Here is a 288,358-nt window from a genome sequence, read left to right on the forward strand (position 1 = left end):
TATTGGTATCATTGTTATCTGGACCAAGCAGTCTTTCTAATAAAACTCAACTTGTATTTTGTCTTCATGGCTCCTTTAACGGTCGGTCGTCGATTGTGGCCTAGGGTGCATGGCCGGCAAGGTGGTGCTGTGGGTCTGGTGCCTTCGTTTTTTTTTTTTGTCGAATGGTCGCATTCATTCCTACCTCTCACTTATGTCTGGCGAGAGGTTGTAGCCAGTCCGTGCTTTGCAGTGTGGGACTTGTCGCAACCGCGTAATGCTCAAAGGAATGGGTTGGTGTGGTCGTGAGGCGCTTTAGCGTTCTTGGCCTAATTTTATTGTGAATAAAAACACGTACTTTTTACGAAAACACGAAAAAATACAAATTTTCATAGATTTCGGAGAGGAATTAAAACAACTACCAGCGCCAGAGAGGGGAAAGCGATGATAACAAACCAAGGAACCATAAAAACTGGTATGTCGACAGACTTTAGTAATTAACTTTAAAGAACAGAAATACGGGCACATCGAACTGCACTGAGAGTCAATTTTCACGATGCCGGGAAATCTGCGCCACATATAGCGTCCTGGCTTATACACTGCTGCGCGCCGCTTGGCCAGAACAGCATAAGCGGCCACGCCTGCAATAGCAGTCCCCATCTAGTTTCATCGATGGACTACGCATTTCCTGGCGTTGCTTAACAGCGTGGATCACGTTTCTATGTGGTGTATTGGTTCAGGTAAAGCTTATAGTTTTTCGAACAAAGATATGGCATGGCTCTTTGCACGGGACGGACCATTTTTGCCCATTATTTCTCTTTCCTGCGTAGCCACCGGAAGCAATCGGTCGGCTAACATTCCCGACACTGTTAAACGCAATCTCTCCGCTATGACGGTATCTTTCCAGAGGCCTCAGGTATACCTTTTTCCATCCCACATGACCCATGCCTTGACAAGTTCTCAAGGCAAAACTGCTCCCATAAACCGTCCCCTTTTTATCTGAGCACTGTCACCCGGGACTTTCACGGGGCATTGTCCAGCTTGTTAGTCATGCCTTTACGAGTTCTGAAGGCAAAACTGCTTGCATAAGCCGACCCCTTTTCATCTTAGCACTCTCACTAGGGACTTTCACAGGGGCATTATCCTGCTTGTTTGTTGGCTGGTTGCGTAAATGACCACCACCATTTAAACTCTAATCTTGGAAAAAAAACATGGATACCGGTGTCATACCGAAATGATCCCAAAGTGCAAGGGGGGTTGTGTGTTTCCTCACCACCTCCCAGAACGGCGATCCCTGCGGCCATTGACGGGGCCATTTGATATATTTCATACTTAGCCCTCGAACCTGCACCTCAACAACTCGTTTGTATTTGTTGTCTCCGCAATCATATTTGCTCGGAGTTCACGGCGGCTCTCCACCTCTTCACGACGACCTTGGCTTTCCAACCATCTTCATTATGTAGTGAATTTTGACCACCGAAAAGGACGCAGGAGAAGAAGGGAAGGCACACAGGAAACTTTGTTGTTTCAGGCTACTTAGACGCAGAGTATTATGCGACTAATCCCTGAAGTGCTTGTGTTCTTTCGACGTTGGGTGGTTCCAGTTTGAGTACACCATGAGCCAACTACACCAGTGACTTACTTCATAGATTCGGATAACCTCTTCAATCTCCTTAGCTAAATCATTACTGTTGTGCGGCGGATCCCCCAGGGGTCACTAGCGCCTATTTCGTTCATTAGGTAGCCTGCGATACTTCTGGTCCAGCGCTGCTGATACCCTGGATTTCGCCACCCATGGCTTATGGAACACATTTTACAAATATTACATATCTACATATTTTACTTTCTATCAACTTCTCCGAAACCTGTAACAGGTGCTCCAGCCTCCCCACGACTATATCCGCTTCTCTGGTGCACATTTTAAGAGCTGTCCAGCTGAACGCCATCATGACCACAGCACGCCTCTACACCTTCTGTCACCAATCGAATCTATATTGTACCAACTGTCCCTCTTTATATGTAATTGTAGAACAGCTCATTTTGTCTGGTGCCACCACCCATCAGCCCCCTTATTACACTAAGCTCTCAACCCCAAACTGGCGATTTTCGATAGCGTAGGAAGTCCTTGCCGACATTTTGGCCCGGGTTCTTTTGTGCGGAAGGATGTCAACGGATTTTCACCTGACCGCAAAATTAAAAAACCATTCTCGCTCTGTTATAGTACACGGGTGCTCAAGCGTCGGTTTGGCATCTTTCGTTGTTGAAAGAAGCACTTCAACAGTGTTGTTCAGAAAGCCGTGAAAGCGGCAATCTCACGAACACCTCTGGTTTAGTTGGGTTTGAAAGATAAAACAATGGCCTCGGGAGGCCTCCGTCATACAATTTCAAGCTCCAGATTGAATATAGCATTCCAAACTTGGACAGGTGTTTAGGAAAGTGGGGTTCCAAGTGAATAATGTGCGATGCAGTACCCAGCCGCATGCTTATACTCGCATTAGTTCGATGACCTTCCTACATACATAGTTGATATGTAGATCACTCGGGACGTTCGTGTTCTAGTAACAAGATATTTTTTTATTTATTTATTTGTAATACCTCAAGGGCCACAGTCAAGGGGGTTACATGAGGGGTTAGACAGTTCACTAAGAGATGATATGTTCGATGACTTCTTTGAAATGGGTGATGCAGCAGGAGTGGTGCACGATGTCAGCAGGAAGATCGTTCCATTCTGTTGATGCTTGCACAAAAAACAAAGAGTGATGGGCAGTGGTATGCGCACGGGGCGGATAAACAGCTTTCGAGTGGCTGATACGGCATGAAAGACGATGGGCTGGAACGATAACATGGTTTAGGTGCAATGCATGATAAAATTTATGAAACAAATGGTCTTAAAATTTTTCGGCGTGATACTAAGTTAACCATGTTAGCTTGAGATTTTAGTTCGGTGACGCTGCTATGATAGGAGTAGTCTTAATAAATAAATCTGGCTGCACGATTTCGGATGGATTCAGGTGTTTTAATAAGTCTGATCTGATGGGGATCCGAGATGGCGCATGCATATTCTTGCTTCGGGAGAACTAGTGTTAGATAGGTTACAAGTTTAACAGCAGTGGGGCTAGACGTAAGTTTCTTCAGAGATAGCCAAGAACGCGGTTGGCGTCATTACTGATGTTCATTATGTGGGATGACCAGGTCAGATCTGAAATTAGAGTGATACCGAGGTATTTACAGGAATTAGCTGCTGTAATTTCAGAATTAAACAGGAAGTATTTAGTGGATGAATAAGATTGTCGGCGTTGGAAAGAAATGACACAAGTTTTCTTCGTGTTAAGAGACATTACCCATTTTTCGCACCAAGATTGAATCAAAGAAAGATCAGACAGTAACAACAAAAGATAACCAAAGAAATCCTAAAACGTACTTACGGTTACAACGTACCTACGGTTACAGCCGCGACGAGAACTTCCTTGGGGAGATCGGAAAACCTTACCAGAAAATTGGCGGGCCCATTCTTGCCTCTGACATTGGAACCTGTCACTGGGTGCCTGTCTCAATTAACTCAGACAGCGCGAACACCGGTGTTCAGTTTGTAGGTCGCCAAATACATGAGGCTGTTTTAGAGAAAGCAAGGAAAAAAGTTGCCGCCACCACGCCCTGCGAAAGCTGTTATAAATCCCTACACATGGTGATGGGGAGGGTACCAAATGTTCCTCGTCGTTTCTGTGGGCTTGTCGTTTGCGCTCGGGTTCTCTGGCGACAAATGATCGCTAAAAAGTACGTGTTTTTATTCGCCATAAAATTAGGCAACCAACGCTAAAGCGCGTTACGACCACACCAACCCGTACATTTGAGCATTCCGCGCTTGCGACAAGTCCCACTCTGAGAAGCGCGGACTGGCTGCAGCCTCTCCCCAGACATAAGTGAGAGGTAGGAATGAATGCGACCATTCGGCAAAAAAACGAAGACACCAGCGCCACACCACCACCTTGCCGGCCATGCACCCTAGGCCACAATCAAAGACCCACAGTTAAGCACCTGATATGGGAAGGAGACAATATGGAGAAAGAACGGAATAGACAAAAACTACATTGTGTTCGAAACTACAATAAAAAGTAAACTACATGAACCTATCGTCTTTCGCGAATGATATACAACTTCACTTCACCTGGGATCGCCCATGTGCGGGGCGGACTTACACACCTCCAAGACACCTCTGCATCCTTTTGGAAAGTTGCTTTCCCCCAAATAACCTTCAAACTGCGATCGGAGTTCGGAACGCACACAAAGACGCCCCCTAGAGACCTGCCAATACTATTGGAAAGATAGTTTCCCAAAGAACTAGCACTAAGCGGTCCGAGCGCGGGGTGGATATGTGAAACGGTCTCGTGCTACTTGAAACTTTTTTTCTCTTTCTATGTCCTTCTCTTCCTCTTCCCCAACACGACATGTTGAACCTATCCTATATGAGTAAATTAATCCATCACCATCATCCTTGCCAGCACATTTCATCCAACAGTACCAGCACTAAAATATCTGACCCTTCGGTGTGGGGCTTAGTATTCTGAAGAATTTCCCTCCAATATAAAGAGTCACTGCTCACAAATTTTTGTCGAATTTGATTATAGATACACTTTCGTATGTCTTAACTTTGGCTTCGTACTTGATGTGCTGCTAACCATGAGAGATTAAAGCTTTGTCTGCCAGAGATCCACGAGGAAGGAGAATTCGGCACTTTCTTTATTAAGCCTCAGTTGCACAGGTCAGACTGTGAAATTGCGCTGCTTAGCGTAAAAAGAGTATCATAACAAAAATTGGTACCATTATGCCTCCCTCCGCTTCATCGAACCAATGGAGTTGGGGTGATAGTTCTGACGGATTGCCGTATCACTTCTAGTTATATTTACGCAGATGTTATAAACACTAAGCTGTGCAACACAGCGTTGGCAACGTGAGTGATGTGCTTTACAACATTGAAAACTTGTTCGAGCTGTTAAAGGATTCGTATAATAAACCAAAGCTGTTATTACAATAGTAGTGTTGCTTGTTAGATATAATTTTGAGCTACTTGCTTTGCTTTAACAGCAAAAATATTAGGAGCGGTTTAAGTGCCTATGGTCGTGTTGAAGCGCCATTTGCGGGTTCCACCTCAGCTGCGGGAGGTAGGCTGCCTCGGCTACGGGAGGTGGCTGGTTCGAACTCCACCACCAGACACCCACCGCTGAAACAGAGTGAAGGCGTTCCCCCGGCCCCCTGGTGCCCGGGCTTGCTTTGGGGTGCTATGCCTGGGAGATAGGCGCTACAGTGTGGTCGCCCCCCCCCCCACCCCCACCAAACTTAAGATCTGTTTGGCCATAAGCTCTTCTTCGATTGGTTTGCGTCCAATTACGACGGCGTCTGCGCGCTCGAGACGGCGCGAGTAGACCAAGTGCAAGTCTATGAAAAACGTCGTTGAAAAAAGTAGATGTATTTCAAGTTAGAAATAACCCAACACCAAAAAAACTGCCTCACGACTGCTGTGATACGAGTTCCCCTGGAAGCTAATGTTTTCGGAATAGCTAAAATCCTTTCATCCAGAATGGAAATGAAGTTTCAGTCAAAACAATTTAGTTTAGCAGCCCTGGCCCGTTCTCCGTGTGCTCAAACGTAGTATCCTCTACACAGAGAGATATAATGACCCGAGATGGCACGACCCACTGTCAGGTGTGCGGTGCCTATACGTTAAACACACCTACTCGACTTGTCCTCGCGCCAGGCGATCACCTCACTTTCTTCATCCACACCTTTTACCATCCCACATTCCATACTCATGGGAAAGCTGGGCCGCTCCTCCGCCTGATCTTCGCCCCATCCTTTGGCCTCGGCTAGCCCAGCACATGGTCCATGTGCGGGGCCGTGACACCTGCGGAATTCCTGTCTGAACGTATTCCAGGCCCACCAGAACCCCATTTTCGGCAGCCCGGACATGGGCCGCTTTGAATAAAGTTTGATCTCTATCTCTCTCTACAGAGAGAGATTTACCATAGGCGCAAGATTGATAGTACCTTCTTCGCTTTACGCCACTATTTTTATGCCCTCACTATATCAAATGTTCTGGATACTGTGCAAGTTTGCATCGGCCTATCTGTTTGTGAAGACAAGGTAATAATAAATGTTGACCTTCATAAGGGGAGAGTGTATCAACAGGGTGGTGGGGAACCATGATTTATCAAAAAACTCCAAGTAAAGCAAATCCAAAGTACCGAACTACGACAAACTTGTCGTTGTTTCGATTTTGCATACGGCTTTCCGAGTGTTGAAAAAATGATGCTACCTTATGTGGATAAAGTCGGTGTCGGGCCTCGTGGAATAATTTTCCCGTAGTGTAATGTACATATTAGGGTTTGAAGACCGAACATCAGAATGGTCGCGGCATGAAGCACACGTCACAGTTCAGACAATTAATAAAGAAGTGGTTAGAATCTGCCTCTGTTCTGTCGTAAAGTGCATGTAGGCAAACGTAGAATTGAGCGAACGGTAGGCAACGGAACATGAGCGGTTTATGGAATACGACCTCTTTGGGCACATGGATGGGCCAACGGAATGTGTGATTACAATTCTTGTTTTAGTGGAAGCACCACTTCTTGCAAGCGCCATTGCACTTACACGCGATATCATGAAACGAAAAAACAGCAGCTTCCATTTATCGCTGTCTCCGAAAGATACAGCGTATGGCAATCGATGTCAGAGTCCTCTTTCATTTGTCAGGCAGTATTCTGCTTTATCTGCGTTATCGTTCTGCGCTTCATGCTTGGTTTGTCTGCACATACACTTGTGAGTCAGCGCTGTATCTGATGCCCCTCCGTTGTACTTTGTCCCTCTTCTGTGGATGTGTAGAGAATATGAATGCTAAACAATTGGCCGAGATTTTCGCATTCATGAACCTGGGGATAACCACCGCAGTCGCAAAGGGAATTTCTTTACCCGTATTTATTTATATGAACAATAAAGACTCCAAATTTTTAAGAACGACTAAATTCAGAGAATCCCAGCAATCTAAGAATGCGGGGGAGTCGGATTAAATTTTGCTTCAAATTTCAAAATTCCTCCATCTTACAGTGCCTTTCGCAGTATTTATCTGCACGGACGATTCAGCCGATGTTATCTCTCAAAGACGAGACACCTTTTATAATCGCGCGTCCTTCGTCGCAGCGAATGAGTTGTGTCGGCCACCTATGCGTTCTGCCGGCGAATGAGTTCTGCAGGCGACCTTCTTTTTTGGGTCTATGGCGCTTCCGTAGTAGGCGCGACCACACAGTGCGCTTGCCTGACCTTGACTGAACGTGAGGTCACAAGGATGCTTAGAGAATGCTCGTGGGTTTCTACCTCGACCAATATGCTTAAAATAAAATTGAAAACTTTGCTTCATGTTGTCGTGCATGCTTGCAGACAACATTATGCATCCACTGAGATCCGCATACAGGTGTTCTCAACTTTGTAGAAATACATTGTGTTTATTGCTGCCGAAATTTCCTGAATAAAAATATTTCATTACATGTATCAAGGTAATGTACTTCTGTTGCAAGTGCATGTACGTGTCGCTTTATTAGTTCAGGGAATGTATTTTAAGAAGGGTTGAGTAGGTTTACGTGAGTTTTCAGTTGATGACAATCAAGTGGGCCGCTATTGCAGTCATATATATTTAGTGAAGTCGTGTACAGTGAGGGATTACGTGGTACGAGCACGCCGCCGGTTCTACTACCACCAACTATAGTCTACGGTGTTCTTGCATCCCAAAAAATATCACTCACTCACAATCTCACTCACTCACCTACAGCGCTTCTTATTCCAGTTATGTCATTTCATTTACGTTCGTTTTGTTGAAAATATACTGTTTCCTCCTGTAATTTCTATGCTTTATTAAAGCCCCTCCTTAGAGAAATACTTGATATACCCATTTTAGTACACTTTGCGGCGACAGGTCGAGTTATAAATTTCAGTTTTTGGTTCACCGCATGTCAGTCTTATATAACGTTCCTTCGTAATTGATACTGGAACTGACCTTGTAGCTCACAACGAGCCTTCTGTGAAGACAGCTGTCTTGAAGAAGCACTGCATGGAAGTATGGCGCTTGACGAGAAAGTGCTGCATACAGCTTTGCGCTGTTGAAAATCTGTTGTGGCTCCAGTTGCAGACGCCAATATCAATCGACGCAGCGACATGCGAGCATTCATTGCCCGCCTGTTGAAAAATTGCGGCCGCGGCTCGAACAGCAGGCGAACACTTTCGGTTGCACGAGGATATTACACGTGGCTCGTAGAGATAAAGCTGGATATATGGAGCACAATTCGTCGGCAAAAGTTGCAGATGGTACTTGCAGCGCCGATAACAAAAATAAAGTAGCAGGACAATATACCACTGGAAGAGGTACAGGCGCCGACAGAAGCAATTTGAACTACCACAATGTCCGCGAACCGTATCGGTGCGCCGAGACGCTGCAACGATGGTAGCCGAAAAGAACAGAACACGCATCAGCGCGTTCCATTGGCGATAGCTAATTAATACTTCACAACCAGCTTCTCTAATCAGGGTACGAGCATTGCTCACACCATACTGGTTGAGCGCAAGAGCTGGTATCTAAAACATGTAGCAACGTCTCCTGCACGTACTCAGCGCACGAAAGCTGGGTTTTCTGTGTTTTTTGTATAATTTGTATGTTTTGTAGACATTGTTAAGTTCAGGCGCCTCACTTAATAAATAAAACTGCCCGGCAACTAGATATCTTTCACTGGGGTTAGCTTGTTTACCTGTATTGTGCTTGCTTCCCTGCCGGCCGAGCTGAATTGGGGGCGAGGGGTGTAACAAGCAACCGCGGAGGCTTCTTTGTTGTTCGCAGCGCTTTTGTGTCCACCCTACGAGCGGGCCCGGAGACGACGCGTACAAACGCGTCGGTCACTCCATAATAGCCGAAAAGGATGTAAGCTTTCGAAGGGGAATTTTGTTGTGTCCGTTTGAGAAGCCGGAGGAGGGGGACCATTGACATTCTAGCGACCCGATTACCGCCACGAGAATCCCCGAAGCAGGCGGGAGCTGAAGGTAGGTCAAGGGGTCAAACCTTGGGTTAAAAATATGATGAGGTCACCAGACGCTGTCTGCGACAGTTGCACTGCTCAAAGTTACTGGGCGAAGTTTCAGTTCGCCACACGTCTGAACCTGGTGACTTGGCGGCGGGGGTGCGTCGTTAGGTAGGCGACCAGGCTTTGTTAGGCGCTCCGCGTGTCCACAAAGGAAAGGAATTCTGGCAGCGGAGAGCACAAACATAAGCGTGCACGGTATTACAATACTTTAAGACGTGCCGCCTGAGAGTCGGTTCCCGGAGTTGAGTCTGCTTTTAGTTTGCTGGTTTTCATTTGTGTTATATTTGTGTTTTGTGGAATACCTTTGGGTTTCTGTATGAGTGGAGGTGGGTCACGTGACTATTTTGAACCCAGCTAGCTTTGTTTGTCACGGTGACCAATCAGCCGCCTAGCGTGGTTTAATGAATAGGCCATCCCCACTCTCAACTTGCGACGTCCCTTTTGTGGGCGGTATTTTGTTGGTAAAACCGAGGAGCTTTATGTTTTGGGGGAACAGCGAGGAGACACAAAGGAGAGGTGGAGAGAAGCGAGCTGCCGCTCGGCGCGGGCCTTGCCCGACCTCTTGTTTGCGATTACGAGCCAGGAGTTGTAAATACGTAGTGTAACTGAAGTTTACATATTGTACATTCTGAGTTTACTTGGAGTAGACCATCATCGGCTTGTGCCGTCGGCAAACGAGCGAGCGCGTCGTCGTCTCATCGGATCATCTGTCATCAGTATCGGCGGCCGACCCACACCTTCGGGAAGTTTAACTGACATGATCAGACTAGACGCCGTTCGCCCTCGACTTCGCGCCGTTTTGTGGTGTCTCTCCGCCCAATTGGACGCGACCCAAACAGCCACTCTGAAAACTAGAACCTGCAGTTTGTGCCGAGGAAATTGCATTGATCGAACTAATCACAACTCCGCCTTAGCGCCCATGAAAAAAGCACTATAACGGAACAAGAATGTCTGGCTGTTGTCTGGTCTATTCAGAAGTTCCACCCAAACCCGTACGGCCGACATTTCACTATTGTCACCGATCATTACGCCCTCTGCTGGCTAGCAACGCTAAAAAATCTTTCTCGGCGCTTTAGCCGTTCGGTCCTGCGTTTGCATCAGTATGATTCTACGGTTACATACAGGTTCGGTAGAAAGCATTTGGATGCTGACGCCCTTTCGCGTTGTCTCTTGGCTTCATCAATTTGGCTACCTCCTCAGAGTCCCGGCAGACAAGTTTGCCATTAGCACCTTGCAACTATGCTTCAGTGCTCCAATCAATCGAACTGCCAGAGTTGCAGCGGGAAGATACCTACTGCCGGACTTTGATTGACCGACTCAATGAACCTGCTTAGCCGCCCAACAGGAGGTTGCGACAGTAACTTCACCTCCGTAAACTTAATGACGGCGTGCTATACCGCGAAAATCACCATCTTGCTGTTTATACCCGGATACCTATCGTCCCCGTCGACTACCTCTTTAGATATCTAAAGCACTTTATGATGACGCCACCAATGGCCATCTTGGCATTCAATAAACTTGCGATTGTGTTCACAGTGGCATTTTCTGGCCAGGGCGCCTGCCCAATAGCGTCTCTAAGTACGTGGCGCCCTGCCCCTCTTGTCATCACGTAATGTGGTCTACGTCCCCCTGGCCTGTATGTTTCAACCACCTTGGTGTCCTTCTGCTCCATTAGAAGCAGTCGTGATTGATTTGTACCGACCGTTACCGTCAAAATAGGATGGATAAAGTTGGATTACAACCACTGTAGGCCATTTGACAAGATATGCGAGACCGCTGCGCGCCGGTCTGGTTACGCTGAAGAAGTTGCTTGCTTTGTGTTGCGCAACATCATCCTGCGATGTGGAGCGCCTCAGCGCAACATACGCGTATTCTGGAGGTCGTGGGTTCGGCTCCCACCCCGTGGGCATGTATTTTCTCCAATTTCTTTCTAAAATGTGTGTGTTTAGAACAGGCTTAGAACAGGAAGAAGGGGGACATGGCGTCGTAAGAATCTGTGGCATTTTTTTTTACAAGTGGCGCCGTCGACAAGCCTCCTCAGGCCACCGAGGCCAGAGTCCCGACCTGCTCTTCCTTGCGGCGGTCCATCAAAGGCCTGGGTAGCCTCCAGAGGAGCTTCCCAAGTCTATCGGTGGGAGCCTCGATGTCGGGACGCGCGCCGAAAGCAAGTAACGGCCACACATCAAGGTGATCCAGCCTTGGCGTTGGTTTTCTCCAGAGTTCGATGTCTTCTCGACCCGCCTCTGCTTTCGCCCTTGTCCCCGTGATGGCTTTGCCCGGTACTTTGACCAAGCTCTTCCAGTGGCAACCAGTGCTACGATTACCGGTCAACCTCATTGGGGTCTCCAGGTCCTCACAGAAGTGTATCAGCGGGTCCACGATGTCAATCCTAGCACGGAATGCGCTGCTTATTGTAGCGCATAGTCATTTCCAACAGGCAGACACGTTTAGGTACACAGCTGTATTCAAGATGACGCTGTTGAATGAGTACAGTTAGTTGCCGCCCTGGCTTGCCGCCGTGGATAGCCCGAGAAAGGAATGTGGCCGTTTGCAGTAGAACGCCTGCGAAATGGTTCTCGGGCATGGCAAATGTACGAAGAACACACGCATTGGTCTTGGGAAAGCTGCGGGCGAGCGGTTGTCGCGGCGTCCGGGAACTGTACTGTTAGCTGTCATGCTTGCTTTAGAAATTGCGTGCCAGTGACCAAGTACCCAGCGAGAACGCCAGGACCTATATCTATGACAAACTACGCCTGTTCGACGAATGTAACCACTACTGCGTGTCTCCTCTTGTGAGGCAGTATGTCATGTGTTTCCTGGACGCCATGATCTTGCCATACCAAAAAGCAAATCATTCATGCTGCAGTCTTGAGCCTGCAGCCGCCGGAAGAGATACCTCAAATGTTCGTCCACCTTGCTTCAGAATTGCAGCAGAGTGCCACACGGACAGCACATGAACCTCCCAAGCAAGCCTGGGAGCCAGTGGTGCGGAATGGGCGGCCCCATTCCATTCTCATTCCACTGCGGGAAATAGAACATGCCACAATCTAATACCTTTCGATGCCTCAAAATGCGAAAACTTAGCTTCTCCCTCTCCTGGAAGGCACGGGCAGCGCAAGTCGATCCCTAGAATTCGTCAACATAAAACTACATCGATGATGCAACGAGTTACCGAGGAACGACACATGAGGCTCGTGTAACCATACTTGTTGACAAATGCAACCATAGGCCAAAGATGTTTCCTGTTGTCGAGATTGAAAATGGTAGCAGCTTGGTGATATATCTTGTGCAGGCTGCCGCTTTATGTTTAAATAGCTTGCTGTTGCGCGCCACCAAAGGAAAAAAAACTTTTAGGATGTTGGCCGCTTTGCTGTTTTGTGCCACGTTCTGTCGCACACCATTTTGTTGTCTTCTTCGCGTACCATCATAACAGTGCCTTCTGTGGGCATATAGCTAACTCACGGAAAAGTCGTGCTCACATTGCTTACATGCACATGCACTCTGTCCTTATTTGAATGACTCCGAGTGAATTTAGAGCACTGAGGTGTAGCGCTAGCGTACCACCGCGAGAGAAGTTAGGGCAATGCCACGAAACCCTTTTACCACTTCTCATTCACCGTACAACAGTCGCCATGGCTTCCACAGTCACCTGCAATTCATTTATCGATTGTCCTGGCAATGCCTAACACTACCATTTGAGTACAGGAATTAGTGACAGCTCTCATTTTTTAAGATATGCCTGGAGCCCTTTGATGATGTTTTCGGACCAGACTGCAGCACTCGGTTTTTCCGCACTCACTGGAACAAATCGAAGAACGTGCATACTCAGACTTCCTGAGACTAAGGGCAGGGCTGCCATTTCGTTAGGCCCTGGTACAGATGGGACACGTGCTCTAACGATCAGCTATGCGTCATAACAGCGATATTGTGAGGACCACATTGTGACGTAAGCTCTGACAAAACAAGGAACCATGGTTTGGAAGTTACTGATCGACGAGTGAGCACCCTGCGCACCAGGATATCATCAGTTTTGAAATGACGTCTTCCTACATGTATAATGGCGATTACCCAAATTTAAAACTGCCTTCTTGGGGCTCTAGTAATGAGACACATCTATTCCCAGCCGTAAAGTTGAAACACAGAAACACACCAGCAAAACCGCACACAAAAGTGGCACAATTTAAGGAGAGAGCTGCGCACTCAGTTCGAAGCAAAGCACGGCGCCGCGCTGTTCAGAGTGCAAGCCTTTTCACTGGGGTACTTGCAACCAAGAGCGCTGGTAGTACCATAAAGGGTAAAAATAAACGCCATTTCAGGAATGTCTCTTCTGCAATGTCGTGTTTATTATCTAATGTACTCGTATACCCTAGTTGCCCTTAGAGTAGCATAGCATAGATCTGGAAATGGGAGTAATACATGCCCTGATAATCGCTTCTTACGTTTTTGGCGGGTGCCGTGCACGCAAGGTTTTTACTCGCAATTTTTGTGCTCGAATCGTTTAGATTATTCTCTCTCTTGAGGTCTATAGGAAAGAGGAGCGTTGAGCATCGCCGTTGCTAAGATTACAACTTTGATTGACATTGCTGGAGCTCTGTGGTCTCGTTGCAATTAACAGATGGTCGAAGGGTTGGTGCCTTATACCCAGAGAAGCTTGCCAGATGGCCTTGCAAGTTAGAAGGCTGTTGATTGCTCCCCGTGTATGGAGGGTGTGACGAGAACGTTAAAGTGACGTGTTCATTCACGCGCGCACGCTTTGGATTGTTAGCTGTCAGCTTTTGCAATATCAACTTGTCTGCTCCTGCTGCACCCCTTTCGCTTCATAACAAAGCAGAAACTGGCCACCCGTTGGCATCACCAGCCAGTCGTGAAGAATCACGTCCGAAGGAAACAAAATGCGTATTTATTTTTTCGAGGCATTCGGGCACGGGTGGACTTAGAACAGCGAGAAATAAGAGCTCCGCAGAAACGCCCGTGTGTACGAGATTTCGGAGCACGTTAAAGATCCGCAGGTGGTCAAAATTAATCCGGAGCCCTCCTCTACGGCGCGCCTCATCGCCTGAGTTGCGTCGGCGCGTTAAACCCTGCAATCAATCAATCAATGAATCAACGACAAAGAAGCTCCGCGTTAAATCACCAGTAGAGTGTGCCAACTGCAAAGCTACAGTAACTCGTTATATATCCCCCACCACCACGACCACCAGCATCGTCATCAGCCTATCTCCGCCCACTATAGGGCAAAGGCCTCTCCCATAGATCTCGAATTATCCCGGTCCCGGCCAATTTATCCCGCAAACTTCTTTATCTCATCTGCCCATCTAACTTTCTGCCGGCACCTGCTTCGCTTGCCTTCTCTAGGGATGCAGTCCATTACTGAACAACAGAGAACAACGCACGAATGGAATCGACTTCCATCCAATGTAATGGATTTCAGTACAATAAATTCTTTTACCAAAGCATTGTCAGATTATGTGTAATTTTTTTTGTATCTTCATCGTCACTCCGCTTTCCTAATGTCGCGACATCTGCAACTGACATGTGATTGTGAAACAATAATGTCGCTCTGATGTGTTTTTTTTCTGTTTTATGTGTCACATTGTAGATCTCCTTCGTTTTAGCGGTGCACCTCGGTGGTGTTACTATTTACTGTGTCCTCATTGTACAATTCGGATTATTCCTGCTCTTTCCAGTAATGTCTTGTATATTATTAATTGTTCTATAAGTATAGGTCTGAGCACGAGGTCGCGGGTTCGATTCCCGGCCGCGGCGGTCGCTTTTCTGATGGAGGCGAAAAGCAAAAATGCCCGTGTGTACGAGATTTCGGCGCACGTTAAAGATCCCCAGGTGGTCAAAATTAATCCGGAGCCCTCCACTACGGCGCGCCTCATCGCCTGTGTTGCGTCGGCGCGTTAAACCCTACAATCAATCAATCTATAAGTATAGGTCTGGCTTGGTATCACATGGGTTGCGTTTTTTCGTTGTTGTCGAACTGCCGACTGTTTTAGTTTGCAGATACTGATAGTACCTGCTGTTCACTTTGCTGATTGCACAATGCCATATTTTTATTTTGTTCTCGCTCGTTGTTGCGGTTGCTTTGTGGATGTAGATCCTATCTGTGCATGTATCATGCGTATTTTCTCGCATTCTTTTATTTGTTCTGCCCGCTCCTGCCAAAGGCCTTTTTTCAAAGGCTGGCAGTAAATCTGAAAATAAATAAATGAATTACCGTTAACGAGCAACATACCCTGCCCAGACACATTTCTTCCTAATTTCTGCTAATATGACCTTAACAAGCGTTTGTTCGCTGCCCCACTCCACTCTCTTGTCCCTTAATGTTACGCCTATCATCTTTCGTTCCTCTGCTGGCTGAGTCCTCCTCACTTTAAGTTGCACCCTTCTAGTGAACCTCCGATTGGTTTCTACTCCATGGGTGAGTAACGGTTATACGATGCAGCTGTTAAAAGTCTGTTCTTCAGGGACTAAGGTGGTATTCATTATCACAGAACGCCTGCCGAATGCACTCTACCCCATTCTTATCCTTCTAATCATCTCCGCCTCATGTTTTCGATCCGGCGTCTGCACTTTGCATCAGTAGGCATATCCGCTTACCACTTCCGCTGCTTCGCCCCCTATCTCAAACCGCTCAGCTCCCACGAGGTTTTTGAGCATTACTTTAGTTTTCCGCATACAAATTTTCAGGCCGACGTTTCTACTCTGCTTGTCCAGTGCGGTTAACCGCTGTTAACTTAAACCCCCGCTCTTGGATTAGGAGTACCCACAGAGGATAATTCACAGCACGATTACGCGAACAAAACTATTTTACAGCCCCGAAATTCTCCGTAGAATATCTGAAAGCCTAATCCGCAAACAAACCTTGTTTCCACACATTCGGCCTCCGCTCCGAAAGTTGCATCCTTTCTCAGAAAGCATCACAATATCTTTGTTCAAACTGAAGCCTAAAAAGAATAGTTCCTCAGCCATCATGCGCTATTTACCGACGGCGCAAGAATCTGGACGACTCTCACCAAATCCAGCATCACCAGACCGCAAATGCTAGTTGCATGCCCAGTAATAAACCGCGGTGTGGGTATGCCCGCAAATGACCCCCACACAGCGCGCCGCCAGCACGGCTTAGAACTATTATGTTAATGAAAAAGGTAACTTTACAGTGACTCCACCTACGTTGTATAGCTGCTGAAATTCGCCCTCCGCGAAAAACAATACATCGGAGAGACGGAAACCAACTTCCGTTTCAGGTTTAATAATCTGGGTCTCCGCTCTCATGCAAAAACCTTTCCTCTTTGCCGCTATCAAGGCGTGTGAACACTCCTGGTCATTCTATTCAACAGCTGAAGGACACAATTCCTCGATATAGTTCATCTCCTCAATTCCTCAATCAAATTCTTCATCTCTTTCTATGACCCACCACAACCTCCTCTTTGCTTTCCGAGGTTTTCTGCCAACCCATATTTTCTGTCTTATTTTACGGAGCCCCTCATGTCCCATTTTCTGATTCGCTACATGCCTAGCGAGGGCCTCTGCTCTGGCAGTCTTGGTGCCAAAGGGAGCTTAGGAGGGTTCAACGCTGGTCGACCACTCTCGACATGTCGTAGACACTCGAGTCACGGCCCGGGGGTTCAAAAGAAGGTCCCCTTCACCCCGAGTAGTCCGAGTGGCGCTGGCTACCACCCCGAAGTGCAGGAAACCAAAATACCTTAACATAAATACCCGAGAAAGTGCTGGGGAAACAGCCCCACCGGTAGCATAGTGGTTATCGCACCAAACCGGTATTCTGAAGGTCGTGGGTTCGGATCCCACCCGGCGGGCGTTTTTTCACCGCTTTCTTTTCGACTCAAAACATTCTTCATCTCTTTCTATGACCCACCACAACCTCCTCTTTGCTTTCCGAGCTTTTCTTGACTGCCAACCCTTATTTTCTGTCTTATTTCACGGAGCCCTTCAAGGAATGTTGCCGCGGGTGACACATGCCATTTCAGTTGCCGGGTCATTGCTTTTAAATGCAGAGCATTTCAGTAACTCACGATGTCACCCGCGTTGGCGTCCGTAGTCTGCGTCCGCATCGCTCCCCCTACACTATATAAATACTTGCCGGCACCAGGTTTCGATCCTCCGACTCTGCGGGCGGAACGCAAGGTGCACGGTGCTCTACCAACTGAGCCACAAAGCCGACACAGAACAGAAGGTTACGAACGTGCCTTATATCCTTGACTCATTCAACCGTCGGCCAGAGGTGCGCCCTCTCCCCCGCGTCCTCCTCGCCTTCTCTCCGCTCGCAACGCCCTCTCTCGCCGCGTTCGGTTCGGGCGCACAACAGGTGGGGACGTGCGCAACACCCTCTCTCGCCGCGTTAGGTTCGCGCGCAAGAACAGGTGGGGCGCTCGCATCGCGCTCTCTCGCCGCGGTCGGTTCGCGCTTAAACCACATATGTCGTTCGCGCGCGCTGCGGTCGCTAACATCTGTGGCGTGATCGTGACGTCAGCATCACGCGTTCGCGTGGTGGCGATTTCGGCGCTATAACACTCTCTCGCGAGGGGCATTGGATTGGATTCGATTGGATTGGCTTGGATTGGCTTGGATTTGGATTGGATTGGATTAAAGTGGATTGTGTTGGATTGTGTTGCGTCATAGCCGCGCCACGTTGCGTCATAGCCGCTCCACGTTGCGTCATAGCCGCGGCAGGGGGTTCACGGCACGTTTCACCATCGACTTCATCGACAATGTCTACGCTGAAAGACAACAATTACAACAACAACAACCAATACGTAATCCATACGACTTGCAGGCGCGCCCCCCCCCGCAGAAATGCTCTGCATTTGATCGTGCCCCTCGCGAGGGGGATGTTTTTCTTGGGCGTTTGCTTTGCGTCATCAAAATAGCGTGTTTTTTTTTCAGGAAGGAGCACAAGTGGTCGTTCACAAATATGGCACCTTCATTCGAGATTCTCACATTGCTGTTTTTGATGCGGTCTTTCCGCGCCTTCTCGAGGACGACATCCCGTTTCGACCTGCTCTTAAGCTGCACAGCAACGTTTGACTTGCCCTCCTCCCGAGTCGGCACTCGGTGGCACACTTCAATGTCGTCAGCACAAATAGGCTCGCCAATCGCCGCGCCCAGTTTACTCACTAGATCAGTGACATCCTCATTTTCCACCTCCACAAGACCTTTTATCTCTAAGTTCGATTGGCGCGAGTACTGTTAACACTGAAAGGAGCCTCCTGTGAAGCTCTTCGATTTCGGATTCATTTTCCTTGCACTTTGGCCTCAGCTTTCGTTTTCCTGTTTTAAGCGTAGCCGTTCGTTTCGTTCTTCCGCTAGTTGCTTCTTCATGGTTTAGAACTCTTTTTCCATGAACTCTACTCCTTTCATCATTTCCTTGATCTCAGCTCGTAGATTTCGAAGTTCACTACGGCTTTCCCTATCGCTTTCAGACTTGTTTTTTGACATGTTCACGTATACAACAATGCAAGGCAAGAGAAACGCAGCAAAAACTCTGAACTCGGTAGCAGTGACAGCTATACAATGAAAAGGGGTTTTCGCAACAAAAATGGCGAGAGAAACCTGCGGCGAGATTTCGAAGAAAATTGGGCGATCTGTCGACCAGCCGTCGCCACTGCCGAGTATCCGGTTCACGGGTTGATGCTACTTTTTCTTTTGTGTGTGGGTTTGTGTGGTTTCCCTCTCTGTTTTTTTTATCCTTGACCTGTTATTTTCCCCCTTCTCTACCTTTTCTTTTCACCTGAGGCTTGCAGATTGTTTCGGATAAGGACCCCACTCTCACCACCTGGTCTGCTTCCGGTGGTTCTGATAACCTTTCCGTATGCCCCGCGGCGGGTCAACAAACACCCTCTCATCCTTCCTCTCCAAAAATTCCTAGAATATCAACCCCCGGCTGACTTCCTGTGACCTACTTCGCGGCTGAAACTACACATTCTTCTTTGCCCCTCAATATCTCCTGCGACATACTCCCAAACCAATCCGCTTTCTCAATTTCACTTCCTTCTTTTCTTCTCCCCTCTCACCTGGGGACCTACCCTTATATAAAGCGTGCCAGTCAGGCGAGAGATTGCCCTGACGAAAGCAAGTCTCTTTGCTGGAACGTTGGCAACAATCGTGCTTTTACCTTATTCAAAGTTTTCTTTTCTTGTGTTCTCTACCATCTTCAAACGTTCAACTGCTGCCTGGATTATATCTATATCTATACATATATATGTATATATATATATATATATATATATATATATATATATATATATATATATATATATATATATATATATATATATATATATACACAATATAAACAAGGCGGCACTTTCCAACACTGTAGTAAAACACAGGAGAAGTGGAGTGGCTCTTAATATTGTACGTACTAAATTCATTTTCCTTATACGTCTTCCTGGGCAATTTCCAGGGTAGGCTCTTGTGCCGCTGCTGAGCCGTGTTGTCACACATCAAGAAGGATGTGCGGTAGATCTGTATTTCACTACGGGTTCTCGTCATTTTGACTCACCCATTGCAAGCCTATATTCCGGCTTGTTTGGGAGCAATCCGCCCTTGCATGCAATTACTGCAGGATGACGCAATATCTTTCTTCCAGGGAAAGAGACAAGCTTCACAGGAGAGGAATGCGGTAAGCGCCCTGCGCAGAAGCGGGAGGTAGGCTCGGTTGGGCGTGTGATTTCATTGGGAGGTCCCAAGGTTTTTCCTTCAAGAACCAGCCCGACCAAAATTCGTGTGCGTTGTGAGGATTGAAAGGGAAAAGGGGGTGTATTGGTGTATGAACTTCCAGGCATGAAAGCGGGAGCAACCAGCTATTTCTCGTATTGTTACGGTTTATTTATGCAATGCCAACGCCGCCTGTATTAACATTGCCTGACGCGTCGCGCGCTTTTCAATGGGAAGGGTTGGGACGCTTAGTTCAGACACTGATCCGCTATGTGGCGCGTGCCGGCGGACATCTCGCCTTACGTCACTGCTCGCGAGTCGCGAACGCTGCACCCACTTCTACGACGTGTGTCTGTCAGCTTGCCTGTTGGGCTTCAAGGGCCGTTTCACTTACATCTTAGCCGCGACGGGGCGCTAGTTCTGTGGCGCACTGGGGATCTCGTTCAACGTGTCGCTCGCTTCATACTTGCTGCATTTTGCCAAAGATAAAGACGGAGGCGGACTGAAATAGTGTAAGAACATACTGATTGTCGGGTAGAAATATGGCTAACAGAAAAACGATATTCTCTGCTGGGCCAACCATAATTTTACTGATATTTTTCTTTCTGGAATATTTAGAGAAGAAAAACTTGCGTGCACGTTTTTTGTTCAGGCGCTCAATTCTACGATTACTTTCCAATAATATCACGTGCTTGTAAACTTCAGAAAATTATAGGAAACAAAAGGATAAGCAGCTGGGATCCCGCCCCGCTGTCCGGGCTCTTCTACAGTACAGTCCTCAATTTTAGAAGTGCGCACCGATGCGGAGTGCAAACAGCGGGGTCAAAACAGTACCTAAATGCGGAGGGGATAGAGGTGGGATGCTCCACTCAGAATATTTCAGGGCCTGTGATCCGAGTAGATAAGCGCGCAAAGCCGGCATCAGCCTGCGGCAGCGCAAGGGATTTTGCTTCGTGACAAAGGAAGTTTTATCAGTGACAGACCAAGACAGACAGGCATGGTGAAAAACAAGAAGGCGTAGGAGCACCGCCTCGGGAACGCTAAACAAACTTTCCACTGTTTTGCATAGTTTCCGAGAAGCGGCGCTGGCTGGCGGACACGAAAGCACACTGGAATGCTACGGAGCGGAGAAGGGTAGGAGAGAGCAACCGGAGAGTGGCTTTTTGACCATTTTTCGCTCACGCGTTAGGCAATGTTGATACAGGCGGCGTTGGCAGTGCGGTGGGGCACAGAATCGACCACAAGCTCATTACTGTGCTTTGTACATACTTGCAAATTATCGTACAAATTTAAATGACTCCATGTTTTATATTAAATAAAAAGCTCCAACAAAACACGGCTCAGGGTGAGCACTCACACGCAACAATATCCCTTTATCAACAATCAAGAGCTCCTCAAAATCACTTGCTCGGCCCATATCCCTCGTCGGCACGCCATGTACACTAGTTCCCGAGGCGACCGCCAAAGGCGCAACTGTAGATAGTTCATAGGTCGCCCGCTAGATTCCGTCGCGACATCGCCGGGTCCCATGCCGTGTCCTCTAGTTAAAGTGCTTTTGGCGCGGCGGCACCCAGTTTCGATCCCACGACTGCCTGGCCGCAACAGGAGGTACGTGGCGCACTTTCCACTGCGCTACAAACCGAGACGAGAGCATGTGCTACGAACGCGCCTTATGTCCTTCACTCATTCAGATGGTGCGCGTCGTCAAGAAGAGGCGGCAAAGAGAAGTAGCGCATCATGACGATAATGAGCGCCGACAGTTGGCGCCTTGATGCCCGCGCCTTCGTGTACGGGGGACGCGCGTGAATTGAGGCACCCTCCAAATCGGAGCGGGTGCGGGACAATTGCATCGATATGTGAATAGTAAACATCGTGTATATAAGTATAACCCCTATAACAACGTGTCGAGTCTTTATATGATGTGTGGGCGAATGTTTCACAGTTTTACCGATAAGCATTTTAGCTCGCCCCTCTCAGCATCATTCACTTCGTGGAGATGGCTGGATTTTTTTTAATTGTGTGCAAGAGCTTCCCAAGGTATTGAATTGGCTTTATGTCGCAAATTGAGCCTGTTTCTTGTAAAGCAAAATATTTTCGTTAATGAATTTCATAAATTGCGTTTGCGTTGAATTGAATTTTATTTAGAAATCAGGAACATGGGACATGAATGAGTACAAAAACACTCCGATGTCCCAAGGTAAAAAGCGCAGGCGAGATCTCCCGTGATGACAGTGAAAAAATGCGAAAATAGCATGCATCACTAGAACACAAATGTTAAAAACTGTAAATAAACACTCCACAAAAAAAGAAGGAACTAGATAAAACAAACCCTTAAGACACGGTATGACACTAATAAGCCCATACACTAAAAAAGGAAAATGATACAATGGCAATCCATAATGCCATATTCACAAAACGAACACGTAATACTGCATTTACAGTTCAATCAAACGTGAAGTGTTTCCAAAGAAACTGTTTAGTTTTTACGTAGCCCGTTCATTCACAAATTATTATATTTACTGCAGAAAAATTCCATACTTGGAGGTTTAGCAGTGTCAAGTGTCTAGAGGTTAAGAAAAAAAGTTCAGTCTCTCTAGAGTAGTTATTACGCAAATGGCGTTGCGTCCTCATACGGAGACACCATTACTCAATCCTGATTTTCTTTATAAAAAATAATAAATATCCTGAGGCAGTTTACAAATAAGGAGGTGAAATAATAATTTCTGCACATGAAAGAGGTGCTACAGCCTTCATAAATGATTTACACCGCAGTAAAAGAGAACTAAACATGGCAACACACCGGAGCTCCCACAAAACTTTGTGGCGTTCGTTTTGAAACGATGTTTATGGCTGCGGTTCCGCCATTCCACATCACATGGTGCTACCTTTCACTTCCGTAGGTTTCGAACATCAGCCGCCCTGCTCTGCAGCATGAACTCTTTTTGTCTTCATGAGGAAAACGACGACGAAAGTCACGTCTCCATATGGAGACACGGTGACTGAAGGGGTTAAAAACTCAAGTGAATTGGAAGTCTAATTCAAAATTGGAATGGCGAGGAATATAATCACATGTTTGCCGAAGTAATTGTGTATACATAAAAGTAGCAAATTACGGCGCGTTGAATTCCGATACCGATGATGTAGCCATAACGTTGATGTAGAGGTAAAACACGAAGCTTATAAAACAATGGGGGAGATTATGCTTGCAGGTGGGAGAATGTAATAATGCGTAGCACTTCTTTCTGTAGTGTTCCTAACTGCGCGATGTGAGTATCATACGCCCCGGAAGAAATGCAGTAATTTACGTGATTGTGGACAAAAACCTAATATAGGGTTACGAGTGTTTGCGAGTTGAAGTACGGATAACTCCAAGTAAAGTCTGATGTCAAATAAAACTTCCTTTGATATGGAAAGTCCGTGCTCATAAAATTTAAGGGGACAATCGACCATCACGCCCTCCCAATTTACCACCCCCAAAAAATTACTGCGGCGAAGTTCTGCCTTGTCACCTGCAAACTAAAGGGAGTGGATAGCTAAAATTATTTTTGAGGGAACTGAAAAGCAAAACAAATTTCATCATGTTTCTATGGGGGAACCCTGAGTAGTATGCGAAGCACCCAGGGGGTCGACTCAAGTTCCCATTAGTTTTAAGTTCGATCGCGGCGTTGCGGGCGGAGAATGAGGGTAGCCGCGCGTGCGCGCACGTCATTTATACCGCGGAGCTACAGTGGCGCCACCAGCGGAGTATGCAGCGGCTACCGTCGGGTCTATAACCCCAAGCTGCATCGCATTATCGCGCGCGGAGCCGCAGGTGTTGCCATTCGTTGCGCAATCCCGGAGAGGAGAGGAGCTTCGGAGAGGAGAGGAGGAATGCCGGAGAGGAGAGGAGCGTCGGAGAGGAGAGGGGGAATGCCTCGCATACTACTCAGGGTTCCCCTACGGGAAGATGACGACGGTGGTTGAACGCGAAGCTATGTCGTGATGAATTATTTGGTTGGCCAATCCCTAGGGGCATTCTGCCACAATCATCATCCGCGGTGTCTGGCCAGGCATGCGCAGTGAGGGTGGGGTGCTCATGGTTCCCCTACGGAAAGATAACGACGGTGGTTGAACGTGAAGCTATCTCGTGGTGGATACTTTGGTTCGCCAATCCCTAGGGGTATCCTGCCACAATCATCATCAGTGGTTCCTGTACAGGCATGCACAGTGGGGGTGTGGACGCCGCGCGATGGCGCCCACACAACGGCGGAGGAAACAAGCTCGACCATAAACTGTTTCGCATCTAAAAGCAAGTTTTAGGTACGTTAAGACAATTTCTTAAGGGGACACATCATTCGAAGGAAAACAGGTCAGCCTAGAGCATTTCGATCAAGGCACAGCTATTTTGATGGCAGTAAAGACGGTGCTGCCATCTATATGCAGTATGCATTGAGGAATTAAAACAGAGAAGAAGATCATTTGTCAAATTAAAAGGAGCAATGGGCCCAAGATCGAGCCTTGTGCAACTCCTCTATTTTCTGTGACAGGGTATGATGTCGCTGTAGAAATTAAAACGGTCTGTTGCATTATTAGTAGACGGCTTCGTATCGAAGTTATGGCAGGATCTGTTGTCCCATCACGCTCACGCAAAATGAAAAAAACGTTATGGTCCCTGGTGTCGAATGCTGCCGAAAACTTTAAGAAAACCCCAGCACCAGCGTCACAGCGGTCAATGAATGATTTATTTTGTCTGCTAGGCACACAGTCATAATCTTAGTAGACAGGACAGCACGAAAACCAAACTGAGAAAGGGGGAGCAAGCGGATGATTTTAAGATGGCGAAAAAGACTGGTCTCAACGAGTTTTTTTTTAACCTTATCCGAGAAGAAAAGCCGACGCGTGTACCCACTGCTACACCCAATGTTAAAATCATCATAGTAGTATGCGCAAGTGAAGGACCTTCATACTGGCGGCGAAGGAACGAACGTGCCTTTCTAGTAGCATTTTCGTTTCCCTCTTTCTGACCTTTTGTTGAAGTTTTCTGGGCTCGAGAGTATAGTTCTTTTAATGCTCAATCGATTTGTCATGATGAACGAATGTCGCAATTTTAAAAAAAACAGGCTACAGACTACAGGCCCTCTCAAGACCACCAGCATAGTTCCGAGCTTCCCCCACCCGCCTTCACATACGGGTGTGCGCTGATGTGATTCCTCCTGCATCCGCTACTGTTATACATCCTCAAATGTCGCATGAAGGAAATTTTGGAGCAACAGTCAGCAATACGTAAGTAACCAAGGTGACCGAGGAATTATCACTGTAAACAACTTTGCAATTTTTGTCAATCTATTATGTCGCAGCCTGAAGCCATGCTTCAGTTTGAACATCACGGTCGCTGTCAACCAAGGGACACTTTACCATTACTGCCCATTTTATGCTGCAACACGATAGTCTGTAGCATTTCTGGACGCGGGGCCATGCCATTACGCGTGTTTTCCTGGTTCACTGCGGGCAACAAAATGCTCTCTCGTTTCGAGCATTGACCCAAGCGTGAAGGTCATGTGCAAATTCCCTGTACAACTTCCCAGTGCTCCCTGTTTTCTGGTGGATCAAGAAGCTTCCCAACATAATTACCATGTATCAAACATGTATCAAACAATGCTAACCGCTTATTAGGGTACTTGAAGCGCAACTTTTCGTCAAATTCTTCTAGCCTCAAGCTACAACTCTATAAAACACTTATTCGCCCAAAGCTAGAGTATGCGGCCTCAATATGGGACCCAGCCCACGAATTTCTAGTTACCAGGGCAGAAGCAATCCAGAACCGCTCGGCTCGTTTCATACTGTCGAACTATCATCGCACTGCTAGTGTGTCTTCTATGAAATCAATATTGTTTCTGCCTACTGTCGTTGCGCCGCAAGATGCTTCGATTATCTTTGTTTCACAAAATTTATTTCCACGCGCATCTTCGCGATTTTCTTTTATCTGCCCCGTCTTACATATCACGCCGCGTCGATCATCGCTACAAAGTTGCGCCGTTCTACTGCAAAACAAACGCATTTTATCATTAATTTTTACCCCGCACGGTGAGTGAATGGAATCGCCTTCCTGAACCGCTAGTGTCAATACATGATAACAAGCTACTCAAAGCTGCCCTTCTTCCGCATTTTTCTGATGTTTCATAGGTCTGATTTTCATGTTTAAAACGGTAATATTTTCTTGATTGTTTTGGACATGGTCTTATGTCCGCATCATATGCTGTGCTACTTGTTTATTGTACAATTTTCCCCACTCCCCTCTGTAATGTCCCCAGTGACCTTGAGGGTATTTGAAAATAAATAAATAAAATAAATAAATAAATGTCACACAGTAGCCAACGAAAACTACAAAATTCGTATGAGTCCTACACATTTCCGCCCATGCAGTTTTATAGTTTAGTTTAAAAACCGGCAGTGTGTACTCGGCTAAATAATAGCAGCGTATGCGTCCGCTAAAGAGTATGTCCTTGAATTATTGTTTGAAACCAGAATGGGAGGAGCGCATTATAATTATTTCCTTAGATCTCACGACAGAATTCCAAACGCAGCCAGATTTTTCTCAACTTGCACAGAACAAGCCTAACCGCAAAGGTATGGCCAGACAACTCCGTGTTTACGTTATTATTTGTTGCTAAATTTAGAGTGCTATATAGCATTGAATAGTGAACTTTGCAGTGACCTTTACATTATCCAGGAGGGGTACCTACACCAACTGGGGATGGACGCCCCAGAAAAGTTACTAGGTAGTACACGCCTCCAGGCAGACTATAGGGCATTTATGCACGGAGCATTGAAAACTTGACAGAGAATAATGCAACTACTGCAGAACACCAAGGGGCAGCTCATTACAGCAGAGTCGCTATTTGGGCTTTACCGAAATGTTAACCACACTGACGTTGTTACAAACCACCAGCTTCTCATGTCCGTCCAGAGACCTGATAGAAGCTACAAGATAGACTGCGTCAGAGACTCAAAACAGAAGCGGAAATTTTTACTGCATGACTTGACAAATACAGATGGCTGGATTATTCCGCTTTGCGTGAGGGCCTATCCTGCCATGTTCGTGTAAGTTTCGCCTTTAACAGCACAGTTCTTGAGCGTGATGACAGTATGCAGTATGGCAGTATGCAGTATGCAGTATGCGCAGTATGCAGTATGGCAGTATGCGGTATGTTAGCAGTATGCGCAAGTGAAGGACCTTCGTTCTGGTGGCGAAGGAATGAACGTGCCTTTGTAGTCGCATTTTCGTACACCTCTTTCTGACCTTTTTTTGAAGTTTTGTGGGCTCGAGAGTATAGTTCTTTTACTGCTCAATCGATTTGGCATGACGAAGGATTGTAGCAATTTTAAAAAAACAGGCTACAGACTACAGGCCCTCTCAAGACCGCCAGCACAGTTCCGAGCGCTCCCACCGGCCTTCACATACGGGTGTGCGACTCGACAGTGGCGACGGCTGGTCGACAGATCGCCTACTCTTCTTCGAAATCTCTCCGCAGGAATTTCGACAAGCTCGTCACCGGTCACGGTAGCGCTCAGCTGGAACCACTCGGCGTGAATACCCTCACCAGATTGAACGTGACGTGGAAGCTTGGGCTGGAGGCTGCTCGGGGGCGTTTTAACACGTCTACAAAAAGTAGCATCAACCCGTGAACCGGATACTCGGCAGTGGCGACGGCTGGTCGACAGATCGCCCAATTTTCTTCGAAATCTCGCCGCAGGTTTCTCTCGCCATTTTTGTTGCGAAAACCCCTTTTCATTGTATAGCTGTCACTGCTACCGAGTTCAGAGTTTTTGCTGCGTTTCTCTTGCCTTGCATTGTTGTATACGTGAACTTGTCAAAAAACAAGTCTGAAAGCGATAGGGAAAGCCGTAGTGAACTTCGAAATCTACGAGCTGAGATCAAGGAAATGATGAAAGGAGTAGAGTTCATGGAAAAAGAGTTGTAAACCATGAATAAGCAACTAGCGGAAGAACGAAACGAACAGCTACGCTTAAAACAGGAAAACGAAATCTGAGGGCAAAGTGCAAGGAAAATGAATCCGAAATCGAAGAGCTTCACAGGAGGCTCCTTCAGTGTGAATAGTACTCGCGCCAATCGAACTTAGAGATAAAAGGTCTTGTGGAGGTGGAAAATGAGGATGTCACTGATCTAGTGAGTAAACTGGGCGCGGCGATTGGCGAGCCTATTTGTGCTGACGACATCGAAGTGTGCCACCGAGTGCCGACTCGGGAGGAGGGCAAGTCAAACGTTGTTGTGCAGCTTAAGAGCAGGTCTAAACGGGATGTCGTCCTCGAGAAGGCGCGGAAAGACCGCATCAAAAACAGCAATGTGGGAATCTCGAATGAAGGTGCCATATTTGTGAACGACCACCTGTGCTCCTTCCTGAAAAAAAACACGCTATTTTGATGACGCAAAGCAAACGCCCGAGAAAAACATCCCCCTCGCCAGGGGCACGATCAAATGCAGAGCATTTCTGCGGGGGGGGGCGCGCCTGCAAATCGTATGGATTACGTATTGGTTGTTGTTGTAATTGTTGTCTTCCAGCGTAGACATTGTCGATGAAGTCGATGGTGAAACGTGCCGTGAACCCCCTGCCGCGGCTATGACGCAACGTGGAGTGGCTATGACACAACGTGGCGCGGCTATGACGCAACACAATCCAACACAATCCACTTTAATCCAATCCAATCCAAATCCAAGCCAATCCAAGCCAATCCAATCGAATCCAATCCAATGTCCCTCGCGAGAGAGTGTTATAGCGCCGAAATCGCCACCACGCGAACACGTGATGCTGACGTCAGGATCACGCCACAGATGTTAGCGACCGCAGCGCGCGCGAACCGCATATGTGGTTTAAGCGCGAACCGACCGCGGCGAGAGAGCGCGATGCGAGCGCCCCACCTGTTCTTGCGCGCGAACCTAACGCGGCGAGAGAGGGTGTTGCGCACGTCCCCACCTGTTGTGCTACCGAACCGAACGCGGCGAGAGAGGGCGTTGCGAGCGGAGAGAAGGCGAGGAGGACGCGGGGGAGAGGGCGCACCTCTGCCCGACGGTTAAATGAGTCAAGGATATAAGGCACGTTCGTAACCTTCCGTTCTGTGTCGGCTTTGTGGCTCAGTTGGTAGAGCACCGTGCACCTTGCGTTCCGTCCGCAGAGTCGTAGGATCGAAACCTGGCGCAAGCAAGTATTTATATAGTGTAGGGGGAGCGATGCGGACGCGGACTACGGACGCCAACGCGGGTGACATCGTGACTTACTGAAATGCTCTTTTGCAGGCGATCGCGGGCTCTACGAAGACGCAGCTGCTTTTTAAGTGACCTAAACGTATTCTTTGCTTATAGACGTCACCATAACAAGGTTGTTTTAGGGCGCGGAAAGGCGGAAAGAAGCGAAACAGTGCCCAAACACTGCACGAGCCCCTATCAGCCACGCAGCGCAAATCCCGTCAAGGCCGCGGAGAAGCGGCGGCAGGTGGCGCAGCGATCGGGAAGCTCGAGGCGTATACTCAGCGTGTTTTTCTCGGAATTACTTTCTGTTTGATGTAATTATGTTTTCCGAAACATGGTATCATGCGGACAGTTCTGTGTTCGTTATGGAAGGATACAGTCACTATTTTGTCAGTCGAAGTGGGAAACGTGGCGGGGGAGTCTCAATGCATGTAAAACAAAATAGGTCTTGCGAATTGGTGCAGAAATAAACGCATATAACTGCAGGTTATAAAATTCTGTTCGTCAAAATTGAAAACAACTTGTACGCTGTGCTTTACCGCCCACCTTCTAGCAATTTCACGGCTTTTTCCTAATTCTTGGACCACCTTTTTGACAATTCTTCAATTCAGGGTTATATTATGTTACTTGGTGGTGACTTTAATGTGAACATGCTGGATGACAATATTCATTCTAGGGAGCTGAGTTCCAAAATAGCTGATTCTGGTTTTAAGAATATAATTACAACACCCACGCGTGTGACACCGACTGCCCAAACCACTCTTGATCTCTTCATAATTAATCAAGGCGTTGAAATACAAGCCGCCGGCACAATAAGTTATGATATAAGTGACCATTGCCCTATTTATATCGCGCACATAAATGTCATTACACGCAACGATTGTACAAAGTACAGACTGCTTTTGAGAGCAAATGTGGACTCCTTCCGAGGGCGTATACTGAACCAAGACTGGTCGGCAGTTTACGCTAACAATGACGTTAATGAGAGCTATTCACAATTTCTATCAACTTTTTTCCGTCATTATGACAACTGCTTTTCATATGTCCTCGCGAAAGAAAAAAAGAAAATACGGAAGCCCTGGATTGGCCCTGAGCAGTAAAAATGATTAACAAGCAAAATCAGCTATTACAAAAATTTATCGGGATCCTTGCAAGTTAGCGGAATTTAAGAAGTACAGAAATAAGCTAAATGATGAATTAAAAAAAGCAAAGTCATCCTACTTTGATTACCGTCTCTCAGATGCCTCCAGACAGAATCCTCATCAGGTATGGAACATAATAAATGATACGTTAAACCGCAATTGTGCGAAACCTACAGTATCTGAGATAACTGTGCAAAATCGGAAAATTTCAGGGGTAGCTCTAGCAGACCATTTTAATTATCATTTCATTAATATTGTGCAGCCAACGGAACACCAGGCAGGGGCCACAATAGGCTATCAAAACTGGATACTATATTTCTGGCACCAACACATGAAAGCGAAATATGTCGAACGTTTATTATTTTAAGAAACAGCAAACAAAAGATATTCAGGGCATTCGACTTCAACCAATGAAGTACGTGATAGACATCATAGCACCGTGTCTAGCATACTGATATATTCTTGTTCTAGAATCTGGTCCGTTTCCGCATTCTATGAAGATAGTCAGAGTGTCTGTTATATTCAAGAACGGTGATAAGGATGACGCAAACAACTACAGGCCCATATCCATACTCGCAATATTCTCTAAAGGACTGGAAAAAGTTATATTTTCCCGCATTACCACTTTTTTCTTGAAGCACGATATAATTACAAACTGCCAGCATTGTTTTCAACGAGGCAAATCAACAGAAACGGCACTACTGGCACAAAAAGAACTTATAATTAAAAATATTGAGGATAGGAAGCTTACACTCGGTATATACATAGACTATAGCAAAGCTTTCGACTACCTGAACCATGGTATTGTGCTGAAAAAGTTACAACGCTATGGCGTCTGCGGTATAGCGCATTCACTTTTTCATTCATATCTTTTAGAACGGAAACAGTGGTTTGAAGCGGGAGGCTTTATTTCTTTCCATAAAACTACACATCATGGAGGAACTCAAGCCAGCGTATTAGGGCCGCTGTTGTTTATTATCTTCAATGATAATGTTAAAACCAAAAACGACGTCACGTTCTTTCTCTATGCAGACGACACCAGTTTGGTTATTTCAGGCCAAAACACAAACGAAATTGCGGAAAAGGCTCAGTAGGCCCTGTCGATCATTTACCACTGGTCGCATTACAACAGCTTAAAAATTAACGCCAGCAATACTAAAGTCATCTTATTTGGAGCTAAAAACAAGGACACAACGATGCATCGGATGATAGCTTTAGGCAGCGTATCTATAGAGGTAGTGAATACGCACAAAATCCTGGGAGCAACATTTTCCTCTGATTTGACATTTACTGGTCACAGAAAAGCCGGAACTAGATCACTGTGGTCAGCGGCTGGTGCACTAGCGCGATGTAGACATTATTTTCCGGTGACAGCTAAAATTCAGATTTACCATGTCCTGTTCGCTGCACACTTACATTGTTGTACTCTCATATGGGGCACCACTTCCATTGGAAATATTGAAAGAGTCTTTATTTTACAAAAAAGGGCCCTGCGCTACATCGCCAATGTACCCTACTCGCACTCAACTCAGTCCTTCTTCTGTCATTATAAAATGATGTCTGTCCAGAACATATATGAATTTTGTTTACTGTATTCGTTTTTCTTTTCAAATGTAAGGTACCGAGCTTTTTTGGAACGCATGGGCGATTTAAAAATGCAACAGAGTGATTCGCGCACTCGAGGTTGTGACAGGTGGCTAGTTCCGCTTCGACGAACTGCCTATCTTCTGCAGTCTTTAAGATGTACTGTCCCTTCCCTGCTAAACAAATGGGATATTGTAAACACAAATTTAAGTGGCTACACCCGAAAAGAAATTAGGGAATTGTATTTAGAAAGTTGTTAACACACACCATTCTGTTTCATATATGTTGATCAAAAATATCGTTTGTTTTCTCTATTGCTTTTCCTTCTCTTTTGCTTTTTGCCTTTTCCCGTCTATGGAGTCTTTGTATAGAAATATTTCGATTTTTACGACTGTTTTTCTTTTTTTTTTTTGCTCCTGTGTCACTGCAATCGCTCTGCTTTATTGTTCATCTGCGCATGACAGTGTATATTGTTCCTAGCCTACTCTTGAAGTCGAACAACTCTGTGTAATGGAGACAAAAAGGGAAACAGAACACTGCAACTGTCTACGTTGCGAGTTCGGGACCTCAGGCACCTTTCAAGAGCTCTTTACGGCCACTTCTCGCCTGGGGGACCCCCAACTTCTTGTTGGAAATAAAGGTTGAATTGGTATTTTCTGAAATTATTGCTAGTTAGATAACGCTTCTTGTAATAGTTAATAGCCTATCGTTTTTTAAAGATAAGACCTGGGATCAGGGGCGGATCCAGAGAGGCTTCCAAGGGGGGGCTCCCACAGTATAAAAGAATATGTATGTGTGCGCATGCATGTGTTTGCGTGCGTATATGTGCGTGGGGCCGCTGGGGGGGGGGGGGGGGGGGGGGCTGGTTGTAACCTCAATGTTTTGGAGTGGTCTCAGTAGAGTGACCTCAGAGAACGAAAATACACGGGTCAAACAATACACAAAAGCGGCGTAATGTCACTAAAATTTTCAGAAGAAATAGCTTTATGCGGTCAGCTCAGTGTGTCTAAAAAAGTGTCAATAAATTCAATAAAATTGTGGGAGCAAACTAAACGCAGTGGGGGTATGCCATAGCGGAGAACCGAGAATTAATTTAAACAACCTTCAACATACAACTTTAAACCCCCTTCAACATACAACTAAAATATCAGTTGCCTAGTACTTATCACGGCTGCGGATATTGGTCACTGCGTAGGTAATGAGAATTGACAGTACTTTTTCGTGAAAGAAGTTTGAAACATGGGGGAAACATCTCGCAGAGCTACATCAAACAAGAAAGCAGTCGTTTTTTATGCTTCTTTATTTATTTTGCATCATAACATAAAAACTCGTGTCGGTCCGTACACTCCCAACAAGAACCACGGAGGGCTATCATAATTGTTATAGCGGCATAACACTGTTACTTTAAGGATGTCATACAATTCACTCAAATGAAGAAAAAACATATATGATGTACTCGTGAACTTCAAATGAGAGACATTATTTACACAAGTGGAGTTCTGCGCATATTTATAAGAGAGAGGTACGAAAAGACAAGTGCTGACACCATACATCAACATATTTGAAAATAAAGGCATGTTTATAACCGGACACCTTTCACTTAACATCAAAAAAAAATCTAACTGGAGAGGTTTCATTCAACTTTTAGAAGTCACTGTCAGACTCACATAGAAAATAGCAGCCTGCGCTTCCCACCATGGGCAAAACGTTCGATGACTCGGCTAACGTCAAGAGAAATGTCCCGATGAGTCGCCAGCAAAGCGAGACCTAGCAGCCGCTCTTCGCCCATGGTCGATCGGATCCAAGCCTACGTAGCGTAGAGCAGCTTTTTCGGCTGTCGCCACGCTGATTGGCAGCGTCGCGAGCACTTGCAGAAGAACGTGAAGTGTCGGAAACATATCCTTGTCGCAAGAGTTGAAGGCTTCGAGAGCCGGCGACGGAATACGCGTCCCACTTTTTTCCTCTCGGATCCATTTTGCAGCCCAGACCTGATATTCAGCTCCAAGCGCCTTTTCTGCACTAGTTGCTTCCGCACCGATGACTGAGCTGTACTTGTTCGCAAGGCTGCTATAAACTAAGCGATCCAGTGCGGTGTTGGTGGCATTTACCGAAGCAGGCAGCAAAACAAACAGTTGAAATATATCCAGCGTCGCAGATGGAAATCTTTCAACGATGTCGGAAAGGACGTTATCCAAGAGGGGTACGCAGACAGTTTGTCTGAAGTAGGCTTCAATATCGCTTGCGGGCAGGCTTTGGCAGGGGGCTTGTCTTTTTGGCACACGTTGCAAGCAAAATTTGGTTCCGAACTCTTCGGCAAGAGTTGTGGCCTCGAGGAAAAGGTCACCAAATCCGCTTTGGCTAGTCCTGCGCTTCTCGCTCAGCACAGATAGAGGTCTCGCACGGCGCCCTGGGCCGTCTGAAGATCTATTTAAGTCTTCTGAAATGCTTTGCTTAGTGGATAGGTGTGTGCCAATAAATTAGCTAACACCACCAGAGCTACTATGAAGTGACTGTCCGAAATCGCAGTTAGGAGTGTCATAGCCTTAGATGCGATTTGCCGCTCCCTCCAGTGGCTGATCTTTTCCAGTGCTTCGGCAATCTTTGGGAGAGCTGCGTGGAACTCCTGAACACTTTGATGACGCTCGACCCATCGGGTTTCACAGAGGCCTGGGAGCTGCTTACCCAGTGTTTGCTTGAGAACTAGATTTCTTTTGGAGGACGCCGTGAAGAAAGCAGTGACTTCCTTGATTACACCGACAGCATTCCTTACGGCTTGTACTTCGTTCGACTTAGCAATCGGTAAGTTCAGCGCGTGGTTGTAACAGGGGCATCTTACAGCATTCGTCGCTTCTTTCTGAACCTCCGTCACTGCTCCCTTTGCTTCAGACACCATTGTACTGCAGCCATCGGTACCGATTCCGACGCAATTTTTCGGATTCAAACCGTGACATCTGAGGATGGCTAGAACGGTGCGCCCTACATCTTGACCTGTGACGGTAGGCTCGCTCACCGTTTCTTGATCACTTTCTTCGGGGCGTTTGTTGGTTGCTTGTCGCAGAGATACGAACTGGAGGAAGTCCTCGTGAAGCATGTCATCATGCACACAGCGCAGTACGAGTGCCAGTTGGGACTCGTGGGCCACGTCTGTAGTTTCATCAAACATAATGCTGTACAGGATCGAGTCTTTCACCCTTTTAATAATGATAGCGCTTATTTCCGCTCCGCAGCAGGATATCAGCTCATTTTGAGTTGTCTTACTAACGTACGTTTCGTGGGAAGAGGAACCAGAGAGGTGTTCTTCGAGCTCCTTGTCTTCGCTCTCCATCCGGAAACGCAAGAGGTCTCTGAAATTGCCTTCGTTCACGACGGTGGAGGAGGTACGAATCTCGGTGTCGTGCATCAACGTGCCGTCATTTCTGTGACCGCGCAGGGGGATGTTTTGTCGCCCCAAGAAAATGATCGACTTGATGATTGGCTCCAGTTTTTTCCTATTTGCATTCACTAATGCCAAGCGATGGGCATTAGTGAATGCAATTAGAGTGAATGGGCATTTGAGAATGCACCTGATTCTCAACACTCTTTTCTGGGGTGGTGATACGCTGCAAAAACTCCTTCCCAGAGCTCATAGCAGCTACGTGATAGCCTTTTTCAGCGTGCGCTGTCAGACTACCATCTTTTCCAAGGAGATTCTTGAACTGTGTTACTGTGTTAAAGGCGTTGACACAAGCTGCTGAAGTGATACCGTCTTGTGTTTACCTCCTACGTGTCCTGGGACAAAGAGAGAACAATACTTGCTGTAAATTCCCCTGTCGACGTCTGAAAGGACAAGCCATTCGAACTTCTCCAAGTGATCGTGTGTAGGATGACGGCGGAGGTCTTTCCCATTCTTTTTGTGAAGCGAAAAAGGAAATGCATAGTCTTTTGGGGGCTTCCAGTGATTCTGCAGCAACAACTTCCTTGTATAGTCATCAATGGGCTTGCCAATATGGCTGCCGAGATCGTTAAGCGCCCCTTGGTTTATCGCCGCCATCTGAGCGACAGGAGATGTTGCAGCCAGTTCGGCAATATCATTGTCGCAAGCAGCCGGACAACAGGGGCACCGCAATCTAGAGTCATTATCAAAGTCTATATGTGTAACTGAGGAAACAACACAGCATGGCGCAGAAACAATGGGCTGTGAACTTATCCCGCTAGGTTCATGCACATTTTGCATAGGCTTCACATGCTGTGATGCGCAATCCACGGTGTCGGAAGCACCAATGCGATGACTTGGTGTCACCGGTAGAGAAGGTTGGCCCGCAACTTCATCAGATGTTTTAGCCATCCGCTTAAAAAAGTTGTCGATCGTTTTCGGCGCTGCTCTTTTTTCCCTTGAGGAGGAGTACCATCTGCCTGTTGAGAAAGCACGAGCACATTTTAAAAATACGGATTGTAGGATTGCTCGTATTATTTCACCTATCAGAAATATTGGGCAGCTGGTAAATGTAGCATGCATTCACTAAGAAACATATTCGGGTAGTGTTTATAAAGTGTGACGACTAGTATTGCAAGTTGTCATATGTAAGGTAAGATGAGCGTGTCCGACGAACAAGCTTGTTCACAATTTTCTACGTTAATGTCGTTTTTGAGTGGGAGGGATTCACTGTCAGTGCGGTTCGTTGGAACTGGAATTCGTGCTGTATACATTTCACCTTGGTACAAGCAAGAATAAGGGCATATACCGCTAACCAACTAGATTCTTTCTAAAAAAAGAAAAACAACAGACGCACAGATACGTATGACAGTATTACAAATAGGGTTATGTGTGTTCTAAAAAATATATAAACATCAAAATCGTTCCGCTCTCTAGCAACATTTCTCTCAATTTGGATTTATACCATGAACTCCGATTTTCATTTCACCAAGAAAAAAAAACGCAATGCATATTTTACATTAGTCTACATTCCGTTTCCTCCTAAGCTGAGACTACAGTGGGAGATTGCGTGCCCGCCGGACCAGTCAGCCGCCTCCCTCTCATCACCTGACCTGTGAACAAAGTGAAGAAAAATCCATAAAGGCTTTGCTTAGTTTGCAAGGTACACGGCAAAAGGCCCGAAAGCCGATGGGAATGCGGAAAGTGCGAAGTTGCGCTTCACATGCCTGTGTGTTTCAAGGCTTTTCACACACGCAAATCCTACCGCTCTCCGCTGTAGTTTCCATAGTGCACGCACACAGACGCATACTCGCGACCGTTGTAACTTCCCCCACGTTGAACAGACACAAACACTCACTCTCCAGGCGGCCGAGCAGTGGGCACGCTGAGTGGGAGAGAGGGAGGGAGGAGCTCGGCGGTGGGCCAATCCGGTTCGCTGTGCCCGCTGGAATAGCTCAATCGTCTCACATTTCAAAAGGGTGGCCGCTTGAAAACTCGATCGCGATTAACTTCAATCCGGATTGAAAGTGCCCGTGTGACAGGGGTATAACGGAGCTTGGCCGCGGCCGGCAGGCAACGGTCAGGAACATACAGCAACTACGAAACCCGGTAATCACGTCCAGACTGATCTTTGCAGTGGTTGGTATGGTATCCATCCAGTGTCTGGAGAATGAACAAAGATACGCGGTTTTTCGCAAGGCCACCTCGGGAGCGGAAAAGTGAAAGCGGTAAGGGGGGGGGCGGGGGGCGAGCCGCTAGGCCCCCTCCCCCCCTGGATCCGCCAGTGCCTGGGCTACACATAACGTAAGTGCATACATTCGATGTACACCCGCCCAATTTTTTACCAATATCATGGGAGCGTCGACCGTTCGTTCGATCAGCGCCGCGTCATGGAGTGATGCGGCAAACTCGGCGAGAATGGCCGCATGCGCGCTAAGCAAAGGCCGCTGCTCCCATCGGCTGCTAGGCTGTTCCAAGAGCAGACGGCCGCCCCCGATATAAGTTACTTGCTTATCACACTGCCTGCCATACTCTAAATCTTTATTTAAGACCAGGTACGTAGCGAAACTGAAAACAGAGTAATCAGCGTTGCCGAACGCAAAGTTCGTTCAGCGCAAGGTTCGTTCGGCAATGCTGATTACTCAGTTTTCAGTTGGCGCCACATGCCTGGTCTTGAAAAAAAATTTCGAGCGCGGCAGGCAGTGTGATATGCAAATACCAAAAATGCCCTCAGGCTGCTCATGGAACAGCCTAGCAGCCGATGGCAGCAGCGGCCTTTGCGCATGCAGCTACTCTCGCCGAGTTAGCCGCATCACTCCATCACGCGGCGCTGATCGACCGAACGGTTGACGCTCCCGTGATATTGGTAAAAAATTGGGCGGGTGTACACTGTACAAAGTGAGCTCCAGTGGCCTTACACTGGATGCTGCTGTTCGAGTGTAGAATGCTTATCAGCAAAAATATTTTCTTCTGCATTTTGAACAACAGCAACTAGATAAAAATTCTCATTCTTACGGCCTACGCCATTTTATTGTGCATGTCACGCTCATCATAACACAGACGTTGAAATAAAGCAAGTAATCACATGAAACTATGCCCATTTAATGCGATGCCTGCACAAGGTGCCTGTGCGTGAAGTATACGTAGTGTAACACGGGCACAGATTTGCACCACGCGATCTGCGGATTTTTTCCCAGCTTACAACTTCATCTGGCGCTAAATAGCATCATAATCAACACCAATATCATGAGAGACCTTAAAGGAGCCATGAAGACCAAACACAATTTTGGTTCGTTCGAAAGACGGCCTCGTTAAAATCATACTAACACCAGTTTTAACGTAAACTTTGCTCAACTAAGCTGCATCATTACGAAAAAAGAGAATGTCCACGCGACCCACTCGCTCATTTCCTGCAACTGAACCTATGATGTAATACCAGCATGCTCTGCGATAGGCGGAGGCCGGCAAAAGCAAACGCAACTTAAGCTAAACTTATAAGCTTCCAGAACGAGCTATTTGCGCCTAAATTTAGGGCACATTCATTTTAAAGCAATAAGAATGGCGGGACAAACAGTGGAAGTTACGAAAGCACTTGTAAACATAGAAGTACCGATGCGTACTGCTGTTGCTACTGCGTGCCCTATGCTTGGTTTAGCTGCACAGCACTGCGTAGCTTTGGGGTTGTCTCAGACGACACTGACCGATTGACGGAAACAACGGTGTCTTACGTGACCATATTTGTCGAGCGAGCACTGTTTCACGAAACGATTATTTTCTCACAGAACAAAAACAAGCCAGGTTTGAATACGGTCAAAAACAAACCACAGGCAGAAAACGGCTTGCCACGGTATGGTGGCGCCATCTAGGTTGCAGTAGAGTACCTCGACACCAGTGCCGCCGTACAGGTAGAGTCAACTAGAATGGGGGAGTGGCCCTAGCGGGCGGACACGGCGTCGCTTTCGGCGAAGCCGCGCGCCGTCAACCACCGCTAGGGTGCCTAGGGGCGCTGGTGCACGACCTCGCAGAATGGATGATCGGAGATGGGCGGCGAAAGTGCTACGGTATCCTTACATGAAAAGCGTGGACACACAATGGAGGAAAAGAACCAGAAGGCTCACGACAAAGTATGTGAAACCTGGAAGTGCAGGGGAAACGACCAAGGCAATAAAAATGAAGTGAAAGAAACAGAGACAATGACCTGGAAAAAGAGGATGGATGCGAAGACGTCTTTAGATATCTACAGGATTGGGAAACAGGGGATCACAAGGGAAAAATTATTCAATAACACCAAAGGGAGTGCATTGCTTTTTGAAGCCCCAGCGGGCTGCTTGCGGTCAAAAACGCTTATCCGTGAGCCGGTACACGAAGAGCTATGCGCAGGATGCGGAAATGAGCCAGAAACCATGCGACATATCGTAACGGAGTGCAAAAGTATCCCGTCTAGTCCACGTCAGTGATGGAGCCATACAGCTTCCGGAAGCCCTTGGCTTTAAGGTTAGCGGAAAAGTGAACTGGACAGCAGTAGAGGCTAGTAAAAGAAGGTTGGAATGTTGGTGGGAAAAGAGTAGATAGCAATCTGGGAAGACATGCTAACAAAGAAGTCAGACTAGCACAAAAATTTCGTAAAAGTACTTTCGTTTTATTTTGACATTATCTTTTATTTATTTTGTTTTGTTTTTTTTTTTGACGAGGTGATTGTACAGTGGCGTTGCGACTAATTAAGGCCGCTGTGCTACGCCACCCCGTTACAAAGGGGAAGCCACTAAGCATCATCATCATCATCATCATCATCGCAGCCGGTCAGCCGCGCCCGCGCTGTCGCCGCAGCCTTCAGACCTGCCGAAACCTAGAACTTGGAAGGCGGTGGGTGCACGTGCGTTCGGTGGAATCGGTGCGGAGGTTCTGGCGTGTTTTTCAGTGAGAAGGAGCATTTTGAAAAGGGCCTGCATGTGAGGAAGACGGCGAAAAGAAGGACTGATGCGCGCTGTTTTGCCCAGGCTGTCACACCGGCTATCAGGGCGCTCCAAAGGCATCTTTGTTCGCCGCCCCAAGAGACGAAGAGGTTCGAAAAAAGTGGAAGCGCAATTTGCGCCGGCAGGAGTGAGAGAGAGACAAAACTTTTTTATCGAGCTTTTAGGTGGGGTGGTTCCTCATTTCAGGTAACCATGTGCTGTCCCGGCTTGACTGGCCCTCTCGACCATATATATGTGTGTTATTGAGTGCCTGGCTGAGTACAGAATTTACATTGTGCGTCGAATTGTGTGGGAAATAACAGATGCGTCTGGACTGGATGGGGAAACGTATTTGTCACTATTAGGACAAGCCCTTCACAGAATTGTCGGCTGCAGTGTGCGAGCTCCGCTTTGTGTACAGGCCGTTCTGCACAGGTTTGTGCTAAACATGGAGAACGCGTTCACTTAATGCTTGAGTCTTCTTGAGCTTCATTTTGATCGCATCCTTGACATTTTGAGTGTGGTGGAAGCTAAGCAGCAGTGTGAACTTGGGTGCAGTGATCATTGTAAGGCTGTTGCGGCAGAGGTGCGTTTTACCTCATGACCCGAATTCACTTCTACATCAAAAGCATCAACAGAAGCAATGCAAAAAGACGGCAATCTGCAAAGTATGCTAAACTAGGTGAATGCCCCTAGTACTAGACCAAGTTGCCAAATAAACTGTGACAGCACACTGAAAGGTAATCTGTTCTATCTCGTATCACTGTATGTATATTATAAAAATTGCAATCGGGTCTGAAAAAGGTGAAGCTGGGCCATTAGCTGTACACAACTTTGCTTAACATGTAGCATTGCATGTAAGTGTTAACATTAGTTACTGATCTTTTTAATAGTAATTATAACGAGAAATAACTACAAAATAATTTGCCTTTCGCCATGATAGCACCTCTGATCTCTGAAAAATAGTAAAGACTCCATACCATTTTGGCAAGCAAGCAGCAGTTAGTTTCGTTTTTGTGCTATGCGGCGAGTCTAAACTTCCGTTTAGGAGATTGGGGGTGAGGGGGGTCAACGTTCTTATTTGCGCACATGCGCCGAATAATACATCAGAGTTGACTGCAACTCCTCGGCTAAAAAATTTGTCGCTCTTAAATGCTGCTATACGAGCAATGACATACGTGTTTTTAGAACCGCGATGCTCTGCCCTGTGCAGGGAATAACAGTCCATGTTGAACACGTTACAGTTCGCGAAAAGTAAGTAATTATCGTTCGTAAGGCAGTATTCGGCGTGTTGCGGAGAACACAGGTGACAGTTCATTGATATTCAGAAGCGCCTGCGCCAGATATAGAGTTCCAGGTGAATCAAAATCGCGGATAGCGGAACTAAGGTGCCGGCAACCAGAACGGCTCACCACATCAAGGCCACAGCTCTTGTGCTTGACCTGTAGCAGCAGTAAGTAAAGAAAAATCACGTTTGGCCTTTTTGAATCTTGCTTACCTTCTGAATGCCTTTGAAAGCCGAAAGAGAACGCGAGAACATGACAATGCAAGGCCAGACGCGTAGTCTCACTGCGCCAGACCAGCTGCGAAAGAGCGCAGTCGCGCCACCTCGCGGTGTCGACGCCAACCGGAGTGGCTTGGCGCCGCCGCTCGGGACACTCCCTTATTCTAGTTCACTCTAGTACAGGGTAGAGAGTTGAGACACCCTTTGAACAGTCCCATGCCACTGCAATTGGGTCAACTCGCTCAACGCGTTCTTCTTTTCGTTTACCACGAGACCCAGCAGCGCGAAACAGATACGATGATTCAAATTTCGCCAGTAAACCACGTAGAAGCGGTAATATTAGCGCGGTTTTGGTTTTGATACAATGACTTGCTTCGGTGGCGAGCGACCGACCCAAAATGGCGGCACCAGCGTGTACGTGTCTTCATCCTGTACGGCGGACTCGCGAATCAAGGTACCCTAGGCTGCAGAGCGGTCGGTTCCTCTGATGTCATTGCAGACCACGAAAACACACGATTTAGCGGGAAAATCAAAATTTTAAATTAAATTGATTAATTTCCCAGTGAATAAAGCATCGCTTGCTTCCGTGCAAGCGCTTGGGGCACTATAAAACACAAAATCTTTCGAATAAAACAAACTTGTATTTTGTCTTCATGGCTCCTTTAAGCCCATTTCAAGACAAAATACAACCTCTATGAATTTGAAAGAACTAGCCTTTGGTAACTCGCTCAGCTACATCCCAACCACAGAAGACGTTTTCAACCGGAGAAATGCAACAAATATCCAAGATTATCAAATTTCGCACTGCAGTGACGTAATATGGGCAGGAGTGATTTAGTACAGGCCAGTACTATAACGTAGTTATGAAGGTGTTAACTGCACGTAATAATTGAAATGATAGCATCAATGGAAGTAGATGCGCTCTACAATCGCGCAGCCATGTTTGTTGGCTGCGTCTGAGGTCGTTTGACGGTGATCGTGAAAAGATCTTGTGATGTCATAGAGAAATCGCCAGAAAGTGGGTGGGCAGTCGGCGCTGCTTCATATGTTTTATTTCATATCTGAAATATTCTTCTGAGGTTTGCGATAAGATTGGTATCATTGTTATGGGGACAATGCAGTCTTTTTAATGAACCAAACATGTATTTTATCTTCACAGCCTTCAAGGGCGCCTGCAAATTACCTCGCTTTTTCTCTGTCGGGGGGGGGGGGGGAGGGGAGGGGCTTGAAAACAACTTTAGCCCCCCGAAAAAAATCCGGGCTACGCGCCTGCAAGCACGCGTCTCTCATATTGCCATCTCCCACCGCCGGCATGGGCAAAGGCGTCGGCAGCCCTGCACGCCTCTCCCGAAGACCATAACTCGGGAAGAAACGCCTCCGGTTATGCGAAGAAGAATACATATGGACGCCTGGCGTAAACTATACCCAAGCCGCCGTTCCTCAATCACTTAGTCATGACTACCGCCAAGGCGAGAGCGGAAACTCGAGTAAAAAAACGCAGGTGATGCACAAAATATCACCCCACGGAACACGTCGCAAGAACCACTTTCGTGCTTAGAACACCGGTAAAAATGTAACTACTAGGACGGATGACAACACCCGACAGACACATAATAACAGCATGTTCCAGCATGACAGCAACTTGCAAAGTAACACTTTCGCGGAACGTACACAAAAAACTCACGTGTCTACCCGCAAAACAAACACCAACAATTTCGACCTGCCACATTACATACGCAGACGAGCAAATCACGGCAGGAAAAGTAGACATGCAAGAACTAACAAACGAAAATATACGTTGCCCGGTCAGTGATATCAAAGGTCCAGAAAAGAAACACAAGGGAACACATCTAAGTTTCACGGCTACACTGACCGAACAAAGTAAAAGTAGCGTGAACCGCAATGCTACCATTAGTAGTGCACGGTGGGAATGAACAACGAAACTTGCTACATGAATGAGTGATCGAAACTGTGCAGGTGGACCCATGCACGCATGCATGAACTAGGGCAACCCAATATAGTAGGTCCAAATTACATGTTGGTTCCACTTTCAGTTCATACGCGGCTCTGGAAAGTTCGGGAACTGCACATAACTGCCGGGTGAGCGGGAACGTTCGTGTTCGCACGCGACGGCATTGCTCACTGGCTACTGCACCGTCGAATAAACGGAAAAGACACCAAGTGAACGCTTTCTCTGTCGCCAGTATTGTAGGACAAAACCCTTCATCGTTACATTTGCCCTTCTACAATTAGACCAATCGCTCCTGTAGTGCCGGGGGAGGAGGGTTGCGCAAGGAGCCATAGCCCAAAGTGACCAATAAGGTTATTACATGGAGCACATCTTCCGCTTTTTCCGAGCGGACAAAAACCCGCTGCTACTCCAGCATTCATCGCTGGCGGGTGACCCGTGTTTACAGTTCTGAGTTGCTAGAAAGACACCGAATGTTGCATGCCCCACTGTCCTCGAGCTCAGTCCGTTGGCGATTGGCACAGCCAACTGGGCGAGCGTGCCAATAGCCCCGTTTACATTTCATCGACGGGGCGGGTTCAGTTTAGAGACGGGTTCAGCTTACCTCCATCCGTCCGCGTTTATATGGACTCCTACGCACGAGTTGAAGTGAGCGGTAATCGCAGCGATACTTTGCGTCGAGGCGAGTTGAGAGCGCATCTTACGCTACCGGTTTCCGCGCCTCCAAGCCTGCCGTGTCGCAGCTGTGGTTGTTTCCACGGTTGTCGCTCGGCCACCACAATGAATATCGCAGTTCTCGTCATGATATTTTCCCTCAGTTGCTCTCATATTATTTTCCCGCACATACCCTCCACAATATAAACAAGCTATGCAGCTGCCTAGTCTCAAAAAGGAGTAAGAGCTCTAAAAATGAATAAATATGGCCCAAGAACGCCGCGTATTGCTGCCCCGCAAAGCACTCCTTGAGACACACTAGCATCTCTTAAAGCGTTTTATCAAGTAATCGCGCTCCTTTTTCCAGCATTTCGATTTCTTTCACCGCGCTCGGTGTAGTAGTATAAACGTTTATTGACCACAAATAGGTAAGTGACGGGGGGTCTTGCTATTGAAGTGATCATCTTGTGTAGAAGTAGTGTAGTTAAGAGATCTCCCATGATTTTTTACAATGTAGTCGGAGATGGTCAAGCGTACTGTCTAGGATGTTCAGCGTGAAATGACCCACATCACGTTCAAAATCGGAACAGTGAAGAAAAAAGGCCTGCAAGCCCCAAGAAAAAAACAGCAAAACCAATCCTAGACTATGCCTTGCATCTTGCAAAATTACATAATTGGCCTAAGTAAAGGCATGTAACCGCTATAATGGTATATATTTACACCATTGGCGAGAAGAACTAAATTAAAACATAACAGCACAAAAGTAAGCTAACGTACTTCACTATTGATAGTCAAATCTGGCTGTACGGATCCAGAAATATATACAATGGGCGTTAGAATGGTACGAATTAGTAGACAATTCTCTCAATTTCTGCACTTTTTTAAATGCAGAGCATTTCAGTAACTCACGATGTCACCCGCGTTGGCGTCCGTAGTCCGCATCCCGCAGTCCGCATCGCTCCCCCTACACTATATAAAAAAATAATGCCTTCCGGCGCCAGGTTTCGATCCCACGACTCTGCGGGCGGAACGCAAGGTACACGGCGCTCTACCGACTGCTCCACAATGCCGACACAGAATGGTAGGTTACGCAACCGTCGGCCACAGGTGCGCCCTCTCCCCCGCGTCCTCCTCGCCTTCTCTCCGCTCGCAACACCCTCTCTCGCCGCGTTCGGTTCGGGCGCACAACAAGTGGGGACGTGCGCAACACCCTCTCGCCGCGTTGGATTCCTGCGGAAATGCTCTACATTTGATCGTGCCCCTCGCGAGGGGGATGTTTTTAACACATCTTGGTATTGTAATGGGTTCACTGGCGCCATTTCTTTTTCGTTTAACGCCGTAAAGCGGCGACTGGTTAGCTGGTTTTTATTTCTAACGACGAGGTGACAGACAATTCTTTCAAACCGTTTGTGTACAAGTATATGCATTTTTTGGCGCACAAGCGGATTTCCTGCTAAGAGCAGAAAAAAAGATAGCCGCCCGTAACAATGATCGACGCCCATCAAGCTGTCATAACGACGCGCAAAGCGAGATTTCTAACATGTCCTGATTTGCTCCCCTGTCTACTGCAGGCTTAATGTTTTTCGTAGATCCCGGCGAGTTCATTAATATATTCTTTTTTTTCTGCCGTTAGCTGTCGAATATACTACTCGTTTTTTCCGTTGACTAACGCTAGCAATGTAAGGACTTCTTCATATGTCCGCAGGGTACGTGGAACCCGCGTCTATGTCATCTTGGCTTCCGCGCATACTGTCCGGTAGAGCAACGCCAGCGCGATGGGGGCAGCGACAGGCGGGAGAGGTCACAGGCGCGGAAGGCCCGTCCCAGGGCGAATTCAGTCAACCCAGGCGGGTAAAGCTGGCCCTCAAAAGTGTCTAAACACGAATGCCACCATGATGCCCAGCAGTTGTTGCCAGATCAGTAGTTGAAGATACCGTTAACAATTTTTCGCAGATCAGGTATAAACTTATGGCCCTAAACTAAACGGACGAGTACATTTACTACGTATTGTATGATCTTAAAAGTTTTTTCAACGCATTCATATTTGATGAAAAAAATTAAATATTAAGCAAAAACAATGGGGCTGATGCAAGAAGCTCAATTCCGGCATTTTCTGAGGAGCGTCAGACGTATAGAAGTAATCTATAAAGCTTCACACTAGCACACCATGTTGTCGTCTTCTGTATCACTTCTAGGCTTGTGGAAACTATCTTATCAACCCCCGTGCGCCCGTGCTGCAACCCGCACACTGCCGACGATAAGAATAAAGCCGCCGCCGCCTATCTTCAAAGATACTATTCCCTACGTGTCTGGGAGTGGCTGCTGACGATTTGAACTCGCCGTCAGCCGGTCATGTAATGTTACGTAAGCCATTCCTGGACAGATCGGCTCCCTTTGATAGTACATGATTCGTAAATTAAAAACAAACAAGTGTCCTTAAGATTTCACGATGTACACCGTAAAACTAGGTCCTTGTTTACGTGTGCTGTTATACTCTCACTAAACGCCGTTTTGTTTGATTGAGAATTGAAAAAAGCGCCAAATAATATTAATAATAGTAATAATTTTATTTGCCCAGTGAGATGGTTTTTTAGAGGAAGACAAGCCGAAGCATAAAGCTACAAGTTTTCGATTGACACAGGCTCCTTCAATCACCTAAACATGCAATCCACAATTTTTGAAGATAAGATATGGTGCACCCGTATGCACCCCTAATAAGGATTTTCATGACACATTACCGATGCTCAATAAATCACAGAAGTTACATTTTTTACGTCTACTTGTACTTCAACTCCTATATGGCCCACGTATACACCTGCACAGTGTAAGAGGCGCAGGAGTAAAATTCATTGATGCCAGCCTTAGGTGTCATGGCCCCAGCCTCGTTGGGGGTTAAAGAAATTTTCTGTCCCTCCGTGTGCGCCTTCGATAATGAAGGGAAATGACCCCTTCCGTTCGCGCCCGATTTTGCCTGATATTATAAACACTTGCACTACTCTCTTTGTGTTTGTAGGTACTCAAAGCTATAGATTCCCCTAACCCAGAATTGTCCTGCATGTTTTACATGATACCCTTTTAGTCTCTGGTTTGCTTTTGTTGATTTTGTTGAGGCTGCTATTGAATACATTAATTGCGACCTAATGCAACCTGGCAACATTACTAATATATCTTGTGAGACGTCCCCAATAATACAACCAATGCCCAATCTTCTATACTAACCTAGAAAAAGGAAAAAAATGTCTTGATTTAGTTTCTTGATGCATATAAGATACTAATGTTGGCTTGGGTATTTCGCGGTTATTGAATCTAAGCTAATACAAAGGCCACTACATAAAAGCATTTAATTTGGAGGTAAATGTTGACACACGTGCTGCAGGGGCCTCGTAGACGGGCACTTACACTCTCTCAGAATGCGTGTTTGTTCAGAATAAAGGGCAGTAACAAATACGATTTCCATTTGCACGCATTTCTTGGTAGCATTGCCCAGTTCCAAATTCCATTCGCTAGAAAAGCAAGCAGTTGTAAAGAGCACCTTAACAGACCGCGTAGACAATCAGCTGATGCATCCAGGGAAAGGGGGGGGGGTGTGGAACAGGGTGTTGAACCGGAATATTTTCGGGTTCGGTTCGGGTTCGGGTTCAAGCCTTTCGGGTTCGGTTCGGGTTCGGTTCCAGAGCACCATTCTGTTCCGGTTCGAACCGGTTCAAAGGGGTTCAAACGGGTTCGAAGAAAAAAAAGCACGCGTGTTTTTTTTTTTTTTGTTAAATTTTTTGTGCTCGTTTTTTGTTTCCTTATTTAGTTGGCATAAACAAAGTCATAATGAAAGTTTCTTTGTGCAAATAGTTTGTCTTGGCCAAACTAAAGCGACCTTGCAACACTTTTTCAACTTTTTTCTAAATCTTGAGTGCTTGCGGAAAGTAGTCAACCAACAGATCCTGTACTTAGATTAGGGTGTCGCAAAGTGCCTCAGCGAAAAATTACTGCTCTGGCCTCGTCAGATAACGTAGAAACTTGCTTAAAATATTTTTCTCTTCTTCCCAGTTTCGGCGTTCTTCGACCGCTGAATGATGTCATTACAGCGGCGTAGCGGCTATTTGCCGGCTTTTCTTAAAGGGAAAGTGAAGCGGTTTTAGAATTAAAAGAAAAGTTGACTAGCAGCAAGTACACATTGAATAGTTCCCGTGTACGAAATATTTTCGCAATACATGCAATAGAAGCGGCGCAGTGCGCAAACAAAAGTGGCCCAATGCCCCGCCCCCATCTCACCGCGCGATGCTGGAAGACCAAAGAGCGCGGGCGAAAACCATCTGAAAAACGTCATACCTGGACTGCCGGCCGGATCGGCCGCCTCTGCCGTGCTCCTTTCGCCATGTTTCCTTGTGAATGATACTTGTTGTTGTGGTTGATAGCACTTATTTGTCCAATTTTCGTGTTCAAAAAGTATGCACGAACGCCAAACGAGGCATGCGTTACCATGCCGTATTCCTAAGCCGGATAATGCCACGCAGGGATGTTTGATAACATACGGAAACTGTGATGGCTGTGCTTGATGACAGAGAATATACTACACTACGTTAGATACTTTTTAAAACGCTCAAATGCGTTTTTCTTATTTTTTCTTTCTTTCTTTTTGTTTTTGATGCGACGGACGTGAATGTTCACATTAGATTCCTGATTTATAAAGGATGGGGAATACTGCTGTACTTTGGACGGGGATGTTTCGTTCCGTTCCAGAAACAAAGTCACATTTCTTCAGGAAATACCTGTTTCGTTATTAAACGCATCGGTTTTCTTTCCTTGTGGGCTTAGAACAGTATTCAAAAACCCAATTTTTGGCGAAACTAAAACATCGGGCCAATTCTCATAGAAGTTCTCTCCCGGCTAAGAGGTAAAATGTATTCCTACAAAGTAACAGAACCAAGACCACCACATTACTTATTTTGCAAGTATACATGCCACGATAAGGTAATATTTGACTGGAATGAAAAAAACACCGCTCCGAACCACCGCCCTGCCATAATTTGTGTTGCCTGCGGTGCCTAATTCTTTTCCCAAGATTCCGTGTGCCTGCATATTATATCCTGGCAAGCACTTCTTGCCGATGAACCTCAACTGTGCTCCAATGATAGTCGTTGATATATATAACGATGATACTAAAAAAAGTAGGAGCGAAGAGTAAACATACGGCCCTTGTCCGACTAGCGCGCTAAATGCTAAAACAGGCCAATGATGTATTATCACAAACTTTTGGTAATTGTTACCTAAAGTAACGCAACTACAACGTAACTGCCTGGTCCGACTGGTCTGTTAATTATAACGAGGTGGCCGTAATATTGCAGCATAATGCGCAACGCACACGCGAAAATCAAGCCCTACTAGAGCCGATAATGCTGCGGAGGCCCCAGTATGCTACAGTGTTTTCAGAATAAATGCATGTCAAGAAGTAAGATGCGATTCATCGAAGTGCGGCTAGCTATCGCGGAGGCGCCTTAGTGCCGTTGCCCGAATGGCGAGCGCGCGTGCGCTCATGTGGGTCTGTGTATGGGGATGATTAACAGGACTGGGGTGGGCGACAACGAACAAAGGAATATCGGAAGCAGAGTCCGCTTGTTGGTTTATGGGTGTACCGGCAACATATGTCTCGCATATACGTTTACAGCGCATTTTTTTTTTTTAATTACGAGTGTTTGCCGCGCGGCATATGGAAGGCGTTTTAAAGATAGAGGTAGAGAAGAAAGTAGGAAGGAAAGAGAAAGAGAGGCGTTTTAAAAATAGGAGTAGAGCAAAAAGTAGGAAGGAAAGAGAAAGAGAAGAAAATAGGGAGAGGGGGGCTGCCAAGAGCACAGAATGTCACGAAACCGACAGGTGTTCAAATCTACACGTATGCATGCAGTCCAGTGGCGTGCAGAAAGTCCATCAGCGACCTGCAGTATTTATCGTCCTGCACCCAGCGGTTGTAGTCATCCGGTTTATCCCACCGGAAACCAACCTTTCTGAGCGCATGGTCTCGAGCTGTCCTCGTTCCCGCGCACGTCCACAAAAGATGCTTGGCGTCAGCTTCAACCGCCGGAGACGGACACTTGGGACACGTTCCTGGGACGTCTTGTGAGTGCCCCCAAGTCCAAGTGACTGAAGGTATGAGGGACACCCCAGCCCGAAGCCTCCTGAGAGAAACTTCCTCCACCCGGGAAAGATTAGGGGGCAGGGAGCAGACACACGGGGGAATTAGGGCACGTGTGTCCCTTCTCAGGAGAGATTTCCGGGCTAAAAGACGGGAGCGCGGATCACAAGGAAGGGGGCTAGGGGAGAATTCAGGGGGGGAAGACGAGTGGGAAATATGGTCCGCTAATTGATTCAGTATACTCTGACCGTGCCCCTGTACCCAATGTACACGGATCGTTAGCTCTGATGTTCTGTGGAGGCTGTGAATCTGCTGGCAGATCAGAGGTGTCTTCTTTACTTGCTTCAGATGCTTCACAGCACTGAGCGAGTCTGTATATATATGCACCTCCGTGATGTTATGGAGTGCACTTGCAGCATTGACTGCGTCATGAACAGCCTGGAGCTCCAGTAGCAGCGGGTCCGGAGTGTCGGTAGCGTAACAGCGCGAGCCTTTGATTTCCGGGTGCGTGGCACTGACGAAAGCAGTCCGTCCTCCGTCCGGCAGAAGAGCTGCGTCTGTGTACACTACGCAGTGGCCTTCGGGGACTGTGGTATCGGAGGTTGGCGCTGGCTGGTCACGGCGACGAAGCTTCGTCGTCTTATTCGTTGCCATTGTCGTGTACCGCCATGGTGGAAGATCGTCTGAGGTTGAAGTGACGGGGGACGCATGACAAAAATGTGAATGAAGCGCTGCGGCCACTGGAATATACAAACGCATGAACGCTATTTTTTCGAGCAGTGCACGCACGTGCTTTTCGCTGGTAGATTGTTTATAAAACGCCGCTTAATCTTCGGCATAAATGGTTTCGTATATAGTAACAAACAGTTCAGGCAGTACCTATTACTAACATAAGCAATAGAAACCACCTATGCTGGTTTCCTAATTCAGAAATATTTTTACGGAACCCTCTAGCCGACGCCACAGTCACTGCTTTGGGGTTCTCTGTCGTGTAAAGCAAATTTAAGCTGCAAGATAATTGAACCAACAGCGCGGGAAGTTGAGAAATAAACTTGCCGTCTTGTGCTAACACTAAACTGCAAGTTAAATTGCAGAAAAGGCAAGCGCCGATGCCGTGCGATCGTTCCCAATGCTTCCGACAACCCGCGCGGCCGAAGGTGTCCTCTTTTGACGTTATGACGGGCGCAACCAGTCAGGGGCGTCAAAAGACGAAAAGCGCGCGTCTTTCAAACGGGACCCCGCGTTTTGCTAGATAAATGCCGGTTGGCCTCATGTACGATAAATTTCAATGTGATATTCGGAGCCAGCGCGCAAGAAACTATATAAACGTGCCTTTAAATAATTTTTTTTTTGGAAAGCGCTTGAGCTTTCCTTTAAATTGCAGAATAGAACGCAATTGATGGCCACTGTAAAAAGAAAGCCACAAATGCGAAGCAGAAACGGAAGGTGTATCCGCAGCGACGAGCAAATCACGCACTGTTCCTCTGTGCTGGCAATAGCTATAGTTTTTGCAGTGCTTCCAGATGCGCAGAAGAGTGAAAACGTTTATCGAAAGTATTTATTTATTTATTTATGACTGACACCACCCTCCCCACCCGCCCCCACATAGGCCGAGTCGCCATCCTTGTGCCAATAAAGTTTCATTCATTCATTCATTCATTCATTTATATATTTATTTATTTATTTATTTATTTATTTATTGTTGGGTTTAACGCGCCGACGCAACGCAGGTGATGAGGCGCGCCGTAGTGGAGGGCTCCAAATTAATTTTGACCACCTGAGGACCTTAAAGGTGCGCCGAAATCTCGTACACACGGACGTTTTCGCTTTTCGCTTCCATTAGAAAACCTGCCCCGGGGCCATTAATCTAACCCGCGTCTGTGTGATCAGTAGCGCACTGCCATATCCACTGAGCCGCCGCGTCGAGTTTGTCTAAAGTGCTCAAGAGCTCATTTAACTGCGCAAGCTACTGCGAAATGTTTTCTATGGTAGTGTCACGAGTATGTGGCGCCCCTCGTCCTCCTCCCCAATCTTCGGTGGTCGCTAAGTTCGGTGGCCCTGCCAGGCTCGTCGGGAAACGTTGTGCACGGCTGGCAAATAAACACCGGCGAGCACAGCCGCTCGCGGTCAGTCACCGTCACCACCATCACGCTCCGGGTCTTCACTCGAGTGGAGGGTACTACGACCCTCCCACGTTCACGAATGCGGGCCCAATCATTACAGGTAGGTCAGTGATTACAACAATAACTGAAGTAAAATAAAAGGTTCATTGGGACACTTAAGGCTGCCTATTTATATGAATGTGAAAGCATTACTCTTTATGTCTGCAAGTTTACCTTTATTAATGTAAGTTCGTTCATTTTTATGATTTATTTTATTTTATTCTTGGCTCATACCACTTCAGTTTTATACACCACAGTTGTTTTCTTGAGGAACCAAAAAATATGGGAGACGATTACGGTAGTCGCTAATGCGAAATTTGAGTGCGGCGCGAATTGTAGTCTTCTCGGCTACTGCGCATAGCTACTGTGTCTTAGGAAGTGATCGCGTCCTCAGCAAATGTACGACGGCATGCGGTAACTCTGTCGTTAACTCGTAAGGCGTTGCTGCCGTGGAGCATGTCTCGTGCAGTCTGGAAATTTCGCCCTCCCCTCCCACTTTCGCCATACTTTTGTCCTCCGCTTTCCTGCTCGCTCTGTCTTCGGTGACGTCTTCGTTTTCTCGGTTACAACGAGGCCGACGCTGAGAAACTACGCGAAACTACAAGAGCGGGCGCTTAAGGGTTGCGCTCTAACGCATGGCTGTTCATAGCCACCGCTGTGCCTCCCTGTGATCTACTCCCTTCGCCGACCAGTGACATCGTCTCCAAATAATGCCTCCTTGCCACAGTCTTCTGGAAAGCAAACATGTACCCTCCTGGCCAGCGGGCAGCACCCCGGTGCCTCAGGCGCCTCCCGCATCGGTGCATCCTCACGAGAATCTTCTAACAATGGCCAGCCTCCCTGGAGGCTGCCTTTTGCCTCGTCCTACTAAGCAGAAGACCTGTCCATCCACAATCATTTTTGGTGCCCTTGAGGGTCGCCGTGGTGGGGCATTTTGCGTCTCCCCTTCCCCAGGGCGGCTCGTGACGGGCTGCCCCTCATCCCCAAATCATGCATCCTCACTAGAATGTTCTGCCTGGCAGGAAGGCAGGCAGGCAGGCAGGCAGGCGGACACGTAGTTTACTGGCAAGCGGGCCGTCTCTTTGGCGGGCAGGAGAGCCTATGCGCCCGTCATCTTTTTTTGGACCCATCAAATGTTACGCACGCACGCACACGTATTTTCGCACAATGAGGCAAAAAATTTGCCTTGTAAATAAATCGGTTGGTCTGTTACGCTTTTCATCAACCTCAAGTTTCAACGCCGCTTTAGTTTCAACGCAAAATCATTAGCAGTGCTAGAAGTAGAAAACAGTCCGGTGTCAGAGTCAATTTCCGACTGCCAAGCGTGGCAGGTGGCATTTAGAGCAATTTCCTTCTGCTCATCTTGTGTCTGCTAACAGAGCTGTTAAAACGAAAGAACGGCTATAAAGGTTCAGTGGACGGCGTGTATAGGACGGCATTGGATAGGGAACAACCGGAGATAGGAACTTGCTAATGGCCCTTCAGCGACCGGTGACAGCGATTGGGCTCTAGGAAGGATGATAGCCAAGTGAAGTCACAAGCAGCAGTAATGATCGCTTGTAGAGAGAGAGAGAGAGAAAATTAAGTTTAAATAAATCGAGGCAAAGTTTCAGGGAGGCGTCCTCATTCGAGGGGGCCGAATCGACAGCTGTTTCCATCAAGAGCAATTGGTCTTCCAGGCCGAAGCTGGACATGGCTGTCTCCCAATTCTCTATGGAAATGTGGAGGTTAAATGGATCTACGGCACACTTGTTGCAGCCGCCTACTATGTGTATGAGTTTCTCAGGTTCTCCACAGAAGCAACGAAATGGAGAGAATTGTGTTTCGTCAAAGAGGTGGAGTCTGGTGGTGTGTGGGAAGGTGTATGCCCGCAGGGCGCGGAGTAATATTTTCTGGTTAATCGGTAGCGATTTGGGCTGGGAGGAATACGTTCTACGGAAGAGGCCATATAGCTGAGTAACTTCCTGGTCTGTGACTGCAGGATGCATGCACTCGGGCCCGGCGTCATCAGCGCTGGCTAAGCCGGTCAAATCTGAGGTTGGTGATCTTGTTTGCCGGGGATGCCAGTATGGGCTGGTACCCACACAATCGTGACTGGTCTCGTTGGTGGTCTCTGATTGATCATTTGAAGTGTTGTAAGATGCAATCGACCGTTGGCGAAGTTGGGCCACGCTGCTAAGAGTCTGTTATGAGAGTTGTGGCGATGCTTTGGCAAATCGAACGGTTATCGCCGCTTCCTCAGCTTGGAGGGGGCTGTGTTCGGCGGTTGAGATGCTACACCTGTGGGAGGCTGCAGAACAGTAGCACAAGGAAAGAGAAGGTATTGAAGAATGCTATCGAGAGTCTCGTGCATCAAACCAGTTGGTCGTTCCTCCCTTTTTTTCTGTCAGCTTAGTTTCTTTCCAACTGTCTCCCCTCATAGATATACACGTTTTGAAAACCCTTTGATGAATTTAAAACATGCATTAGGCAATTAGTTATTGACTTTGTGCGAGATGTCAATTTTAATATAGAAACAACATAACAGAGCAATACGAGCATAAAGATAGACCTTTTATAGCCTTTACGTGTTCATCACATAACTTTGCGGCTACTTTGTGCGTGACAAAATTTCCTAATTGGTCGAAAAGAAGAACGCTGCAAAATTTCCAAATGCCAACGACCCCAAAGATATCATTTTTGGTAAGACCATAATCCGCCTTGACCGACCGGCTAATTCCTGTAATCGAAATTAATCTACACACCCGTCCCACTAATTCACATTGGCTCATTCAGTCACCTAACTAGTCCACCCCAGTCTACCAGATAACCTGCATTAATCGACTTCATTCCATTCGCCTCTTAAGTTTAAGGGTGAGCAGATTCAAGATAACATGAAAATTCTATCAAATATACTTTAAAAGTGATAATTACGATCCCCCATTTTTTATATCTCATGCTCTCTTAGAGCAGTAACCAAAGTACACAACGGCACTGCATACAAGCAGAAGTTAGGAAACTTTACACGATTTTAAACACCATGCAGATAGAAACCATGAAGAATATTCCATGATATGTTCTTCGGAATATGCGTTCTAACTTAAGTTATGATAAATGTAAAAGATAATTGGGAGAGATGGGCAGTACCTGACGCAAACTGATAGCATATACGAACAACTTTACAATTAATAGAGGGCAATAATTAGAAGAGAACATGATGGGCCTTGGAAACTGCAGACTATGCAAAATATTTCATGGTGCTGTCTGGCGAGTGGCAAAATGTCTTCAGACGCAAGGTAGGGTACCGAAATGGAAAACTACAAATCACATTTTTCAGGCCCCGGAACCGGTTCGGTGCGGTTCCTTCGATTCGTTCCGGTTCGGGTTCAGTTCCAAAATGGCGGAAAGAATACGGTTCCGGTTCAGTTCCGGTTCCGGGCAGAAATTCGGGTTCGGTTCCGGTTCCGGTTCGACACCCTGGTGTGAAACATGTAAAATAGCTCTGTAGAGACGGGACAACCAAGAAAAGACTACACAGTACTAGCGCTGGATATCAACTGAGTTCTTTTACCACACACACAAGAATATATACAGAACCTGTGAACGCGGAACAGGGGGAAGCAAACAGGAAAAAAATCAGGTGAAAAAGCAATCATGGGGAAGTGATTTGTTTTTAAAGAAGGAAAAGAAGTGGACTGGGGATATTATTGAGCTCTCATGGGACCTCAATTGCATTTAGTAACACAGTCTGGAAGCGGGAATAGTAGGGGAATAAGGATAGAAGAGAGAAAAGTAAAGATTCGAAAGGTGACGAAAGATTATAGAGGAGAGCAGTTCCAGTGTGGTCGATTCCGTCGCACACAACACACTACTAACACCGTTGGCTCGCGTAATGCTGCGTCCGGGAGACGAGAAGCCTCGACGGGAACGGTGAAGCGCGAAGGCGAGCTTGGTGCGACGAGGAGCAAAGTCTGCGGCGGTCCCGACCGCTTCGGAGTTCGGTGGATTGAAGTGCGGCCGACAGACGAGTACGGGGCGGCGGAGCTGGCACTCGAACGCCCACACCCGCAGAGTGAAAGCCGGGTGACATCCAAATCCAGGACGACGGCCCGCGCGTACAAGGGGCCTCCGAAATGAATTCTATCCAAAGCAGAAGAGCGCGAAAAAACACATCCGCTGAACTCCGAAGCGACGATTGAACTTCCGTGACGCATCCGCAAAAGCTACCTCTCCGAGCGTACGAAGTACCCGCTAATGTACGTCCTACCCGTCTAAGTTGCGCAGACTTCTGCACTGCATCTAACGTGTTAGCATAGCCCCAAAAGTTTGCTATCTACCACAGGAAAAAACCTCCCACAAGTTTTTACACACCAAACTTGTCCCGGTGAATTCACTGCAACGGAGGCTGCCACAATGAAATTCGTTGGTTGCTAGCCTGGGTGAATACCCACTACTGCCGTTAACTCTAGTGGGCAAAAAGAGAGCGTGGAACGCTGCCAGGGTGGCATCATGGCTGCGCTTGGGTTCAGCACGATTTCAATACACTGGCTGACCGCACAGCTTTTTTTCTAGAGTGAGTAGTATTAAATTTATAAGTCAACCAACCCCGGGCCTTTGGTCGACTGGTATCGCCACTACCACTCTCGGATCCAACCCGTCCGCTTATAAATGAGATGGTTGAGCAAACGAAACAACTTCCCCTCCTCGGGTCAGTGTAAAGGGGTTAATGTATGGCTGCCGATGCCTTTGTTCATGCCGGTGGAGGGCAGATGGAAAGGAAATAGATGCGCGCTTAGAGGCTGCGCATAATGGTCAGACATTGACACCCCCGTTTGTGCTTGGGGCCGCCGCATCCCGTTCAAGACACTTCTACAGGACGCACCCAGCAGTGGCAACAAAGCGCCGTTGTTGAGGAGGGGGGGGCCTTGGGGCCAGCAAGTTGATGATGATGATTGTCTTTTTATGGCGCAAGGCCGACGAGGGCAAAGAGCGCCAGAAACAATTGTGATTTAATAAAAGCGATGAGAATTAAAATTACAATTGTAAACTAAAGTGAAGCAGAAGCTGTTTAAAAACAAATGAGATGGCTGGTGTAGAGGGCCAGGTTGTAATTACGCGCAGTATGAAATGAGCTGTAAAAAATTAATCTCTTTTAAAAATTTCGAAACATACTTAAAAGGAATTGTAGCGTTGTCGGCTAAAAAATGTGAGGGGTGGAGTGGGATGTGTTGTCTGTATAGTTGTGGAAAGTGTTTGCGTCGAGTTGTGGTGAGTGCGTTACATTGAATTAGGATGTGGATTACGGATAGGTGTTCTCCACACCAGCTACACAGAGGTCTTGGGGATCCAGTGAGCAGGTGGGAGTGTGTAGCATGTGTGTGGCCTATCCGTAACCTGGCTAGTGTAGCTTCATTGAATCTGTTGTGTGTGTCTGTTGTGTATCGTCCCAAGTGTGGTTTTATTACGTGTAGTTTGTTGTCTGTCAGTTCGCTCCACTGTGTTTGCCATGTTTTACGAAGTTGTTCTCTGATGTGTGGCTTGAGGTCTGAGTAAGGTAGTGTTGTTATGTCCACTGTGGTCGTCAGTGCAGCAGCGGCGGCACGTTCATCCGCCAGCTCATTTCCGCGTATCCCACAGTGGCCCGGAACCCAGCACACAATCACTTCGAGATTTGAGGCGTACGCGGACATAATGGTCTTAAAAAGAAGATTGATCACATAATTTTTAGACGACTTTCCAGATGATAGCGCGCGCACAACACTCAAAGAATCTGTGTAAACGATGGATTTGGGTATTTTATGTTGAAGGATGTGATTCAGAATGAGGAGCACGCCATACGCCTCTGCCGTGAAGATACTACTAAGTAAATTCATAGTCTTAGAGATGCTTAAGTTTGGTCCGTGTGCCGCAGAGGACACAGCGGAAGCAGTCTTTGAGGCATCGCTATAAAATTCTAAACACTGATACTTTTGCTGTAGGGACAAAAAGTGCTGCAGAATCGCACTTTGTGGAACCCGGTTCTTCTGGATTTGTGTAAAAGATGTATCACAAGAAACTGGGCGGAGATGCCACGGTGGTAAAAGGTCCGTAAACGAATTGTATAAGTCTAAAAACGAGAAGTCAAAGTCAGAAGCTTCCTTCCTCGCTCTAAGGGAGAAAGGTACAGAAACAGATGGACGATTTAAAAACAGTTGCATTGAGGAAGTATCGTTAAATACTGGTTTAAAAGGAGGGTTACTTATTGATGAAATTTTAAAAGCATATAATAGGTCTATGTAGATTCGCTGATGTTCTAGGCACCATTTATCACACTCAGCGTACAGGCTCTGGACCGGGCTAGTGCGAAACGCACCTGACGCGAGCCGAAGCCCCAAGTGCAGCAATGGGTCCAGCATTTTCAATGTGGTTTTTGTTGCTGACCCATACACCACACTCCCGTAGTCCAATCTTGAACCTATTAAGCTGGCCAGCAAGTTACATTTTCAGTGTGCAAGCCCGGGCGGCGACTTTTGTTGGCTATGCGCCGCCTAATAATGGCCGTTTTTACCGTATGAAACTTGCCTATTCGCCTGCGTGCACGCGTCCTCACTACGTTTGGGAGCGCAGAGGAACGCCTGGTGTGCGGTGGGACGGTGGGCCTCCTCGATTATCAGTCCCGGACCGTCCGCTGACTGCCCAGGACGCGATCCGGTGCTCGATTTTTCTATGTATTCCTACGAGACCTCAGTCCGAAGGCAGTCCTCGGACTGCCCGCGGGCCGTCCAGGACTGGTAAATCGAGGAGGCCCAATGTTTCGCTCCACCATTGAGTGATTCGAGAGGTCCGGCAGACCAATCGAATTTGCTGCGTGGCATACAGTGAGGATAGTCAGCTGCCGACTTAGCTGTAGCTTCAAACCAGCAAGCTTCCGCGCTTAGTGCACGTAGAACTTTGCCGCCTAGCGTAAAAATGGAAAAAAAATTAATGTTCCCTACAAAAATGAAAGCAACCTAAATAAAAACGGGAACAACCCTGCACCACCTGTGCAGGTTAATGCCGATCAGAAAAATAAAAGAACGGGAAGCCGAAGCTCCAAAACCTTTTGGGAAAAAAAGCCAATGGGTTACCAAAAGAAAGAAAGAAGAATAGTTAGGCTTTTGCTTTGCTCGGCTGGAAAACAACGCAACAGAGCACCCGTATGGAGTTGAGTCATGAACGGAAGGCGAGAAAGTGCCTCAGATAACACACTCCGAACCCAACCCTCCCACGCCCCAGTGTTCTATCATACCGGCCAAGCCCTCCATACATCAACGAAAAGAAAGACGTGCCGCGCACAGTCCTCCCCCCTCTCCCCAAAATATAAAGCACAATAATAACTGCAAAGTCCCGAAAAAGTCCCTAAAAAGTCCCAATAGACCCCCGCCAACCACCCCAAAACATCACAGTCTGCTGACCACAATGTCCTGCACCAGGAACCGAACACCGTCCGCCAAGTCGCCCACAAGCGCGCCCCACAACACGGTCCCCACTGCCAACACGAAGCACAAGTCTGTTCCCACACTCCACAGAGTTCAGAGTGTGCAGTTGAACTCAAGTCCATGCGCAAGTCCAATCAGCTTAGAGTCCATATATAGAGCCGCAACGGTCCCACATGCGGCCGCTTCCGGGACCAGCCACAACGAAGCGGTGTCCCCAGGGCGCCACTGAGCACCGCCGAGATAAGCCCCGGCAACACCGCTGGAGCTGTACCATAGGAGTGGCGCGGAAAGAGCGTCACTCCCCACGACGCAGTTCACCGTCCCGGGATCTCCACCTCCAAGGATGTCAGCAAATGTAAGCAAGGGTCGATCGCTAATGTTGGACACCTAGGGTGTTACCCAGATAACCCATCGGCAAGGCAGCAAGGGTCACGCACACCGCCAGGTATTGCGCCCCGCGAAATGCAGCAGTCCTTTGCTGGTAGTTTACTACGATTAACAGCTGTCCTACAAAAAATTGGAGATATCCACAGTGAGGTGGGATAAGCTGGAAAGGCGTCTCTGATGGAGCGACACAGCAAGGCTTTGAACTGATGTACGACGGCAGAAACAAACATTCTCGTCAAGGCTTAGGTCTTGTAGGTATGCCCAAGATCTTGCGTGCTCTGTGAAGAAAATGGTGGTCTGTTGATGGATGTGCTTTTGCGACCAAAGGAATTGCACTTTGAAGTTTAAATTAAACGTGTAATTGCGGCTGTACCTTTTAAGGTATTTCTTCAATTCCCTACGTAATCTGTAACGTAATAAAGCGCTATAAAGTATTCACTTTTTTTAGCATAATAGCGATATTTCGATGTAATGTATTTGTTCTCATCCCTAAGACCGCCACGATCACTACGTTTAGCTGTCATCCAAGTTAACGACATCACCGACAAAGCAGTTTTCTGATTCACAGGACGGTCGCAGAATAACCCACCGTCGAATAAATAACTTCAAGGTTTTCCTTACCATTCTCAAAAACCTGTGTCACTCTTTTATATTATGTTTACACACGAAAAATACCTCTTATTGTTGCGCACAGCTTCGGAAGCAGGTTTCGTATATTTTAATACACTTCTTTCGTATCTGTCGTTCAAGCCTCACTCTCCATGAGGCAGTCTGGTGTAATTATGATAATATGCATTAAAAGCAATATACGCGTTGCCACCGCATATCCGTTGTTGTAATTGCTATACAAGTCAGCGTCTGAACCTTTCTAACTCCTCTGTTGGTTCAACGTTTTTCAATTTCTGCACGGCCAGGAGGGAAACAGGTCACATAGTAGGCAACTGGGCATGACTTAAGCCATATAGAGGTAGCAATTGTACATGATCAAGGAGGGCAGAATCACTGTGGTGTTTAGCAACGGCGCTTCGGCCGCCAGTCTAGTAAACTGCTTGTCAGTAATAACGTGAAACAATTTTTGCTTTAACTTTGTGTTTTAAGGCCTAGGTAACTAGCCGAGTGTATAACATATCAACAAAGGGGCGATTACATGCGCCACAAAAAGGGCTGTTTTCTAATTAAGCACTACGCAGACGCACATTCGCGCAACCGCATTTTTAGTCCAAGTACTCACCCTCACACTTATTTTCACACAATTATGTAGCTACCTTTTAAGTATGTGCATGTTACTTAATAGCTAAACGTTAAACCAAGTCAACAATACTTAAAAAACAATGGTCAGAGATGAATTCTCTAGGTATTCTTAAAAGAATGATTCTACTTAGAAGCACCTGCAATGTTGTTAGGCTTTTTGCTGCATATCATAGGGATGCTAGAGTGCACACTTACATCTGCCGTTTGTGTAGCAGGCAAGCGTTGCACGGACGAAATGGGTTACCGTGACTGGATCTCTCTAAAAAGTACACTGAATTAAGTTGTAAACATTGTTCGACTACTCACATTGTAGTCTGCAATCACTAGGCCAGGCTTCGACCACTCTCGTTGCGTTTACGCGTATTTATTTAGTATAAAAATAAATTCGAAACGGCCGTCCTCATCTCAGAATCTTTCTTGCTGATTTTCCATAACATTTACTATGAGGGGTACTCGAGCAGGTTAGGCTTGACTGCGCAAGTCCGCGGCTCGCGAACCCGGCGACAGAGTCAGTCACCCGGCCGTAGGTGGGGCATCAGCATTCGTTCGCTCATGCAAAATTCAGCGACGACATGATTTGTGCCCTCAGGAATGTGCCTTTTAGTCGCTATTTTGTAGAATTTATGAAGCTTAGTAAAGCATGTGAAGTCAAACAATCTTAGCACAAGCGCAGATGCAACGCTTCGGTGAACGGTACGCTAGCGCTAGTAAAACATGTAGGGCCAACTAAAGGCGGGAAAAGAATGAGAGAAGTTAATATGACGAGCAAGTAATTAAATCAACCGAAGCAACGAAAGTACGGGAAGAACATAGTGGTCTGGGAAAACTAGCCCAGCGGTCAGCACCATTTCCACGCATTTTCGGTCGGTTTTATATAAGACATTCCTAGGAATTTGAAAGACGCCTGCTGCACAACCGTAATTCAATAGTCATCTAAGCTGCTGGGAATGCTAAAACTAATCAAACTAAATAGGCAATTGTACGTAATTTATAAGTTCCTCCCAGAGAGCTTTAAGTTAAAGGCTGAGTTGTATGAAGTACTCTGTGAAGCGGTTCGCAAGTAGAGGGCTCGAATAACCGATAGGATTTCTTGTTTCAGTTTTTTGTACTCAGGTATTGCTACCACCTCTTCAAGGCGATACGTAAAACGGCGTGCCCCAGTGGCGCACCTATGGCGCGGGGGGGGGGGGGGGGGGTGAAACCCCCCCAGAGGTCCGTCGACCCAACCCCCTTCTCCCTCTTCCACCAAACCGAAGTTGACCCAGTGAAGTTAATGCAGTCTCGAAACCTTCAGTTGGACATTTCTAGTTTAATCTCGAAACGGAATATTGTTTCACTGGCATTAGAAAACAAAAGAAGAAAACAGGAGCACGAGCTTCAGTTTGGTGGCATGTTTGACCTCAAGTTATATGAATCGGGAAAAGCGAAAAACATTTCCGCTTCCGCGGCATAATGCAGTCTCGTGAGAACCTCCCTTCATTTCAAACCATCCCGGGATATACTGATTAAGGTCATTTAAAAGCATCACTGATATACATGTAGAGAATAACTAAACCATTGGGTTTTCGTGCTCTTAAGGCTATGTGCGTACCAACTTGGGCATCGCTTGAGGTAGTTTAAGAAAGAGAACGAGAACATTTGGTGACGGAGAAAGTGTCCGTGGGTAGGAAATTTCTGCACGCGTAAGAATCCCCGGGGGGTCTAAATCAACTAAATATGATGCCGGCCCTCCACTACGGCGCAACCTCATAGCCTACATTAAACCGCAGTTACAATTTTTCTAGGGCCACATTATACCACTTTCTGAACTTTTTGTGCGCAACTGCCGTCACGAGACTTGAATAATTCGTCGACTTGTAAAAAAGGAAGCTGAAATTTCCCACAGGTTAGGAATGAGTATTGTTCCGCTTGCCTTCTGACCTCAAACCAAATCTAATATGATCGGATCGAGTTTATTTTATTTTATTTAAACGCTAAAAAACTTTTTTAATACGAACCACTGCATGTGCTGATATAACCCTCCACCTCCCTTTAAAACAAAGGTTCGGTTTTGTTCCACGTATATCGCGCTGGGTTTATGACATCCTAGCGAGGAACGCGGCAACTTTTCATGAACGCGCCGTAAAACCAGTGAACTCGGATAACATTGAAGTCGTGGTATTATAGCGAATTTGCTTCCAGAAATATGAGTTAATTGGTCTACTCTGCTCAAATTCCGCCAACGTACATTAGCAGATTTCTTGCACTTGCAGGTAGATCGAACTTAGATCGAACTTGAGTAAACTTTCGCATTCAGACGTATCTCAAATATCGGCTCTATGTCTCTTCCTCCGAAGGTGGCTTGCGAGCACCGTCTGCGCCTCCGCCATGCTCAGGGAGTTCCTCTGCGAGGCCATAGAGATGGCGGGAAAATGGATTTACGCACTGCGCCCGGCGAAAATGAAGGGAATTTTAAAGCGCTCTTAAGATTACGTTCATGCAGCGGCAATGAGTTGCTGAAGAAACACCTAGAAGAATGCAGTGCTAACGCAACATACATGAGCTGGAAGACACAAAATGAAATAATATCCGCGTACAGCACCATTACCTTGCGAAAGCTTGTTGCTAAAGTCAACGCTGCGAAGTGCTTTGCTGTAATGGCGGATGAGACGAAAGGTATCGGCGGTGTTGAGCAGCTGTCATTGTGTGCTCGATATGTAGATTGAGAGCAAGCTGTGGTAAGAGAGGAGTTTCTCCAATTTATTCCGGTGGCTGACATGACAGGTAGAGGCCTGGCCAATACCATTTTAAGCGGCCTGAGTGACATAGGTGCCGCTACGGAGTACCTCAGAGCTCAGGCTTATGACGGGGCTGCTTCAATGAGTGGGAATTATAACGGTGTTCAAGCGCACATACAGCAACATTTCCCCAATGCCATGTATGTTCACTGCGGGTCGCACAGCCTGAATTTAAGCCTGTCTAGTGCATGCTTCGTACCCCAGATCAGAAACTGCATGGGAACAGTTTCCAAGGTATGCGAGTTTTTTCCCACTCCAAAACGTCAAGCTGCTCTCACTGCTCAGATAGAAAAGCTCGTCCCGATAACCCGTGTGACGCGCCTAAAATCGCTTTGCCCTACCCGGTGGGTTCGGAGGCATGACGCTCTCCTTGTGTTTGTTGAACTTCTCAAACCTGTTCTGGTGACTCTCCAGGACATTGCCGTTAACTGTAATGACCGGGAATCTTCCTCGAATGTTGAACTCCTACTCAGTGCACCGCAGAGAAGCGAATTTCTTGTATCTCTTTTTGTGGCGGAGCAGGTCTTTAGCTTGAGCTTGCCATTAAGTAAGTACTTGAAAACTATAAACATCGATCTTTCGTCCGCTGTCCAGTTGGCTGAGGATGTTTTAGGACTGGTGAGACGTCTACTATCCGGAGCTGACGAAGCATTTCGTAAGCTCTTTGAACAAATCATGACAACAAGTGATGATCTTGGATTAGATATTCAAGTACCAAGGATTGTGGCTAGGCAAACAATGCGCTCTAATGCGGAGTTCGGAAATACAGAAGACTACTTCCATCGTTGTATTTTTATTCCATTTCTCGAAGGTTTCGCAGAACAAATAAATGAACGATTTGTGAAGCACAAGAACATTCTTGCTCAATTTGAGCAAGACTGCTATTCACGGTTCAAATCCAATTTCGCTCGATTTTCGCTTGATGGTGGTGTGCGCACGGATGGACGCGCACGGACATTGGGAGGTCCTAAGGTACTCCGCACCGTTGCAGGAGAGAGAGTAAGCCGTTTGACTCTTGGGTACTAACTCCCGGTCGTAGCCCAATGGGTAAGACGACTGACACTAACTCTGTCTGGTCTACCAGACACAAGCTCGGATCCTGCCGGTGCCTGTATGATTTTTTGCGTTTGTAAATGCTGTGCGTTCCTAAGGTACTCCGCCCCTAATAATAATAGACTAAAGCTTACCGTTTTGCTTTGTAATCGGCTCGGCTTGTGGCGTATCAGCGAATGTAAAAATACGCATTGTGCAGTAAAACTCACGGCAAAATTGCTTATATACATAGGAAAGTCATAGGTGGTGTTGGCCAACTACTACACAAGGTTGGCCAGGTATTTTGCTGGTGACGGAGTGCTGTTCGTGTACCAAAGAGCCTTCCCAGCATGGTTCAACCTTGTAGTTACCCTCTCAGGTACCCGGTATGATTTTTACTTCCTGGTCAGGCCGAAATTCATACCTCCACCTTCGTTGGTTGGGCTTAGAGAGCCAGACGAAGCGGGAAGAAAAGATAGAGAGAGAGGGAGAGCGAGATAGAGATAGAGTGAGTAGCATCGCGCGTGCTCCGCTCGCCGCTGGCTGGCTGGACCTTCACAAAGCGAGCGGCAAAAGCGAACAATAGGTTAAGTTTATATTAAACAGCAGTTTCGCGCATTAAAATAAGACACTGAAGTGTTGGGTGGCGTGAGCTCACCTCTTCAACAACGTCCCATGCATGGCGACGAACTGCGCTGCGCGGCTATGTCGTGAACCCGTCAGTCGTAACATGAACAGACCTGAAATATATTTAGACAGACAAATTCATTCTTAATAATACAGCTCACCCTACCAGGAGTGAAAATGGGAAGGACAAATGAACCAGTTAGGTTACTCACATAAACAGGGACTCTCTTCCTTCGGTGCGAGGCTTAGTGGCGTTCAGTGTAAAGGTGCATCTTGAAACGCACTGCTCTGGGTGTACGACATCGTCGCCACTTCTCATGCTCTTGCAGGCCACCTAACATTTACAATGCAATGTACAGTCACAGACGTCTGCGTGTGTAATCGACCAACACGCCTACACCGCCAACACCACATTGAGTACTACTTAACCACTGTACCTCTATGGATTGGATTCAATTGTATTGGATAGGGGTTGCATTTCGAAACAATTTGCTACTCGTGTCAGAAAGTTTTTTCTTTAGTGTTTGCTTGCTATCATGTTTTTTGAAAACTTTATTTTGAATTTCTGATTGTAATATTCAAAATAATAGCTTCATAAATAAAAATAGTAAAGGTTGAGGTTTCGAACATTTCTGATCATTTCAAATCAAGGTTGAAAGAGAGAATTAACTTTTAGCAAATGGTTTGTCGTAATTGAATACTATCCAAATACCATCCAAAATGACTCCCCAATTTGGTCATCATGTTGCAGCCAATGGGGCCCATTGGGCCAACTGGCCATTCTATAAGAGCCAATGGTCCCAATTCAAATCGCTCCAATAGGTCCAATTTGACCCATTGCGCTTCCAATTTGGCCCATTGAGTTTCCATTTGGACCCATTGGGATTCCATTTGGACCCATTTGGTTGCAAATTGGCACATCCGCCTTTTTCAAGACGCCACTGCGCATGCGCGAAGCCCTAGCTGTGAGCGCGAGAAACTGTTTGGAGGGCCATTGCACAAGCGCCTACCGATACTCGTCTGAGGCCCAAGCATCGTCGGCAGCGTGAACTGCCAATATCTAGCCACTTTTGTGTCATTTGAATGCAATGCCGCTTTCATGCGCTGCGTACAAGTGCACCTCTCGGGCCAAGGGTGACAATAAAGAGCGTCTTTTTTCGCTTCCCATCAGCTACGCGCGACAGGCAACGCCGAGAAGCCTGGATTAGGGCTGTGAGACGCCAGTCTGAAAATGGGAAGCCATGGGAGCCTTCTGCCTACTCCAGGCTTTGTGGAAATCACTTCGCTACAGGTATGTGCGTTCATACCCTGTGCAACAACGTGAAAAAACAGCGTGTGTACAGCTTTTATTGTGGCCACTGCAAGCATATAGCTAGCGACGGGTTACCCAACAAAAAGCGAGAGCTGTTGCATGCGTTGAAAGAAGAAGTATCTTGCCGCAGTGTATTAGTATTTTACAAGGGTGACTCTTTACATATGCGCACTGTGATGAGGTAGTCCCTTACCAGCTCAGCTTCGTCTAAGTCCGCGGCTCTGTGGCGCGGTCTCCAGTAAAATGTACTTACACGTGTGTCGTGTTTTTTGCGTGCGCTTCCTGAGCCTCGATTTTATTGCGCTCACCGTGGTTGTGCTTTACAAGAGCGCCTTCGTAATGGCGAAATCACCCGGATTTTTTACCCTCAATCTCCGTCTATACGGGCGAGTTTGAAAAACAGGAAAGCGCTAAAGCGCTAAAGCGCTATCGCCGCTCTGCAGGGTGCTCGAGAAAGAAAACTACGCCGCAGCCAGGTACAACTGATTGCTTACATTTTCGTTAGAAATGTAAGTAATCTGTTACGACAATGAACTGCAAGGATAGCGGAACAGTGTCCTTTGCACTAGCCAGCAATGGAAATTTGCGCAGTTTTTTTGTGTGCCGTGGTTACGGTTTATGACCAAAATAAGTTGTGGTTTGCTGCCCGTTTTTTGTGCAGATTGCTACGTTTCGTTTTAATAGATTAAGGCTGCAATAAAAATACCAGTTTGTGCTTTACCCTTTAACATCAGCAGCGTTCCTAGCAGAAAACAAAATACCGGCATATTCAAAACTTAATGTGTTTTGTGTGAAATGGCTCATACCACAGTAATTTAATCCAGCTGTGTGGGCCTGCCTGAATAACTTCATGGTTTTTTAGGTCAAGACATTACACGAAAGGGAGATAAGATACAAGACGCCACTTCTCCAAAAGGTGAATACACCACGTTTATTGTTTTACAAAACGGTATGTTTATTCAGGGACTTGAGTGCTATGTAACATCCGTATCCTTATACAGAAGGCCAAAGCATTTCCAGACACTGGGCGTACCTTCTCAACAGATATTAGTATTTTGCAGTGATGCTGCTCTCACCACCAGAAATTAGAGCGAATATGTAAGGCCTCCATCGTAACAAGCCATGCGTGGTGCAGTTTATTTAGTGACTTGTCTGCCATGTGGCATTTTTTTTTCTTCCGTACAGCTGACCTAGGTGTAGACGGCACGGAGTCTCAAGAAACAAACCTTCCGAACACCGGTTGGAATTTTTGCACTGCTGCTGAAATGCAAACCACGAAAGTAGTGCACATAGTTCTGAGCTATTTCGTTACAATGTGCAGGTGCTACCACGAGAGACGACCTTGAGGCTGCTGCTTCCCTGCTACTTCTCCGAGCTGGTGCTGCAGCAACTACTTGCCAGTCAGTCAGCCAAGAAACCTGCACATGAGGTGTGCAACTCCAACCTTGCAGAGAAAAACATGGCTCGCAGGAAGAGGGTGGAGGAACTGGATGCCAAGTGCAAACGACTGAAGTCCATCCAAAAGCATTTAAGTTTTACACCGGCCTGCAGAGCAGGGAGCAATTCGATGTCCTTTATGAACACCTCAAAACAAATGTGGAAATGTTTTACGGGGAGGGGAGCATGGGGTAGTCGACAAAAGACTTCTTTCGAAAAGAGAAGAGCTTTTCATGGTGCTGCACCGCCTCTGAACGGGTGTGTGCGCGAAAGAAATCGCCCGAATGTTTGGAATTTCGGAAGCCACTCTGAGACGTGTTCTTTGCAGCTGGGTCAACTTCTTGGACAAAGCGTTAGTGGCTCTGACGAAGCTTCCAACCCTAAAAGAAGTACAAAAGCACATGCCGAAGTCCTTTAAGGACTTCTCAAACACTAGAGTAGTGCTGGACAGCACGGAAGTTAGGATACAGAAATCCTCTCGTCTCAAAGCTCAGAAACAAACATTTTCCCCCTACAAGCACTATAAACCTTGCAAAGCAATTGTAGGGGTGACGCCAGATGGATATATACCTTTTGTGCCAAATTTGTTGGGCGGCCATGTCAGCGACAGTGAGCTAGTAGAAAAAAGTGGCCTCGTCGACCTCCTTCAACCAGGGGATGCCGTGGGGATTGACAAGGGGTTTCGGTTGGATGCCGTCTTGCCTCCAACCGTAACTGTCCGTATGTCACTTTTCAGAAAGGTAGCACAGCTTTCTTGTGCACAAGTAATGAAAACAAAAATGATTGCCAGTGCACGCATTCACGTGCGGAGTGTGACCAGGAGAATAAAAAAATTTCACTTTCTGGACAGGCCCATCCCTATAAATATGATAGACATCACAGACGGAATCTTTCAGTCATGTGACCTCTCTGCAATTTTCCGCATCCCATTATTGGAAGCTCCCACTAAATCTGGTAAAGCTGTGTGAGCTCTGAAGCGCAATGTTTTTATGGGGGTTTAATGCGCCGAAGCCTCACCTGGAATATGAGGCGTGCTTTAAAGCAGCGCTCGGGATTGATTTTAACCACATGGGGATTCTTAACGTGTGCCGAAATATCGACACACAGGCAGTTTTGCTTTTCCCCTCCATCTCAAAAGGTGTGTTCTTCTGCAACACCGCGAGTGATATCACTGAACAAAAATAGTGGAGAGAAAGGTTGTGGAGATTGCCGTGACATAGCGGCGTGTCTGGTGCCGCTTGCCACACAGCAGCTTAGCGGCCAAACTAGGCGTTCCTACTGTTCGCACCGGAAAGCGTGACACCGCATAGTGTTGTAGTGTGAACAGCTTATATTTCCTGAGCAACAGATGGGGCATGTCGTTAAAACGTCTGCGTCTGTGTATAACAGTGAGCACTAGCACAGAACGAGAAGAATGGAGAGAGATTGTGAATATTGCACAGTGACTGCTGTGCAGCAGACACAGGGTGTGTCTGCTGGTATTCGCCATATTGCACTTTAACGGCCAAACTAGATGTCCGGGCTTTTCCCATTGGAAAGTGTGACATGGCAGGCAATGCCATACAGGCAATGCTGCTTTGAGTATTCTGCACTCCCGTTGCCATTTGTCGGTGTAGGGACGAAATTCTTGCTTATTCTGAATTAAAGAGCCATCAAAAGATCTTCATTTGATTTTATTCGATCTCTTTGTGTACATATATTAGTGCTGTAAAATTCCTAATGAAAGCTGTTATGTATTTTGTCTTTTCTATACATTTCACTGAAATGTTAACAGTCAGTGTAAAATGTTACATATTATTTGTCTTTTCTGTGTTATGTTTCAAATTGTGGAATGATAGAGCAGAAAGCTGTTGTACATATTGTTTGCAGCTTTTCTATCTGCTTCTTGTTGCAAATAAATTGCTGTTCCACTTGAACCTAGTTTATGCTGCTGAAATGTGCTTGTACGTCTTTTATGCATGCAATCAGCGCAGGCATGTTTAGGTTGACTGAATTCCACCAGACTGCATTCTACAACAAGCGTTTCTAAGCTAATCACAATGTCACGTTTATTTCTTATCGACAACAAACTGCGCAATGTGATTGTATACAGCTCTGCTATAACAATGACAATGATTTCCTAAAGAGCGAGAATGCATGTTTACAAAGAAAATGCTGACCAAGTGGAAACATTTTGGCACATCAGCCGGTTCAGACATCCTACCTCCCAGGCAATGAGTTATTGCTGCACTCGTAATGGGTGAGTGGTGCAGACAAGCCAGCGACAACTATATTGTGGTTCCTCTGCAAGCACTAAAATTTAGCTGTAGCTAGCATTTCCTGGAGTAGGTGCATGCCGATTGTGAAATAGTAATCGTTTCCAACTAGGGATGTGGGTCGATTAAAACGGTATAGCCAATAATAAAAGACCTTAAACTATAATTGATTGGTTGGTGCAATTTATAGAGAGAAAAAAAAGAGTGAAACCAAACTTCGAATTTGACGTCTTTTCTGTTCCTATATTAGGTCATCAACTTAATGAAATCGAAATTCTATACATTCTCCCGCTATCACCATTTTTAACTTCCAGTAATCCTTTGAGGAGCCTTTGTTGTCACTCTAAGCTTTCTGTAATTATTGCCGGTCCGATTGCAATGCAATGCAGATCGGTTGAGCACCATCAGAGAAACTCACGATGCCTATTTGGAGACCTGATATTTGGTTTACTGGGCTCGAGTAAAAATTTGAGCAAATTAACTGAATAAAAATTTATTCACTAACACTGCAATAATCAATTACTTGGGGGGTTAATTCTGAAGATTCTGACAGGAAGGCTTGAGCAGAGCTAGCCTAATTGAAAAACGCTTGGCTTGTGACAGGAGACTGCCACAAGCTAAGTAAGACAGCGGTTTCACAGCGAAGTGGTATGCAGATACCTCTTATCATTTGTGTCATGCGTTCTCAAACAAAACTTACTTATCGCACAAGCTCGAACAGGAGAAAAACCGCTAGTACAACACGTTACACCTGCGCAATGCTGTCTGCTCAGCGAGCCGCCATAGCCCGGCTTCTACAGCAGAGCTTTGCACTTGCGCTGCTGCCGTACCCAGAGGCGAGCAATTGCCAGCAAGCCGGGGCACTATGGAATACACGAAATCAAAGCAAAAAGTACACCTTCCTAATACAGCTTATACCGTGTTCATTTCAATAATTATGCACAAAACTCGTGTCACACTTACATGATGGATGATAAGGCACTCATTAACAATGGGAAGTCTGTAGCACTTGCCAAAATCACTGTGACAACGGCAACATCTGCTTGGCGACACTGAAGCAACACTCAATACCTGTACATAAATAGCATATGAAATACGTATCAAACCAACTTACAATCTGTTATACAACACCGTACATGACATTAGTAGTCTTTTATATGCAAGAGCACTGAACTAGTCGCGTGTTTCCTACCTCCCACCCTGTGAATTTCAAAATTCATAAAATTTCCATGGCCAAGTGAACCGGAGAGGAGTGGCTAGCCTATGTTTCCTTTCTACACTTCAGTTAATGATCTCCTGTTACGCTTTGGGGGAAACGTTTGACTTCAGTAACGTTCTACTGTTACACGCTCTAGATAACAAAAAAGGTTGGCGACAGTTGCAGGGCGTCGCCATGACATCGCTCATGTGAAATGCCTAAAACTTTACATCAACCCTGTCGCGTCATCGCCGACCTTTGCCAGGATGGCCCCTCTTTCCCGCGATATACAGTTGTAGTGAATACTGTAGCCAGCAACAACTATATTGCGTTGGCTCTGGAGGGATTAAAACAGTTACCACAAGGTAATCCTCACTGTGGGTATCCCCACCTGAATATCATACCCTGAAAATTGTGCAATAAATGGACGCATGTACAGTCGGTCACATTGTAGATGATAGGCTTGTGATGGAAGAGTGCTAGCTGTTTTGCTTATTCTAAAAGCACGAATTTCAGTTTTTAAATGTGGGAGTTCTAGGCTCCAAAGCTACACCTCGGTTATGAAACGTGCAGTAGTGGAGGCCTATCGATTAAAGGGACACTAAAGGCCAAAAGCAAAAGCATCTTGATGGTGCAAGAAATAATTGTCTGTGCACCTGCCTTGGCCTTCCTGGGGCTCTTCCTGCACTGGTACCGTTGTGGAGGCTGGCTGCTTGCCCTTAGATGTTGTTCGGCAACAGGAGACATTCCGAATATACCTGCGGTATCGATTGCACACAACAACCAATCTTTTGACCCATTTTGTACAGCGCAACGAAAGCTCGAGCTTTGCATAGATGATAAACTCTATTAACATATCTGTACCATCCCAAGCACGACCAATCATGCCGTCTGATTTCCCCCCTTGGACTCTCTCACCCGTGTGCATAAAACTCAACATACCTGGTGTCACCTCAAAGCAAACACTCCCTCAATCCTGCCTCCTTCAACTCGTGCTTGCCCACATCAGTGGCCGTTATTCACACATGGCCCACATTTTTGCTGAAGGTTCATCTACACCTCAAAGTACTGCATCGGCCGTCTACGTTTTGTGAACCGGCCAAGCGCTGTCCTACCACCTTGAGCGTGCAACGTCATCCACGTCGGCCGAGCTCCATGCAATTAAGCAAGCCCTGCGCTACATTCTTTGCCAGCCATCAGCAGAATGGGCTATATTCACGGATTCAAAGACAGCGCTGCAAACCCTACGGCACACCAATTGCTTCCGCCTTTACCCCAAGTATCCCGCGACGTCACCTACCTGCACCATCTAGCCTACGTCGCTGGGCATCGTGTGACCTTACAATGAATGCCCGCACATTGTTGCATTCTCGGCAACGAGAGAGCAGATGAGGCGGCTCGCTGAGGGCTGCAACTGCACAATGTGAAGAAAATTTTCTTTACAAAGCACTAGGCTGCAGCGCTAGCTAAGCATCATGCCTTAGAGGAGCGAAACCGCCTCTGGTCCTTTCCCGAAGCTCACCACCCTTTTCTGTAACATATAGACTCTGACCTGAGAATGAGGCTCCCAGAGCGAATCCCACGTCGACTTCAGATGCTCTACCATCGGCTGCGCCTAAACACAGCACTTACAAACTTCTACAGACATCGCCTCGGTCAAACCACAAACCCTTATTGTGGTAAGTGTGGTTGGCCAGAAACTGTTGAAAACATTTTATTAGAGTGTGCGGCGTACAACCAGGAAAGGAGCCACGTCGCCAAGAAGATCGAGTGCCTCAACAACGGACTTTTATTTGAAACCTCTTCTTGGACCACGGTCATCTCCATCATCCCAGCGAAAAGTGTTAAATGCACTGCTTGACTATTGACACGACAGCGGCGTCGCAGAAACAATGTAGAATCGTCATCCTGTGAGGCCACCTGGACTTTTACGTTACCCACAGGACACTCCATGTTGCCTTCTTTTTACCTCTTGTTTTTTCCCTCCCCTTCGCCCTGCTTTTTTTAGGGCCTTTACTCCATTCACCCCATCCCCACAGAGTAGCATGTAGGCGAATACATGCCTGCAGACCTCTCTGCTTTTTTCTAATAAAAAGCTCTCTCTCTAAATGGTGGAAACAGGTTGGCTAGTATCGAAAACTTTAACAAATGGCGGGAACAGGTTGGACTGTATCGATGGATTACGGTGCCGAACATCTAAATACCCTATTCTCGCAACTAGCACTTACTTAATACGGCAGAAAATGCGAGAAAGCTGAAAACAGTGGACTACGCCTCGTACATTTTTGGGTACTACGGTTTTTGATGTTACAAAAGTGGCGTATGGCGATAACTTATTGGGGAAGCATGTACTCCTGAAATAATCAGTTCATGTGTGGTTGAACACGTGAAATGAACGTAAATCAAAGCTTTCCGTGCGCTCATCGTATCTAAAAAACACAACCTGAAGCTTTTATACATTGCGAGGCAGGCTGCTTCTCTCACTATTCCGTCACCCATCATGCTTTTAGTTTCCTCCGCATGCGGAGGAGTAGGAGTAACACTTTGTTTTAAATGTTGCTTTACGCGCCCCGTTTGAACATATTCACCGCTGAAATAAACTTACCGCGAGTAGTTAGCTAGACGATCTGCCCGTTCGCTTCAAGAAGCCGTTAATCCGTAAAGCATGCGTTACTTTGCCCGACTCGACTACTCTACACGACTGGTAATAAAAGCCCGAAGAGTGTTTATTTCATGCTAGGTTCGCACCGCGCGAGAGAAGATAATATGAGATGGCTCTGAAAGCCTGTGATCGCCAGACGCGGTGAAGATAAAACATCCTCCTGAAAGGTGCCGCCCGGGCACCCGGGACGCCTCGTTTGATATTCGAAAAACGCTTGTTGCTTCAAACGAGCCTTTGCTCGCAGCGGGCTGGATGAGGCCTGAGAAGCCAGAGTAGGCAGGAAAATCAGCTTGCTCGAGCATCTAAAAGCGTTTCTCATTCTGTCGGTGAAAAATCATAACCGCCCAAGCCGGGCTCCTGGGCTAGAGAAATGTCGCAGTAGTTGGCCATGGCCTGGTGCTTCGCTCCTATTTTGTGACTCAAAGGCCACGCTACGAAAAAATGAAAGGGAAGCAGGTGACAGAAATGCAGGCTTTGTTTGCTTATTCCTCTTCAAATATTGTATCATTGCTCGCCGAGCAAAAGGCCAGAGAGCTACGAAACGTATGATCTTTCAGTAGAACAAAATATCATTCAAGCTTTAGTGTCCCTTTAATTTCGACTACCTGGTGATCTTTAACGTACACTGAGATATCCACATATGGGGACCTCTTTGTTTTCACCTCCATCGGACAAGCAGCCGCCATGGCCAGGATTGAACCAGCGACAAAGCTCACGGAGGCGTCCTTACAGTGTCATTACAGGGCTTTGCTGGCCAGCAGAGGCACTCACTGAGCAAGCCGTATGACCCAATTTAGCGGGAACGTACTTGTGTTCCCCATACAGGGGGACCTGCCCTTTTGTCCTGACGGTAAGCTTCTCAGCAATCACTGCTTTTTTTAGAAAAATGCAGGAGACGTGGTAGGATCTCCGCTTTCCACATAGCCTTGTCAAAAACTGTTTTCCAAATGGGTGGATGCTGCCACACATTTGGCATTTGTCCAAACCACAAAGCGCACCAAGGGAGACCTGTTACACCCATTAGTCCCTGCACCTGGTAGTAGTACTCGCGGTTTTTTTATAGCTCCACAGCCTCGTCAACAACCCTACAGAAAAACTTCGGTGCTGCTCATACTTCCTGAACAGTCTTTCCCTTGAAGGCATTTGAGCACTTAACCTCAAGTAGGCCAATGTCACTGCTTTCAAAGACAAGTCTGTCAGGTGAAGCCGCAATTAAGGGGTGATCACGATTGATGTAGAGGCCCGTGTGGCCAAGTGAAATCTCGTCATCTCTGCTGGCCATCACAACGCTGTAAGCCTTGACAGCATCATTTTCGTAATACCTGCCGTACCACGTAGGTTCCATAGAAACCTGTTGCGGTTACATTATCTCCCGCACAATGCTGTGAGGCTTGCGGCAACGTACATTTCTTTTAAACTTCGATGCGGTCAGCCTCCCAGTGCGTTCTCTGTGCCACTGGATGTTGTCAGCCTGGCCCATCGTCGCTTCATGTAGTGCAGCCCTCTCCGCGGCTGTCATCGGCTGGATAGCTGCAAAAATCATACCACCCTGCCATTACTCATAACAATGGTGCTATGCATGGAAAGAGGGAAATCTATGACATGTACCTATTTGGGGGCAAAGTAGGGGAGAACATTTTAACATTAGGTTAACAAAAGTCACTAACCCGGGACTAGATTATGGACATACCTATGGTGCACAATGAGAGGACCAGTAGGCATGACTGTAAGCTCCTGATCTAGAACTGCCAAGTTCAGAGTGATTATATGAGTATACACCCTCATCCATTTATACTATCCATAGTCTGTCCAAACCTGATGTTTCTTTATTTAAAGTTTCAAAAAAGAAAAACTGCCATAGTTTTGAGGCAAACCATGGACAGTTTCCCACAAAACAATTAAAGCTGTAATGAAAACAATAAAAGCTGAAAACTCTACACAAAGAAAAACTGCCATAGTTTTGAGGTAAACCGTGGACGGCTTTCTCCCAAAACAATCAAAGCTGAAAGCTGTAGACAATGGAAGCTGTAGTAGTTGCCTGACTAGGCCTGTAGCACCGAACAGTATTTACCCCCCTATTCACAAAGCTGACGTAAGTACAACTTTTGCCTTCACCGCTTTTTGGTGCCTTAACGTGTTTAAAAAACCAAACTTGTATTGAAAGGAGGCCTGTTTATGACCTTATCGGCCCGAAAAGCAAGCTCTATTTAAGGTAGCTTCCGGCCCACCATATATGTGCCGTTTCCCTACCAACACTGCTGACAACATCGATAGCTTAACTGGGCTTGCAAATTTCGCGTGCCGTGCACGGGGCATTGATAAATCTAAAAAATGGAGCGTTTTCTGCATGCAAAACACCGACCTCTTTGGTGCAGTCTAAACAAGTTATACATTGAAGAAATGGGACGATGTCATTTAGGGTTGCCACCTTTCCCAGAAAATAAACTGGCCCTTCGGCAAGGCAGGGGGGCATGGTTTATAGAATTTTTAATTTCTGTTGAAAAAAAGATGCCATATTCTTTGACATGCAGTGCCATTTATTGTGACATATTCCTAGGGACATTTTGGTTGTTGCTCTAGATCTGCTTCACTAAAAAGTAACCGCACTTGCTGACCGTGGCGGCTCATTTCGTTTTTTGTTCCTCCCTTAGGTCCCCCTTCATCGCAGCCAGCGTGCTCGCCCTCGTAATTTCTGTGCTAGTGTGCCTTCGTTCAACTTGTCGGCATATATTTATCTGCTCGGTTGTTGAATCAATGCTTTTAAAATGCCAAAAAAGCAACAATCACGGCACGAGGACCAAATAATCAGCTGATGACGGCTGGTTTTAAGTATAGACCGGCAACCACAACTGTTTAAAAAAACCGATCAGGCCGGTCCAAAACCAGGAAGGTAGCACCCCTAACGTCCGTGTGGGGAAACGTTGCGCAACAGATCACCATTTGTGTTACTGTTGCAAGCAGCGATCAAATATTTCCTGCAATGTTAAGCTTAAAGTGTTTTAATGGGTACTGGACACAAACGGAGCTGGCTGATCTAACCGCTTCTAAATAGCCGCCGCTAGGGCATTCTTCCTTATTCGTGCAAAAGTAAAGTCCCGCCCACACGCTGTATGCACATTGGCACGTCCCGTGCTAGCTAGCCTCGTTTGCAGGGGCGTAACTTGCTTTGGAAAGGGTGCCTTTCATAAGGGTGCATTAAGGAAGGTTTCTGAAACTTGTGGTGGCGTTTTCTTATTCCGGTCATTTTCCGATAATTATGAAAGGTGGCGTTATGGCGCAGGTTCACTTTGCTTTCTGATTATGGAGGCTAGACACTCAAAGCTTCAAGTTCAAAGCGTCTTAGCTCACCATCATACTCCTTTTGAAGGAGGTCCTGGATGCTCGGGCTTCGCAGGTCCTCCGAGTCTCCGATGGCCCGATGTTGAAGTGCCCCCTCAGGTGGTAGCAGTGCGGCTGAAGTTTCTTGTGAAAGACCTACAAATGCTGCCAAGCTAGGAAGTACACCTATAAGGCCAAAACACACAAAAACTTATACGAAATCAAAATTTCTGTTCTATATTTATTTATTTACTGTACCCTCTGGGCCAGAGGCATTGGAGTGGGTTTTAGAAACAAGGATTGAAAAAATGAATAAAGGGGAGTACAGGGCTCAATGTTTTTTGAATAAGCAGATTTAGCTGATTACAAAAAAGCACGATAAAAGGGCTACAGTGTACATATGAGAAATAATCGTAACATGCAATGCTAGCTGGCAAAACACACATTAGAGCACACAAGAACAGGCAAAAAACCGAAAAGGGGCACACGTCATAAGAAATATCTGTGTACAATGTTCACCAGTGCAGCGCGAAAAAGCTGATTATTGGTAATAGTATCAGTCGCACAAAGAAGCTGGTTCCATTCTTTGCTGGTGCGAGGGACAAAAGACTCTGAACACGTATGAGTTTGGCATGCTGGTATTCCAACTTTGTGCACATGATCGATACGACTTGCTAATACTGCAGGGCTCTGCATGGTGGCTTTCCAATCAAGCGTTTACGAACTGCTTGCAGCCTGGAAGGACATTTTGGATCAGCCACACAGCCGTTAAGGCCCAACCACATGCAGCGTATTTTCGGCGTCGCGCGAGCGTCAGCGTCGTTCGGCGTCAACGCCCGGGCCCGCAGGAGAGGGCGAGTAACCGCATGGGACCGGCGAAATCACGCGCCGGCGTGCGCGCTCGACGCTTCTTTCGGCGTCCATAGAGCCACTAAATAAGCTACGCTTAAGAGTAACGCCACTTCGGCGGCGCGGTCGCCATCTTGGTTCCTACCCAGTTCCGCCGGGGTCGTTGACCAGCCGAAGTTTCGGTTTCGCGGCGGCGGCAAAAGAACTTGACCGCCACCACCACAACCTCGTTTCAAAACAGTGGACTTGGTTGGGCCCGCTTTTCAAAGCTTTCATTGCTTAACGGTGCCACTTAAATTTACCACCCCACGACATGCATGCTTGTTAGCATAAATTTGAGCTTTTAAAACGAGGGTGAAGCCTTTGTTTAATTAGCGCAACAGGGCTGAGACATATGGTTCGTCGTAATTAACGATTAACCGTTAAAGAAACCACTTGCGAGTACTTTAGTATTAACATTGGCCGTCGCATTTCTTTTACACATGATGAATGTTTTTAACATGGCCTGGTGGCATTGCAATAATACGCTGTTTTGCGTTTTCTAATTGCATTGAAAGCAAACTTTTGCTCAAACGGCGCAACTATAGAACCATTACACGAGCCCTACTGCAGCAAAAACTTGCTCCTTGATCATTTGCGCCATTCGCAGTATACGAAAGAAACCACATCACTGTGCATATGGCCATGATTAGAGTCAAAACAAACAAATGCTTCTAAGCGTGGCTTTAGTGGCTCTGGATGCGATGGTTACACTTAAAGCCATTAAATAAAACGTGTTCTGTGGCTCTAGCTAAATTTCCTTCAAAGCTATGCCTCATTACCTCCAACAAATTTGTTTTTCATAAAAATCTCCACAAGTCCACTTCTGTAAGAATCAACTGGGGAATCCAAGTAGACATCACTAATATTAACAGGCACTGAATACTGCAATGCAAGTAGAAACACAGGAATAAAGGATTACTCAGAGTAATAATAAACATTTTATTAGTCAACAACAATGCATTTCATTTTTGTGGCAGACAGATAACAGATGGCTGATTACAGCAGGTTTCCTTGTGAAGTAGCTGGAGAACTGCACTTGGTGTCGGGCTAGGTCGGCATATGACATATGCTTTTAGGTTAGTAACACATCACTGTCTGACACTGAGTGCAGTTCTCCTGTTACTGCATAAGGAAACCTGTGGACATTCAGTGAACATGATGGCATAGCAAAAGTTCTTTGGCACGACACACACAATGAAATGTTAAAACAGTTGTTTTGAATTGAGTTGGCTGCCATTTCAGAGAGATTACATTGCGAAAATTGGAGCATACAACCTGAAAGCACTGGCATGCACAAAAAGATACAGCATCTAAAACCAAGTCTACTGATTGTAATGGTTTCTGAAACTGATGCAAACACACAGGGTTTTCAAATCTATATACACAGAGATAAATGTGCACTATCAGTAAGTGTAAAGGTGCACAATACATTGGACAGGTTGGCTCAAACAGGCTTTAATTGTACTGTAATTGTGGGGGACACTACAAGTAAAAGAGTTCCGACACGCAGGAGTGAACATTTCGTACAGCAAGGCCGGCAATACCTGTCCTTTAATAGTGCTCTGTGGCTACTAAGCGACTTATACTAATCATTATGCAGCCGAGCGGTAGGTATCCTAAAGATTCAATTTCCAAATTCAGTAGACATAAAAGGCACCAGATAGCTTTAAAAATTAAAATTCTAAAAAAATGTATACACTTGTGTCGTATCTTACCAGATAAGTTCGGTATAGTATTCTTTTGATTTTTATTATTTACATAATACTATTGGCCGCCCTAGCAGGAGGGGGGCGTTACAATAAGTAAGCCCAATTACACACAATAAAATAAGGCAATAAAAAATCCTTTTGAAACACAGTATAGGAAAAAACACCAGTCAAAACATTTGATCAATAAATTCTATTGTCATATGTCATCAGATGTTGTATTAATTACTTTTTAGCAACTGCAACTCTCAAACATTTCATCCTCTTAATTTAAATGAGTAGAACAATGAGTAGAAAGAAAAGTTCCATCACTGGTGGTAGCAAAATGAGGGTAAGTTCATGTTGAAAAAAATAAAATGCAATGGCATAATGGTGGACTCCACCTCACTCTACTGATAATCACCGCTTACTTTTCCACATATCCAGCAGTCCTTTTTCTTCCTTCACATCTACACGGCCTTAAAATATGCCATTCCAGACTCTTTTTTGTTATGTTTTGCCTGTTCGGACTGCCTCAATTGCCAACTAATATTGCAAGGTGTTTGTCGAAACCCCGGGTGAATACACTACCACCACTGAGGTAGATGAGACAGGTGTGCCACTTTAACTCGTAGAAATGCACAAGCACAACAAGTGGGTGCCGAGGCGATTTTGCAGCTCGCAGCAAGCATTCCGCAGCACTTCCTCCCTTCACACTCGTGTGAAAACACACGTTGGAACGATGGCGGTGTAGGCTGGGTTCCATTGTTGGTGGCCATTCGGAGCTTCACCAGGGGTGTCTAGCGTAAAGTTAGTCCACAAAAAACAGTCACTGCAGCAGGGCCACAGAGCTGTTAACTCTTTCGGTTTTTCTTGAAGTAGCACCAACTTCATGTTAAAAAAAAGGCAGGATTGGAGATGTTGTCAAATTCAAACTGAGAGTTGGCGAGAGTGATCACATAACATGCTTCGTAAATTTCTTCAGGCAACACTATGGATGCACACTTGTTTGAGTGCGATACCCTTTGGTGAAATTCATGACCAAAACTTGATATTTTCTTGCTTTAACAGCACAAGCCTCTTGCGATGGAGGCCCTGTGGTCAAAAAGCAAGCACTGGTCCGTCACCACGACAGCATCAGTATCAGGAACAGCATGCAGACTGTAGACAGCAATCACCAGGCTCGCTTGTTGAGGCAGCATGACACAATCGTCAGCGATGAGAGCAGTACGTTGTTTAAGGCTTTTAAGAAACCTGCTGACTTGGCCAGCCGATGAAATAATACACTGTTGTTCATCAAGCCATCAATGGATAGCTAGTTTGGTGTGTCGGTGCTTAGTATCACGACTCATTTGTGTTGACGAGTGGTTACTGTGTGTTACCGCCTAGTTCATGGCTGTCGGTCGATTCAGATGTGCGGGGCAGCCTGTGGTCATCCTCGTGTTAGGGCGTCACATCAGGGCTACACTGGGGTTGCAGGTTTATTAGCGGGCTTCACGTGTTTTGCGTTGCTGAATTGTTCGACACTTTGCGTTATTTTGACTTGAACAAACTTCACTTGCAGAAGGTGGTGCTTTTAGTTTGCCTTGCATGGCCTGGGAGACCTTCCATTCACGAAGTCAGTGGCACGGCGGCGGCTTAGCGATCCACACGAATTAGGCTACAGAGAACGATTGAAGCGTACTAGGCCTTGGCTGGTCTTAGAGAGGTACTTGTCACGTTTAGTCAGGCACTGGCTGGGCAAGAGGTGGATCCACCAAATGAGAAACCTCGAAAACCAAGTCGCTTGTAGTGGCAGTGATGGTGGGTGTGGCCGACTTCTTTGTGAGTAGTGCACAAGGATCATGGGTTCAACACATATCCGTCTATGTGCAGGTGGAGCGTTGCACTGCGGGTGGTCCAACAGGTGACAACAGACGGTGGCTAAAACCTCATGGTGATGGCAGCAGACTAAACAACGAATGGCAATGAATCCTATGGGTTAGAGAAGCAACTTGGGGTCGTGGCAACATCAGGAAAAGTTCCCTTAATTCTTCACAAACAGCACAGATGGTTTCACATAGGCTGTCTGATAATGTTCTATGTTGGCTTGATTCGTCATGAATGTGGGGCGGTCCTGCCATCAACAAATTTGAAGGGTCTTCATCGCAACTGCCTCTCGGAGGTTTCTCTGGAAGCCATCTTCAGGGAGTTACTGACAAGACCAGCAAAGGGTTCTTGCTTCTTCGCTTCAGAGATTTCTGGATCAGTACAGTGAAACGGTTTCATCTCCTTAATCCTTAAAGCACACAGTGATCCCTTCATTATGGTGCTGCTTGCAAGACTGCAGCAAGCTCTTAGTACGTTCTTTTCACCCAAGCATAGTGAATGTCTTCAGAAATTTGGCTTTGAACTTCTCACGGTTCTCCAATCAAAAGCACGTCGAGTACTCTAGGCAGAAAAACATTGGCCTAAGTGGTTTGTTGTTGTCCTAGCCGGTAAACAACCAGGCCTCAAGGATGCGGGTTCGATTCCAAGCCATGGCGGCATCTTTTCTGATGGAGATGAAAAGTGAAAACACCCATGTGTCGAGGTTGCAGTGCACGCAGTGCACGTTAAAGGTCCCCAGGTGATCAATATTATCCTGGAGCCCTCCGCTACGGTGCGCCTCAAAGCCCAGGTGTAGCTTCACTGCGTTAATGTCCACACTCAATCAGTGAAACATCTTGGCCGGTTGGAGTTGCTCCAACCATTCTTCAGGATCTTGTTGGCAACACGGTGGCAGAACATGCTGTCACAGTCACAAAGACTAAGTCACGCAGACTGTTTGGCTGCCAGGAAGTCAGCGGATCTGCGACAATGCGGCTCGCATGCCAACGCTTTTTGAACCGCATTTAGCTTTTGCGGCTTTTATATGCAGACGATGCAGATATGCAGATCGTCTGCATCGTCTGCATATATGCGGCTTTTATATGCAGATCGTCTATTATATGCAGACGATACCACTCTCTACAACTATGACAGTACTGTTTTGTCACTAACGTCTAAACTAAATGTAGATCTTCGTAGCGTGTTACAGTGGTGTAATCTTAATAAGTTAAAAATTAATGCTTCTAAAACAAAGTTCGTTGTCTTCCATTCCCATCAAAGGGCCATAGCATCCGCACCATCTGTTACCATTGACAATCAGCTAATTTTTGCCAGTGATTACTCCTCATTTTTAGGCGTCCTACTTGACTCCAACTTGAAGTATCATCATCATCTTGCTAATGTAACGAGAAAAATGGCTTACGGCATGCGCATCCTCATTAAAGCAAGATCTTTCTTCAGTCATTCAACGCTAATATCACTTTACTATTCATTTATTCATCCACATATTACATACTGCATCTCATGCTGGGGCAATACATACGACACTCACCTTAACCCATTACAAATAATACAAAATCAAGCTATTCGAATTATCTCATCAAGAACGTATGGCGCAAATGCTCATTCATTGCTTTGTTCAAATAATATTTTGTCTGTTTCCAAACTGGTGAGTTATAACCTAGGTATTTTCTTGTTTAAGGTGCTTCGCAATGAGTTTCCGTGTTTCTCTTGTTTGGCCGCTAGTCTTGTTAATACTAACACCACTAGGTTTGCTTTTAAGCACAATTTCATTTTACCGAAAGTAAAAACTAACTACGGCAAACAGACAGTGCACTTCTCGGCTATATGTCTATGGAATTCTATGCCACCCGCCATTAAGTCTTCTAACACATTGCACAAATTCAAAAAAGATTTAAAGTGCTACCTGATGTCCCTGCCCCAGACTTAACCAAGATTGTTCCTGATGCTTTGTTTTTCAGTGTTTTTCTTTTCTAAATTGATTGTGTATAGTTATTGCTACCATGTAATTTACTTATTGACTCTGCTTTACATCATTCTTGTACACATCCCTCTTTTCATTTGCTGCTATTATACAGTGTATTTTAAGTGATTCTTGGCAGGAGGTCCCGCTACAGTCTTTGACTTTGGGACCTCCTTCTGTATATAACCCCCATGTATCATTTGGAGATATTAATAAATTGATTGATTGATTGATTGATTGCTTTGCTGCTAAGCTTTCGGAGGGCAATACGCAGTCGCAGCATGAGGAAGGCAGAAGTCAAACGCTTGTCCAGATCGTTGCACTGGGGAAAGTTTCCTGGCAGTGTGTGGGACTGCAGGGAAGTGTTGACCAATGCAGAGAGGGGGGTGGTCAAGATCTGACTCTCATACGTGCAGAAGACGTTGTCTGCGTGTTGCAGTAGCTTCACTACATGACGCGATGGGCGAACCAAAGGGCTTGGGTCTCCTTGTGCCCGGTACGACTTCAAGGCCAACAGGTGGTCGTTCTCGTCTACCTTGTCAGCCTGCAAGTACTCCTTGCACGTGTTGCACAGCGTGAACTTTTTGGTGACGCTGTGAGTGATGTATCCAGCCAGGTAAACGAGCGACTGCATCTTCACATCATCAAGCGCCGTGGTTTCATCCTCCAAAAGGCACCCGTCAAGAAGGTTTGACGCCTCAGCATCCTCCTCACAGGCAGCCTTCTTCAGCTCCACAAACTCGAGCAACTGCGTCCGTTCGTCCACAGCATAGCTTCCCTTCTTGCTTGGCCTCAAGAACTGGCTCACCATGATCAGGCGCAGGGTGAGCGTCAACTCCAAGGCCCTTGGCACCGGATTCTTGGAACGCACGCACGAAAAAAGGTTTTCTAGTGCGTCTTGGGTAAGGCGGCACAGCAGTACGAACAGAAAGTTGTACTTGTTCAGAAGCTCGTGCTGGATCCGGAGGGCACTTGTTGAGATTAGTACCCCAGTCTGGACAGGCTTGAAGAAGTCCCGGTCAGTGGAAGTGGCCTTGATGGAGAGGCTCGAAAACATCACCATGAATTCTTCCAGGAAGGCCACGGCTTCATCATGGCGGCTCTCCTTGAAATTGCTCATGGCGGTTCCAATGTACCGAGATGTCATCAGTGTAAACCACTTAAAAACTTGCTCCACAAACCACGCTGTGGTTATGGCTTCTTCAAGAAGCAGGCCTAAGTGTACTAACACGCGCAATGCGGCACCCACACTGTGGTTCAGCACTGCTACCGCTGAAGACACATTCATCTTGTCGAAGTGGTTGTCTTCCAGGTGGCTCGGTTTGAGATGTGGTGCCAACTTAAGATCTCGTTCGGCATTCTCCTTGACCAGCGCCTTGATGTGGTGCACTGAAACCTAGCATGTGGAAAGAAAAAATAGTTGAGCACAATTAGCAAAGTATTCCTGGTGTATTGGATGCCGCAACTAGCTGAGCTCAATGTACGCATGGATTCAAACCATAGCTCATATGTGAGGTAAGAACTACGGTAATTAAGCTTCCATCCCATTTCGTTAGTTGAATCAGGTACCCCACAAGTACATGTCTACAGTTGCAGGGGTAATCTAGGTTCAGACTTCAGGCTATTTTACTAAATACCATCTATCCCATCAGCACGACACATAAATGACATTATAAATTTTGTCACTGCAAATTTTGTCCCTCCCACACATAAAAGCTAATTAAGAATGCTACTATTCATCCCGCCTTTTTTATTCTTTCTCCCATTATGATCCTCTACTGGGCATAAATTATAAACCACAAGTGGAAACACGCCAGTGAGCTCAGAATTCAAATCGTATGTGTTAAGTGCTCACGCTGTGCCTGATCTGTGAGCTCACCATAGTGAAGGGCAACAACAAACAGTTTTCAGCCATGTGAGATTCGTAGCTTGTGCTGAAAGCTAGTTTTAATCAGAGCGTTTTTTTCCCCCACTAGGAAAAAAGAAAAAGCATGTGTTTTCTTGCCTCCACTAGTGAACAAAAGATGTTGTGCGGTCAAGAATCAGAACTGAGACATCGTGCTGAGAAATGCAACAACAGGTGCCAAGTTGCCCGTCACGAATTAGCTATTCTCACTTGTTTCTGTTTTGGTAGCCGGAAGAACATCAGCGGGCACAAGATAACTGCAGAATCTGTCATGTGACCTATTGTTTTTACCTCAGCATAATATAGCAACCCGGCCATTCTTTGGCAATCTTCACAGCTTTATAACAGGACTTCTTGCCCGGCAAAGCCTATGACCATAATCTTTTGAAAATTACTTTGTGAGACCACCTGGTGCAAAATACAGTTAGCTTTGACTCACCTGATTGCTTGGGAGATGGTACTTGGCAACAGTGTCAGATGACAGGAAGAATGACTGGCCGCGCACCAAGTGACCCCTGATGTTTTTTAGCACATGGGATGCATCCGCCAGAAAGTGCAGCTGCCTGTCAGTGCCAGCTGCACAGGGGTGGCGACATGAGACAGAAGGTCTGGAGTACCGGCCTGCAGAAATGCCAAGGATCTTCCAGAGAGCCTTGTTGCAGGACCCCATGTCCGAGATGACTGCATCGATGTGGCAGCCCGCACCCTCGCACTTCTCGATCACCGAGAAGATGAACTCCTTCAGGAAGGCTCCATCGGTGGAATCACCTGACGCGCAAAGGCATTAAGCAAATAGTTTGAACAAACTTTGTACGGTACTTTAGGTAGTGTAAGCAGATCTCTTACTTGTTTCAAGAAAGCATCGACTTACTTGTTCCAAGAAAGCATCGAACACAAATTTAGTTCATTTGAAAGATGGCCTGGTTAGAATCATACCGACTCCACTTTTAACGCACACTTCGCTCAAATAAGCTACATAATTGGGAAAAAAGGAACGGCCATTCGACCCGCTAGCTCATTTCCCGTAGCAGAACCTACGATCCCAGCTGTGCGATTGGCTGAGGCCGGCCGTGTACGCAGTGGAACTTCGTTTGAATAGGCGCACTTATGAGTCCACTGTTGACGTCGTCTTGAAGGCAGAGGCGACCTTTACGAGGCATGCCATGTGTCTGATTTACGCCCATACTTAATAATTACAAATAGCAGACGACGTTCAATGCGCCAAGCTGGAAGTCAAGCTAGAGATGCAAGTCCGTTACTTTGTGTAAATGTTTCGTCCCTTAGATTTGATGACGAAACGGCGTCGTGCACGAGCGAAAGAGAAATTTCAGGTGTACCTTCTAAGATTTATCTCAAAACGAAAATTCTGATGGACGACGCTAAGTAACTTCATTAACTACGGTAAGAGTGTGTTTAACATCACAGAAATGCATTTACTACAGCCATTGGAAATCGTTTACAGAATAAATACCGCATAGCAGCAGAACGTTAGTGCTTGTCGTGGAAAAGCATTGCTTTATGCCTGTAATAAGACTTGGTTGCTGGCTAATTGGTTAATAATTTTTCAAAAAATAATTACTGCGTGTGACGAGATGCAAAAAACCTCCCATCAGTTTCACAAGCGAATGCTACGGTCACGTTTTACCACAAGCACCCGTGCACTCCTCCGTATAACGACGATGGTGGTTTATCGCAAAGGTTTCTCGTGAGGGAATCCTTGCTGGCCTTCTGGATTTAAACTTGACTACGTGAGCTTTGAGTTTGACCAGCACGCAGTCTGGTCTTTTGGTCGCAACGGCTTTGACCATTTCCCATTTTATTTCGTCCGAATAAAGCTTCGCGTTCCACCATCACTATCGTTAGACGGTGGGCTGGATTATTTTTTCGTTTATTCTGCTCGTCCATGAACCCCCATCCAAATCCTATTAACGGCTTCCAGCGTGTCGGAAATGCGTCTGAGCCAGAGGACTCGGGCGGATGCACGCCTATTTAAGGCAACTAGTCGTGCATTTCTGGTTTCTTCACAAGGCATTACACGATTTTTAGGTGCTCGGCAAAGAATGCTTAACCAATAAAAAAGACGGGCTGAAGTTAACAGTGCCACATTTTTTAACTATCGTGCCAGCCTTTATTCCACGCAGGCGGTAAGATGGGGAGGGGAGGGAGAAGATTTTTAGCTTGGGCTGTGGTTGAATAACTTTGCCTCTTGATAATATCACTACTACAAACGCGGGAGTTCCGCTTCGGCTCTTAGGCTCCCGTGCGGTCATTCACGACAACCGCAGGATCAAAGCTCACAGTTAGAGAAAGTTGAAACCGCCGCGACGTTTCAACAGAAACATGGTAATCGAACTCGTACGTAGGTACCTTTCTCTTCAAAGCACACGTATCGAGGTATCCCACCATTAAGGCTGGTGTGGAAACCGTAGTCATTGAAACCAGTGAAGATAATTTAAAGTGGCAGAAATGAATACTAATCCCAATAGTATTATTCCTAGTCAAATCGGGCGGAGAGCGCTGAAAAAAGCGCTCATGCCACTGCAGCCCCTATACCCAACCTTTAAAGCGTCAAATAAGTTTACGTAGCCGTTAGTGCATTTAAGAAGAAATGAATACTAATAACAGTAGTTTTATTCGTGCTCATGTCAGGTGGATCCAAGCGTAGATCGCGGCAAAAAGGGCTTGTCACTGTAGCCCATACCCAACTTTAGAAGCGTCCGACAAGTTTATGTAGCCATCAGTGCATCTAAGAATTTAACACAGCTGTCTAGACTTCGTTTCGCCACACAAATACGCTCACAACACCCCCTAAACATTCAAAGAAACGAAGCAAACACGGCCAAAACAACGGAAGGCTGTGTAGTCCAATGCACCGGCTCATTCCACTGACGAGGGGAGCGCCGAGTGGTGGCGCCACCCGTTCAGCCGCCCGGTCCCTATATTGCTAGTGGATGCTACTCAAGTGACACAAAACTACTCACTGTGTGCATAGCTTTACCAGTATTTCTCTACAAGGCAATGGTGGGTCTTGTGTGTTTCCTGGTGCTGCTGCTGCGAAGCCCACTATATTGTTTGCGAACGCTACTCCAGAATGTTAAATGGTCTGCCATGCTTTTTCCGAGACACGGCCCCCTATCCCCTTGCCAATGAGTTTTACCTTTTCCGGTACGCGCTCCGATTTTCTGTTGCATTTTGTGTTCCCTACGACTTTCTCCACCTTGTGCATTCCATGCAACATAAAGATCTAGGGCTTTCACCTCAAAATATTTTGTGTGTGGGAACTATTTGAAGGTCGTTCACTAACAGGAACATTCCATTTGTATGTATTAATTCGCCGGCTTTTCTTTACTGCTAGATACATTTTTAAGCCTAACAAAAAATTCCCACAACTAGTTTACTGTAAGTTTTTGTGAGCATATTAAACAAGCTCAGACATACCTGTGAAGTGGTAAGCTACAACTTGCTTCCACCGAGAAGACAGCCCTGTCAGCATCACCACCAGGCCATGCGTGGCATAAGTGAACTTCTTGTCAGGGTCAGGATTAACAAGTGGGGCTGTTGCAAGGCCAATTGGCTTTTTTACGGTGGGATCAAAGTCCAAGCCTGCAGTTAGCTGCATCTCGTCGAGTAACAGGGCACAGTGCTTCTCTTCAGGTCGCATGGTGTCAAGCTTGGCCTTTAAGGCTGGAAGAAGTTCTTCCAGGATGCCTTTAAAGAGGAGTAAGAGTGAGAAAAATCTGCCCTCTTTACACTCAAGCTTTGAATGATGACATTTTCACAGAAAAAATTGTATAAATACCTGGCTCAAACCTGATATCCTCGATGCGTCGTTGCAGCGTACGCTCAGACGGCAACGGTAGGGCTTCTTCCCTCAAAAAGTCGTAGCCCCTGCTGCCACAGGCTAGCCGCATTTGGAGAGCCTTTTGCACCGTTGCATCACTCCAACGGTTGCCACGTGCGTCTTTCTTCTTTGCAGAGACAGCTTGATCAGGAGCTAGATGCCACAGTTTGTTGCCTGGAACATGAGAGAATATACAAAATGAGACTGATGCTTTGGCTTAGAAACATCAAGCCATAAACACCCTGCATGGTTCATCTGCCCTTGAGTGGAAACAATATCACACCGAAACCATGCAGGTAGCAAATAAAGAATGTGGGATAGACAAACTTCTAAGTGAAGTGAACAAGTGTCTCCTTCTTCGATCAAAATCTATCACCGGTAGTGTTTGTGTACAGATCAGCAAAGGTTTTTCGGAAGGGAAATAAGGCCTTTCCACAGAAAGAGCTCCCTGGCTTTTGAAGGCATCAAAAGTAATGTAATGTTTATTGATGGGTGATGTTTCAGGCTTTAATAAAATAAATATTTCATCACAAAAGGTGGATGGGATTTATTATAAGCAGGCATCTGTAGAAGATTCCTGCTGCTAGCCATTGCACACTTACTCAGGACAGTTTCCAGCTGCTTTTCAAGCTTCGTGATCTTTTTCTGCTGCAGATCAAGCTTGCGCCTCAGTTCTGCGATGGTAGCCTGGTGTACACACTGGCTTCCACTGCACGCCTCCCCCTGAAAGGACTACATTTCACATGAACACTGGAGTTAGACATATATTACTGACTCCAAATAAATGTGCACTTTGCTTGGAGTTATCGCTTCTTATTTACACATGGCCAGGTTTATGTCGGCGAAAGTCCTTGTGTAGTACGGCCAATCAGGCATGCTACAATGGAGGCTTATACACTTATTTTTAGGAGAGCCGTGGCTCTTCAGCATATGCTAAACTTTTTTGCAAAAGAGTAGCTTGAATTTTCACACTTTTCAGAAAAAGAGCTGCCCCACAATGCCACCAAAGCTTACAAATTAGGTAAAAACGTAAGAGTTTGTTCGTACCTTTTCCAGAGGTACTGTTGTGTTCAGGATGTCCCGCAAAACTTGGCGTGGCGTTGAGTCCCCCGTACTGGCTGAAATATATTTGGCACACATCAGCACCACGGCTCATGCTTTCAGTGGCAACGAGGGGCATTCGGCAAACCGCACTCTTCTGTATTGGCAACCTGACTTAGTATGTGGGCCGCTATTCCTACAGCCAAAGATGTAGCTCCTTCTGCAGCAAAACTCCCACACTGCTTCAAGCACTGCGTGCCTTGTTTACAATGGATGCGAAGGGGTGAAAAACATTCTTCGGTGGTTATGGCTGGTTTTGAAGTCACCGATATTCAGGGTACGAACAAAACAGTTTAAAAAGAACAAAATGTACACACTTTAACAGTAACTTGTCATTGAGGCCTTAGCTAACAAATCTGCTCCGCATTCAAGGACTGCAACGCTGCAATTAAGTTTATTTGCATTATTGCAGATAAATAGATTTCACAAAGCTTCAATAAAACTTACCAGTGTCATCATGCATGCCAGAGGAGGTGTTCCCTTGAACATCTGGCTCATGAGCAAATGCACCTGTGTAAAAAAAAACTTTTATAGAGAGTTCTCAATCACAACAGTTCCTTGGCCTTTATAACCTAATCAACACTCACTTGTGTCCGCATCTGTGATGGGCAGAGTAAGGACTTGCCCTTCTGGCATGGCCTCCAGGAAATCCACCTCTTGCTCGTACAGAAGGCCTGTTGTCTCCACAACGAGCTCAGCGGGCATCAGTTGGGGGCAGTAGTCTGTCTGCGTGTCTGCAGGGCACACAGGAGCTACAAATGAGAGGAAAGCATACTTTCTCTAATTTCCTACTATACAAGCAACGCTAGGCCAGTGGGGCCGTTTATTTGGAGCACAAAAACACACTGAACACTTAGGCATGCTCTCTGCAGCCAGCCTTTAAAAGAGCCGACTGGCTTTCACAACAGACGAACGGCCTGAATTACGCGAAGGTGAGCGTGGATCTTACCAGGTTCATCGGGCAGAAATTCAATGTCACATGATGAGCCCTGAACTGGAACACCCTCTTCACACCTCCGGGAAGGGCCAGCCACTGCCGAGTCAGTGTCTGCAACGGCTGGAAATATAAACATCAATGTATCATGTGTGCTTGTAGCCTATGCCTAGTTCTAGCTGCCTCCTCGCGCTGTTATCATTTTTGTGATTAAAAGTAACAGATGTCGTGGTGGCTCTTAAGATTTGTTTGGTCCAGTTATGGTCTGCTGATGCCCCTAGGATCTCCAAAAAGATTGTGCTCATTAGAAATTGGTTTTCCCTTAACTACGGCTGCACGTAGGCTAGGTACGAGATGTTTGCTGCTAGGTGTGCATGAAATGATGTGGTACGAGGCAGGCTGAACTGAGCTTGAAGCGAATAGCTGCTCAGTCATGTCGTGAAGTAAAAAGATGGCTAGTGACATGAACATCTATCATGATAATTTTGCTACAGCCAGACTTGTTCTTTCCAAAATCAGCTGTTTTACATTTTTCAACGCTTCACTTTAGATTTATGAAGTTGTTTACGAATGTAAGAAGTATGTTTGTGGGCATGTTCAAGCAAACTGCTCAGCTCAACCAAATTTCACTGCAGTTCACAGTGCAACTTCATTAATTTGCTCGTTGTGCTCAATTTGGGCACGTCTCTCTTTGCACCTGCAACGAAGTTTTATGGAGCCATTCATGTCAAGTTTGGACAACACAACAGATGGAAAGCTAGCCAACTACGATAACTTTTATGCTGCGTTCAACACAAAAATAAGCACAGCAGAGCTGAAACAACGCCGCCATATGGAAAGTGCCGCATCTCAATGTCTAGGAACTCGGCAAATGAAGCACGTACAGTGATGGCCAGTTTCTTGACTTCTCCGGATTTTCCTCCGCGCCTTCTTGTGCATGTTCCCCTGAGCCGGAATTGTGGGCACGGCATTCCACTTTAGAAGGCGTCGCCCATCTGCCCTACCAATCTCAAACTGGCTGTCATCAAAGTGGTCCTGTTGAGAATGTACAAACAACAATTTAAGATAGCATCAATAAATTTTTTCGAGTTACTTTCTGCGATACTTTCGGAGTTTTTAGGCTCCTGACAGATATCATTTTGTCAACTGTAAGTCCTACACACTATGCAGAATCAAAATTAAAGCTGCGTTTTTTAATATGCACCTAATTTCACTTCACTCAGTCATAACATAACGTCAAGGTTTAAACATGTCTTTACTAACAATTTTAGATGAAGCTGGACTGCGTCGTTAATAAATGACAAGAACATGCTCTCGCGCAGTTTTGTCTGCTAGCAGTTTGGGAGTAACTTCTACAAGTTAGAAAACAAGAACAAGGGTAGACACACTGAGCACCCAAAGTATTGACATACAACTGCTACTTCAATAACACAGAAGGGTATAAAATGTGCGAAATGAAATTAGGCGCTGCCAACGTGAATTTATTGCACGCCTGGCAAGGGCTGCAGCCGTTACATAGAACATATTCGGCAGCTGTAGTGTTGCCACGGTGACGCTATTGCCACGGCGTCGCATTACGACGCGCATACGGCGATCGAAGTTCTGCGCGCACGAAGCAGCCAAGCTTGCCCAAACACAAAAGCGAACACTACACACGAGGAAAGTGCACCGAAGTGCTTGAAAATGTTAATTCTCGCAGAAAAAAAGTTCACGCACAATATTTGGCGGAAGCACGGTAGTTGCGAGGCGCACTTCAGGGAATTACGGTGTTTCGGATTGGGGGAAGATTTTACGACGCCTGCGAGAGGCCAGCGAGAGCGGTGTGAGAACTCAAACCATTCCACGAAGTATGAAGTTCACGAAATGAATGTTTACGGACTCACCTCGCAGATTTTCGAGCTCGCGGTCGGCTGAAAATCCTGGCGATCGACGATTTCCAGCCACGCGCGCAGGCGGTCACCGTCGGATTTTCCCAGCGGGAAGCGAAGCATGCGCTTGCCGTCTTTATGGCGGTTAAAGCAGCGCAAGACGACACACAAAGGCATTTTGTGCCTTGTGGTGCATCCTTAGCGGCAATAACTCACGTTTGCAGGAAAAAGTAGGCTTCACAGCAACACTCGAAGTTCGGCTGAGAGGCTGCGAACCAAAATGGCAGCGACCAGGAGCCTGCCACCGGCGGCGTGATGGTCACGTGATGCAAATGCGCCAATGACCGCCGCGGCGGCAAAAAACAATGACAGAAAAGAGTGCCGATACTCTAAAACGGTTATTTAGTGACGCTAGGCGTCCAGCACGAGATTGAACAGTCGCCGGTATTTGTCGCGCAGGGACTTCCATTTTTCCTGCACGGTTTCTGCGGCACAAACACACGGAAACAATGACGACGTGTTACAATAACTATGCGCACAGGCTGCAGCACAGATGACAAGTGCCTTACCTCCGTCCGCAACACCAGGCGCCACGGCTGCTGCCACTTCATCCCACAACGTCTGTTTGCGGGGTTTGTTCTTGTTATCTTTGTGTTCAGCCTGCCATAGAGCGGGGTGGGCTGCGACTGCCGTTATTAATGCCTCAGCGTCGATGTTCGGCATGCCGGCCACCATTAAAACAGCGAGACGGACTGGCAAAACCGGAAACTGGCACCAGCGCCGCTTCCGCCGCTTGCGCCGATGTCTGGCGAGCGTAGATATCGGCGTCACCCGAGCGTCAGCCCGCGTCGCCATGCATTTTGGCGCACGCGCTGACGCTCGTCGACGCCGAACGACGCTGACGCTCGCGCGACGCCGAAAATACGCTACATGTGGTTGGGCCTTAATTTATTAAAAATTATCTCCTTCCTGTTACTAATTTTCATGCTTTTTTGACAAGCGGCATATTGTGAAAGGACAGGAAAAGTTAAGCTATCCATTTTGCCGTTGCATGCTTCCATCGGCAAGTAATACTCCTCCTTTTCCCAGTTGGCTTGAGTTGCGTGATGGGAGCCAACTACAGCATGACCACATCTTTATTAAACTCAGATGCAAGTTAAAAACGGCAATAGCTCATGTAGCGTATCACTGCGCCGAAGCGACAGACCCGGATGTCAACAGGCGCGCGCGTTTTGAAACAAGATTACACCTAATGCGTAACATCGTCTATTTTTTCCCACCTAGTTGTTTCTCGTCGATGAAGGAATTTATGAACAGATAAAGTGCGACGATTCACGGAAACGACTCACGTCACGTTCGAAACACTCGAAGTAAGGCACTTTTTGCGCCGCGCGGAGTAACTGCCAGCTGCGGTGATGAGGCCAGAAGCCACTCCTGGAAATACGGAAAGAACAGTGGCGAATCCAAAACAGCCAAGGTAACCAAAAAAGAGGCAAGGCAGATTGAAACGAATAAATGGAGGGAAAAAATGGAAGCTAAAACGTTGATTGATTGATTGTATGGTTTAACGCGCCGACGCAACGCAGGCGATGAGGCGCGCCGTAGCGGAGGGCTCCGGATTAATTTTGACCAACTGGGGATCTTTAACGTGCGCCGAAATCTCGTACCCACGGGCATTTTTGCTTTTCGCCTCCATCAGAAAAGCAGCCGCCGCGGCCGGGAATCGAACCCGCGACCGCTAAAACGTCGTTAGAGATGTACAGGGCAGAGAAAATGAACATCAGAAAGGAAAATTTCCACGATAATTCCCAGGGCAGTGCTTTGCTTTTTGAGGCTAGAGCAGGTTGCCGGCGAACTAAGAGTTTTGTGGGGAAGTATTCACAAAATGATGGGGTATGTGTGGTCTGCGGTAAAGAAACAGAAACTATGCGGCACATAGTGTTAGAATGTGAGGGTATCCATCCAAATCTACATGAAGGGAATATTGGGCTTCCACAAGCCCTAGGATTTAAGGGTATCAGAGAGGAAGTTAACTTCAAGGCTGTCGAGGGGACGAAAATAAGATTAGAATGCTGGTTGACGAAAAGCAGAGAGGGGAATATTGCCTAGGACAGTTACCAGCTGTAAAAGGGAAAAGAAAGTATTTCGGGCCTAACAAGCTTTAGTGCCTGCCCTAAGCAGCGCTAGTATTAAACAAAGAGTGTAAAACATGGTTATATTAGTCCTTTTTGGTAAGATGACATGTCATCACCCCGCTTCAAAGGGGAAACCAATAGCAATCATCATCATCGTCGTTGCCCTTCTTATGTTGTCCCCGAGTATAGTGAAAATATTTGCCGAAAGTTGCTTTTGTGTACATAGTATGCACTGGGCGCCAATTGTATAGTTGCATTACACCACTCCAGTGACAGCCGTACATGTTTGTGGCGTTCACACCATCTGATATGGTGCTGTGCTTCAGTCGGCATGTTCTTGCAAAGCACTTTTCGTGTACCTAAATAGGACATTAAGGAGCTCCTTACGTTTTGCATAGTTACAAATTTATATACATGGGTTTGCTTGTAGCTGAAAAGTGAGTGAGGTTAGGATGCAGGTCATTGCAGTCCCGCATAGCTGCTGTGTGTGTATGAGAAGATTGCTGTCATCCGGGCAGCAGCCTGAATTTTTTACACTTACGTTTTGTATGAAGGGTCTGGCTCTGTTGTCGACAATGCGCAAGTCCATTAGCACCCCTAAAACGATGATAAGTTACATAAATAAGTTTTAGCGCAACGAAAGACACGGATGGCGAAAAGGACGGGAACGTCCTTTTTTATGCCGCCCGTCCCGTCCTTTTCACCGTCCGTGCCTTTCGCTGCGCAAAAACTTATTTATGTAACATGAACCAACTCGCCCAGCAAAACGTTTTACTAAAAAACCATGATAAGGTTTGTTGCTTCAAAAACTTTTTAAGTAATTCCACTATATTGCGATTGCAGTATCTGCTATATTACTGCAGCAAGTGATACTTTATTCATCCATGGAATAGGTCTACAAAGTGGCCCCATGACGGAAATAGCTTACTAGCGTATACGGAAAAACGCATGTTGGCCTTTGGTAGAAAAAAGTGCGCGGTGGGTTGTACACCCTTGCTCTCTCAGGGCTTGTCAAAACCAGTACCGAACATAAAGGATGTGCTTGGGGGAAACAGCAAAAACAGGTGCCAGGCTTAAAGGGGCCCCAAAGGGTGGAACCCAGCTGGCCTGCATCAATGGATTACGGTGCCGATAATGTAAATACACCATTCTCGCAACTGGCAGTTCTTTAATAAGGCAGGAAGCGCCAGAAACGTGAAAACGGAACAAAACCCCCTACGCTTTTGGGTACTACAGTTTGTGACGTCGCAAAAGTTGCGTACGGCGAGAGCTCATTCTAGAAGCATCTACCGATGTTTTCCTGGAATAAACAGTTCCGCAGTGGTTGAGCACGCGAAATAAACGTAAATCAAAGCATTCCCTGAGGTCATCGTAGCTAAAACACGCAGAATACAGTTTTTACAACTGCGAAGCAAGCTGCTTTCCTCACTATTCCGTCAGCCATTGTGCTTTCGGTTTAGTTTTGGAAGAGCATTCGTGCGCAAGTAGCGAGACAACCTACACGACGGTGAGCGCCTGAGCATCTGCAAGCAATGTACCCAGCAGGAAGCAGCTGAAGGGCTAAAGCCCCTTCACCGAACTGCCAAAAGGAACAAAATAATATGAGATAATATGAAATGGCTCTGAAGATGGAAGATAATATCAGATGGCTCTGAAAGCCTGTGATCGCCAGAAGAGGTGAAGAGAAAACATCCTCCTGAAAGGTGCAAGCCGGGCACCCGGGACGCCTCGTTTGATATTCGAAAAACGCTTGTTGCTTCAAATGAGCCTTTCCTCGCTGCGGGCTGGATGAGGCCTGGGAATGCAGAGTAGGCGGCAACTCCGGCCGCTCAAGCATCTAAAAGCGTTTCTCATTCCGTCAGTGAAAAATTATAACCGCCCAAGCCGGCCTGCTCGGCCAGATGAACGTCGACGTAGTTGGCCATGGCCTGGCGCTTCGCTCTATATTTTGTGACGCAAAGGCTGTCACGGAAAAACGAAACGGAAGCGGGTGAGAGAAACGCAAGCAATGCTTCCTCGTTTCTCGGCAAATAACGTATCTTTGCGCGTCGAACACAAGCCAAGAGAGCTACGAAACGTATCATCGCTTACTTCAAACAAAATTTCATTCAGCCTGTAGTGTCCCTTTAAATCGAGTAAGTGCCGCGTCGAGCTGTGAGCACTCGCCTTCGAATTGTCTGCTTCCCTCAACCAACTCAGGGTGAGCCGGCGCGCTGAGCCCTCGCCGGCGAAACGGCGACAAGATGACACCGATCCGAAGTTTGTTACCACTAGTTCTGCGTTCCCTATCCTACAAGCATGGTACAAGCCATGTTGCCATCAGCAACAACGTGCATCAACGCGCCGCAGAGTTCACCACACGAAGATCTGCTGTGTTGTGATGTATCGAATTCAGGGATGTGGGAATGATTGTGTGCATCGTGGCGTCAGGCTGGGATTACCACATTCGGATTGTGATAGTTGTGAAATGCGGTGATGCGGTAGAGTTTAAATGCGGAAATGTGATGTGGTCGAGTTCACTGTGTCTGCCGAGTGTACTCTGATATCGCCCTTCATGTCAGCTCGCTCGGCGGCTGAGTGTGATGCTCGCACGGGCAGAGATTGTTGCAGGCTGCCGTTGTAGGCAACAGGCTTTGCTGCAATGCACTTGTGATGTGCGTGTAAAAGACAGGATGAAAGTGCGGAAAAGCAATGAGCGCTACAAAAACAACGGACGCGAAAAACGAATGAAACAGGCGTACTTCTCGTACTTTGTTTATGCAGCGATCTTTTTTATTTATATTTTGTCAATATCATAAGCCAACGCTACCAAGGGCATGTTTTGAATAGAGATCTGTTTTGGGGGAGCGCTTCATTTTGGGAATATTTGTTCCCATTAGGAACTTTTCAAACGAAACAGCTTCAAAAGCAGAATTGTTCGCGCTCCCTTTTTTAGTACAAACACTCCTAAATTTTACAATTGAGAAAGTTGCGGGCTTTTAGTTGAAACATTTTGTTATTAGTTAAAACCGTTCCTGTTTAGTGGTTGTATATAAGACTTCTATAGCATGGCTGACATTACAAAAGAAAAAAAACAAGTAGCAGAAAAAATAAAAAAGGAGTAGCAGCAACATTGACAACCTGATTTGATGCTGCAGTTAAAGTTGGGTCAAGTTGCTTGGTTGTGGTGAAGTCTATTAGCTAACGCTTCATCGTTTTGCAAAAAATGGAACCGATAGCTAAGTGGATGCCCTCCCCTAGTGTACAACGCCTACTTTGCATTCTGGCTGCCTGTTTGTGAAATTTACCCTTGCATACAAATTCTAATTCATGAGTGGTGGTAGTAGTGTTGTAGTAGTGTTGATAGGAAATCGGACGCAGTCTTTGGCTTAAGAGACAAGCCTAGCAGTGACACACCAGGTGGCTCGACGGAAACCCTCGCAAACAGGGCCCTGTGCTTCGTGCTGCAGGGAATCGCACCTGTTTGCATGGAAAAGGAAGTGATCAGAGCTGTTGAGTTGTGCGGATTTTTTATTGTGTGCGTTGTGCCAGACAATTATTCCGCCAATACTACAATTTTCAAGCTGATATGAAGTGGCGGCCTATCGACTGTAGTTGAGCATCGACACGATTCCAGTCGGGTGATCTTCCCAATCTTCGACCCATGCCACGTACTAAAAAACATCCGGAACCGTTATCTTGAACGAGAGCTGACAGACGGCGTAGGGGACATCTCTGGCATATTTGTCCAGAAGCTTTGCGAGCACCAGCAGGACATGACAGCAAAATTGGCTCGAAACTTAACCAAGAAGCATGTCTACCCTACGAACTTGGAGAAGATGAATGTCTTTCGGGCAGTGCAGATATTCTCTCCTCAAGTGATTGCAGGTATTTAGCACCTGAGAGAAAACAGAGGCGGTGAGTCTACCCTCCACGTGTTCAGCAAAGCAGATTCTACCATTCCCTTCATGAAGACAATCAAACGATGTTTTGAGATCCATGACACAACGTATGCGGGAAGCGGCCAGAAGAGACCGATATCGAAGACAGATGACCCTCGGTTGTTGTGGCTGAACGTGAGTTCACCGCTTACATAAAGTTCGAAAGCAAGAGGAAAGAATGGTTTCACTTCTGAGACATTCAAAGCCTTGAACTTTTCGATCAAGTCTACAGTCGAAACTGCACGTTTTCTTCTGCGAAATGGTGTCCACTCCGTCCTTACGAGGAAACGGAACAGTGATCCTATTGATGTCATCTTTGGGAGAAAAAGGTTCATGTGCGGGCGCAATGACGTGTTAGACGCAAGGGCAGTAACGACTGCCCTTGATCACATCATCAAATCTGAGGTCTCAATTGGCAAGATCACAATACCTTGTGTTGATGCCGAAGAGCTGGCTGCAGCTCTACCACAATCTCTGGTTGAGGAGCTGAATCATCTTGCGGGATATCCAGTCAACCCATCACCCTCTGTCAGGTACTCTGGTTTGCCTTATGTCGATGGATACATCGTCAAGCTAATAAGTGACTTTGGGTGTGACGCTTGTTTCATTCTCCCAGAAACGCATGAGAGAAGTAATCCTCTGTACACACTTCTACAGAGCCAAGATTCCAGCGGGCTGCACTATTCAAAAGAAGATTTTGTGGTACTGCTGGACAAAGTTGCGTGCTTCTTTGAGAAAGTTGTCGTGCACCTTCTACGCACAAATGTACTGGAAGAACAAGAATCCTCATTAAGCTAACTCTTGAAACCTCGCCGCTGCTATGTTGTCCGGAAGGCGTCGACAACAGCCACACGATAAGGTCTGCTGGCTTGATTTCTGAGAAATTTGTCTGAATACATCTGATCAACTACACCCAGAAGGTAACCGACAAGAACGAGCGGCTAAAAAGTTATGTGCATGAGCCATCCAGGAAGCACTTTAGGCTTTGAATTTGGGTCCCAGGTGGTAGTGATTTCAGCAAAAAAGGATGCAATCGACATTACAGTTCTTAATTAATGGAATATTATTGAAAGAAGTGCTGAGTTTGTATTTGTATTCAAGTGTAGGGGTATTGGAGTTATAGTATTCAGTCACGTTGTACATATTTGGGTGGGCGCAGCCTAAATGCACGTCATGCAGTTTGTATTTTCGTTGTGAATAAAACTTTTCCCCAAATGTGCAGCACCATCTCTTAATTGTTTGTAATGCCACTGTTGCGTATACAAAAATGCGGGAACGCCGTATGTTCCGCGTTTTCCACTTTTTGCCCTTATTTCTATTCAACCACTGCACAGTCATCGTTTTGCCTGCGAAAACGATGACTGTGCAGTGGCTGAATAGAAATAAGGGCAAAAAGTGTTATTTTCACTACATGACAGTTAAAAATAGTGCGAGCATGCACCGCCGAAGGGGGACCGAGAGTGCGCTCGCATTCGGTTCCCGCAAAAGGCAGCGGCGAACGCGGCAGGTAGCAGCAGAGCGGCTAGAGGGAGTACAGTGAAATCTCGATATAACGAACTTCAGGGGACCGTGGAAAATTGCTCGTTATTCTGAAAGGTCGTTATAGTGAAAATCGCAAAATTTAAGAAAACAAATAGTATTTCAATGCCTAAAACGACCTACGTGTACAGCAGTGCATCCTTGGAGTCATTTTTCACAAAAAAATGCACTAGTGATCATGAAACAATGCACGTTCATTTAAAGTGGTTGGCGATTTTCATCTAGCGCGAGTAGCCCAAGCTTCCTAGCACGAAGGACTCAAACTCTTACACATTCCTGCGGAGTGAATCAGTGGCCGTGCGGTTTTTCCCCGGACATGTGCGGAGTTTTTGTATGCTGTCCACCACATCCAAAGTCGTCGCGTGCTCGTCGTAGTCTTCGAGTGCTGCTGCGGCACCCTCAGAGACATCGTTGTTCATGCCATCCTCACTGTCATCTTCACTTCTTCATCCTGATCGCTCACGGTCTGGGCAATGTCCTCTGTTGTCAGCTCCGCTGATGTCCGTGAAGATCCAGCACGCCACGTGAGCAGCGGCGGAACGTAGAAAAAGTTGGGGTGAGCGCGAATAGCGCGGCCGCGGCTTTCGGGACGGAGAAGGCTACCCATGCTTCATTTTTTCTCTTCTCCTCACCTTTTTTCTCCCTCTTGCATCGGCTGCCGCATTCCGCGGAACAGGTTGCAAGACGTCCTCTTCTTCGCTGCGCTTTGCCGTGTCGTCTACTAGCACACTGCCCCGGTTGCCGCGATTGTTTAACGGACTTCTAAGAGTCTCCGGCCTTGAAAATATGAGTTCGTAGTACTGAGGTGTTGTTAACATGCCACGGAACTAAATAAAACGATCGTTATTTTGAAACGTTCGCTATTCTGAAGTACGTTGTAGTGAAATAATTTTACATTAAAACTATAAGCAGTCGGCGTGGGATTTCTTAAACGCTCGTTAATCTTAAAAGTTCGTTAATGTGGTGTTCGTTGTACCGAGGTTTGACTGTAGTAGGGTCCCAGCGACACCACAGGGGTGTGGCGGAAGGCGGAAACAGCCGCATTGCGAAGGCCGTAAGGGAGCACGCGCGTTTCTCCAGTCCGGCCGTGTCTCTACTCGGTGTCCGTTTGGAAGCGATCGATGCAGCAAAAAAAAATTACGCCCACCTCCCCTCCTGGGAACCCTGGTGTGATGCGACACTGAGGGGGGTTCAAGCGCAAGCGAAGAGCAACCGTCGACCGCAAGGCCGCCGGAGAGCGGCACACCGGTTATACGCCTCGAGCGCGGCCTGTAGGGGCGCCACTGAAATCCCCCTAGCGGCCCATTTCGAAAGCAGGCGCGGGAGTCCCCGGCCCGCTCCCCCCTGTCGCCGTTGCTTTTGGGGCTCGTTCAAGACAGCGATTTACCGTTTGTCCACTTTCGAAATACCGATTAACGTGGAGCAGGCACTCTATTTGCAAGCGTGGTGTGTTCACGAGAGAATAAACGTTTACGACGCGCTCTTAGTGATATCTATACGAGCGCCAGGCGTGTGTCACAGGCCTGCGTCCCGAAGCCAGCATTCGCATGCAGCTGATTGCAATTCCGCTGCCCTGAAATTTAGTGGCAGTGTCTCCGTAAGCAGTGTTTCCTCCAATGGTCATGTTGCGGCCATACACACTATGATGTAAATCGACTTTGTGCACTTACAAAATCCAGCGGAGCACTCATACCTGACAGCACGCAAGTTACTCCTGCCAATATCACATATCAGATATTGATCAGTACCATGAACACGCCAATGCGGCATAAATTTCACAAAGATTGTACCAAAGAAGTACGATAGATAATGCAAAATTACACTCCGGAGTCAGCACACGACGACAAATTTAATGCTGGGTCGTCTTGTCCCGAGGTGAGCGCTCGCAAAGATTCATCTGTTACATTTATCCTCCACGAGAAGCCCGAAGATGGGCTTATAGAGTAATCCGCGTCCGCGACCAAACTCTTCTTCGAAACATCGTCATATGACACAGGGAGACTGCAGGATCTAGCATAAACCGAAATCAGAGACCCTTATCAGATACGACACTCTTCCAACAAGCCCGTGTGTACAAGATTTCGGCGCACGTTAAGGATCTCCAGGTGGTCAAAATTAATCCGGAGCCCTCCACTACGGCGTGCCTCATCGTTTCCGTTGCGTCGACGCGTGTCCTGCAATCAATCAATCAACTCTTCCAACGACACCTTGTATCGCTTGTGAACTGCCTACCCTGTATTCTTCAAAAAATGCGTCCGCCGAGTGATCAGCCGTTCGTTGAAGGCGAAAAACAAACGAAAAGTGAACACGCAGCTTTTGTGTGTGATTACTAAAACGTTCATTCGTTGATTTCGCTCCGCATTTGTAAACAACGATAGTTGAGCGTCCTCACCCCCCCCCCCATGTCTAGCGAAATATCGGTGCATTTCTCATCTAGTTGGTCTGGTGAATACTACCTTGCTCGAACAAACGTTTTTAGCATTTCAGAAGCTGCACTCGGTTTTTTTTTCTTTTTCATTCCTGTACGACTTTTCTATTTATTCCCGACTTGCAGACCTTTCATTTTCCCGTGGTTTCATTAACATATACCTTGGTTCTTACTATAAGCACTAAAAGGCATGAGTGGGCACATATATGACAATGCACAGCCCTTGAGCGTACTTAACATTTTCGCGTGGCTTATATTCCCATAAAATGCACAAGTTTTTGTCAGCTAGGTTATCACATCCCCGAAACATATTTTTCTACGACGTACATATTCGAAGCAAAGCCGCATTTGTTGTCTGTGCTGCAAAACGAACCAACCTCTTACAGTGCCAATATCAGGTCTAAACGAGGCGACAATAAATAGAATTCACTTGTGCTGACGTGTTTGAAGGTGACAGCGGTGATATGCTGCTGCCGTCGCCGACGACCGCAAGAGCGGCCAAGAAGCGCGCAGAACCGCCTCCCCGGGTAGCTCTTGTTGGCATTAGAGCGCTCTACCAAGACGCAGCTGTTTTTTTTAAGTGCCCTAAACGTGCAGTTAGCTTACAGACGTCACCATAACAAGTTGTTTAGTGCGCGGAAAGGCAAAGGGAAGCGAAAGAGAACCAAAACACTGCATGACCACCCATCAGCCACGCAGCGCTAATCCCACAAACGCCGCGGAGAAGCGGCGGCAGGCGGCGCAGCGATCGCGAATCTCGAGGCGTATATGCGAAGCGCGCCCGAAGGAGAGGAAACCGCGGAGAGAGAGTGTACTGCACATGCGCAGCACCGCGCGCAGCGCCGCCCACCGGCGGAGTGAGAGCGCGCTGGGCCGCACCGTGGCCTCCGCGATTTGCTGCCGGCGGCGCGCCGTTGCTCCGGCCGTCCCATTCGGCGCACGAGAGCTTCGCCGCAGCGACATTCCACAATAAAACACAATAAAAACAACGTAGTCTACTCTCGCTACCAGACCACTGCTCGGTCGTGATCTCTGCGCCCTCAAGCGACGATAGCTTCGCCGCTGCGACATTCCACAATAAAACACAGCCGCTGCTGAAAAACGACGACCGCACATACGCTACAACAAAACCGCCATCACGGGAGAGACAAAAAAAGAAAGAAAAAAAGTACGCTTGAGGGCGCAGAGATCACCACCGAGCAGTGGTCTGGTAGCGAGAGTAGAGTACGTTGTTTTTATTGTGTTTTATTCGGCGCGGAAGCAAGGGGGCATCCGACTAAAACCTGACCACAACCGCCGCCAAATCGGCCTAAACGCACCCAACTATGCTGGCAACGCTGTCTTTTTGGCCTCAAAATCTCTCCAACCTTGGTGTGAAAAATCGCATGCTGCTAAAAGGAGGAAATTATTCCACGTTTTGATTGGCTCCTGAAACCACTGTCAGTTGGGGACAAAAGTTAGGGACATTTAGGGAATTTGTTGTTGCAGCGAGCAGGCTTATTGGTCCCGCGCGTCGCCTCCTAGGGAATTCCCTGTAAGAAGCCGAGTGCCGCCGTCAAGCAGCAGACGATGCAAGAAACGGCTGGAACTGACGCTTCCTTTCAGTTTTGACGGGTGTCTTGCTTGAAGATATTATTTTTATGAATGCGGAGCGTGCCTTCCTGACCGTGTCCATGGTATCGCGCCGAATTTGTCCTGCGCTGGTTCCTTTATTCTTAAAGACTTAAACATTTTTCTCCTCTGTGTGGCCCTAATATTACTGCTGCGCCGCACCAACCAATCATGACTTGTAGGACGTCTTCTTTATTATTTTTCCGACAGTGAATTACCTCTGCGTTTAAGTGTCTTGCTTCTGTCAAGAACGATGAGAAAATCAAATAAATTCCGTGCCGAGCTGTGAGATTTTCTAGAAGCGCGCGCGTGTACCGGGGAGAACAGTAATAGCAATAGCAGCTTTACTTGTGCAGGGTGTAACTTTTAAACTTAAAAAAAAATGTAGGACGAGTTATTTCCTTTTTAAGACAGTGTTCAGATCTGGTAATTCCAAAATGCACGTTTATTGGCACTTTGCGTAGCTTATTTATCATGGTAGCGTAGCTTATTTTGTGGCTCTCAGTCTAAACAAATTTGTTTTATTGCAAGATGCTCGATTGCTATGACACTAGCCCTTTGTAGTAACTGATATAGAGCAAGCATTAGATTGCTTCCAACTTACAGGCTTCAAGAGCAGATGTGAAGGCCAGTATCAAAATATGCGAAATTTTTAGAACGTGCTGTTGTAAGTGAAGCGCGGACAAATGAATTATAACTTTTCAGCTTGAGAGGTACAACTTTACATGGTTGTGAATGTTGGCTACCTGGTACTTCGTTGTTTAAACTGTAGCATAAATACCAGATAAGAGACCAGGGGACGATGAAGTGCAAGTGCTCGTGTATTGTTCTCCACATTATTTCCATGTTCCCGCACTATGTAAAAGGCATATACGAAATGACGGAGGCAGTTTTCAGTTTTATTTATTCCCAGCTCCACAGCCATTGAAGATGACAAACGTTGTAGGTGCGTCCAGATGCTTGTTGAGACCTCTGTCACTGGAAAGACAAAAAGAAATACCATTTTGAAAACTGGTCAAGCACTACATATATTTCCTTAGGAGCCTCCCATTCAAAATTCAAATGACCAAGTAGCTTAAACACAGCATACTAGGGTCATTCAGATAAGATCGAACAAAGCATGGCTGGACGACCTCATCAATTTGCTTGAAATTTTTTTACCTCATTCCCGCATGTATGTAATGTGCGGATTCACAAATATTTTCGGCAGAAAAAATTTTGGCCGGCTGCAAAAAAATTTGGAACCCACCTGCGGGGACCCCGGCCGCTACCTGCCCATGCGCCGCGGCCAAATTTAGCGGCGTCTACCAAGAAATATACTGATCAGGTGAGAATGGTAATTTTTATGCTTAATCTACGCCTGATGTACATTGCGTGCCCGAAATATCGTCGGCTAGAAAAACATATATTTTTTAAAATAAATTTCCAAATCTTGCTCAGAGCGCATTTTGTTGTGTACTTTGCGGGCCAGTATTATCGTAAGTAATGGAACTACAGCGTTGAAATTTGAGTGAGGGCTGCTCCTGGCAAGCACAAATGATGGCCGTAAATATCGTGTCTGTGCACACTACGGTTAAAAAGTAAATGGCGCACAAGTGTGACAAAAAAACTAAAACACTCCGAGTTCAGAGGCTTATTAAAAAAAAAACACTTCTTCGATTTCGCTGAAATTCTCCCCAGATGTTCACCTGTGCATGTACTTCAATGATCATTAAAAACATGTTGCATCATTTTGTTCCTGACGCGCCTACAGCGCGAGAAAAAAGCCTGGTTGGCCAGGTCTTCACAAGATACTGAGACGTGAAACAGGGAGCAACTTCCAGTGAATGTGCAGACATTTGATAATTGTTTTTGTACCAAAGACAAACTATTACTTATATATAGCATTACAGAGAATTCAGAAGTGAAACTGAAATTTTTATGTGAATTTTGGAAAGAAAATAAACAATCTGCGCACCGCTAAACGTGTTATCTTCGAAGAAAAAACGGAGGAACTCCAGATTCACGCGCATTTAAAAAAAAACGCTTCTTAGAGTTTTATGAAGCTTTCCACGGATATTTTCCTCTAAACGCACTTGTGTGAGCCATAGAAATATCGTGCGTCATTCTAAGCACAGCGCGGATACAGTCATGCGGTGGCAAAACCGCTGCAATGTATGGTGGTAAAATTCGCAATTTCAAGGTCTTCGGGTCTATTTTTATAGCTTCCTCTAGATTTCCCCAACCGCGGTCACTCTTTGTCTTACATTATCAACGCTCTTTTTTTGTGCGCACTGCTGCCGTGATGCGGTATATTTGGTTCATAAGATCAGCTATTTGACAAGGTGCACGCAGTCTTGTTTTTTAACTCGCCCGGACGTAACTTTCGTTCGCCTGAAATCAAAGGTTCAACGGAAGCCCGTCCGGTCGGCAGCACACATGGCAAGTATTAAAAACGGACATCGGCCACACACGACCCTGGCGCGGGTAACGTCTCCAGGTAGCGCGCCCCTCTTCGGTCCTTCTCCGGACACACTGGTTCAGTTACCGAATTAGCGACCAAACAGGAAGGCAAACGCCCTTGAGCCCGGTGGGGTCCGGGACGACACATGTGGGATCTTCATTTTTATGTTTGAGTCAAGTATTTTTGGGGCTTTTTCAACCGTATGCGGCGGCGGGGACTTGGCTGACAGAAAGAGCGAAAGAGGGTACTGGAAGAAAAGGTGCTGCATGCGTTCGAGCGGTTACAAGTTTTCAGTTCTGTCATGGGAGAGTGCCTTGCGCTGCCTCCCCGCTATTTGACTACGGTCGTATCTTAATCTTCATTTCATCACTTTTTATTATTCCTTTTAAGTATTCTGATTTTATTATTCTTTTTGTATATATTTAGCTTGTTACTCAGTCTCTTTTGTCATAGTTTTGTGGTTGCAAGCGATGACGTCTGCCATGACTCTGCGCATGCCTGCTTGGCTTTAGCAAAAATCAGGCTGTGGGTCGACGACAATCTGTCACTGTACTTCAAGGTGACTTATGTGAGTGACGGATCTGCCAGTCACTTTAAAAACAGGTACCCGCTTCATGAGTTGCGAAAGAGCGATGTGCCTGAAACGCAATGAATATTCTCCGCAACAGGGCACGGAAAGAATGCCTGCGACGGAGTTTGGGGAATCGTCCAACACCAGGCGACACTTTACAACCTAAGAGAACCACTAAGAAATGCGATTCAGACGGCAAAAGACATGGTAACTGTGTTGTCTGAGAAGATCAAGGGCGTTCACTTCATATACCTCAAGGGGAACGAAGTTTCCAGCTATCGCGAAACAAAAAAGGAAGAATGGCGAACAGTGCGTGCCTTTCCCGGCATACAGTCCTGGCACGTGTGGCGTTTAAGGAAGTCATCAGAAGCAGATTTATGCGAACTAAAAGAAGCGAGGACTGTTTGTGCCCCTTTGAGGAAACTGTGAACATTGATGCAGCAAGCAATGTGTAAATAAACAGCTAGTAGCTGCATGCACGGTATTAATGGGGTGCCGATGGAACTCTGTCATGTCAAACGTTGACTTCGTTAGTGTCACTTGGCTATTCTATTCTCCTTAACTCAGAAGATATTCTGCCCTTTCTACAAAATAAATTAGGGAAATCTGCAGAAAGTCACAATCGTCGTTTTATGTCTCAGCTCCTTGTCACGAGCATGCTTGACAAGGCTCTTTTGCTTTTCAGTGATCAAAATGATGCGATTTTTTTTAATGGCTCACGCAATTAAATTAGGAGGTAAATATCCGTGGAAAGCTTCATAAAACTCGAAGAAGCGTTTTTTTTTAATCCGCGTGAATCTGGAGTTCCTCCGTTTTTTCTTCGAAGAGTACACGTTTAGCGGTGCGCAGATTGTTTATTTTCTTTCCAAAACTCACATAAAAATTTCAGTTTCACTGCTGAATTCTCTGTAATGCTATATATAAGTAATATATTTGCCTTTGGTACAAAAACAATTATCAAATGTCTGCACATTCACTGGAAGTTGCTCACTGTTTCATGTCTCAGGATCTTGTGAAGACCTGGCCAACCAGGCTTTTTTCTAGCGCTGTAGGCGCGTCAGGAACAAAATGATGCAACATGTTTTTAATGATCATTGAAGTACATGCACAGGTGAACATCTGGGGAGAATTTCAGCAAAATCGAAGCAGTGTTTTTTTTTTCTTTAATAAGCCTCAGAACTCGGAGTGTTTTATAGTTCATCTCACAAGCTACATGCAGCACTGTGGAGGCTACATTGTTGTCCCCCTCAGGCCGCCTAACTCACCGCGAAGGAAGCGACAAAAGGCGCGGGGCCGTGCGGTGCCACTTGCCGAGAGGGGAGAAGGGAGTGTCCTTTCAGGACCCCCTTCACGGCGGATTAGGCGCCCTCAGTGGGCGCACTATTGATAACAATGTAGCCTCCACAGTGCTGCATGTAGCTTATGAGATGAACTATAGTTTTTTCGTCACACTTGTGCGCCATTTACTTATTAACCGTAGTGTGCACAGACACGATATTTACGGCCCTTATTTGTGCTTGCCAAGAGCAGCCCTCACTCAAATTTGAACGCTGTAGCTCCATCACTTACGTTAATACTGGCCCGCAAAGTACACAACAAAATGCGCTCTGAGCAAGATTTGGAAATTTATTTTAAAAAATATATGTTTTTCTAGCCGACGATATTTCGGGCACGCAATGTACACCAGGCGTAGATTAAGCATAAAAATTACCATTCTCGCCTGATCAGTATATTTCTTGGTAGACGCCGCTAAATTTGGCCGCGGCACATGGGCAGGTAGCGGCCGGGGTCCCCGCGGGTGGGTTCCAAATTTTTTTTCAGCCGGGCAGACTTTTTTCTGCCGAAAATATTTGTGAATCCGCACATTACATACATGCGGCAATGAGGTAAAAAAATTTCAAGCAAATTGAAGAGGTCGACCAGCCATGCTTTGTTCGATCTTATCTGAAATGACCCACTTAATATTGTGTTTCTTGCGTGTACGTTTTTTAGTATGCGTATGGACACTGACGTTTCTGCTGTATTTTTCTTCATTTTTTTTTTCTTGTACACACTTGGCAGAATTCCGATATTATTATTCGTTCAACCTGCTCAGGTACCACACCCCTCATTAATGCCCATGCGGCCATAAGGGTATCTTGAATAAATAAACATAGAACACCAAATACATGGAACTACTTCTACAAATTAACGTTCCTGGAGCAGTTAAAAAATTTATAAAATAAAAAATAAAATAGCACATTTCCCCAAAACCCCTAATACAAATAAAAACACGGCCAACTCCAGCTTTCCTCAAAATTTTGTATACCAGTGTCTTTGAATCAGGCAATTAAACTGTAAACATCTCGCATACAATTTTGTTTGCACGTAAATTGCAGGCAGTATGGTCCCAGAGATTGGTTTTGGAGGGGGCGAACTTTTTTTCTTTTTTTTTTTTGGGGGGGGGGGGGTATTCGAGGTGGGGGGCCGAATGAAGAACCGCTCCTTGCACCAGTTTTTAGGAGGAGGTAGTGATAACCATGCTGGCGTGCGCGCGTATGCGGCCACGCCGCCAGGTACAACATATTTTAAATCTTTGCATGCTAATGATTAGAACGCTGAGAATAAATACCCTTTTGACACTGGCATAAGCAAGACGCGTGGGCTGACTCGCCATGCAGTTCACCCCAAACTGCCGACATCAGGGCTCCAGTGAATTAACCTGCTGATGGCGCACGCTTAACTGCCTTGTATGTGAACATCTTCGACAGAACTCTGTCTGGTTGGGTTAAACTTAAGAGGCAAATACACCAACCAAGGGCGTTTATTCAAAGCGGTCCCAACGTTTCGGAGCCAACTCGGCTCCTTCATCAGGGGTGACTATGTACGACAAGAAGCAGCGGTTATATAGGTGTCTTCTTCTTTTTCTTTTTTCTTACTGGATTCTTGCCCTTGCGCGTCGGAGGCCGTGGGCGTAGATGGTGGGAAGGGCTCCGAGGGATCTGTTCAGGCCTTGCCGGTTCTTCGTGAGTAATCTTCGTGAGTAATTCGTTTCGGTGCCAATCACTGCGGTGCCAATCAGTGCCAAGCGACCCTAAGGAGAAAGGAATTGGACCTTTTCTTCCTCCGCTGGCAACTGGAGCATCGCATACCAGGCAAGTTTGATTCACTGGATTCTTTGCAAAAAGTATCGCTTCGTCTGCATAAGAAAAACATCAGGCATCCCAAGAAATCAAGCTTTCAGCACTGAAGAAAAAAGAGGCCACACCCGCTGACCGTGCCAGCTTTGTTGTTAATTTGTCATCCAGATAACTCTCCCCTTCCGAGACGGAAGTTTTGGCCAAAGGTCATAGCTTTAACGTTACGACTACCCGGCCCCCTCTGGAAAAAATGGTGACTGCCATCGAAAGTGGGATTATGCGTCTTGAGTCCGAGAGGAAGTCAGACTGAAGGTGATTGGCGTTCTCGGGAGCATTCCCCGACAGCACCAACATAACTTAAACGCAGATGAAGCCGCAGCCATCCGTAGCCTACGAGATGATGATAACGTAGTCGTCCTCCCTGCCTACAAGGAAAATTGTACCGTCGTGCTTGACCGCCAAGCCTACGCAAGCAAAGTTCAAGACCTCTTCGATTGCTCAACGTACGAAGAACTGAAAAAGGACCCAACCCCCCAAGTTCAAAGGGAGCTTAACAAACTCCTGGCCAACATTTTCAAGAAGTACCCCGATTTCCGAAGCCTATATCTGCTACTGATCTGCCGGAATGGCTCAGCGCCTGGTTTTTTACCAAAAATTCATAAACCCGATATGCCCCTCCGGCCTATTGCGGACTTCACAACATCACCACTTCGAGCCCTGTCCAACTTCCTTCATCAGGTTCTCTCCCCTCTCGTCGGAAAAACTTCCACCCACGTCAAGAACGCCAGCCACATCGTCGAACTTGTCTCCGAAGTGCCGATCGACCCTGGGGATAGGCTCGTCTCTTTTGACGTCGTGTCGCTTTTCACCACCGTCCCTGTTTCCCTGGCCGTCGCAACCGCCACAAGTGCCCTCGAGAACAACGACAGCCTGAGCTCCAGGACCTGCTTCAGCGTCGGCGAGATAACGCAACTTCTGCAGTTCTGCCTGCAAAGCACATATTTCTGCTACAAGCAGGAATATTTCAGGCAAGTAAGTGGAACTGCAATGAGGGCAGCTATTTCCATGACCACAGCCAACCTTGTAATGGAAAAAATTGAAAGGACCGCTCTGGAAAATTTCCCTAAAAGCCCAAGGTGTTTCTCCGGTACATGGACGACTGCTTTTGTGTCATCAAAGAAACAACAGCAGACAACTTCCTGTCGCAGCTAAATTCGATTGAACCAGCCATACAATTCACCATGAAAAAAGAAACGAACAGCACCTTACCATTCCTCGAAGTTTTGATAAAAAGACAGCCAGACGGACTAAATTTCACAGTATACAGGAAACCCACCCACACCGGCCGCTACCTGCAATTCGATTCCTTCCACCCGAATTCCCACAAATCATCTGTGGTCTCAGCTCTCTTACTTAGAGCCAGAACTATATGCTCAACAGAAGAGGACCGGAAGAAAGAAGAAAAAGCCGTAATCGCTGACCTGAAGAAAAATAGATACACGAGCAACTTCATACGACGCGTCAAACGCCGTCACCCCCAGCCGGGCTGCAACCAAGGAAATTCCTCTGCACTGATGCCGCCGGTCAACAACCCCTCTCCTGTCTCCCCCGTCTGCCCCCCCACCCCCTCCGCATGCCGACCCACCAGTATTTCCGTCCCCTATGTTAAAGGAACGAGTGAAACATTATCCCGCATTCTTCGCAAGGAAGGCATTGTCATCTCCCACAAGCCAATGTCAACTCTTGGACGGCTCATACCTCGACCTAAAGAGCGGCCGCCAAAAAAAAAATCCCAAGGGGTCGTCTACAAAATTGCTTGCGCACAATGCCCCGCTAGTTATGTTAGGGAGACCACGAACTTCCCGGAACGCCTCCGCCAACACAAAAACGATGTTCGCAAGTCCGACACTCAGCGCAGTGCATTGGCAGAGCACTGCGAAAAAGCTGACCACCGGATTAGCTTTGACGACGCGCAGGTGATTGGCACCGAAACGAATTACTCACGAAGATTACTGCTTGAGTCCTGGCACATACAAGAGAACCGGCAAGGCCTGAACAGATCCCTCGGAGCCCTTCCCACCATCTACGCCCACGGCCTCCGACGCGCAAGGGCAAGAATCCAGTAAGAAAAAAGAAAAAGAAGAAGACACCTATATAACCGCTGCTTCTTGTCGTACATAGTCACCCCTGATGAAGGATCCGAGTTGACTCCGAAACGTTGGGGCCGCTTTGAATAAACGCCCTTGCCTCTTAACTGCCTTGTGTATCATGTCACAGTTTAGGTACTGATATCGTGTGTCCCAGGTGCGTGCAACCACGGCCAGCCTGGCTGTGTCCGCTCACTCTAGCGCACGCGTCCAGTTTGACCATGATGCAACAAAAAGAGTGACATCAACAGCGCCATTCTCTCATGGCGGCCGCCTTGGTGTTGAAGCCGAAACTGACATGAATAAATAAGGCTCAAAATAATTATTTATTTACCTTGCAGTCGACCATCTAATGTTCCATTCTATGATTCCTGGGCTGGTAGGCAGCCATAGCAATGGGAAAAATGTAACATGAAAATTTCGTACCAGTACATTTTAAAATATTTACATAGACACATGAACTGCATGCTAATGGCCCTTTCTGTGTACCATTCCTCAGCTGAGCATGAAAGACTGGTACAATAAAAGTGTCACGTTTAGATTTAACAAGTTTGCAAACTTAGTGATTCACATTGAACTTTTTGTGATCTTTCTTGACAAGGATTTAACCTATAGGTTCCGCTCCGCACTGGCTTGGCTCATGTACAGTGCTTAAGCTTCATGCACATACTGTACTTGGCACAGTTTCATTTACTAAAGTGAAGCTTCCAGCCTCTCCCTGATGTATCTGTAATCCACCCAAAATGCACTGCAGGAAAGCCAACTTTTCCTGATGATGACGATCATTGGTGAAGTGAAAAAAGGTTAAAACACTTCCCATGATCTGAACTGACCCTGGGTCCTTCAAGTTATGAAGCTGACGTCTATCCCATTGCGCCATTCCAGCACAGTCGAAGCAATTTGGCGTTGCATGGACAAGGAAAATTACACAGAAAATGCACACCTCCACCTAACGACAATGGTTGTCCACAACAGAAGGTCATGGATTGCCTGCATCAGTAAAGCTCTAGAGAGCACAACTGCAGTGCAGCAGACAGTACCAATAAGAAACAGGTACTCAGTACTGGGCTGGTTAATTTGGTGTTGGACTTGGTGTTGGAAAGCGTCACATCCCCCGTTTTTGTCGTATCAACAGATTGGCAGTTGATTTTTTATTAAGTCTTCCCGTCAGTAACTAGATCACAGATACATATTTGGTTGTCATACTACCAGGGTGGTCTGCGTGCAGACGCGGTCTGTCCGCTGCTAATTTAGAGTTTACCACAAAACGACCCACTTCTGGAGGCATTCACCTACTTTCCATGGGTACCCAGAAAGGATGTAGACCAAGGCTTGCCCTCCAGGCCCTGCACCAACATCGTAGGGGCCAGGTCCAAGCACTTCTTTTTTTTCCACTGGAAGCCCTCTTATGCCGATGCTGCAGGAACAGGATTAAATGCTGTGTCAGCACAACTGAAAGTTGGGTAGGCTAATAATACATCTTTGAAAACAAAATGCGTAAAAGATGGCGACGTGGAATAAGATCACACAGGACAACCCACTACAAGAAAAAGAACACACAGCGCATCGTCCTGTGTGTTGTTTTCTGCAAAAGCAAAAGTGGGCAATCTCTGCCGCATTGTTAGTAACAAGGATCATCCAAGGAAAGGGAGGAACCAGTGCAGTGTTAACCATGCGCAGCCTTTATTTTGTTGTACGAATGGCATGGTTTACAAAATTCCGTTGTCATGTAAGTCCGTGTATGTGGGCCAGACAGGACGTTGTCTAAGCGTCCATCTCGGAGAGCATTTGTTTACGATAACGAATTCAACGGGAGCAAATCTTCCTGCGCATTATAAAAAAATTCCCCCGCATTTCCCCGAGGGGGAGAATGTGAAAGTGCGAATGCACGGTTGTCGGCCCGCTTGCGGCGCTTGCGCTCGGCCCCCGCAGCCCACCGCCTCGCCGCCTTCTCTTCCATCTCTTCCATCGGGTTTGTAGTATCACGTGTACACCACGCAGTTATCAAGCCGCTATAACGCCGCTGAGTCGCCAACGCACGCCGCTGACGACGTAGTTTGAATGCGTTAAAGATATAAGGCGCGTCACTAACACTGATATCAGCGTCGCGTCCGTGGCTTGATCGGTAGAGCGTCGCGCTGCGGCCGCAAAGTCCGCGGATCGAAACCTGGCGCCGGATGCTGTTTCTTTATAGAGGAGCACTGCGGACGCCGACGCCGCCGCCGGCGGTGGATGGTTTGGGGTCGCTTATAAAGTGTCACACTTAAAAGTGTTGGTGTCAACCTTTCTTTGACGAGACTGTGGTGTGTCCCTCCGGGTGGGCCACGAAACAACCCGAACGCGTTTTGCCTGTCGCAAAATCCCACTCTCAAAATAAACTGGCTATTTCCCCTCGTGTTCGAAACCCCTCCTCTCATGTGCACATGTTAGCAATTTCCCCCTCTCGTGTCCCCTTGACTTCCTCCCTCTCCTCAGCGAAAGCGAAGTTTGGGTCGGCTTTTGTTGCCGCCAAGACGAACAAAGGGGCAGGGGCTGCCGTGGGGCGCAGAGCCTACAATGCGTGCGCGGGGATGTACAATGATTGCGCCCCTGCTGTTTTGGTAGAGGAGATCGCTTTCACTGATAAGGCGTCCCTGCCTTTCCCTCCATCTTAAGCCGCAGAAACACGGGAAACACAGGCGTCAAAGAGTACCGTGCAGATAAACAGCAGAAGGGCCGAAATAATTACCAGCAATAGTGTCAAAAGAAAGGCGGAGTAATAGCAAATAGGGTGCCTCGATGCGCGCCCGCTCCGCTGAGGGTGGCGCCACTCTTTGAAGGGGTCGGCGCCGCCAAGACCGGTTCTCGGGAGGCGCCGCCGCCATTTTCTTGCATCGCGCCGCCGCCGACTCCCGCGCTAGGCGCGCGAAAAGCGGCGCTCTTCACAAAGTTTTCTGCAGAATGCCTGAGTGCTGCGTTCCCCAGTGTTCTAACAGCGCTAAAAATGTCTGGAGGGTGTTTTCGTTTGCTATAGGCACCCTGCAATGCAGTTTGAGGAGCAGGTGGCGCCTTCTGGCGGCTGAATTTATAAGCTTGAAGGCGCTCGCTCGCGCATGCCCGCGTTCGCTGCTGCTGCGTGAGCGTGGACTATTTGGGAATTTGATCAGGGTTTTTTTTTATTTCGCGGTGATGTTTCTGCAGCTGGGTGTTTGATGGCGTCATCGAAATCATGCGGTGACCCCAAAGTCGCAAATTAAAAAAAATGTGGGCACAGGTATTGTGGCCTCAAATGCCCCAGTCGGGTGGGCACGCCAGGCCCGTATCTTTTTACAGCTTCCCGTCGCAGCCGTGGGATAAAACGTGAAGACAGAAGTGGATTGTCGCCGTGTGGCGAGTAAAGTAAGTGAACTCTGTTAGTTCGGGAAATCACGGCATGTTACGAAAGCCATTAATTAGCGTCAGTCTGCATTTGGTACAATGCGGTCGCCTCGACGTCGTAGCTTACCGTTTGTGTAACGTCTGGTGGTTTGTAGTTCAATACCTTCTAATTTAATTGACAAATATCATACTTTGCCCTACTTTTCGACTCCGTGTGCTCATTCTTGTGGCTTGTATATGTATTCCAAAGTAATGACCCAACCACTCGTCGTGACGTGCTTAGCAAATGTGCGTGTTCGTCGGAAGCCATCCTCTCTTTTTCATTGTGCAGGTTTGGCGTCTGCAGTCGAGATGTGAACACGGTCCGGCACTGTCGCTCGCGTTTCTTATTCGTGGACCACTCGCTGTTCATTCATGCAGATTGAAAAGAACTGCAATATTAGTGAATAACGCGTGGTACATTATTAAAAATGAAAACATAAGCAACGTTCAAGCAAGGGAGAAAAAATGTATATGCGCAGTGTATTTTGTTTTTAGTCACGTTTGTTGTATGACACAGCTTGGTATTACTGCACTTTGACATCATTCCTCATTCTTTAACTGTTTCAGTTCAAAGGATTCTTCAACCTGGCAGCCCAGTCGGGGATAAAGTGGGTACTCCAGTCATCTTGTAAATGTCATTCAAATAAAACGCAACTGCGGCAACGTGCTTGCTGTGCTGCATCGAGTCACGCTGCCGCATCACCAAGTGCACTTGCAGGAAGTTTAATTTTTCGGGGCCTCACCGTCAGCTGCGAAGTATAAGCTGACGCACACGGAGAAACGAAATAAAAGCGCGTGGAGTACTAACAAACGTTTAACGCCAGCAATATCCGACTAATGTTTTTAACTGAAAGATGGGAACTCACGAGCTAAAGGCCCGTTCCCACTGCGACGAAAGCGACCAGAATTATGTCGCTTTGTCGCGCGACGACAAAAATTGGTCCCGACCATTCGCCAAAAACGGTCGTCGCGCGACAAAGCGACGGAATTCCGTCGCTTTCGCTCGCTTTCGTCGCAAGTGTGAACGCGCCTTAACAGCTGCTAGGCCACGTTGTTTTGGTTACTTATTTTCAGACCAATGTAGTACACGCGTCATGCTCTGCTGTTAAAGACGTGTTTCGGTGACTTCAGATTCGTACACTTCCCGTAAAAATGCTTGCTTTCGAACAAGCGGCCTTCTTACATGTATTTATGGCTTATTTGAACGCGTAATGCAAGCCTCGCGACACGGCGGCTCGCAGTTTTTCACCGTGTGCTGCTGGGCTATAATGGCAAATCTAAGTGTAACGTTTGCTGCAAACGTAGCAGAAAGATGTCCTCGGCAAAATCTAGCGACGCGCGCCGTTAAAACGCTCAAATCACGGATTCCCCCATCACGGAAAGCAACGCTAACACGGCCGCAGCCCCGCGCGGAGCGCCTGCGTGTTTGGCGCCGCCGCCGTTGGCGGCGCGCATGTCAGCTCGACGGAGGCGCCGCCCGACGATTGCAGGGTGCCTATAGACCAAAAAAAGCGGCTTCTGTGGCCGGTGAAGATCAAGCGGGACAAGTGGCAGCCGACGAACCACTCCTGCATATGCAGATTAAGTACCTGGCTTCTCAGCAGTGCCAAATCCATTTGGGGCTATTGTCAGCTTGTCTGTGTTGCTGTTTCTAGATAGCAGACGTACGGTTTTATATGTTTATGTTCGAGGTTTCATCACGCTTTTACGGCCTTTTAAATGCAGAGCATTTCAGTAACTCACGATGTCACCCGCGTTGGCGTCCGTAGTCCGCGTCGGCATCGCTCCCCCTACACTATATAAAAAAATAATACTTGCCGGCGCCAGGTTTCGATCCTACGACTCTGCGGGCGGAACGCAAGGTGCACGGTACTCTACCAACTGAGCCACAAAGCCGACACAGAACGGAAGGTTACGAACGTGCCTTATATCCTTGACTCATTCAAACTACGTCAAGAAGCTGCTGATACAACGCATTCACTACCACCAACTCCCCAAACACTAAATTTACGATAGTAAACTCGAAATGTGGCCGTGCAACGCCGGCACGTGCGGGCAGAAAAGCACAAAGAGAACTGAACTCCCGCTGGTGCAGTTTCAGGCAGGGGGCGCGCGAGCACTGCGCAGGCGGGAAATTTGAATCGCATGGGGTGGTAGCAGTAAGCCGATAACGGCGCTACAGCCCATGATGGCGAACCACTGCTCTGCACTTCCGACAGCTTTCACATTGAGTGGAACGGCTTTAATTTTTATATTTGATTGATGCAAACGGACGTGGCCTCTTAAAGCGGGGGTCCGAATAAAACGTGTGGCGCTTTGCACCTTCAGTCATTTCACTTTGTATCACGAAATAAGGCGCTCGTTGTAAGAAGGTGTGCGACCTTTCTCAGTCCCGAAGTGTCATCCCAGCGCACCATTCTTACTTTACCAAAAGCGCATTTTTGGCAGTCGGAATGATATATCCCGAAGCGTAAAACTGCATCCGACGCGTTATGCTCGTGTTTCTCCGCGTTGTCTCAACTTAGGGTCTGTTATAAGTCTGGTTGTGCGCAAAAAGTATGAGATTTAAGACATTTATTCTCGCTTATCATGCCATAAAATTAGCGCATGAACGTGAAAAGAAATGTGTCAGTTACACCTCTATTTTGTGAATCATGTGCGGATGTGAGCCGATATGCGTGGATGCCAGTTTGTTCGATTTGCTTGATTTCACGTCATTTATTCTTATTTCTCGGGAGAAAGGCACCTATATTGACAATTTATCGTGCAGGCTCACTTGAAAGGATCCTGTTTTGAACAAAACCGATCAGAAGGATGGAAGAAGCTGAAGCCAAATGCTGTGCCGACGCCTTTCCCAATCAGTGGTAGGCATTTACCATTTGATTCACTGCGTGTTTTCGTATAAGAAAGTACATTACTAAAGAAATCAGTGGTGGCCGCTGGGAAACGTTCCATGGCATCTGAGCCGTCGGTCTGGCATGCTTCACTTATTTTGACTTTAACACGTTACGCATGCATGCAAGTATGTATATGTATCGATGCTGCTTCTCCTGCTCTTATCGGGAGTCACTTCCACCTATTCAACTGTAATGCCGATCAGCCCACGCAACAACCTTAACCTCACGCATCCACTTAATCCATTTCCACCGGAAAAGGCACAATCGCTCGCCCTGGTTAATTATGACAAGTGTAAATGCTGAGATGCCTGTCATGCAGTGTTCCCGCTTTGTTCTTTGTCTTGATTTCCCGTTCCCCTGATAACCACGCTTTCCCTGAACTTACTGCTTAATTTGATGATTGGTTTGCATATCGTTCTGCTTCCAGTTGCTCCAAAGCAGCGAAAGCCACCCAGAGACAGAACGCAGCCTGAGCCCACATCCAACAATGAAGAGGTGGACAACCCCGCTGAAGAACCTCACGCATAATCAGAGACAGTGGAAATGCTCCCCAAGTCAACTCAAACGGTATGACAAGAGACGTCATCGGAAAACCTCCAATTCAACAGCCCAGGGGTTGAAGCTTTGAATGTCGGAATGCCAAACTCGGCAAATAAAACTCTCACAGCTACTGAGACACACATGGATTGTGCTGAGTTGAAAAAGCAGTTGGCAGACCTGGAAAAAAGATATACCGTACTTCAAGAACATCACACACATGCTAAGAACGCAATTCAAAACCTCAAAAAGCAAGTTCGAAAGCATTCTAGCGTAATCATCATTACCTGTATTATAACTGCAGTGAAGTGTGTTTGTATCATTTTGCACATAATGCATTAGGTAACAGCAATGGAGTATGTTGCTCATCATTTTGTACAAAGTGTATTTTTGCTTCAAGGTATTAAATGACTATTCCTACTTCCGTGTAAGCCTTTATGTTTAGATTTCAGACCAAGGACCCTAGTAAGATTCTCGCCGCGGCGGCCGCTTTTCTGATGGAGACAATACAAAACGCCCGTGTGTTCGAGATTTCGGCGCATGTTAAAGACCTCTAGGTGGTCAAAATTAATCCGGAGCCCTCGACAACCGCGCCTCCTCATCGCCTATTTAGCGAAGCCGCGTTAAACCTCATCAATCAATCAATCAATCAATCAATCAATCAACCAATCAATCAATCAATAATTTTTCGATTGCACAGTGCATGCATGAAACAGTTTGCCGCCAGGCAATCCTATATATCTAACTACCGCATAATAGTGTTAATGGCCATTAGCGTGCCGGACATTCGTACTTGAATATCTAGCAGTTCCCTTCCTTCGTGTACTTCGCCTACTTTCTGCTATGTTTATATGTAAACGAACGACGGCAAGTTCACGGCGCCGGTATTACAACGACGGCGAGAAGTTGCCCGCCGTGTCAACTATCGTAAAAATAAGACGGGCTTTCACCATACCTTCGCTAATCATCTCAAAATAGCGAATCCTCCACCAAAACCTTACTCTTCTGTTCATGTACCATAAATAGGAATGTATATCAAAAGTAAAGCCAAATCAAGCCCCCACTGCTAGCGAGACCAGCACTATCAAGGCGCGTCGCGCAGAAACGCGCGCCGCGCGTCCAACGGATGCAAGAAAATGGCGGTCGCGCTAGCAGACGACGCGGTTGTCCTCACCCTCAGCGGAGCGGGCGCGCATCGAGGCACCCTAATAGCAAACATATCATACCATGCCATTGCAACATTAAGGATGAAATGCCGTAATAATTATTTATTTATTTATTTATTTATTTATTTATTTATTTATTTATTTATTTATTTATTTACCTCCCCTCCCCACACGCCCCACAAAGGCCGAGTCGCCATCCTTACGTTATTAGTTTCATTTATTTATTTATTTATATAAAGTTCTCGACAACAGCGCAAGGGTCTTCTCGAGTGATGCACTGTGTACATGAATATAAGGCATACAAAAGACAACATAAGGAAGGGAAATAGCAATTAAAAAAAGGGTAAAAACAAACGTGTAGATATCAGTGTGTCGAACCGAAAAAAATACTGGTTCGGTTACGGTTCTGGTTCAGACGAAATCATTTTGTTCCGGTTCAGTTCCGGCTTGACAAAATCACGTACCGAACCTTTTCGCGAACCAGTTCGATAAGTCGAATTATCGCTGAAATTAAAAAAAAACATTTTGTAGTTTAAAACGACAGTCAAATCAAATTACAAACAAAAATTCAAAATGCCACTATTCCCTAAGGGCAGTGCGAATTTGAAAGGAAACTTTAAGCAATTACGAAATATTAGAAAAACAGATGAAGTGGCGACGATGTACCACCTACTTTCTCGCCCAGACTTTATGTTGTCCTAGCGACTATTCCCTCATAAAGCTACCGCCAAGAGATATGCCGGTGGGATATATTTTCTGCCCTTTCCTTTTTTGTTGAAATCGCAATCGTCGCTATGGAATCGCCCATCACGCTAACCTTGAAGCCTTAAATTTAGGCCTGCGTACTGGCGCGTTTAAATACCAGCGCTTAATAACAACGGCGCACATTTTTTTATATTTAAACAAAACAGAAAAATCTTACAACAGGCACATAAATACTACCAATGGATTAGATTATTTGGTCACCCTGAATAATTTGTGAGCTGTCACCTTATTGAATGTGTTAGCCACACTTTTGTTAACGCTCAGTCACTGCGTTATTGCTCTAACCACTGCAATTTCTTTTGCGATAGCTATGCCGGATGTGTGCATTACAATCAGTATGTCATCGTACCGCCTGACCCCCGGCCATCGTTCCGTGTGCTACATTGCGGAATCTTACAACGGATTATGCTGTTGCAAAATGAAAGTTAAATTTGACGCGCGGAGCTTGAGATGGTACTTTTTTGGTTTTACGCTCTTTAATTCGTCCACAGCAGTACTTCCCTCCGGAACGAGTAGCAGTAGAAGTAATGTAGCAAGTTGGGCAGTCAGTAAAAGTGCACCTTCGAAAAAAAGCACACCTAAAAGACAGAAAACTGCAGAACAAGCAGAAAAGATGATCGCTGGGCGAATGGGACAGTTTGGGGTACCGGCCTGCCTTTCTGCACGTCTCATCTGCTTTATTACTGTTTCTGCTTCCAAGACAAGGTTGAGGGCGGCAGTTTCTTGCCAATGGATTAAGTGCGCACCTGTACAGGTGTCCCTGACATATCTCTTGTTATTTGTATCTGTAAAAAAACGAAACTTGTCCACTCTACACTCAAAAACTGTCCACTCAAAAACTGACCGCGGAATTCACTTCCATCGTATTGATGGCGTATTTAGTTGTGAAACGCAGGGAAAAGAAAAGTATCCACGTTTTGGTGCTTTTTTACTTGTTCGGTTTTACTTACTTTTTGCTTAATATTTTAAAAGAACGTGATTCGCCTTTTCTTTTTTGTTGTTTTTTGTGCAAACACGTTTGAAAAAAAAAGTGCCGCATTTGATGCCCCGTGCTATATCTCTGCTCCGAGGCGCACCTTATGTTGAAGGCCGACAGACCTATTTTAACCAGCTGGTGATATTAAACGTGGATCAAAATCTCGATACACGGACGTTCTCGATTTCCATCAACTTCAGAAAAACGGTCGTGGGGAAGGGCGATGGAGGCCACTTGTGATCACCAGCAAACGGCTTAGAAACCCTGAGCAGCTCCTGCGGTCACACTTGTCAAGTATTATAAATTTGCAGGTGTCGGACCTTTTAAACGAATTATTAAATGCAAAACGTTTGCACACATCGGGTGTGAGCTTTCGCTGTTGCGCAGTGGAGCACTCCTGCAGCCTGATTGCTCCACTAAAGTCGCAGCTAGGGAAGGGCAAAGTCCTTTTACATTCCCGGCAAGCTGCCGAGAATTACATTTCGTTTGGTCAGCTTGCACTACGCTCGCGCTTCCAGCAGCAACACACCATTGCTACACTGGAGCTCATTCATTTCACCTGTTGTTACGTAGAGTGTGATAGTGTTCAATTGTCTGGAGGGGAAAGTGCGCGAGCGGGTACGAAGTTGATGGTACGTGAAAAGAAAAAAAAAAGGCGTGAATTGCATTGACTGTGAAATATCAACAACGGAGGGTCGAACCGTTCCGGCATGAACCGGTAACCGTTATTTCTTTTTCCGGTTCAGTTCTGGTTCGGGTGCAGCGTGCACAAAAAATAACGGTTCGGGTTCGGGTTCAGTTCCGGCAAAAATACCGGTTAAGGTCCGGTTTTCGATTCGGTTCGGTTCCGGTTCAACACCGTGATAGACGTATAGAAAACAGGCGAATGATCAAAGAAGGCAAAACATTTTCTGAACAACAAGAGCTCGGAGGTCGTGCGTAGAGTATGTAGTAATGAACACAAACAAGCATAAGAAAGGCGGGGCTGTTGGCGCAGAAACAAAAGAACAGAGGGAGAAGTACAACATGTGCATTCAAAAAGTCAAGTTTTTCAAGGAGCGTTTAAAAAAAACCATGTCGTTGCAAAAAAAAATTTGATAGAAAATAAAAGCAGTCTGTTATAGGCATGTTGGCATCGGTTAGCTGGCGCCAGGCGCACACTGCCGGCACCCCATTGTACACTTACACGGAGAGAACAGACAATATTAAGAAGAATTCAGGCGGAGTCGCTGGCCCACCCAAAATTACTACACACCATGTTCCCACAACAATATGAAGACACATGCCCCTTCTGTCGCCAAGAAAAAGGCACCTTGCGACACGTCATCGCAGAGTGTACGTCACTCAAAGCCCCCATCCCACAAATCCCATCCCCAACCACCACCCCTCTACCCCCTTCCCCCAAAGAGCAATGGGAGATCCTACGGTCCAGCCCCACCGTAACGACTTACGCGGCCCTAGTGGCCCAGGGCCTGGAGGTGCTGGCCGTTTATGGGCCCTGTGAATAAGGGACCACCCCGTCGGAGGCCGCCTCAACGGTGACCTAAAGGGCTCAAATAAAGTTCTATCTATCTATCTAGCTCTCTGTCAACATGAAAGCAGCCGTGTGGCCGCAGTGGTCTGCTTGGCACTCGTAGCTGAACAGAGCTTACAAGGCAAGGGCAGTCAAACTTTGAATGAATGCAGTTTAAGAAAAAACAGGTCACGCCTGGAACGCCTATTACATAGCTCATCAAGATTCAGGAGCTTGAGAAGCCCCCCGCGCAGACAATAACTCACTGGTGAGCAACGGTAAAATACGGTTCTAGTGAAGCGCTTCTGAATCCTTTCTACCCGAAGAGACGACGATGGACTTTCCAAATAGCACTGGCAAAGTCGAGCTTCGGTAAAATTAGGGTGCGGTAGAGGGGTACGAAGCATGATCGGTCTGTTAATTCACTGGTGGCCCGGGAAATTGCGCCTAGCGTTCAGACACAGGAGTTCGTCAGGTGGTTCACGTGTGAGTTGAAAAGTAGTTTTGCATCCATCATTACACCTAAATCACGCAGTACAGGAGCGCGTTTTACGGGTACACCAAGCAGAGGGTATGGGAAAATGAGCGGGCAGTCTTGCGAGTATATGTTATCACAATAGTTTTGTAGAGATTGAGCTACAAATAGTTGCTGTCGCACCATGCCGAAACTGCGTTGATGCCATTTTGCAGCAGGACGCGATCATCCGGTGAAGAAACCCTGCGATAGAGCTTCATATTAACGGCATACTGAGAGAGCCTACAGTGGCTAATAAAAGGGTGGATGTCATTATTAACAAAAATGTCAACGAGAAGAGGGCCCAGTGCCGAACCTTGAGGTACCCCTTATATCATCGCCAAAGGCGGGGAATTGACACCTTCATAACATTCAATATTGGACCTGCCTTTTAAATAACCGCCGAACCAATGACAGAACTCACTTGATAGACCGTCTGCGGTCAATTTGCGAAGGAGTAATATGGGGCAGTCACAGCAATGACTTGAACGGAAACGGACTCGCTCTAAAAGTGTCACCTGCGCCATAAGCATTATTGACTGATTGAATTTTTTATTGGATCAAGGAGGGCGTGTACCGTATGGTGGGGAGAGGGGATGCAAGCAAGGGTATTGAAGAATATTAAAAAAAGTTGTTAAACAAGCTTTGCAACCTTGAGCAGTGGGAGAGCTTGCTGCACAGTGGCCAGCTCGTGGTCAGGAGTTTCTTGTGACGCGTGCCCGGGCCGCCGCAGCACAGCGTGGACTACCGGTAGGATGTCCACCCACCGCCTATGGTAGTACTCAATGCGATAATAAAACGTTTTCCACTCCACTGCACACAAGCTTTGCTCATCAGAGAAACACAAAACGCGAGGAGGAAAAAATGTCCGCCGAATAAACAGACTCGCTGTGCAGACAAACTTTCCTCATTACAGAAACATGATAAATCAGGGTGAAAAAAAGAAGCATTACTGCAAATTTTATTAACATAAAAGGATGGGAGAAGCTTTTTAGATAAAACGGCGTTCGATGAACTGCCCGGACACCTAGGGGTTTTAAGTTAATCCGTACCTCGACCAGGAACAGTTTCCGAGCGTAACGTCCTTACATTTTAAAATAAATCGTGGACATATTCAACAAAGACCGAAGTTATTTAATACTGCGAAGAGAGTAAAGGTATTTAAGCTGGAATAACCTGACTTTTTCAGGTGACTTCAAATGGCAGTTCTCGTTAAACAGCCTTAAATCATTATAGGAAGGCTGACGAAGAGGGGTCTAGGACATTTCGGTGCAGGACATTTCGGTAAAGGACGTTTCGGTGCACGGACAGTTCGGTGTACGGAAATTTCGGTGCGCAAACTTCTAGGCGACCGATATATCCGGGGCTTCCCTGTTTGAGACAGCCGTTATATTTTTATTTCCGCATAACGTGGGTGTGGACAACAATCTGGAGCAGTACTTTTATTTTTTGAGTGATGCCATGTTTGATCGTTGCCAGGTATTTTTAAAAATTCAATATTTATATATTTTTGTTTAATATCTCGTCCTGGGGACACCTGTTATGCAGCCAACTGATTGAATTCTTTAGCACACGTTTTTTGTTTTCATTTACGGCAGGTTGTTAATTTATATTCGCCCTTTTTTGTGGCATGCAAATCAGATAAGACAATTGACTGGTGTTTACGATGGTCTAACGCCTTCTTTATGTATTTTTTTAAAATTACATACAATAAAAATTACATAAATTACATGCACACTCTCAATATCCAAAACATAACAAGCATAAGGTAGCCCCCCAAAATGCAGCAAATCTGATGAAGAGTATTACGGGGACTCTGGTATTACGTAGGCTGGGCTGTCATGTTAAAAAAAATTAGCGAACACTGTTCCCTCCAGCATTTTTTTTATGGACACGTCTAGGATATTGTCGTGGAGGAAGAACGGGCCTTTCTGAAAACATATTTGGAAACATATTTGCAAGTTAACGGGGGAAAGAACAGGGTAAAAATTAATGAAGGACACAATAAGCATTTCGAATTTTTTTACTGAAGAGAGCACGCAGACGGGCTGCCGTACTTACCCGATTCTAACGCGCACCTTTTTTCCTAAAAAATAGGCCGAAATATCGCATGCGCGTTAGAATCGGATACGAAACCAATACTGCCGGAACAGCTGAAATTTCATTCCACCCATCGCCATCTCAAGATGGCGCCAAAGCTTTTAGAAACAATTTTTCGGATCTGGGCGCCTAGGCTTTTCTTTCGGCGTTCACACAAATCGTCAAATTATTCCACTTGCGTGGTTGATAACAGCAATGGCAGCAACAGCAACGAAGGAGCGCCGCTTCCGCGGCTTACGAGCGGCTCTCACGCGTTCACAACGAGCGGTTGGCTGAAGCGTATGCCTCTGGAGAAGCTCGCGGGATGGGCATTTGAGGCGTGGGCCACGATCCCATGGAACATGGTTGAACGTTCGTTCAGAAGTGTGGCATCGCGAATGCGTTTGAAGGCACCAATGACGAGATGTTGCGGTCAGCGGAAGGCGACAAGGAGCTCTCGGAGAGGGACGAGGAGTGAGATGAGTGAGATTACTTCGGGGAATAAATCGCCCGTTTCTCTCGCATTCGTTTTTCTTGCTCACAAAGTTGCGTGCGCGTTACAAACGAAGGTGCAAGTTTTTTCGCTTTTTTGCCTGGAAAATCGGGTGCGCGTTAGAATCGGGGGCGCGTTAGAATCGGGTAATTGCGGTACATACAGAAAGGGTTTATAAATTGTTGCAAATGAGATTTTGCACAACTTCTGGCATGCGCGTCTTGGTAAAATTTTTGCCACGATGGGTGGGCGTTCGTTCAACTTCCGGAACTGCTGTGTTGCTTGCTTCTGTGTTCTCCTTAGTTAATTCATAGAAATGCAGTTGCTTATGACTCTCGAGATAGTTTATTTCTAGGCATGTTGGAAAGTAACTGGCCTGCCATGCGGCCACATGTGCCTCAAGGCCTAGCAATGAGCCCGAATTTAGTACGGGTCATCAACGTGTAGGTTCCATGCTCGACTGTAGTGTTTAACGCGCCGACGCAACGCATATGCTGAGGCGCGCCGTAGTGGAGGGCTCCGGATTCATTTTCACCACCTGGGGACCTTTAACGCGCGCCGAAATCTCGTACACACGGGCGATTCTGCTTTTCGCCTCCATGCTGTTATAGAAAACCTAACTCACTAGACCCTAGCCACGTTAACTTTTCTGCCTTCCTTCTACATCCTTCTTTACTTCCTTCCTAAGTATCCCTTCTCTTTACCGGGCCGACCCGGCCGGACTGAAGCATTTAAATTTCGCCACGAAGGACAGACACTTCATTCTTCTGCTGCAGTTCTTTTTTTCTTTACTTGCAGGCAGGGAGGCACGACCGTCTTTGCCCCCCAGGCGGACCGAGCTCGCACAATGCCAGGCGGGGCTCCCCTGCTCGCTCCCCTCTCCAGCTCAGGGAGAGGGCTTTCGCGGCCGGGGGAGGCGCAACACGGGGGAAGAAAGACAGGGATTATGGACAGTGGGATTTTGAGACACGGGGGGAGCGGGGCGGGAAAACTGCGACGGGGGAAATGCGACATGGGGAAACGTGCTACACCCGTTAGGGACTGCCTGTGTGCATTATTTGTGCGCTTTCAAATTTTCAGTGGCTTTATGCCCTGCCACATACTATTTGTCCCATATGCAGCTTCATCCATTCACCTTCAATGTACACTTTATTGACAGTTTCTCCTGGTGCAAAGGGCCCAAAATGCCACGTAACCTTCCAACCCCTTGGACGATTTGAATCTGCCGCCGTCATTTGATCTATCCGTTCTTTCTCCCTCTTCCGTCTTTTTTGGCTCACGGTCTCACGCTTTTTTTTTCTTTTGAACGCGATATCCTTACGCTCTCTTTACAGAAGCGACGTTTCCCATTCACCTCCCGCAACGCAACTTAACTGCCCGAAGAGCTAAGAACTCTGATGCGTGCACACGACATACTCGCGAGATTAACGCTATCAAACACACGCATACTTACGATCGAGGCACTGCACCTCCACACAACCAGGACTGCGCTTCTGGGAGTACCCCTCACTGGTTAAATCAAACTTGAGCAATGTTATGGGCGCCTACACAAAAGGAACAACAACGAAACGCTTGAAACTGCGGCCGGAGTGTTTGGGGACATAGTATCGTAATTTGAATTTAGCGTTTGCTGCATACTTGGACGAGAAACAGGGACTGGGAAAATACAAACCACACGAAGCAGGTGTTGGTTTGTGCGCCAACGTCTGGTTTTTTTTTCACTGTCTCTGTTCCTCGTTCAAGTATGCAGCGCACGCTAAATTTGAATTCAAGAGTATACATAAATTGTTAACGTCACAATACTATCGGGAACGAGAACGACAGCTAGGAGAACGAGGCGGCCACGCAAACAAGAATTCACGCAGCTTTAGGTACACAGCACAGTGGTGTAAACACAAAAACTACAACAAACATAAACTAACGACGTTACTGACCTTGATGGGAAAATGAGCGCAGAGATGCTCTCTTTTCCGCTCTTCCGTGTCTGTGCAAACGCCGGAGAGCGGCATGGATGATCCGGCTGATCTACGCTGAGCTCAGGCTGCAAGTCTCTCTTCAAATGTCGCAGTAGGTATGTAATACCCCTGACACACGGGCACCTAATTAGACACCTAATAGGATAGGGAGATCGCACCAATACTAGCATCACGGTATAATCACGCATCTGCAACTTCGTTTAGCTAATAGCAATCAACACCACGCTGGTTCTGACAGCGCAAATAGTTCACTCATTGGACACAGGGAAATGCTGCGCTTACTTCGGCGTTGTCCCTAGGCGATCAAAAACAAGCCAAGTGACGTCACGTTTTGGTCACGTGACCCAAGGATTTCTTTCCTCCTTTTAGCCGTTCCGTGAAAAATCGAGGGGCTTTGGCCATGCTGACGGCGCTGACGACGTTGTTTTGTGCATTTCTTGTTTCTTGTTCGTCTGTCCGTGCTTTTGCGGCACCGTTTCAACAGAACGGACGGACGGCTTGTACGCTGTTGTGGTTTGAAATGTCAGCTGTTATTCCAGCTGACGTATCTAGGGTGCTACCGAGCCTCACGTCAATGTGCATAGGTACATTGCATTGACTGTGCCTTGATTACCTCGCATGCGTGGTCCTTCACAAAATTCCTAATAAGTGCTGTGAAAATAAACATTTTTTACTGGCTGAAATACCTAGAGATGCTTCCAATTATTTCTTGAGTGTGTAAGCAATTCTTCACAAGCTTGTTCCGCGCAAACAGTAAAATGGTCTGTCAACAATGAGCAAAAGGCCCGTACGTTTTTTATTAATTTTTTTACAGATATCTGCCCTCTTTTGGTAATGCCTGCGTTTCGCGCGTCCACACAAAACTGGTAACCGCAGGTAAGGAAATTCCTTTCTGCACACTGTCTGCATGTCACAGCCACGCTGGTGGGTTAAAGTACTCTATGACACCGAGAAAATGCCGGGCGGGGGCAAATTAAGCCGGCGACGCTTACACCAAATAAGCCAATTGTGAAAGCTGTACCCGAATTTCTCCTTGCGCTCGCATTCCGTATGCAGAGCCCGTGGTGCGTTGATACCGAGTCGAGCTTTTTGCGCGCATTTTTATTTGTGTCGCACGCATCCGCAAAGCGCAGAGCACTTCCTTTTGCGTTTTTTTCGCTTTTCGGCCAGTTGACGTGTCTCCTGCGAGCTAGAACAGTCTTCACAGCTGTCGAAACCTCGCATTATCGCCCCACAGCTGATTTGGAAATTTTACTAGAAATAGCTACGAGATTACTTTTTTTTTGGTACAGGTATATTCTCTACCTATTGGTGCAGAGGAGAGTCATTTAAAGGGCTAACCGCATGCGCCGATTTTTTCAAATAGAGCGCAAAGCGCGCATCTCAATGTGGAGTAGTAAACAGCGACAAGCGAGAAAGATTATAACACTACAGCGGGGCCCTGTGACGCTGTCTCCGGCGGTCACCAGAATCGCTGCGTGTTGCTTTGTTGCGGAGCCTCATTTCGCGTCCGCTGTCATGTGCAGGTGTCAACAAGATGTCAACTGTCAAGAGCACCAAATGTGTGCGCAAGCTCGAACGACCGCGACCCCTCCGGCTCAACTCCGACTCGGACGGGGCTTCTACAGCGTCGACAATCGGCCCAGATAACGGAGTGCTCACCGATTCACCTGGTGAGAAGCATAGGGGCTTTTCCCCGCAGCCTGGCTTTGCGAGAAAAGCTCCTGGAGACATTGGCGCCTTTCTATCTCTGTTGTCGTTCACTGGCCAGGCTTGCAGTTCAAAACAGGGACTTTAAATAACGTGTCTAAAAACTAGCGCCGTCATCAGCGCAAATGTGGGTACGGTCGTTCTCGAATATCTTGCTCATTGCTAAACTTGATAACAGACTTGGGAAACTGGCTACCGGTACTTTTTTTTCTGGAAATTGTTTTGGAACACAGCATTAGCTGCAAAGACAGGTATAAAGATTAACCGTGGAAACAAGCCATTAGACGCTCCCTGGGAAAAGCATTGCCGGATGAAACTGTGGTTGCTGTCCAAGCTGTCATTCACACAGCCGTTTTTCACCCCGTCACGTCACCGTCTTCCGTTGTGGGCGATGGTGTTTTTCTCGCCGAAACCGGTGCGACAGTGACGGGAAGCTGTGCTCTACGTTTTCTTTGCGTCAACGCGACGGAACCACGCCGTGGTAAATTAGCTAATCGCAAAAGAAACTTTTACGGCTAAATTAAGTGAAAAGTGAGCACACGTAAAAATCTAAGCCATTTTCTTTACTTTTCAGACTAAGCACGCTTAATTCTAGGCTAAACTGATTACTAGGCAGATGACCCTGTACTCTGACGGAGCGCTCCAGTACGAACGCTACTCCGTTTACGTTGCCTTCGCTGTTTTTTTTACGGAGATGGTGACGGCTGTGTGAACGAGGGCTAACACCCGTGCTACAGGAGCATTTTGAAGGCATTTGACTCGTATCTCATTTCACACACACGACACCTGTGAGCTGTTAAACGACGTTTTTCAAAGGCTTTGGTTGAAATTCCATTTGAGTGAAAGGACCACCACCAATGACTTTTGAGGTGCTTAAAGGCGTTTGAAAGGTGGATGGTCATAGTCTGTGGCACAGTTTCTGCATGCCATAAATACAAGAGCAATTATTTACGAGCAAAATGCAGTGTTTAAAGTGCACGGCACTTGTTTTTGTTTTGTATCACTTGCTGTACGATTACATGGGAACTTGGCACTCCCAACACTGACGGTGTGAAAAAAGAAACAAGAAACTTTGGCTGTTTTGTGCATGTTTTGTGTGGTGCGCTTGTAGATCGTTATCAAATTCATTGCTAATAATTGTTTTCTTGCCAATTTCAACTCCAATATTAATTTTTTGTCAAGAACGAAACGGCGGCAGTGGCAAAACCAAAACATGTCGGGTGAGTGCAGAAACTTTCAACTGCCTTTGAGAATGGTCGTGTAGATCGGCGGAACACTTTCCATATCATGTGGCATTTGAAATTTTGAAGGCCATTCGATTGCAGTGTCCCGTCAAACGGTTGTGCAGCACAGATATATGGCAACAGCGATAACTTTTATCATGTCTGTAGTCAGCTGTTTGTACATTTTCTTTTCTCTTGTGCCGCTCAGCATCATAGAACAAGTTACGGACCAACTCTCCTCCTCTGTTCATAAGATTGGCTTCAACGGTCAGTTTTTTTTGTGTTCAGAACCCTGTGGACAGCAAAAGTGTGATAAGCCCCGTGGACTTATCGGTACGAGGATGGACTGAGGCGCACCCGCCACGGTGGCTCAGTGGCTAAGGCGTTGCGCTGCTGAGCACGAGGTCGCGGGTTCGATTACCGGCCGCGACAGCCACTTTTCTGATGGAGGCGAAAAGTAAAAACGCCCGTGTGTGCGAGATTTCGCCGCATGTTAAAGATCCCCAGGTGGTCAAAAATTAATCTGGAGCCCTCCCCTACGGTGCGCCTCATCGCCTGCGTTGCTCGGCACGTTAAACACCATAATCAAATCAATCAATGAACTGAGGTGCATTGGGGGCATACACTGCTGTAGTCTGTGCTGTGGCTTATAGCCACTGCCGTAAGGGGTGCCCGAATGCTCATACAGTTACATGCACTGGTATTGTGAAGGCAGAGCCGCAAGCCGGGATAGCCATCACATCGTTGCAGTGACTTACCACGCTTTATTTCATCCGTAACTCAGCAGAGACAGTTTAGCTCATATTTTTGCCGTCTTGCGCCGCACTTAAGGGAGCACACTGGTCTTAAAGGAACTTCTTTTAATTTTCAAGCAAACTCTGTAAAACTTGCCAGTCTTGCTGCTTTTCCCCCACTGATTTCGAATATGCCACTATCTCTTTGAGTCAGTCAATTAGTTCTCAAGATTAGTGGAGATAATTAGCCATTTTTGGAGGAACGATAGGGAAAACAGTGTTGCTCGTAAAACTGTAATCTTTATATTTTCCAATATTATGAACAATGGTGAATGCAAAAAGATAAGTGGGTTTTTGATGCATCGCTTGGAACTAATGTTACGGCTCATTAAACCTCGGTGACACCAGGGGCAGAAAAGCATTTTGAGTGCCTATTTCAAGCACTGGAGTTTAACGAGCTGTAAAATTCGTTCCAAGCAATGCATCTAAATATTGCTTCTCTTTTTGTGTTCACCATTGTTCATAGTATTGGAAAATATAAAGATTACAGTTTTATTAGCAACACTGTTTTGCCTATTGTTCCTCCAAAACTGGCTTATTATCTTTATCTTGGGAACTGATTGACTGACTTATGACATAAAAAGATATTGACATATTCAAAATCAGTGGGGGAATAGCAGCAGGAATGACGCGTTTCACAGAGTTTCCTTGAAAATCAAAAAAGTTGTTTTAAGACCATTGTCCCCCCTCTAAAGGGACCCTGCGGAACTTCCCATAGAGGCTTTCACCTCCATGCCTGGAAGCGCTGCGAAAGCTGCAGCTATCCTCAGCACGGAGCGGCACTGCGGGATTTGCTCTTTGGTGCAGATACGCCTGCCAGTTTCTGCCTTGCTTTTGTCACGTTTTTGTTTGAGAGTGATTTTCAAATGCGCTAGGGCAACTGAAAGGAAGCTGGCCAATAGTTGCGACACTGCTTGAATGACGTCATTTGAGCACGCAAACAACGCGAAGACCGGGGAAGGGAGAAGAATACTTTGATTGATTGATTGATTGATTGATTGATTGATTGATTGATTGATTGATTGATTGATTGATTGATTGATTGATTGATTGATTGATTGATTGATTGATTGATTGATTGTAGGGTTTAACGCACCAATGCAACGCAGGCGATGAGGAGCGCCGCAGTGGAGGGCTCGGGATAAATTTTGAACACCTGCAGGGGATCTTTAACGTGCGCCGAAATCTCGTACACACGGGCGTTTTTGCTTTTCACCTCCATCAAAAAAGCGGCCACCGCAGCCGGGAATCGAACCCGCGACCTCGTGCTCAGCAGCGCAACGCCTTAGTTACTGAGCCACTGTGCCGGGTAGAAGAATATTTCGAGCAAGTGTATCAGTAATCTGCCGGGCTCAGAGCAACAATTTTGGGCTGAGGTACCTTGTCGGCTTGTATTCAAAATTCTACGATATTTGCATGATTCTAATGCGCCGCCCCCCAACTGTAATGCGCACGTGACTTCACGAGGGAAACTTTGATGAAAATGCTTCCACTTGTTTCTGCCCTGCGGATTAAAAATTGGGCTTTGGTAGGAGTTTCTGTCCGTGTTGCTCGCCACTTTGAAGCCGATTTTGGCTTTGAGCCCGATTGTAATGCGCACACAAACCTGAAGGCTGGTTTTGGCAAAAAGGGCCGTGCCTTAGAATTGTGCAATTACGGCAAAGTTGTGCTTGTTGGCTACAATCTGAAAGCATTGCAGATTTTTAAAATGTTGGAAAAAGTGTTGCGGGGCCCTTTAAGTAGGAGTTGATGGAGGGAGGGCCTAATATGACCACATGGAGCTGCTCCTTGCTCACGGAGCAAGAATATGCATGTATAGGAGGGGAAACTGCCCTTGTGGTGGAAGTGCAAGCTTGCGACCGCGTAATATCACATGGTACTCACCTACGGGGCAGAAACTTGGAGGCTCACCGAGAGGGTTCAACCTTAATTGAGGACGACTCAGTGAGCAATGGAGTGGAACATGATAGGTGTAACATTAAGGGACAGGAAGAGAGCGGAGTGGGTCAGGGAACAAACGCAACCATGAGGCAGAGATAATTAGAAGGATAAGAATGGGGTGGAGTGCGTACGGCAGACATTCTCAGATAATGAATGGCAGCCTACCAGTGTCCCTGAAGAAGAAAGTGTATGACAGCTGCATCTTACCGGTACTCACGTACGGGGCGGAAACTTGGGGGCTCACTAAGAGGGTTCAACCTTAGTTGAGGATGACTCAGCAAGCAATGGAACGGGAAATGATGGGTGTAGCATTAAGGGACAAGAAGAGAGCGGAACATATTAGTAGAAATTAAGAAGAAGAAATGGACGTGGGCAGGGCATGTAATGCGAAGGCAAGATAACCGTTGGTCATTAAGGGTAACAGAGTGGATCTCTAGAGAAGGCAAGCGTTGCAGGGGGCGGCAGGAAGTAAGATGGGCAGATGAGATCAAGAAGTTTGCGGGGATAAATTGGTCGCAGTTAGCACAGGACCAGGATTATTGGAGATTAATGGGAGAGGCCTTTGCCTCGCAGTGGGTGTAGATAGGATGGTGATGAATATCACAAGGAAAACCAAGACGGACTGCAAAGCTTCGTAGCTGTGACAGCGAAGACGAGGGTAGTGGTGTCTGATGAACGGAATAATAGTACCCGCAATTAATCTGCTCAGTAAAATGCCGATTGCAGCGGCCATGCAGTTCTCCCACAACAGGTGCTGCTAATTTAGTCCATGCCAAGCGCTTGTGTCATTATCCAGCTGCCCTAGGAAGTGCCATTTACCGATATGTCTTGTGCTTCCTCCGTGACCTTGTGGCTTTGAGCAGTACAGCCAATCATAACCTCCTGCCAGAACAGCAGCTGATGAGTGAATGGACGTGCCACGTGAGAGTGTTCAGATGAAATAAGGAGGCTGGCATTAGAATGAGTACTCTGTGCAAACTATGGAACGGGGTGTAAAGGAAACAGGTGCGCACGGTGACTGTCTGCGCAAACTACACTGCGTGGTGTGAAGGAAACAGGTGCAAATGGTGAATGTAGTTCTTTTTCTTGCTACTAATACGACACAATACTGTGCAAGTTTTGTGATACGAGCCTTCAGGCTGTCCGTTGGGAAGTGTGATGAAATGGGGTGCTTGCACGTCAAGTTGAAGTTTTGCCCTTCCCTGTAGATCCTTGCATTGCGTCTCAAAAGAGTATTTCTTGCTGCTTCCGCCGTTTCCCGCATTCGTGGATGTGCTCCTGAGGTGAGCGCTCTGTTTCCAGAGACGCCTGCCTTCCCAGAAGAGGAGGTGGTCAGGGAACTGGAGAGGCTGCACACCTCTGTCAACAACGGGAACTTCGATGCCACCCTGTCTACCCAGATTCGGTCTCTCTGCGCCATGCTCACGGCGAAAGGGGCCTCCATGGACAGCGCCAACCGAAGTGCGCTTGTTTTTCTCTTGGGCCAGTACTACGTTGAGGCTTTTGTTAGCAGTCAGCTACAGGGCATTGGTCGTGGTTGTCAATGAGTTGTGGAATATTTCACACAAAAATTCCATCAGTCTAATGGTCTACAGGAACCCATAATTTCCGACCTTGCCACTCTGATGGCCTGCCGGTCTGATGGCCTGCTGGTCGGTTGGCCTGCTGGTCTGTTGGCCTGCTGGGCTGCAGGCTTGCAGGCTACAAGCTTGGCGGGCTACAAGCCTGCTGGGCCCATAGCCCAGCAGGTTCCCGTAGCCCTGTGGGCAGGTTCCTGTAGACCAGCGGGCTCCTGCTGGCCTTCCACGAAATTATTGGGTTGATATGCTCTCCGAATACCTCAATCACAGCAATGAAAACAAGTTTTGAGCAACGAATTCTCTTTATTTCCCAACAGCATCATTTCCACTGCATGTCGGATCCAATATATATTGGATCCACTATATATTGGCTCCTTTTTAACAATAAAGCTGTTAAGGTGAGAGCCGAAAACAGGTTTAGAATAGAACAGCTTCTGGTCTTTGCAGTGGAGGTTCCTTTTGCATGTGTGTGCATTGAGGGTTGGCACAAAGACAAAGGCTGTACTGGTCCCTATCTTGTCCCATGCTTTCGAGGCAGTTGCGTTTTGTCGTCACAAAGACGTACCACTGGGTTCTACAGCTGGTAGCTTACAATATGCACCAATTTACCAGCGAAGCTGTTTAGCAAGTTGTAACCTTTCGTGTGTGCAGTTAAAAATACCAAGAAATTGCCGAGCGCGCACACCTGAGTGCAGGCCTTGCGGCGACTGCTGGGCAGTTCGTTAAACCAAGTAAATGCCTTGCGCTTGTGTGTGTGTGTGCCCGTGAAGACCGCCCAGCGTCCAAACTCCAGCGTTCGCTGTAATCGTGGCAGCAGCTGCTCGAAACAAGAAAGACACGTGATAGCGTACACCCCTCCAAAGTGGTGGAGAATGATTATCACTTCTAAAAAAAATGAAGGAAGCTCACACTTATAGCAACAGTGATGAAGTAGAGGTCGTTGTGGCAGCGAAGAAGAAGCAAATCGGCTGCAATTTGTGGGCTAACGTACGGGATAGCAGAGGACCCCGGCTAGCTTTGCTAGAGAACACTACGCGCCGTACACTAGCCCTGCGGAAACCGAAGACTCACGCCGAGTTCGGGTACTCACATGTGGTAGACAGGCTCCGGCAATCCAAAGTGAGGCTTTATTGCCTGGCAGATACAAGGCATATACCAGACAACACGACTATTGCTCGCTGGGAGACAGTGGCTCCTGTCACTCGCTCAAGCCGCGGGATTCAGACCTCGATATCCGTCATCACGACCGCGGGAGCAGGAGAGGCATCCCGTGGCGACCGATCAGGGCAGAATCTCTCAGCAGAGTTTGTGGAGCCAACTGGGTTCACCGTCATCGGGGCATTCGGAGTAGGCACTGCCGAGCCAACTGATTCCGACCAAATCACCCAGTCGACTCCCGGCGGAGCGCTCATTCGTCCCGCAGGTCAGCTCGTAGAGGAGAGGAGGTCTTCCCCTGGTTGGGGAGAGGGTGGCGCAAAGGAAGGTGACAAACTGGTCCTCCTTCCCTCGCGTGCTCACGCACACGTTCGCGGTGAGCCGGTCTGGCGCGTCGCGCGGGGTCATGAAGTGGACACGACCTATGTGACGCGCCGGCTATCCAAAATGGCGGCTACCAGCTCGCGAAAACATGTGCATGCAAGGGGTAGGGAAACATGGTCCCCACAAATTGTGGACTTAAAATCATCCTGAAGGTTGCCTGCAGCGTCGCTACCTTAAAGTCTTACGTGTTAGTGTGAGCTTCCGTCATTTTTTGTATAGCCCTTGGGCATCTTGGGACCTTCGCTGGTTACCATTATGGGCAACCCTCCCATGCCTCCCTGTTTCTGCAGAGGTGCTGGACCGCTACTTTGTGACGCTGAGGAACGCCGCCCGTGACGAGAGGCTCGACGCGTGCAGCCGGCTGAGGCTTCTGCAGATGATTGAACTGCGAGGCATGGGCTGGCAGGGCAACAGAAACGTCCAGGACTTCTACCAGAGGATGATCCAGCAGTTGGAGGAGGAGGTGGGTGGCTTTTGTGATGTCCCACAACGGTGGGAAGGATCCTGGGTGGGTGTTTGTCACGACAACCCACCCAGCAGACGGGAGACACAGGAAACATTTAATTAACACTGGCGATATTTTACATAACAAGACGAGGCAAATCACGGTATGTTATGCTAACGGGTCCTTGTCGTTGCAGTTCACGGAATAGGTGTCTTGTAGATGGTTAAATCGCAAGTCAGATGTTGCCGCTGAATTCGTGGTTGTCTCAGAAGGTATGCAGACATGAAGCAGGTCGTGTAGATCTCCGCTATAGCGAGTCCAACTGAAGTCGCTTCGAGGTCAGTGGTTGTGGCCCTGTGTGTTGTCAGGAAGTGCTGCGGGTGCGAGGCACGACCGTTCGAGCCTGGATGGATCATGTCTGAAACCGTTGCTGGCGCGTTGTCTCCCTCCAGGATCGTCGCCTGGAACTCGAATCTTGAGGCTGGAGGTGTCGTCTGACTCTCCCCTTGCTCCAATGGCGTGAGAGCCTAGAGCTCGTTCCCATGCATCGCCATGACTCGCCCTCCTCATCCTCCCTCTTCTTCTCGTCTCCATTTTCATCTTAACGTTGGCACACTCCGTACCTCGTGATTTGGCACGTGCTCCTTCGGAGGGCTGCCCGTGACAGGTCTCCGTCTATTGAGGCTGTACTCACGCCTCGGGTGGGAGTCCATGCTTGCCTGTGAGCCTGCTGAATCGCTTGCACAGTGCTGCCCATGTACTTGTCCTCTAAGAGCTCGCTAGTTGGTTCGCCTGTGATGGCTTTCTCAGGAAAAGAAGCTCACTCAGCTCTGTTTGTGTGCACCTTATTAAGGGTGGTGGTAGCCCGGAAAGACATAGCCAGGGATGAGGAGAGCACTGGCACGGCCGCTTGATGAAAAGTACGTCCGGCCGGCCGAATGCGGCTCTCCGCCAGTGACGGTGTTAGTTTCCTTTTCCGCCACAGCGTCAGCCCTGGCGCTGATCATCGGTGAAAGAACCGCGGCGGCAGAAGCCGCTTCGATGTGCTCTGAGGTACCCGTGTAGACAAACAACCATGGTTGATCACATCATAATTTTTTGGCATTTCCGAAGTAGACACGGGGTCAGGTATTGTTGTTGTTGGACAGACCGTGGCATTTCCTTTCCTCTTAGCGAGGCTTGGCAGCATGCGGCGTGTTAGAAATGTCCTTTACGGGGCTGTTTATTTTGTCAACATCTTTCTGACTAGTATGCATATAATGTTAGGTGCGTCATGGTGCTATTTTCATATGAACTGTGTTGAACCGTTCTTTTGTTGACCACCGAAAAACAAACAGGAAGGACCGAAGCCTCTTTGTTATTTGTGGGACGCAAAAATCACCCAATTGTAAGACGCTGTGGTGTATCATCGTGCAATAGTGACTGGACTCCCCCCTCCCCCCTCTCCTTTTATCGCGTCCTTCAAAGTTACGGTAATGGCGCCTACGATTCTTTCTTTGCAATATCTCTGGCCGACCACCCGAAATTTTGACACAGGAAATTTTATTCCCGTTAAATTTCTGCAAAATATTAAAAGGTACAAATCAAGCCACATAAAACATTTTTTACAGTATTGTCTCTTCAAAGGCCTTCTGGAGGCCTTCAAACGGTTTGGTTATCCTGTGGTTTATTGTTTTTATACCGAGTGCACTTGTGAGTAAGTAGTCAACTGTCAAATGGAAGTTTACGGGTGGCACAGGTGTGAATCTCTCCCCCAGACGGTTCACCACTTGGGTCTTAAACGAGAAAGCTGTGTGAGAGAGAGTGGAGGGGGGAGGAGCGGGAGGAAATACTGTATTCTGCATAAGACCTGATTTGAAAGATGCTTTTGTGACACCACCAATCCAGCAAGCAGTGACCTCTGCAGTTTTTTTTTTTTTTCATACGAATATTTGACACATTTTGTGGCTGGGGTGTGGGTTCTTGCTGCTGGTTACACCACATAAGCTGGGAGGCTGCGAGGCGCGGAAACACGGCATCACAAAAAAGCCTGCAAATTTTCTCTCAGTGCTGTAGATGCTGGGATTTTAGAGGTTCCTTACAAATGCGCGTATTAGCTTGCACAGCCGGACCTTTAGCGCACGTGGCTAATTAAGCCTGCCTTTGCGGAGGACACAGAAACTGACACTCTCTGCTTGTGTATGTTAGCTTTCAACCGTACTGCCGACACCTACAGTTTTTAACAGAAAAGTATGTCTCTCAACCTAAACTGGTCAAGCACACCACCAGCTTTGCCGAAGGTACTGCACACGTACCTTGAATTCAGTGTTTTTACGAACATGGAGCAACTTCGCTCCTTTGAAGGCTGTTGCTTTGGGGTGAACATGCTCGTTTGTGCCGTCAAATACCGAAAGCAGCTGAAGGCTAACTCCGCGGGATCCCGTTTGAAAGTCTTGTTAATATCAAAATTGATAAGTCGATGTTTTTGCATAACAAGTACTGTGATATTTAATTTGTGGGGGTGCGTAACTGTGTATGCGAGCAACTGAAATATGTGGAAATTTTATACTCGACCAGCTCTACTGAGAAACTGCTGAGCATGAGGTCGCGGGTTCGATTCCGGGCCGTGGCGACCGGTTTTCTGATGGAGGCGAAAAGCAAAAACGCCCACGTGTAAGAGATTTTGGCGTACGTTAAAGGTCCCCAGGGGGTCATAATCCAGAGCTCTCCATTACAGCGTGCCTCATCGCCTGCGTTGCGTCGGCGCGTTAAGCCTCCACAATTAATCAATCAAATCTACTGAGAAACTACGTGTACTACAGCGACCGTCGTCTTTATTGTCATGACGGTTGTTTCGTGGATCTCTTCAGTGGGAGACTCCGTCCAAGCCCTGATTTTTGCGTTACGTGTCTTCAATTTAAGTGAAGCAGTCAACCTCGAACCACACAAGCCTCGCGTCGTCACCTGAAACAAAACAGTGTCTCGTTTCGCCCGTTACTATGTCGTGAAGGACGAGTCGTATAGCAACATTTTTTTTGTAATTACAAATGGTGAGACATAATTTTTGAATTTTCGAGCCCTATTAGCTCTCACAGCGAGACAGCTTGAGCCTCTAGGCAGCTGAATCTACGTTTGTCAAGTTTAAAATATGCAGTTCTTATTAAGTTGCGCTCAGGATAGTTTCGAATAATTTAGCGTAATAATTGCTGGCAATCGAACAGTTTCATTTTAGAGAATAGAGCCAACGGAATTTCAAAACCAAATTCACATTGCAACAGCCTGTGTAGCAGTTTTCCCAAATACCGGGGGGCCGTTGATCAGCTGTTGAAACGGCGGGGTCATCGCAGCCGTCTCAAACCACGATTACTGATTCCTGACTGCATTCTATGAGATTAAATTTTTAGGGATCGCAAAGTCATCTTTCCGGTCACTGGTACTACTAGTAGTTTCTGTATACGTGAAATGGGGCGTTGGTTAAAGCCGCTTTTATGCGGGATGGTCCCCGCAACTACGAACATGCTCCGAAGTGGGACCTGGGGGAGCTGATAATTATGACGATGTTGATTGATAGTGGCATCCCCTTTGTGACGGGGTAGTGACGTGTCATCTTACCAAAAAAAATAACACAACTAATACACCTATGTTTGATACTCTTAGTTGAATACTATTTGTGCTCTTAGAGCAGGCACAAAACACTTTTTTATGATACAGGTGGTAGCTTCCCTAGGCCAAATTCCCCTCTCTGCTTTTCGTCCACTAGCATTCTAATCTTCTTTTCGTCGCTTCGGCAGCCCTGAAGTTAACACCCTCTGTGCTACCCTCAAATCCTAGGGCTTCTGGAAGCCCAACATATCCCTCTTGTAGATTTGGATGGATACCCTCGCATTCTAATACTGTGTGCCGCATAGTTTCTGTTTCTTCTCTGCAGATCACGCATACCCTGTCACTTTGTGTATACTTGTCCACGAAGCTCTTAGTTTGCAAGCAACCTATCTCTAGCCTCAAAAGGCAAAGCACTGCCCTGGGCATTATCGTAGAAATTTTCCTTTCTGATGCCCAATTTCGCAGCCCTCTACATCTCTAACAACGTTCTAGCTTCCATTTTTTCTCACCATTTATTCGTTTCTGACAGCCTTGCCTCTTTTTTGGTTACCTTGGCTGTCTTGGCTTCTCCACTGTTCTTTCTGTATATCGTCGTTAGCCTTATAGTATTCTAGTTCTCCTTAGCCACTCTGTGCCACGCTTTTCATGTGTACGTGCCTAAAAACCTTAGCTGTCCACCTACGTTGATCTATCGCTGATGTGTGGTGCCACCAGTGAAAGTAGCGGCCACGAGTGGATACTCCGCTGCCACGCACTCCCACATTGCCGCCGCACGACTCGTCAGGCTGGACCTGCTTTCCATCGAGCGGCCATGGCACTGGCAACTGACCATGTAGTACTGTGTTTATTGGAATATAAGGCAAGGTTTTTTTTTTAATCCATAGTCTCAAAGTCATAGCCCGCCTTATATTCGAAGCTTGGAAATAGTATTTTTTTAAATGCAGAGCATTTCTTTAACTCACCATGTCACCCGGCGTTGTCGGCGTTGGCATGCCTCGGCGTCCGCAACAGCCGTTCCAGGTGCGCCCTCTCCCCCACTCCTCCTCGCCTGCTCTCCGCTGCTCCTCGCGTGTTCTCTTGCGTTCGTCGGCGGTCGCAGTTGATAAGCGATGGAAGCAAGACCTTCAACTAGTACCTCGATGCAATCCAACATCAGCGCCGAAGCACTAGTTCAAGACGTCGTACCATCGTCATCGTCGACGGCGGCAGAAGACAAGGCGGCGAGGCGGCGGGCTGCCGACGCCGAGAGCAAACGTCGTAAGCGCGCTGCCGACGCCGAACTTCGTGCACGCGAAACCGCGGCCAGGCGTCAACGTCGACAACCGGATCCCGAGCAGCGTGCACGAGAAGCAGCGGCCCGGCATCAGCGTCGAGAAGCGGACCCTTCGAGTCGAGAGCAAGACACAGCTTCGAAACGTCAGCGTCGGGCCGCGGACCCGGCCGTACGGCAACGAGAGGCGGCGGCGAGCAAGCGTCGTCGTCTGGAGGCCGCCGCCGTCGCGGAAGCCGTCGGGCAACGTCAACGGGACTTTGGGGTGCCGACGCGCGCTTCAACCCCACTATGCTCTGCATTTACACGTGTCCCTCGCGCGGGGGCATGCGACGGAGGATTTTTTCTTTTTTGACTCTCCAAACTGCACCCTCGCCTTATAATTCAGTAAATACGGTAACTACTACACGTGTGCTTTGCAGATGTGGTCGGAGCTAGCCAATGCCCATTCGCATTTTGTCTTGGTCTGCAAAGAACTGCTCGCGCGCCTTGTGTGTGTTTGCGTGACATGCAGGGCCTGTCCTGTCATGCTGTTCGCATTTTGCTAGCACTACCGGCAGAGGTGCCACTGGCAAATCTACTAGCTCAGTTGTCAGTCTTTGGGAGCTGAATTCATCTCTGTCTCTTCTCTTCACGGTCCTTTGTTGGACCAGGAGTCGGAGCACAGGACAACAGACAGCAGCACGTCCCCTTCTGGCGCCTCATTCCTCAACTCCTCCTGGACTCCCCTTGGAAAGGCTTCGACCCGGAAGCAGTTGGCCGTGCAGTCGCTGTCGACCGTGGTGCAAGCAAAGTCCCCACCCCAACCCACGGACATGGCCAAAAGTCTGGGAGTGTCTGGCCAGCTGGCGGGGTGAGTGGCTGTAATTATTGGCACTTGTGTTCTGGGATGGCCGTAGCAGCAGCAGGTGCCGTGCCGACGTCACAGCTTCATTGGACGAGTCTTTTTCATTCTTTGCACACAGGATACCAGGCCGGAATGTTCTGAGAGATGGAGCAGCCATGCAGGGCTTGGACTATGGAAGGGGTACGTATATGGACGGCTGCTCCTCACCTTGATTCGCACGCTTCTTTTGCGGTGGGGAACTTTTACTGTGTGGTGAATAAGAGATGGGGGATTTCGGCGAGGTTTTCGTGACAATCTGTGTTACTATTGTCTACAAAGCAGCTGACAGGAGAATGAAGAAGTGAAGAGTGCACATAGAGAGAGGTTCCTTCGCAGTGCTTGCTAAATGCCAGAGTTATTTCGAGTCAAAGAAGTAGGTATAAAAAATTGCGTAACGGAAAGCATACCTTACGTCGAAACGTGCATTTCTTCAGCTGAACACAGTACAGGAAGAAATCGGTGTGCATTTGCTATGCCTTTCACCGATCTCGAGATCAGGATAGAAACGCAGAACATGTAACAGACTTCAGGCGCAGGTAGGGGAAACAGGTGCGTGTTCTATTGTTTGGGTATTTTGGACTTTTTCAGTTTGTTTTTAAAGGCAGAGATTTCAAGCGATGCTTGTACTTTTCTCTGCAATGATGGATTCGGCTCACGGTCCTGCTATTTTGTTCAGCACTGAGACCAGTGTCGATGCACGGTCTTCTAGAATCGAAATGAAAATGTGGCCGCCATTGTGGAAAGATAGCTGCCATGAAGTCTCTTTCCTCCCAGTCTTCTTCGAAACAAATTTTTTTATTTCCTGCAAACTGTTTTGTTTTCACCAAGACAGAGGGCAGGGTAGTGGCAATTGCAATTAGAGTAGGTGTAAACGGGTCTTCTTCAGTTTCGAGGAAAGTGAACAAGTGGTGTCACCGGACCGGTGTTAATGTGAAACAAAGTAGGGTGTAGCACGAAGTTGTAAGAGATTGTGAATACAAAGTGAAGGTTTGGTTCATTGAAAAAGCTGCCTGGGTGGAATAACACCGACACCTCTCCTAACGCACAAATGAGCGACTTAATGAAGGAAAATGGAGAATGGACATCCCACACTCTAGCTACTTTTCTGCACTCAACTCATGGCACAGTGCGGGAAGGTTGTTGGGGTTCGCTCAGGCTGGCAGAGAAAACAGAAAAATATAAGTTATATTGTGTGCCTGCTATCCCAAGTGTAACTTCGACACGTAAATTCCCAAAATCAATACTACACAAGTGCAGAGGATACTACGAAACAGCACGTCTTTGGACTAGAAAACCTTGCATTTTGTCTTAACGGCCCCTTGAATGCGAACCGACGAGCGGTTTGTTTACAAACGCACTTTCAAAGGTGCTCGCTAATCGGGGCAGCACCTGGTTGTGACTTGTACCACCGTTGTCTGCGGAATGCTTTCCCATTGAGCAGCTGTTGCTGGTGTCTATTCCGAAGACGCCAGCAAGAAGTTCTGGCAGGAAACCTCGTTTATAGAAGTGTTCTAGCAACAGCTGATGGTCAAAGCTGTTCACTCGCTCGAGTTGGCAGGAGGGGCAAGGACTCTCAAGGTCCTTGTGTCATTTTGGCCCGAACGTAGCTCAGAGCTTTGGCCTCTTCTATTTGCCTGCCCAGGGTAGGTTCGAGCAGTTCCGGGGCAGCCCAGGGCTGCTCCTGCCACAGAGTTCCTATGGGCAAATGCGATTCAGAGCTCCTTGGAGCTGCTTAGAGCTGCTCTGAGCGGGCAAATAGAAGAGACCGCCTAGGCTCTTCTTTTTCAGTGGCTGTGCTATTCAACCCTGCGTCGTCTACGATAGAAATTCTGTTCATGTTTGGATGGTTGTTCAACGAGTTCGGTGCCGTAAGTTGGCTTGTTGGGACAGACTGTCTGTTGACCACCTGCATTGACGTAGGCTGTCCTCTTGTGTCCTTTGGCCTCCAACATGATGCTGCCTGTTCTCAGTGGAGAAGTCAAAAGTGGTGGGCATCATGTGACCTGTCCGCACGATTCAAGACATGCAAGTGGTCTTCTCCTCCCACTGTGGCATCCTGTGCCTGGCATCTTGACGTGCTTTGACAGGGCAGCCTCCCCGAGCATGTGCTACGCTGCTTCTGATGGTCCGCCCTTGCTGCACTGCTTTGGCCAATCCCCCTCAGTTACGGGAACAACGAAACGTTTGGCGAAAACGGGATGTGGCTAGGTACCCGAACTGGTACCTGCTATAACACAGGAACCGATGGCCCTCCTTTCGGGAAACTCAAGTTTGGTTGTGCGTGTTCTTGAGCCTATTTGTTTTGTTGTGCCCTTGGGGGGGACGTTAGAGATCCCCAGGCTGTCAAAATTAATCTCAAGCCCTTCACTACAGTGTCGGTGTGTTAAAGCTCATTATCAATCAATCAATCCCTTAGGTGGGAGTTTTCTAGTTTGCTTTCAAACCCGTTTTATGTGTGGAGGAAGCGCAGGGCAGCGGTGTAGTGGGGTGTATGGCCGTACCCTGTTTCGTCAACCATGTGCAGCACTGTGCAAATGCTAGCGAAGGATTCCCACAGTCTGAGGATTCTCTACATCATGGGAATAGTATGTGTGGGTCCGACCAAGGCTGCACGATCGTCAGAGAGGAAGTGGTCCTCGAGTGGGTATTTCCCTTCCCACCGTGACAAGGGCAGAGGTGTGTGTACTGTCACAATTCCACTCTTGTTCTGATTGGCCGAAACAGGTGCATCCGCTCCTCTCATTGGCCGATGGTCCGCATCATCCTTGCCTCTGGTACGCATGGTCTCTGTTATGCGGCATGCCCGAGGCATGCTGCTCGGCTGCTCGGGAATTTTCGTGCCCTGATTGGAAACTGATTCAGCTAGTCCCTGCTCTCCATAATGCGTCCTCGAAGGCATCGTGTTGCTGCAGTTGAGACTGAAGCGACTCTCGTCTTTTTTTTTGTTTCTTACTGTTTTTAACAGCGTAATCTATTGAAAAAATTTTGTCCACCCCACTTTTGCCTCGTGATGCACCTACTGCTGTGTTGCTTTGAGTTTTGCGTCGGTGTGTTTACGACTTCGCTTTTGCTGCAAGTGTCTTGTTTAGTTTTTTGGTTGTCGCTGTTGCTGAGCCTTGGAAACAGCCCTTCTTCCGCATGCCTACAGGAGCAGCTTCCTGTCTTATCGAGTGTTGCCTGCATTGCATGCCCATTGCAGCCCCCAAGCAGCGTGCTTGAACTTTGGCATGTCCGGGAGTGGTGTTGGATGTTATCTCCCAGTGCAGTGCTTCTTTGTTGTGTGCCAACCGCTTCTGTTGCAGTTCCAGTGGTGCCCGGAGCGCATGAGCACCGGCCAGTGCAGACCAGGGGCGCCCCAGTGGTGGAGAGGGAGCACTGTGAGTGTACCCTCGCCCATGCTTGCTTTGCGACTCTCTTTGAAGAGCACGGAAGTCACAGTCACAGTTATCCCACTTTGCGTGCCTGGGTGCATTGGGTTGCCTTGTGAGCAAGGCCAGCCTACTGAATTGGGCAGGATGGATTGGAGCACCTTAGCATGGGCTGAGAAATGTATTCATGGAAAGGTACACAGTGGAAATATCGAGCGCATCATTAATTTGTGGCTTGGACCGAAACGGGAGTTGTAGGCGACTCGACGGAATTTCGCTGCGATTAGGCAGTGAGAAAAACAAGGCATGAGAACACTGAGTCCTACCAGAGCCCCTAATCGTGTCCTGCGCTCCGTTACTTCAAAGCAGTTTGTGCAAGAAGGGAGAGGCATGTCCAGGGGGACTCTGAGGCCAGTGGGGCCAGCTGGGAAGCCGAATGTGCAGACCTTGACCTTGACTTGCAGAGCGGAAGAACAGTGTTGCCGGATCTAGCGAGCGTGCTGGTTGTGGTGCCATCCAGGTTTCTGCGTTCATATCCACACGCAGTGTGGAGTCGCCACTGTTCAGCACTGTCAATTGTTTCGCCCCTCTGCAGTTTGAGGGGGGACAGTACTCTCAAGACAGGTCCTTTTCATTTTTAATAAGTAAACTCTGTGAAACTTGCCAGTCTTAATGCTTTTTTTCCACCGATTTCAATAATGGCATTATTTTTTGAGTAAGTCAAGTAGTTACCGAGATTATTAGCGATAACTAGCCATTCCTGGACAAAGAATAGACAAAACAGTGTTAGCCATAAAACTCCAATCTTTATATTTTCCAATACTATGAACCCTGGTGATGAGTGCAGTAAGAGAATCGGTTTTTTGGTGCACCGCTTGGAACTAATTTTTCAGCTCACTAAATTTTGGTGGCACCACTGGCAAGAAACCATGTCGAGTGCCCATTTCAAACACGAAGGTTTAATGGGCTGAAAAATTAGTTACAAGCGGTGCACCGAAAAACGAATTCTCTTACTGCACTCACCGGGGTTCATAGTATTCAAAAATATAAACATTGGAGTTTTATGAGCGACACTTTTTTGTCTGTCGTTCCTCCAAAAATGGCTAGCTATCGCTAATAACCTCGGTAACTACTTGACTTACTCAAAAATTAATGCCATTATTGAAATCGGTGAAAAAAAAAGCAGCAAGCTGTTTTAAAGGAGCCATGAAGGGAAAATACGACTTCGTTTAATTTGAAAGAACTAGGATTCAGCATCTCACTCCGTTCCATTACAGCCACAAAAGATGTTTTTTTTTACGAAAAAAAAGCAACAATTATTTAAAAACTTCCAAATTTTGCGCCACAGTGACGTGTTATGAGCAAGAATGACGTCATACGGGCCAACAATAAAACACAATTTTCCGTGCGTTAACTGCACGTTAGCATTCAAGTGATGCGGTCAAATGAAGCTAGAGGCCCCATTACAGACGTCCAGTCATGTGTCGTCGCGACAGGTCAGTTAGGTGGCCTGCCCGCAGGGGCGCCTTGCGTTTCAAGGTGACGGTAGTGGCGACAACGCGGACCCCGAGCCCATGTGGGTTGGACCCACCCACGTCCTCTGCTGTGCGTGGCTTTGCCGTGTCCGGGGAAAAGGGCATCCTGGGGGCTGAGCCAAAGCCAGGGTAGTGTTGGACCTTTATGGCCCCCTGGCAGAGGCAACACACCACTTCGGCCCCGCTTCCCGTAGACGGTGCCCCCAGTCTGACCCGACCTGGGGGGAATCAGCCAGTCGCCTTTTCCTGTCCTCTTCTTCATTCTTTTGCTTTCCTATCGTCTTTCCCAACCCTGTCCTGTCATCTCTTTCCTTCTTTGCTTACATGCTTCTCCAGGCGGCGAGGGTTAACCCTGTGCAAAGACATCACTCTTGATTTCAAGCATAGGGTTATAGTGGCAATGTACGGTTAGCGTGTGCTGAAAAAGCCACGTTCCCTTGTTGGGCTCGGTGGTGGGCGACCTGCCTTGCCACCGAACACATACTTGTTGTATGGCATCTACAAATCCCTTTTCCATGAATCGCTCTCTTAAAAGGGGGCGCACCGAGGCAACCACCTTTGAATTTTTTCTTTCAAAGAGGCAAGAGTGTTTTCCACGCTTTTACGTGATGCACTCGGAAAATGAGAACACAACAATGAGAAAGATGTCACCATTTCTTGTGTCCAAATGTCTGTCGAACCTCATTGGGGCGGGCTACGAGGCACAAAAAATGTCCAATGGCGACCTACTGATTGAAGTTAAAGATAAGACTCAATGTGACAAGCTCCTCAAAGTTGACAAAATTGGTGACACTGCTGTTACTGTTAGTCCTCACCGCTCCATGAACACCGTGCGAGGTGTTATAAGTGAAGCAGACCTCCTAGACCTTACTGAAAATGAACTCCTTGAAGGCTTCCTTGAGCAAAATGTCATCAAAGTCCAGCGGATAGTCATCCGCCGCGAAAACAAAGAAATCCCCACCAAGCACATTGTTCTCACCTTTGGCACAACGGTTCTCCCAAAGACCGTAGAAGCTGGCTACGCGAAAATCCGAGTCAGACCTTACATCCCCAACCCGCGCCGGTGCTATACTTGTCAGAAATTTGGCCATGGATCACAGAGTTGCAGGGGTAAGCAGACATGTGCAAAATGCAGCAAAACCAACCATGTGTCAGAAAGCTGCACTGCCCCACCACACTGTGTCAACTGCAGCGGTGACCATGCTGCATACTCACGCTCAGGCCAGCAATGAAAATAAGAAAAAGAAATCATTGCGTTGAAAGTAAAAGAAAACATCTCTTACCCCGAAGCACGCAGGCGTCTTGCTATCACGCATAAGATAGCACACGCCGACGTGGCGCGTCAGCGGGCGGCGCCACGTGCGGCAACTGTCCAATCAGGGACCTCATTGGGAGGGCCTGAGGAGACATCTTCAGCCCCCCAGGTGCAAACAGCAACACCTGCTGCACCTCAAGGAAATGGTGGCCCGAAAACGGCCAATGTGTCAGCTGCAGCCTCACGGTCTGCACAGCTGACTAACACCACTGAGACGGTTGTAACCTCACAGGAGAACCGGAGGCCAGCCAAGGCCCCAGGTCTCAAACCGTCAACAAAGAAGCCTTCTTTTGAGGCTATGGACACAAGTGAGGCATCCTCTACGTCAATCACGCCGAAGGATCGCCACAAACCGCTGGAGCGTACGAACTCCCAGGAAGTGATCAAAAAAGCAGAGCTCCCTAAGGTGTCTCCTACTGGAAAAGGCTCTGGCAGCTAACAAGCTGAGACTGTCTTTAGTAACAAACGTCACAATACTAGCAATGGCTTTTTGTAGTGTACTGCAGTGGAACTGCAGTGGGCTTCTGAAAAACTTGGATGATGTTAAAGAGCTGCTCTGGGAGCATGCACCTCTGCCAGTGTGTCTCATAGAAACCCACTTAAGCAGCAAACACACAGACTTTTTGCCCCAGTACATCACATACAGAAAGGACAGGCAAAACACCAACCAACCATCAGGTGGTGTGGCTCTTATCCTTCAAAGCTCAACCACAGCTAAGGAAGTTAAACTCAGGACTGAACTAGAGGCTGTAGCTGTGAGAGTTATATGGTTGCAGCGACTAATAACAATTTGCTTTATTTACATTCCCCCAGACAAGCGACTACAGAAATCTGAATTTGAAAATCTAATGGACCAGCTTCCAGAGCCGTACATAATAGCAGGAGACTGCAATGCCCATCATCCTCTCTGGGGCTGTGAAAACTACGATTCAAGAGGGCGAATGATAGAAAAATTACTAGTCTCCACTGGAGCTTGCAAACTGAACAAAAAGAAGCCCACATACTTTAGTCCCACGCACAAAACATCCTCATCAGTTGACTTAGCTCTCTGCACTGCTACTCTCTTCCCACTACTGGACTGGCACGTCCTGGATGACCCTTATGGAAGCGACCACTTTCCAATCGTGCTGAAAGAAAAGGTAGTGTCGACACATGGGCAGAACAGTGTACCACGATGGAGGATGGGGTCTGCTGACTGGAAAAAGTTTCGACAGCTCACCTGTCTTCCACGTGACTATCTAGATTCACTGGACACTGACAGCGCACTTTCCTTTATCGAAAAGCACATAATTGAAGCTGCTAGTGAATGTATCCCACAAAGTTCTGGTAACCTAAAAAGAAAGCCGATTCCTTGGTGGAATGAGGACTGCCAAAGTGCTAGGAAAAAACAAAATGCAGCATGGCGCCTCTTCCGTAACTCTCCCACGACTGAAAACTACATAAACTTCAAACGCATCAAATCCCAATCGAGAAGAGTGAGACGGATAGCAAAAAGTGAGAGTTGGGAGAAGTACATAGAGGGCATTAACTCTTACACCGACCAAAATAAAGTATGGAATAGGATACGCAAGTTGCAAGGGCAGCAGACTTGCCCCCGCCCTCTAGTTGATAATGCTGGTGGCACTCTGGAAGATCAGGCGGATGCACTGGGAGCATACTTTGAGTCGGTTTCAAGTGCAGCGCACTACTCAGCCAAGTTTCTTAAATTGAAACGTAGGGAAGAAAAACTGCAACTTCATCGTAGATCACCTCCAAGTGAGGCATATAATGCTGAGTTCTCTATTGCTGAGTTCGAAGCTTGCCTAAACACACTTGGTAAAGCAGCACCTGGACCTGACAATATTCACTATGAAATGATCAAGAACTTGCACCCAGAAACTCAACTTGCATTGCTGTCACTTTTTAATAGGATCTGGAACAATGGATATATCCCTCCAAGACTGAAAGAGGCCATTGTTGCTCCAGTATTGAAGGAAGGGAAGAACCCAGCAGTTGCATCTAGCTACAGATCTATAGCTCTGACTAGCTGTTTGTGCAAAGTATTTGAAAAAATGGTCAACCGAATATTAATGCATTTTCTAGAAGCAAACAGGCTCCTGGATCCATTCCAGCGTGGCTTTCGAGAACAAAAATCCACGCTTGACCAACTTGTGTGCTTGGAGTCCCAAATAAGATATGCGTTCGCGCATAAACAGTACTTTCTGTCTGTATTCTTTGACCTTGAAAAGGCCTATGATACTACTTGGCGGTTTGGTATATTGAGAGATCTTTGTGCCCTTGGGATACAAGGAAATATGCTAAAAACAATTGAAAGCTACCTCTCTGATAGGACATTTCGTGTAAGGATAGGCAGTACTCTGTCTAAACCATTCACACAAGAGACAGGGGTGCCGCATGGAGGTGTGCTGAGCTGCACACTTTTCATTGTAAAAATGAATTCCCTACGTACTGTACTTCCGCCAACCGTGTTTTACTCAGTGTATATTGACGATGTGCAGATCGGCTACAAGTCCTGCAATCTCTCCTTTTGTGAACGCCAAATTCAGCTGTCAGTGAATAAGCTCTCGAAATGGGCAGATGAGAATGGCTTCAAGTTTAACCCCTCAAAAAGTGCCTGTCTACTGTTCTCGAAAAAAAGGGGCATTGCCCCTGCACCAGAAATCTACTTAAATGGACAACTGCTTCCTGTTAAAACAGGACGTAAGTTTCTCGGATTGATCTTTGACTCGAAACTCTCTTTCACTCCCCACCTGAAGCACCTGAAACTGAAGTGTTTGAAGTCAATGAATGTGCTTAAGATACTAGCACACATGAAATGGGGCACTGACAAGAAGTGTTTACTACACCTGTACAAAAGTCTTGTTTTGTCCCGCCTAGATTATGGATGTGTAGTTTACGGGTCAGCCTCTAACACTGCGCTGAAACTGCTTGATCCTATCCACAATCTGGGCATCAGGTTGGCCACAGGGGCCTTCCACACTAGTCCAGTACTGAGCCTCTATGCTGAATCAGACTGTTGGTCTTAGGAGTACCAGCGAACTTTTATTGGTATTACCTATGCCCTGAAGGTTACGTCACAGCCTCAGCACCCGTATGACTCGCTGATAAGAGATAACTCAAGAATGCTGCTCTTTTCAAATCGACCTTCCTTAGCTCAACCATTTCCACTGGTGATTAACTCCATCTCTACAAACCTATCCATCTCGTTTGATGACACCCTCAAGATGACCCCAAATGAACGCGTGGCACCCTGTGATATGAGCATAATATCATGCGACACCTCATTTAGACAAGTAGACAGGAAAGGCTCACTATTGGAAGTCAAACAGCACTTTGCATACCTCCATGACAAGTACAAGGCTGCTCAGTTTTTCACTGATGCATCGAAGACCAAATCGGCTGTGGCCTGTGCAGCTGTTGGACAGCAGCTTTCAATAGCAAAAACAATGCATACAAACACAACCATATTTACAGCAGAAGCATACGGAGTATATCTGGCTGTGGACCACATTATCACAAGCAAAATACATAAGTCTGTTAGCTTCACAGACTCACTCAGCGTTGTCACGGCTCTGTCCACTGGAAAAAGCACCAAGAATCCCACATTTACTGCCCTTCTTAAAGCTCTGTACAAAGCACACCAGCTAAATTTAGAAATTATAGTGTGTTGGGTTCCTGGCCATGGTGGCATAGCTGGCAACGAGGAAGCCGACCAGGCTGCTGCCAGAGCAGCTGAAATAACCAGTATTGACATCACGCAAGCTCGTTACATGGATTGAAACCAGCAGTAAAACACATTCTCCTTCAGCTCTGGCAGAAAGAATGGGACGGAGAAGTAAACAACAAGCTTCACTTGGTACAACCTATAATTGGCCGATCAGCTACCAGCAGGGGTGAGACAGCTGAATCAGATTTGGGAGCAGTTTTTGGAGCAGCGAAATCTAGATTTTGGAGCAGAAGAACCTTGATTTGGAGCAGAAGAGCGACATTTATTATGTCACCTTAGGAGGCGAAAAAATTACATTTTTGGCAACTCACAGAGGAAAAGTGTACTTTTTAATTGGTTTTGAACGTACATAACAGTGAAACAGCCTTTCAATAAAGTCTTCTTCCAGAGTATCACAACTTCACTACCTTTTTACAATCCATTTTTAAATTCTCAGGTGCTATGCATAGACAGCGTGGGGTGCCATTGAAAATATCGAATTGAAAAACTAAGCAATTTTAAGGCATTTTTATTATCCTGTGAATGCCGAAATTGTTATTTTTGTAATCCCACACTTGTCTTTACGCACAAGCGTAGATCCACGGCAAAAGTTGCGCAAAGCGCGGTGACAGTAGTCGTCGCACCCCACCAGCCCTCCATTCAATCCCCAAGGTGCACGTTCACTAACATTGTAATCTGAGTACCGTTGGTATGTATAGCCACCTCCCTCTTGGCATTAAATTTCACTTCAGATAAATGAAACATTATTGCTAGTGTGCAATAATAGCCTGTCCTGCTATCGGACACTGCTTGAACATTTTGCGGCGATGTAGCCTGCGCCGCCACACCGAAGTGTCGATCGTCCCATTCCCGCCGGCCGCAAGCTTGCTGTGAAAGGTAGCAATAACTCAGCGTTTTATAACCCCGCAATGAGTCCGAAATTTCCCTTCAAGCATGCGCCGGACTCACACTCAAGGCTGAAACACAGCGAATTCGCGGGCGCCATGTTGTTTTTGATTAACTCCCGTCTTTCGAGTCGCGGAACTTCCCGCAACAGATCAAACTACAGAATGTAAACCCAGCCACCCCCATACATAAAACCAAGGTGGAATCGGCGAAAAGCGCTCTGCCTAAACCACAAGCAACTGCTTTGCCCGGCGACCATGTTTTCACATCTTTACCCAACCATGATTTCACATCTTTACCATACCAAGATGGCGGCGCCCAGTAATGTCGTTCCGGAGATACGGCGCTCCAAAAATTGCCGTTTTTTAATCAACTTGCACAAGTAGTTTGACGCCTCAGTACACATATTTTTTCTACACGACTTTGCAATGGTTTTCGATGGGATAATTTAAAACGCACAGAATATAGCATGTGCAACCCACACTGACTTTCGAAAAAACTATAACGGGGACAATTTTATGCAGGTTTTTATTGAATGATCAATCAATTAAACCTTTATAAACAGCATAACCTTGGGGGTGCTGGAAAATTATGCCATCAGTAAGCCTTTTTCCCCACTGAAACCGACGGGAGCAGCGTTTTTGGAGCAGTTTGGCGCAATTTTTGCAATTTTCAAGCTTTTGGAGCAGCCTGGCGCAGGAAAACAAATTTGTATCAAATCTGCGCAATATGCGCAGCTGTCTCACCACTGTACCAGGGAAAAAAGCAGGGCCTTTGAGGTCTGGCGATGCAGACTACGAATAGGACACACACATGGCACGCATTCCTACCTCCTGACTGGTGACCAGCCGCCGAACTGCACCAGATGTGGTGAGGGTCTTTCAGTCTTCCATGTTTTGGTTGAATGCTCGGCCATGGAACCGGAAACGTTGGAGCCCACCATGGAACCCACGTCTAGAGCGTACCTGTTCCTCCCGTTCCCCTTCCACCCCCTTCCCACAACTGCCAAAGTGTGAAAACAGTGCTAAACTACTGAAAACTATCGTATTTTTGCGCGTAAACCACCCCCCAAAAATGCGAAAATTTCAGTGGCAAAGTAGGGGGGCGGATAATACGCGAGGTTTTTCCTTCAGTGCAGCTTCACGGCAATGCGCGTTGTACCGTGAAGCTCCTACGTAGTAACACTGACTAAGCCAACAGGACGCGTACAAAGGCCTGATATTGCACTATTCTGCCAGTGGATTGCCAAGGCATGAGGGGCAATTCCAGGTGAGACGGAGCAAAAAAGCTTAAAAAATGCTGCATCACAAACAACATGGATGGAACCAAAGATGACCTTGTGTACAACAGTGAGGACTGCGGCTCAAGTGGCAGCTCCAGCGAGAGCAGTGACACTGAGTGAATTGCGACTTTCGCCTTGCAGTCAGTGTACCTTGCTAAATATACGCTTGTTTAGCCTACATAGTATGTCATGTCTTGCTTGAGCAGTACGTTTGGTGCAGCATTTCCTGTATCAAATGTGCGGGCAATACGAGACAATTTTTTTTTCTTTTCCAGCGGACTGAAAGACGGGGTGCGGATAGGGTTCCTTTATATAACTCTGGGTGCGGATTATATGCAGGGGCGGGTTATGCGCACGAAAATACGGCACTCCGCACAGTCAAAGTGAAGCATAAAAAAAAATTGGTCGCGTATCTGCTCTTTCCGTTGCAAATGTCAAAAGGCGATAGTCTTTGTTGACATTTGCCAAGTAAATGCCCCCCTTTGCTTCCCCGCTAACCTCTCATGCTGTTCCTCTTCCGTCACGCTCCTCCCAAAGTAAACAAACTAAAGGTTTGCTTAAGTCAATTTAAATTTACCGCGTTCCACTGCTCCAGGCAGGGTGCCTCGATGCCAGCGCTGCCGTACGGCGGAGATGTGCGTTACTCGAGGCGCCCTACTTCAACGTTTATAGAACCACGTTTGCCTACTCTACATGGATTCCAAGCACAACGTGGAACCTATCTAGTGGAACCTTTCGTAACTCCTGTCGCTTGATTTCTTAAATTGCCGCCAGAAGCTATAGTGGCACCGGCGACAGCAGGTGACGGAAGAAATTTTTTTCCTGCAGTGGATGTAGGATTTCATTTCGCAAAAATCAAGCCTCAATGAATTTTTTTTATAAAGGGATTCTGTAAATATCGCTTATGTATTAATTTTCTGTCTTACATTTGCGTAATGTCTTGTTCAATAATGTTAACAAGTATGAACATTACACGATACTTGGACGTTTAGATTTAACTGTGATTTTGTTTTACTTTGGCCGGGTGGCTGAACCGAGTCACAGGCAAACAATTCAGCGCTATTGTGTTGTCAGAAAATTTTTTCAGATACAAGCCTCATATTGTGACCAACCAAGTTTAATCGCAAGTTCAGCAATGTCCTTTAATGGGACATACCAGTCGCTATTACTCAAAAGCGACGAATCCTATACGGTTGCCTGTGATGATGCCCTCCTTCAATAACCATAATGCCAATCACCACGCCATGCCTGTTGGGTCTGTTTTAGATTTCCTCAACGACATATGACAACAGCACGATTTAGAGTGGAACACACAATTTGCCCCACCTTCACGTTCTTCTGTATGCGCAGCCACTATTTTTGTTATTACGAACTGAAAAAAAACATCACACACATCTCTAACCATTGGCATCATACACCCCTACCCTGGCGCATTACAGTACACTACAACATGACAACATACAATGCTAAGATGTAAGCACAATGATGCATACTATCAGTAAAAGTGACGCCAAGGCGGAACCAGTTTTTCTTTATTTGTAAACGATAACAACCATAAAACACGTAATGGTGTTAGAAGACAACATTTGTGATGGTGGGCATTCGGAACTTGTGGTACCTTTATCTGAGCAAAATAATTGCACTAAAGTGATGTCGAGCAGCGTCCCACAATCTTCGAAAAATTGGGTCATCTCCAGTAATGTGAAACCTGGGGTAGTACGAAGCATGCAGTGTCTTAATTGGTACCTTGGCGTTTTTGCACACAGAGATGAAACCATTCGGGGGTAGAGGTACACAGCTTTGCTATAAAGGTCTTGTGTCTTTGAAGCAGGAAGCGTTGAAGCACGAAGCGTTCTAGCATGAGGCGTTGGAAAACGAGTGTATCGGTGTGTTCTTTGAATGGGCATTTTTTTTCAACGAAGATGAAACGTTCTAGCGCGCGGCATTGGAAAACAGGTGTAACGGTGTTTTAGTACTGCGACTACATGAAACAACGACAGGAGACGCCAACAGTCCTAGCCCCTGAGGGGTTTTGCTCCTAAAATAAAAAAGCTGCAAAACGATCTCATAAACTAAAGCACACGCCATGTCAGTATACATAAATGACTATAAAATTAAGGAATGCACTCTTTCCACGTCACTGCGCAATGTCTCCCTGTTCTTCCCAGTACGCTTTTCCAGAACCTCAAGAAGACCCACGCTGGAGAACACCTTCTTGAGGGACTCTGCGCCCTCACGGTACCCGTCCTTGTCATCGTCCGAGTACTGACCGTCACGTACCACAAATTCGGCCGCCTTCTCCAAGACCCGAGTGTTTCTCTTAAGAAGCTCTTCCATTTCAGACACACCTTCGACGACGTCACTAGGATCCGAAGACACCATGAGCCCTGTCAGGGTGAAGTTTTCCCTGAGGCCTTGCAAGATAACACCGAGAACATCACTTGTGATCTCGCAGTACTCGCACACAGCCACGTCCACCAGGGTGTTGTTGACAAGCAAGAGTTCGGACAAAGCCTGCGCAATATTGGGTGTTAAGAGCTCCGCATACATTGAAAAAGTTGTGATCGAGCGGTTAGACTTGAGGGCGTTAAGGACTTTAACGAGTGACTCGCTACGATCTGACTCCATGAGGTTTTGTACGTTGGCCAGCGTCTTTGTCTCTTTCACGACGTGCACGAGGCCGTCGATGAGGGCGTCGAATGTGTTGCCGCTTGGATAGAAGAACAGGTCCCTCACGGTCTTGTTTCGCGCCACGGCATTGAAAAATTCGCACAAGACGTCTTTGGGTACTGAGCTTGTGATGTCTACGGACACGTCGGAGCAGTGCCTGTCCTCAAGAAGCATTTTTGTGAGGTGTGGGAGGAAGTCCTGCTTCCACAGGATGTAGATCCTCTCGAAGACGTGAGCGTAGCGGTCCTGCTCAAACAGTGCACGGATCTCTTCCAGTTCAAGGTCCACTTCGAAGAGCTCCACGAGCTTTAGCGTGGTGTTGACAGTCATTGCGTCTGCAAATGCTACCACCGTCTTCGATGTGAGGTTGTTCTGCGTTAGGTTTAGCGTCTTGAGTGTACTGTTTGCAGTGAGCGCTTCGGCGATCACCATGGCGCCCTCGTCGCCTATGTCGCTGCACCACAGGCTCAGCTCTTGCAGAGAGTCATTTCCGCGTAAGAAGTCTGCGACTTCTTTGGCAAATGAGTCTTCAATGTCGGCGCCATTGAGACGCAGGGCTCGCAGCTTTTTGAAAATTCCTGAAAGGTTTAGACTGAAACCTTGGCCTTCAGTGTCAACACAGAAAAACTCCAGTTCCTCCAGTGATGTGTCTTCTTCCAGGTTTTCGACGACGACCTTAATTATGCTCACTCGAGTTCCCCAGAACTTCAACTTCTTGAGAGACCGGTTTTCTGTCAACCTTCGGCGAAGAACATGAGCTTGGTCGACTGAGAAATCGTCCTTGTATTCAACTTCAGTTGCTTGTGTTGCACCGCCTTTCACTTCCACACCATCAGCTATCTTGGATTCACCATCCTTAGTACTCACCTTGTCTTTGAGGACGTTGCTCAGGTCGCTGTCTTGACTAGTAGCCGGTGCATCACTGTCGGCCATCTTCAATTCAAATATCGCAACCGCCACTTTTTGTTAAGGTGTCGCTCTGTTCTCGTTTGGTAGCCCTGAAGGAAGTTGGGCTGGAACTTGAAGCCAACTGCAAGAGTAATACATATGTATATAACATAAAAACATGCATGCACACGGCGAGACTCAAGTAGTATGCAAATACTACGGCTCTAGCGAACTAGAAGCATATGAGTAACAATTTCAATATTGTGCAAGAGAAATTGTAAGAATGCGTGACGAAAACTTCAGATGGATTTCTCCGAAAGCTATTTCACCTGAACTGTAATCAAAGTATGTGAAAAAATGCGGTGACATGGACCACCACTACTGGGATGGTTATTGACTGCTTAGTTGCCAATGCAACGTTTGTTGTTTTAACATATGGTCCAACTGCTGTCACTGTCGCTCGCTTGTGGGTGGCCTCTGGCTGGCCAAATGTGGGAGACAACGAAAGCTCGTCACCGTTGTGCTGAAGTCGGCCCCGGCAGCCTGTGTATAACTTTTTCGCTTGTCGCTCTCGCCCACGCTACCTGTTATACTATAGTTTTACCCATTGAGATAAATTAATCGCGTCACTGACACTGCATGTGGTTACCCCTTTAAACACGCTTGAAAAACTTTTGGAAGCAGCATGTAACCTTAAAGGAGTAGTGACACGAAATTTCGAAGCTGAGATAACTATGTAAAATGCTTCTTTTTTATCAGGAGATATCTGCCAGCAAGTTTCAACGGTAGCCGTTCAGTGTAACATATTTTAAATCCATTTTAATCTCTGCACGCACGAGAAAGCCCAGAGCGGGCAAGCATGACATCATCTGCCACTTGCCCCAAACTGCCGACATCGGGGCTGCCGTGATGTAGCCGACGTGCTGGCTGCGGTTGGCGCGCGCTGTACACGTCATGGTTTTTGGACTGACGTCTTGCTGCCCGGGCGCGCGGGGATGGTGAAGACCTCAGCTGGTCTGGGCGAGCACGTGGGCTCGCTCGCTCGCGCGTGCGTCCAGACCGGGAGCGGTGCGACAAGAGTGGTGACGTCAGGTGCTGCCTCCTCTCATGGCGGCCGCTGGGCGCTCGTTTTGTCGAAACCGAAACTGACACGAATAAACGACGCCGTAAATGATTGTTTTCGTTGTTTACGCTGCGATCAACCGTCTAATGTGCCATTCTATGATTAGTGAGCTAATAGGCACCCATAGCAGCGAAAAAAACGTAACACGAAAATTTCGTGTCAGTACTCCTTTAAAGGGGTCCTGAAATACCTTCCGTCGATGCATGGATGTACATGTAACCAATAAAGCAATGCATTAGCAATCTCCTCCTGCAAAAATGTTGTTAAAGGGACACTGAAGTGAATTCGTCAAGCTCCCGTTTTTGCTTGCACTGTGTAGACTGGCTTAAATTAGCACACTTTTCATCGTTTATCCGGTTGACAAATCGGCAATTATTTTACAAATCGCGAAAGAAGAAAAACTACCATGCGCGGTTTGCGGCGGCCGCACAAACTAAGCTGTGACGTTGGGAGGAGGGGGCGCCGTGATTGGACGATGCCCAAGGTTAGCAATCAAACAAGTTTCGGTTTCGGTCTGTAAAACAACATGTTTAACATTCGATGGCGTCGTTGGATGGGATGACCGGCGTAGCTTTGTTTTTTGCAGTGTCAATCTTGGCGTGGTGGTTGATTCTTAGTAAATATGACAATAATTATTTACATCGCATTCTCAATATCCCAGTTATCGTAGTACCGCGCTTCTGCCATGTTGTCGGCTGTAAAATGCATAAGATAAGCCTCCCAGGACGGCTTGGAATCGTAGCATTCACTATCCGAGGCCTACGCAGTGCATGAACGCCCTCCGCGTCCCCGCAGACGCTCAAATGCATGCGCTTTTCCCCCATATTTGGAGCTTGTCTCGCTCATGCGTGTATCGTAAAAAGCGTGTTCGCACCAGGCCAAGGGTCTGTTGATTCTGGCCTGTGCCCACTGCCAGCAAGCAGTCGGTGCTTATGGCAACAGCACGCCAACGAGAACTCGCTAGCGCGGCAGTGCCAGCCTGCGCGAGTTCTGTGGACTAGTTCGTGGAGCAATGAACGTTGCGGCCCAAAAAAAGGTGAACTCAGTATAGAAAACATCGGCGAAAAACAAAAAAGTTAACTCATAAAAAAAAAAGCATGTACCCGCGGCGATTCGAACTTGTGACTGGCAAAACACTTGCGATGAATACCTAGCACCCCAGACGACTAGGCCAGAGGCGGCCGCTGGCGGTGATCGGAAAGATAAGGTATATAATGTATAACCAGTTTACACTTTTATTTAGTTTTAGTATTTCAAGCAGCTTAGGTGACTATTTGTTGTATTCGCCCCGAGCGCGAACACAGTCGGCCCCTGGCGGCGGCGGGACGAACCGCTCCTAGTGTGGATGGCGCTCTCGCGTCGTCTGCTTTTTTACGTTGCGTGAGGCGCAAGACGCGTGCTGCACACGACAAAACAACCAATATGTGTGCTCGTTTGGCAGTAAACAATGACATAGTTACCTCTGCTTGCGCATTTCCTCTAGAAATGCAATAATCAGCGGCCGTTGCGGGTTAATGCGCTGGTTTAATTACACGAAACATCTTCGCCCTGCTCACCGCTTGAGTGTGAAACGTGTTATAAACATTGCTTCCAGACATTGCACTTTTCGTATTGTTGAGTGCAGTCGTCGGCCGTTTCGGGAACGTCGAAGGGTGCTTTTTGAAGGTGGCGTGGTGAGTATTTAAAGGATAAAAGTTTAGTACGCGAAACGGGTAAGAAGCGACAAGACCTGTGCATACGCGTGAAAATTCCACACCCTTGTAAAATTGCGCTGTCTTTATAGAAAGAAGAAACAAACAAAAACCTTTACACTGCACACGACCCGTGCGCTATCGCCCATACATTACCGGACACGTATTTTACACCCGCAAGCGCCTGTGTTTAAAGTTTAAAGAAAGACGAGAAAACACGTAATATAATGCACGTTATTGCCCACATGTGTGAGGGGTGTGTGCCATGACTCGCTGTTTTTTTTTTTAATTTTTTCCCACAATGCTTGCTTTCAATACAATTTTGAAAAAGGCGAGCCACAATTCCTGAACAATCCCGGACCAAAGGGGGGTTAATCAGTTTTGAAAATACGTACTGCTTTTTCACCGCTACAGAACACGACGCCTAGTGTAGTTTCGATTGTAAGTAATACTGATAACCATAGTTTGGCTTTTCGCTTTACATGCGTTCTCTTCTCGCTGTTCTTGCAACGTTGGCAGGACCCTCCCCCCCTCCCCTTCCCGAAAAAAAAAACTAAATGCACAGAATTTTATTGTTTAACCAATCCTCAAGAATTAAATGCCAAGACAAAGACGATGTTCAGTTTACAAAACAAACTAGTTACCGGGAAGCCGTTGCGCTGATTCGCAACGAGAAATAAAAAGGAAATGTTTTACTACATCTGCAACAGCGCAACTTCATTTATTGCCATCTTTAGGGTTCGTAAGCGACCTTATACGCAAGAATGCAAACACATCTCGCTGTTGCAGGCACCTGTTAGATTTTAAAAGGAACACAAATGGTCAACAGAGCAGCCGTAACAAAAAATTTGTGCTCACTGTGAGGTCCCAGAAGCTTAGTTTGCACACCGTAAACCTGCTTGTCACTTTACGAAAACCTAGCTAAACATGAGATGTTGATTGTAGTGCGTGCGTTGACAATTCAATTCGCACGTTCACTTGCGACGAAAGCCGTAAATAAGTGATCCGAAACCGTTATTCATCAAACCTTCCTTCAGAGTCGCTAAAATTTCATTTAAAAGACCAGTTAGAGTGGTTACATTTATATCTCTGCGCTGATCGAAATTCAGTAATTATGTGTTGCCTTTTGAACATACAAAAAATATCGTAAGCCCTTAGAAAGAATTTCGGGGCAGTTAAGTAGTGTCACCATTTCAGGGAATCCCACAAATGCAAGAATGCGTCATGCTACCAGTGAAAGCGACTGAGATTGCCGTTGTAAACTGAATTTCAGAGATTGAGGCTTCCCGATTTGTTTCTATTTATGCTTTTATTGAAGGCTCAAAGCCATAGTCTGGAAAGATCGAGCTTGCTACGAGCTACAGCGTACAAGTTCATTGTCACAACTACGGCCATTCTGAGATTCCCGATGAGTCGTCGCGTTTTTTGGCGTAATAATGAAAACTGACTGCCGCTTCCATGCTATACATTGAACGTTGAGTAACCGAACTACAGCATACCACTCTTGTTTGCACCTGTCGTGCGCACATACGGCGACAAAAAGGCACGAAGCGCGCCCACAGTGTGCATTCTTACGGGCCGCTCAGCGGAGCATCCACACTAGCAGCGCGACGCTGTCGCCACCTACATGTCGAGCTCGCGGCGAATTGCGCTCGTGCAGTAAGCGTCCCCCGAGTTTCCACAATAGCTCACGTCTAGCAATTGCATTTCGTAGACGGGAAAGCGTTCGCAGATGCGTAGTCGTGCTGCTGACCGCTCTGCTTGTTCGCCCAGCGCAAAAAAGTGCTTCCCGCGCCCTAGTTTTACGCTGTACGGTGAAAATCTCAGTCGATTTTATTTCCTTAGTACCTATATTGACTTCGCTCACTCTTCTCCCGCCTTCAAGAGGCCTTATATTTTCCTACTGGCGTACCAGTCAGCGAAGCGTCGCATGTGCGCTTGTGCAGCGCTTGTGTGAAGCGACCTTGACTTGGAGCTAGATACAGTATACAAACTAACGAAGTAAATAAAGGCGCATTCTTCCATTCCCAAACGTGTTGTGGCTTAGTTTCAACTGATCGAGCGAATTGCGACGACCCGTTGGCGGCCGGCGTACTAAACGGTGGGCCGACTGACTCGGTCGCGGAAGGTCGGCGAGCCGTGCAGTAGCGCAGCCAATTGTCAGCTCCTCTCCTGCTGACGTCACACGAAAACGCCACAGAAAATGGGCGAGCGTAAAGAGAGGAGGACAGCATTTTCGAATTGATTTTTCTACTAAATAAATTCGCGTAAACGCGCACAGAGTGGTCGAAACAGGGCCCAGGGACTCCGGACTACAGTTTGCGCTCGTAATCCCGCATTGTTTACAAATCACTTCAGTGTCCCTTTAAAGCGATCAGTATTAAAGAAATCATAAATAAAAAACCGCGCACTATCGTCGCGCCGCATTTCCTCCTCGCTGTTGACGGCGCGTGAGCGTTCCCTCCCATGATGCTGCGCTCCTAAGAGGTGACGTACTTCCGCTTTTGCGCTCCTGAGACTGCCGTCTGCTACCGTCCCGCATGTGTGCGGCCTGGCCTTGCCCTTTCGCGGTGTCCGGCGGCACGTGACTTTGTATCGCTGGCGAACTCGCAGCCGCACGGGGAGGATCGTGCGCTCGTTCCCTTTGATGCACCACGCACTGTTTATCCAAGCCGTCTCAGAAGTGGCCCCGCTGGTGCCGGGTCTTATTTTGCGGCGGTGGTAATTCCTACAGGCGGCATGTGAAAAAGACATTTTAAACCAATACAGAACCCGTGCACAAAACGCGCCGGATCGGATCGCTATGAACGGGAAGGCGCAGAGCAAACCAGCGCCGCACTCGAGAGGCGTGCACCCGTGTTCTGACAAGCTGCACCCATGTGTTGCATTCAACACTGACGGGAAAGCGTTTTTTTGCACTTATTTGGATAGTCGTAAAATGTCCAAGCACTCCGGCACTCCGCTAGCAGTTCAGCCGGCGAGTCATTTCGGAAAACATTTGACAGATGGCGCGGTATGCATTAGCGTGTCGCTACGCAAAACTGATGAGACGCTCTACTAAAACTCCCCTCGCGGTGTTTACGTAGCGGGACGCAAAAATTTAGCGTTTAGCGTATGCAAAGGCAACAAACGCTGTACTAAAACTTTCTATTAGCAGAGTTTTAGCATAGCGTGCTCCGTCCGCTAACGCTACGGCGGCGGGTAGCGGGGCGCGAATGGGGAGAGCAAATTCGTCACGGTAGGGTGGATTAGTTCCGCGCGGCCTGCCTTCGCCATGCCCGCTCTTTCCCTCCGCTGAGGGGCAACCTCCTCGCACTCCCCGCGCGCGCATGCGCTATGCTAAAACTCTCTAGCAGCAAAATAGCGTGCGTACGTGAGGCCGCTTGCGTTTCCAACACGGCGGCAAGTAGCGCGAGATGGAGGTATAGTGCCTAGCGTAATGTTTACAAAGCTGCACGCCGAGCGCTTACGTTTCAACCCTAGTGACATCGTTTAAATACACTCGCAAATACACTCGCAAGCACAGTGTAATGTAGTCAGATATCAACCGTATGCTCAGGCGACAAGCAAGAGGTTATTTTATGTGGGACGGAGATTGCGCATAAAGGCCCGTTCGCACTTGCGACTGCGACAAAAGCGACGGGAGTTCCGTCGCTTTGTCGCGCGACGATCGTTTTTGTCGAATGGTCGGGACAAATTTTCGTCGCGCGACAGAATTGCCGTCACTTTCGCTCGCTTTCGTCGCAAGCGGGAATGAAAAGTTCTGCAGCTGCCGTCTGCTACGCAGCGCGGAGGTAACCCGATCTGCTCGGGCCGGATGAACGCGCACACTCCCACACGGCAGCGCACCAAGCGGCAGACGGCCGTGTACATCGTTCCCGACGCCCGCCTGGAGCCCGCCCTCGGCACACTGGCCAGTATATTGGAGGAAAGATTTTTTTGCTTCCGATGAACCAAGTTCTTTGCCCCTGTGTTTTTAAATACGTGAAGTGGTTAGCACTTCGCCCTCACGCAGCTCTGTATCGTCGTAACATCGCTGACTGTCCGAACGAAGCTTGCAGCTAAGCCAATGCAGCTACCGAAGCTGTGTGTGTTCATCGCCTCCTGTGTGTTGTGGATGCGTTGGTTTCTCGATGAAATGCGACGTTGTACTTCTGCGGGTGGATAGTGCTTCCCATGGTCTGGATTATCCTTCTCGAGCGCCGTACGACTCAACCTCGCAGTACGTATGTGCAGTACGTATGTACTGCACATACGTACAGTACATACGTATGTACAGGCACACGTATGTGCAGTACGTGTGCCTGGCTAAAAGCCTTCTCGGCTTGCGCGCCAGAGTTAAGTGACCTGTTCGTCCCCGCAAACCGGGCGCGAGGTGAGTGCCGAATTTACGACGGGCAGGAGGACGCAACCGATCGTCGGTCAATCGCGGTTCAGACTTGCAACGCGTGTTGTGACGCTGTGTTCGTTCGAAGCGCATGTCTGGGTTATTTTGAAGTTGAATAAAACGTATGCGTCAAACCCGGGCATTCGGCTCAGGGCGTTCTCTGCGATTGCGCGAAAGAAATGCCACGGGGCTTCAACGCTTTCTTTACGGAGCGTAGTCAGGTAAAAAAATATCCATGTCGTGTTATGGCCGTGTTGCATTGAATAAATTGGTTAAGCGTTTGTTTACACTTGTTTGGATAGTCGTAAAATGTCCAAGCACTCCGGCACTCCGCCGGCAGATCAGCCGGCGAGTCGACGCTAAGCAGACGACACATCTCTTTGCCGGAAGTGCGTGAAAAATCCACCCAATAGCAAGATGTCTACCTCATGGCGAACATCTGGGAATTGGTGACGTAGACATGTGAAGATGGCGGCGTCCAAAAACACGCAGGGAAGGGTGTGCAAATAGCGACGAACTTTGCAACAAAAGTGTGAGCTTTCCGCTGCACGTACAAGAGTAATACTTCGCACAGCTGACGTTGGCGACCCATTCTTACGATTGCGCTAGTTCATTTAGTGTGCTCAAAACGCCTTTCAGAGCCCCTTTAAGAGAAAGAGAGAGATACAGAGTGAAACAAGGCTGGAGGAAAAGGATGGCAAGGGCAGATTTAGGGCAAGGTGGAAGACCCCGGGAAAGATAATTTGGTTATAAGCGACACATATCATTGGAACAGGAGGTAGGATGTTCTCAATGCACCGCGGTGGGAGCAATGAAACAAAGGCGACAAAAGGCACCCAGTGGCGGTCAATGCCGGCTTCCAGGGCGTGAACTACGCATACAAGGTCATGCGCGCTTGCACTTTGAACTGCCTGCGTCTAGCGGTACCTGTTCCGCCTCTTCCCACAACTGCCAGTGTGGAAACGGCCCCCAACTACTGGAAACTAACCGTATTTTCGCGCGTACAACCCGCACCAAAAATGCGAAAATTTCAGTGGCAAAGAAGGGGTGCGGATAATAAGCGGGGTTTTTCCTTCAGTGCAGCTTCACGGCAATGCGCGTTGTGCCGTGAAGCTCCTACGCAGTAGCACTGACCATCGCCTCCTGCATGTAAAATACAGGATGCGATGCACTGAGTAAGCCGACAGGACGCATACGAAGGCCTGACATTGCCCTATTCTGCAAGTGTATTGCCGAGGCTTGGGGGGCGACTCCAGGTGAAATGGTGCAGAAAAGCTTCAAAAATACTGCATCACAAACAACATGGATGGAACCGGAGTTGACCACGTGTACAACGGTGAGGACTGCGGCTCAAGTGATAGCTCTAGCGAGAGCAGTGACACCGAGCGAATTGTGACTTTCGCCTTGCAGTCAGTGTATTTTACTTGCTAAATACACGCTTTTTCTGTCTACACAGTATGTGACCTCTTGCTTGAGCAGTAGCTTTGGTGCAGACTTTCCTGTCATCTGCGGGCAATACGCGAGGATTTTTTTTTCCGGCGGGCTGAAAGTGTAGGTGCGGATTATATGCAGGGGCGGGTTATACGCGCGAAAATACGGCACTCCGTACAGTCCAATCGAAGCGTCCAAAAATAAACTCTGCGAAGCACAGCGCCCTCTCGCAGTGGTAGAAGCCGTCTCTCCAAAACGAGCGAGCGGCGTGGCTGACCAACACCACCTAGACTTTCAAGGCCTGCGGAGTGCCACCGTGACGTCACAGGGCAGGGGCGGCCGCGCGCCACCCGCAGAGCACGGAAGCGGAGGCAATGAACAGGTTTAGTGCCGTGTCACTGCAAAAATTGTGGGATCGTAGTATTCTGTTTCTGTTCCCGTGCTTGTACATGACCCCATAGTTTGCCGACCATGTAACGCCAAGCTGTGTTGTTTGAGTAAACATATCGGTGCCCACAAAAATCGTTTGCACTGTTGCTCGCGAATACTTTTTTGTATAACCATTAGCCGCACTAACTATATATCTATAAGACAATAGTAGACTCCTCATTGATTACATTGTGGTGTATACAAGGGATTTAAATGTGCTGCACATGCAACTAACTCTAACGTTTTTCAGCTACAAGCGCAAACGAGGAGAAGTTGGACAGTTTAGAAGTGAAGTTATAAGCACAAAACATTAACACACGAAGAACACGAGCTCGTTTTGGATATTTTTTGGGCAGTAGAATGCAATACATGCTAAAAGACTCAACGTAAAGCTAAATGTGAATTTTATCTGTTCTTATTTTAAATATGTTCTTTTTGTCACGTACCAACAGCATCATTACGAATATTTTGTTGTAACATGCACACCATATTCAACTTCACTGCCATGGGCCAAAAAGCGCTGTGAGAGCGTAATGCAAAGCATGACCGACAAATAGGATTATTATACGACTAACTGGCTGATCATTCGTGGACGCCATTATAATACCCCTGCCATGTTCTATTGTGCACGGAGGTGTCTGCAGCCGATGCCTGTAAAAAGAGTGAGTTGGTAAGAAAACGTTTCTCCTCAATAACGACTTTTAATTTTTTTTTTTTTGAAATCCATTAGAAGCAGTCCTTCACACACTACGCTGAAACTCGAAGGGGTCAGGACTATTTACCGTATTTCACAGGAAACGATGCGACCATTCGAACTATTGCGCTTATCCTAAATTTGAGGGCATGTTGCTCCACATTCAGATAAAAGTATCAACACAAAATTACTCGAATTTTTTTATGGACCAGTTCACGTCAATCCTGAGCCATTTACTTTTTGATACCGCGCGTAAAGTATTTATTGGGGAATTAATACGTCTAGATTAGTGAAACATGTGTTATTAGGACTGTCTTTGTGACTTCTCGGCAAGAAACCATTTTTTTTTTTTGCAGCGAAACATCCTAATGATACCAGCTATCTTTTAAAAGCATGCAGATCGAACACTACAAATGCATTTATGATGACTTTAAACGGATTTATTGCACTAAAAGAACACCAGTGCTGCTGTGAACACAGTGACTCACTTACTCAGCGTTCTTGTCATTCAGTCGGCAACAAAAGTTCTTAAGCAGAATGTTTGTACTGCACCACAGCACATGCTTCAGCAGGAGCTCACCCTGGAGTTCAGTGTAGGTGGAAAGTCTTCTCGGCGTATTGCACGTATCCATTTTCGTCGCTACTCGTCCTCTTGAGGAAACCGAAACACCAGCACTTTACACTCTGGTGTGTAATTTCCGCGACACCACGGAACTGATCACTTGCTCGGCATCACAAATATAGTGCGCACCACCCCGGCAGAATGACAAATGACAGACACGAAAAGAAGCGTGGTCAGGATCATGCGCGCAGTACCATGCACGTGGGTGCAGTGAGAAAAAAAAAGCTGACTGAGAACACAGCAGTTTCAGTTTACATGCGCTGTCGAAAATAGTGCGGGGTAGGTATCATTCAACCTCCGTCGAACTTGCTTGCAAATAAAGGTTGTAACTTATAAACTTTTACGTTATTTTTGTCCACAATTTACCAAACAATCTGTTCTCATTCTACCGCAAAATATACATCGATATTTGTTGTCACTGTGCGAACTGACACAAACACGGGCATGCTGTGTGGCACTACTTGAACCTCTTTGCCCTGAAGGAAACTTGTTGTGAGGGGTGGCTAAGAAAATTCTGGTAAGCTGTGGTTAGTGAACTCTGCCGCCCAGCCACTACAAAGGATAAGCAGGGAAGTTATGCTGAGTGGGCGCGCCTTTTCTTTTCGTCCCCTTCTCGTTGGGCTTTTGTGGGCCTCGCGACAATGGGCGTCTTTCTGCTCCTGCACGTACCTACCTGCGCCGGGACCGCTTATGGTCACTAGATCCAACAGGTCATTAGATCCAACGAGTCAGGAGATCCACTAGGTCACGTGATGCCCGAGTCAGAAGATCCAACGAGTCAAGAGATCCAACCGTGTCACTAGATCCAACGCGTCAATAGATCCAACGCGTCACTAGATCCAACCGAGTCACTAGATCCAACGCGTCAATAGATCCAAAGCGTCACTAGATCCAACCGAGTCACTAGATCCAACGAGACTTTACATCCAACGAGAAAACCTGCACTGCCCGTCTTTCTTGGGGTTCAATTCAATACAACATGATAGCGGAGCCATCTTTAATACACAATTACTGTATAAATCGTTTCGAAGAAATTGAGTGCCCTTATAATTATTAAAAATGAACATGAAAAAATCTAATTCATTGCAACTCCACTATGTAGCCGTGCGGTACCTAACTGTGCGTGTAATGGTATGTTGATGCACCGAAAAGGCCTTCTAAAAATGCCGCCAAAACAAGGGTGTTATTCTATTTTCTTTTTTTGTTGTTGTTGTTGTTGTTGTTGTATAGCAAATTTTGGATTCTGGATCCCGATGGGCGTTCTCCCCAAGGGTCAGCGACTTGTCCCTCCCCGAATTTCTCTCGGCAAGTGAGGCACAGGTTTTCTTTTTTCTCTCTCTTTGCGGCCCGTACCCTCTGGGAAAGTTCAGCAAAGAATGCAACCCAGAGTGGGCATGTAGGGTGGCGTGTGTTGATAACTTCCCACTTCACCGCCTCAATAAAATGTTTTTACTCACTTACACTTAAACTATCCACAGGAGTTCACAACCCTAGACAGAAAAGTGAGGCGGGGACGTAGCGTAATAAAGTTCTTGGAAGACGGGCTACAACGAAGAATGCGGGCCCCCCAGTGTGTTTTCGGCCGGCTGCTTAGGGAGCGGCTATAATCTGCACGTTTTCTTTTTTTTTTCTCTTTGTACTCCTCGTGGTGGGTTCGTAGGGGCATACACAAATGGCTTTATAAGAAAAGGGGCGAAGACGCTTGAGCTTGAGACTGACCATGCTGCCAGCACATGGCTGTCAGTGAGGGGGTTACGAAAATGAAAAAAAAAAGGGGGGGGGCGCTTCGAACACGCAAGATTAGTCACGAGAACGTTCGCCTGCTACCGTGACATTCATGTGAAAGGTGCGGGTGACGGGTCAGTGCGGGAGGGGCAGCAGGACCAGGATATTTTGTGCACGAGTTCTCTGAAAGCCAAAATTTCTTGGGGGTGTGCCTTACTGCCATTTTTAGTTCGCCGTGGCGGCCGCTAAAGGGACCGGTACTGGAAAAAGGTCCATTGCGGGAATCACGTAATTTGTGAGAACAACACGTACAAATTAGTTACAATTACACTTTCTCAACCAGCAACCATTATGCAAGATGTACGAAAGATAATGAGTGATGCCTTATCACCACTTACGTCTAAAAACACACCGCAAATTTTGTTTTACCGTTCCTGTGACGAACTTCCCTAAGTGACAAAATGTCCTATGACGAATGATCATATGCGACCAAACGGCGTATTACGAACCGGCCTATGACGAAACGCCATGTGACGAACGGGCCTACACCCGGAGGGATGGGAGACGCGAGGGTGTAGGTGAAAATTGTTCCCCGAGAGTGGACGAATATTTCAGTATTTTTGTGTAGGGTGGGCAGCCCAATCTACTTCGCCGAACGGGTTTGTTCCCATGTCGTCAGTCCGGATGATTTCCCCTCTTTTACCATCTTTCACAAATGTAAATAAGCATACGTAAATCTCGTTATTCTACTTCAAACTTCGTCTTCCTGGCCCTCATTTACTTTGGCAACGAGTTTGGCGCGCAAAGTCACCCCAACCTCCAGTTGGCGTGTAAGACGGAAGATCAACGAACAATCACTCATTTATAATTGATTCACCCCCAGCTTTCCTGCTCAAAAATATAACTGGGCAGGAGCTTAGTTAATCCGCAAGAGAAAAGTGATATTTCGCACTGAACAAGAAGTGGGCTGGGATATGAAACTCCGAATAGTTTGCGTGCCATTAAATATCAAAAATTACTCTTCAGACACCTATAAGGGATATTTTAATGGCCATAAAACCTGGTAGAACAAAGTTATAAACTTGAAACTGCGCAAAAAGCAAGCTTTTGTCCCCAATATAGGCTGCGCAAAAATTCATTGCACTGCGCTCAATAACTTCATAGTAATCACATCTAGAACTGCGGTAAGCCGGAAAGCGTCACCTGGTCTTGCTTTATTCAACCATTTGTTATACCCAATTTTTTTCCCGAGTAGGTGGCAATAAAGTTATTTATTTTACAGCGCAGCTCGAAGTCGCTCGCTCGTGTGCATTTCTACTTTACCGTGCTATGTCAGCAGGATCGTTCAGCAGAATACGCTTTGCGACAAAGCCCCAACTTTTCAGGAAGCTGCTGTAGCGTAGACATCCCGGGAAAAACTATAGTGCGGCTTGACAGGTATTTTATTACTGATTCATTTACTTGTCGTAATTAGGTGATCCACATTGAAATGGTTTAAGTCGAGGAATTGTCATTTGTTGTAAACATTTGGACATGTACGGGCTAAAATGGCTGCAGAAAATGGCTGTAACTCTTGTTTTGCTGAAGAGACCCCGAAACGGGATCCGGATAGTTTATCGAACGCTGTTTTATCGAGCGCCATTTTATCGAACCCAGAAACATATAAACTAACTCTGACTACTCGCGGGGAGTTTTATAGACTATATCACGGGTAATTACCAGGCGCAGTTTTAATACAAAGAACATGAAGCAGCTGCTCCTAGGACATTCCATTAGCGTCTCGAAAACAACGTAAAACAGGCAGCTTCATGTTCACCTGTTTGAATAAAACTGCTGCAGTTTCAAATTTGATTACTACATTGAACTGAAAAATAGCTTAAGTCGAAAATAACAATAGTGTCGTGTTCCTTGCGCTCGTTCGGACTACGTCCGGTCCATACGCTCGCAAACAAGATTGAACCGACTCTCGATAATTAAAAGTGGCTTAATTAGAATTTTCGGTTAACTTGAAGTGATGTTCTGGTCCCGGCAAATATACGTGCAATTAGATTAAAAAATTACCCGATAATTTGAAGCCAAAACCAAGCAAGTCGGTTAATTGGGAGACATTTTGAGTAAAAAACATACAGGGGGCCGTCATTTCTCGATGAAATTCGATTTTTTTCGGCGCTAAAACAACACCGTGAACTGTGTTATGTCGGCGCCATCGCAACTGAGGCCACGCGCAGCCATTTCAGTTGAAACTCGAGCCAGCGAACGCATCCCTACGTACTTTCCACGTTTTTTGTTGCACACAACTCCATGTAAGCAGTTTACGTGCTTGGACGCTTCAGGCTTCAAATTTAACGATGAGTCTTGACACTCAGTACAAACCATGTCGTGCGCTTGAATTGGCGAGGAAAGACAAGGCTGTGACCAACATCAAAAATAAATAAGTTTAGCGTAGCTATGGCAATGCCGTCTTTGTGCTATGTTTAATTGATTGATTGATTATGAGGTTTAACGCGCCGAAGCTACACCGGCGACGCGGCACGCTGCAGTGGAGGGCTTCGGATTAAGATGAACCACCTGGAAATTTTTAATGTGCGCCGAAATCTCGAGCACACGGGTGTTTTCGCTTTACGCCTCCATCTGAAAAGCGGCCGTCGCGGCCGAGAATCGAACCCTCGTCCTTGGACAACAGCACAACGCCTTAACCACAGAGCTACCACAGCGGTATTCAGTTTATTTCAAAGTTGTGTTGGTTCCAAGCTTTTTACGGTCCCCATGGAGTTCGTATCAATAGGAGTCAACTATATTGTTAAATTGCAATTCAAAGCGCTTTTGTAATTCATTTCGTAACATCATTTTCATTGGTGTCTAACAGCTCCACTGTCAAATCAGCTGAGCAGGACTGATGCTCAGTTTTTATGCGAAGCTTCCGTATTTTGGTACAAACTGTGCGCATCGCTACTGAAGTAGTTTGTTTTGGCTTTCCGCGTTTTTAAAGCGAAGCTTCCGGAAGGTTCAAATATTCCAGAAAAGATTCAACGAATAAACATATGTTTTTGCCGATGCCGCATAACCATCCGCTGGGCAAAAAATAACGCATAATTGCGAACAAGGACATCTGTAATGAATAGGTTTTGATTAAATAGGTTCGAATCAAAACGTCCGCGCACCGCGTGTTTGGGACCCCCGCTTCAGAGGAATCGATCAGGAGCCCGGCGGGCCGGGAACGGCTAGCGGGGCTTCAGCCGCGGTTGGGGTCAAGAAGACGACGTAGGCCACGTCTGAAGCCTGAATGCAGACTTTATTGTGGCACCAATAAATGTTTTTTTTACAAACCAATCGGAGATATTAAAAAAACGTAAAGAGAATAAAACGTGATCGAGGAACTATTCTCAATTAATAATTACACGAGAAATCGTTTCAAGGAAGTCGAGTGCGTTTATATTAGGCTGTGGCTATATGCCGCCCGGCGGTATTATAAGCCCTTCACTAAAGCGACGCCCACCAGCTGTATTTTGATGAAAAATGGTCCGTCTGGCTGTAGTGCCTAGAACATACTAGGCACTGTAGTCTGGCACTACTTCGCCTTCCATTATGGTAACGTAAGGTTAACGAATCGAACACAACCTAACTACGAGAAAAAAAAAGAACAGCGAAAACTAACCTAAGCTGTGTATGAAAACGCAAAAGAAAAATAAAGGATGGCAACGAGCCGCACTCGACCCACTGCTTTCTGTAGCAAAAAGCTAACATGTAACCGCTAAACCACAACGGCAGATGTTCTGGCCTTTTTTAGGTGCGATTGTGCAAGCTCGAGCCAATACGGTATGGTTGAGGTAAATGCCAACAAAGCGTGTAGTAGAGGGCGAAAAAAATATATGCCCAGAGAAATGAAACTAAAGAAATCGAGGCTCGCCCCTCGTGCAGCCAAACATCGAACGCCTGCCGTGGGTGCCGCGCAAATAAATTCGCTTCCTACCTTGTTCCATTCCCGCCACGCCTTGGCTCAACACAGCATTAATAAAGCACATGGCGTTAAATACGATTTGGGGCGGCACACTCAGATTGAGGATGCGGTGGAGGCGGAGGCCTATTAAAAGCTGTTCTACTTTCCCAAAAAAAACGACAACATGCCCGAAAATATTAAATTACTTGCATGCGAGAAACTTGTATGCCCTATTTTAAAGTATGCGATGGGTACAATGGGTACAAGTTTATCTTATGAATAGAAAACAGTACGTTGATGTTAGTAATCGTATTTCAAATGTATGTGGTGTTTCTTCTGGAGTTCCGCAAGGAAGCGTACTCAGACCGCTGTTATTTTTAATTTACGTGAATTCTGGTATTCCGGCTGACGTTTCATTGCGGTTGTTCGTGGATGATTGTGTTGTTTTTAAACAGGTTTTATCTCCAGATGATCATAGTTCACTACAAGGTGCTGTTTCTGCTATTGACAGGTGGTGTGAGAAATGGGGCATGGAACTGAACAGGGGAAAAACTGTACTGATGCGCATAACCAGGAAAAAGTTACCGAGCTCATATTTTTATAAAATTCAAGATTGTATTATTTCTGAGGTCAAAGAACACAAATACTTTGGCGTCACCTTCACAAGCGATTTAAAATGGTCAGCCCATATCTCGAAAACCTGTGCGTCCGCAATGCGTAAGCTTTATTTTCTCAGAAGAAAACTCAGAAGCGCCCCGGACAGTTAAGATTTTAGCTTATAACACTTTTTTAAGAAGTAAATTAAAATATGCAGCGGTAATACGGGACCCACATACGAAAAGAGATAAGATTCAACTAGAAAGAGTCAACCGCAAGGCCGTGCGATTTATATTTGGGAAGTACAAAAGGGAGGACTCTCCTACCCAGTTAATGCATGATAATCAATTTCAGATCTTGGAAACTCGCCGAAAGATTAGTCGCATTGCATTCTTACACAACTGTTTCTCAGGAAAAATTAAACTAAACCTACCCGATTATGTAGAACCTCTAAAAACAAGGAGGACTCGTCACAATCACCAACATTCATTCGCTCCCATCTTCGCAAAAATTAATAGCTACAAGTACAATTTCTTCCCTCAAACATTTGAAGATTGGAATTCATTCCCTGCACAATTATTTCTTTTTTCTAATTTCATCACCGAGGTAGAAAAACATTTCCCTTTTTAAATTTGCGGGATAAACATTTATTCATTCTGGTCAATGTGCAACCTTCATGTGAATAGTGTCGTGCATTTAGCGTTGTACCTTCTCCTGGTGGGGCCAAATTTATGGCCTGCAGTATTGTCAAATAATATATGCCTCTTCCATGCGGAGTCCTCATCAGCATTGACTGAGCAAAAGATTAGTAAAAAAAAATAAACAATACCAGCGCGACTATACGTCGGGATAGTATCTGTCAAAAATATCTTAAAATCATATGATTTGGAACTGCTGCAAGTCAACTGACACAAGAAGAGACTGAAAAAAAGTTTGAAATTATATATTAGGGGATAAACTAAAATAAACGAAGACGCGTATGAACAACCGGCCACCAAACGAGGTGCTCCGTTAAGTTATAACGAACCGATAAGACCTTATCTGGCTCGTCTAGACGGGTTTAAAGATCTTTTTTTCTTTTGAGTGCGGAATAGGCTATCGGAGGTATACGGTGTTGCTAGTTTGATTGTTAGAGTTTGAGCATTCGCTAGGATTGTATTACCGGCAGCACGAATCCTAATGTTCTTCGTCTTATAGTATATTGGTTTCTCGTTTTATACTCCTACCTGTATACCCTGAAGTGAGGTTTGCAGTATAAAATAAGTAAATAAATAATTTAGCAAAGAATTGGACACGTTCGATCCCCGACTGCAGCGGCCGGTTTTCTGATGGAGGCGGAAAGCGAAAACGCACTTATGTTCGAGATTTCGGCGCACGCTAAAGATCCCTAGGTGGTCAAAACTAATCCAGAGCCCTCCACTACGGCGCGCCTCATCACCTGTGTGGCGACGGCGTGTTAAACATCATAATAAAAGCAATGATGCAATAAAAAAGCAACCCGAGAAAAAGACCAGGCACAGCTCCGGGTCCGTGTTTCCTTCCTTGCGTTGCTTTTTTACGATGTTTCATTTACTTCTGTTGGGCACACAACCGACAAAAAAAAAATAAACCTTTTTCCTGTACCGGTCTTCCTAGCAACCGCCACGGCGAACTAAAATTAGCAGTAAGGCACCACCCCCCCCTCACTCCCCATCTCCAAAGTAAGGTTTTTGGAGAACCTGTGCACATAATATCATCGTGGTCAATCTCAAACGTCTTTGCCCCTTTCCTTTGAAAGCCTTATTTGTGTGCAGCACGAACTCACCACGAGCTTTCGACAAAGCGGATATAAAGGTGTGCAGCGCTAGAAAGCATAGCCGCGCCCCAAAGCAGTAAGCAGAGGGGCGCCCTTTTGTTCATTTTGTAAAGCCGGAATGGTAGGCGGCGGGGGAAGGTTTCTCCCCTAACTACCCTCCTCTCCCTCCCACCCCACCGAGTCACTAGATCCAACGAGTCGTAAGATCCAAAGGGTCGGTACATCCATCCGAGTCATTAGATCCAACGCGTCATTAGATCCAACGGGTCCGTAGATCCAACCGAGTCACTAGATCCAACGCGTCAATAGATCCACCGAGTCAGTAGATCCACGAATGGATGTAATGACTCGTTGGATCTACTGACGCGTTGGATCTGGTGACTCGGAATCCGCCGGGACGGGGGACAGAGGAAGGGGTGGAAGGGCCCACGGAAAAGCTAGCAGGCGACGCCAGCAGAAAAGTATTTGGGCTTTGCAGGGAAGACGACCATGTGCTTTGCCCAGAAGCCGACTTTTTCAATCAGCCACCACCCGCCCCAGCCCGATGACGTAGGCCGCGTCGCGCAAAAGAGAATTTCGGCTTTATAGTCTAGGTGGTGTTGGGCTGACCATCGCTGACCCAGTGCGCGAAATCAACGGCATACAGTGGGCGGTGCCGTCGAGGGCGGAGCCAGCGGTCTTGGTTCATTCAGCCGTAACTCAATCAAGCGCGGCCACTAGCAACACCAACAAAGCGAATGTGAAACTTTCCTGAGGCCAACGCCACTCACATAAACAAAATATATTTATCTAGCTGAGGGGGCAATACCAAATCACGAACACGTACCACGCACAAGCGCGCGACACAGTTGACATTAATGCACACGTGCACACCGCAGAAAATTCCGATAGTGGTCACAACTGTCGTACGAACACAGCAACAAAGGCAGCAAACATGGAGCTTATAATAGCGAGCAGCAAAGTCCGGCAGACGTGACACATTCCTATTATGTTGCTCACCTCTAACTTCAAAAGAAGCACGTGATGCCGCAGCGGAGTTCAAATGCTGTTGCCTCTCTCGAACGCATTGCGATTGATGTGATACAAAACAAGTTACGACAACCGACTTGACACCTTTGCGCTGTCTGTCATCAGATCTTTAGAGCTGAAAAGCTCTGCAATACAGTACCACGGCCGCTGGATGAGAGCGCACGCAAGGTGGGGCCTGCCACGTAGCTCGGATTTCAACGGGCGAGGGCGTGATTGGTGGTGTTTACGTTTGCCGCCGCTTGACTCCCTCGCGGCGCTAGCGTCCGGGGACTGGTTTCGGGACCGAGCGGGAGGGTCCCCGTAGGCGAGCGCTTGCGCCGACTGAGAGAAACAGCCAGCGCACGGATTTCAAAGATGTTGTTGTCCTTCCTGGGCTATATTCAACTGCGAAAACTGTCTGTTCGCATGAATGTATGTATGTCTGCCAGTTTGTCGCTCGATCCAGCCGCCCGGCCGTGACTGAAGCAGCCAGAAGTTAAAGGGACACTGAAGTGAAATTGTCAAGCTCCCGTTTTTGCTTGCACTGCGTAGACTGGCTCAAATTAGCACACTTTTCATCGTTTATCCGGTTGACAAACCGGTAATTATTTTACAAAGCGCGAAATAAGAAAAACTACCATGCGCGGTTTGCGGTGGCCGCACCAACTAAGACTGTGACGTTGGGAGGAGGACGCACCGTGATTGGACGATGCCCAAGCAACAAGTTTCGGTTTCGGTTCTGTAAAACACAATCAATGGCGTTGTTGGATGGGCATTCTCAATATCTCAGTAATCATCGTACCGCGCTTCTGCATGTTGTCGGCTGTAAAATGCATAAGCCTCCCAGGACGGCTTGGAATCGTAGCATTCACTAGCCGAGGCCTACGCAGTGCATGAACGCCCTCCGCGTCCCCGCAGACGCTCAAATGCCATGCGCTTTTCCCCTATATTTGGAGCTTGCCTCACTCATGCCTGTATCGTAAAAAGCGTGTTCACACCAAGCCAAGGGTCTGTTGATTCTGGCCTGTGCCCACTGCCCGCAAGCAGTCGGTGCTTATGGCAACAGCACGCCAACGAGAACTCGCTAGCGCGCCAGTGCCAGCCTGCGCGCGTTCTGAGAACTAGTTCGTGGAGCAATGAACGTTGCGGCCCAAAAAAAGGTGAACTCAGTATAGAAAACATCGGCGGAAAACGAAAAAGTGAACTTATGAAAAAAAAAAAAAAAGCACGTACCCGTGGGGATTTTAACTTGTGACTTGCAAAACACTTGCGCTGACGTACCTAGTGCTCCAAACCACTCAACCACAGGCTTTTTTTTTCTTTATTACATGGGAAAATACGCTCAGACGTTGCAGTACGACGAATACAAGCAAACAAAAGAATACCCTGAAGTTATGAGAAGCAAATATACATCAAAATTCAGGCAAACACACACAAGCGTTCAAAAGAGGGAACCAGTCAGGTGGTTGGTCAAGCGAACTATACACACTATGTACAAATGCCACAGTTTCTCGGAAATAAGACTTAGTTGATCTTGGTGGCTCAGCATGCCTATCACATAAGCGGCATCGCCACAGACTGTACAAACCAATCAACACGAACATGTCATAAGGTGGCTCACCAGGATAGTCGAATGGCAAAAATCGGATAGAGAAAGGCGTAATATCCATGTCTTTTTTGAGCGTTCGCTGTAGAATGTCCCAGAAAAAGACAGCATCTCTGCAGTCTACAAAGCAGTGATCAATTCTCTCTGGTCGAGTACAGAGCCGACAGTCTGTCGACCAAGCTATAAACAGACCCCGATCTTTCATCCAAGTTTTAACAGGGAGCGTGCCAGTGTGTAATTTAAAGAAAAATGTTTTAACACCTGAAATAAAATCAACTGATATTTTTACCGTACAGCGTAAAACTAGGGTGCGGGAAGCACTTCTTTGCGCTGGGCGAACAAGCACAGCGGCCAGCAGCAGGACTACGCATCAGCGAACGCTTTTCGGTCTAAGAAATGCAACTGCTAGACGTGAGGTATTGTGGAAACTTGGGGGATGCTTACTGCACGAGCGCAAAACAACAAATAGTCACCTAAGCTGCTTGGAAGGCTAAAACTAAATAAAAGTGCAAACTGGTTATACATTATATACCTTATATTTTCTAGGGCGGCCGCGCTCGCCTGTGGTTGAGTGATCAACTCAACTCAATCACTCACTCAACCACAGGCGAGCGCGGCCGCCCTTGAAAATATAAGGTATATAATGTATACCCAGTTTGCACTTTTATTTAGTTTTAGCCTTCCAAGCAGCTTAGGTGACTATTTGTTGTTTTGCGCTCGTGCAGTAAGCATCCCCCAAGTTTCCACAATACCTCACGTCTAGCAGTTGCATTTCTTAGACCGAAGCGTTCGCTGATGCGTAGTCCTGCTGATGGCCGCCGTGCTTGTTCGCCCAGCGCAAAGAAGTGCTTCCCGCACCCTAGTTTTACGCTGTACGGTAAAAATATCAGTTGATTTTATTTGCTTAGTACCTATATTGACTTCGCTGACTCTTCTCCCGCCTTCAAGAGGCCTTATATTTTCCTACTGGCGTACGTGCCAGTCAGCGAAGCGTCTCATGTGCGCTTGTGCAGCGCTTGTGTGAAGCGACCTTGACTTGGAGCTAGATACAGTGTACAAACTAACCAAGTAAAGAAAGGCACATTCTTCCATTCACAAACGTGTCCTCTTCGTTTCAACTGAGCGAACGAACTGCGACGACCCGTCGGCGGCCGGCGGACGAAACGCTGGGCCGACTGACTCTGTCTGAAGGCCGGGGAGCCGTGCAGAAGCGCAGCCAATTGCAAGCTCGGCTCCTCCCGACGTCACACGAAAACGCCACAGAAAATGGGCGAGCGTAAAGAGAGGAGGACAGAATTTTCGAATTAATTTTTCTACTAAATAAAATCGCGTAAACGCGCCCAGAGTGGTCGAAACATGGCCTGGGGACTCCGGACTACAATTTGCGCTAGTAATCCCGCAATGTTTACATTTCACTTCAGTGTCCCTTTAAAATAATTCTTGAATCAAATTTAGGCAATACATTTTCGATCTAACAAATCTAAAAAGATGCTCTATATTTGGCAACATTGTTAAAAGAAGATAATATTAAACAAGATAATAACCACCGGTTAGCTTTGTCTGCAAACGTCTCACACACAGCACGTAAACCGCGTTGCACAGTTTAAAGCCGCCAATTGATTATTTACAGTTCAAGCGGCAGGTATTTGGTGGGACTTTATTCGTCAGAAATTTCAAAAATGTCACCTTTTCTCGGGGAACGCCGTGTCGACACAAGGGAGAGCGATGAATATTTGCCAGCGACGGATTAAAGCTTGCCTTAAAGACACTTCTTTGCAAAAACATGTTGGCCGGGCGGAATGCGCATCTCATAAAATGAGGACACGCGATAGGATGGTTGAAAAAGGATTTGAAAAGACTAGACATTTTGCTAAGCGTGTCTTCTAGCTGATACTCTCATACTGGCTCGATCATGTCTTGCCGCGCATAGTTGGGTTGTTTCATTTTCTCGGGCGCACTACAATGCCTTTAAACGCGCTACTGAAAACTTGATTACAGAGGTTGTATAGAAAGAAAAATACACGCACCGTAACGCGCAAAGCGACAAGGACTGTCCGTGCTTGTCGCTTGCGCCTCTTGCCACTGTGCTTTCCTTGGCTGATCTGGTGCCTCATCTGCACTCAAAGCGACGGCCCCAACCATTTGCATGGCGCTACCGCGTCGTTTCAAAGCGACGCCCCGTCGTTTTAGAGAATTCAGCAACTTGTCATAGTTTTTCTGGGGGAAGAATAATAGATCTTAGTTTGGCCGCATATAAAGTCGGTGTATTTCACGCCTAATTATGTGCCCATCCCCCGTTGCAGGTTTAGGAGTGCACGTTGGGGTGGAGGCAGGGGGCACGCAGGCACAGGGTTTAATGCCGCTGCCGTTGGCATACCCGTTGTGGTGGGGGGAGATTTAAACGCGGGAGTCATGGCTCTGCGCCCTGTCAACTGTCCTGTGCAATCGAGTGGTTTGGGTCTGTGTAGGTGTGGTGCACAGACAATGAGGTGCCTACGACTGGTCAACGAAAGGAACACCCACGTGTGTGTCTGCTGGAATAAAAGTCGAGGCCTTCGATGTGTCAGTTCTCTGTGGGTCGGACGCATGTAGTTCGCTTGGAGGAAGAAGAGCGGAAACAGAAGCGTGAATGGGCGCCGCCGCCGTTCAAGTTCCAGTTGGTCGAGTAGCTGCGAGTCCCTCCCGGATGAACAGCACCTGGCCCGCATGGAACGCCGACGTGGGCCAATATCACTTGCTCAGCTTAAAGGAATTTCAGAGCGACATGGTCGACAGTGCCTTTTACTTCTAAGCACCTGCTCATGACCGGTTGCCGGTTTATGGGGGCACGGGTTGGAAATGGAGGGAGGGGGTGGTGGTGCCGCGCAGCTATAGGTTTCATACGGACCCCTAATTGGTGACATGTCCATTGTGTTGGCGTGAGGTTTAAACGTGGCCGTCAAACAGCCCAATGCGACCGGTCCGGTGTACTCAGTGGTAGAGTAGTTTGGGTTGGTTTGGTTACACAAACAAGATGCCTACAACGCGGTAGAGAAAAAGCTCCACATTTGTCCGCTCGGATAAAGCTCGGGTCTTTCCAACTTTCATTGAGGTAAATGGCTAGGAAGTATGCTCAGTCGTAAATTACAAACAAACGTTTTGTTTCGTGCACTCCGTGGAGGGCCTGCAGCTTCGCCGGACATCCTTCTTCACAGGGTGGAAGGGCACTAATTTTTTATTTTCTGAGTAATGCCAATCTTTTAAAAAAGATATTCGCGGGAGGGGGAAAATTAAGTAACAAGCCCCAAGGTTGGATTGGGGCAGAGTTACTGGGATTGGGGCGTCAGCTTGGTAAACTACGCACGACTATGCGGCATTAAGAACGAGCAATGTATTTTTAATTTTGTTGTATGTAGGTTTTCATTTAAAAAAATACTGCTGAATTACTGCCACAAGGTATGTTCGCGGCCGGCCACTTCTGTCCCCCCCTCCTGAGCTAGGTGTTTCATTGATAGCATTGGCGACGTTAGATCTAGGTTCAACCCATGATAGGTTAATTGCGCCAAATGTAAACGTACGCAACAATTCAATGCACGGCTACGCATGCCCTGCTGGTTTGGCTCAAAGTATTGTGCGAGAAAGCGAAACGCATTTAAATGCGATTGGCACCACGGTTACGCTAGTTTATTCTAGTAACGTTGGTCACGCTCACGGCGTTTGCTCCGGCCGCAGCAGACGACGCACGGAGCGTGGAGCAACGCCTGATGACAGCGCCCCTGGCGCCCGCGACATGCTGGCGGTGGTGGCGGCGGCGCACAAACTACATTGCAACTTTCCTCCATGCTACATTGACTGTGCCATGATTACCTCGCGTGCATGATGCTTTACGAAATCCCTAATGAGTGCTGTGACAATAAATATTTTTTATTGGCTGAAAAACCAAGAGACGCTTCTAAATATTTCTTTAGTGTGTAAAAAGCAATTATTCACAAGCTTATTCCGCGCAAACAGTAAAATGGTCTGTCAACAATGAGCAAAAAGACCGTTTATTTTTTATTTATTTTTTTACAAATATCTGCCTCCCTGTTCTGTGTTTTGGCAATGCCTGTGTTTCGCGCGTCCACACGAAACTTGTAACCGCAGGTGAGGAAATTCCTTTCTGCACACTGTCTGCACGTCACAGCCGCGCTGATGGATTAAAGTGCTCTATGACACCGAGGAAATTCCCGGGCGGGGGCAAATTAAGCCGGCGACGCTTACACCAAATAAGCCGCTTGTGAAGCTGTACCCGAATTTCTCCTTGCGCTCGCTAAGTATGCAGAGCCCGTGGTGCGTTGATACCGAGTCGAGCTTTTTGCGCGCATTTTTATTTGTGTCGCACGCTTCGGCAGAGCGTAGTGCGACCCTTTTGCGTTTTTTTTCGCTTTTCGGTTGGTTGACGTGTCACCTGCGAGCTAGAACAGTCTTCACAGCTGTCGAAACCTTGCATTTTCGCCCCTACAGCTGATCGAGAAATTTTACGAGAAATAGCTGCGAGATTACTTTTTTTTTTCTACAGGTATATTCTCTACCTATTGGTGCAGAGGAGAGGCATTTAAAGGGCTAACCACATGCGCCGTTTTTTGCAAATTGAGCGCAAAGCGCGCATCTCAATGGGGAGTAGTAAACAGCGACAAGCGAGAAAGATTGTCCCAGTCCCAATGGACGAATACCGCGGGGCCCTGTGACGCTGTCTCCGGCGGTCACCAGAATCGCTGCGTGTTGCTTTGTTGCGGAGCCTCATTTCGCGTCCGCTGTCATCTGCAGGTGTCAACAAGATGTCAGCTGCGAAGAGCACCAAATGTGTGCGCAAGCTCGAACGACCGCGACCCCTCCGGCTCAACTCCGACTCGGACGGGGCTTCTACAGCGTCGACAAACGGCCCAGCTAACGGAGTGCTCACCGATTCACCTGGTGAGAAGCATAGGGGCTTTTCCCCGCAGCCTGGCTTTGCGAGAAAAGCTCCTCGAGACATTGGCGCCTTTCTTTCTCTGTTGTCGTTCACTGGCCAGGCTTGTAGTTCAAAACAGGGGCGTTAAATAGCGGGTCTAAAACGGGCGCCGTCATCAGCGCAAATGTGGGTGCGGTCGTTCTCGAATATCTTGTTCATTGCTAAACTTGATAACAGAGACTTGGGAAACTGACTACCGGTACTTTTTTTCTGGAAATTGTTTTGGAACACAGCATTAGCTGCAAAGACAGGTATAAAGATTAACCGTGGAAACAAGCCATTAGACGCTCCCTGGGAAAAGCATTGCTGGATGAAACTGTGCTTGCTGTCTAAGCCCTCATTCACACAGCCGTTTTTCACCCCGTCACGTCACCGTCTTCCGTCGTGGGCGACGGTTTATTTCTCGCCGAAACCGGTGCGGCAGTGACGGGAAACTGAGCTCTACGTTTCCGTCCCGTCAACGCAACGGGACCACGCCGTGGTGAACCAGCCAATCACAAAAGAAGCTTTTACGGCTAAATTAAGCGAAAAGTGAGGACACGTAAAAATCTAAGCCATTTTCTTTACTTTTCAGACTAAGCGCGCTCAATTCTAGGCTAAACTGATCACTAGGCAGATGACCCTGTACTCTGACCGAGAGCTCCAGTACGAACGCTTTTTTTGACGTGACGGTGCCGTGACGGAGAAGGTGACGGCTGTGTGAATGAGGGCTAACACTAGGGTTGCCACCTTCCCCCGAAAAAAAAACCGAACCTTCGGGAAGGGGGGGGGAGGGGGGGGGGGGGGCGTTGTATATAGAATGTTTAATTTGTGTTGAAAAATGACGCCATGTTTTTGACATGCAGTGCCATTTATTGTAGTGTTTTCTTAGAGAGAAACCAACGTAACGTTTGTACTGAAAGTGATTGAGAGCTTGGTTATTGCTCTGTATGTGCTTCACTGAAAAGTAACCGCAATTGCTGACTGCGGCAGCCGCATTTCGTTGTTTTGTTCCTCCCTTAGGCCCCCTCCATCTCAGGCAGCGCGCTCTCCCACATACTTTCTCGGCTCGTGTGTCTTTGCGCAGCTTGTCGAAACATATTTATCGTCTTAGTGGTTCAATTGATGCTTATGAAATGCCAAAACGGACAAATCACGGCACGAGGGCCAAAAAACCGGCCAATGACGGCCGGTTTTAAGTGTGGACCGGCAACCGGCCCGCTGTTTAAAAAACCGGTCGGGCCAGTCCAAAACCGGGCAGGTGGCAACCCTAGCTAACACCCGTGCTACAGGAGCATTTTGAAGGCATTTAACTCAAATGTCATTTCACACAAACGACACCTCTGAGCTGTTAAACAACGTTTTTCAAAGGCCTTTGGTTGAAATGCCATTTGAGTGAAAGGAGCACCAACAATGACTTTTGAGGTGCTTAAAGGCCTTTGAAAGGTGGATGGTCATAGTCTGTGGCGCAGTTTCTGCATGCTGTAATTGCAAGAACAATTATTTATGAGTAAAATGCAGTGTTCAAAGTGCACGCTCTTCATAACTTTTCACTTGTTTTTGTTCTGTATCACTTGCTCTACGATTACAAGGTAACTTGGCACTCCCAACACTGGCTGTGTGGAAAAAGAAACAAGAAACTGGCTGTTTTTTGCATTTTTTGTGTGGTCGTTATCAAATTAATCGCTAATAATTGTTTTTCTGCCCATTTCAACTCCAAAATTTAATTTTTGTCAAGAACGAGACGGCAGTAGCGGTGACACCAAAACGTGGTCGGCGAACACGGAAACTTTCAACTGCCTTTGAGAATTGTCGTGTAGATCGGCGGAACACCATATCATGTGGCATTTGAAATTTCGAAGGCCATTCGACTGAAATGTCCTTTCAAACTTTCGTGTAGCACAGGTATACGGCTGCAACGATACCTTTTATCATTTCTGTAGTCAGCTGTTTGCACATTTTCTTTTTTCTTGTGTGTGCTGCTCAGCATCATAGAACGAGTTGCGTGCTAACTGTCCTCCTATGTTCATAAGATTGGCGGCTTCAACGTTCAATTTTGTTCGTGCTCAGGACCCTGTGGACAGATAACAAAGGTGTGATAAGCCCCGTGGACTTATCAGTACGAGGATGAACTGAGGTGCACCCGCCGCGGTGGCTCAGTGGCTAAGGCGTTGCGCTGCTGAGCACGAGGTCGCGGGTTCGATTCCCAGCCGGGGCGGCCGCTTTTCTGATGGAGGTGAAAAGCAAAAACGCCCGTGTGTGCGAGATTTCGGCGCATGTTAAAGATCCCCAGGTGGTCAAAAATTAATCTGGAGCCCTCCCCTACGGCGCGCCTCATCGCCTGCGTTGCTCGGCACGTTAAACGCCACAATCAAATCAATCAATGAACTGAGGTGCATTAAGGGCATACACTGCTATAGTCTGTGCTGTGGCTTATAGCCATTGCCGCAAGGTGTGCCTGAATGCTCATACAGTTACATGCACTGGTATTGTAAAGGCAGAGCCGCAAGCCGGGATAGCCATCACATCGTTGCAGTGACTTACCACGCTTTATTTCACCCATAACTCAGGAGAGACAGTTTAGCTCATATTTTTGCCGTCTTGCGCCGCACTTAAGGGAGCACACTGGTCTTAAAGGAACTTCTTTTAATTTTCAAGCAAACTCTGTGAAACTTGCCAGTCTTGCCGCTTTTCCCCCACTGATTTCGAATATGCCACTATCTCTTTGAGTCAGTCAGTTAGTTCCCAAGATTAGTGGAGATAATGAGCTGTTTTTGGAGGAACAATAGGCAAAACAGTGTTGCTCGTAAAACTGTAATCTTTATGTATTTTCTAATAATATGAACCCTGGTGAATGCAGAAAGAGAAGTTGTTTTTTGATGCATCGTTTGGAACTAATGTTACTGCTCATTAAACCTTGGTGGCACCAGGGACAGAAAAGCATTTTGAATGCCCATTTTCAACACTGAAGTTTGGGGGGGAGTTTGTGTCCATGTTGCTGGTCGCTCTGAAGCCGATTTCGGCTTTGAGCCCGATGGTAACGCGCACACTAACCTGAAGGCTAATTTTGGCAAAAGAGGGTGCGTGTTAGAATCGAGCAAATACGGTAGTTGTGCTTGTTGGCTACATTCTGAAAGCATTGCACATTTTTAAAAAGTTGAAAAAAGTGTTGCGGGGCGCTTTAAGGGGGGACACTGCTCTTAAAAAAAACTTCCTTAATTTTCAAGTACACTCTGGGAAGCTTGTCAGCGTTGCTGCTTTTCCCCCACCGATTTCAAACATAGCATATTTTTTCAGTGGGTCAATTAGTTGCAGAGATAATTAGTCATTTTTGGGGAAACAATAGACAAAACAGTGTTAGTCATAGAACTGTAAACTTTACATTTTCGAACACTACGAACACTGGTGAGTGCAATAAGAGAATCGGTTTTTTTGATGCACTGCTTGGAACTAATTTTACAGCTAATTACACTTCAGTGGCACCAGTGGCAAGGAACCATTCTGAGTGCCCAGTTCAAACACCAAATTTTTTTTTAGCTGTAAAATTAGTCCCAAGCGGTGCGTCAAAAAAACCGATTCTCTTATTGCACTCACCAGTGTTCATAGTGTTAGAAAATGTAAAGATTACAGTGCTATGACTAACACTGTTTTGTCTATTGTTCCCCCAAAAATGACTAATTATCTCTGCAACTAATTGACCAACTGAATAAATACGCTATGTTTGAAATCAGTGGGGAAAAAGCAGCAACACTGACAAGTTTCCCAGAGTGTACTTGAAAATTAACAGAAATAGTTTTAAGAGCCATGTCTCCCCTTAAGCACCTGTTGATGGAGGGCCTAACATGATCACACGGAGCTGCTCCTTGCTCGCGGCGGAGGAAGATTCCCTTGTGGTGGAAGCGCAGGCTGGTGACCCGTAATGTCACAAGAGAAACCAGCGGGCACTACTAATTTTCGTAGCTGTGACTGCGAAGATTAGGGTGGTGGTGTCTGATGGACGGAATAATAGTAGCCGCAATTAATTCCAAGGCTGCACAGTGAAATGCCGATTGCAGCAGCCTTGCAGTTTCTTCTCCCTCAACTGGTGCTGCTAATACTCTTGTCGCACAGCAAATCTAATGTCATTCAAAGTGAATGACATTAGCTGTTAATGACATTTGGTTCGGCCGTGCGGGTCTACACGGCGAAGCAAGTGTCATTTGAGTGTAATGGCTGTGACGATTAGCGAGCTCACAAAACCGCAGAATTATATTTTTGAAGCGCATCTAGGATGTTTTCACACATATTTTTTTAAAAACATAACAAAGGAATATTTTTTTAAAATAGAAATAAGAAAATCACTGGTTTAGGTGACATCAGTAGACATCACAAGACATCACAAGACATCACATTTGCTCGAAACGTCATTAGATCTGCCATGTGACAGGGGTATGTAACTTAATCGAGGCCAAGCACTTGTGACGTCGTCCAGCTGCCCTCAGAAGTGCTGTTTCCCATTGTGTGTTGTCTGTGCTTTGCGACCTTGTTGCTCTGAGCAGTATAGGTAATCATAACCTCCTGCCAGAACAGCAGCTGATGATTGAATGGATGCGCTACGGGAGAGTGTTCAGCTGAAATAAGGAGGCTGACACTAGAATGAGTACTCTGTGCAAACTAAGCAACAGGGTGTGAAGGAAACAGGTGCGCACGGTGACTGTAGTTCTATTGCTTTCCACTGAATCGACACAGTACTGTGCCAGTTTTGTGATACGAGCCTTCAGGCTGTCCGATGGGAAGTGTGATGAAATGGGGCGCTTGCACGTCAAGTTGAAGCTTTGCCGTTCCCTGTAGATCCTTGCTTTGCCTCTCAAAAGAGTATTTGTTGCTGCTTCCGCCGTTTCCCGTATTCGTGGATGTGCTCCTCAGGTGTGGGCTCTGTTTCCAGAGCCGTCTGCCTTCCCAGAAGAGGAGGTGGTCAGGGAACTGGAGAGGTTGCACACCTCTGTTAACAACGGGAACTTCGATGCCACCCTGTCTGCCCAGATTGGGTCTCTCTGCGCCATGCTCGCGGCGAAAGGGGCCTCCATGGACAGCTCCAACCGAGGTGCGCTTGTTTTTCTCTTGGGCCAGTACTACGTTGAGGCTCTTGTCAGCAGTCAGCTACAGGGCATTGGGCCTCTTGCGTCGTGGCTGTCAATGAGTGGGGGAACGGCTCCTTTTTAACAGTAAACCTGTCAAGACGACAGCTGCAAACAGGTTTAGAACAGCTCCTGGTCTTTGCCTGGAGGTTCCCGTTGCACGTGCGTGCATTGAGGGTTGACGCAAAGACAAAGGCTGTACTGGTCTCTGTGTTGTCCCACGCTTTCGAGGCAGTTGCATTTTGTCGTCACACAAACGGTTCTACAGGTGGTAGCTTACAATATGCATTGATTCACCAGCGAAGCTGCTTTAGCAAGTTTTAATCTTTCGTGTCTGCAGTTAAAAATGCCAAGAAATTTCCGAGCGCGCAAACGTGAGCTGCGGCCTCGTGGCGACTGCCCGGCAGTTCATAAAACCAAGTAAATGCCTAGTGCTCGTGTGTGGGTGCCCCGCAAAGACCGCCCAGCGTCCAAACTCCAGCGTTCGCTGTAATCGTGACAGCAGTTCCTCGGAACAAGAAAGACACGGGATAGCGTACAAAGTTACTGGATGTAGGAGTTGTGAAACTCCCCATAGGCCCCATGTATCAAAAAGTGGCCCTACGATTGGTCCACTGCTTTGGATCTTGTTTTAAAGTGGCAGCATCTTTTCGTGACAATATAAACTACACAACTTGCTTCGCCGCTCGACGACCTGGGTGAAAAATGGTATTTGAGTGCTTATGTAAATCTGTTATGACAAAGGAGCCCAATGCTTTGACCTGTGCAAGCAAAAAAAATGGGACCATGGGGTCAACCGTCGCTTACGCACTGTCGTCTGCTGCACATCCTCTTCGGTCTTCTGGCAGCAAAAAAATAAATGTCACTTCGACGGCTTTTTGCCAGCTTAAACTGATTATTTAGAGCCGCTTGATAGCTACTATATTAGATTTGGCATATAATGTGCTGTAGACCAAGCGATAACTCCAAATTTGGTACTTCAGTTCGGACCTATGTTGTGCCGGAGTGCCCGCACAAGCGCCAATTGGTCGAGGCAGATCCGCGGACGCAGAAACAATCAGCACCTAAAAACCGGAGTTAAGATAGCACTGAATCACTTATTAAAGCACAAAAATAATGAATTATGCACTTTAAAACAAAATGTAACGTTAAATTGTCAGTTTGAATAATTAGACTGTTTTTTGGATAGTGCATGCGGCGGCCGCAGTGGCGCCATGGTACGCACGATCCAAAGCAGGGGGGGGTGCAGGTGCGGGTCGTTTTTTGAGGCGGAGTTTCGCAATTGCCTAACATCGAAGAGCTCTGATAGCGTACGCCTTTCCAAAGTGGTGGAGAATGATTATCACTTCAAAAAAAAAAAAATGAAGGAAGCTCGCACTTATAGCAACGGTGATGAAGTAAAGGTCGTTGCAGCAGCGAAGACGAAGCAAATCGGCTGCAATTGTGGACTTAAAATCATCGTAAAGGTTGCCTGCAGCTTCGCTACCTTAAAGTGTTACGTGTTAGTGTGAGCTTCTTTCATTTTTTGTATAGCCCGTAGGCATCTTGGTATCTTCGCTGGCTACCATCAGAGTCCTTCAATGCTTCTCTGGTCATGAAACTCCCGGCCAAGTTTCGTACGGGGACAAAGGCTACCGCGAGGGGCGCCACCGCAGATCGGAGGGCATCGGGCGGCCGCCGCTGCTCTGCAGCCAGACCGGCAGGCAGGAACGCAGTAGCAGCATGCCCGTTCGCACCAAATTTTTTCGCCACTCACAAAATGATAAGTCCACTTGAGCGGCCCACGACACGTAAAGCGAAAGCGCACTGCTGATAAGGCGGCGAGCGTCTGTTTTATCTCACTCCGTGGTCCGTTCCCTGCCAAATGCGCTCTGTCCACGCCCCCGGCTGCCCTCCGATCAACACCAGCGCCGCGGCGGGGCAGCGTACGAAGCTCTCTCATAGTGTGACGGCGAAGTTTCATGACCAGAAAGGCATTGAAGGACTCTGCTACCATTATGGACAACCCCCCCCCACCCCCCTGTTTCTGCAGAGGTGCTGGACCGCTACTTTGTGACGCTGAGGAATGCCGCCCGTGAAGAGAGGCTCGACGCGTGCAGCCGGCTGAGGCTTCTGCAGATGATCGAACTGCGCGGCATGGGCTGGCAGGGCAACAGGAACGTCCAGGACTTCTACCAGCGGATGATCCAGCAGCTGGAGGAGGAGGTGGGTGGCTCCTTTGACGTCCCACGACGGGGGGAGGGATCCCGGCTGGCTGGGTGTTGGTCACGCTAACCCACCCAGCAGACGGGACATACAGGAAACATTTAATTAACACAGGCGATATTTTACATAACAAAACGAGACACAAATGACAGTATGTTATGCTAACGTGTCCTTGTCGTTGCAGTTCACGGAATAGGTGTCTTGTAGATGGTTAAATCAGACGTCAGATGTTGTCGCTGAATTCGTGGTTGTCTCAGCCGGGAGGCTGACATGAATAAGGTCGTGTAGATCTCCGCTGTAGAGAGTCCAACTGAAGTCGCTGCGAGGTCAGTGTTTGTGGCCCTGTGTGTTGTCGGGAAGTGTTGCGGGTGCGAGGCACGAGTGTTCGAGCCCGGACGGATCACGCGTCTGAAACCATTGCTGACGCGTTGTCTCCCTCCAGGATCGTCGCCTGGAACTCGTATCTTGAGGCTGGAGGTGTCATCCAACTCCCCTCGCTCCAATGGCGTGAGAGCCTAGAGCTTGTTCCCATGCATCGCCGTGACTCGCCCTCCTTCTCCTTCCTCTTTTTCTCATCTCCATTTTCATCTAAATATTGTCACACTCCGTACTATTTTGTTTGGCACCTACCGCTTCGGAGGGTTGCTCGTGACAGGGTTTCGTCTACTGGGGCTATTCTCACCCCTCGCATGGGAGACCACGCTTGCCTGTGAGCCCGGTGAATCGTTTGCACAGTGCTGCCCATGTACGCAGTGGATGTGCTGACTTGCCATCCAAGAGCTCGCTACTCGGTTCCTGCTTGCACTTGTGGCTGTGACGACCTTCTCAGGGAAAAAAGCTCACCCTGCTTTGTTCGTGTGCCCCTCAAGGGTGGTTATAGCCCGGAAGGACACAGGCAGGGACCAGGAGAGCGCTGGCACGGCCGCTGGATGGAAAGTTGGTCCGGCCGGCCGAATGCGCCTCTCCGCCGGTGACGGCCTTGGTTCCCTTTTCTGACACAGCGTCGGCACTAGCGCTGATCATCGGTGAAAGAACCTCGGCCGCAGAAGCCGTTTTGATTTGCTCTGAGTTACCCGCTTACAGAAACAACCATAGTTGATCACATCGTAATTTTTCGGCATTTCCGAAGTAGCCATGGGGTCAGGTATTGTTGTTGTCGGACAGACCGTGGCATTTCCTTTCCTCTTAGCGAGGCTTGGCAGCATGCGGCGTATTAGAAATGTCTTGGACAGGGCAGTTTGTTTTGTCTACATCTTTCTGGGTAGTATGCATGTAATGTTAGGTGCGTCATGGTCCTATTTTTGTATGAACTGTGTTGAACCGTTCTTTTGTTGATGGCCACCGAAAAACAAACAGGAAGGACCGAAGCCTCTTTGTTATTTGTGGGATGCAAAAATCACCAAATTGTAAGACGCTGTGGTGTGTCGTTGTCCAACAGTGACTGGACCCCCCCCCCTTCCTTTAATCGCGTTCTTCAAAGTTACAGTAATGGCGCCTACGATTCTTTCATTGTTATATATCTGGCTGACCACCCAAAATTTCAACGCAGGGAATTTTATCCCCGTCAAATTGCTGCAAAGTATTAGTGGGTACAAATCAAGCAACATAAAACATTTCTTGCAGTATTGTCTCTTCAAAGGCCTTCTGGAGGCCTTCAAACGGTTTGCTTATCGTGTGGTGTATTGTTTTTATACCGAATGCACTTGTGAATACGTAGTCAACTGTCAAATGGAAGTTTACGGGTGGCACAGGTGTGAATCTCTTCCCCAAATGGTTAACCACTTAAACCAGAAAACTGTGTGAGAGAGAGAGGAGGGGGGGAGGAGGGGGAGGAAATACTGTATTCTGCATAAGAGCTGATTGGAAAGAGGGTTTGGGACCCCACCAATCTAGTAAACAGTGACCTCTGTAGTTTTTTTATTGGAATATTTGACACATTTCGTGGCTTGGGTGTGGGTTTCTGCTGTTGGTACGCCACATAAGCTGGGAGGCTGCGAGGGCGCGGAAACACAGCGTCACAAAAACCTTGCAAATTTTCCGTCAGTGCTGTATATATGCTGGGATTTTACAGACTCCTCACAAATGTGCGTATTAGCTTGAATTCAATGTTTTTACAAACGTGGAGCAAATTCTCTGCTTTGAAGACTGTTGCTTTGGGGTGAACATGCTCGTTTGTGCCGTCAAATACCGAAAGCAGCTGAAGGCCAACTCCGCGGGATCCCGTTTGAAAGTCTCGTTAATATCAAAATTGATGTCGATGTCCTTGCATAACAATTACTGTGATACGCAATTTGTGGGGGTGCGTAACTGTGTGTGCAAGCAAATGAAATATGTGGAAATTTTATACTCGACCAGCTCTACTGAGAAACTGCTGAGCATGAGGTCGCGGGTTCGATTCCGGGCCGTGGCGACCGGTTTTCTGCTGGAGACGAAAAGCAAAAACGCCCACGTGTACAAGATTTTGGCGTGTACAAGGTCCACAGGTGGCCAAAATTAATCGAGAGCTCTCCACTACGGCGCGCCTCATCGCCTGTGTTGCATCAGCGCGTTAAACCCCCACAATCAATCAATCAAATCTAGTGAGAAACTACGTGCAGTACAGCGACCGTCGTCTTCATTGTCATGATGGTTGTTTCGTGGATCTCTTCAGTAGGAGAGTCCGTCCCAGCCCTGATTTTTGCGCTACGTGTCTTCAATTTAGGTGAAGCAGTCAACCTCAAACCACACAAGCCTCGCGTCGTCACCTGAAACAAAACACAGTGTCTCGTTTCCCCCGTTACTATGTCGTGAAGGTCGAGTCGTATAGCAACATTTTTTTTTGTAATTACAAAAGGCGAGCCATAATTTTTTAATTTTTGAGCCCTATTATCTTGCACAGCGCGACGGCTTGAGCCTCTAGGCAGCTGAATCTACGTTGGTCAAGTTTAAAATATGCAGTTCTTAAGTTGCGCTCAGGATAGTTTCAAATAATTTAGCGTAATAACTGCTGGCAATCGAACAGTTTCATTTTAAAGTATAAGGCTAACGGAATTTGAAAATCAAATTCACCTTGCAACAGCCTATGTAGCAGTTTTCCCAAACACCGGGGAGCGGCTGATCGGCTGTTGAAACGGCGGTGTCATTGCAGCTGTCTCAAACCACGATTACTGATTCCTGACTGCATTCTATGAGATTAAATTTTCAGAGATTGCAAAGTCATCTTTCCAGTCACTGGTACTACTATTAGTTTCTGTATACGTGAAATGGGGCGTTGGTTAAAGCCGCTTTTATGCGGGATGGTCCCCGCAACTACGAACATGCTCCGAAGTGGGACCTGGGGGAGCTGATAATTATGACGATGTTGATTGATAGTGGCATCCCCTTTGTGACGGGGTAGTGACGTGTCATCTTACCAAAAAAAATAACACAACTAATACACCTATGTTTGATACTCTTGGTTGATAACTATTTCTGCTCTTAGAGCAGGCACAAAACACTTCTGATACAGGTGGTAACGGTCCGAGGCAATGTTCCCCTCTGCTTTTCGTCCACCAGCATTCTAATCTTCTCGTCGCCTCGACACCCCAAAAGTTAACTCCCTCTGTGCTGCCCTGAAATCCTAGGGCTTCTGGAAGACCAATGTTTCCCTCTTGTAGATTTGGATGGATACTCTCACATTCAAACACTGTGTGCCGCATAGTTTCTGTTTCTTCTCCGCAGATCACGCATACCCTGTCACTTTGTGTATACTTGTTCACGAAGCTCTTAGTTTGCAAGCAACCTTCTCCAGCCTCAAAAGGCAAAGGACTGCCCTGGGCGTTATCGTAGAAATTTTCCTTTCTTATGCCCATTTCTCAGCCCTCTACATCTCTAGCGATGTTGTAGCTTCCATTTTTTTCTCACCCTTTATTCGTTTCTAATTTTTTGGTTACCTTGGCCATCTTGGCTTCTCGAGTGTTTTTTCCGTATTTCAGCGTTAGCCTTCTAGTCCTCCTTAGGCACTGCGTGTCCACGCTCTTCAAGTATAGGTACCTAAAAACCTTAGCTGTCCATCTACGTGGATCCATCACTGATGTGTGGCGCCGTTACCAGTGAAAGTAGCGGCCACTTGATGGAAAGCAGGTCCGGCTTGCCACGCACTCACTCATTGGCGCCGCGCGATTTGGCAGGCCAGACCTGCTTTCCATCGAGCGGCCATGGCACTGGCAACTGAGCATGTAGTACTGTGTTTATTCGAATATAAGGCGAGGTCTTTTTTCCAAAATCCGTAGTCTCAAAGTCATAGCCCGCCTTATATTCGAAGCTGGGAAATATGAATTTTTTTCTTTTTTGGCTCTCCAAACTGCACCCTCGTCTTATAATTGAGTAAATACGGTAACTACTACGCGTGTGCTTTGCAGATGTGGTGGGAGCTAGCCAATGCCCATTCGCATTTTGTCTTGGTCTGCAAAGAACTGCACGCACGCCTTGTGTGTGTTTGCGTGACATGCAAGGCCTGTCCTGTCACGCTGTCGGTGTGTTTTGCTAGCACTACTCGCAAAGGTGCCACTAGCAATTCTACTAGCCCGGTTGTCAGTCTTTGGGAGCTGAATTCATCCCGGTCTCTTCTCTTTACGGTCCTTCGTTGGACCAGGAGTCGGAGCAGAGGACAACTGACAGCAGCACGTCCCCTTCTGGCGCCTCATTGCTCAACTCCTCCTGGACTCCCCTTGGGAAGGCTTCGACCCAGAAGCAGTTGGCCGTGCAGTCGCTGTCGACCGTGGCGCCAGCCATGTCTCCACCCCAACCCACGGGCATGGCCAAAAGTCTGGGAGTGTCTGGCCAGCTGGCGGGGTGAGTGGCCGTTCTAATTGGCAGTTGTGTTCTGGGATTGCTGTAACTGCAGCAGGTGCCGTGCTGACATCACAGCTTCATTGGACGAGTCTTTTTCATCCTTTGCACACAGGATATCAGGCCGTAATCTTCTGACAGATGGAGCAGCCATGCAGGGCTTGGGCTCTGGAAGGGGTACGTAAATGGACGGCTGCTCCTCTCTTTTGTGGTGGGGAACTTTTACTGTGTGGTGAATAAGAGATGGGGGATTTCGGCGAGGTTTTCATGCCAATTTGTGTTACTCTTGTCTACAAAGCGGGTGACAGGAGAACGAAGAAGTGAAGAGTGCACATAGAGAGAGCTGCGTTCGCAGGGCTTGCTAAATGCCAGAGTTATTTCGAGTCAAAGAAGTACGGATAAAAAATTACATAATGAAAAGCGTACCGCACGTTGAAGTGTGCGTTTCTTCAGCTGAACACAGTACAGGAAGAAGTCGGTGTGCATTTGCTAAGCCTTTCACGGATCTCGAGATCAGGATAGAAACGCAGAACATCTAACAGACTTCAGGCGCAGGTAGGGGAAACAGGTGCGTGTTTTATTGTTTGGGCAGCGATTTCAAGCAATGCTTGTACTTTTCTCTGCAATGATGGATTCGGGTCACGGTCCTGCTATTTTTTTGAGCACTCAGACCAGTGTCAGAACATGCATGGTCTTCTAGAAACGAAAATGAAAATGTGGCTGCCATTGTGGAAAGATAGCTGCCATGAAGTCTCTTTCCTGCGAGTCTTCTTCGAAACAAAATTTTTTATTTCCTGCAAACTGTTTTGTTTTCAACGAGACAGAAGGCACGATAGTGGCAGCTGCAATTAGAGTAGGCATAAACAGGTTTTCTTCAGTTTCAAGGGAAGTGAACAACTTGTGTTGCTGCACTGGTGTTGGTGTGAAACAAAGTAGGGTTTAACATGAAGTTGTAAAGGGGCATGAATACAAAGCGAATGTTTGGTTCATTCAGAAAGCTGCCTTGGTAGAATAACTCCGACACCTCTTTTTAACGCACAAATAAGCTACACAATGAAGAAAATGGAGAATGGGCATGCGACACCCTTTTGCTTTTGTGCACCCAACTTGTGATGCAGTTTGGGAAGGTCATTGGGGTTGGCTGAGGCTGGCAAAAGCAACAAAAATTATAAGTTACTACTGTGCGCCTGATATCCCAAGTGCAGCCCCGACACGTCAATTCCCGAAATCAATGCTGGACAAGTGTGGAGGGTACTACGAAACAGCACGTCTTTGGACTAGAAAAAACGTCCATTTTGTGTTAACGGCCCCTTTGATGCGAACAGACGAGCGGTTTGTTCACAAACGCACTTTTCAGAGGTGCCCCCTAATGGGGGCAACACACGGTTGTGACTTGTATCACCGTTGTCTGCGGAATTCCTTCCCATTAAATGCCTCTTGGTGGTGTGTGTTTTGGAGACGCCAGCAACGACTTCTAGCAAGAAACCTCGTGTATAGAAGTTTTCTAGCAAGAGTTGAGGGCCGAAGCTGTTGACTCGAGGTGGCAGGAGGGCCAAGGACTGTCAAGGTGCTTGTGTCATTTTGGCCCTAGCGTAGCTCAGAGCTTTGGCCTGTTCTGTTTGCCTGCCCAGGGTAGGTTTGAGCAGTTCCGGGGCAGCCCAGGGCTGCTCTGCGCAGGCAAATAGAAGAGACCGCTTAGGTTGTTCTTCTTCAGTAGCTCTGCTATTCAACCCTGCGTCGTCTACGATAGAAAATCTGTTCATGTTTGGATGGTTGTTCAACGAGTTCGGTGCCGTAGGTTGGCTCGTTGGAACGGACTGTCTGTTGACCACCTGTGTTGACGTAAGCTGTGCTCTTGTGTCCTTTTGCCTCCAACATGATACTGCCTGTTCTCAGCAGTGGAGAAGTCAAAAAGTGGTGGGCGTCCTGTCCGCACGATTCAAGAGATGCGAGTGGTCTCCTCCTCCCACTGAGGTACCGGTGCTTAGCTGACATCTCGCATCCTGCGCCTGGCATGCTGACGTTCTTTGACAGGGTAGCCTCCCCGAGCATGTGCTACGCTGCCTCTGGCAGTCAGCCCTTGCTGTACTGCTTTGGCCAATCCCCGTCAGCTACGAGAACACCGAAACGTTTGGCAAAAACGGGACCCAGCTGGGTACCCAAAGTGGCATCTGCGACTATGCAGGGACCGATGGCCCTCCTTTCGGGAAACTCAAGTTTGGTTGTGCTTGGTCTTGAGCCTATTTGTTTTGTTTAGCCCTTGGGTGGGACGTAAACGATCCCCAGGCTGTCAAAATTAATCCGGAGCCCTCCGCCACAGTGTTGGCGCATTAAACCTCATTATCAATCAATCAGTCTCTTAGGTGGCAGTTTTTTAGTTCACTTTCAAAACTGTTTTATGTGTGGAGGAAGAGCAGGGCAGCGGTGTGGTGGGGTGTATGGCTGCACCCTGTTTCGTCAACCTTGTGCAGCACTGTGCAAATGATAGCGAAGCATTCCCACAGTCTAAGGATTCCCTACATCATGGTTTCTCAAAGTGGGTTCCGCAGAACCTAGGGGTTCCGCAGGCCCCGCCTCAGGGTTCCGCGAGCCACTGATAAATTTTCCCTGGTTCCGCAGTCGCAAAGTATTATATGGTGTACTTGAGGCGCGATTGATGTAAGGAACCTCCATTACTCACGCCCGAGTGTCAGTAAGCACATCTCGGCGCATAACAGAAACGCGCGAGCTGCGCAATAAATCTCGCCAGCAACTTGTAGCCAGCCAGACTCCAAAAACGGGCCACGTGGTTAAACTATTCCACTTGAATCTCGGCCTTACATTACCCCCATGCGCATTTCTCCTGTTTGGAGATAGGTGCCGCTAGCGTACACATTCGCGTAAAGTCGACGGCAAAAAAAACGATACCCTTGCTTGCTTTTGAATTTATTGCACGTTAATGTAGCATGAACGGAATGAAAAATGGCGGGATGGGGGGGGTTCCTTGGCACTTAACGGAACTTAGCAGGGTTCCCTGGGACCAACATGCTTGAGAACCCCTGCCCTACATCATGGGAATAGTATGTGTGGGTTAGTCCAAGACTGCACGATCGTCAGAGAGGAAGTGGTCCTCAAGTGAGTCTTTTTCTTTCCACTGTGACAAGGGCAGAGGTGTGTGTACTGTCACAATGCCACTCTTCTTCTGATTGGCCGACGCAGGTGTGTCCTCTCCTCTCATTGGCCGATAGTCTGCATCATCCTTGCCACTGCTACGCATGGTCTCTGTTATGCGGCATGCCCGAGGCATGCTGCTTGGCTGCTCGGGAATTTTCGTGCCCTGATTGGAAACTGATTCAGGCAGTCCCTCCTCTCCATAAGGCCTCCTCAAAGGCATCGTGTTGCTGCAATTGAGACAAGCGACTCTTGTCACTTTTTTTTTTTACGGTTTTTAACAGCGGAATCTATTGGAAAAAAAATTTTGTCCACCCCACTTTTGCCTCGTGATGCACCTACTGCTATGTTGCCTTGAGTTTTGTGTCGGTGTGTTTACGACTTTGCTTTTGCTGCAAGTGCCTTGTTTAGTTTTTTGGTTGTTGCTGTTGCTGAGCCTTGGAAACAGCCCTTCTTCCGCATGCCTACAGGAGCAGCTCCCTGTCTTGTCAAGCGTTGCCTGCATTGCATGCCCAGTGCAGCCCCCAAGTAGCGTGCTTGAACTTTGGCATGTCCGTGAGTGGTGTTGGATGTTATCTCCCACTGCAGTGCTTCTTTGTTGCGTGCCAACCGCTTCTGTTGCAGTTCCAGTGGTGCCCGGAGCACGTGAGCACCGGCCAGTGCAGACCAGGGGCCGCCCCAGTGGAGAGGAGGGAGCACTGTGAGTGCACCCTTGCCCGTGCTTGCTTTGAAGACTCGCTTTGAAGAGCACGCAAGTCACAACCACAGTTATCCCACTTTGCGTGCCTGTGTGCATTGGGCTGCCTTGTGAGCATGGCTGGCTTATTGAGCTGGGCATTTACCGATGGGAGCACTTGAGCATGTCTTGAGAAATACCTTCATAGTAAGTACACGATGGAAATGTTGAACACATCTGATTTTGTCGCTTGGACCAAAACAGGAGCTGTAGACAACTCCGTTGAATTTTAGATGCGACTGCATCTCATTCAATCGCCTTGTCCCTCCATACGGCGTTGTTGTTGTCCGTCCACACCCCTCCCCCATCCTCCTCGCCGCGCCAGCTGCGCTCTCCGCCGTTCACCCCCTCTCCTCTCCGATAGCGAACACTCTCTCGCGAGGTCATTGGATTGGATTCGATTGGCTTGGCTTGGCTTGGCTTGGATTTGGATTGGATGGGATTAAAGTGGATTGTGCTGGATTGTGTTGCGTCATAGCTGCGCCACTTTGCGTCATAGCCGCGGCAGGGGATTCACGGCACGTTTCACACGATGGGAGAATCAACCTAACGGAAACAACAACGGAACCGCCTATGCGTCGCATCTACACAGGGGTTCCCGCGAGGGGAGGTGGGAGTAATTTTGCTGTGAATAGGCAGCGAAAGAAATGAGGCCGCTCAGAAAACTGTGTCCTACCAGAGCCCCTAATCATGCAGACCTTGACCTTGACTTGCAGAGTGGAAGCACGTTGTTGCCGGATCTAGCGAGTGTGCTGGTTGTGGGGCCATCCAGGTTTTTGTGTTCCACACACAGTGTGGAGTCGCCACCGAACAGCACTGTCACCTGTTTCGCCCCTCTGCAGTTTGAGGGCGGACAGTGCTCTCAAGACAGGTCCTTTTCATTTTTAAGTAAACTATGTGAAATTGCCAGTCTTGCTGCTTTCTTACCACCAATTTCAATAATGGCATTATTTTTTGAGTAAGTCAAGCAGTTACCGAGGTTATTAGAGATAACTAGCCATTTTTGGAGGAACGATAGACAAAAAAGTGTTGCTCATAAAACTCCAATCTTTATATTTTCCAGTACTATGAACCCTGGTGAGTGCAGTAAGAGAATCGGTTTTTTGGTGCACCGCTTGGAACTAATTTTTCAGCTCATTAAACTTTGGTGGCACCACTTGCAAGGAACCATGTCGAGTGCCCATTTCGAACACCAAGGTTTAATGAGCTAAAAAATTAGCTCCAAGCAGTGCACCAAAAACCGATTCTCTTACTGCACTCACCAGGGTTCATAGTACTGGAAAATATAAAGATTGGAGTTTTATGAGCAACACTTTTTTGTCTGTTGTTGCTCCAAAAATGGCAGGTTATCGTTAATAATCTCGGTAACTACTTGACTTACTCAGAAAATAATGCCATATTTGAAATTGGTGAGAAAAAAAAAAAGCAGTAAGACGTTTCACAGAGTTTACTGATCAAATAAAGCAAGCTGAGCCATGAAGAGAAAATACAACTTTGTTCAATTTGCAAGAACTAGGATTCAGTATCTCACTCAGCTCCATTACAGCCACAAAAGATGCATTTTTAACGAAAAAAAAGCAAGAAGTATTTAAAAAGTTGAAAATTTTGCGCCTCAGTGACGTGTTACGAGCAAGAATGACGTCATACGGGCCAACAATAAAACAATTTTCAGTGCGTTAACTGCACGTTAGCATTCAAGTGATGCGGTCAAATGGAATTAGAGGCCCCATTACAGATGTCCAGTCATGTGTCGTCGCGACAGGTCGGTTAGGCCATGGTTTCTCAAAGTGGGTTCCGCGGAACCTAGGGGTTCCGCAGGCCCCTCCTCAGGGTTCCGCGAGCCACTGATAAATTTTCCCTGGTTCCGCGTCGCAAAGTCTTATATGGTGAACTTGAGGTGCGATCGATCTAAGGAACCTCCATTACTCGCGCCTGAGTGTCAGTAAGCACATCTCGGCGCATAACGGAAACGCGCGAGCTGCGAAATAAATCTCGCCAGCAGCTTGTAGCCAGCCAGACTCCGAAAACGGGCCATGTGGTTAAACTATTGCACTTGAATCTCGGTCTTATATTACCCCCATGCGCATTTCTCCTGTTTGGAAATAGGTGCCGCTAGCGTACGCATTCGCGTAAAGTCAACGGGAAAAAAAACGATACCCTTGCTTGCTTTTGAATTTATTGCACGTTAATGTAGAATGAAAACTGGCAGGAGTAAGGGGGGGGGTTCCTTGGCACTTAACAGAACTTAGCAGGGTTCCCTGGGACCAACATGCTTGAGAACCCCTGGGTTAGGCGGCTGCCAATCGCACAAACGAGGCTCCGTGACGTCATAGAAAAGTTGCGTTAAATTGGCTAGGGGATCGGGACTGCTTCACACGTTTTCTTCAATATCTGCGTTATTTGTTCGAAGATTGCGATGATATTGGTATCACTGTTATCAGGACTAAGCAGTCTTTCTAATAAACCCAACTTGTATTTTGTCTTCATGGCTCCTTTAAGAGCCATGTCCCCCCTTACACCTGTACCTATGTTGAAGTATACCAACAGGGTTGCGCTGTTATCAATTGGTAATTGTTATGCCTTGTCTGGACAAGACAGGAGAATGTTTAGATCGTGGCATGGCTGCTTTCAGTGGGAGTGTGCGAACATTCGAAAGTTGTCACACTTTGCAAATAGGTTTTTATCTTGGAACAAATTTGTGGTACAGTGCAGCGACGCCATCGCCATCAACGGAGAGGACTGGCACGTGAGCAGTTCCACGCGACACAGAGGGAACGTCGAGTCAGCAGCTGGGCAGTCACTCGTTCTGGCCGCAGCGTCGAGTGGGCGATATCGCGGAGGACGTGCCTTGCCTGGCAGGCCGCCCTTGCGATAGTGTCCCGACGTCTGTAGGTGGCGCTGTTGGGAATGCCTCTGTCTCGACGTTGCTCGAGGTCGTGGTGCCTGTGAAGGCCGGCAAATGTGCCGCTGGAGGTGAAACCACGTTGGAGTCTACATCGGCTGTGGATGACAGTTGTGTAGGCGGCTGAGGCGGAAGGGAGGTCGCCGCTACAGGAGTGGGTGGCTCACTGGTGCCGGCGCGTAGGGTGGTAGCAGCGGGCGAGGCGGGCGATGGTCGGTGGGTGCCCGTGATGTCGTTGGCCGCCAGTGCTCGCGTGGAAGGTGTGGCTGCCGTGCTGGAAATGGAGAGCAGGGTGTCGGCGTTGGTGAGGCTGCAAAGTGTGCGGCTGCAAAGCGTGCGTGTACCAGTTCTGCTGCGGGCCGAAAGCGGTTGTCGCTGAAGCCGTAGTGCGCGAGCACGGCAGCACGAAGGTCATCATAGGGGGTGGCGCTGGGCGGTGGTAGGGTGAGGACGCGGCGGAGCTCGAGGGGAAGCGTCTCCCAGAGGAAGGAGTGCTTCAGAGGCTGTACACTGACCTGGTTGAGCCCATAGGTCGGCGTACTCACTCGTGAGTACACTCATTTGTACTCATTTGTACTCAAACTCACGAGTGAGTACGATGATGAGTGATCACACACCCAGAAAAAAACAGTGAGTACGATGACGAGTGAGTACAGGGGTAAGTCCACTACTTGTGAGTACAGTACTCATGAGTACACTACTCATGAGTATGAGCACTCCTGAGTACAGTATTCATGAGTATGAGTACTCATGAGTTTGAGTACTAATGAATATGAGTACTCATGAGTACACAGTACTCATGAGTACACAGTACTTATGAGTACACAGTACTCATGAGTATACAGTACTCATGAGTACACAGCCCTCATGAGTACAATACTCATGAATACTGTTTTTGCGAGTGCTTGGACTCTTGAGTATATGCACTCCTGAGTACAGTAGTGCAAACAGTAGTGCAAACAAGAAAGCGGACGACAAAAGCTGCCACCCGAAGACACGCAGAAAAACGCAGTTTACGGCCACGGCTGCACCGGTAAGACCGGAGCTCCCCTGAGCCCGACCCGGCCTGAGAACAAGAGGAGACGCCCGACGCAACGCGAGTGCTTACGTCCCGTTTCGCTTTCTCACATGTACTTGCCTTCGAGCAGTAAGTCGCCCAAAGACAGTGCACCACGTCAGACGTTTTCTTCCTCTGTCCTGATTTGTATGTAACCTGTGTTTTTCTAATCAATTAAACAATTTATTTTTTCTACTTAGTTCTTCATTCGAGCTACGACCTAGCTAACAGTGCAGATAAGTTGATTATTCATGAGTAATACAAATTGAGTACTAATGAGTGCAGAATGAGTAGTACTCATCAGCAGTAGTACTCATTGAGTACCCATGAGTACAGATTGAGTACGAATACTCGTGAGGACAAATGAGTTTGAGTACAAGTGAGTACGATTACAAATGAGTATTTGATGAGTGAGGACGAGTGATTTTGTGAACAGACGAACTTTTTGAGTCTGAGTTTGATTGAGTACAGCGTGAATGAAAAAAATTGTGATTGAGTTTGAGTGAGTTCTTTCTGTTTTGCCGACCTATGGTTGAGCCAGAGGGTAGCCTCGAACTTGAAGGACCATCCTCTGACGTGGCGCGCGTCGAACACCGGTAATCGGCGGTTCCCCCCACGTCGCCATGTCGGTGTGCCGCTGGCCGGGTGTATGGCGCAGAACTCTCGGGTCACCACGTGTAGGGAGCAGACTCGGTTAGGTGCTGTGGCCTCCTACATTTATTCAGGTCGCGTAGGCCCGGCCAGAACGAGCAGCCGCCCAGCTGCTGACTCGACGTTCCATCTTTTGTCGCGTGGAACTGCTCACGTGCCAGTCCAGTCCACTGATGGTGATTGTGGAGGTCACGATGACGATGGCGATGGTGTCGCTACCCAGGGTTCGCACAGGTCCTTGAAAACCTTGAAAACCTTTGAATTTAGAAGTGTAAATTTCAAGGCCTGGGAAGTCCTGGAATTTTTATTTTAAAGGGTCCTTGAAAACCCTTGATTTTTCTGGCGATAACCAATGGGCCTATCTTCTCACAAGAATTTAAAGTGTTTGTCATTAATTTTAGGTGTTAAAAATGTAAAGAAACATTGTAACAATCAAGTTTCAGTATTGCGTGAAATTACGAGTTGTGGATTCTCATTATTACGAGGCAACATTGGGAGCAGCACTCCTCAATCGAATTCATGTCACGATACAATCCCGTGAAAGCCGGCTTCTGTTTTCTATCTTGCATCTTCCATCTAGTCTGTGCCTCATACGCTCCATCTGCGTTTGCTTTTACGTGCAAATGGTGGACATGTACATAGTTCGTCCTGCCTTGCAGCAACACTTGCCGAGCTAATTTCAGCTGATACTCTTGCTGACAAAGCAGGAGATGCAGGCAACATTAACTAAGTTTTGAAGTCAAACAGCCTTAGCAAAACACCAAGAACAAAGAAAAATCTCTAAATACCAACCATGAAATAAAAAATAAAGCTGGGGGAGCATTCATGAATCCATAGCGCCTATCTAAATGTGCATTAATGTTCTTAGGTATTGGGCAAGAACAAAATTTTGCATTGTGTTGAAAAAGTTATAAATAATCCCAGATAAAACATTAGATGGCGACCTTGAAACTGTGTTTTCTGGTCCTTGAAAGTCCTTGAAAACCCTTGAATTTTTGCTTTTGAAGCCCGTACGAACCCTGGCTGCCACAGTTATATTTATTCGACATTTTCCGATATTTTGAATGTAGGGATAACATGGGCAGTAACACTTGGTTTTCATCCAGACTTCCAAAAAAGCATCATTGCGTGCCCTTTCGAGTTTTCTTGCATGACATCGGAGCTGTGCAAGAAAGCGTAACCCGCGTCAGCCCTTCACAAAAGTGTGCGTCAGCTGAAGTGCAACGCTTTTGGCTCGAAAGAAGTTTCGTGTGTAGTGGCATTAGTGTGCATTGAGGAGTTATTTGTCTGCAGGAAGGTCACATGAGCTGCTAGCTGTCACCAAGTTGAAGAGGCGAGTGAAAATTACGTTTCCTGCAGCGTGATTCCAAACTGAGTACTGGCGCTGAATGCTTGAGTTCGAGCCCAAGCAGGTCTATCTTATAGTTTTCTTTTTTTTCATTGCCTCACTTTTTTCTAAATTAAGTTTTTTTTTCTAAACTCAAATGTACGGGTTGTTTTCGTTAATAATAATGATTTGGTATGTTTTAGGTCGCGTTGGGTTTGGGGCGCCGCCAATACTGACATTTAATTACCGTTCTGCATCGCACAAACAGACATGTCGCATGGGTGCTCTGTGCAGCGAAGCGTTTGGAAATACGCTTCCCTGCAGTCGCAGCATTTTGGGAACAAAAATTTCTTCTTGGCAGTATGGCCCAGTTTTTTCTTCCACTGCTCAAACATCGTGTCCCAGCCTTTTGTTTTTTTTTTCTGTACCACTTTTTTAGAGAAGTGCCGCTGCATGAACACTCAGACGTGTTCACTCCGGGCTGCACAAGTTATCTTTTTTGTATTTGGGCTTTAGAAGCTCTGTATACACCAAAGAGAGGACACTTGCGTTCGAGAATGTTTGATTTTCAGGCCCAAATTTGCTTTGCACTCCCGATGTGACCGCAGAAAGTTGCAGTAAAGTTTGTGAGGTCGCATCCTTTCCTGCTTGTGTGGCCACAGAGGAGAGAGCGGTCAGTTGGGGTTCCTGCAGGGGTGGAAATATGGCAAGCTGTGCCCATGCTTGCGACGAGAAGTGTGGGAAGGCGGTAGTGAGGCAAAGAAAGGGGGATGAGCGTAGACGAACACGGTAGTGCTGAAGCGTGTGTGGCAGACATGCAGTGGCAGTTTCCTGAACTGGTTCCTGTGTCGAGGAAGCTTATACAGGATACGAGGCAGGGAGGGTGCTTCCCTTCTTGAAAAGTCCATGAGATGGCGTCTGATTTCAGGACCCTTTGCTCCGTGATGGGTAGAGGATGTAGTGAGGGTGTGTGATGGTGGAACAATGGAGGGGGGGGGGGGGGGGCGTGACCTTTCTGCTGTGCATGAAGGGTGTTTACACTTGGCACTGGTGTTGTTGACTGCACAGTTAAACAGCTGCGCTACTTTGCGCTACATTTGACATTGTGTTTTGGGACGCCTTAAACGTGCGCCACAGAGTTGCCTTATGATTGCTGTGACAGTATGCAAACCTTACTTCGTGAAGACAGTTCAAGTTCTTTCAAATGTGCCGTCCATGTGTGTCTTAAGGGGGGCGTGGCAGGTAAAACAACTTTTTTATTTATGGACCAAATTGAATCAAATTAGGAGCATTTATGTAGCTAACCATTCGAACAAAAATACTGAGATCAGATTAAAGATACCTTCTATACTTTTTTAAGTTTGAAGGCTAATTACCTGAAGCTTGCAATTGGCATAATTAACTAATTAAGCAAGAAGTCAACTACCGTATTTTCGCGCATATAACCCGCGCCAAAAAAATGCGTAAATTTCAGTGGCAAAGTAGGGGTACAGATAATATGCGGGGATTTTTGTTCAGTGCAGCTTCATGGCAATGCACGTTGTGCCGTGAAGTTCCTACGCAGTAACACTGACTATGCCTCCCATGGCAACGGTTGTGCAAAGCACACGGTGCAAAAGTGCAAAACTGAATTTTGCACTTTTTCTGTCTACATAGTATATGATGTGTTCCTTGAGCAGTAGCTTTGGTGCAGCCTTTCCTGTATCAAATGTGCAAGCAATCCGCGAGGTTTTTTTTTTTTTTTTTCCTTTTTTTTTTTTTTTTTTTCCTTTTTTCTAGCAGGCTGAAAGTGGGTGTGCGGATTATATGCAGGGGCGGGTTATACACGCGAAAATACGGTAGATTTTTATGTCAGTGTGATCAGAAATGTGTATTCTGTGCTAGGAAGCTATTAGATTAATCCATTATATCCTTTAGGCGTAAAGAAAAAACAGGAAATGTTTCACCTTCCTTTCGAAATCAGAAATAGTCTCATGTCGAAAAGAGAGTAAATCTCCTGTCTTTCTTTCTGGATACCTAAAGGAAATAAAGCGACAATAAAATAGCTTTCTTGCACAGAATAGACCTTCCTGATCACGCTGACATAAAAATCTTGTTGAGTTCTTGCCTAGTTAGTTAATTAATCTTGCGAGAGCTCTGTGAAGGTAAATTAGTCTGGTAACTCAAAAAGTATAGAAGATATTTTTAACTGATTTGCGTTTTGTTATTAGGTTAGTTAACTGCATGAAATCTCCTAATTTGGCTAAATTTGGTCCATAATTAACAAAAACTTTTACTTGCCACGTCCCCCCTTAAAGGAAACTTTTATTGCTGTTGGCTGTAGCATCCCAAAAGTGCTGCTGGTTCACTTTCAAGTCTCACTTGCAATGCCTGCTGTACTACATGCTGCGCTCTGCCTCACCCAACCGCTTCCTTTCTTTTCTTGTCAGGGGGAGAAACAAAGACCTGGTTGGACGCAGTGCATCCCCTGCAGTCCAAGTGAGTGGCAAGTGTGCACTGCTGTAGTGCGACTGATGAAAAGCTGCGTGATGCAGCGGAGTCTGTGCTCTCACGCTTGCAGGGAGGGGGAGATGGGACGGCAGCCGGCCACAGAGCGGCCCCAGAGGCAAACCAGAGGCTGTCCCTGGTGCAGAGGGGAGGAATGGGCGACGCCAGCATGGGAGGGTTCACGGCCACTCTCAACGTGGCCGGAGACACGGTGCGCATTAGTGGAGGCAACCCCGCCCTTGTTAGGGTGAGTCCCCGTCGAGTGTTGTTCGCGTCTGCTGCTTGACATCAAGTGGTTGGGTGGCCTCCGTCTGTTTTGTAGCTGCTGCTGTCGTGGGTGGGAAGGGGCAGTAATTATGTCCCCGTGCTCTCACGTTTTGTTCACACAGTGTGTAGTCAGCAGAGAAGGGACGTGAGGGTGTTGTACAAATGACCCCAAGGGTGCAACGAATAATTCCCCTTATGGTCGACTTGGATGTATCAGATTCCCAGGAAATCTGTAGTTTGATGTCTTGGTTTGATGTCTTGACGTGCTGTAGTTTGATGTCTTGGTAATTCCAAGCGTAAAATATTCCTACCGGAAGCTCATCTGGAAACTCCACACGTCAGTGAGAGCCTTCCGAGGTCATGGCGAGGGGTAGCTGACCAGTTTCTTCCTTAAACCACGAAAAATACGGGCACGGTGCTGCCGCAGTCATGAAGGAAGTCTGCGCACTTGCCGTGCTCCTTCTTGAGTCTCATGAAGCTCATCAACCAGACTTCAAGGTTGCCCAAATGAGAAAGTCCTTTGGCACCGTCCATTGTGCCAGAAAACTGGGGAATCAAGCTGTATGCTGATGATAGCTCAGCTGACAGCTTGGCAATCTTCTGGTTGGCAATCTTTCCTCAGAGTCACTAGTATGGTCTGCTTTCTCTGCAACGGTGATGTGCACCACACTCTCTGCATCGTTTGTCTGCCGCAGCCTGCACACATTGTCGTCAGCACTTGGAAAAAGCATGGGCTGTTGCACCATCCGTGATGGTGCCTGGACATGCTCACAGCTCCCAAAATTCCCTGTCGAGGCCACCACAAAAGCTGCTTTGTGGAAGCTGCTTCCGGCTGCGGTTTGTTTGCAGGTCTAGCTCGTTTTACTCCACGCCACCTGCTGCCCTTCAGATCCCTCGTCTTCTTTGGCAGCGTGCATTTTTACAACGGCGCAGTGATGGGAGAAAGCTGCCGCACATATCTGGCCATTTGTCGGAGGGCCACTTTTCACTGCCATTGCTGCTAGCTGAAAGACCCTCTTTCACCCGAGAGGGTCTTTCTTAACGACGCCATAGCAACTCTTGAAGCACTGCTGGCAAACAGTGCCACCAGTCATAGAGTTTGTTGCCACGTACACTAGAGAGGAATCTTGCGCTTGCATCTATGCGGCTGACATCGAGGCCGTCTGTGTCATCCCGGGCCGCGATTATGCCGTGCGCTCGCCTTAGTTCGTCATTGGTTTGGATTGGAACGTGTTAGTGGCCGTACATTGCAGTAAAATGCGACAAAAGTGCAAAGGAGAGTGTGTGATTATATACCTATGGGAAAAAAAAGAACACTGCTCTAAAGCTAAAGAAAAAGAAAGTCCAGCTATTTCTTTTACTGGGGGTCAGTCGAAACGGGTGTCTTGGCATATTAATAATGCATAGTGAAGAATGCAAACCCCCCAAAACGCTTAAGGATCAAAATGTCATGCCAAGCCAAAGCCAGAAGCTGTAGCCTTCCCATAATCTCCCGTGACAACGTGCATTCCTAGGCGCAGTTTCCTCTCTAGTATACTTACTAACAAACTCAACGCCACCAGTGAAGGTGTTCTTTCCAAGTCCTGTCGCACAGCACTTCCTTTTCCGTGAGCATCGGGTCATCAGCAGGGCCGTTTTTCACACGAGTCTCTTACATCCCAGCTACATGGGCATTTCGAAGCTCTTTGAATCGAGTGTCGAGTGATGCCAGTGCCTCCTTTGAGCTGCTCTACATGACATTTTTCAAAGGCACTGGGTTCGAATGCAGTTTGAGTCAAAGGAGCCCCACCAACCACCTTTGATGTTTTAAAAGGCCTTTGAAACAGGAACTCGGGCATGGTTTCTGCACGCCATAACGACGACAACAATTGCAGTTGAACCTCGTTAATTCCAACTCGCTTAATTCGAGCTTCGGGTTTATTCGAACTGACGCTGCAATCCCAGCAAAGTTACGTGTATTTAATTAACGGGGCACTCTGATCTTAAACAGAAAATGTTTATTTTTAAAGTCATGATGACAAAAATTGGAGGACATATGGTGTTTTTCATTCTGATTGTACATTTAAAGTTTGTTTTTTGGTAAAATGACATCATTCAAATTTATTCGGATTTTTGTTTGATTTAATTTGTTTTTGGGTAAAATGACTTCATTCAAATTTATTCGGATTTTTGTTTGATTTAATTTGTTTTTGGGTAAAATGACTTCATTCAAATTTATTCGGATTTTCGTTAGATTTTTTTCGCAGCTTTTGTAAAAATACTGCTGGAGTGATGCAGCTGAACCAGGTACTGATAAACTGTGCACAAATCAAGGAGTGCAATGAGGCTAACGTTATCATTCTATCTGGTCTGCAGCGGAAGTTACGATTGTTTGTAGTGCGGGCTTGGAATGCAAAACCGGTTTTTTTGGTTTCCACCTTCCAAACCCGAAATTCAAACGGTCGTAACTTCTGCTACAGAACATGGCGGGTGAACGCGGGAACTTTCACCTGCTTTTGAGAATTGCCGTGTAGATTGGCGGAACTCGTTCCAGTTCAAATGAAATTTTGAAGGCCATTCGACTCAGATGTCCTTTTAAAAGCCAACTGCACGCAGCATTTGCACCTGTTGGAAACCTTATTTCCTTACAAGCTGCCTAAAAGACTGCGAGAGATAAAATGTGGCAGCTTAAATGCATTCATGCATGGTGCAAACGACCAGCAAAACTGTGTGATTTTGAAGCCGAAATAGAGAAGATCACCGCTATTGCGGACAGGCTGACGTGATGTGTAGCCACCAAGCAAGCGGCACTCGACCGGTTCTCCTAGCTGGCCGGAGCACCAAGCACCTGGCCGGCCGGCATGTCTTTTCCACTTCATGGCCTGCACGGCCATCAGCGACAGACAGAGCCAGTTTAAACATTTCTAATTGATTAACAAGGCATCCCACGTGGCTACTACTTAGTATGTGCCAACTGGTTTGCTGGTACGTACTGTACGTTCAAAATAAATTTGGCCAAGGCGAAATTTGAGTGCAGTTGGACCCTGTATAAGACAGGGCTTTATCGACCTTCTCACATACAGGAGCATGCCTATGACAGGCCAGACTGGCTGCCTTCACCTTTTTTTTTTTTTTTTTTTTTTTGCGTGCATAGTTTTGAAATGCATGGTGGCGTGTCACGAACAAAAAAGAAAAAGATGCACCACACCACACGGCCCACAATTGTAAACATTTCATGTGGGGATTAGCTTGTGATTTTTCTAATCTGTTGGTGATGGGAAGGCCATGAGGTGTGTCCAGCTGAACGCACAAACCCGTGAAAAGCTCCCTTGTGTAGCCAAGCATGCGCAGTATTCTGTGCAATGGAAAAGAAAGCATGGAGTGCACATGTGTCGTCATTGCTTGCAGGCGTGCAAGATGGTGGTGGAGAAGTACTTTGCGGGCGAGATGGTTTTCTCCGACAGGGTGAGCCAATGTTTTCGAGATATTCTGCCTCTTCAGGTTTTTTTCTTTTTTTTTCCATTTTCGTTTGAATGGTGCCTCTTCTTATGCTCCGCCATGGCAGTCTTCCGAATGTAGAGTCACTCTACTAGCAATGAAATTTCAGGCTGCCTCCTGGGCTGTCTTGGCCTTCCATCGACTCGGGCTACAATGGGGAGAATCTGCTTCGCACAGAGCTCGTGGTTGTAATAACAGACTCGAAACCATTTAGTACCATGACGCTCGGAAAGCTGCTGTGTTTTCTCGTTGCATCTTCCAGTGCACGCGTGAAGGGTCTCTGCGGTTTCATTGAGTGGAGGCATGTGCTGTTGCAGGCCGCAGCAGACTTGCCTGCCCAGCGGGAGAATGAGCGTGCGGCCAAGGCATCGTCCTCTTCCGAGCCTGTCACCCATGGGAGCACTGGTGGGCTGTGAGTGCAGAAAGGGGCTTTGTTAGCCCTTCCCTACTTCTGTCTGCTCACATTCTCAGAGTTTACGAGCACAGCAAGAGTGGGGGCCTTACAGAAAGGTATTCTTGTAGCGCAAACCTGCTGCGCTACAAGAATACCTTTCGCCACGATCCTCGCGCCTCTTTCATGCAGGCAGGTGCATGCCGTGCAGAGAAGACGCTCTGTGGAACAACAGGGTGAAGTAGTGACGCTGCACAAAATGAAATTTTTTTTCGCTGCTAAAACAAAAACTGTTCTGATTAAACTTCCTGAAATAAACTGCGATCATTTGTGCTAGTGAATCACTTGTACTTGATATTTTTACTACGAGCACAGCAATGCGCAATTTCAAGGTGAATATGGGCCAGAAAGGAGATTTTTACAAGTTTGACAGACGTTTTCTCGCACATTTCACCTTTTTTCAGTGTAAATATAGTTTTTACCAATTTTCCACAATGCTGAGATACAGGTACAAATGCTTCATTGGCTGAGAGAATGTGCTCGTATTTGCTAAAAATGTTTGAAAATGCTCGACCTCGTGTATTTTCTGAATGGCGTAATAACACATTAAAAATTCGGCATAGGGTAGCCCAGGGCATCAACATGATGTTCACAAAAAATGGTGGCCATTGTAAGAGAAGTTACGTTTTCATGAATTTTTCCACAGACGTGAGTTTGCTTTAAACCCTGGAGGTAAAAGCGCCGCTAGAAAAAGAAAAAAATTTTGGTGGGGCGAGAACACTTTCAGGGAGCCTTGTGCGCCATGCGAGGATGACCCACAATTTTTTCTGATCAAATCCGTCATGGTCCATTTTACGGCTGGTACATTTGGCTGGAATGACCCAGCTGTTTGTTGGGAATAAGAAGACTGCCTTCCTAGGGTGAGTAGCCAGTGAAGTACCCAGTGCAGTGACTGGTGGCCATCTCGATCGCAGAGAAATGTGGTACCTAGCCCACATTCCTAAGAGGTTGCGACGTGGTAGTGCGTTTGTAGTGCGATTGCTTTGAATGGAAATGCCTACCAGGAAATACCGTATTCATTCGAATATAACTTGAGGTTTTTTCGAAAATCCGTAGTCTCAAAGTCATACCCCGCCTCATATATGGAACTCAGTGTGTGTGTCGCCTCACTATCGCCTTATAATGAAATAAATATGGTTCTTGCCACTCAGTTTTTATAGGGGGGGGGGGGGGGGGGAACTACTTTCTCTGCGTGTGGATGAGGTTATGAAGTGCTCAGATTATTTGCACGGAGGTCTCTGTCTCTAGATGCCCGCAGATGTGTTTTGTGCGAGCCGAAATTCTCACTGGCTCAAGTGTGGTGCTGTGTGAAAATAAAAACAAAGAAAGAGCTGCTGGTCAGGCCAGGGGTCCCTCGCTGCTCACTGAGTTGTCATGTGAGAGTATCGGTATGATGTAGGGTGCAGTGCAGCCTCGTAGGGTAGGTGTAGTGTGTTCAGCATGTTCAGTACTGTGCAGAAGAACTGGCACAAGAAAGGAGGCCTGTGCAAGACGTCCTTTCGTGGTGCGTTTTGGGCCAGTACGCTGGGAGTGTTGTGCCTATCTCTTGCGTATCCTTGAGCTGTGGGAGTTTGACTTGCTGCTTGCACATCGCGCTGCCATTTGGTGGCAGCGCTGCATGTGGACCCGGTGACCTGCAGAGTGGAGGCCACCAGGCAGGCAGTCCGAGTGGAGGAGAGGGGGAGGCCGTCGGCAGACACTGTCGAGGAGGACCCCAGGTGAGCTCTTTGCAGTGCCACTTCTATGGTTGTCACTCGGGAAGGAAGGAGGGTGGCGATCTTTGGAGCGGGAAAAGACTGTGACTGTTGTGCTCTGTGCTTACGGTATGTACGTGAACGAGCGGGCAGTGTGTGTGACTCTCGCCAGTCAGTGGGGCTGTGTGATTGTGATCATTGCCAGACTCCTTGAGAAGCAATGCGGCATGTGTTTTGCACGTGAGGAATCCTCCAGCTACCCACAGTCTATGAAACAAAGAGCCCCTCTGACAACAGCAGCAGCAGCAGCTGGGAGCTGTTGCGTGGCTGGAGAGACTGTGGAGGAAAAAGGACTCCCTGTCACTCCACTGTGTTGAGCAATCTGCACTGTGCAGTCGCTTGCAGCCACACCACTGCCGTTTCACAGAGGGAGGGGGGAAGGGACAACATGGAATGCCTTCTCATGTGCTTCCCACCTTGTTTTGTCGTGTTGGTGAGAAGCCAGTCGCTCTTTCACGCAATGTGACTGCCCGAGTGCCTTTTCCTCTTTTGCTGCTCGTGGTTTCTGGACCTGATTTTCTTTGCACTTGCGAGGGCCCCAGGGTCCACTTGGTTCACTTTCCCACTGTGTATCGTTTCCCGTGTGTAGCCCCCCTTGCTCTTGACGCCATGATTGGGGCCCTGCAAGTCCTTTCCAAGCGGGTAGATGCTGTTCACTTTGAGAACGGAAGTGTTGCGTACAAGGTGAAGGAATTGCTTGTCCTTGCCTTGTGCATTACTACAGTGTAGGTTACGTACAACGTAACGGCTTATAGTGCGGGACCGGATGTAACGCAGGCTTCCCTGGCCTCTGGTAGGCCTCCCACAGAACTCAGTGCATAACCATGCCAGTTATACATGCGGTTAACCAAAGCGCAATACTGTTTATAGTGCTGTTTTATCGACTGGCGCAGCTGTGGCATTGTTTCAGCTGGTCGTGAAAAAGGCTAAAAAAGACGGAATCAGCCATCCCACGCAGTGTGTGCTGCCCTTCTCCCCTATAACGTCAGCGTAGAAATAAAGAAAATAGGCACCCTTTAGTTTGCGTGTTCCCTTTGCACGCACGTGGTAAGCACAACTGTCCTTACTTGACGCATCTCTGAAGATAGCGAGCTCGCCCCCCCCCCCCCCCCCCCCCCCTTCCCCTGTTTTCCCCCCATCCTTGCACAGTGAGTTGTTTCTGCTGTAACGTTGTGCACAAAAGCAAGTGCCCTTTTCCTTTTCGAAAACCTGGAGATAGTGAGCGGCGATGCCAAAGGTTTCCCCTACCTGTCTGCTGTGCTGATAAGCAATCACCTTATCAGCCCATGGCAAATGCGAACACAAGCTGGGGTGAAGACAAAACAAAACAAAAAAAAGGAAAGAAAATCCAACTTGCGTTCTTGTCACATTGTCTCATGGCATCCGTTCATGGACGCTAAGAAATGTAGACGTACTCCCTCAGTATACAGACACGAAGAGGTTGAAGGAGCCATGAAGAGAAAATGCAACTTCGTTTAATTTGAAAGAACTAGGATTCAGTATCTCACTCAGCTCCATTACAGCCACAAGAGATGTTTTTTTAACAAAAAAAAGCAAGAAGTATTTTAAAAGTTTCAAATTTTGCGCCAAAGTGACGTGTTATGAGCAAGAATAACGTCACACGGGCCAACAATAAAACATAATTTTCAGTGCGTTAACTGCACGTGAGCATTCAAGTGATGCGGTCAAATGGAACTAGAGGCCCCATCACAGATGTCCAGTCACGTGTCGTCGCGACAGGTCAGTTGGGCGGCCGCCAATCGCACAAACACGGTTCCGTGACGTCATAGACAAGTTGCGGGAAATTGGCTAGGGGGTCGCGACTGCTTCACACGTTTTATTTAATATCTCCTTTATTTGTTCGAAGATTGCGATGATATCGATATCATTGTTATCAGGACTGAGCAGTCTTTCTAATAAACCCGACTTCTATTTTGTCTTCAGGGCCCCTTTAATGACGGACGAATGGTTTGTAAGACCATGCAGCAGCCTGTGAACCCTGCTGTGGCGTCTGATGTGAAGGGAAAAAAAAAAAGATGAAGTAAAGATTTCGCCGCTTTTTTGAGAGGCCTTTGTTTGAGTGATGGTAAACGAAGAATGATTGGATGGTAGGTGGTGATGTGGCTGGATTTGCACATGCTTTCTTGAAGCATACTGCTTATAGGGCAGGTTTTTCGGACTCCCGCAACATACAGTATAAGCAGTCTACGCTGCATCTTTGGCGAGGTCCACTTTGTCATGTCTCAGTAGGGCACTGTGATTATTCCAGCCGTTTCGTACACTGCTTCTCCTCTTCTGCCAGATGTTTTCAAAGGTGCTTCGTTACTAAAGGGCATAAAGTCACCGACACTTCCTCTTTGCTTTCGTCCTGCATTGCGACAGGGTTACTCGAATTCACTCGTGAAGCCTGTTAAAGAAGTTGCAGGCATCTTAGTCTCTTCTAGAGTCACTAAATAAGCTTAAGAGTAACGACACTTACGAACGGCCGCAGCCATTTTGGTGCCCGACGCCAGGGCAGCCAGCTTTATGCACCCATTGCGGCTGACATTGACTGGCGGAATCTGTCCGGGCGCCGCCTGGCAACCATGGAAGCTGTGTTTACTTTTCGAAGATTTAGAGACAGCACGCCGCTGCGATGGGGTCAGGCTCAGTTGCGCTAGCGTGGCTCATTTAGTGGCTGTAGGTTGCGCTAGAGCCACTAATTAAGCCGAGCTTTCTAAGTGGCTGTAGGTTAGCCTATTAGGCCACTGTCGTTCTTTCGCAGCGGGAAGCAATGCAGGCGTTTTCCACCTTCCCGCCGGTTGAAACAGGGCAGCACGGCATCGCTACTCTGTCTGGGGGCTTAAAAACCCACTCCCAACGTGTCACACAGCCGCACTGCGCTCCGAAAATCACGACTTGTCGAATAGCGCGCGCACGGCAACACAGACAGAGGCACCAAAATGTCAGCGCCCATGGGTTCTTCCGGGGTAAACAAATGTCACGTGACGCGGTTCGACCAATGGCCGCTGTAAGCAGCATACAACAATGACAGAAAAGAGTGTCGATACTCTGAAACCTGATCTAGTGGCTGTAGTCTCTGCAAGTTGCGTGCCCGCCACAGAGGAAGGCTCCTAGCAGCCACTTTGTCAGCCTGTTCTTGTGGCCGGACTGCCCTTATTGGCCTGCACTTCATTGTCAATTGCTGCTGCTGTGGTCTTGCCTGCCAACCATGTCCACATCTGTGCCACGAAGAAGTGGACGCCTTTTCTTTGAACTATTGGAGCGTAGGTTCCGCTGTTGTGCCTCTACCTTTTACAGGACAGGACAGTAGCAGCAGCCCAGTCAGCCAAGTGCACCAGCATTGTCCGGAATGTGGCTCCCCAGGCTGGTATGTAACGTAACATGATTGAGAGGCGTGGTGATGATGAAATGGAGTGAAAGAGTTTACTGGCAAGGGAACCTGTGCGAGGATAAGGGGGCACACTGGTCTTAGAAACTTTTTTTTTTTGCTTTCCAACCAATTTTGACGAAACTTCATGGGGTTCAGTTTTTTTTTAGCTGATTTCAAATATCTAATTAGTTTTGATGTAAGGCATTTAGTTTCTGAGTTAATTAAAAGTTTTACTTGATTGTTCTTGAGAACAGTAGGAAAAAGCTATTCAGCAAAAGATAACCAGCAAGACATGAATAGATACCAGAAGTTGTGTAGAAGGAAGTATGGGAAGCAGTTTTTTTTGTTTTGCAATCACATACACGTTTACATCAATTCTAACTGCTATGTCTGAACTACTCCTGCTAACCAATTAAAAATAATGCCTATCAAACAACTACTCAAACACAAAATGCAAGTTTTGCTTCCCACATTGCATAGTTTAAACATTCATCTTCACGGCGCAAATGAAATGATCTTCCTAGCTGCACTACATGCTGGGATGTACCTCTGGAGAATTTTGTATCACTGCCGTACTACTTGTGGCGAAAAAGTGCGGAATCATGGGAAAATAATTATTTCTTTGTTGAAATCGGGCCTCTAAAGAAATTTGTTAGTACCTGGCACAGTTCCATGTATAGAATTTTCAGAGGAGAAACTGTGCAAATCAAGAGAAAAGTGATACCTAAAAAAATGCTTCTTTGGGCAACTTTCTGGTCCCAAAGACCCAGGTGCCCCCTTAAGTAATCGCAAGTGAACTCGAGAGACACAAGGAACTTCCAGGATGAGTTTTTTGAGTGGGCAGTACGGAGGTTTGTCCCTTAATATTACTGCAGTGTGGGTTTGGGCTAGCTGGTGTTTGGGATCCACAGCTCTGCATAGCAGCAGTGCAGAGAAACGTGACAGGCGCGAGTGCTCAGCACGCAACAAAGCATCCCCTCCTGCTGAAACACACGTCAATCATTCCCACTCTCAAGTTCTTCCGCCAACAGTAAGTGAGCCTGACTGATGTGCTCCAGTGGAAGGGGACGCTTTGTGGTGAGCTCAGCACTAACGCCTGTCACGTCTCTCTGTGCTGCTGCTGCTATGCAGAGCTGTGGGCCTGTGCTCAGACTTTGTCCCCTGTGAAAGCATCTTTCAACACAATGCAAGGACATACTAAAGCACCATTTTCAAAATGGTGCTCCCGTGAAGTTGCGAGCCCAGGGACACTTGAACAGGATCCAACTTTTTTTGAGGAAGCTCTAAATGAACAGTGCAAAGTTTGCTCTCCTCCTCCCCCTCTACCCACTTGCCCTCCCCCTCCCTTGTGCTACTGATAGGCATCATTGCCACGAAATATATCCCCTCGGAGAAGGAAACTCAGAGAGAAGGAACAGGTAAAGATAAAGAGATTGTGAAGAACTCGTAAGCACAAACATAGGCACGCGCAAGGAAAGGAATAAACCTTGTTGTTGGTAGTCAGCGCCTTGTCTGTCAATCCTGCTTGCGTCCCGTTAAAGAGCTGTTATTGTCGTCAAGTATGTACGAACAAGCCCCCACTACCACGCTTTTTCAGATCATTGCCACGCTTACGCACCGGGAAGCTGAGGTCCTTGCTTTGCTCGGCTTTCTTTCACAGTCTATTCTGAGCACTTCCAGTAATGCAGAGGCACCATGTTCAGATGCTTTCCGTTGTTAGTGGTACCCAGAGGCTGCTTTAAACCACGGTTGCGTGTCTGGGTAATCCACTGTGCCCGCCTGATAGCACCTTTAAACACTGCCCCTGAATTTCCCCAGAGAGTGCCGCAAGGGAGGAGGGTGTCTCGTCACCAACGCTTGCCCTGCTCACAGATGCCGATGCGTCCAGCACTGTGGATGCCCGTGGACAAGCCAGGCAGCTGAAGAGGAGGGAGAGCTGTCCGGCGTTTTCAGCCAGGGTGAGTCTGTCATGCTCTTGGGGGTTGCAGTCCTCTTCTGGATCCAGACGAGATGCAGAGAGGGGCGTTGTTTGGATGACGTGTGTTCGACACCTTGGGTGCACAGTAGTGAACCACCACAGGAGGGGCTGGAATGAATTGTTGGACGTGTTGTGCAACTGTGTTTTAATGACGCCATGAAGACGGGAGGGTCAAGCCTTGTTGAGCTTGGACAACTACCGTACTTACCCGATTCTAACGCGCACTTTTTCCCTGGAAAAATAGGTCGAAAAATCGCTTGCACGTTAAAACCGAATACGAAACCGAAACTGCCGAAACAGCGGGGATTTCGTCCCACCCATCGCCATCGCCATCTCAAGATGGCACCACAGTAGCTTTAAGCAACCATGGAGTGTTAGCAACGATTTTTCCATCCATGGATTTTTCGGATGCAGGAAGCATAGGCGCCTAGGCTTTTCTATCGGCGTTCACACAAATGATCAAATCGTTCCACTTGCACGCTTGAGAACAGCAGTGGCAGCAGCGGCTCTCACGCGTTCAAAACGAGCGGTCAGCTGAAGCGTGCGCCTCTGGAGAAGCTCGCGGGATGGGCGTGCGAGGCGTGGGCCACGATCCCATCGACCATGGTTGAATGTTCGTTCAGAAGTGTGGCATCGCGAACGTGCTTGACGGCACCGAGGACGAGATGTGGTCAGCAGATAAGTGAGATTAGTTCGGGAAATAAATCACCCGTTTCTCTCGCATTCCTTTTTCTTGCTCACAAAGTTCCGTGCGCGTTACAATCGGAGGTGCAAGGTTTTTCGTTTTTTTTGCCTGGAAAATCGTGATGCACGTTAGAATCGGGGGCGCATTATAATCGGGTAAGTACGGTACCCTTGCATGGTCACTCACTCAGCTCTCTTGCAGCCACAAGAGATGCTTCTTAATTAACCAGAAACACTCGAGAAGTGTTGGAACACTTCGCATGTCACCAGTGATGTCACGTGTCACCAGTGATGCAATAGTGGCGGCAGTGACGCAGTAGATGCAAGCACTGGAAACACTATCAGTGTACTGTTAACCACGCGCGTATGACGGGTCTTTGTGGCCGAAAAATGGTCAAAAAAATAATTTTCTGAAAAATTTCCTTTTCCCCATCCACGGCCATTTTGTTATCAGCCTGCAAATTTTCTCATCAAAAGGCACCGTGTTCTACTGTAAAGAGCATTTTAAAGTGTGCTCCACCGCTCAGTTCACGCAGAATTCAATTGTAAAATGGCACTTCTCTCGCAACACAAAGCTAGTGTTTGCCGACAGATATCACGGCACCCAGAGCAGGTACGACTGTAATTTCTTTTGCTTCTCATACCTAAACGGGGGGAGAATACAACGTTTGAAACAAATTTTCAGATGGAGGCTTTGGAAAATTATTATTGTGGTCAATTGAGACCATCTGGGAGCCATTTCTGGCAGAGCGTGGGAGGAGTGAAGTTCAGTGTGTTGCAAGACGACTAAAAATAGACAAACCCGAAAATTTCTTCCTACGTTGCATGCCTTAGTCGTTTGTCTGCCTAGCCATGTACAATCGCCATTCTGTGTGGAGTGGTTATTTGGTAATTGCGACCCAAAATACTGGCAATTGATCAATAATTTAAAAGAAAAAATAATCAACTTGCAAAAAATGTAATTTTAGATTTGAAATTGGCACAAAAACCTCCATAAAGCTTGGCAGTATCATTAAAATTGGTTAGTAAATAAAAGAAAATCCCTAAGACCAGTCTGCCCCCTTGAACTAGACGCCCGACTGAAATCGCACTGTCACGTTCCTCGGCAGTGGCCTTGTTCAGCAGCCTATAATTTCACGAGAAGATTCTCTGACATCACACAGACATTGTTGAAACGTGGCTGCAGGGTGGCCTCTGATTTTGCATGTTCCTTATTAAAGGAGCCATGAAGAGAAAATGCAACGTTTAATTTGAAAGAACTAGGATTCAGTATCTCACTCAGCTCCATTACAGCCACAAAAGATGCTTTTTAACGAAAAAAAGCAAGAAGTATTTTAAAACTTCAAATTTTGCGCCACGGTGACGTGTTATGAGCAAGAATGACGTCATACGGGCCAAAAATAAAACATAATTTTCAGTGCGTGAACCGCACGTTAGCATTCAAGTGATGCGGTCAAATGGAACTAGGGGCCCCATTACAGACGTCCAGTCATGTGTCTTCGGGACAGGTCAGTTAGGCGGCCGCCAATCGCACAAACAAGGTTCCGTGACGTCATAGAAAAGTTGCGGGAAATTAGATAGGGGGTCGCAACTGCTTCACACGTTTTCTTCAACATCTCCGTTATTTGTTCGAAGATTGCGATGATATTGGTATCATTGTTATCGGGACTAAGCACACTTTCTAATAAACCCAGCTTGTATTTTGTCTTCGTGGCTCCTTTGAAACCTCGATGATTTGTTATAGTGTGATAAAGTTGCTAGTATTGTTGTTATCAGGACAAGGCAGTCGATTGGGTGAGCCAAACTTATTTCCCCCCGTGGTCTGTGTAAGCACTGTGTCTGAATAATTGCTCGTTCCGGCCGCCCTGTCTGCAGTCCAGGCCTCCCCAGGTGCAGTCTTCAGTTTCCCTCGAAGCATCCGATCCGTCGGCCGGTGCCCCCCCTTCCAGGACTAGGAGCTACTCCCGGGACTTCCTGCTCCAGTGCTCGCAGTCGGACCTGGCCCTCCGACCGCCACCGGACTTTCCGCCGCTGGACCCGGAGGTCGAGAATCTCATGGTGAAAGAGGTGGGTGAGGCAAAACAGAGGGTTCTGGGGCGAAATTCTCTGTTTCGCCCGTTTCATGTTCTGTTTTGAAGAGTCCGTTAAGACCGATCCCTGATTGGCTGAAAGCGGACGAGCCAGTGTGATGCAGCCCAACAACACCCCTTTCCCACATTCAGTTCCATTTGGATGATTTATCACGTCACTCTTGAAATTTGACCTCACACACACACACGCGCGCACGCACGCACGCACGCACGCACGCACGCACGCACGCACGCACGCACGCACGCACGCACGCACGCACGCACGCACGCACGCACGCACGCACGCACACACACACACACACACACACACACACACACACACACACACACACACACACACACACACACACACACACACACACACACACACACACACACACACACACACACACACACACACACACACACACACACACACACACACACACACACACACACACACACACACACACACACACACACACACACACACACACACACACACACACACACACACACACACACACACACACACACACACACACACACACACACACACACACACACACACACACACACACACACACACACACACACACACACACACACACACACACACACACACACACACACACACACACACACACACACACACACACACACACACACACACACACACACACACACACACACACACACACACACACACACACACACACACACACACACACACACACACACACACACAAAAGAACATTTTCTATAAGTATAAGACTCTTTGCAACAACTTCTTGTGATAGTATACTGGATTACCTTACTTAGACAGTCCAATCCACTCCATGGCAGTGTTTGTCATGGTTTTGACATCCCATTTCACAGTCTGTCAAATGTTCCAATCACAGCTCCACTGTCCTGGCACAAGTTAATTAGCAAATGCATCAGCGACGGTGTCCACACAGAGCATTTTTGCGGCAGCACTTGCAGCGGGGACATGTTGCTAGGGGCAGCCATCTTGCCGATCTGCCAATGGGAACGTATGGAAGCAGCGGCGGAGCGGAGACCAAGGACCTCCATTGGCGCCGGTGACTGTTGGGTTTCCGACGACACTTGTGCTGCCATCTAGCTTTGCCTCGCAGTCATCGGGGCTGTCACGATTTAGCCCCGCATTCGTGAACGTGGGAGGGGTACTCTCCAGTTTGTGCTTGAGTAGGTTCTTGGTATTCGAACAGACAGTGGGAAACACGTTTTCATGGTGTTAATCAATAGCCTGTAAAACCATGTAGTCCTCTTGGCAGACCACTGAGAAGACGTTGTATCAGCTGATGTGCACAAGTGTCGAGTTGTGCTGTGTTTCAGGAGATATTGCAGGCAGCAGAGAAAAATGGGTGTCATATGGGTGCCAGTTTGGGCCTGGTGGTGCCGTTGTAATAACCCTAATGCGCGGACTTGGAGTCTTGTGTGATTGCGAGTGTTTTAATGGCGGTTGTTTATATCGCGCAGAACCTGTTCTTTTTTTGTTTGTTTTATTCGTGCTTGTGAGATTGATTGGGCGTCAGAGCACTGCTAGCTTCTTTCCTACCCTAGACTCGGGTAGTTCTAGTTCGATTTGCTATGATTGCACATTGCCCTTTCTGGAAGCCGGCATTCAAGATGGCACTGGTGCACTTACCAGGTCTGGTGAAAATAAATTGGTTGATGTAGAGCGACAAGTGCCCTTCTGGCCGGCATGGCTCGAATAGTCGAGCCTAGGCAGTACTTGGGCCACCCAGCGGACAAACTGTTCTGTGCAGATCCAGCTGTGACACACACCTCACTGTCCCACGTTATTTCAGTTTGCTGTGTTTGCATGAAACTGGTTCTGGTCGTTCTGGTGGCTGATGTTCCCTGAACCACTTCTGCCACCCAGGATCGACGCCATTCCGCTGCTCACCAGGAGGGGAACTGACTGCCACAGTTCCAGCACTGGTACGCTTTGTTGTTGTTTGTGGCTCGCTTGCTTGGGTGCTAGCGTGCGTGGGGCGTGTGCATGAAGCTCTGCACTGCAGTTTCTTTAGTTGTATTAAGAGAAGACACTGGTCTTGAGGAAAAAAAATTTGCCAAAAAACCAATTTTCTGTATTAATTTCATCTGCTGTCTAGAGGTGCCAAAGAATGATTGATTGATTGATTGATTGATTGATTGATTGATTGATTGATTGATTGATTGTAGGGTTTAACGCGCTGACGCAACGCTGGCGATGAGGCGTGCCGTAGTGGAGGGCTCCGGATTAATTTTGACCACCTGGGGATCTTTAACAGGCGCCGAAATCTCGTACACACAGGCGTGCCAAAGAATGGAACTGCAAAATATCATAGCTGTATCATAAGTATTCACAAAGCTGTTGCACTTTGAAGTCGCCTAAATAACCATTTTTGCTTATGTTTCCAAACTGTGTGCCCTGTCTTCTTAGAACCAGTTTTTTTTCCCACATGGTCAGCTGTCGGGTACAATAGCTTGAAATGTACCGGTTCGATTTGTATTATTTTTGCTGCATTCGAAAGCTTATGAACTGAACAGTGCAATAAAATCACAAAAGTATAAAATTTCTTTTTGCTGACGCAAGATTTTATGCACTTAGTTTTACAAAAACATAGGAAATTGATGACCTGACATTTATGAAGTTTACAGTGTTTGCAGAAACAAGGCTAAAATTACGGCTGTGGTATATAGTTGCGCTTCCTGGTCCTTTTAGAGCACAAAGGGATGAAAGCCATTTGAGTATTTTATAGGAAGATAATGAAAATATTGTCTGAAACGGAGTGGCCCAACATGTTGCACGACTCTAAATTTACACCTCATAGACAAAAACTGACTGCATATTTGTGCTCCGAATGCTAAAACACACTCAATGTGTGAATCTTAAGCACGTAGGATAAAAAAATAACAAAAATGTCCTCAAGACCAGTGTCCCCCTTAATAAGGGCATGGAAGAAAGCGTTACGTTTTGGCAGAACATAGTGCATTGCATACAGTTGCGTTGTATTCTTGGCAGCAGTGGGCCTTTGCTGAGTTGTGAGGTGTGGCTTAGCCCGGTGCATGCTATACATGCGTTGCTGCGAGATAGCATCTCTCACTGTGTGATTTCTCATGTCAGTTCCAAAATAACAGTCAGTTCCAAGATGATTTGCAAGTTGAGCACTTTTTAACTGCACACTGGCAGAGTGAAGTAATTTTCTTTTTTTTTTTTACTTCTGAGGCATACGAGGTTATTGCTTTAGTATGCTGGACTCCAAACATGCGTTATGTTTGCGGTATAGGAGGCTAAAACAGTGTGGCACGTGGATGTGAGGGAGGCCCCTCCCTTGTCCTGCCACTTCATTGCTGCTTTAATTACCACAGCCACGAGGTGAAGCTTGTCGCACAAGGTCAATACTCGTAATGGCTGATATGCAATGGCACAATGGTGTTCAAATAAACGCCCCTTCACACCTGCGGCTGGAGCAACAAAAGCGAGCAATGCAACTGGAGCGAGCACCACACTCGGTGTTCACATTTGCACGCGACACGAGCGGTGGTGACGTCGTATTTTCGCTTTTCCTGTTATTGTGTCTCGCCTGGAACGCGATTTCGCGGGAGTTTCAATTTCAACGTAGCACAGTATTCGGGTGATGAGGCAGGATGTGATATCAGGAACTCTTGCCTGTTCCTTCTACGTCAAGAGCGACGGTGGCGACAAAACTTGATGGAGATCAATCACTCTTGTCACATGACGAACGCGATTGTGGGTGACAAGAGTGACCGAAACCACGTTGCCTTTGGTCACTCCAGTCACAAATGTGAGCGGATCTTAACAATGTAAAGAGAGGCTTGATTGCTTGCACCCCAAAAGAGTGTGGTCAAGAAGCAAGCGACAGAGAAATGGCTGAGCAACTGTGCAGTTGTTAAGAGTTGCCGCATCAAAGTGTGTCGTTTGCTTTTTCTGGCAGAGCAGCAGGCAGGCATCGCAACAATCTAGGACAGTGGCGGCGACTCTAGAGAACATGATATCTTGCCTCCTTGGAGGAGATAAGATAATGGCCATTCCAATGCCTTCTGAAACGCATCCACTGCTGTGCCAGTCGTGAGTGTTAAATATAGCGTGCCTGGATGTTTCCCCTCTTGCAGCCTCCTCTTGCTCCACCCCAGTGTGGCCCCAGTGCAGAGGGGGAGCGGTGCTGTCCCACACCACTGCTGGGACCACAATACTCGCACTCAGCTGTGCCGCAACTGCTGGGACCCCGTGTGTGACAGTGGACACTGCCTCGTTAGAGCCCGTTTTTTTTTAACCCGTTTCTTTCCCCCCGTGTGATGACAGGCTAGTCATCTTGAAACAGAGGTTGCCCTGTTATTTTTGCACCTACCTTATATAATATAAGAATAAAATGCAGAAGCGTTTGGAGCCACTGTTGTTTCTCGCGACCATCGTGCCGTCAAAGTCTCACTTGTGGGCCCCCATTTCTGTGGCTCCAGTGTAGGCCAGTGTGTCTGCGGGCGCATTCACCGGTGTGTTCACTGCAGCCACCTGCTCTGTCTGCGCCCCAGCTGGGGCAGCCAGGGTTGTTGGAGTCATAGAGTTTCTTAGTAAGTATACTAGAGAGGAAACTGCGCCTGGTAAGCCATGTCGTCGTGGGGGTTCATGGGAAGACCCCCCCTTTTTGACTTGGGCTTGGCATGACAATTGGATTCTTAAGCGGTTTTTGGGGATTTGCTTTCTTCACTATGCATTAACACGTTTACGAGCTACAAGGAAGCCAAAATCCTCCCGGTTCTGTGGTAGCCGTGTTCGGTGAAACAGCACGCAGTGCGTGATCGCAGCTGACGTTGCTCATGGCGCAGTCGAAGGATGTATGACTGAGCGGGTGATATGCCGCCGCGAAATTGGTAGCCGACGAAAAGAAGAAACAAAATGTACTTCGATGAAGACAAGATACGACTGCATTTTACTAGCGAAAAATAGACGCGGACGAAGAAGAAGTACACAGGACACTCGCTAGACCTATCTTGTCATCGTCCACGACTGTTTAGCGCCACGTTTTCTTTTTTCTTCTTAAACTAGCTGACGGTCGGTGCACCGGTTCACCATGAAGGCAACGTTTCCATATGCACATTCAAAAAACTTTCCAAACTCTTCAAACAACCTAATATTTGAAATAACGATAAAATTGATAAAATCGGAGTCTCTAATGAGTCCCCCCCCCAAATATTAACATTGTTCGTAACTACAACCTTGGCCTGCGGAATAACAGGCACAACCGTTGCAGCAAAAAATACGCTTTACTTCCTTTTTCCTTAGTTTAAAACAGCCTGTTTTTATTCTCCACTTCCGTAGTTGCACACTATTCTTCACGTTTTTGTGGCACTTTGTTTAAATTTGCGGTCACTAAAATGTTTCAATCCAAGCCAATGATGAAACCAAGGCGAGTGCGATGTATAGGGACCGGGCGGCCGTTGTATGGCACCACCGTCGTTTCAGCGAACAGCGCCGCCCGTGGCGAACTGCTCGTCAGTGGAATGCCGGTGGCGGTCGGCGCAGCGTAGTTGTGCATGTCTTTCTGTCGTTTTTCTGCGGTGCGGCTTGCAAAGCGTACGTAACCCCACGTGCATTTTTCAGATCGGTAAATCCTGAGTGTGGATGTGACGTTTACGAGGCATATCATGTGTGTTATTTACTTATTTACACCCATACTCAGTATTTACAAATAGCAGACGACGCTCAATGCGCCAAGCTAGAAGTAAAGCTGGAAGTGAAAGTTCGTTGCTTCATGCAATTTTTTGATGCCTGCATGCAGTTTCGCGTATCGAGGAGTATACTGCAGCTAAATTCTCCCACAAAGCCGGTGTGTGCAACCGATCTAGGAATGCTGCGGCGCTGGCCTTTGGCAGTTGATGACGAAACGGCATCGACGTCGTCCACAAGTGAAAGACAAAGTTGGAGGGTGTCTTCGAAGATTTACCTCAAAACAGAAATTGTGACGGACGACGCTTCCGTAACTTCATTACCTACGGCTGAAACGTATTTAATTTCACAGAAATGCTCTTACTACAGTCATTGGGAATCGTTGATAGAATAAATACCGCATGATAGTAGAATGTTATTGCTTGTCGTGGAGAAGCATTGCTTTACAAGAATTGCAATGGTTGCTGGCTGGTTGGTAAATGGTTTTTCAAAAACCAATTCCTGCGTGGCTGAAGGACGCAAGACAGGAGGGTGCCCGAAACCAGTACTCAGCTTCACAACTGAATGCTGCGGTCGGTTTACAAGCTGCCACCTACACTTGAAAAAATCATGCACACCTTCGTCTAACGGCGATGATGGTTTATCGCAAAGCTCTATCGTATGGGTTTCCTTGGTTGCCTTCTGGATTTAAACTTTGACTAATTAAGCGTTGACTAACTTGACTAAATAAGGGTGAAACTAATTAATTTGACTAATTAAGGGTGAAACTAATTAAGGGTAATGACTAATTAATTTGACTAATTAAGGGTGCAGCGATGGCGTAGAGGTAGAACACCCGTCTCGCGTGCAGAAGGACCGTGGTTCGAATCCCGGTGCCGGACAATTCCCACCGGATTAAAAAAAAAAAAAATCCGCGTATTGATGGAATTGCACAAAGGGGCTTGGGGTGCGGCCTGACCCCGGCGACCATTGCCGATAATGCACTCCCTCACCAGAGCCGGATTGGCCACCCTGGTGTAGTACCGGCCACAACCTCCCATGAATACGCCAACTAACCCTCGGCCCTCAGTCCCCAGCGGCTGCGAAGCAACTGACCACGGCGGCGGTCAGACCTGTGACGCAGCAGAGGGTGCTAAGAATCACTGGATCCGGACAGGCCGCCAATGGAATCTGAACCTGGCAACGTTTAACGTGCGAACCTTATCTAGCGAAGCAAGTCTCGAGGTGTTCGAGGAATTAGAGGGCATTAAATGGGATGTAATAGGGCTTAGCGAGGTTAGGAGGGCAGGCGAAGCCTTCACGGTGCTGAAAAATGGACACGTCTTATGTTACCGTGGTCTAGAGGACAGAAGAGAACTGGGAGTGGGATTTCTAGTCAATAAAAGCATAGCTGGCAACATAGAGGAATACTACAGCCTTAACGAAAGGGTAGCTGCTCTTGTAATTAGGCTCAATAAGAGGTACAAGCTCAAGGTGGTGCAGGGCTACGCGCCCACATCCAGCCACGACGACCAAGTAGTGGAACGCTTCTATGAAGATGTGGAATCGGCAATGGCTAAAGTAAAAACGCAGTATACTGTAGTTATGGGGGACTTCAATGCTAAAGTAGGCAAGAATCAGGCTGGAGACAAGGCAGTTGGGAACTATGGTCTGGGCTGTAGAAATAGCAGGGGGGACCTACTAGTTGAGTTTGCAGAACGGAATAACCTACGCATAATGCATACCTTCTTCTGTAAACGGGAGAGTCGGAAGTGGACCTGGAGGAGCCCGAATGGGGAGCACAAAAATGAAATAGACTTCATATTATGCGATAACCCTGGCGTCGTGCAGGATGTGGAAGTGCTCGGAAGGGTAAGGTGTAGTGACCACCGCATGGTAAGATCTCGAATTAGGCTAGATTTGAGGAGGGACCGCAACAAGCTAGTACGAAAGAAGCCGATAAATGAGCAAACAGTAAGACGTAAAGTAGAAGAATTCAGGATCGCGCTGCAGAACCGATATTCCGCCCTTAACGAGGAAGCCGAGCTTACGACACAGGAAGCCAGCGACAACCTTACACGCATTCTCACGGAGTGTGCAGTAGAAGTCGGGGGCACTATGGCTAGACAGGATACTGGTAAACTTTCACAGGAGACGAAAGATCTAATCAGGAAACGGCAAACCATGAGAATCTCTACCGCAGCTGACAGAATAGAACTAGCAGAGCTCTCGAAGTTAATCAATAAGCGCAAGACAGCTGACATACGGAAGTATAATATGGAGAGGATCGAATACGCTGTAAAGAACGGAGGTAGCCTGAAAGCAGTAAAGAGACGTCTTGGCGTGGGGAAAAATCAGATGTATGCACTTAAGGATAAGCAAGGCAATGTCATCACAAATAGGGATAAAATAGTCACAGTGGCCGAGGAGTTCTATAGGGATCTGTACAGTAGCCGGGACATACAGGATAATGCCGAACGAGACAGTAGTTCAGAGGAGATAGACATCCCACCAGTAACGACCGAAGAAGTAAGGAAGGCTTTGAAAGAAATGAAAGGGGGCAAAGCACCTGGTGAGGATCAGATAACAGCAGACCTCTTGAAGGATGGGGGAGAAATTGTACTTGAAAAACTGGCAAACCTGTATACGCAATGCCTAATGACCGCAATGGTACCGGAATCTTGGAAGAACGCGAACATCATCCTAATCCATAAGAAAGGTGACATGAAAGACTTGAAAAACTACAGGCCGATCAGCTTACTGTCAGTCGTCTACAAGGTATTTACCAAGGTAATCGCTAACCGAATCTCTGCAACCTTAGATTTCAGTCAACCTAAAGAACAAGCAGGGTTCCGTAAAGGTTATTCAACAATGGACCATATGTTACTGACGTGCCGGCCGTGCCCGCCAGACACGCTCTGCATGGGCTCTATATTTTTTCACTGTTTTGGTGAAATTTTTTCACAGTGTGTCCGCGATTTTTGGTGCAAAGGACGGTGAACACACCCGAAGTGAGTGGACAGTGTGCGTTCTGGACAATTCGTCGCATTTTTTGGAAGAACGTTTGCTTCACGTCGGCGGGCGAATTCGAGCCACGCCTAGGCTTAGCTGGTGTTCGGCCGCGCCGGCCGGTGATAGGCCTAGGCGCAGTGAAACTATGGACGCGATAAGCACCCCTTCACCCTCCGCGGCCCTAAATCAGCCTTTCGAGCTCTCCACAGCAGCAGGTACGGCTTCTCAACCGAGTGAAACCACCGTGGACCATCGGGATATCAACACAGCTGTCAACACACATGTGGGGGCGGCCGGCTCGGCGCCCCCGACGGCGGCATTCACGATGACGAGCACAGAAGACAGCATGGAAGACGAAGACGAGGACCCATCAGAGTGGAACACCGTCACGTACCGAAGATACACTACGAAACGACTTCAGGGCGAACTGCGAGCGGAACGGGTGAGTAGGCCTCACTTTCTCGCGCTCGTCAGGCCACTCAACCAAATGTCTGTACAAGCAATCCCCAAGGCAGTTATCACTCGCCTTATCGAACACACTGCTCCCAGCAGTGTTGCAGCTGAACACTCAGCATTTAGGCACATCGCTAAAGCCAATGCAGTTCGGCTTTCCATTAGGGATCAACAACACTTGGGAAATTTATTAGCCCAGCGAGAACTCACTCTGCCCCCGGCATCGGCAGGTGAGGCGCGCAAGATCCTGTTGAGATTGTGGACGCAACCCAGCCTACTGAGGTCACTAGCAAAGGAGTCGTGAAGATTAGGCCAGAACACACCGAGGCCTACATTGCTAATCACATTCGGTGTGAATCAGCTAATATCCTGGGTTTTCGTATCATGGGAAAGTCACGGATGCTTCTAATCACCTTTGATACGCCACGTCCCCCCAAGAGACTTTCCTTGGACTATGAAATTGTCCCTGTGCATGAGCATCGGCCTAGGGCCCTGGCATGCTTACGTTGTCACGCACTCGGTCACATGGCCAAATTCTGCCCTTCAAGGGCTGTTTGCGGTCACTGCGGTCGCATGCATGAGGAAGATAAGCAATGTGAAGAGACCCCATTCTGCGTAGCCTGCCAAGCGGCCGGTCACATTTCGCTGGATCCCACCTGCCCAACCAGAGCGTGGAAAACCGAAATTTCCTCAGCACCCAAAAAAACCCCTCCCGCTAAAGCTGAATCCAGAGAGCTTGCGTCAGCGTTAGCAATGAATGCAGGAACCCCCTTCAAGTCATATTCCCAGGTAACGGCCTTGAACACGGCTGTAAACAACAGCAAGACTTAGGCTAGGTCCACGTGTGTCGAGCAAGCCCAGGTTGTCCCGGCAGGTGCCCTTAGCAAGCTCCAACAACAAATGGAAAGCTTCATTCAGCAAAAATTTGAAGCAATGCAAAAACAGATCATGTCTTGGATGCAGGACTCTCAAGGGCACCGCGAGCAGCCAGCAATCAACCCAGTGCCAATCGCAAAGGCTGCAACTTCAGCTGGATTACCTCCCCCCAAGAAACCTCTTTTAACCTCCCTAGAACGCCCCTCGAAATCTAACGCTCCGTCGCAACCAAGTGTGCTGTCGCAGGTAGCGCAGGAACCCAAAACCCAGGCTCCCAAGACGCAGTTACCCAAGTTGCAAGAAGAGCCACAAAACTCACCTCTCCCTCTTGAACAACGGAACCCTGTTTCAACGGACTTGCCACTGGAAGCAATCACGAAGTTGCTGGAGAAAATGAACTCCCGTATGGAGGCAATAGAACGGGCCTTAGAAAAACAGGACGAATTACTTAAGGAGCACAAAGAAACCAACGAGCGGGAGCTAGCCCAATTGAAAGCTAACCTAGACGAATGCAAGAGAAACTACCGACGCGCCCGTCATCGCAGCAGAGACTAATCATGAAAACTCCGACAAATATATGCATACAATGGAACTGTAGGAGCATCTCTCAAAATTTCCAGGCATTAAGATATCATGTAGACCAATACAAACCCCTCATTATTCTTCTACAGGAAACTAGAGGCAAAGTTTCGTTGCAAAATTATCACACATTCATGCACCCAACTATCACCCACGGCTCCAGAAGGCGCATAGACCCTGTTCCCTCACAGAGAGGCCAGGCAGCAGTATTAGTCCACAAGTCATGCACTGCAATTCTCATGCAGACTTCACAGGAAAGCAATCAATACAGAGAGATTGTGGCAGTCAAGCTTGGGCTCCCCGGCAAAAGCAGACAGCACTCGCTGGTGGTTGCCTCTGTATACTACCGACCGAATCGCGGCACCATATTGCCGGACGAGTACAGCTGGATACCAAAATTAGTGCACGAAGCCAGTGGCACCCAGATCATCATAGGCGGAGACTTCAACGCCAAGCATCGAATCTGGGGATATGCCACCACTGATTCGAGAGGACGCTTCCTGGCTGATCAACTGGAGCTATTACCGCTTCATATCTGCAACACAAGTGGAGTACACACCCGAGCAGGGCTCCATGCGAAACAAGCCGACACTACGCCTGACTTGACCATTTCCTCCCTGAAAGCAGTCAAGCATTGGGAGACGCATTCTTCAACATGGGGCAGTGATCACTATCCCATTATTGTTACCGTCAATAAAAAAATTCGCAAACAGCGTACAACCATCCGAGCCGTAAACTGGTCTCACTTCCGAGATGGCATAGGAGCTCAATTCGACACCATTGAAGAGCTCGCTCAGCTTATGCGAAGCAATCTGAGCTCTGCAACCGAAGAAACAGTTGGCGAAGAAGACACGGGACTCGCCGATTCTCGGATGGTAGCACTGTGGAAGAAAGCTAATAAGCTCACACATCAGTACAAGACCAACGGTAAAAGATATCAAACCCTCCGTCAGATCAGAGACACCTACAAGCTCATCAAGCAGCACGGGGAAGAACTCAGTAGAGCCCAATGGGTCTCTACCTGTGAGCGGCTCGGCAAAGCTAAAGGAATGAAGCAGCTGTGGGCAATCGTCCGCAAAATGCTCAACAAAGGCAGAGGTCCTTCTCCGCTAGAAACTCTTACTCTCCGCCAAGACAGCGACACGCTCGAAGAGGAAATCATTAAATCTTTTTTCCCTCACGCCAGCCTCACGCCACCTGCTCCCATCGAAACACCCAAGCTCGAGTCCACAAACGCAGAATTAGACGCCCCCTTTACGCTGGGAGAACTTCATGCCGCCCTTAAGCATGGCAGAAGTGACTCAGCACCGGGACATGACGGTATCACTTGGAAGATGTTGCGGAACTTAACCGAAGACACTGAGACAGCTCTGTTGAAAATCATAAACGAGCAGTGGACCATGGGAACAGTCCCGGAACACATGCGCCTTTCAATTATTAATCCGATACCTAAACCGGGAAAGGACCCGACAAAAGTCACCAATCACCGCCCCATATCGCTGACACCAACCTTATGCAATCTCGTGGAAAGAATGATACACACCAGGATAACCCACTACATCGAATATTGCAAGCCAGGCTTACACCCGTCTCAGGCCGGGTTCAGACCCAACATGGCAACTCATAATAACCTCTGGCTGCTTCGGAGGGTCCTGAACCGAAACGCACGAAAGGGACCACCAGACTACATCCTGGCAGTCGACATAAAGAAAGCGTTCGACAATGTCAAGCAGGAACACATTCTGTCTAATCTGGCCGGGATTTACCCCAGTCAGCGTGCTCTCGATTGGATTGCCAGATTCCTGGAGGCCCGACCAATTCGACTTCGGAGCACCAGCAGTGTCCAGCCTGTGACATATTATCTCGATCGTGGTGTCCCTCAGGGCTCGATTTTGGGTCCCCTGCTCTTCAATGTAGCCATGCTTACTGTGGCCCAAGAGCTTGAAACCAATACTGGTGCCCGCTACAGCATTTATGCGGACGACATCACCATTTGGACAGAGGGACGGGACTACAGTGGGAATATTGAAGATATGGCCACCGAGCTCCAGGCTGCGCTAATTGCACTTGAGGAAACACTTCCAAAACTAGGACTTACATTAGCGCCGGAGAAAACGGAACTCCTCTGTGTCAATGGAAGGCGGAGTGCCCTCCTGGCAGGGGAGGCAATCACGTTAACACTGGGGCAACATGAAATCAAGACTAAGCATGGACATGTCAGAATTCTCGGCATTCCTATACACAGCTGCAACACGGGCCACCATTGGATCATGGAACTCAAAAGGCAATGGTCTGCGGTCCTACACGCAATCAAACGCGTTTCCAACAAGTTCGGCGGAACACGACAGACAGCCTGCACTATCCTTTTGAGATCTATTGCAATTGGTAAGATCACCTACGGGGGTACAGTCGTAACCCTGTCGAGAACAGCTGAAAAGACATTGCAAGTACTCCACCGACACATCCTTCGGACTATCACGGGGCTTCCCAAGTTCACCGATCTACGAAAGCTTCGGGACCTTGCACCCCTACCGCCAATCGAGGACATCCTCAGAAGCGCTCAGTCGTCATTGGACAACCGGCTGCACCTCACAATACAGGGCCAAGACACCTTGCTTTGGGACACCCGACGAGTCTGTACAGAAGCCCGGGTTACTCCAGGCGAAACAACCACCTTGAGTTTCCCTACCCTGCACCCCTCCAAGACTTGCACGACCCCCGCAAATGACGCCACTTCAGCCAGAGAGAACCTCTCCCATAGGCACAATCAGCACAGCGCCAATGCAGTATTTACTGACGCCGCTCTTAATGAATTTCGCCTGGCCTTGGCCTGGTACAAACCCTCGACAAGAGAAGCCAGACGTTACGTCTGCACACTGGACCACGCAACACCTGCACAAGCAGAACTTTTGGCTATCTGGACAGCTCTGAGGGACAACACCGGGCCTTCCGTCATATATACAGACTCATTTGAGGCACTACGTAGTATTGAGGACCCAAAAACAGACGACGCCACTGCTCAACGCATCCGCCAGATACTCCAGCACAAGCAGATGAACGACATTGACGCCAGGGTCAGCTGGACGCCGGGACACGTCGGGGATCACGGGGGTGGTAACGAGGTGGCACATGGTCTTGCCACCTCACAATCTGGAGTTATACCTGTACATCTCCAGCCTCTCCTGCTCGGATCTCCCGACCTCCGCGATCACCCCTACGCGGACTCGCTGCCAGGCGGCCACTTCGAAATGGCGCGAGTACGACGCTACCTCCGGTTTCTTCACCGCGAGAGATTAAAAAACATTACCCCTCCACAAATCTTTAAGAATTTACCCCTCAGCCGATCGCAAGAAATATTTATTAACAAAGTACTTGCCAACACGGCCACTACACCTCATATGATCCATAAATGGCAGACACTTGCTGACCGGAAGAAGGGCATTGGCACCGCTGCCCCCTGCACATGTACCTTCTGCCACACTGTGTGTGAAGCAAACATGGACCATGTTATTCTGCACTGCTCCGCTTTTGATCTTCATAGACTAAACCATAGTGTTTTTCAAAATTCAAATATGGAAGCATTACATAGGGACATTCTCGAACATCCTCAACACCTGGTGACCTTAGCCGAGTTTGGCGTTGCCAGTGGCCTGGCGAGCGTGATTTAGTGGGTGTCTACCTCCCTCCCTACTCCCCCTCTTCCCCCTCCAGCGACCTTCGGTCCTCCCCTTCCTAATAAAAGAATTTATCATCATCATTCACACGATCAATCAGGTGATAGAGAAGTGCGCTGAGTATACTCAACCCCTATATATAGCCTTCATAGATTATGAGAAAGCATTTGACTCGGTCGAAACCCTAGCAGTCATTCAGGCATTACGGAACCAGGGTGTAGATGAGCATTATGTAAGAATACTAGATGATATCTATAATGGGTCTACAGCTACTATCATCCTCCATAAGGAGAGCAGTAAAATACCTATAAGGAATGGTGTCAGACAAGGAGACACAATCTCTCCAATGTTATTCACAGCATGCTTACAAGAAGTATTCAGAACGTTGGATTGGGAACAGGTGGGAGTAAGGGTTAATGGAGAATACCTCAGTAACCTCAGATTTGCTGATGACGTTGCCTTGCTAAGTAACTCGGGGGACGAATTGCAAAGCATGCTTTCCGCACTGGGCGAACAGAGTACAACCGTGGGCCTGAAAATTAATATGCAGAAAACTAAAGTAATGATCAATAACCTCGGGACAGCACAGCAGTTTGAGATAGATGGCGAGGCAGTGGAAGTGGTAAGCGAATATATATACTTAGGCCAAGTTGTGACCCCAGATCCCAACCATGAGGCAGAGATAATTAGAAGGATCAGAATGGGGTGGGGTGCATATGGCAGACATTATCAGATAATGAATAGCAGCCTACCATTGTCGTTGAAGAAGAAAGTGTATGACAGCTGCATCTTACCGGTACTCACCTACGGGGCAGAAACTTGGAGGCTCACTAAGAGGGTTCAACTTAAATTGAGAACGACTCAGCGGGCAATGGAGCGGAAAATGATAGGTGTAACATTAAGGGACAAGAAGAGAGCGGAGTGGGTCAGGGAGCAAACTGGTGTTAAAGACATATTAGTAGAAATTAAGAAGAAGAAATGGACTTGGGCAGGGCATGTAATGCGAAGGCAAGATAAGCGCTGGTCATTAAGGGTAACATAGTAGATCCCTAGAGAAGGCAAGCGCTGCAGGGGGCGGCAGAAAGTTAGATGGGCAGATGAGATCAAGAAGTTTGCGGGGATAAATTGGTCACAGTTGGCACAGGACCGAGGTAATTGGAGAATAATGGGAGAGGCCTTTGCCCTGCAGTGGGCGTAGACAGGCTGGAGATGATGATGATGATGAATTAAGCGTCGAATTTGACCAGCGCGCAGTTTGGTCTTTTGATCGCAGCGTGTTTGACTTTGACCATTTCCCATTCGATTTCGCACGAAGAAAGCTTTGTGTTCAACCATCATAATCATTAGACGGAGGGCTAAATGATTTTGCTGTTTAATTTTGAACTTCCATGCCCCCTCTCCAAATCAGCGTGTCGGAAATGTGTCTGTGGTGGAGGACTCGGGCTCATGCACCCATATTTGAGGCAACTAATCACGCATTTTTGGTGTCTTCACCAGGCATTACACGATTTTTAGGTACTCTGTAAAGAATACTTAATCATTAAAAAACACCAGCTGGCGGTAACACTGCCACATTTTTTAACTGTCGGCGCCAGCCTTAATTCTACGCAGGTGGTAAAACGGGAAGGGGAGGAGGGATGGTTTGTAGCTTGGGCTGTTGAGTTGGTGAATAACTTTGGCTCTTGATAAAATGACCACCACAAACGTGGGATTTTCACTTCGGCTTTCAGGCTCCCATGCTGTCACAGTGTCGCTCACCAAAACCAAAGGTACAAAGCTCACGGTTACAGAAAGCGTAAACTACCGCAACATTTCTACGGCTACACGGTAATCGATCTCGTATGCAGGTGCCTTTCTATTTAAAGCACACGTATCGATGTATCCCAGCGCTAAGGCTGGCGTGGAAACCGTAGTCATTAAAACCAGTGAAGATAATTTAAGTGGTAGAAATGAATTCTAATATTGCATTAGTTTTATTCCTACTCAGATCGCGCGGAGCCAGGCGCAGAGCGCTGCAAAAAGCGCTCGTGTCAATGTAGCCCTTCTCCAACCTTACAAGCATCCAATAAGTTTGCGTAGCCGTTAGTGCATTTAAGAAGGTAATAATACTAATAATAGTAGTTTTATTCGTACTCACAACGGGTGGAGCCAAGCGCAGATCGCTGCAAAAAGCGCTCATGCCGTTGCAGCCGATACCCAACTTTAGAAGCATCCGACAAGTTTACGTAGTCGTCACTGCATCTAAGAACCCAACACATCTGTTTAGACTTCATTTCATCTCACATGTCTGCTCAAAACGCCACCAAAACATACAAAGAACCGAAGCAAACACGACAACAACGGGAGGCTATGTAGTCCAATGCACCGGTTCATTCCACTGACGAGGGGAGCGCCGAGTGGTGGCGCCACCCGTCCAGCTGCCCGGTCCCTATAATGACAGCCCATGACGACACAGGTGGCCTTGACGTGAGCCGCATAGACGCTAGCGCCAGATTCCGCCCTAGTGTATATTGTAAGAAACTCTATGGATTGGGCACGGCCTCCGCGATCGGCTGCCGGCGGCGCGCCGTTGCTCCGGCCGTCCCATTCGGCCGGAGAGAGCGTAATTTCGAAGGGGCCGTTTCGGCGCTTTCCGCCGCACCGCGGCGCGCGGAGCCGATGGTTGAAAGCAACAGCCGTCCGTGCCAACTATCTAACACCATGGTCCGTGCTGCGCCGGTCCGCGAAATGGCTTTTGACAGCTTTTGCGCTCCGCATGGCAAAAATAAACTGCCATAGCTGCTTCTAAGAATGGAAAGTAATATTACAGCACCTGGTGATGCCTATATATGTCAGCTACGGTGGCGACAAGACGGGTTTATTTCACATGCGCTGTCCCGCACTACGCTCCACGGAACCGACTATGCCTTTCCGATAATACCGCGGTAGCGAAACTTCCCGCGTTTAAATGATGTTCAAATTATAAACAGGTATTGTTATTTCTTATGCTGGCGTACGGTCTTAATTCAGTTCTGTACAGTTCTGTAAGACATTGTCGAAATAGAAGGTGACACAACCGCGACGGACCTACATTGGGGATCGCACAGCTTAAAATAAAATGCAGTCGCATTCCTGCAAGTAAGCAAAGTGTCTCTGTGAACGTTTTTAAGGGGAAGTGTTAGAGGCTAGGTTCCTATCAGTAGCTGCGAACGTCGGCAGGGTGCGTAGAAAAAGTCGCGTTGACAGCTTGTATCTTGCGGCAAAGCCAACTTTCTGGCGTTTGCTCTGTATATGTCGATCTCATCTCGGTCCTAAAAAAATCATAAAGAAATTGGTCGCCAGGGTGGTTGCATCATTACGCTGTGCTTCATTTAATTGTCATTATTAGTTTATAGTGACGTTATAAATGTTACAAAAGTCCCGTATGCTCTACATGGCCCTGTGGAGAGTGTATGGATACAAAAAACGGCTGTAACTTTTGTTTTATCAAAACTATCGCGAAACAAATATGACAATTATTAGCGGAAATGACTAGAACATTACGCCAGGTTTTATCTGCTTTTCACCATTAAAGTAGTTCACAGCTGAAGTTGAAATTCCCGTCTGCTGTCAATACATTTACGTGAGGGAAACGAACAGCTTCATATGGTTGTCCAGTTTCATTAACAAATTAACTAAGGAGTCTACCGTATACGTTCAATCACAAATTACAAACAATGTTTCATGCACTTCTTCGATTGCACCCTGCTGGTCCGGCCGCTGGTCAGCTTTCACACAGAAGAACGGCAGTAAACTGTTTTTTTTTTAATATACGCAGTAGTTTTATTCACAAATGTAGGATCTCAAAGCGTGTGCCTGACACAAGCAGAAAATATTTTATTGCGGTAAAAAAATTAATATATTTCCTTATAATTTCAAATCACGTTGCAGTGCCCTGGACGTTAGTTTCTCGCGCGATGGGGCCTGGTAGGTGACCGCTGCAACAACATGGCACGCCACTGCAAACTTGTTCTCATCATCCCAAATAACTATTTATAATAACTTTATAAATAACCTCTGAGAAAGTACTGCGTACCACTCCGTATGCTCGCTCCACGCTTGAATCATGGTCAACCTTTCTTTGATCGCTGGCACACCTTTGCTTCAGTTAAATAAGTTTCTCTAAGCTGCTGAGACAAGCCGACTTCATAAAATCATTGTCAAGTCTCTTATTTCATCAAAACAAAACGCCCGCGGGGGAGGCAAGAGGAATTACGACAGCGAAGACACCCCGCCGCGCTATCTCCGCCGAGCCATTCATAGCAGCCGGTGCGAGCGGCCGAACCATCGGCTAACACCGCCACCTCGCGGCACGTTGCGGAGTGAGCCGCATTACATTTTTTTGCTGGGGGACGCGCCGAATGGGACGGCCGGAGAGAGAGAGAAAGGACTTTATTGAGGTACCGGCAGTCGGGGACGGGTCAGGCCACGCAGGGCTTCACCGTCCCGTAGTCTTCACCGCTCACCGCGGCGTCGGGCCGACCCCGAGGTCTACGTCTGGTCGGCGCGGGCTACTTGGAGTGCCGCCGCTGTCACCCCTAGCCCTCGCTCCCGCAGGAGGAGGCCGAGAGGAGTGCGGGTTCCCCTTTCGCCTTTGCCTGTCCAGTGCAGCCTCGAGCCGCTGGATGGCCCTTAGCTGATCTTCTCGCCCCGAAGAGCGCACCGAGTCCGCAATGTCCGGTGGGAGGATCGGCCTCCCCGCACTTGAGTCGTGGTCCGCACATCCCCACATCAAGTGGGCCAAGTCTGCGTTCACACGCGCACACACACTGCACACCTCGTCCTCGTACATGTCCGGGCACACGTGGCGCGCGAGCGCCGGCGTAAGCACCGTCCCGGTTTGCAGTTGTCGTAGAAGCACGGCCTCTCTCCTCGCGAGCCCCGGGTGGGGCGGAGGATAGGCCTGCCTCTCTGTCCTATACCAACGCAGCGTAGCACCGTATGTGGTCAGGGGCTCTGCGCCGTTGTCGTCCTCGTCGTTGCTTGGCTCCTCGTCGGCGTCGGCGTCCGTCGCTTGCGCGGCCCGGCACGCGGCGAGATCACGGGCCGCAGCGTCGGCTGCCTCGTTGACGTTCCTGTAGCCGCCTCGCAGCTCCCGACCCATGTGGGCCGGAAACCAGCGCACGGTCGTCGTTGCGTTCTTGCGCGCGCCTTCCCCGATGCCGGAGAGGACTCGCATCGTTGTCTTGCAGACCATACCCCTGGCGAGATTGGCGATGGCCGACTTCGAGTCGCTGAACACCGTTCGCGTGTCGGGGTGAAGCAGGGCCAGCGCTATGGCCTCCTCCTCCGCCTGTCTGGCGGTCTTGGCTTGCACGCTGCCCGCACTCAGAACTTCTCCCGTGGCGGCTCGTATCGCCACCACGGCGTAGGTGTCTTCCCTGTCGCGGCGTTTGGAAGCGTCCACGTACACCGCGTCGCTCCTCCCATTGTACCCCTTGGCGAGCGCGCACGCCCGCGCCATCCTCCGCTCCGAGTTTCGCCCCGGCGCCACGTTCTTGGGTAGCGGCGGGATCACCAGGCTGCTTGCGATGTCGTCGCGCAGCGGTACTAGCTCGTCCTCCTCGTCGAAGGAGCAGCTTAGTCCCACGCGCTGTAGTAACCTTCTGCCCGTGCGGGTCGACCCTAGGCGCTCCAGTTGAGACATTCGCTGCGCCTCGCTGATCTCCGAGAGCGTGTTGTGTACTCCTAGAGACGCGAGGGCCGCGTTGCTCGTGCTGCTGAGGAGGCCCAGGGCCGCCCGGTACGACTTGCGTATCGCCGCGTCGATCTTTGCGCGTTCTTGGGTCCGCCAGTCGTGGAAGGCTCCCACGTAGGCCACCTGGCTGACCACGAACGCCTGCAGCAGGCGCAGCAGGCTCGCTTCTCGCATGCCGCGCGCCCGCGTGGCGAGGCGCTTGACGAGGCGCGTGGCGATGCCCATCTTTGTTACCAACCGTTCGACAGTGGTGGTGTTGTAGCGTCGGCTCGCGTCGATGTGCATACCCAGGACGCGGATGCTCGTCGCTTCGGGGATCGCCGTGCCGTCGCTCCCGCGTACCACGATGCTGCGCTCCGCTTCGGTCTTCTTGCGGTGACGTCCCGTCGGGGGCAGGACCAGGAGTTGCGATTTTTGCGGGGCGCATCGGAGACCCGTGCCGCGCAGGCTCTCCTCTATGGCGTCCACCGCCTCTTGTAACGCCGACTCGATGTGGCCGTCGCTGCCGCCCGGCACCCACAGCGTAATGTCGTCGGCGTAGATGGTGTAGCGGACGTCGGGTAGCTCGTCCAGGCGGCGGGCCACGCCGATCATTACGAGGTTGAATAGCAGCGGCGAGATGACAGAGCCCTGCGGCGTGCCGACGCTGCCCAGTTCTCGCTCCTCGAGTTGTGTCCCGCCCACCTCCAGTCGGGCCGTGCGGCCGGTCAGGAAGGTTCGAACGTAGTTGTAAGACCGTTGTCCCAGGCCGAGCCGGGACACTTGGGCCAGGATCGCCGAGTGCTTCACCTTGTCGAAGGCGCTCTGCAGGTCCAGGCCTAGGATGGCGCGGTTGTCCGAGGTCCCGACGGCGGAGCCAGCACCTCGCGTTGCAGCAGCAGCATTGCGTCCTGTGTCCCCAGCCGCGAGCGGAAGCCCAGCATGGGGTCAGGGTACAGGCCGTTGGACTCGAGATACCGTTGCCACCGGTCGTTGAGAACGTGCTCCAATACCTTCCCCACGCACGACGTGAGAGAGATGGGGCGCAGGCTCTCTATGCCCGGCGGCTTGTTGGGCTTCGGTATGAGAATTGTCTTGGCCGTCTTCCACTGTCGCGGGAGGCTGCCGGCTCGCCAGTGCTCGTTGAAGTACTTTGTGAGCGATGTTATGGCCCCGTCGCTCAAGTTACGCAGCGCCTTGTTCGTGACGCGGTCCGGGCCCGCCGCCGATCGGCAGTTCAGGGCCTGGGTGGCGCGCCGGACCTCCCACTCCTCGATGTCGCGGTCGAGCGAAGGGTTGGGCGGGCCGGCGTACTCTCCTTGTTGTTCCGTCGCGGTCTCGGGAAGGTAGCGCTCGTTGAGCCGCTTGTGTACCTCCCGTTCTCCGAGCTCCTTCGTCGCCGCGTACATGATTTGCGCGAGCCGGTGGCGTTGATACTCCTTGCTTTGGGTTTCGTCCATCAGGTGACGGAGGAGTTTCCACGTTCCCCCGCGATGGAGCTGGCCGTCGGCTTCGTTGCACAGCTCGAACCATTGCTGCGCGCACAGCTGGCGGCTGTACTTCTCGATTTCTCGGCCGAGCGTGGCGATCCGCTTGCGGAGGGCGCGGTTGTGCCGCTGCCGCTTCCACCTTCGCTGTAGCGAGCTTCGAGCCTCCAGCATGTGCGCGAGCCGGGGGACGCGCAAAGTCGTCGCAGCCGTCGAGAAGGCGACGTCCGTCACGGGGACGGCCGGAGCAACGGCGCGCCGCCGGCAGCCGATCGCGGAGGCCGTGGATTGGGGTAGCATTCGCCGATTCACGGGAAGGCCGATCACCCTCCCAGAGTTAGTGAGGGCAGCACTGCCATTGCGTGTGGTGTGTTACACCCGCTCTCCCTTCCCCTCTGTGCTCGGTAATATCCGTCACACCATCCTGCAGAACACCTCTGGGTTGGGGGTTTGATTCCTGGACGCTTCGGATGTTCTGACAGGCAAGTTTCTCAGGCTGTAAAAAGTGAGCATTTCCAGGTGTCAAAGTTGATGCTGCAACCTCGCCCTCGAAGCTGACTGGCCCTGACAGGCCACGTGGTGGCGTTTTCAGCCTGGACTCCCAATGGGAAGACAAACACCTCAGTGTGTGCGGTCACTGTGAGAAGAGCAGTCTGCTTTGTGACACGCGGTCTAGACACCGGCTGCTTTCATGCAGGCAAGAGTTCGCATAGTGCAGAAGGAGAATGCCCTGCCTTGGGTGGTCACAGTGCCTCCTCTTGTTGTGCACAGATTAGTGGGCACCAGGTGGTGGCGTACGAGTGTGCCGCCAAGGTGGGTCACGTGACCTTGGCGAGGGGGAAGGGGATGGCATACAGGGGGGGGAGAGAGAACAGTGGAGGGGATTGGGACAGAGAGGGAGGGAGAAACTGGGTAGAGGCAGCAGTTAACCCTTTCCTCTGCCAGTCCTGAGGTAACTCGGGCAATCACACACGCACACCCCCCGCTACTCCTGAGATGACTTGTGTGAAAAAACCGCTTTTCTGATGCAGGCGAAAAGCAAAAACGTCCGTGTGTACGAGATTTCAGCGCACGTTGAAGATCCCCTGGTAGTCAAAATTAATCCGGAGCCCTTCACTACGGCGCGCTTCATCATCTGCGCTGTGTCGGCGCGTTAAACCCTACAATCAGATCATCTGTGTGCGAAAACATTATTGGGGGCATGTCACGACATTTATCGAAAAGTTCCCGAAATGCGTGGATCATGCACGGTGCATTTTCGACAACAGGTGCATGTTCCTTCATCCACACCACTTTGTCTTATCTCAGCAGCACGGTCGTGTTGGCCATGGCAGGTTAAACAGGTGTTGATCAATACAGCAAACAGTCTTGCTATCTTATCTACATGTTAGCTGTGAAACCCCAATTTGTGAGGTGCGTTTTTTTGTAAAGAATATCATACTAAAATGTTATACAAACACCTGGTCAGCCCAGTTAGCAGTAGAAATTATTTTGTCGTTAGTTCTGCATTCTTTTGTAGCACGTACAAGTGTTTTATTGGATACAGTAACCCTGAACAAAGTGTTCGCATGTCCAGCAGAGCATCGTAGTGCAAGACGAGCCTAAAATTTCCACCGACTGAACATGGAAGAAAAACACGGCCGGGGGTGAGGTCCAGCCTCAAAAAATATGAGGGCCGACGATTACTATACTCCCCAACGTGAAGTTTGAGCACATCTCGGGAAGTGGTCAGCGAATGCACGGCAGCACACGCTACTCTGCCGTTGACTCACAGCATGTTGTCGCCTTGTTCCAAATCAAGTTTGAACCTCCCACGCAAATGTCACGCCGTTCACACGAGCCATGCAACGAGGAAGCCACAGAAGGACCGACGCATGTGCGCCCCACAGCACATGCTGAGCTCTGCCCTGGCATACCACCCTCCTCCTCACACTTCAGCCACGCTTTCCTCCTCCATTTTGCATCGTTTGCTCGGTTACGAAGCCAGCGACGCCACCAAACCACAGTAGTGGACGCTCAAGTGGTGCGTGCTAAAAAAGATCTTGCAGTGAAAGGGTTAATGGTACTAGTCTCAAATCTGAAACATTTGTTGCAGCGTTAGTTGAGGGAAGCTGTTCTTGTAAGCGTACTGGCAGCTGTTCTTGTAAGCATCAACAGCGGTGTGAAGCGTCCCTCAAAGTTTCATGTGGCCGCAACCTCCTTTTGCGAGATCAACTGCATCATAGTGGGAGTGAGCCAGTCGTCCCAGCGGTAGCATTTCGGCTGGCGTACCCGCAAATTTTCCCGCCATTTTTTCGCAGGGCTACCATGGTTGCCAGACCAGGACTGGCCTCTTTTGGTTAGCTCGCATCATCCGTAAAGGCCGCGGATCTGTCAGCCCGCTCTGGTTACAAACCCCTGCTCGCTCGCGCCGTGGGCTTGGGTTCGAGCCTGTTTTTTTTTCGCTTCGTCCCCATGGTTGCCAGACCAGGACTGCCCTCCCCTTTACGGACTGCCTTTACGGGCCCCATACGTTTGTAGTACCTCCCGTGGGGACGAAGCGAAAAAAAAAGCCAGGCTCGAGCCCGAGCCCACGGCGCGAACGAGCAGGGGTTTGTAACCAGAGCGGGCTGACAGATCCGCGGCTTTTACGGGCCCCATACGTTTGTAGTACCTCCCGTGGGGACGAAGCGAAAAAAAACCCGGGCTCGAGCCCGAGCCCGCGCGGCGAGTGCGCAGGCGTTTGTTACCAGAGCGGGCTGACAGATCCGCGGCCTTTACGGATGATGCGAGCTAATCATAAGAGGGCATTCCTGGTCTGGCAACCATGGTAGCCCCGCGAAAAAATGGCGGGAAAATTTGTGGGTACGCCAACCGAAATGCTACCGTAGAGTCCACCCTGGTCGAGACGTCGGACGACAGGGGTTGAACCCCCCGGTGCCGTTTAAGTGCAGAAAGTTTGTGGCTGCTGTGTCCTCCCTTGTTGAGGGTGTGATCAAAGGTGGCGTGCATTTCCAGATCAACTCTGTGACTTCACTGCTGTCTCGGAGTGGACTTGAGTGATCGACGTTTCGGTGCCAATTCAGAGCGTTGTGAGCGTGTGATAGTGTGAAAGTATAACAAGCCATGTGAGAACATTTGTGTGGATATTGTAACTTCAGGTGCAGCACTGACAGCGTCATCCAATCTATTTGATCTGCAGTGCACCTTTGTGATTTTGAAGAAGCATACCTCTATTTATTTATTTAGGATATATACCGACTCTACGACGCACATCACGAGGACTCTCCCCTCGATGACACACAAGCCCCACCAGCCAGGAACACCTTGCTGTTCTAAGCACCTTCTCGGGCACCGCACCATTTGGGGGTTCAGCAGTATTCCCTCGGTGCCTCAACCATGGTGCACTCTTTCACGGACATGTCACAGAGGGGGAGGCCTTGGCAGCCGACAGCCCTCCTTTCGTGGCCGTAGCAGCGAGAGACTCAGTCGATGAGGAGTAAGGGCCCACACTTATGTGTTCTTTATGATAAACATTCATTCTCTCACTTTAAAAAAAAGGTATAGGGCTCATGCTAATGCCCATGCTCAGTGCTTTCAATGGTCGGCTCCAATTGGTGTCTAACAAACTGCACTTGCAATGGGATGGTCAGGGGACTGGAGCAGCAGCTCAGAGCAGCACCACACCATTAATTTGTTCCCTTGTGACTCTATCCATTTGCGCACTCACTCAGTTCCACAAGTTATTGACAGTTCATCAAACCCTAGCACCTACTGGATTATTCCTCCTTGCCCTTTTGGTGAGTAGGACTTTTAGATGCGATTGCATCTCATTCACTCGCCTTGTCCCTCCATACGGCGTTGTTGTTGTCCGTCCACACCCCTCCCCCATTCTCCTCGCCGCGCGAGCTGCGCTCTCCGCCGCTCACCCCCTCTCCTCTCCGATAGCGAACACTCTCTCGCGAGGGGCATTGGATTGGATTCGATTGGATTGGGTTGGCTTGAATTGGATTAAAGTGGATTGTGTTGCGTCATAGCCGCGCCACGTTGCGTCATAGCCGCGGTCGTTCCAGTACCGGCCAAAGAAATAAAGAATACATCATACGCGTTCCTCACACGTTCCACGCAATTAGAGAATCAACCCAACGGAAACACCAAGTGAACCCCCAAGATGCGTCGCATCTCCACAGGGTTCCCCTCGCGGGAAGGTGGGGTAATTTTTCCCGAGCCACCTACTAAAGCTACCTGGTTCCACATAGCTGTAAATACCAACGCCATATGCCTTATTTTAGATGCGACTGCATCTCATTCACTCGCCTTTTCCCTGCATCCGGCGTCGGCATTGTCGGCGTCCGCCCCTCCCCCATTCTCCTCGCCGCGCCAGCTGCACTCTCCGCCGCTCACCCCCTCTCCTCTCCGATAGCGAACACTCTCTCGCGAGGGGCATTGGATTGGATTTGGATTGGATTAAAGTGGATTGTGTTGCGTCAGAGCCGCGGCAGACGCACTGGCGCCGGCGCGTCCCTTCACTGTTATGCGCGCTATAAAACGCGGTGCCTGCGCTGCTCCGCTCCATCTTTCCAGCGCCGTTCCTCCGCTGTCCAACGTTGCAACGTGAACCCCCTATGCGTCGCATCTACACAGGGGTTCCCGCGAGGGGAGGTGGGAGTTTTTTTATCGAGTGTGGCCACGCCCTGAGCTTTATAATTACTCACAAAACGGCACACAATTGTGCCCCATGACCTAAGGCCGTCATCACTTTTATTTAAGTGGACGGGGCTCTCAACCTAAGCACTCTACCGTTAAACATTACAACTGTGTTCTTACCAACAAAGTGTACTAGCTTTTACAGGCTTCAGCTCTTAACGAAAGCTTGCATGAAACAGTGACTGCCAAGGAGTGTTGTATATGGTTGCACCTTACAAGCTGTGCTGGAAGTCCTCAGCCTTACTGTGTGCGCGCCTGCGTGCACCGGAAGCCTCGAGAACAGAACTTTTTCCCCTTCCTCAAGCTGATCGTTTCGAGCGCGTTACCTGCCAAGTAGACGATTAAAAAGTCACCTTGCACGTTGAATAGCTTGCGCCTGCCTCGACTAGACCGTGGCCGGATCAAAGGACTATTAAATGGCACGGTGGAATCGACCCCTGTGAAAATACGGCTGCCGAAGCTTATACCGAGAGCTGATCTCCTATTTTAAACAAGACCGCCACAGGCACAAGTGATAGCTGTGTTTAAAAAGTGCTTTTGTCACAGCGTGGTTTCCAGGTAGCTGTCAGCCGACATTATGGGACCTTTCGATCATCTGTTGCCCGCTAGTAGCCGATTGACGGATTTTGATTCGGAGCGGCCGGGAAGGTTCGTGCACTGGTGAGGATTTGTAAACATACGAAATTATGCGAGGGACGACAAGCTGATGCCCCCCCCCCCCCAAAAAAAAAAAAAAACAAAAAAAAAAACAGCGAAGCCGCTAAAAGAAAGGCGTGGGTGGTGCCACATCAAGGAAATAGGATGAGGATGCGGACCTCCTCTTTGCGCTTCATCTTCCGGATGGTGCAGAGAACCATGCCTGGTGTCGAGGATGGGAAGGCAAGTAGGGTTCACCGCAGAATCGGGAGCACCCTACACACACAAAAGCCGTGCGTTAACACAGCTGCTTGTCGACACGCGCAGATGAAGTTACTTCTGCACTTGCCCGACTACGATTTACGCTATTCGGTGCAACAGGTCCAGGTGGAATTGAAATATTCACACTTCGTGAGTGGTTTGGGCATTTTCGTTCTCAAACGGCCTACTTCTAAACTTGTGTTAGAATATGCCATTAATTGAGGCCATTGTTTGATTAGACTTGCAGTGTATACTTGTCAGCCAAAGCAAACAGGCACTGCTTACCTTTTTCAAATCCGTCAAGGGAAAATAATTACCGTGTAAACGTAAACAACAAACACATCCAGCATACGAGCCCCGTTTCTCTCAGCCGCTCTAAACAGAATGCAAGCGGACTAATGACCTGCTTGAATAAATGGTCAGCATATGTAATCAGCGTGTGACTGTGCTGTTTTCACAAAAACGCCGGCCAGTTTTCTAGAACAATTCATCCCCATCTTTTGTGCAGAATTTCTAGCCCTTAATTCTTCTTGCAATCCTGAAAGTTGATTCGGCGCATTCTTCCCTGATGTTACTCACCGACTCCCTGTCTGCGTGCAGGCTCTCTCATCGGACACATTCAGTCCCAATCTTAAAATTTTTTATTCCTGCGTCCCCATTAACGTGAGTGAGATTCGCCTCGTTTGGCTGCCCGGCCACTGTGAGTTAACCCTCAACGAACCCCCTGATATGTTAGCTGAAACAGCTTTGGCTTTACCAATTGTAGGGGTGCTTCCCCCGTTTGCTTGCGCATTGCTGACACGTTATCGCAACTACCTGTTGGCCTAAGACGCCTCTGATCACGGGCTGTACACATCTCCTGAACTCGAACACCTCAGGTTCTGCTGGAAAAGAAGCATCTGCCAAACTCGCATGTGCGAAGTATCGCTGACCTCTTCGTTATGGTGTGCCTCCACTTGATCGGTTTCAAAAAGGGCAAATCTAACAACGTCCCCCTCGTGCCACTTGTACCACGAATTGGAATCTGAAGAACATTTCTTCCTTTTTTGGCCGCCGATTTCCTAATCACCGGAGAAGGGGGCTGGAGACTCCCCTGCTACCTCTTGGACTGCCATTGACTGTGCCAGTGCTATTGTCGTTTGGGGGCACTAAGCTGGGCCAATGCCATAGGGATGTGTGCAACGCCATTCACTTCATTTCAGAGACGGCTCATCTGCCGTGCTAAAAATATTCCGATGAGACTGACGTCTCCACCTAGTTTTCCTTTTCTTCTCCTTGTTGTTTTTCTAGTTTTTTCTCTCTCTCTCTCTCACTTAGACTTTCTGCTCCCCTATTTTCCATTATCCGATTGATTACCATGAAAAAAAAGTCTTGACCCACCAGTCGTACGGAGTAGATAAAGCATGCCTTCTGCGTCTCTTCAATAGCTTGGTGAGGTCGCGCCTGGACTATGGAAGTGTACGTCATATATGGATCTGCCACTAAAACAGCCTTAAAAATGTTGAATCAAGTTTTGCACTAAGGGCTCCGCCTTGCGTCTGGAGCTTTTCGGACGAGCCCCAAAGCTTATATGTTGAATGTGGCCAGTGGTGCCTAGAGTACTAGTGCACGTTTACAGAAATAATGTATACGCTCTCAAGGTGGCATCATTGACTAATCATCTATGTAATTCTATCATCACGGACACGTCGGCCACCAATCTCTGTCTTAATTGTCCATCCGTGACCATGTCATTCCCCTTGCGTATGGGCGCGCAGGCATTCGAACTGGGTATCCCGATTAACGATTTATACAAAACTGCTCCCACGGGCCCCGTTGCTCCTTGGGATATGTCTCCGGTGTTCTGTGATGTCTCGTTTAGACGAATCGACAAAATAAACGCACCGGGAGAACTTTTTGGAGCATCTGCACTTACAACACGCATACCCATACACCACTTTTTACACAGACGCCTCGAAGTCTGTTTCTGCTGTCTTACGTGCTGCATGGCCCCAACCAACGTTTACAGATAAACGTTGGCCCCAACTTCGCCAGTACAAAGACACTGAACACAAGCTATAGTATTTGTACAGCAGAAGCGCACGGAATTTTAATTACAGTCGAACACATCATTGAAACGATCATCCAACAATCAATTTCTTTACAGATTCTCTAAGTGCCGTGATGGCATATTACACGTGGGAAAACCAAGTAAAAATCCTGTCATAAAACAACTCATTAAGAAGATAATGTTGGCCTATGCATCAAGTATGGCGATAATAGTATGCTGGGTGCCAGGACACTGCAGCATTCGAGGAAACGAAATCGCCGAACAGTACGCTGCTACGGCCGCTTTTCGCACTAGCGTGGATGAACCTCTGGTGCCGTATTTAGAAATGAAACCTGCTATAGGACGGAGACTCCGTAAACTGTGGCAACAGGAATGGAGCAAACAATGACATAACAAACTACATAAAAAACCACCCATAGGTAAGTACCTTATTGAGAGACAAGACAGATTCTGTGAAGTGTCCATTTGCAGATTGCGAATAGACCACAGTCACGCCACGCACGCATACCTATTGAATGGCACACTCTCACCAGCTTGTGACAAATTGAGGAATGGCTTTCCGTGCAATGCTGCCAGAAAACGACACTTCATTAAAATCTGCACATACAACATTCCACTGCACAATTCACTATTCTTGGGAGATGAACCGATGTTCACTTACACATGTGTCTAAACATATCTTGCAGATATCAATTTCTTAAAGCTCATAGGGCGTGACCTCAGACCCCCTCATCCTCGAGGGAGTTCCTGATGATTCTTTTGTGCCCACAGGGAGCCCCAGTAGCACAGCCCACTCTGAGGCTCCGGGCGCTGTCACGTGTCCACCATAGTCCTCTTCATCTGCCATTATGAGCATTTTCATTTTTTAGTCTACGGGCCCTCTACACACATATATACAACTTTTTAGACAGCACCATCCTGATCTCATACACATTTTAAGCACAAACCTCACGTTGAAGGACTGCCTAATGGAGACTTTCGCGCTCGTTCGTCGTGACACCCTTGCGCCAATAAACACAAACATACTACTACCTTTACACCTATCATCTTCATTACCGTGTGTTTCACTTCGTTTATTTTCACTGAAATGATTTACTTTTACTTTCATGGGACTCTCATTAAATGACTTTCGTTTGGCGCTCTGTGCCCTTAGTTGGCCTTCCGCCATTAAAATCCAAACATCATCATCATCATACAAAATAAGTTCTCAATAAAACAAGATTGCAATTATCTTTATTGTTCCCGGGCTGTGCCATGTAGCCACTCAAGGATATTTTTTAACCCCAGTGATTGCCGATCCTCTAGCTATGCGTGTGCCAGTCTTAGAAGATATATCATCATCATCATCATTAACGACAAGCCAAGATACACGTTTCGGAAAAGGAGACATTGAGAGCCAAATTACTTCCGAATCTTCACCGTGACTCCTCGGAAATGGGTGCTCAGCAGTTGGGCGGAAACCCGCGAAGACGTTCAACCAGGTGGCAGCTCAGCGAGCTCAGCTTCGTCGACCATGAAGACGACGAGAGGCCCCGCAAGCGAAACTGGTGCAGTCTGCCCACCGCCCTCACTGCAGCGGGGATGTTCGCGGCCATCGCGTTCGCCGTCGTTGTGCTGGTGAAGTACGACTTCGAACCGCGCCTACGCGAAAACAGGGGCGACAGTAAAGCCGCAGATCGAGACAATATGCGTGTCGTGCGTAGATTAGAGAACGCACGTACATCGTTCCACCGGGAGGTCACCCCGGTGATTCGAAACGCGGAGGATGACTGTACAGACTCTACAAGAGTCTCGGCCAGGAAGCGTGAGGAGACCGCAACGACGAACTTTGAACTCGCACCCGATGACCCAACTGATGACCGTGTTCTGATCAGTGCCGACAGCTTCAACCAAGTCGAGGATGAAGCCGTGCAAGGCAATCTGAGATCAGAACCTGCGTGAGCCAGCGAACGCTCAGAGGGAGCAAGCAAGAAGACGCAAGCGTGAGGACCCATTTTAATCTCGACACGAACATTGGTTGAAGACATTAGTGATTTCGGTAGTATTGTTCAGTTTGGCGTAATTATACATCCATTGCAAAATAATTGACAGAACTGGGAACTTTGGTAAAGGTATGCCTATTAGTAGTAAGACATTTCCTTGATGAACACGTTTACAAGCAGCTGGCTTGAGCTGTTTACATTTCTCTTTGCAAAGCGCTCCCGCAGTCAGCCACATTGGCCTTAAACGTGAGGCGTTTTCTCTTCTCATGTTGCATGTTGAATTAGTCGAAAAGCAGCATGTCTAATGTACATCTGAACAAGTTTGAAAGTATTATTACTTTCATCACATAAAGGTTTTTTGGCGCGGTTAATCGTGGCCTTTCGCCCCCCCCCCCTCGTGCACTAATTCAGTTGGCTCTAAATTAACGCAGTTATTACTCAGCCAGAAGCAGCTTTCAAGGTGTATACAAAATTGTTCTGCCCTGACACTCTGTGGAGATAGTCGAACAGGGAAGCTTAAAGTTTTATCGTGCGGCTAGGTGTGTTCCGGAACACCGTTACGCCATTATGTATTACTTTATGCGCGCCTTCATACCGAATAGAACGGACTTTTGGGCGAGTTTGTATTCCATTGTAAACGTGTATCGCAAAATGTACAGGAGAAACTATAAGGAGGACGACAGGTAAAGCACTTGTAGTAAGGGATTTATCCAGAAGCAATGAACAAAGCAAGGTTACAAGTTACAACGAGAATATTATCGTGCTTACATTACGGGCACATGCATTTCATTTGATGATTCGGGGAGGGGCTTAAAGTTGGGAGGAGAGTGGTGGGGATAGGAAAGAAAGAAGGGTAGTTGGTTGTAGACTGCGCTGCCTCGCAGCTGGGGTGGAGAGATGCGAATTGGCTCAGCTCCGTTGCCAGGTGGAGTCCAGTCGGCTCGGAGATGGTAGATGACACCCAAAAAGGGACGCAACAGGTCTTGGCTACTACGATCTTCGGTGTCGTGCAAGCAGCCCGGCGCTACCAGTCGCTGGGAGCACGGAGACGTCTGTGTGGATTGTCAAGTGGCCTCTCACCGTCATGCAAGAGGACAGTTGCGCTGCTTTGTGACGTAGTGCCACCATTGGGGTGTGGCGCTTTGAGCGCACGCCTGGCATTGTGGTGCTCAATGTGTTCGTTCCTCGAGCAAGCAGATGAGCTGGGTCATGCGCCAGCTGGGCCGGTACCGGAGGCACCCAAGGCATACTCCGCGATCGGAAGCGTTGTGGACTGTGTCTTTTTGTAGGAGTCCTCGCTATATCCTGCATCTGGATGGGCCAGGTGAGGTGCCAGTGGTTAGAGGAGATTGTGGGAGGCCCTCCGGATGGCCCTCCCCTAGATCTGGTCGAGCTCGAGCTGCTCCGTGCGATAACAGGTGAGGTTGACAACAGACAAGGCATAGAGCGCCCGCGAAGATGCCACCGCATGAGTTCTTGGGCCCAAAAATGTGTGCACCGATGGCTTCGAGCCAGCAGCTTCCACGCGCTGTGTAGAACCTGGGCTGTCCGTGATCATTTGGTGTGTCGCCTGGTCTAAGCCAGGTGAGCAGCGGCGCGTAGGACTGCGGCCAATGCTGCTTGAAGCTCCCGAGGTGTGAGGGCGCTTTTGCAAAGCATAACAATTTGGCGGTCGGACGCCGAGATCAGGACTCGTTCTGACGGAGAAGACCGGGGCATCCTTGGCAGGTGCAGCGGCCGCAAATTGGTCTGCATGGCGCTGAGCAAGTTCAGTCTCCAAGGCGCCAGCCGCGACCACGATGGGAAGGGCGGGCTGTCTGTTCGTTGCGGGTTAAAGTAGAGGCTTGAAAAGGCGCCAGGCGTTCGGATCCGGCTCCTGTGACAAGCAGAGGCTCTGCGAGCACTGGGTCCTCCGCCGTCGGGCATTCCTCACAATGGGCATAATAACTGTGGGTTAGTCGAAGTCCTCAAAAGCGCCTTTGCACCTGTTCTCTATTTCTCGCCCATATTTTGTGCTTCAGGCGTTCGGCCTTTATGCTAATAAATGAAGACACGGACACGCTTCGCTTGCTTGGTTAAATGCCGCTCCTTTCCTCCATGTGCCGCTCCTGCGGATTCGTAAAACTATTTATGTTTGATTAAAGAGCCAAACGGGAAGCCGAGAGAAAACAAGGACGAGTGCTTTCTTTTACACTCTTTCCTTTTCTCTCCTTTGTTGTGTTTGTCGATTTATAACGAGGTAAATGGTTCTCTCTCCCTTCGCTCCCCCACACTTGACGGGTGCGCACTCCCCGCAGGCTGCCTTCCTCGTGAAAGCAATATTTTGTTCTAGCAGGATGCTGAAACAGAAATTTCTTCCGACTAAAAATCCGGAGAATTTCTATATAAAAATTCAGTTTTAGCGCATTTCTAGCTGGATTTACATTTTTTTTTGTCTGGCAGCTATTACTTCCAGCTGGTATTTGTCAGCCCAGTTGGAAGAAAAACCCTGCAAGCTAGAAATTATCGTCTCTAGCTAGACTAAGAATTTTTCTAGTTAGAAGCTGTCGATTCCAGCTAGAATCTACAAACCTAGTCAGAAATGAAGCTGGAAATTACGCTCTTCTCATTTCCACGGTGGCCACGTCACGCCCACGTTGCGTTAGAACCAAACCTGCCCTTTACTCTTGCTCCCTCATCTCATACTCGGCGCGTGTGCTCTCCACGCCTCCCCTGCAAGAGTCCATGTACGTCACCAACACGTGTACCTTTGAGGGGAAAGACCCAGACGTTCCCTGTCCTCTCGGGCCTAATTAACTCTCACCTGTCTCGACCGACGAAGAAGAAGGAGACGGAAAACAGGGGAAGGTTCAACAAAACACATACAACGGATACAAAATATATCCTTAAATAAACAAAACACAACAAATCAAACAAACAAAAATAGCTCTGAACGGAAAAGTAGAACTACGTCGCCAATAAAGTGAATAGTTCTCTATAAGATTCTATTATCCATACAAGATTCCACTCAGATTCCATAATCATGCCTACCCTAATGATCGGTACCGACGTGGATGAGTCGCAGCGTGGCCGCGACGTTATCGTGAAGGGGTGTTGCCCGCGTGGTGTGGTCGCGATGTAGTGCAGCTTGGATGTGGGAGCGTTACCATGGGGGGGGGGGGGGGGGGGCAGGAAGGTCGACGGTGCCATGCAACTGACGGAGATCCTCGCCCGACGCTGCTGGGGTCGCCAAAGCTCGCTTTGGCGGCGCGTCGAGTACTCTGGGCCGCTGCGGCGTCGTCTTGCACCCGCCCGGGCTTGCGCAGCGATGTCTAGGGCTCGATCTCGCGAGAGGCAGCGGCCATTCTCGGCAGCAAGGGCGCTGCTGGATTTCACACCATAACATGGTTCCCGGTCCACATGGGGGCCAACGTACATCCCGATGTTCCCAACGCTAATGAGTTTGTCCATGGCCGTCCGCGAGGTTTAGCTCACCGCGGCGGTCCCGGCGAATTCGCAGGCAGGGTCGCCGGGAGGTACAGTGACTCGCTACTCACCTTCCACGAGGTCAAGACTCATTATCAACTTCCTCGGAGGACTTTTCCGCTTCCTCACCCTCACCCAGTGTTGTACGGAACGGCGTTACAAGGAACGGCGTTCCTGGAACTAGTTCCTTTTTGGAGGAACGGAGGAACGCCACCGTTCCATTAAGGGTCGGCGGAACTGTAACGGTAACTCGTTACGTTTTTGAAGGAACGGCAGGAACGGCAGGAACGGCGTTCCTGCCGTTACATCGCTAGGATTTGGCTGTTTTTGATGCCAAGGCTCGAGTACAAAAATCCACAAAGCGCTACTGCGTTTCACTTCCTATAAGATGGTCAGTTTGCCCGGCCTTCAGCCGTACGTGCTTCCTCGAAAGTCAAAGGCAGAAGAATAACCACGCAGCAGGCCGCAGCTTGTGCTTGCTTTCATGCTGGTTGCTTACGCGGCGTTCGACCGGTGAATAGCGTAGCCGCGAGAATGCTTTTCACCCTTCATGGTTTGTCTGGGGAGGCCAGAATGCGCGTCTGGCCGCTAGAATTGTTCCCTGGCGGGGAAAGAATAGAGTTTGAGCAGTCTGTCCGTTCTGTCGTATGCATTGTTACTGGGTTGACGGGGATCCGGCTGGGCACTTGGGCATTCGTCGCGGTAGGGGGATTAGTTCCGCGGGCCTGCCACTGCCTGCAGAGGAGTGTCACTTGAGCTTTACCATTGCGTCGACTGGACTTCGAAAACTTGAAGACGATTGTTGCCGCTCTCGTCACACTAGCCTATTCATTTTTTTTTGCTCCTTATAATGGGAGGAAGCGATGTATAACTGGGGTGTCCATGATATGCGCGACTTGATGAGTTAATTCCCAAGGAGGCGACTGAAGGCGCAGAAAGAGCGATTCCTGTAGTGGGGGCGCCGTCGATATATGACCGCGACGCGCGGAAGGGCGTAGCCAGCAAACGATAGTGGCCATTGTGGTCTCAGCGGCTTTTGGGTGGCTTTTTGTGTCACATTATAGAGGTTTCGTGCGCCCATGGTGAATGTAAAGCTTTTTCTCTGTTTTAAACGCGAAGTGTGCAATGTCATTGTTCTGAATGTATCACCCAATTCCCTGCAAAAGCCTCCACTAAGAGGCTAGCAGTATGTTCTAAATAAAAAAGAAAAAAATCACTGCGGTGACGCTTCGGAGACCGTGAACTCCACCACGCCAGTAGGATTTTCAGGGGAAGCCGAAAATAATATGGCTGAAAAAAAAAATCTGTACGAGATTCAAGCGTACAGGCAGGAGGTGGGAGGGGGGGCGCTAGAACAAAGAATTAAAATGTGGTAAATGTAGGCTTGTTAACATTAAACGAAGGTTGGTTGTCCCGAACACAATTGGTGGAATTTGTATGCACAACCGGTACGCGCTTAATCAGCATTTAGGAGATTAGAGCCTGTGGCTGTTTTCCAAAAGGCCCGTTTTCCTCCCCGACAATATCCTAGACCAGTGTTCGCGAATTCATTTTAGCAAGGTAGCCCAGCCTACGTAATACTCTTCATAAGGTTCTCTTCATTCTGGTGGGCTAGCTAATGTTTGTTATTTTTTGGATATTGAGAGTGTGCATGTAATTAATGTAATTTAATTGGGGGTGTGTAATTTAAAAAAATACAAAAGAGGCGGTAGACCATAGTAAACACGGGTAATTGTCTTAGCTAAAAAAGAGTGAATATAAATTAACAACCTGTCATAAATAAAAAAAAACGCGTGCTAAAGAATTCAATCGGCTGCATAACAGGTGGCCCCAGGAAGAGGTATTAAACAAAAATATATAAATGTAAAACTTCTAAAAATACCTGGCAAAGATCTGACATGGCATCAATCAAAAAAATAAATTCACTGCTCCAGATTGTTGTCCATAACCCAGGTAAAGCGGAAATAAAAATATAACGGCTGTCGCAAACCGGCAAGCACCGGATAATTTGGTCGCCGAAATGTCCGTACACCGAAATGTGCGTGCACCGAAACGCCCGTACACCGATATGTCCGTACACCAAAATTTCCGCACCGAAATATCCTGCATCGAAATGCCCTCGAGCCGTCTGGAGTTTGTCCGGTGCTCCCTGAAAAAATTCGCCTAGGAGCGTTTCTTTTGATTATCTTTATCTCCAGATAATCTGCTGCCGGTGGTGTTAATATTCGTAAAATATACGTAGTTCGATGTGAGTTTTAAATGCCTCACTTAATTTTGACCCAGGATTATCCGACACTATATTTTAATTTAAAAATCTAATTGTAACGTTAATGTAACGACACGTTCCAATTTTTGAAGTGGAACTGGAACGCGTTCCTTTCGCAATAAAGGAACTTGTAACGGGAACTCGTTTCAAAATTGGCAAGGAACGAGGAACGAGCTTTCGTTCCTATTTTGGAGGAACGTGTACAACACTGCCCTCACCTCACTCAACCGCAATAGTCGGCATTCAGGATGCTCGAAACGGGATCTTTCTCTTTGAGGGGAAAGTTTAGCCACTTCTCGCCAAACATAGAACCGCATTGTCTGGACTGCGGAGAGGCACACTGCTCACTAGAACATATGCTCTGGCAATGTCCTGCTTTACGCGATGCCGAGTTCACCAAAAAGGAGTGAGAGGAAGCCCTTAAGAGCGGGGACCTTTCAGTTCAGCTTCGGGCTGTCCAGAGCGCCTGCGAGAGAGCGGAGGGTCACGGACTCCCCTTGATAGGGGCGGTACAAGGCAGTTCTTTAGGACCTGAATAAAGTTCTTTGTCTGTCTGTCTGTCACGGCAACGTCGACCGTGGCTTGGTCGCCCCGGTACCTTGTCTCTTTGCGCCGCTTCTGTCTTCTCTCCTGTGCCTCCAGCGGTCTGGTTTCTTGCTTACATCCTCACTGGCCTAATCCAGTGAGTTTCGCCCAGAGTGAGTTTGACCTTGAAGTGTTGCCGCGTGACTCGCCGCAGCCGCTGCTGCTCTGACCGCAACAGCACGCCTCCCGCCTGTGTCCCCACGACTAACCACGTGGCTCACTGATCGTTTCAGAGGGAGACGGCGCCGCTGTCACTGCCGCCTGGCAGTTTCTCGCTATAGCCAGGCCAGCGTTTCGGTTCAGACGTTGTGCGTAGGAAGGCCGGAGCGAAGACGCTGGTCCATCTGTGTAGAAGTCTGCTTGGTCAAGCGGCAAGCTCCACCGGACCATCCTGCATGTATATGTCGCTCGGCTAACTTACGAGGTAACGCGGAACGTGAGTACGAGCGCCCAAAGCGGCAGAATAAAACGAGTGAAGAAGGGAACTTCGGCGAGGTACGCATCTGGAGAAGGATGCTGGAAGACGAAAGCGACAAGTGTTAGAGGCGGCAATGGATGCCTCGCTTTCGGCTTCAACGACGTCTTCGGAAACTGCGAGACGACGGTAGTGAGTGCGCTCATTGCGGAACGTTGAACTAGCCAAATCGCTCGATGGGCAATCTGTTCTCTGGTGTCGCTTGCATAACCAGGCCTGGCCGAGCTAAGGCGCAGCCATTTTTTTCCTGCTTATCGCGGTATTCCTTGTCTCACCTTTTCCCCTGGCATCACTCGTTTGTAACCAATTCGCTGCAGCTCCTGAATGCGCTCCTTTAACTCTCCTGAATACTTGGCGAGCATTGTTCTACTGGATCTGTCATTGGCACCACATTTGTTGTTCTTTTAGGTATGGCATACACCAAATCAGGGTATCGACCATTCAACAGAATGCAGTGAAAATTAAAAAAAAAATGTGTTTTTTGATTACGAGGCACTTAAAAAAGATAATTCAGACCGGTTGGATCGAGTGTTTTGGATACATAAACGACAAAAAAAAAAACTGAAAATTCAAGGCGAGAGTAAACGCTCCCAATCATGACGTGAATCTATTACAATGTTTAATGAAGTGAAGGAAGGCAGACCAAACATCCCGGCGACAGAACACCGCTTCGGGAGCCCCGAATTATAGTAGAGCCTGCACTGATAGGGCAATCCCGAGACTACGAAGAGGCACCATAGGGAACTGATGTCTGATACGCGAAAAAGGTGGACACGTCAAAAGGTATAGTGGTCGACAGATTCGTAGTCATTACAGTAGCTGCATAGAGCTGTTTGCGCCAGATGAGACCTGTGCTTGTACCTATTTACCTGGGGTACCCTACAACGTAGGGATGTAATAATAACCTTAAGTAGCGCGGAGGGCACCATTCAGATTTCCACAAGAATTGTACATGATTAAAATCCCTTAAAGACAATAGAACTGACCGCTGTTCATGAAGTTTCAACAACCTACGGTAACTAGCAAAGGTTATTAAAGGTTTTGGTTCAACGACGTCCACAGCAGGCCTAGAGAGTGCGATCCTTAGTCTGCGGTCTCGATGAATGTGAGGCCCGCATGTCCAGGAACACAAACAAGGGGAATTTCAATGATATGATGTGACAGGAGTGATTAAAACGTCCACAGAAGGGGAGTACCTTTAGGGGTACATAGGGATAAACATACAAAAAAAAGAATCTGAAATTATCCGACACAAAAAGAATCTGAAATCATCTGAACTGGTGAGGTCAGTCCTGCTAGTGTCGAGGCTTGCTACACCAGATGGGGAGTGACTACAATGATGAGTGGTGAATATGGAAGGTATCCCCAGCGATGGGAATGCAGACACCGGGGTCCCAGAGCCTTGTCTCCAGGAATAGAGTAGCCTGTAAGTACAGCCTGTTAGATTGCTTCAAGTAGCGCTGGCGTGCCCTTGACCAAAGTCACAAATATATAACTGACAAGGTGTGTTTTCGTGGTAGAATATACTATTTCGGCATTTGAATACTTTTGCAGACTCTCCTCCACACCTCATTGTGTTGATATGTAATGTTCCAGGCGACGTATATCAGTATCAGACGGTGATTTGGCCATGTAAAGTATTGCCAATACGCATGTCTGGATAAGCAACGTGTTTGTTGAGGAATGGGCCCAAACATTTCTCAATATAGGCATCGGTATCAATCTTGATGGCGCTTTCAGGTTGCTGGTGCTGTGGTTGAATGAGCCCTCCCCGCGTGGAGGTGTCTACACCCCCCCCCCCCCCCTTGATGGGGCCTAAGATCGCGCACTCGGGAGCGCACACGTCGAATGTAACCACTTGCTTGTGATACATTCACGTTGCGTGAAGGTTTTTTTTACTTAAATATCCAAAGTCAAGTACCCACAATTCTTTCACACCGTAGCTACCCACTTTATATGCATTTATATACTCTATGGAGACGCCTGGAAATGCTTTCATCAGAAAGAACGGGGGAAATAAAAAAGAAAACTATTTCTTCCTGGTTGCGCACCCCGCTCAGAAAGAAAACAAGAAAAACTAATAAACAGAAAAAAAGACAGCATAATGTTGATCAAAGGATGCCCAATGACAACGAAGGAGGCCTGCAGGAGTATACTGAGAATGTTATCATCGTGGTGGAATACAGAAGCGCTCAAAAAAACAAGGACGAAGGAAGAAGTAGACAACACGGCGCTTACTCGCAACTACTCGTTTATTGAAAAACATACAAATATATACCATCCAGAGTACACGTGGTCGGATTCCCTCCCCCATTATACACACCATTACAAGACTTAACAGCGGTCGAGGCGCATGCGGCAGAAAAAAAAATATAAGATACAACACACGCCAAACGTAAAGTACGCAAACCCTGAAAACAGCGCCACAACCTTAGATAGACCAAAGCATTAGTTCCGCAACGTGTGACACAGATATGAGTATTCCTTGTCGGTCAAATTGCGGAACTAATGCTTTGGTCTATCTAAGGTTGTGGCGCTGTTTTCAGGGTTTGCGTACTTTACGTTTGGCGTGTGTTGTATCTTATATTTTTTTCTGCCGCATGCGCCTCGACCGCTGTTAAGTCTTGTAATGGTGTGTATAATGGGGGAGGGAATCCGACCACGTGTACTCTGGATGGTATATATTTGTATGTTTTTCAATAAACGAGTAGTTGCGAGTAAGCGCCGTGTTGTCTACTTCTTCCTTCGTCCTTGTTTTTTTGAGCGCTTCTGTATTCCACCACGATGAACACATACCAACTAGCCCAACTTTCCGTTCTTCTGAGAATGTTAATAAGAAGATAGCGAAAGAAAGGGCAAGCCCCGGATTTAGTCCTGCAGATTCCTGAGGACGATGTCATACTCCACCTGTCGTCACTATCAAAGGCAACACACCGCCTTATGTGCACATGATGATCAGCTCATAGCTTCTGATCCCAACCTACTCTAACACACAGTTCACAGAAACACTTTCCCTCACCCCACATAGATATGCCACCCCTACCTAACACAATAACTGTACATTGTAGATTTTGTAGTCCACCGGATATCTTTATCTACACCATCGTCGCGTGTGCGCGTAACACTGCCCTTCCACCTAGCTCATGTCTTCTGATTCACGCACTGTACATGAATGTGACGACAAGCGCTGATATTTAAGCCCACCATCTGCTGTTTTCTAATGGAGGCATTTCCAAGTCGTCCCTTGGGACCTTAGAATGAAAAACCACACCCAGTGCTCCGCGAAATAACTTCTAGATTAATGCTGCATTTATGGGAACACAAGAAGACGGCGCAAAGCGAAAAGTTTTAAATCTATTGTGGCAGCACGAGGCAATGAAAACGCCGAGCCACAGAACAACAGATATATCTATAAAAGAAGGCAGCAGCTGACGAGCCAGCATGCAGCTATGCCTGGACAAACGCTCGGATTTGTTTTGTTTTTTTGGACGAAGAAGACGAAGACCGGTTCGGCCGGCTGGTTGTAACGGTTCTGCAAATTCTTCGCTTTTTTGTATTTGTTACGGTTTCTGTGCCATCCTCCTTCGCGCTGTCTCCTCCTAACCTTGCGGCGATCACCCGGAGGCGGGCCCACCGCATCAAGCGGCTTACCTGGAGCAGTGATCGGTCCCTGCGGCACAGCGGGGTACCCCCATCGCCTCCGCTTCATGCCGCCATAATGGAAAACCTCGACGGAAGCGTGCAGCACCAGCCTCCACCTGCTGCACCATGCGACCCCGCTACGGACCAACAGTGCCCGCCAGCCCCGAGAAAGCGTGCCGTCGACCAAGCTCCAAAGGACACCACCAGTTCTCCCGAGGACGTGGTTGAAATGGACCAGGTGGCATTCACTCCTGTCACATACAAGAAAAAGCGGACCGCCGGAATTCCAGTTGTGTTTGAACCGACAGCAGCAGGATGCTCATTCTGGGAAGTCAACCCCAACATCTTGGCCTCAGAGGTTGTGGCAACCGCACAGGAAAAAGTCCTAACGCATCGGTTGAACATGGTCACCGTATCAACTCTTGCTGCTGCGAACCGTCTTCTCCAGACTTCCAGCCTTGCTGGTATAGCCACTGAAGCCCGTGTACCTCACTCCTACATGGCGACTTACGGGAGAATCCAAGGTGTGTCCCTCGAGTACATGGACGAAGACCTTGGACGCTACCTCACAGGTCAGGGTGTGATATCTGCCCGCAGGCAAGTTTCCTATGCCCGCAATGACGACAGTGTTGTGACTGAATCGCGCCGACGATCTGTGGTTCTAGAGTTCAAATCTGACTCACCACTGCCAGAACGAGTGTTTCTCGGCTTTTGCAATTTCCCGGTGACGGAATGCATGGGATCAGCAACTCAATGTTTTAAATGTCAGAGACATGGATATATCGCCCAGAATTGCCGAGGACCAGTGCGTTGTAAAATATGCGCTGGATCTCATTCGCACAAGGATTGCACCTCTAAGACCCAACCTCACTGCGCGAACTGCGGAGGTGCGCATCCCGCGTCGTATGGAGCTTGTCCCAAGAAAAAGACTGCTACTCTTGCTCGCGGCGTCGACCAAATCCAGGGAAAAGCTCTCAGCCGACGTGAACCGCCGCCAAACCCTGAGGTTGTGTTTACACCGGTGACGCCATCAAATGACCCACCGTTTCACAGTTTGCTACCGGACAGGTCCTATGCGAGAGCCGTACAATAACGGACCGCATCTACAAGTTCTCCAAACACGTCAGATGCTCCTGAGGGAACAACCTCTACGCAGCAGCGACATATTCGTAGGGACCATAAGACGGCACACCAGCCCACCCAACCAGATGTTGTGAGTTTTCTCATCCCTATGCTCTTTGCGGCTATCAAAGCCCTGCTGCGAACCAACCCCTCCTCTAAAAGTTATCCTGAAGTCGAGGCCGTCTTGGCTTTGGAGCCCCTGGTTTCCTCATCCTTCAAGGCATCGCTTCATGGTTGTGAGGTACAAAAATGATGACTAATTTGGCGACCCCCCCCCTCCAACAGTGTCTTTAAACTCCAATCTCAAGAACTGCACAATATTTCAGTGGAACGCCCGTGGCTTACGCTCAAAACTTGCTGATTTTCACCAACTCGTACAGATATATCAATTCCCGGTCATCGTAACCTCCGAGTCCCGCGTTGGCGACCACTTTCGTCTCAAAAATTATTATTTTCTTCATTCGCACAGTTTTACCGGCATCAGTCGGTTATTGATTGGTTTTCGAACAGATATACAGGCTGCAGCAGTTCCCGTTCCTCCTCATGACAATGAGGAATATGTGTGTGCCAACACTGTGATTGGGACTCAGCGGTTTACGCTTATTGGCGCCTACCTAGAACCAGGATCTACCTTCGATGTTTCCAGGCTTGAAAATGTCATCGGTAGCACATCCCCACCCCACATATTTTGCGGAGACTTCAACACACACAACGAAATTTGGGGAAGTGCGCACACCAATCACCGCGGAGCAAGGCTTGCCGAACTGCTCATAAAACGTGGTATTGAACCATTGAATGATGGCAGCATTACTTACCTAAAAAATCCAACAGTCAGCAGCTGCATCGACCTTTCGTTTGTTTCAAACAACTTGATCCAAAAGTTTACTTGGTGTACTGACCTTGAGACGAGAGGCAGTCATCACTTCCCAATTTTAATATCATACCGAGATGTATCTGCATGCGTCACGGCGCGAAACCAAATTCAGGTGCACAGACTGGGCAGCCTTGAAAAACCGTGTCGACGTGGAGATAACCGCCGCCACTTCCGATGACGACCTAATGCCAATCATGGCTCGTTGTATAAAGGAGTCCTCGAGAGTCGTACAGGAGCGCCTCGCTATGAAAACTGACGCAGAATACGAAAGGCTGCGTGCTATCCGTAGGCGCGCTGAGCGGAAGGCTCGCCGTACTAAAGATTTAGAGGATTTGAGGCAGGCCCGTAAAGCTCAAAGGCATGTGAGACGCTACTTGGAAAAGTTGCGTCGACAACGGTGGCGTGACTTCTGTAGTGAAGTGGATGTCCGTCAGTCTCTCTCTCGTATATGACGAGTCATAAAGGGCATGCGCAACAACAACCAACAGCTCAATCCATTCGGGGCACTGTCATTACACGAGGGAATTCCCCAAAAAGAAGCGGCTGAAGAGTATTGTAGGCTCCTATCTACGATTTCTCTGCCTCCAGTGTCCTCTATACGTGTTTCTGACGCAGTGCCACTGGCCTCCGTACCTGCCATGGACCTTCCGTTTTCGATAGGCGAGCTGAATGCGGCAATATCACACGTCAAGAAACGCTCTTCTCCAGGTTGCGACGGCATAACATATGAGGCGATTTCCCACCTCTCTCATCACTCCCGCTTACGCCTTCTGGAGTATTATAACTCGACGTGGCTGTGGAGTACTGTGCCTGCAAAATAGAAAAGGGCCAAACTTACAGCAATTCTAAAACCTGGAAAGCAACCAACACGGTACGACTCTTTCCGTCCCATAGCTCTACTTAACTGCATTGGCAAAATCATGGAAAAAATGATCTTTAACAGAATGACTTGGTACACGAAGAACAGGAATCTTTATCCACCGGAAATGAATGGGTTTCAAGAGAACCGGTCTGCTATCGACAACATCCTTGCTCTCGTGACATCCCTAGAAGAAGGATTACACCACGGAGATATACCAACAGTGGTTTATCTAGACATAAAGTCGGCATTTGATTCGGTCTTTCATACAGCCATTCTAGAGTCCCTTGCTGCTCTTGGACTTGGTGGGAGATGCATGGATTTTCAGCTACTTGGAAGGACGAGAGCTTTTTATGAGCACACTGGAAGGTCCTACATCATATTACAGTATAAAGAAAGGGGTACCTCAAGGAGCCGTTTTGAGTCCTCTGTTATTTAACATTGCACTAATCGAACTAAAGCCTGTGATTCCTCCTAGCGTAAAGGTCACAATTTACGCCGACGACATCTGTATTTGGAGTGCAGCAAGGTCACGTCTAAATACACAACAGAGGCTCCAGAAAGCTCTAAAAAAATATCTCTGAATACCTTGCTCCGAAGGGCCTCCGCCTCTCATCTAAGAAGAGCGTTGCAATGGCATTCACCCGCAAGCGGATGACTCAGTACCCATTAATCCTTGGGGGCCGTTGCCTGCCTTATGTGCGCACTCAAACATACCTCAGGATAACCATGGATTGAAACCTCTCCCGGGCCCTTGAGGTTCGGAGACTACGTACTCGCATTTCCGCGGCGGCGCAATCATTGGATATCTTGCCGGAAGTCAATGGGGCAGTGACTGTCGATCGATGGTGCTTCTCTCCAAGGCTTATGTTGATGGCTTGCTGCGTTTTAGCCTGCCTGTTTTGCAGCGGCTGTCGACCACAAGCAAAAAGCAGCTTGATGGGGCAAGAAATAATTGTATGCGCACCTGCCTTGGCCTTCCTAGGAGCTCTTCCTGCGGTGGTACCGTTGCAGAGGCTGGCTGCCTGCCCTTAAATGTTCTTCGGCTACAGGAGACATTCTGAATATACCTGCGGCATCGATTGCACACATCAACCAATCTTTTGACCCGTGTTGTACAACGCAACGAAAGCTCCAACTTTGCACAGATGATAAACTCTATTAACATATCTGGCCATCCCAAGCGCGACCAACCATGCCGTCTGATTTCCCCCCCTGAACTCTGTCACCGGTGTGCATAAAACTCAACATACCTGGTGTCACCTCAAAGCAAACACTCCCTCAATTCTGCCTCCTCCAACTCGTGCTCGCCCACATCAGTGGCTGTTATTCACATATGGCCCACATTTTTACGGACGGTTCATCTACACCTCACAGTAGTGCATTGGACGTCTACGTTTCGTCTACCGGCCAAGCGCTGTCCTACCGCCTTGAACGTGCAACGTAATCCACGTCGGCCGAGCTTCATGCAATTAAGCAAGCCCTCCGCTACATTCTTCGTCAGCCATCAGCAAAATGGGCTATATTCACGGATTCTAAGACACCGCTGCAAACACTACGGCATGCCAGTTGCTTCAGCCTCCACGACCGCGTATCCCGCGACATCACCTACCTGCACCATCTAGCCTACGTCGCTGGGCATCGTGTGACCTTGCAATGGACACCCGCACATTGTGGCGTTCTCGGCAACGAGAAAGCAGATGAGGTGGCTCGCAGAGGGCTACAACTGCGCAATGTAAGGGAAATTTTCTTTACAAAGCACGAGGTTGCAGCGCTAGCGAAGCAGCTTGCCTTAGAGGAGCGAAACCGTCTCTGGTCTTTTCCGGAAACTCACCACCCTTTTCTGTATGATATAGACTCTGACCTGAGAATGAGGCTCCCAGAGCGAATCCCACACCGACTTGAGACGCTCTAGCATCGGCTGCGCCTCAACGCAGCACTTACGAACTCCTACCGACATCGCCTCGGTCAAACCACAAACCCTTACTGTGATAACTGTGGTTTGCCAGAAACTGCTGAACAGGTTTTATTAGTGTCCGGCGTACAACCAGGAAAGGGACGACCTCGCCAAGAAGATCGAGTGCCTCAACAATTGACTTTTATCATTGAAAGCTTTTCTTGGACCATGGTCATCTCCATCCCAGCGAAAAGTGTTAGATGCACTGTTTGATTATTTACACGACATCGGCGTCGCAGAGACACTGTAGAACTCCACATCGTCATCCTGTGAGAACACCTGGACTTTTACGTGACCCACGGAGCACTCCATGTTGCTTTCTTTTTTACCTCTTCCTTTTTTCCCCTCTCTTTCGCCCTACTTCCTTTAGGGCCTTTACTTCCTCCACCCCATCCCCGCAGAGTAACATGTAGGCGAATACATGTCTGCAGACCTCTCTGCTTTCTTCTAATAAAGAGCTCTCTCTCTCTCTCTCTCTCTCTCTCTCGCTGTCGCTGTCACTCTGTTCGATGTCGAGAGACTGCTCGAATCAGGTGGCGCAGCGAGATAACGAGCCCCACGCCGTACCGTAACGGCGGAAGACAGAGGCTTCGAAAACCGAGCTGTTTATATAGCCATAACCATTCGAAACTCCTGAACAGCTGGCGCTTGTCGTGCATCTATCCGTTGTTTAGCTCAAAGAAAACTGCAGGTAAATTTGACTCAATATCTGTGTATTGGACTCGAAGACCCCAGCCGCGGCGGCCGCTTTTCTTATGAAGGCGAAAAGCAAAAACGCCCGTGTGTACGAGATTTGGGCGCACGTTAAAGATCCTCAGGTGGTCAAAATTAATCCGGAGCCCTCCACTACGGCGCGCCTCATCGCCTGTGTTGCGTCGGCGCGTGAAACACTACAATCAATCAATCAATCAATCAATCAATCAATCAATCAATCAATCAATCAATCAATCAATCAATCAATCAATCAATCAATCAATCTCGAGGACGTACTGTGGCGCCACCTACGAGTGACGTCACTCGTGGGACACCGGGTAGTGTTGTCGTTTGCTACAGCACATTTCCTGTGCGTATGCGACCGCGTGTTTTTTGTTGTTGTTGTGGACACAATTTCCCCCTCCTTATGGATTTGTTGCAAAATACCCTAAAAAGTATTAACCCGCCGCGGTGGCTCAGTGGCTAAGGCGTTGCGCTGCTGAGCACGAGGTCGCGGGTTCGATTCCCGGCCGCGGCGGCCGCTTTTCTGATGGAGGCGAAAAGCAAAAACGCCCGTGTGTACGAGATTTCGGCGCACGTTAAAGATCCCCAGGTGGTCAAAATTAATCCGGAGCCCTCCACTACGGCGCGCCTCATCGCCTGCGTTGCGTCGGCGCGTTAAACCCTACCATCAAATCAATCCTAAAAAGTATTCTGCAGACCAAATAATCCGGGCAAGCAATTAGCGAATCGCTTGTTACCGGTGACATTCCAGTGTTTAAGTAGTTGCTAGCATCGCGATACACACCTCCTACTCAGCCAGCTAATACCACGAACGATGCAACTGATGCCAAGAAAAGTACGATGTAAATTCATTAAAAGAAACTTGTGACGTGACATGAACAATACTGTGTGTGCAAGGAAACACATTGTAATAGCGACGAAAACGCGTCGCTCACGTGTGATCTGACCGCGCGTACTGCTTGCATTGTCTGGTAAATGAATGACTATGCAAGAGCGGTGATGTGATTGCTTCGCCCCAATTTATTTATTTATTTATTTAAAGTACCTTACAGGCCCCTGACAGGGCATTGAGTAAGGGGGGTACATATGAAATGTGCGACATTAACAAGATTTTCAAAAAGGCACTACAAAGAACCACAGTCCAAGAAAACATTATACAAGAAATTAGCCGTAAATATCTAGAGAAACGGAAAATACAAAGATAATGTGTGCTATATCTTGCACGAACTAAGACTAAAATTCCGCACATTCAAGATTAAAAGCAAGCATGGGTAAACAGATACCTGATGCAAAAAAAAATGAAACACAAAGTTCACATAAAACAGTGATAACAGATTGGTACTGTATTACGAAAAAAAGTGAGCATGAAGAAGGTTACGGAATGCGTCGCCCTTAGATTCGGCCGCAATGTTATCAGGAAGACCGTACCAAAGCCTGATGGCCATGGGAAGTGCGGACAAGTTAAATGCATCTGTTTTACCGTACTGGCGGGAAAAACTATGTTGGTTATTTACTCTACGTGAAATGTTAGTCGGAACTTTAAGATATATCTTTGAGTGAGCTGAATTGTAAACGTATTTGTGAAAAAGGCATAAAAGAGAAATGTTGCGTCAAAGATCAAGCGGGTGAAGTGAAAGATTCAGTTTAATCTCCGATACACTTGAGGGGTATTTGTAATTGCGTGAAATAAACCTTGCAGCTCTATTCTGTATTGCTTATATCTTGTTAATCAGATATTGATGGTATGGGGACCAGATGGCTGACGCAAACTTGAGCTGTGATCGAACGTATGTTGTGTAAGCTAGTTTGCGAATGTCAGATGGAGCATGACGCAAATTTCGACGCAAGAAACCTAATGACCTGGAAGCCTTGGCGCAGATGACGTCGATGTGGTTACTCCAGGAAAGGCCTTCTGTGAATGTAACACCTAAGTATTTGCAGGATGAAACGTGGTTAAGGTGGCTGCTATTAATGTGATAGTTGAAAATTGATTTTGCACGCTTACGGGTAAATGAGACAACATTGCACTTTGAGATGTTTAGTGACATTAACCATGTGTTACACCAATTAGAAATTAAGTTCAGGTCATTTTGAAGGGACAGGTGATCATTAGTACTGCAGATTGATTGGTAGATAATGCAGTCATCGGCAAAAATATGCATGCGAGATGATATATTAACCGGCAAGTCATTTATGTATATTAGAAAAAGCAAGGGGCCAAGAACGCTTCCCTGTGGTACACCGGAGGTAACGTAACATGTGGAAGAAATTAAATTATTAACAGCTGTAAACTGTTGTCTTAGTGAAAGAAAGTTGCGAATCCATGAAAGGGTTAGTGAATCTAATCGAAGAGCAGACAATTTAGAAATTAAGCGGCAATGAGGTACACGGTCAAATGCTTTCGAAAAATCTAAAAATATACAGTCAGTTTGCTGGTTATTGTCCATATTATTATGCAAGTCAGTCGTAAATTCAAATAACTGTGTCTCACACGAGAGGCCTTTCCTGAATATATGTTGGTTAGAAAAAAAGAAGCAGTTAGACTCGAGGTGATTGTACACGTGTGAAGCGATAATGTGCTCAAGCATTTTGCAACAAATGCACGTGAGTGATATCGGGCGGTAGTTCTCTGGGTAATGCTTATTTCCTGCTTTGAATATGGGTATGACCTTAGCGAGTTTCCAATCGTCTGGTAGCAGTCCAGATGATAATGAATGCCTTAAGATGTGATAAAGAATTTTGCTAGAAACGAAGAGGGGTTTTTTTAGTATTTTAGAATTAATGTTATCTGCACCAGAAGATGTAGAAATTTTTAGGTTATTGATCAGAGAGGCGACACCTTCCTCAGTAATTTCAATGGGTTCCATGTATGGCCAGGCATAGTCAGGAAAATGAGGCAATTTAGAATAATCTTCCTGCGTAAACACAGATGAAAAGAATGAATTAAAGGTTGAGGGACAGTCGTTTTCAGGTTGTGGGATGTGGTTATCGTCATGCAAAGTTATTGTGTTATTATCATGGTCAGGTGATATTACTCGCCAGAACTTTTTTGGATTTGATATCAGCAGTGATGGGAGGTCATGGGAAAAGTACTTTTTCTTTGCTGAGTCTAATGCGCGGCAGTAAGTATCAAGATAATCCCGGTAATTTTGACAAGCAGCTGGTGTATGGGTGAGCTTCGCACGTTTATAGAGGCGTTTCTTTTTGTTCCTTATTCTTTTTAGTGTTTTAGTAAACCAGGGATTAGATTTATAATTAGTTATTGAGATCAGGGGGACATACTGGTTGATAAGGGTAGACATCTTGTTTTTAAATTTCAGCCAGTTATCTTGAACCGTTCTGCTGTAAAAAGAAGGGAGTAATACTTGGTTAAAGAATATATACAGCTCTTCATTAATTTTAGTGAAGTCTGCTCTGTTATAGTCACGAATTTGTTTTGTTTCAACACCGGAAAACGGCACTGGAAGTTGAATTGATGCCTGCAGTAATTGGTGATCACTAAATCCGTCGATGTGCAATACAGTGTGAAGGGATTCTGGTGCATTTGTTAGTATTAGATCTAATATGTTGTTTCCGCGAGTTGGCTGCTTAATGACCTGCGAGAAGTTGAAATCAATAGTTAAAGTAATGAACTGTTCCGAGATGCCACAAGGAGAGGATAATTGTTCCCAGTCGATTAGCGGAAAGTTAAAGTCACCAAAGAGGTAAATTGTGTTTGTACTACTGGTTTGAATTGCTTCGGTGATGCTGTCTTGCAGTTGGGAAACAAAAGAACTGCATGAGTCAGGTGGTCTGTAGCAAACTCCAGTTAATATTTCGACGGAATTAACCACTACGACAACCCATACAATTTCCAAAGCGGAAGCAGAGCTGATTAAATACGAAGTTGATGTTTTTTAACACCAAGAAGGACGCCACCACCTCTTCTGTCATTGCGATCTTTACGGTAAATATTGTAATAATTGTGATCAGGAAGAATTTCATTATCGTTAACATCGGAATGCAACCAAGTTTCAGTAAAGGCGAGAAGATCAGAGTTATTATCATCTATGAAGGAACCAACAAGGTCGCGTTTAGGTATTATGCTTTGTATGTTACTGAAAGATAACGATAACATGGACGGAGGGGTGAGAGGTAGCTTAGTTGCCTGGCGCACGCTCATTGTGCGGCGCCTAGCTTTGAGCTATCTTTTCGACAAAACGACGGTGCTGGTGATAGGGTCATAAATGTAAGTCTTGTCATCGATTAGAAGCTTGTCTACTGCAAGTTTGAAAGACACGTTTAGTGGCTTAGCGAAGTCCAATAACTTTTTTCGGATTAGTCGTGTAGCTGGCGAGAAATCTTCTCCAATTGATTGCTGTGTACCCTTTAGCTCGTGCGCCGATGAGAGTATAGTTTGTTTGTCTTTAAAAATGTTAATTTGGCGATAATGGGTCTGTTCTTTCCTTCCACGTACTTGCCCAGCCTGTGTACTCGCTCAAACTGTGCACTGTTGGTTGAAATTTGTAGCTTCTCTGAGCAGAATTTAATTACTTTAAGTTCAGATGCTGCCCACTTTTCTTTTTGGTCGTCTTCAATCCCAAAGAACAAAAGATTTGATCTCCGGAGTCTATTTTCGGCGTCCTCACACCTGGACGTAATGGCTGCAAGTTGTGAAATGTCGCTCGAGGGAGCTACTGCGTTGCCTGGCTCAGCTGCACTTCTCGAGGCGATGCTTGACTCCAACGCCGCTAACTTCGTTGTCAAGTCGCATAAGGCAGTGTTGGGCCCGTTCGTCTCGGGCACAATATTCGTACCTATGCTTGATTCTAATGCTGCAAGCTTCGCTGTCAAGTTACCAATAGTGATGTCGGAGGCTGCTTGTTTTTCTTTAAGAATTTTTAGGTCAGCCAACAGAACTGCCTGAGTCGTCTCTAGCGCTTGAATTGCTTCAAGCGCTGAAACGAGTGTGTGTGATGATTCAGCCCCCGACCTTGTCGTCGTTGGCCCCGGGTTTGACTCAACATCACCAGAAAGCATGAGTAGCAAACTGAATAAACGCGAACACAAGGAATGACAAGGCGCCAAGGATCGCTTCAGCACTTCAATCCACTCAGTTGGGCACGACACCGCTATCACACAGCGACTACTACTACTAAAGCATGAAGTACCGCGGAGGTAACTAACCTGCAAGAGCAGCGGGTAAGTCGCGTGCATACTGGATGCGGTGCCGTGCCCGAGGCGGACGATGCGTCGGTCAGTTATATGCCCCGCGCCGGTCGTGCTGAGCGCTGTCGTCATCCATCCGGGTTGCCAGCTGCGGAATGGCGTTGCGTCCAATCTCGGCGGGGGAACGTCGCAAATCGGTGAACGCACAGGCACAGGTGGATCGACGGGAATCAGTTGACTGGAATCCGTCCACCAGGGGCAAGTGGCGCATATCATAACCTGCAAGAGCAGCGGGTAAGTCGCGTGCATACTGGATGCGGTGCCGTGCCAAAGGGCTGCTGTGCTTAAAAGGGCTGCTGTGATCTGTAGTTCGGGTGAACTAATGCCTATTTCCCATACAATGTTTTTTTATAGTTATTCCCGGATTTGATTAACGATCACTGCCTTCGCCTGTACACTCCACGGCTGACATGTTTACTCTTAGCGACAACTTGTCCGCGATGTATGAATGGTATGAACGCGAGTTTTCAGCGCCTTCGAGCGGGTTTGGGCATGACTATAGTTTTCATTAGGACCTCGGAGTGGGAATTTATTATTGCAACGTGGGCTTTTGCCTACAGTCAGTCTGCCTTTCTCTAGCATCAATTTTGAAAATCACAGCTGCTCACAGAAGGCGAGTCTGTGCATGAGGCGAAACATGTCGTTAATGATTTGGGGTAATGGGGAGGTTTAGAATAGGAGAACAGAGCGTTGGGGGCCCCAAAAGTTAGGGGAACTGAAATGCAATCGCGCGCGCGCGGCGAGAGGGCCTTCTCTAACAGCTTGTAACCGGCTTCGGACGCACGTTATCAAATATTGGAAACTTCAGGCTTAGCGTCGGGGCAGATAATTCATCGCCGCTATCATTACAGCTGCGAATGACAGACCCTAACACTTTTCACCGCACTGTCACCACCTTTCTTGCATATGGAACTTTGTATCCACGATGATTGCCGTTTAAGCGATCGATTATCAAGATACGTGCCACGTCCTCGGTCGATTCTTGCGCGCACTTACCTCCATGCTTCGGCCACTCGCCACACCACGAGTGAACGGACCGGCGGTGCCGGGACCGACCTCTGCGGCCGGTTGGCGTAGATTGCGGCACATATTTGAGCATCGCTTGGAAAACTACTGCTCATGACACTGCCTAGCACAATTTTTCGCCACACTAACATCCACTTTCACCGATGTGGAACTTCTCTTCCACGACTAGTGTGATTTTAGAAAGCGGCGACAAGTTGTTGCTGCCGTGACCTGCGTCGATTTGAGCCGCTCCGTCGGCCTCGCGGGCAGGCACGGCGTTTGCGGCGGGCGTGTTTGCGGGGCGTTTGAGCGAGCAGTGAACGCTTCATGACTTCGTGCTTTATACATTTCTTGCAAACGAAGGAAATCTAGAAACGTAGGTCGCCGATCGTCGGTGTCTACATTGTTGATTGGGAAAACGAGGCGCAGCTTTCGCTTCGGTCTCATACGTCATACACCACTATCTTCAAGTTGTTTGCGGAAAATGTACCACAGTTGATACAGTTATAAATTCCCCATGAGGTCAAACTGCGCTTGACGCCCTGAAAATTAGTTTCAAACAGCGGAAATTACCACGAAAATACTTTCAGAACACGCGTCCTTAGCGAAGTGTCATGTGCTACAAGCCAACTACGCAATAAGATAGGAACGGTGATACTCTTATTGACGTCAAAACAATCGCAGCGCCGGCCTCTCCAGTGGTGGGCTTCGCGGGCCATATAACTAGCAGCCCCCGCACCCATTTAGCTAGGAACGACCACTGGTTTGGTCTTTACGATAGTAAGCAAAAAATGTGGCTGCCAAAAATGACGCGTTCCCAACTGCGGAGTAAGCCGCCGGCACGTGCCAGATCCCGATCGCGCTGTTCCATGCAGCGGGCGCACGACCGCTGCGAAGGCGGGAAGTTTGAATTGCATTGGATAACCCTCCTTTCAATTCATCAAGAACGGAGTGACACAGGGAGGCGAAGAGCGTGATGGGTGTTAGCAGTGAGCCGATAACAGCGCCACAGCCCCTTATGGTGAATCACTCCTCTGCACTTCCGACAGCTTTCCCGTTGAGTAGAACAGCTTTAATTTTGCCTTTACCGAAGGAGTTGTAGTCGCGATATAGCGGTGCCGAAATCCCATGGGATGAACGAACAATGCTACTTACTGAGCAATGTCATGGTGGTGGAGGTTGTTGTTGTGGGATCAGGCGGCGTTAGCCTGGATGGATAGGCCGGCAATTGTTCCGCTCAAGGTCCTCCTAATTAGCCAATGGTAGTGTTCTTTTACCGCAAGTTTGCCAGGTCCGTCTCCTCAAGGAAGCTTAGGAGAAGGCGTAGCACGTCTGTTCGCAGCATCCAATGTCCCCTTGGAAAGACGATGTTGTCCAGAGTGATGTGTAGGGCTGCAGCTTTTGAATCTCTGAGAGCATTGCAGTCCGCTCGACATCATGCTCTGGGCAACACATTACGTAGTGGTGTACATCCCCTATCACTGCACATGACGAACACAGAGGCGATCGCATGAGGCCCACCTTGAATAGCCATGCTGTGGTCTTCGCTGAGCCCGTTCGGATGCGGTACCGCAATGTTGCCTCTGAACTTGTAAGCCCCTTTGTGACGCAAGGCTGGTGATAGGGATTTCCCAGAGACTTGAAATGTTCGGCCACTGTTCGCCTGAAGTCGTTCCAGTGATTGGGGGAAACTTTAACTGTCGGTGCAAATTGCAGCGCACTCCGTGCCATGTGATCAGCGGTCTCATTGCCCTTGACGCCAACATGGGATGGAATCCATTGAAACCGCACATTGAAACCCTTGCTGCTAAGTTCTTGCACAAGCCGTAAAGAACGCTGACAGGCATTTTTCGTGGGGATCCCACGCTGCAAACGTTGTAGTGCTGCTTTTGAGTCCGTCAGAATTACAACTTCCTGCGACTTATACGACTTAAGTTTTCTCAAAGCAACCGCAATGGCAATGCACTCAGATTCGGTTGAGGACACCACATGATCCAGGGAACCTGGGCATCAGGAATGATATACGCCGCTGCACTCAGCAATTGCAACTAATGCCTCAAACGAACTGCCACCCACTTCATCATGACAGAACCACGACCTGAACACACTTGAGATCAACTTTACCGCAAACCAGGTGTTTAACATGTGCCGTGACGAAGCTAACCTCCTAAGCGAAGGCTGCCATTTTAAGAATGGAAACAACCAATGAGGAGATTTCCACATTTACCATACTCCTAGACAACCATTCAAGCGAACTCTGGAAAACCGGTAACGACATCGAACCATTTCTATCTCATCTTGATGGCGAGGAAGAGTTCATGGTCACCGCTGACTTCCGCGAATACATTGTAACATGGAAATCTCTCTTAAGCCAGGCTACGCAGTTCATTTTAAATGATGTGCACGCAGTTTGTCTCAGGTATGACCGAGCCCCTTGTCATAGCATCGCTATTACCGACCAACGAAACTTCCCGTGGCACGAAGATGCTTCTCGGGACGACAGGCGTGTTTAAGCCTCAAGCAGCTGCATGAATGCGTCCACCGGTTCGAGGACTGTACCCATGACGCTGATATTCAAGAAACGGCACGTGCAGCTGCCGTACAACCTGAACCGGAAGCTCGAGATATACCGGTGCAGAAAGGCCCACATCCTAACGCTGTGCGTGACATCATTGGACTGACCTACACCGCAATGACAGAAACGATCGCCTACGCAGCGTTAACAGCTCACCGAATTTAGAGATTCCTAGCTCAGACCAGCCCATCGATTTTTGAAATAACCAGTCTGGACGCGGGGACTGTTCAGTGAAGTAAAATTTCTACCTTCCTTCTGACAGAAAGAATATTATCTGGAACTGCACTGAATAGCACAATTGACCCAGCAATGTTTCGTCAAGAAACGACAGAGAAACCAGAAGAGAAGCAGCTATTGCCGACGACGAGCTCTCAAGAGAGGTAAGGTGTCCATTGACCTAAATGCAGGCGTTTTAATAGAAGCAGAAGAAGAAGAAGAAGAAGTTTATTGGCTCTTGTAAAAGAGGAAGGTTACATGTGAAGATGTCTACAGACGAGGGTCCCATAGTTGATACTGCACCGGGACCCTCGATATATAATTACATAGAAAAAATACAGTGAAAGCAGCTAAAGACAATAGTCGCAAGTCTCAAAGTTACACTTATAGAGATAAAGTAACAGCAGATCAATACAAACCAAGAATTCATGTCGTAACATTACTAGGAAAACTCAATTAAAAGAGAAGAATGAGAAGAAAAGAAAATAAAAAGGAAAAAGGGAAGGAATGAAGAAAAACGAAAAAAGAAAAGCTGGACACACTACACTAAGTTCCTGCCTGCCGCGAATTCGGCATTCACCTCTCGCGGTTTGCGGGAACGAACTGCAAATCGCTTGAATATGGCGCGCATGTCGAGAAAGGTTTTAGCCACGCACACTGTACATGCCCGATTCGAGGTTGACTCGTACGTCGCTCCAGATAGATAATACTGGGCATGGGAAGCACTATCAAAGCGAACGCGTATACAAAACATCACACACTCACATTCTTCGCACACACAACGCACACACACACACACAATGTATTCCGAACAAATGTTGCAACGAATACTGCAAAAACTGTAGATTTTTGGTCAACTTGGCCAATCTCCCGAAGTGGGCATGCTTGGCTTGACAAACGTGAGTCGTGGATGCTGGGTGGTCCCCACGAGGCACGCACACGCGAGCCCTCGGCATTTGGTAGGTTTTTCAAAATGCCTTGTTGTCGCCGCAGTAGTGGCCAATCGTCTTAAGCGGGCATGCTTGCGCAGGGAACGCGGCGGCCACCTGGCAAGCACACACGAGCTGTCGGCATTTTCTTGTTTTTTTAAATACAATATTCCTTCTGGGGCTACTTAAACGCGAAAATTGTGGTGTGCCTGTATGTCTGTCTTCCTGTCTGTAACTCGATTGAGCCACCCGGTCACGGTGAAACAGAAATTGCACAATAGGTTTATATACCCACAGCCAAATCTAAACGCCTATGTCTGGTGGCAGTGTTTGTACTTGTCAACATTATTGAACAAGAACAAAACATTACGCAAATGGGAGGCAGAAAATCAATACATAAGGGAAATTGGCAGTGTTCCTTTATAAAAAAATCATGGCTGCTTGAGTTTTGCGATTACAATTACAGAAAAAAGAACTCACTCTGTCCCCTGCTGTCGCCCGCGCCACTATAGCTACTGGCGGCATTTTAAAAAATCAAACGACAACAGATAAGAAAGGTTCTGCTAGATAAGGTCCACGAAGTACTTAGAACACACGTGAATAATGGCAACGTGGTTCTATAAATGTTGAAGAATGGCGCCTCCATTCACGCGCGTCTCCACCGTACGGCAGCGCTGGCATCGAGGCACTCGGCCTGCAGCAGTGGAACGCGGTACATTTAAACTGACTTCAGCAAACGTCCAGCGTGTTTACCCTGGGAGGAGCGCGACGGCAGAGGAACACCATCAGATGAGAGCGGGAAAGTGAAGAGAGGCATTTATATATTTGCAAATATCGACGAAAGACTGTCCTTCGTCGACATTTGCAGCGAAAGGGGCAGATACGCGGCCAATTTTGAACTGGCCAACTTCGCCGCTTGCCAGCTCTCCCGTGCGCTCGGAATTGTCTTGGTATTTTTAACTACGGATATAAAAAATAGGAATTTGCTAAACAGCTTTGGTGTAATACTAGAAGCGGCGTTGCATAGGGCAAACATTTTAATACTTCGTGCGCGCTTCAGGGCGCACGGCGATTATACGAAATAGTTTGACTGACTCGCGTAACAGAACTAACATCATTTACTGCACTGTATATGTTTCCGTACCGCAAATATTTTTTTCGTGCTCTGAAGACAGCCAGTGGGTTAATAAGTCATCATCATCATCATCACCAGCCTATCTACGCCCACTGCAGGGCAAAGGCCTCTCCCATTATTCTCCAATTACCTCGGTCCTGTGCCAACTGTGACCAATTTATCCCCGCAAACTTCTTGATCTCATCTGCCCATCTAACTTTCTGCCGCCCCCTGCAACGCTTGCCTTCTCTAGGGATCCACTCTGTTACCCTTAATGACCAGCGGTTATCTTGCCTTCGCATTACATTCCCTGCCCACGTCCATTTCTTCTTCTTAATTTCTACTAATATGTCTTTAACACCAGTCTGCTCTCTGACCCACTCCGCTCTCTTCTTGTCCCTTAATGTTACACCTATCATTTTCCGCTCCATGGCCCGCTGAGTCGTTCTCAATTTAAGTAGAACCCTCTTAGTGAGCCTCCAAGTTTCTGCCCCGTAGGTGAGTACCGGTAAGATGCAGCTGTCATACACTTTCTTCTTCAGCGACAATGGTAGGCTGCTATTCATTATCTGAGAATGCCTGCCATATGCACCCCACCCCATTCTGATCCTTCTAATTATCTCTGCCTCATGGTTGTGATCCGGGGTCACAACTTGGCCTAAGTAGATATATTCGCTTACCACTTCCACTGCCTCGCCACCTATCTCAAACCGCGGGGATGTCCCGAAGTTATTGATCATTACTTTAGTTTTCTGCATAATAATTTTCAGGCCCACCGTTCTACTCTGTTCGCCCAGTGCGGAAAGCATGCTTTGCAATTCGTCCCCCGAGTTACTTAGCAAGGCAACGTCATCAGCAAATCTGAGGTTACTGAGGTATTCTCCATTAACCCTTACTCCCACCTGTTCCCAATCCAACGTTCTGAATACTTCTTGTAAGCATGCTGTGAATAACATTGGAGAGATTGTGTCTCCTTGTCTGACACCCTTCCTTATAGGTATTTTACTGCTCTCCCTATGGAGGATGATGGTAGCTGTAGACCCACTGTAATTTTTCAAGTCCTTCATGTCGCCTTTCTTATGGATTAGGATGATGTTCGCATTCTTCCAAGATTCCGGTACCATTGCGTTCATTAGGCATTGCGCATACAGGTTTGCCAGTTTTTCAAGTACAATTTCTCCGCCATCCTTCAAGAGGTCTGCTGTTATCTGATCCTCACCAGGTGCTTTGCCCCCTTTCATTTCTTTCAAAGCCTTCCTTACTTCTTCGGTCGTTACTGGTGGGATGTCTATCTCTTCTGAACTGCTGTCTCGTTCGGCATTATCCTGTATGTCCCGGCTACTGTACAGATCCCTATAGAACTCCTCGGCCACTGTGACTATTTTATCCCTATTTGTGATGACATTGCCTTGCTTATCCTTAAGTGCATACATCTGATTTTTCCCCACGCCAAGACGTCTCCTCACTGCTTTCAGGCTACCTCCGTTCTTTACAGCGTATTCGATCCTCTCCATATTATACTTCCGTATGTCAGCTGTCTTACGCTTATTGATTAACTTCGATAGCTCGGCTAGTTCTATTCTGTCAGCTGCGGTAGAGATTCTCATGGTTTGCCGTTTCCTGATTAGATCTTTCGTCTCCTGTGAAAGTTTACCAGTATCCTGTCTAGCCATAGTGCCCCCGACTTCTATTGCACACTCCGTGATGATGCGTGAAAGGTTGTCGCTGGCTTCCTGGGTCGTAGGCTCGGCTTCGTCGTTAAGGGCGGAATGTCGGTTCTGCAGCGCGATCCTGAATTCTTCTACTTTACGTCTTACTGTTAGTTCGTTTATCGGCTTCTTTCGTACTAGCTTGTTGCGGTCCCTCCTCAAATCTAGCCTAATTCGAGATCTTACCATACGGTGGTCACTACACCTTACCCTTCCGAGCACTTCCACATCCTGCACGACGCCAGGGTTATCGCATAATATGAAGTCTATTTCATTTTTGTGCTCCCCATTCGGGCTCCTACAGGTCCACTTCCGACTCTCCCGTTTACAGAAGAAGGTATTCATTATGCGGAGGTTATTCCGTTCTGCAAACTCACCTAGTAGGTCCCCCCTGCTATTTCTACAGCCCAGACCAAAGTTCCCAACTGCCTTGTCTCCAGCCTTATTCTTGCCTACTTTAGCATTGAAGTCCCCCATAAGTACGGTATACTGTGTTTTTACTTTAGCCATTGCCGATTCCAAATCTTCATAGAAGCGTTCCACTACTTGGTCGTCGTAGCTGGATGTGGGCGCGTAGCCCTGTACCACCTTGAGCTTGTACCTCTTATTGAGCCTAATTACAAGACCTGCTGCCCGTTCGTTAATGCTATAGTATTCGTCTATGTTGCCAGCTATGCTTTTATTGACTAGAAATCCCACTCCCAGTTCTCTTCTGTCCTCTAGACCACGGTAACATAGGACGTGTCCATTTTTCAGCGCCGTAAAGGCTTCGCCTGCCCTCCTAACCTCGCTAAGCCCTATTACATCCCATTTAATGCCCTCTAGTTCCTCGAACAACACCTCGAGACTTGCTTCGCTAGATAAGGTTCGTGCGTTAAACGTTGCCAGGTTCAGATTCCATTGGCGGCCTGTCCGGATCCAGGGATTCTTAGCACCCTCTGCTGCGTCACAGGTCTGACCGCCGCCGTGGTCAGTTGCTTCGCAGCCGCTGGGGACTGAGGGCCGAGGGTTAGTTGGCGTATTCATGGGAGGTTGTGGCCGTTACTACACCAGGGTGGCCAATCCTGCTCTGGTGAGGGAGTGCATTACCGGCAATGGTCGCCGGGGTCAGGCCGCACCCCAAGCCCCTTTGTGCAATTCCGTCATACGCGGATTTTTTTTTTCGGTGGGAATTGTCCGGCACCGGGATTCGAACCACGGTCCTTCTGCACGCGAGGCGGGTATTCTACCTCTACGTCATCGCTGCCGCCATCGACACGTAGTAATAAGTAATGCCGGGTAACCTTTATTTCAAAATATGTAATAATTTCGCCTGATATTCTGAGGTAGGAGTTTTATCTGTTTCATCCGTCTATTTTAAGCAAAGCTTCCAATTTACTTAGCAAAATGGATGCAGATGACTGGGAATCGAGTAAACGTTTTCATTAGGAGGTTGTTGTGCCACTCGCTGCAGACAGTTTTTTGTCCACCATAACTGATAACACCACTACAGATAAAAAAAACATTGCGACATTCTTCGCTCATATTTAATACAACTGATCTTCATTACGAGACTGAACAACTCATGTTTGAAAAATATAAAAGAATGCCAAAGCACATTCAATCCACTCCTTCATTGCCCCTTGTGTTTATTCGCACATTAGAAATAACGTGTATTTGAACTCTAGCCTCTACCATTGACAACTGCTCGCCATAAGCGACATAATGGCGCATGAAATTTTTCTGCGAATACGCGGAAGGCTTTTATCAACGCCTATATAAAGGCGCTTGTAAAACATAAACATACGTTATAAGACTTTATGACAATTTTGTTAATTTTCTTCATCCACTCTAGCAAATGAATACCAGTTCCGAGAATCATCCGGCCACTAATTAAAGCACGTCTTCCGAACTTTGTCTGTGTGAAGCGAAGTTTATGTTTCGAGTATCAGAAAAGCTCCAGAAACGCATGATCCTGAATAAGCGACTCTACAAACACCTGTGGCATTAGCGGGCAGTCGGTAAGTGACAGAAGCCGTAGTTCTTTCAGTGCTGACACCAGGAATTTCCCTCCTGACGGAGTGACGAATGGGCAGGCATGAAGATCGAGTTTCTTCAGTTGCTTCAGGTTCTTGATACTGCGCAGCCTCACACTGGTGACGCGCGTGCCGGATATATCGAGAGATCGAAGATTGGGCATCGCCTGCAAACAAAAAAAATCATTCCGTGACAAAACATATCACCTTTTACACGTGGAGCACCCGGAGGAGCCACGCAGAAGTAATTATACTGAAAAGGCAACCAAATGCGCGCATTTAGGTACAAGGTAAAAGAAGAGAAAATACGGATTGCTATGAGCAAATAAATAGGGTGCAGTTAACTGCAAATTACATCGCAGTTCGAAGCTGTGTGACGTGGGCGTTACGGCTCCAATAACCGACTTACAGTTTGACACGTGACACGTGTAATCACCAAATGTATTTTGCGTCGGGGTTTGTTCAGTACAGTTTCATACGTGTCACGAGTGTGTACAATAAAAAAGTGAGATGTATCAGTTAAAACGAATCACGAGTGTGTAAGACGTCTCAGGACTTGTCAGGAGTGTGTGCAATAAAAAAGTAAATAAACACAAAACATCAAACACTGACTATAATTGAAATGAATTACAAGGTATAGTTGGTAAATTTCCTTGTGAACCGTTTTTTTCCCACAAGGGATGATATAGGTAGTTTTAAAATTTTAGAACCCTGCGTTCGAAGGGAAACCTCCACAATTTGAAAAGGTTCATTATAACGAAAATCTCTCGCTTTATAAACGCGCATAACTAGGTATGTTCCTAAGCCTGATGGCAAGGGATTTGCTCCTAATAGAAACGAAGACATACCACCGAGACGACGCACGACACGCACTCTATATAGCAACCCTTCTGCTTTCTGCTTTATTTAGATGTTGTGCTTTGTGTAATCAGCCAG

At 47.5% G+C, this 288,358-nt stretch overlaps 3 protein-coding genes across 4 annotated transcripts; 1 reads left to right on the plus strand and 2 right to left on the minus strand.

The window, feature by feature from the left end:
• Positions 1–91,518: 91,518 nt before the first annotated feature.
• LOC144163864 (uncharacterized) lies at positions 91,519–94,383 on the minus strand. The gene is made up of 6 exons (XM_077694542.1): positions 94,285–94,383; positions 93,286–93,436; positions 92,417–92,524; positions 92,055–92,201; positions 91,915–91,977; positions 91,519–91,523 (listed from the first exon to the last, which is right to left on the minus strand). The coding sequence occupies exons 2-6, from the start codon at positions 93,338–93,340 to the stop codon at positions 91,519–91,521; spliced, it is 378 nt and encodes a 125-aa protein (XP_077550668.1). The 5' UTR covers positions 93,341–93,436; positions 94,285–94,383.
• A 37,155-nt stretch (positions 94,384–131,538) lies between these two features.
• On the plus strand, positions 131,539–230,041 carry LOC144164308 (uncharacterized). The gene is made up of 17 exons (XM_077694804.1): positions 131,539–131,561; positions 132,024–132,170; positions 137,468–137,626; positions 139,575–139,747; positions 199,065–199,264; positions 199,377–199,438; positions 203,036–203,111; positions 211,514–211,562; positions 211,645–211,818; positions 215,226–215,282; positions 215,633–215,727; positions 217,379–217,484; positions 220,821–220,890; positions 222,766–222,851; positions 225,431–225,622; positions 227,531–227,589; positions 229,768–230,041. The coding sequence occupies exons 2-16, from the start codon at positions 132,035–132,037 to the stop codon at positions 227,567–227,569; spliced, it is 1,674 nt and encodes a 557-aa protein (XP_077550930.1). The 5' UTR covers positions 131,539–131,561; positions 132,024–132,034; the 3' UTR covers positions 227,570–227,589; positions 229,768–230,041.
• Positions 158,688–180,784, minus strand: LOC144164306 (uncharacterized). 2 transcript variants are annotated; one of them, XM_077694803.1, is made up of 2 exons: positions 180,568–180,784; positions 158,688–161,279 (listed from the first exon to the last, which is right to left on the minus strand). In XM_077694803.1, exon 2 carries the CDS (start codon positions 161,180–161,182, stop codon positions 159,686–159,688), a length of 1,497 nt encoding a protein of 498 aa, XP_077550929.1. In that variant the 5' UTR covers positions 161,183–161,279; positions 180,568–180,784; the 3' UTR covers positions 158,688–159,685. The 2 variants fall into 2 exon arrangements, 1 of the variants encoding a protein (XP_077550929.1); XR_013321150.1 differs by lacking the exon at positions 158,688–161,279 and adding an exon at positions 161,363–162,282.
• Positions 230,042–288,358: the final 58,317 nt, after the last annotated feature.

Source organism: Haemaphysalis longicornis, unplaced genomic scaffold (genome assembly GCF_048455015.1).
Source record: "Haemaphysalis longicornis isolate Haplotype H1 unplaced genomic scaffold, Haemaphysalis longicornis Haplotype H1 scaffold_13, whole genome shotgun sequence".
Classification (NCBI taxonomy): Eukaryota; Metazoa; Arthropoda; class Arachnida; order Ixodida; family Ixodidae; genus Haemaphysalis; species Haemaphysalis longicornis.

What these genes read in the sequence shown, in the direction of transcription:
- LOC144163864 (XM_077694542.1), bottom strand. Translation starts at nt 93,340, where the DNA reads ATGCACAAGAAGGCGCGGAGGAAAATCCGGAGAAGTCAAGAAACTGGC. An exon ending in ATTTCTGCCCGATGAACCTG is followed by an intron (nt 92,202 to 92,416) that starts GTAAGATCCACG and finishes TGTGCCCTGCAG; the next exon opens with ACACGCAGACAGACTACTGC. An exon ending in CATCACAGATGCGGACACAA is followed by an intron (nt 91,978 to 92,054) that starts GTGAGTGTTGAT and finishes TTTTTTACACAG; the next exon opens with GTGCATTTGCTCATGAGCCA.
- LOC144164308 (XM_077694804.1), top strand. Translation starts at nt 132,035, where the DNA reads ATGTCAACTGTCAAGAGCACCAAATGTGTGCGCAAGCTCGAACGACCG. An exon ending in GGGCTTGGGCTCTGGAAGGG is followed by an intron (nt 199,439 to 203,035) that starts GTACGTAAATGG and finishes CTTCTGTTGCAG; the next exon opens with TTCCAGTGGTGCCCGGAGCA. An exon ending in ACTGTCGAGGAGGACCCCAG is followed by an intron (nt 217,485 to 220,820) that starts GTGAGCTCTTTG and finishes TACCTTTTACAG; the next exon opens with GACAGGACAGTAGCAGCAGC.
- LOC144164306 (XM_077694803.1), bottom strand. Translation starts at nt 161,182, where the DNA reads ATGGCCGACAGTGATGCACCGGCTACTAGTCAAGACAGCGACCTGAGC.